This window comes from Trachypithecus francoisi, unplaced genomic scaffold (assembly GCF_009764315.1).
Source record: "Trachypithecus francoisi isolate TF-2019V2 unplaced genomic scaffold, Tfra_2.0 Lachesis_group17, whole genome shotgun sequence".
NCBI classification, from domain to species: Eukaryota; Metazoa; Chordata; class Mammalia; order Primates; family Cercopithecidae; genus Trachypithecus; species Trachypithecus francoisi.
The window spans coordinates 59,662,760-59,951,117 of NW_022681462.1; the positions used below are offsets into that span (position 1 = coordinate 59,662,760).

Below are 288,358 nucleotides of genomic sequence, written 5' to 3' on the forward strand. Positions count from 1 at the left end.
ACCATTTTAACTAGGATGAGATAATATCTCATTGTAGTTTTGATTCACATTTCTCTGATGATCAGTAATGTTGGGCACCTTTTCATATGCCTGTTTTCCATTTGTATGTTTTCTTTTGAGAAATGTCTATTCAAATAATTTGCCCATTTTTTATCGGATTATTAGGTTTTTTTTTCCTATAGAGTTGTTTAAACTCCTTACATATTCTGATTATGAATTCTTTGTCAGATGGGTAGTTTGCAAATATTATCTCCCATTGTGTGGGTTGTCTCTTCACTTTGTTGACTGTATTCTTTGCTGTGAAGAAGCATTTTAACTTGATGTGATCTCATTTTGTCCATTTTTGCTTTGGTTTCCTGCACTTGTGGGGTATTGCTCAAGAAATTTTTGCCCAGTCCAATGTCCCGGAGCGTTTCCCTAATATTTTCTTGTAGTAGTTTCATAGGCTGAGATCTTAGAGTTAAGTCTTTAATTCATTTTTATTTGATTTTTGTATATGGTGAGATAGGAGTCTAGTTTCATCCTTTGCATACAGATATCCTGTTTTCCCAGCACCATTTATTGACAAGACTATCTTTTCCCCAGTGTATGTTCTTGGCAACTTTGATGAAAATGAGTTCACTATAGGTGCATGGATTTGTTTCACGGTTCTCTATTCTGTTTCATTGGTCTATGTCTCTGCTTTTATGCCAGGATCATGCCGTTTTGGTTACTATAGCTATGTAGTATAATTTGAAGTCAGGTAGTGTGATTCCTCCAATTTTATTATTTTTGCTTAGGAGAGCTTTGACTATTTTAGGTTTTTGGTTGTTCCATATAAATTTTAGGATTGTTTTTTCCATTTCTGTGAAGAATTTCATTGGTATTTTGACAGGGATTGCATTGAATTTGTAGATTACTTTCGATAGTATGGACATTTTAACAATATTGGTTCTTCCAATCCACGAACATGGAGTATTATTCCATTTTTGTGGTGTTCTCTTCAATTTCCTTCATCAGTGTTTTATAGTTTTCATTATAGATATCTTTCACTTCTTTGGCTAATTCCTAGGTATTTTATTTTATGTGTGGCTATTGTAAATAGGATTACTTTTTAATTTCTTTTTCACATTGTTCACCGTTGGCATATAGAAATGCTACTGATTTTGTATGTTGATTTTGCATCCTTCAACTTTACTGAATTTATCAATTTTAGTCAATTTCTTGTGCAGTCTTTAGGTATTTTCAAAAATAAGATTATATCATCAGCAAACAAGGATAATTTGACTTCTTTCTTTTCAATTTGCATACCCTTTATGTCTTTCTCTTGTCTGATTGCTCTAGCTAGGACTTCTAGTACTGTGCTGAATAACAGTGGTGATGGTGGATATCCTTGTCATGTTTCAGATCTTAGAGGAAAGGCTTTCAGGTTTTCCCCATTCAATATGATACTAGCTTTGGGTCTGTTATATATGGCTTTTATTATGTTCCTTCTATACCCAGTTTTTTAAAGAAGTTTTTGTTTGCTTGTTTTGTTTCTTGTTGTTGTTTGTTTGCTTTTGACACGGAGTCTTGCTCTGTTGCCCAGGTTGGAATGCAGTGGCGTGATCTCAGCTCACTGCAACCTCCAACTCTGGGGTTCAAGCAATTCTCCTGCCTCAACCTCCCGAGTAGCTGGGATTACAGGTGTGTGCCACCACGCCTGGCTAATTTTTGTATATTTAGTAGATACAGGGTTTCGCCATGTTGACCAGGCTGGTTTTGAACTCCTGACCTCAGGTGATCCACCCGCCTCAGCCTCCCAAAGTGCTGGGATTACCGGCGTGAGCCACCATGCCCAGGCTGAGGGTTTTTTATCATAAAGAGATACTGAATTTTATCAAATGCTTTTTCAGCATCAATTGAAATGATATGATTTTTATCCTTCATTCTGTTGATATGATGCATCATATTGATTGATTTACATATGTTGAACCACCCTAGCATCCCAGGGATAAATCCCACTGGGTCATAATGATATTTCTAATGTATTATGGAATTTGATTTGCTAGTATTTTGTTGAGGATGTTTGCATCAATATTCTTCAGATATATTGGCCTGTAGCTTTCTTTTACTGATGTGTCTTTGGTTTTGGTACAAGGGTATTACTGGCCTCATAGAATGAGTTTGGAAGTATTCCCTCATCCTCTATTTTTTTCAGAATAGTTTGAGTAAAATTGGTATTAGCTCTTCTTTAAATGTTTGGTCGAATTCAGTTGTGAAGCCACAGGGTCCCAGGCTTTTCTTTGCTGAGAGATTTTTTTTCATGGCTCCAATCTCATTACTTTTTATTGGTCTGTTCAGGTTTTGGATTTCTTCCTGGTTCAAATGTGGTAGGTTATACATGTCTAGAAATCTGCCTATGTCTTCTAGATTTTCCAATGTATTGGCATATAGTTGCTCATAGTAGCCACTAATCATCCTTTGAATTTCTGCAGTCTCAGTTGTGATGTCTCCTTTCTCGTTCCTGATTTTATTTATCTGGATCTTCTGTTTTCTCAGTCTGGCTAAAGGTTTGTCAATTTTGTTTAACTTTTTAAAAATCCAACTTCTTGTTTCATTGATCTTTTGTATTGCTTTTTTAATTTCAATTCCATTGATTTCCACTCTCATCTTTATGATTTTTCTTTTTATACTAGTTTTGATGTCATTAGATTGTTTATTTGAAGCTTTTCTTCTTTTTTGGTGCAGGCATTTATAGCTATAAACTTCCCCTTGAATATAGCTACTGCTGTATCACATTAGTTTTGATATGTTGTGTTTCCATTATCATTTGTTTCAACAAATTTTTCAATTTCTTTCTTAATTTTTTCATTAACTCACTGGTTATTTAGCAGCATATTGTTTAATTTCCATGTATTTGTATAGTTTCCAAAATTCCTCTTGTATTAATTTTTTGTTTTATTCCATTGTGGTCAAAGAAGATGCTTGATATTATTTCTATATTTTGAATGTTTGCAGATTTGTTTTGTAATCTAACATATGCTCTATCCTGGAGAATGATCCAGGTGCTGATGAAAATAATGTGTATTTGCAGCTCTTGGATGAAATGTTCTGTAAATATCTATCAGGTCGTTTTGGTCTGTAGTGCAGGTTAAGTTTGATGTTTCTTTGTTGATTTTCTGTCTGGAAGATCTGTCCAATGATTAAAATGGGGTTTTGAAGTCTCCAGCTATTATTGTATTGGGGCCTATCTCTCTCTTTAGCTCTAATAATATTTTCTTTATACATCTGGGTGCTCCAGTATTGGGTGCATATATATTTAAAATTGTTATATCCTCTTGCTGAATCATCCCCTTTATCATTATATAGTGACCTTCTTTGTTTCTTCTTATAGTTTTTGTCTTGAAATCTATTTTGTCTAATGTAAGTGTAGTGACTCCTGCTCTTTTTCAGTTTTCCGTTGGCATGGAATATTTTTTCCATCCCTTTATTTTCAGTCTATGTGTGTCTTTATAGGTGAAGTGTGTGTGGTTTTTGTTTGTTTTTTTTTTTTCTTTTTTTTTTTTTGTAGGCAACAGGTCAGTGGATCTTGTTTTTTTCGCCAATCTATGTCTTTTCATTGGACAGTTTCATCCATTTACATTCAGTGTTATTATTGCTAAGTAAGGACTTACTCCTGCCATTTTGTTATTTGTTTTCTGGTTGGGTTGTGGTCTTCTCTTCTTTGTTTATTTCCTTCCTATCTTAAGGGTGATTTCCTCTGATGATATGATATAGTTTCTTGTTTTTTATTTTTTGTGTATCCATTGTATGTTTTTTGGTTTGAGGTTACCATGAGGTGTGCAAATACTATCTTATAACCCATTATTTTAACCTGATAACAACTTAAAACTATTTGCATAAACAAACAAAAAGAAAACTAATAAATACCTTATGCCTTAACTTCGTTTCTCCACTTTTTAACATTTTGTTGTTTTTATTTATATCTTATTGTATTAACTATGTCTTAAAAAGTTGTTGAAGTTATTATTTTTGATTGGTTCATCATTTGGTCTCTCTACTTAGGATAAGGGTAGTTTACACACCACAGTTACAATGTTATAATATTCTATGTTTTTCTGTGTACTTACTGTCACCAGTAAGTTTTATACCTTCAGGTGATTATTTATTTCTCATTAATAGCCTTTTTAGGTGATTATTTATTGCTCATTAACAGCATTTTCTTTCTGATTGAAGTACTCCATTTATCATTTCTTGCAAGACAGGTCTGGTATTGCTAAAATCTCTCAGCTTTTGTTTGTCTGGGAAAATCTTTATTTCTCCTTCATGTTTGAAGGATACTTTCACTGGATGGGGTGAAAGTTTTTTCCTTCAGCACTTTAAATAGGTCATGCCCCTCTTTCCTGGCCTGTAAGGTTTCCACTGAAAAGTCTGCTGCCAAACATAATGAAGCTCCATTGTATGTTATTTGTTTCTTTTCTCTTGCTGCTTTTAGGATTCTTTCTTTATCCTTGACCTTTGGGAGTTTGATCATTAAATGCCTTCAGGTAGTTGCTTTGGGTTAAATCTGCCTGGTGTTCTATAATCTTTTGTAACTGGATATTGATATCTTTCTCTAGGTTTGGGAAGTCACTGCTTGGAATGAACTTTCTACCCCTATCTCTTTCTCTACCTCCTCTTTAAGGCCAATAACACTTAGATTCGCCCTTTTGAGGCTATTTTCTACATTCTGTAGGCATGCTTCATTGTTCTTTATTCTTTTTTCTTTTGTCTCCTCTGACGATGTATTTTCATGGGTTTTTTTTTTTTTCACTTTTATTTTAGATTTGGGGTACATGTGAAGGTTTGTTACATAGGTGAACTCGTATCATGGGGGCCTGTTTTACAGATTATTTCATCACCCAGGTATTAAGCCCACTGCCCAATAATAATATTTTCTGCTTCTCTCCTGCCTCTCGCCCCCCACTCTCAAGTAGACCCAGAGTCTGTTGTTTCCTTCTTTGTGTTCATGAGTTCTCATCATTTAGCTCCCACTTAAAAGGGAGAACATGCAGTATTGGATTTTCTGTTCCTGTGTTAGTTTGCTAAAGCTAATAGCCTCCGAATCCATCCATGTTCCCACAGAAGACATGATCTCATTCTTTTCTATGGCTGCATAGTATTCCATGGTGTTTATATACCACATTTTCTTTATCCAGTCTGTCGCTGGTGGACATTTAGGTTGATTCCATATCTTTGCTATTGTCAATAGTGCTGCAATGAACATTCATGTGCATGTGTCTTTAGAATGATTTATATTCTTCTGGTATATACCCATTAATGGAATTGCTGGATTGGATGGTAGTTCTGCTTTTAGCTCTTTGAAAAATAACCATACTGCTTTCTGCAATGGTTGAACTAATTTACACTCCCACCAACAGTGTGTAAGTGTTCCCTTTTCTCTGCAACCTCACCAGCATCTGTTATTTCTTGACTTTTTAATAATAGCCATTCTGATTGGTGTGAGATAGTATCCCAATGTGGTTTGTTTTTTTGTTTGTTTGTTTCTTTTGAGATGGAGTCTGACTCTGTTGCCCAGGCTAGAGTGCAATGGCATGATCTCAGTTCACTACAACCTCTGTCTCCCCAGTTCAAGCAATTCTCCTACCTCAGCCTCCCAAGTAGCTGGAACTACAGGCATGTGTCACCATGCCCAGCTAATTTTTGTATTTGTAGTAGAGATGGGGTTTTACCATGTTGGCCAGGCTGGTCTCGAACTCCTGACTTCAAATGATCCACCTGCCTCAGCCTCCCAAAGTGCTGGGATTACAGGCATGAGCCACCATGCCCTGCCCCTTTGTGGTTTTGATTTGCATTTTTCTAATTATCAGTGATATTGAACTTTTTTTCATGTTTTTGGCTGCAGGTTTATCTTTTTGAAAAGTGTCTGTTCATGTCCTTTGCCCACTTTTTAATGGTGTTGTTTGTTTTTCTCTTATAAATTTATTTAAGTTGCTTATAGATGCTGGATATTAGGCTGGTGCAGTGGCTCACACCTGTAATCCCAGCACGTTGGGAGGCCGAGGTGGGCAGATCACTTGAGGTCAGGAGTTGGAGACCAGTCTGGCCAACATAGTGAAACCCTGTCTCTACTAAAAATACAAAAGTTAGCTGGGCATGGTGGTGGGCAGCTGTAATCTCAGCTACTTCAGAAGCTGAGGCAGATGAATCAGTTGAACATGGGAGGCGGAGGTTGCAATGAGCCAAGATCACGCCACTGCACTCCAGCCTGGGCAACAGAGCAAGAGTCTATCTAAAAAGGAAAAAAAAAAAAAAAAAAGCTGGATATTAGCCCTTTGTCAAATGCATAGTTTGCAAATATTTTCTCCCATTCTGTAGGTTGTCTGTTTACTATGTTAATAGTTTCTTTTGCTGTGCAGGAGCTCTTAAGTTTAATTAGGTCCCATTTGTCCATTTTTGCTTTCATTGCAATTGCTTTTGGTGTCTTTGTCATGAAATTTTTGACCATTCCTATGTCCAAGATGGTATTGCCTAGGTTGTCTTCCAGGGTTTTTATACCTTGGGGTTCTACATTTAAGTCTTTAATCCACCTTCAGCTGATGTTTTGTATATGGTGTAAGGAAGGAGTCTAGCTTTGATTTTCTGCATATGGCTAGCCAGTTATCCCAGCACCATTTATTGAATAGAGAGTCTTTTCCCCATGGCTTGTTTTTGTCACTTTGTTGAAGATCAGAGGGGCATAGGTTTGTGGCCTTATTTCTGGGCTTTCTATTCTGTTCCATTGGTCTATGTGCCTGTTTTTGTAGCAGTACCATGCTTTTTTGGTTACTGTAGCCCTGTAGTATAGTTTGAAGTCAGGTAACATAACGCTTCCAGTTTTGTTCTTTTTGCTTAGGATTGCCTTGGCTATTCAGGCTCTTTTTTTGATTTCCTGTTAAAAAAAAAATTTTTTTTTGTTTTGAAAGAGAGTTTCACTCTTGTTGCCCAGGCTGGAGTGCAATGGTGCAATCTTGGCTCGCCACAACCTCTGCCTCCCGGGTTCAAGCGATTCTCCCATCTCAGCCTCCTGAGTAGCTGAGATTATAGGCATGTGCCACCACACCCGGCTAATTTTGTATTTTTAGTAGAGACGGGGTTTCTTCATGTTGGTCAGGCTGGTCTCAAACTCTTAACATCAGGTGATCTGCCTGCCTCGGCCTCCCAAAGTGCAGGGATTACAGATGTAAGCCACCATGCCCAGCCATTCCCTGTAAATTTTAAAATAGTTTTTTTCTAGTTCTATGAAGAATGTCATTGGTAGTTTGATAGGAATAGTATTGAATCTGTAAATTACTTTGGGCAGTATAACCATTTAATGATATTGGTTCTTCCTACCCATGAGCATGGATGTTTCTGGGTCTTCACTGTTTTGATGCCAGCACTCCCTTGGCTGCTCCAGCTGGTGTCTCAGTATGTCACATGCCTCCCACGTCCACTGTCTCTTGGCCTAGTTCAGCACTAGGACTCTCCTGAGTTGCAGTCCTTATGGCCTAGAGTGCCTTTCAAATTTGCTTGGGGACACAGAGCACTGTAGTCCTTGGTGGCAAGATTTGCAGATACTCAAGTTCAGACACTGGGATCGAGGAGTCCCCTCTGGCTAGGGCTGGTTTAAATGTTTCCTCCATGAGCAGGTGCCAGCTGAGTTTGGTCCGGTTTTCCTTTCTACTCTAACAGGACAGCACTGAGTCTGATGCCTCACAATTGCTCTGTTCCCCCTCCACCAGTGCCCAGGATGCTCTCCAACCAGGCTGTCTCTGCCAGGCATGGGGGAAGAGTGGTGTCAGTGATCCAGGACTGTTTTTTCTATCTTCGGTGCCTTTGTCAGCAATATGAAGTTAAAACCAGGTACTATGAGTGCTCACCTGATTTTTGGTTCTTATGAAAGTATTTTTTCTGTGTTGATAGTTGTTAACTTGGTATCCTTGTTGGGGGGATGATCAGTGGAACCTTCTATTTCGCCAACTTGCTCCATCCTCTATCCTATTTTTTGACATTCTTAATTGATCTAATAGATAGCTGCTTGTTCCAAAATAACAACACCAACAATGTATTGAGTGATTATAGTTTATGAATAAGTGAAATGAATGACAGCAATATTATAAGAGATAGGAAGGCAGAATTGGGAAAATTCTAGTATAAGGTACCTATTCGACCCATGAAGCAGTACAATGTTATTTGAAAGTTGACTTAGATTAATTGTAGATGTATATTGCAAACTCCAGGGCAACCACTAAAAAAGAAATTTTAAGAAATGTCACTGATGTGCTAGAAGGAAAGAGAAAATGGAATCATATCAAATACCCAATTAAACAGAAAAGACAGAAAAGGAGGAGAAAACAAAAAGGAAACAAAAACAAATGCAATGAATAGAAAACTGTTAAAAAATATGATAGATATTATTCCAACTGTACCAATAATCGCTTGACATGTGAATGGTCTGAACACATCAATTAAAAGACATACTGACAGAGTGAATTAAAACCGTATCTTGTCTACATGAAGCACACTTTAAATACAAAGATGCAGACAGATTTAAAGGAATGGAGAAAGACACACTATGGTAATATTAATGAAAAGAAAGTTGGCATAACTATATTAATTTCAAACAAAGCAGATTTTGGAACAAGGGAAATAACAGGGAAGAGGGGCATTACATAATGATAAAGGTGTCAATTCTCTAAGAAGACCTAACAACCTTAATGTGAATGTACCTAGCAAGACAGCATCAAAACACATCAGGCAAAAACTAAAACAACTGCAAGGAGAAATTGATGAACCCACTATTATAGTTGGAGACTTGAACACTATTCTGTCAGTAATTGACATATCAGGTAGGCAGAAAATCAGTAAAGATATTGTTGAATAGAACACCACCATCAATTAACTGCACTTAATTTATATGTATTAAAAACTACACCTAACAACAGCATAATAGATATTGTTTTCAGGCTCATATGGAGCAGTCACCAAGATAGACCACATTCAGGGCCATGAAACATACACCACCAAATTTTAAAGAATATAAGTCTTCCAAAATATGCCCTCAAGCCACAGTGGAATTAAACTAGAAATCAATAAAAGAAAGACAGGTGGAAATCCCAAAATATTTCTAGATTAAACATAACATTTTAAAATAACATGTGGGTCAAAGAATAAGTCTCAAAAAAATTAAAAATATTATGAATTAAATGAAAGTACAATTATCAAAATTTGTGGGATGCAGCAAAAGCTATGCTAAGAGGAAAATGTATAACATTGAATTTATACTTTAAAAAGAAGAAAGGGGCCAGGACTTTGGGAGGCTGAGGCGGGTGGATCACAAGGTCAGAAGATCAAGACCATCCTGGCTAACATCCCAGCTACTTGGGAGGCTGAGGCAGGACAATGGCGTGAACCTGGGAGGTGGAGCTTGCAGTGAGCCGAGATCACGCCACTGCACTCCAGCCTGGGCGACAGAGCGAGACTCCATCTCAAAAATAAATAAATAAATAAAAATAAAAAATAAAAAAGAAGAAAGGTCTAAAATCATTAATCCAAGTTCCCATTTTAAGGCAGTAGGAAAAAAAGGGCAATATAAACCTAAAGCAAACAGAAGACAAAAATAATAACAATTAGGGCAGAAATCAATGAAATTAAAGACATGAAAACAATAGAGCAAATTTTAAAAAGCTGATTCTTTGAAAAGATTAGTATTTGCCTTTGGAATGTTTCTTTTTAAGCTCTTCTTTTTGTCAAAGGATAGTTTACATATGATAAATGTACCATTGTGAGTGTACAGTTATATCAGCACTTCCAATAGAATTTTGTGATGGTAGAAATATTCTATGCAAAGTATAATCAGTAACACTAGCCACATGTGGCTAGTGAACACTGAAAATGTAGTTAGTGTAGCCTAGGAAATGTATTTTTTACTTGTACATTTTTTATTGAGATAAAATTCATATAACATTGGCTAGGCACAGTGGCTTACACCTGTATTCCCAGCACTTTGGGAGGCTGAGGTGGGCGGATCACTTGAGCTGAGGAGTTTGAGACCAGCCTGGGCAACATGGTGAAACCCCATCTCTACCAAAAATACTGAAAAAAATTAGTTAGACGTAGTAGCACGTGCCTGTAGTCCCAGCTACTAGGGAGGTTGAGGTGGGAGAATCGCTTGAGCCTAGGAGGCAGAGGTTGCAGTAAGCCAAGATCACGCCACTGCACTCCAGCCTACGTGACAGAGACCACACCCCCCCCAAAAAAATTCATATAAAATGTATCATTTCAATCATTTTAAAGTATGCAATTGAATGGCATTTATTGCATTCCCAATGCTGGGTAACCATCACCTCTGTCTTAGTCACCTCTGTTTCCTGTTGCTTATAACAGAATACCTGAAACTGAGTAATTTGTAAAGAAAAAGAATATATTTCTTACGGTTATGAAAGATGAGAAGTCCATGGTGAAGGGTGTGCATCTGGTGAGAATCTTCATGCTGGTTGGAACTCTCTGAAGAGTTACAAGGCGGTGCAGGGTATCACATTGCAAGGTGGCTGAGCATGCTAACATACTAGCTCAGGTCTCTCTTTCTCTTCCTATAAAGCCAGTAGTTCCTCTCCCATGATAACCTATTAATTCATTAAAGCATACATGGATTAACCCATTTATGGGCAGAGCTGTCATGATCCAATCACCCCTTAAAGCCCTCACCTGTAAATACTGCCAAATTGGGAATTAAATTTCAACATGAGTTTTGGAGAGGACAAATATCCAAACCATGTTAATCTCTATCTTGTTCCAAAACATTTTCATCACCCTAAAGGGAAACCCTGCACTCAAAAAGCACTCTCCATTCCTTCCTTCCCCTAGTCCCTGTACCACTAATCTGCTTCCTGTCTCTTCTGATTTGCCTATTTTGGAAATTTTATATAAATGGAATCATACAAGATGTGACCTTTTGTGACTGACATCTTCCACTTAGCATAATGTTTTTAAGGTTCATCCATGTTGTCACACGTCAGTACTCTGTTCTTTTTTATGGTCAAACAGTATTCTATTATATGGATATACCTCATTTTGTTTATCCATTCATCAGTTGAACATTTGGATCATTTCCATCTTTTTGGCTGTTGTAAATAGTGCTGCTATGAACATAGGTGTACAACTTTTATTTGAATGCTTGTTTTCAATTCTTTTGGATATACTATGTGTATAGGAGTGAAATTCCTGGGTCAATATGGTAATTTTTTTTTGTCTTTTTTTTTTTTTTTATACTTTAAGTTCTAGGGTACATGTGCATAACGTGCAGGTTTGTTACATATGTATACTTGTGCCATGTTGGTGTGCTCCACCCATCAACTCGTCAGCACCCATCAAGTCATCATTTATATCATGTATAACTCCCCAATGCAATCCCTCCCCTCTCCCCCCTCCCCATGATAGGCCCCAGTGTGTGATGTTCCCCTTCCCGAGTCCAAGTTTCCTCATTGTTCAGTTCCCACCTATGAGTGAGAACATGCGGTGTTTGGTTTTCTCTTCTTGTGATAGTTTGCTAAGAATGATGGTTTCCAGCTGCATCCATGTCCCTACAAAGGACGCAAACTCATCCTTTTTGATGGCTGCATAGTATTCCATGGTGTATATGTGCCACATTTTCTTAATCCAGTCTGTCACAGATGGACATTTGGGTTGATTCCAAGTCTTTGCTATTGTGAATAGTGCCGCAATAAACATACGTGTGCATGTGTCTTTGTAGTAGAATAATTTATAATCCTTTGGGTATATACCCAGTAGTGGGATGGCTGGGTCATATGGTACATCTAGTTCTAGATCCTTGAGGAATTGCCATACTGTTTTCCATAATGGTTGAACTAGTTTACAATCCACCAACAGTGTAAAAGTGTTCCTATTTCTCCACATCCTCTCCAACACCTGTTGTTTCCTGATTTTTTAATGATTGCCATTCTAACTGGTGTGAGATGGTATCTCATTGTGGTTTTGATTTGCATTTCTCTGATGGCGAGTGATGATGAGCATTTTTTCATGTGTCTGTTGGCTGTATGCATGTCTTCTTTTGAGAAATGTCTGTTCATATCCTTTGCCCACTTTTTGATGGGGTTGTTTTTTTCTTGTATATTTGTTTGAGTTCTTTGTAGATTCTGGATATTAGCCCTTTGTCAGATGAGTAGATTGCAAAAATTTTCTTCCATTCTGTAGGTTGCCTGTTCACTCTGATGGTAGTTTCTTTTGCTGTGCAGAAGCTCTTTAGTTTAATTAGATCCCATTTGTCAATTTTGGCTTTTGCTGCCGTTGCTTTTGGTGTTTTAGACATGAAGTCCTTGCCCATGCCTATGTCCTGAATGGTACTACCAAGGTTTTCTTCTAGGGTTTTTATGGTATTAGGTCTAACATTTAAGTCTCTAATCCATCTTGAATTAATCTTCGTATAAGGAGTAAGGAAAGGATCCAGTTTCAGCTTTCTACTTATGGCTAGCCAATTTTCCCAGCACCATTTATTAAATAGGGAATCCTTTCCCCATTTCTTGTTTCTCTCAGGTTTGTCAAAGATCAGATGGCTGTAGATGTGTGGTATTATTTCCAAGGACTCTGTTCTGTTCCATTGGTCTGTATCTCTGTTGTGGTACCAGTACCATGCTGTTTTGGTTACTGTAGCCTTGTAGTATAGTTTGAAGTCAGGTAGCGTGACGCCTCCAGCTTTGTCCTTTTGGCTTAGGATTGTCTTGGCAATGCGGGCTCTTTTTTGGTTCCATATGAACTTTAAAGCCGTTTTTTCCAATTCTGTGAAGAAACTCATTGGTAGCTTGATGGGGATGGCATTGAATCTATAAATAACCTTGGGCAGTATGGCCATTTTCACGATATTGATTCTTCCTATCCATGAGCATGGTATGTTCTTCCATTTGTTTGTGTCCTCTTTGATTTCACTGAGCAGTGGTTTGTAGTTCTCCTTGAAGAGGTCCTTTACATCCCTTGTAAGTTGGATTCCTAGGTATTTTATTCTCTTTGAAGCAATTGTGAATGGAAGTTCATTCCTGATTTGGCTCTCTGCTTGTCTGTTACTGGTGTATAAGAATGCTTGTGATTTTTGCACATTAATTTTGTATCCTGAGACTTTGCTGAAGTTGCTTATCAGCTTAAGGAGATTTTGGGCTGAGACGATGGGGTTTTCTAAATATACAATCATGTCATCTGCAAACAGGGACAATTTGACTTCTTCTTTTCCTAACTGGATACCCTTGATTTCTTTCTCTTGCCTGATTTCCAACACTATGTTGAATAGGAGTGGTGAGAGAGGGCATCCCTGTCTTGTGCCAGTTTTCAAAGGGAATTTTTCCAGTTTTTGCCCATTCAGTATGATATTAGCTGTGGGTTTGTCATAAATAGCTCTTATTATTTTGAGGTACGTTCCATCAATACCGAATTTATTGAGCGTTTTTAGCATGAAGGGCTGTTGAATTTTGTCAAAAGCCTTTTCTGCATCTATTGAGATAATCATGTGGTTCTTGTCTTTGGTTCTGTTTATATGCTGGATTATGTTTATTAATTTGTGAATGTTGAATCAGCCTTGCATCCCAGGGATGAAGCCCACTTGATCATGGTGGATAAGCTTTTTGATGTGCTGCTGAATCCAGTTTGCCAGTATTTTATTGAGAATTTTTGCATCGATGTTCATCAGGGATATTGGTCTAAAATTCTCTTTTTTGTTGTGTCTCTGCCAGGCTTTGGTATCAGGATGATGTTGGCCTCATAAAATGAGTTAGGGAGGATTCCCTCTTTTTCTATTGATTGGAATAGTTTCAGAAGGAATGGTACCAGCTCCTCCTTGTACCTCTGGTAGAATTCAGCTGTGAATCCATCTGGTCCTGGACTTTTTTGGTGGGTAGGCTATTAATTGTTGCCTCAATTTCAGAGCCTGCTATTGGTCTATTCAGGGATTCAACTTCTTCCTGGTTTAGTCTTGGGAGAGTGTAAGTGTCCAGGAAATTATCCATTTCTTCTAGATTTTCTAGTTGATTTGCGTAGAGGCATTTATAGTATTCTCTGATGGTAGTTTGTATTCTGTGGGGTCGGTGGTGATATCCCCTTTATCATTTTTGATTGTGTCTATTTGATTCCTCTCTCTTTTCTTCTTTATTAGTCTTGCTAGCAGTCTGTCAATTTTGTTGATCTTTTCAAAAAACCAACTCCTGGATTCATTGATTTTTTGGAGGGTTTTTTGTGTCTCTATCTCCTTCAGTTCTGCTCTGATCTTAGTTATTTCTTGCCTTCTGCTAGCTTTTGAATGTGTTTGCTCTTGCCTCTCTAGTTCTTTTAATTGTGATGTTAGAGTGTCAATTTTAGATCTTTCCTGCTTTCTCTTGTGGGCATTTAGTGCTATAAATTTCCCTCTACACACTGCTTTAAATGTGTCCCAGAGATTCTGGTATGTTGTATCTTTGTTCTCATTGGTTTCAAAGAACATCTTTATTTCTGCTTTCATTTCGTTATGTACCCAGTAGTCATTCAGGAGCAGGTTGTTCCGTTTCCATGTAGTTGAGCGGTTTGATTGAGTTTCTTAGTCCTGAGTTCTAGTTTGATTGCACTGTGGTCTGAGAGACAGTTTGTTATAATTTCTGTTCTTTTACATTTGCTGAGGAGTGCTTTACTTCCAATTATGTGGTCAATTTTGGAATAAGTGCGATGTGGTGCTGAGAAGAATGTATATTCTGTTGATTTGAGGTGGAGAGTTCTATAGATGTCTATTAGGTCTGCTTGCTGCAGAGATGAGTTCAATTCCTGGATATCCTTGTTAACTTTCTGTCTCGTTGATCTGTCTAATGTTGACAGTGGAGTGTTGAAGTCTCCCATTATCATTGTATGGGAGTCTAAGTCTCTTTGTAAGTCTCTAAGGACTTGCTTTATGAATCTGGGTGCTCCTGTATTGGGTGCATATATATTTAGGAGAGTTAGCTCTTCCTGTTGAATTGATCCCTTACCATTATGTAATGGCCTTCTTTGTCTCTTTTGATCTTTGATGGTTTAAAGTCTATTTTATCAGAGACTAGTATTGCAACCCCTGCTTTTTTTGTTCTCCATTTGCTCGGTAGATCTTCCTCCATCCCTTTATTTTGAGCCTATGTATGTCTCTGCATGTGAGATGGGTCTCCTGAATATAGCAGACTGATGGGTCTTGACTCTTTATCCAGTTTGCCAGTCTGTGTCTTTTAATTGGAGCATTTAGTCCATTTACATTTAAGGTTAATATTGTTTTGTGTGAACTTGATCCTGCCATTATGATATTAACTGGTTATTTTGCTCATTAGTTGATGCAGTTTCTTCCTAGCCTCGATGGTCTTTACATTTTGGCATGTTTTTGCAATGGCTGGTACTGGTTGTTCCTTTCCATGTTTAGGGCTTCCTTCAGGGTCTCTTGTAAGGCAGGCCTGGTGGTGACAAAATCTCTAAGCATTTGCTTATCTGTAAAGGATTTTATTTCTCCTTCACTGATGAAACTTAGTTTGGCTGGATATGAAATTCTGGGTTGAAAATCTTTTCTTTAAGAATGTTGAATATTGGCCCCCACTCTCTTCTGGCTTGTAGAGTTTCTGCCGAGAGATCTGCTGTTAGTCTGATGGGCTTCCCTTTGTGGGTAACCCGACCTTTCTCTCTGGCTGCCCTTAAGATTTTTTCCTTCATTTCAACTTTGGTGAATCTGGCAATTATGTGTCTTGGAGTTGCTCTTCTGGAGGAGTATCTTTGTGGCGTTCTCTGTATTTCCTGAATTTGAATGTTGGCCTGCCCTACTAGGTTGGGGAAGTTCTCCTGGATGATATCCTGAAGAGTGTTTTCCAACTTGGTTCCATTTTCCCCCTCACTTTCAGGCACCCCAATCAGACGTAGATTTGGTCTTTTTACATAATCCCATACTTCTTGCAGGCTTTGTTCATTTCTTTTTCTTCTTTTCTCTTTTGGTTTTCTCTTCTCGCTTCATTTCATTCATTTGATCCTCAATCGCTGATACTCTTTATTCCAGTTGATCGAGTCGGTTACTGAAGCTTGTGGATTTGTCACGTATTTCTCGTGTCATGGTTTTCATCTCTGTCATTTCGTTTATGACCTTCTCTGCATTAATTAGTCTAGCTGTCAATTCTTCCACTCTTTTTTCAAGATTTTTAGTTTCTTTGCACTGGGTACGTAATTCCTCCTTTAGCTCTGAGAAGTTTGATGGACTGAAGCCTTCTTCTCTCATCTTGTCAAAGTCATTCTCTGACCAGCTTTGATCCGTTGCTGGCGATGGGCTGCGCTCCTTTGCAGGGGGAGATGCGCTCTTATTTTTGAATTTCCAGCTTTTCTGCCCTGCTTCTTCCCCATCTTTGTGGTTTTATCTGCCTCTGGTCTTTGATGATGGTGACGTACTGATGGGGTTTTGGTATAGGTGTCCTTCCTGTTTGATAGTTTTCCTTCTGACAGTCAGGACCCTCAGCTATAGGTCTGTTGGAGATTGCTTGAGGTCCACTCCAGACCCTGTTTGCCTGGGTATCAGCAGCAGAGGTTGCAGAAGATAGAATATTGCTGAACAGCGAGTGTACCTGTCTGATTCTTACTTTGGAAGCTTCCTCTCAGGGGTGTACTCCACCCTGTGAGGTGTGGGGTGTCAGATTGCCCCTAGTGGGGGATGTCTCCCAGTTAGGCTACTCAGGGGTCAGGGACCCACTTGAGCAGGCAGTCTGTCCGTTCTCAGATCTCAACCTCCGTGTTGGGAGATCCACTGCTCTCTTCAAAGCTGTCAGACAGAGTCGTTCGCGTCTGCACAGGCCTCTGCTGCTTCCCCTGTTTTTTTTTAGCTGTGCCCTGTCCCCAGAGGTGGAGTCTACAGAGACAGGCAGGGCTCCTTGAGCTGCTGTGAGCTCCACCCAGTTCGAGCTTCCCAGCGGCTTTGTTTACCTACTTAAGCCTCAGCAATGGCGGGCGCCCCTCCCCCAGCCTCGCTGCTGCCTTGCGGTTAGATCGCCGCAGACTGCTGTGTCAGCAATGAGGGAGGCTCCGTGGGCGTGGGACCCTCCCGGCCAGGTGTGGGATATATTCTCCTGGTGTGCCCGTTTGCTTAAAGCACAGTATTGGGGTGGGAGTTACCCGATTTTCCAGGTGTTGTGTGTCTCAGTTCCCCTGGCTAGGAAAAGGGATTCCCTTCCCCCTTGCGCTTCCCAGGTGAGGCAATGCCTCGCCCTGCTTCAGCTCTTGCTGGTCAGGCTGCAGCAGCTGACCAGCACTGATTGTCCGGCACTCCCCAGTGAGATGACCCCAGTACCTCAGTTGAAAATGCAGAAATCACCAGTCTTCTGTGTCGCTCGCGCTGGGAGTTGGAGACTGGAGCTGTTCCTATTCAGCCATCTTGCTCCGCCCCCCCAATATGGTAATTTTATATTTAACTTTTTGAAGAACAGCCAAACTGTTTTCCACAGTGATTTTACCAGTTTAAGTTCCCAGCAATATACAAGAATTCTAAGTTCTCCACATCCTCACCAACACTTGTCATTTTCCTTTAAAAAAAAATTGTAGTCTTCCTAGTGGGTGTGAAGTAGTATCTCATTGCAGTTCTGATTTTCATTTCTCTGATGACTAATCATGAGCAACTTTTATGTGCTTTTTGGCCATTTTTAATGTCTTTGGAGAAATGTCTGTTTGGCTTTTTGCCCAGTTTGGAATTGGGTTGTTTGTCTTTTTGTTGTTGAATTTTAAGTGTTTGTTATATCTCGTAATTACTACACCTTATCAGATATATGATTTGCAAATATTTTCTCCTGTTGTTTGTTGTCTTTTCACTCTTGATGGTGTCCTTTGATGCACAAAAGTTTTACATTTATGATGCCCAATTTATCTATTTTTTCTTTTGTCACTTATGCTTTGGAATCATATCTAAAACTCCACTGCCAAATAAAGAGTCATGAAGATGTACACCTATGTTTTCTTCTAAGAGCTTTATGGTTTTCACCTTTACATTTAGGTTTTTTATCCATTTTTGAGTTCATTTCTGTATATAGTATTAAGTAAGGGTTCAACTTCATTTGTTCACAGGTGGCTATCCAATTGTCCCAGCATCATTTGTTGAAGAAACTATTCTTTCTTCATTGAATGGCCCTGGCATTTTTGTTGAAAATCAGTTGACCATAGGTTTTTCAGTTTATTTCTGAACACTCAATTCTCTTCCACTGGTCTATGTGTATATTCTTATGCCAAGTACCACACTGTTTTGATTACTGTAGTTTTGTAGTAATATGATTTTAATAAATTTTTTTTGTTGTTGTAGATTTTGTTTGTTTGTTTTTTGTTTTTAGATGAGGTCTTGCTCTTGTCTCCCAGGCTGGAGTACAATGGCATGATCTCGGCTCACTGCAACCTCCACCTCCCAGGTTCAAGTGATTCTCCTGCATCAGCCTCCCAGGTGGCTGGGATTACAGGCACCCGCCACCACACCTGGCTAATTTTTGTATTTTTAGTAGACATAGGGTTTTGCCATGTTGGCCAGGCTTGGTCTTTAACTCCTGGCCTCGTGATCCACCTGCGTCAGCCTTCCAAAGTGCTGGGATTACAGGCATGAGCCACTGGGCCCAGCCAATTTTAATAAATTTAAATAACCACGTGTGGCTATTGGCTATGACTATTAGACAACACAGAATTACATAATTTTTAGTTCATTTAGACAGTTGTAAAACCATCATCACAATTCAGGTTTAGAATATTTTCGTTATGAAGTCCTTTTAGTTTTTAATTTCTGTTAATACTTATTTCCAGTCTCATAATTCTTAGTATTGTTCCAGTTAGGGTTTGACCATTATCCAGTCTACATGTACCTATAACTTTAAAATTTTTATCAGAATTCATTACATTTTGGATTAAGTTTGCTTGTTCTTTTTCCTTTGGACTATTAACTGAAATCAGGTCAAAGAGAAGATGAGAATTTTGCTTGAGAATGGGGTTCAGATAGAAAGAGAAGAAATTGGGGAGTATAGGGCATATCCTAGGTAACAGAGAGACATTAGGGGTACAATGGACACAACCAAGCCCACTCTTTCAGGTCCAGAAGGAAGAGGGTTCTTAGGGCCAAACCTTTTCTAGTCAGAGCTCTTTTAGTAAATGTTGAGTTTTGCGGGGAGAAAATGTTCAGTATTTCAGATTTCTTCTCCTTCCTCCTGCTCCCTTCTAAGATAACAAATGGCATGCCAAGCTGGGGTATAACTTACATGACCACATGGCAGTGGAGGCATTACTGGGATCCATGCGATGTCCTTTGTTTGGTTTTTGCTGCCATTTGGGTTTTTTTGAGACAGAGTCTCAGTCTGTCACCCGGACTGGAGTGCAGGGGTATGATCTCAGCTCCCTGCAACCTCCGCCTCCCAGATTCAAGCTATTCTCGTGTCTCAGCCTCTCAAGTAGCTGGAACCACAGGTGTGTACCACCATGCCTGGCTAATTTTTGTGTTTTTGGTACAGACAGGGTTTCGCCATATTGCCCAAGCAAGTCTCAAACTCCTGGACTCAAGCGATCCACCTGCCTTGGCCGCCCAAAGTGCTGTGATTACAGGCGTGAGCCACCATGCCTGGCTGCGATGTCCTTTGGCTCCTTGTTGGTCTTGGTTGTAGAGTGACTAGACCAGACAGTTTCCTGGACTGGAGATAATAGTACAGGGAAAACTAGTCCTATCTGACTCTTGGGGCTGATATGCTGACAGCTATAACTGGAGCCCCAGGTCCCAACCACGTGCTCTTGGTCCCATCTGCTGGGGTTCTTTTTATTCTACCCTCCATTCTTCTTAAATACAATTCTCCCAACCCCTCTCTTTCCCCATCCCACTCCCCACCTCCCAAAACACTGGCATTGGTGTTCACTGGGCTCCTTACTCTAAGGCAGCAAATTTTAGGTAGAAGTATTCTTTGCATTATGGAAAAAGTAGTATGGTGTATGAGTCCTTCCTTGCCATTGATGTGTAAAGTAATTTCGAAAAATCTTTTTTTTTTTTTTTTTTTTAATGACACAAGGCTTTTACCACAATTTTCTTGCTGGAGGAAAAAAGGCCGAGTAATGACTTAGGGGGAAAAAAGCAGGTATCTATTATTTTCCTCAGGCTCTGAAACTCACTGCTGCAGCGGGTGGGAGTCCCATGGCAGTAAGATTTACAGAATAAAGAAATATATCTGACAATATTTCCAAAATGTCTCCTCTGTTTCATTCTCTCTTCCCCATATATTCTGTAAATGAGGGGCTTCATGTACCTTGTTTATTGCTGCACCCCAGCTCCTACAGCAGTGCCTGGCACATGGAAAGGGCATCCCTGTTTCCTGGGTTGGGGTATGGATGGAGCACAATCTCATCCCACATCAGTTCAGAGTGACTTTAGGAAGTCAATTATGCTGTTACTAAAAAATTATAAAACCAAGCAGGAATTTGTTTCTAACCATCTATGTCTTATGTTTGCTATTGCCACTATTTTCTCAGAGTTCAGAATTAATTTTCATCTAGTTATTGATCAATGCTATGTACTAATACAAATAATCCTTCAATCTCTGTTCTTACTAAGAGGAACTACTGCACAGATAATTCAAAATATCAGATACATTTGTACCTGATATGCATATTCCTTTTAGGTTGAGGAATTTCTAGCCCTAAGGTTAATTTTAACCAGTGGACTTGGTCTTGCAAATCAATACCTCTGCTGCCTAGAGAAAAAATTCCCCAAACTGAACTGCTATGAGTATTCATAATTTTCTGATTCTAAAAGTAATATGAACTTACTATAGAAAATTTGAAAATTGCTTATAACAAAAATTTTTGTTTTTGCTGAGTGGAGTGATAGATGTATGCATATATGGAGAAGTGCATTATACTCCATTAAGAAAGGAAGAGCCAGTTGGGCACGGTGGCTCATACCTGTAATCCCAGCACTTTGGAAGGCTGAAGCAGGCAGGTTACTGCATTCCAGCCTGGGCAACAGAGCAAGACTGTCTGGCGTGGTGCTGTGCACCTGTTATCCCAGCTACTCGGCAGGCTGAGGCAAGAGAATCACTTGAACCTGGGAGGCTGAGGTTGCAGTGAGCTGAGATCACACTACTGCACTCCAGCCTGGGCAACAGAGCAAGACTGTCTGGAACAGAGGAAGCCAGAAACCAGCCTGTCTAGGTGCTGCCCAAAAGAAGGAAAACAAAGGGAAAGCCTTGTTTGGCTTGTAGCTTGAAAGAACTGAGAGATGAGACACAACTGAAGGAAATATAGGAATTGCTCTGGACTGTAAAATTTTCCTCTGTCTTTCCTACAAAACCTTCAGTAAAAAGTATCATTTGGGGGCTGGGAGCAGTGGCTCACACCTGTAATCCCAGCACTTCGGGGGGCCGAGGTGGGCGGATCACCTGAGGTCAGGATTGCCTGGCCAACATGGTGAAACCCTGTCTCTACTAAAGATACAAAAATTCGCCGGTGTAGTGGCGGGGGCCTGTGGTCCCAGCTGCTTGGGAGGCTGAGGCAGGAGAATCGCTTGAGCCCAGTAGGTGTAGGTTGCAGTAAGCCATGATCAGGCCACTGCACTCCAGCCTGGGCAACAGAGTGAGACCCCATCTCAAAATAAAAGGCAGGCAGGATAGAATCCCAGCTGATGTGATGGAAATATGGTTTTCATTCTAGATTTCTTTTGATCCTGTGCTCATTTTTTTCTTTGCAGGAGGAAAAAAAGGAAAGGCATAAAACCCCTCTTGGCACTACATGTGTTGTATTTAGTCCATGGCCAAACAGAGTTTTATGGGAAAGTTTGCTGTGTGCCAGCAAAGCATTTTCTTTTCCTCCATCCGTAGTTTTAAAAACAAAAACAAAAACATTAACTAAAACAAAGTCTGCCGCCTCCTCCAAAAAAAGAGAAAAAGCAGAAAACCCATAGAAGTACTTGCACTAATACGAAACTTTTCATAGTTTAATCTTTCCCAAAAATTAATGCATAGGACTGATTGCAGTTATGAAACATTGAAAAAACTGACTTTTCAGTAACTTAGTGTCCTGTTCAGATATCCTTGGAAGAAAGCCAAAAGGGACTGAAATAATCTTCTGCAAAGCTAAAAGATGATTATCTCCTTTGGCTTTACTATTTGACTCTCTAAAGATATAGCTTTCAAAAAAGCTAGAATAAGCCAGTTTAGATGGTGACAGATTTTTCCTTCTTCTTAAAGTTATGGTAAATTATGTTCATATATTCACATACAGTCTCATATTTGAGATTAACTGCAGCCTTGGTAGATGATTATTTTAATGGTGCAGAGGGAGCTCTACTGCCCTTGGATGACTTCCCTATCTACTATCTAAAACCTGAGAGTCTCTACTGGAGTTTTGCCTTTTAACAAGGTTTTCCTGGGACAAAATGCAATATTCTCAAAGGTTAATACTAATTATTGTTACTTCTGCATGAATGGCTTTACCAGGCATTCTTTCCAGGACTACTGGTTGTTTTTTATTCTTATTCTTCTCCTTCTCCCTTTCCTTCTTTATTTTTGCTTCCATCTCGTTTTCCTAATACCCAGGGCTAGCTTTGACAGTAAGAAGTTACACACTCTGCTAGAAGCTAGCCTCAACTTAGGGTATCACAAAGGAAGAAGGAAGCAGCTGGGAAGAAGGTACAGAGCCTGTGACACAACAAGAAAACAGGCACAATGGCAGTCTGCACTACACCCCTGTAAAACACATCTGTGTTTTATGCCTCCTTTCTTCTTCCAACATGATAAATTGATTTTTCTCAGCAAGGATAACATTGGGGTAAGGAAAGACAACCATATTTTGGAAGGGAAAAGGCTGGGAAAATGAGAGACAAGGAAACATCTCTTGGCTGGAGACACACACTCAGGGTTCCTTAAGACTGGGAAGTCATCTTGCATTGCCTTTACAGAGCGAGCCAAAGGCTTCCAAAGATTGTGTTGAGCCACATCTTGGCCCAGTTGCTCAGCCCACCCTGGGCCTTGTACATCAGGTCAACCGTTGGAGCTTAGCTTGTCTCCTTATCTAGGCAAAGGCAAAACTCAACTTCTGCCACTGTGAGTGTTTTTACTACACATCACTCTTTCTCAACTTCTTTTTTTTTTTTTTTTTGAGACGGAGTCTCTCTCTGTCGCCCAGGCTGAAGTGCAGTGTCATGATCTCGGCTCAGTGCAAGCTCCGCCTCCCAGGTTCACGCCATTCTCCTGCCTCAGCCTCCCAAGTAGCTGGAACTACAGGCGCCGCCACCACGCCCAGCTAATTTTTTGTATTTTTAATAGAGACGGGGTTTCACCATGTTAGCTAGGATGGTCTCAATCTCCTGACCTCATGATCCACCCGCCTCGGCCTCCCAAAGTGCTGGGATTACAGGCGTGAGCCACCGTGCCCGGCCTACTCTCTCTCAACTCCTATGAAACAATTGATGTTCTATAAGAAACAATTGATTTCTAATTGGATCTTTCCTAGTAAACCAAGATTACAAAGTTTTTATATACTGGCTGGGTATGGTGGCTCACACCTGTAATCCCAGCACTTTGGGAGACCTAGGTGGGCAGATCACTTGAGGTCAGGAGTTTGAGACCAGCCTGGCCAACATGGTGAAACCTCATCTCTACTGAAAATACAATAATTAGCTGGGTGTGGTGGCAGGTGAATTGCTTGAACCCAGGAGGCAGAGGTTGCAGTGAGCGGATCACGCAACTGCACTTCAGCCTGGGCGACAGAGCAAGATTCTGTCTCAAAAAAAAATAGATTTTTGTATACTAAGGATAAGAGTCTTTGGTTAAATATAAAATACATTTGGTCTTCTCGTGAAACCAAATATTAATTAAGAAACATCTCAAGGTGTTCTTTTTAAAAAACTGAAGTCATGAGTCTTTTTTTTTTTTTTTTTTTTTTTTTTTTGAGACAGTCTTGCTCTGTTGCCCAGACTGGGTTACAATGACACTTAGGGGAAAAAAGGGTTTTCCTTTTTTCCTCAGCTCACAGCCACCTCTGCTTCCCAAACTGAAGCAATCCACCCTCCTTGGCCTCCTGAGTAGCTGGGACTAGAGGTGTGTGACACCATGCCCAGTTAATGTTTAAATTTTTTGTAGAGATGAGGTCTCATTATGTTTCTCAGGCTGGTCTTCTGGGCTCAAGCAATCCTCCCACCTCAACCTTTCAAAGTGCTGGGATTTCAGGTGTGAACCACCATGCCCAGCCAAAGTCATAATTCTTGAAAGCCTGAATTATGAACATAGAGTTGATATACTGTGCATGTATGTTTGAAAACTCTTTGGATCCGTATAAAATATCTAGATGATCACAGTGCTTTGCGCATAGCAAGCGTTCACTTGAGATTGATTAAGCACGTTTATTGACTCCATTCCCTCTCACTGTGCTACATGTTTCCGAAGGAAAGCGAGAGCATTACCCAGAGCTCAGTTACACTGTTGGCTTTATAAGAGGCACAAACTCCCAAAAGGGTCAAATTGAATTAGAAAGAATAGAAAGGACTATGTGAATTTTTAATATTTTGGATTTTTTTATTTGGTTTGGTTTGGTATTTTGTTTTTGTTGTTGTTGTTTTGTTTTGTTTTGTTTTTAATCCTCTCCTCTACCCCTCACAGCATACATGCATGCAGAAACACTTCAGGTGAGTGAGGGCTGGATTTTTTCTCTCTATTATTTTATGACCTCACTGCCTGATCTCCTTTGGGTTTGGCCTGATTTCTTCAAATGCTTGAAACTATGATCACTTTTTTCTTTTTTGGAACCAAGTCTCACTCTGTCACTCAGGCTGGAGTACAGTGGCACGATCTCGGCTCACTACAACTTCTGCCTCCCGGGTTCAAGCAATTACTCTGCCTCAGCCTCCTGGTAGCTGGGATTACAGGTGTGTACCATCACACCCGACTAATTTTTGTATTTTTGGTAGAGACGGGGTTTCACCATGTTGGCCAGGCTGGTCTTGAACTCCTGACCTCAGGTGATCTGCCCGCCTTGGCCTCCCAAAGAGCTGGGATTATAGGCGTGAGCCACTGAGCCCAGTCAATGATCACTTTTTTAAAAAACCAATTAACTCTTTTTAAAAATACTAAAATTCTTAAACTTTCTTACTCATTCTAAAGAAGCAAAATCAAAACTAAGGCCTGAATAATTTTTTAGAAGGTCCCCGTTTCTGTGAGGAGTAACTATGGCCCTGGCCCTCACTTAAAGTGGCAGAGAACGTGTCTTTTCCCTCTGCCTTCCCTGGAAGCATTCTTCTATCCCCTGCCTTGACCCAGCATTGCAAGGTAAAAGCTGACCCCGGAAGGGGAGACTAGAGGGCAAGGGAAAAACAGAAAGCAAACACACTAATGCATCTCACTATATGTATGAACATCACATGGCCAGATGTGGCTTTTTATTTCTGAGAATTTAATCTCAGAACTAATCAGGGATGCCCCTCCTCAGCATTCTCACCTTGGAATGGGAAAGAAGATTCCTTCATTTCCAAGTAGATCCTAGAGAATTGTCCTGAAAAGTTTGGCAAAGTACAACTCCTTTCTGGGAACCATTTGAAAATACGATATCTTGATACAAAGCAAAGCTGTTTAGATTATGTTGTGATAAAGCTAAAGTAGGGTTCAATCTCCATTTAGGTCAGGAGTCACCAAACATGTTCTGCAAAGGGTCAGCTCATCTTTACTGATAAACTCTACCTTTGCAGTGTGAAAGCAGCCATGGACAGACAATATGTAAATGAATGGGCACAGCTGAGTCCCAATAAAACTTTACCTACAAAGATTATAAAGATGGAAGGGGGCTTGGGTTTAGCCTACAAGCCATAGTTTATTGACCCCCGATTTAAACTATAATGATAATGATGAACATAATAATGATAATACATATAACAATAATGAGTATTTGCCTCATTTAATTATTACAATGAACTCCCATGAAGTAAATTCTTATATAAAGGGATGATATTGAAAATAATTAACAATTGATATGACCAATCAGAACACACATAGAATAGATGTATACAGTTGAAAATCAGACTGCTGTGATCACCCCACGTTATACATTTGGGAACTGGGGCTTAGAATAGGGGTGTAAATTAACCTGGATATACAAACAGTACACATAGCAGAGCTGGGCGTTTCATGCATGCAGTCTAACTCCAGAGCCCACATTCTCAACCACCTGATACATGCTGCTGTAGGCCAGAGAGATTTTGCTACAGATGCATGTGTAAGCCCCTACCAGCTGTTCAATCACAAGCGTGTCCTGCTAAGAGCAATCTGTTCACACCATTTCCAAAAATATTCAAAACACAGGTAAGCCATGATAGTTTAGAAATACTTCAGTATGTTAATACTTACATTGAAAATAAATTGAAAGAAAATGTGAATTCCTTTGACTTCCTCTAACTTGAGTTTTTCTCCTTTTCTATCCTTAATGGCTTATTCCCACACTTCCTTCTCTGCTCAGGTTTCTGCTCAAATGTCTTACTGTGAGGGCTTCCTGACTACCAGCAGATTAATAAAATAGCACCCCCTGCCCTGCACTTTTTATCTCTCTTTCTCTCTTGCCTTGCTTTATTTTTCTCCATAGCATGTAACACCATCTGTTATACATCAGATCCTTGAATAATTTCTTTCAATGTCATTTCATTGCAACATTAATGAGAAAAAAAAATGTTTCCCAGCCTGGGTCATTGTCTGTATGGAGTTTGCAAGTTCTCCCCATGTCTGTGTGGGTTTTCTCCAGGTACTCTGGTTTCTTCTCACATCCCAAAGATGTGCATGTTAGGTTCATTGATATGTTTAAATTGTCCCAGTCTGAGTGAGCGTGTGTGTGTGTGTTGTGTGTACTGCGATAGAATGGGGTCCTGTCCAGGGCTGATTCCCACCATGTGTCCTGAGCTGCCGTGATGGACTCCAGTCACCAGCAACCCTGAACTGGAATAACTGAGTAAATGTCTTACTTGTTCTTATTCTTTCTTAAGTGTATGTATAGCTCACATTTATTTCAATGTTTGACATTAGAAGTGTTTTGGTCCTTATGTAAAAGTTTGGGCAGGGCACGGTGGCTCACGCCTATAATTGCAGCACTTTGGGAGGCTGAGGAGGGAGGATCACTTGAGCCTAGGAGTTTGAGACCAGCCTGGGCAACTTGGTGAGACACTATCTCTATTTTGTAAACATTTATTTTTATATAAATAAAAAATGAAAGTTTGGTGATGTTTTTGTAACCAGAAATATGCCATGGGAACTTAACTGATGCACACTCCTGTTTACATCAGTTAGCCTACAGTAAAATTGATCTTGTCATACAATATTTTGCTTAAAGTTGCAGTTTCCAAGAACTCATGGACACATTAAGTAAAGACTTACTGTACCATGTTTTGAATTTATTTATTGCTTGTCTCCACTAACTAGAATATGAGCTCCACAAAGTTAAGAGCTTTGTCTTGTCAGTTACTATATCCTTTAGGACCCAGAACAGCAATTGGTAAATGACTGAATGAATATTGTTTATAGTAGAAAGGCCATATGGTACAATAATTAAAACACTTAATTTAGAATCAGAGGTGGGTTGGAATCCCAGCTCTGCCACTGACTAGTTGTGTGATCTTGGACAGGTTAACCACTTGAAGTTTCAGAGGCTGCAGTGAGGCCCTGGCATAGGAACATGCTCATCATCGCATGTTCACACAGCAAAGCAGCCAGCGTGACTGCAGCACAGAGTAGGAAGGGTGTGGAAGGAGATGAGAGAGGTGAGTGTTGAGAGGCAGATTGTATAGGTCCTGTGGGCTATTTTAAGGACCGATAGTTCTTTTCAGAGTGACAGGGGAAGCCAATTGGAGAATGTCAAACAGATAAATAAAGTGATTTGTTTTGACTATTACAAAGACTGCATAAGGGTAAGGGCCGAGGCAGAGAGATTAGAAGGCCATTGCAATAATCTGGGTGAGAGATAATGGTGGCTTGGGCCAGGCTGGCAACTGTGGAGGTGGTGAAAGACTGTCAGATTCAGGATATATTTTGAAGACAGCCAACAAAATGTGCTGATGGTTTGAGTATAGAATAGAGAAGAGAAGAGTCAAGAATGATGCCAAAGTTTCGGGGGAGGATTGTGGGAGAAGCAGATGTGGTGCGGAATCAGGAATTTGGTTTTGGTTAAGTTTGAGAAGCCTATTCAATTCTCAAAATTCTCAGCCTCCTTGCTATTAGATGTTCAAGGAAAAATGTCAAGTTGGCAGTTGGATAGAAGATTCTGGCATTTATGGAAGAGGTACAGACTAGAGATATAAACTTTAATATTATCAACAGATAGATCAGAAGCTTCTATCCTGGCTGCTCATAAAAATCTAAGCACCTAAGGAGCTTTTTCTTAAAATAAAAAGAGAGAGAGAGAGAGAGAGGGAAAGCCTGAGCAACAACCCAGATCAATGGAATCAGAATTTATTTGGGTAGGGACTACCAGAATTTTCAACAAATTACTGAGTGTTTAGACTCAGGAAGATGAAGAGAAGCTATAAAGGAATTAGAAAAGAAACAGCCTATAAAATAAGAGGAAACCAGATAAGCAAGATGTCCCGAAACTCAAGTGCAAAGAGTATTTCAAGAAGACAGTAATAAATTGTGTCAGATGCTACTGATGGGCCAAGTAAGATGAGGACTAAAGAATGATTACCAAACTTAGTAAAACGTAAATAACTGTTTTCCTTGACAACTCCTCTTGGGATAGGGTCAAGAGAGGTTTTACGTTGGTGGGCATTATCAAGTTTATTTATACTAAAAATATCTCAGCCTGGTGTGGTAGTTCATGCCTGTAATCCCAGCACTTTGGGAGGCCAAGGTGGGCGGATCACTTGAGTCCAGGAGTTTGAGACCAGCCTGGGCAACATGGTGAAGCCCTGTCTCTACAAAAAAATACAAAAATTAGCTGGACGTGATGGTGCACACCTGTAGTCCCAGTTACTTGGGAGGCTGAGATGGGAAGATCACCTGAGCCCGAGAATGTTGAGGCTACACTGAGCTGAGATAACACCACTGCACTCCAGCCTGGATGACAGAGCAAGACCCTGTCTCAAAAAGAATAATAATAATAACAACATCTTGTAATTTAAAATAGCATCTTTGAACATCAGAGCTCATTAGAAGGTGTTTGTCCTGCTGTGTCTTGTGACAGCATCACCTATAACTCAATATTCCGGACAAGGTCACTTGGTGATTTGGTCCCAGCCTGAGTCTCCTGAAAATGACATGATTCTGCATTTTCTTCTCTGAGCTAAAATGAAGAGGGAATAGTTTAACTTGATTACCAAGGAGATGGGATGGTAAATCCATCCAGCCACTCCAAGAAGCCAAGTTAAAGTAAGGTAGAAGAGGACTACATATAAATAGGACAAGCCAAAGCAGACACTAAGAAAACAGAACCCCTCCTTGTTTTTTATTTGAGAAAATGCCCTCTCTTTTCCCTGGAACAATAACAAACAAATGCTTAACTTATATAATGCTTTAAAGATTAGCAAACTTGAGGCCAAGGGTGGTGGCTCACACCTATAATCCCAGCACTTTCAGAGACCCAGGCAGAAGGATCACTTGAGTTCAGGAGTTCAAGACGAGCCTGGGCAACATAGTGAGAACCCCATCTCTACAGTGAATTTTTTTTTTTAATTAGTTGAGCATGGTGGCATGCACCTATAGTCCCAGCTACTCGGGAGGCTGAGGCAGAAGGACTAGTTGAGCCTGGGAGATTGAGGCTGCAGTGAGCTATGATCATGCCACCACACTCAGAGACCCAGTCTCTTAAAAAAAAACAAAAAAAAAAGATTAACCAACTTGATTTTGCCAGACCCTGCAACAAAGGGAATTCAAAGACTTGAGCTGTCCATTGAGAAAGATCTGCTGCTTAAGTTCAAGTTCATGTCCTCCAGATGTTTCCCCCATCCTTCAGGGTCACTGCCTTCTTGTTGAACTTGAATCTGCCCTCAATTTATTAATGGATATGGTCGGAGGCATCTGCTGTTTCCAAGAGCCTTTCTACAACCCACACTAAAGGACTAATGCTTTCCCCTACCTCACTCTACTCTCAAGGGATAGAAGCCCTGATGAAGAGCAAAGACAGAATCAAATGTACATGCAGAACATATGGTAACCATATAAGGGGATGATGTCAAAATTGTCAGCCTCCTTGCTATTCAGTAGCTTCTTCCTCTTTACCTCATCTGGATGGTATATAATAAAGAGGCACCTAGCGGTGCCTCCTGCCTCTAGAGTAAGATTCAAGGGAGGATACATAGGCTTCTCCATAGGGTCAAGAGGATTTCAAAGGCTGTGTTGTCCCACCCAGCTACCAAAACAAGAGAGAAAATTGTGACCTGGAGTTGAAACTCCAGTGAGTAATAAAGAGGGGAAGTTTCCTAAAGCAGAAGTTCTCAATCTGGGGGGCTGACTGAGTGTGCCATGTACTGAATTTTGTGTCCTCCCAAAATTCAGACATTGAAGCCCTAATCCCCATTGTGGTTGTATTTGGAGTGGGGCTTTGGGAGGTGATTAGGGTTAGATTAGTTCATGAAGGTGAAGCCCTCCTGATGGGATTAGTACGCATACAAGAAGAGACACAAGAACTCTCTATCAATTACGCTAACTCTCCTCTCTCTCAGTTTCTCTCTCCACCATCTGGGATACTTCAGGAAGATGGCTGTCTGCAAACCAGGAAGAGGTCCCTCGAGTACTAAATCTGCTGGCATTTTTATCTTGGGCTTCCCAGCCTCTAGGACTGTGAGAAATCTTTGCTGTTTAAGCAATCCCGTCTATGGTATTTTGTTATAGTAGCCCAAGCTGACTAAAACACTGTGGATACCTTGCATGTCTGGGAGGCTTGCACATCCTTGAACATTATAAGTACTATTTTTCCGAAAAGGGGCCATAACTCTCATCGGAGAGTCAAAAGACCAAATCTATGACTCCCAGAAGATTATATACCACTGACAGAATGGCCCTTGTGTTCTTATTCTGTAGGACCACAGGAAGCTTGAGGATTGGGGATCCTAGTCCTGGCCTTCATTTCCTACTTGCATAACCAACATCTACGAGTACTAACAAATATGATGAAATAAGAAAGGTTCAAGAGGATACACATATTTTCTTTGTCCAGTGTTGCTAATATCCACCTGAGAGCTTATTATCCATAATAAAATGTGGAATCCAGTCTGTACACCATGATCTTTAGCATGCACTTGTACTGTTTCCTATAAGCTTTTAATAATATCAACCTTAGATTCCAAGAAACCTAAATCACTGGGCCTAACACTACCACCGATTTTCTCCCCACTTCCCCTCCAGTATTATGATGTATTCCAAAGTCAAATATAATTTTTTGGTGACTCGTTGTGATTAATTTCTGTTCCACTGAGCCTATCAATAGAACAGGCAATGTAACTTTGGGGAAAAAAAGGTAGTCTAACTTATTTTTGCATCATATGGACTGCACAGCAAAGGTCAAGGGACCAATATGGGTATTACTGGGGCACTGAGAGAAAACATTTTCAGAAGAGATCAAGAAAAATGTGACTCAACATGAATGAACCTTGAAAACATTATGCTAAGTGAAAGAAATCAAACATGAAAGACCACACATTGTATGATTTCATTTACATGAAATATCAAAAATATGCAAATCCAAAGAAACAAAAGTAGATGACTGGTGGCCAGGGGATAAGGGAAAAGAGAGAGGGAAGTCACTGCTAATGGACATGGGCTCTCATTTTGGGGTAATGAAAATATTTTGAAATTAGATAGTGGTAGTGGTGTACAATTCTGTGACTATACTAAAAACCACTGAGTTGTACATTTTTAAAGGCTGAATTTTATCATATATGAAATATATTTCAGTTTTAAAAAAGAAGAAAAAAGAAAAGATGTGATTCAAAAAGGATTCCTCACAGTTATGGCTCAATCACTTACTTGGCAATTGATTTGGGGGCACAGTCTTGAGACAGTTCTATGTATAGGTCCATACTGCTTAAACTCCCTGATTCCACCCCAGCCAATGGATATTATTTTACTGGCTTTTCTGTTTACAAAAACTATATACATATGTATATATATGAATATATACACACACAAACACATATATGTGTTCATATATATACACACACGTATATATACACATATATATTCATATGTATATACACATATATATGTGTGTGTGTGTATATATATACTTTTTAAAATTCAGAAAATACAAGAAGATAAAGCTGGACACAGGGGTATGTGTCTATAGACCCAGCTACTTGGGAGGCTGATGCAGAAGAACTGCTTGAGTCCAGGAGTTACAGCTTGGGTGACACCATAATTTTAAATAACAAACAACCACCAAAAAAACCCACAAAAACAAAAACAAAACAAAACAAAAAGTCCAAGAGGATATAAGGAATAAAATAACTTGAAAAGCCACCACCCAAAGAAGACTACTATTAACATTTTGGTGTATATTTTTCCAGGTTATTTTTCTATGCATATGTAACAGGGAAAATATTTTTGAAATATATTAATGTGATTTTCTCTGTTGCTCTTCCTTGTATGTTACCACCTCTCATTCTATATGAGGCATCCCTTTTTCTTAAAGCAGAAATACAAAGTGGAAAAACAGCCAGTATTCAGATTTTACTTCAAGAATAAGATTTTTGAGCCAACATTAAGAGTTATAAGTGCTTTGCAGATGCTGCTGCCCAGAACCCCCTGGCACCAGCTGTGGTCAACCCCACTGTGCTCTTTGACATTGCAGTCAATGGCAAATCCTTGGGCTGTGTCTCCTTTGAGCTGTTTGCAGACAAACTTCCAAAGACAGCAGAAACTTTTGTGCTCTGAGCACTGGGGAAAAAGGATTTGGTTATAAGGGTTTCTGCTTTCACGAATTATTCCAGGGTTTCTGTGCCAGGGTGGTGACTTCACACACCATAATGGCACTGGCAGCAAGTCCATCTACAGGAGAAATTTGATGACGAGAACTTAATCCTGAAACATACAGGTCCTAGCCTCTTGTCCATGGCAACTGCTGGACCCAATACAAATGGTCTGCAGTTTTTAATCTACACTGCCAAGACTGAGTGGTTGGATGGCAACATGTGGTCTTGGAAAGCGGAAGGAGGGCATAAATTTCATGGAAGCCACAGAGTACTTTGGGTCCAAGAATGGCAAGACCAGAAAGAAGATCACCATTACTGACTATAGACAACTCTAATAATGTTGACCTGTGTTTTATCATAACCACCAGACCATTCATTTTGTAGCTCAGGAGAGCACCCCTCTACCCCATTTGCTTGTAAAATCCTATAATCTTTTTGCTGTCACTGCAGTTCTTTGAGTTTCATATTTTTCTTATTCCCTTCCATGTCTAGCTGGATTACAGAGTTAAGTTTATGATTATGATATAAAAACTAACAAAAAAAAATTCTGAAAGCTAAACTTTGAGAGCAGAGAAAATAATGTTTAAAATGACTTTATTTACCATTTACATAAGAAAAGGCAGAACCAATCAAGTAAATCATAGTTTTACTAAAAGCCAGGAGTAGAGAAATCTCAAGATGTAGGAAATGTACTGTGTCAGGAGGTTGTAGCTTTCGGCTCATGGGGTTATGGTGAAAAAGAAGGAAATGCAGAAAGGGGAACCAGATAGACACATATCTGACTGCCACTTTCTGGACTGAATACCTGAAAGGGGAAATCATGCTGGAAAGATTAAGGGGTACATTAAAAGGCAAAGGAGGCTTTGCTTCACTCCCTAAAAGAAATGCCAGAGGAAACTGGATCTCAGGAAGATCCCAGGCCAGAATGGGGGTGGGGTTAGCAGTGACAAAACAGCAATGGGAGAGGCTAGACAGATGAGGCCGAATAGCAATCCTAAACTGGCTCCCAGCTACTTGGGAGAATGAGGCAGTACAGTAGAAGGAACCCCTCCAGGGGAATCTAAAATTAGCCCAGACTGCGCGCAGTGGCTCACACCTGTAATCCCAGCACTTTGGGAAGCCGAGGAGGGCAGATCACTTGAGGTCAGGAGTTTGAGACCAGCCTGGTCAACGTGGTGAAACCCCATCCCTACTAAAAATACAAAATTAGCCAGGTGTGGTGGTAGGTGCCTGTAATCCCAGCTACTTGGGAGGCTGAGGCAGGAAAATCGCTTGAGCCCAAGAGGCGGAGGTGTCGCTCCAGCCTGGGCAACACAGTGAGACTCTGTCTCAAAAACTAAAACTAAAAATTAGCCCAGCCTCAGTTGGGAAGCAGCTAGTGCACATCGACCAGATTAGCCTCCCACTGTGAAAACCAGCTCTGCCCTCACCCCCCACCCCTCACCAACCCCCACCTCCCTGACTCCAGCGCCAGGAGGACTGGTAAGTAACCCCAGGCATAGAAGCCAGCTTGGGAAAGAGGAAGAGGAGGGGCGAGACAGCCTTGTTAGGGAATTGGATTTTGAATTGACTGAATATTTACCCAATAGAGATCTTTTAAATCAAAATAGACTGTTAAATCAACAGAGATTATTTAATCTAGAGGAGACTCAGATAACTTTAATTAGAAGGGTAGGAGAAGATTAGATCAGTTAAGAAAAATAAAGAACCCATATGTCCTCGCTTCTGAGTAGATTAGTGAATAGTCTATGTTCCCACTACTGATCGTATAAATATTGTTAGCAAAATGAGATACATGAAATGAATAAAAATTCATACATATTTTTAGCATACACACTTCTGTAACTTGTTTTTCACTTTACAATATTGTTTAATTTTTTTGTTTGTGTATATTGTCTTTCTCCCAACTAGGCTATAAATATCTGGAGGACTAGGACTGTGTTTTACCTTTCTTTGAATCTACCTCAGTGCTTGAGCCCAAAGCAGACACTCCATGTCACGGCCATGTAAAACATTTCTAGTTCTTTCTCTATTTCTCTATATACATGCAATTAAATGACAGCAACAACAGTAAAACAAAAACAAACCAAAAAACCTTGAAGCAAGCAGAAGATAGTTTGGTAGAAAGGGCCAATGCAACAGGTACCCAGTTCTCATCCTGATCAGTCACTGACTTTAGGTAAGCCACCCACTTCTCCTTTTGCTGTCTCATTTTCTCCACCTGTAAATTGGAAATAGTGTCCTCACTACCTTACTTGAATTTCATGGAACTCAAATAAGGAAAAGTACACAAAAATTTAGGAGAGAATGCAAAATTATCAAATACAATGTTTAACCCCAATGTAATTTTACTAGTGACCCCTGACTAGAATACTGACGTGCCTGAGATCTGGCTTTTTTTTGCGGCTTCCCTCCTTGCACAATCTTCCCACCAAATCTGCTACTACAGCATCCCCCGCTCCCACCCAACAACCACCATCAGCTCTCTCTGACTGCCCCAGCCAGACCCTAATCAATGATCTCTCCGTAAATATTTGTTTTTAGTGAACAACTGAAAGGAGTTTTTGTTTGTTTGTTTGAGGCAGAGTCTCGCTTTGTTGCCCAGGCTGGAGTGCAGTGGCGCAATCTCGCTCACTGCAAGCTCCACCTCCTGGCTTCACGTCATTCTCCTGCCTCAGCCTCCCAAGTAGCTGGGACTACAGGCGTCCACCACCACACCCAGCTAATTTTTTTGTATTTTTAGTAGAAATGGGATTTCACTGTGTTTGCCAGGATGGTCTCGATCTCCTGACCTCGTGATCCGCCTGCCTCGGCCTCCCAAAGTGCTGGGATTACAGGCGTGAGCCACTGCGTCCGGCAGGAGTTTTATTTAGTTGACATCTGACTACTTCCTGGACACTGATGGAAAAATGTTATTTAAAGATAGGAAACCAATAAGGGCATTTTACATTCAAACAGTGATTAAAGATCTTTATTCTTTTCCACTTCACCGATTAGCAGGGCTTGCAGGTCATGATAGAAAACAAATAAAAATAGGGATTTTCTCTACACACCAATAGTCTTCATTATGACGTGAGCAAGCTGTGTAGCTGGGAGATCACCAGGCAAACACTGCACCTTGATAACTGACCAGGAGCCCTCTCCGTCATGTTCTATGACATGTGGAAAATGGTGCTAAAGTCTCAATAAAACACAGAGCCTGGCTGTGCATGATGGCTCATGCCTGTAATCCCAACACTTTGAGAGGCCAAGGCAGGGATCACTTGAGCCCAGGAGTTCAAGACCAGCCTGGACAATATAGTGAGACCTTGTCTCTACTAGAAATCAGAAAAATTAGTTGGGTATGGTAGCGCACACCTGTGGTCCCAGCTGCTCAGGAGGCTGAGGCAGGAGAAGCACCTGAGCTCAGGAGGTCGAGACTGCAGTGAGCCGAGATCACACCACTGTATTCCAGCCTGAGTGACAGAGCAAGACCTTGTCTCAAAAAAGAAAAAGAAACAAAAAAACCAAGGCTGCCTCCGGTGATTTTACAGTCTAAAGCAAGAATGATTGCTTTTGTTGTTTTCAATCAAATTACAATTTAAGTATCATTTACTGTTTAAATCAATCTCTGAGAAGCATCTTCTTAAAAAATAGAAATACTTTTTAATGTTGAGCAATTATTCATTCACTTAGGAAACATTAAATGAGTATTTATCTATCATGTGCCAAGATCTGTGCTAGATAGACGCTGGGATACCAAAATAAACCAAGTTCGGATTAGAAGGGCAAATAGACATGTCAAACCAATCTGGGTTTTTTTTGTTTTTTGTTTTTTGTTTGTTTTTTGAGACAGAGTCTTGCTCTGTTGGGCAGGCTGGAGTGCAGCGGCGAGATCTTGGCTCACTGCAACCTTCACTTTTGGGTTCAAGTGATTCTCCTGCCTCAGTTTCCAAAGTAGGTGGGATTATAGGCACGCACGACCATGCCCAGATAATTTTCTGTATTTTCAGTAGAGATGGGGTTTTGCCATGTTGCCCAAGCTGATCTCAAACTCCTGAGCTCAGGCAACCCACCTGCCTTGGCCTCCCGAAGTGTTAGGATTACAGGCCTGAGCCACCGCCATGTGGCCACAAACCAGTCTTTGATCTTCACTGTAGTAAATGCGGTAATAGATGTTCACTGGCATAGAGGACGGAGGGAGAAATTCAACTTGGGTGCTGCAGGAAAGGTTTCATGGAGGAGGCCCTTGAGTGAGATTTTTCATTCATTCACTCATTCCACAAACATTTACTGCACTCTCTGCGTCAGGTACTGTTCTAGGTACTAGGAGTACAGTAGTGAACAAAACATCAAAATCCCTGCTGTCATGAAATTTATGATCTTGTGTAAACAATAAAGAAGATAAGTGGCCGGGCACGGTGGCTCATGCTTGTAATCCCAGCACTTTGGGAGGCCGAGGTGGGCAGATCACGAGATCAGGAGATCGAGACCATTCTGGCCAACATCGTGAAACCCCGCCTCTACTAAAAATACAAAAAATTAGCCAGGCATGGTGGTGCGTGTCTGTAGTCCCAGCTACTCGGGAGACAAAGCAGGGGAATCCCTTGAACCCTGGAGGGGGAGGTTGCAGTGAGCCAAGACCGCGCCACTGCATTCCAGCCTGGTGACAGAGTGTGACTCCATCTCAAAAAAAAAACAACCAAAAAAAAACAACCAAAAAAAGAAAGTAAGTAAATAGATTGCCTATGTATCTAACTATTGATAAGTGCCAAGAAAGAAAAATTAAGCAGTGAATATGGATTTGAAATTGTAGATGAGAAGGCCATGGAAGTTCTCACTGAGAAGAGGATTCAATATCTGAAGGACATGTTGGAACAAGCCTTAGGGATAGCAGGATATGGGAGAGGGAAGAGCAACCACAAAGGCCCTGAAGTAGACATGTGCCTGGAGAGTTTGAGGAAGAACAAGAAGGTCAGTGTCTCTAGAGTAGAGTAAATGAAGGAAGAGTATTAGGAAATGGGATTGGAGAAGCAACTGATGATGGGGAGGGTGGACTTTGAATAGGAAGTCATTGGAAGGTTCTTAGCAAGGAGTAACATGATCTGACAAGATGACACTTTATGATATGATCACCAGGCAAGAGCAAATAAGACCAGGTGGGAGGTTATTGCAGTAGTCTACATAAAAGACAGTGGCTTGGACCACTGTCCAAGGGTAATAGCAATGGGGATGGTGAGAAATGGTTAAATTCTGGATATATTTTGAAGATAGAGCTGACATGATTTGTGCATAGATTAAATGTGAAATGTGAGACAAAAAAAGGAGTAAAAAACTACCAAGGCTTTGGGCCTGGCCAACTACAAAGATGGAGTTGCCATCAACTGAAATGGGACAGACTACGAAGAATTGGTTTGGGGGCTAGATCTAGAGGATAACTTTGAACATATTTATTATGATATCAAACTAGTGTTGTCAAATAGACAGTTCTATATTTTGGTCTGGAGTTCAGAGCTGATACTGGGTTTGAACATACAAATTTGGGCATCATCAGCACATAGATCGAATTTAACACTATGAGTTTGGATAAAATCACCTAGAGAGAATGAGGATATAAAAGAGGATAAAGAGGAATAAAGAAAGAAAAGAAAAGCATTCCAGTCTGGGCACAGTGGTTCACGCCTGTAATCCCAGCACTTTGAGAGGCCGAGGTGGTGGATCACCTGAGGTCAGGAGTTCAAGACCAGCCTGGCCAACATGGCAAAACTCCATCTTTACTAAAAATACAAAAATTAGCTGGGCATGGTGGCGGGCACCTATAATCCAGCTACTTGAGAAGCTGAAGTATGAGAATCGTTTGAACCTGGGAAGCGGAGGTTGCAGTGAGTCAAGATCGCACCACTGCACTCCAGCCTGGATGACAGAGTGAGGCTCTGTCTCAAAAAAAAAAAAAAAAAAGAAAGAAAAAGAAAAGCATTCCAGACAGAGGGGAAAACATATATAAGGACAAGAGGGTAAGTACAGAAATTAGTTTGGTTAAGCTGGAACAGGAGTTAATAAAGGCTAATAACAGGCTTTTCTGTAAAAGGCCAGATAACAAATATTTTAGATTTTATAGTATCTCCATTACAACTACAGTCATCCCTTGGTATCCATGGGGGATTGTTTCCAGGACCCTCATTAGATACCAAAATCCATGGATATTCAAGTCTCTTATATAAAATGGCATAGTGTTTGGTATAACCTGTAGACATCCTCTCATATGCTTTAAATCATCTTTAGATCACTTATAATACCTAATACAATGTAAATGCTATGTAAATAGTTGTTATATTGTATTGGTTTTTTGTTTTGCTGTTGTTGTTGTTTATTTGTTTGACATGAGGCTCCATCATCAAGGCTGGAGGGCAGTGGTGGAATCTCAGCTCACTGCAACCTCTGCTTCCTGGACTCAAGCAATTCTCCCACCTCAGCCTCCCAAGTAGCTGAGACTACAGGCATGCACCACCACACACAGCTAATTTTTGTATTTCATGTAGAGACAGGGTTTCACCAGATTGCCCAGGCTGGTCTCAAACTCCTGGACTCAAGCAATCCACCCACCTCAACCTCCCCAAATGCTGGGATTATAGGCGTGAGCCACTGCACCTGGCCTGGTTTTTTTTTTGTTTTTGTTTTTGTTTTTGTTTTTTTTTGTATTTTATTGATGTATTGTTATTTTTTAATGGTCTTTTTCAAATATTTCCCATCCAAGGTGGGTTGAATTCATGGGTGCAAAACCCACAGATACTCTGCCATCATAGCACAAAAACAGCCATAGACGACACCTGTATTAGTCAGGGTTTTCCAGAGAAACAGAACCTATAGGACGTGCTCTTTGTGTGTGCGTGTGAGAGTGTGTGTGTGTGTGTGTAGAGAGAGACCAGCTCACACAATATGAAGGCTGAAAGGTCCCATGAACCACACTTGAACACTTGAAGGACTGAGAACCAGGGGAGTCAATAGTTTAAGTCCAGCTCCAAGTCTGAAAGTCCAAGAACCAGGATCGCCAGCGTCCAAGGGAAGAAGATGGATGTCCCAGCTCAGGCATAGCAAATTTGCTCTCCCTCTGCCTTGCTGTTTTATTCAACCCTCAGTGGATTGGACGATGCCCACCCAATGTTGGTAAGGGTGATCTTCCTTAGTCTACTGATTCAAATGCTAATCTCTTCTGGGAAGAGACACATCCTCACAGACACATCCAGAAATAATGTTTAATCTGGGCACCCTATGGCCAGACAAGTTGACACATAAAATTAGCCACCACTCATTCGTAAATGAATGAGTGGTTGTGTTCAAAAAAAATTTTATTTATGGACACTGAGTGTTGAATTTAACATAAATTTCACATGTAATCTTTTGATTTTTTTCAACCATTATGAAAAATCTAAAAACTATTCTTACCTTGCAGATCATACAAAATCAGGCAATAGGCCACAGGCCATAGTTTACCAACCTCTGAGCTCAAATAGGAAATAGTGTGAAATGAAGTTGCAGAAGTAGTCAGACTATATGTCAAGGCTTAGAAATATTAGGTATCAGACTGGGCACAGTAGCTCACGCCTGCAATCCAGCACTTTGGGAGGCTTAGACAGGAGGATGGCTTGAGCCCAGGAGTTCAAGCTTGAGCCCAGGAGTTCAAGACTAGCCTGGGCAACATGGCAAAACCCCAACTCTACAAAAAAATACAACAACAACAACAACAAAAAGAGCCAGGTGTGATGAAGCAGGCCTGTAATCCCAGCTACTTGGGAGGCTGAGGTGGGAGAACCACCTGAGCTCACAAAATTGAGGCTGCAGTGAGACCCTGACAAAAAAAAAACAGGGCACAGTGACTCACACCTGTAATCCCAGCACTTTGGGCGGCTGAGGCGGGTGGATCACCTGAGGTCAGGAGTTCAAGACCAGCCTGGCTAACATAGTGAAACCCTGTCTCTACTAAAAATACAAAAAATTAGCTGAGCCTGGTGGCAGCTGCCTATAATCCCAGCTACTAGGGAGGCTGAGGCAGGAGACTTGCTTGAACCCGGGAGGGGGAGGTTGCAGTAGTACCTAGTTCTAGGTACTAGGAGTATAGTAATGAACAAAACATCAAAATCCCTGCTCTCATGAAATTTATGATCTTGTGTAAACAATAAAGAAGATAAGTGGCCAGGCGCCGTGGCTCATGCTTGTAATCCCAGCACTTTGGGAGGCCGAGGTGGGTGGATCACGAGATCTGGAGATCGAGACCATTCTGGCCAACATGGTGAAACCTGGCCTCTACTAAAAATACAAAAAAACATTGCAATAAGCCAAGATCGCGCCATTGCACTCCAACCTGGGCAACAAGAGTGAAACTCTGTCTCGAAAACAAAAAAAAAAGAAAAAGAGAAAAGAAATATTAGGTCTAAAGTCACTAGTACATGATATGCACTTAATAAATGGTAGACATCATTATTAATTTGATGTGTCATAGACAGAGAACTAGAGGACAACTTTGAGGAAGTGAGATTTATAGTCTAAACTGGGACCTACAATCATAGGGTATAGCAATAACTCAACCAAGGGAAGGAAGAGGATATATGGGGCCTTCACTGAAAGGGGACGGAGGATGACTTGAAGGGCCCCGAAAGTATCAGCAAGATATCTCTGGTGATAGGTACTATATAAATGCACACATGGATGATGAGATATATTGACACGTTAATTTTGCAAAACATGCATGGAAGCTCATTGAGGTTGCAGGCATGATCCATTTGCAGTCCATGAACTCAGATCTTAAATCATTAAACAGAAAGATACTTCAGAGCAAATGAATCATGTTTCTGTGATATAGGAGCTTCTTTCATTATACTGAAGCTGGCCAGGCACGGTGGCTAACACCTATAATTGTAACACTTTGGAAAGCTGAAGCAGGGGCAGATCACTTGAGCCCAGGAGTTTGAGAACAGTCCGGGCAACATGGCAAAACCCTGTCTCTACAGAAAATAGAAAAATTTGCCAGGAATGGTGGTACACGCCTGTAGTCCCAGCTACTCAGGAGGCTGAGGTGGGAAGATTGCTTGAGCCCAGGATGTCAAGGCTGCAGCGAGCCATGATCAGGCCGTTGCACTCCAGCCTGGGTGACAGAGAAAGACCCTGTCCACCCCCACCAAAAAAGTTATATGCAAGCTTATTAAACCAGAGATCATCATGGTGTACTGATGTTTGACTGAAAGTGTTCCCAGCCTGCTCAGAATTACCAGGCAGGACATAGATTGTGCAGTAAAACGAGCTACCAATTTTTACCCCTAAACTACCTCTCCACCAGCGGGCCGAAGGTTACGTTTACTATTGTTCTGTGGCTTACTGGCTGGGTGATCTTAGCCCAAGCTCTTAACTTTATAGAGCCTCAGTCTTTTCTTCTGTAAAGTGAAATTAATAATGTATTTACTCATTTGACAGCCAGAGACTAAATTATTTACCTTTTGGTTCCTTTCAGTTAATTTTTTTTTTTTTTAGATGGTGTTTCACTCTTGTTGCCCAGACTGGAGTGCAATGGCGTGATCTTGGTTCTCTGCAACCTCTGCCACCTGGGTTCAAGCAATTCTTTTGCCTCAGCCTACCGAGTAGCTGGGATTATAGGCCTGCACCAACACACCCAGCTAATTTTGTATTTTTAGTAGATACGGGGTTTCTCCATGTTGATCAGGCTAGTCTTAAACTCCCAACCTCAGGTGATCCACCTGCCTCAGCCTCCCAAAGTGCTGGGATTAAAGGCGTGAGCCACCAAGCCCGGCCCCTTTCAGTTAATTTTAATTAAGAAATAAACAAATAAAACCCTGCCCAGTGACCTGGCCTGCATGATCCTCTAATTGCCATTATTTTAAAATAAAATTCTTTTTTTTTTTTCAAGACCGTGTCTTGTTCTGTCTCCCAGGCTGCAGTGCAGTTGCACGAACATGGCTCACATCAGCCTCAACTTCCTGGGCTCAAGCAATCCTCCTGCCTCCGCCTCCATAGTAGCTGGGACCATACGCATGTGCCACCACACCCAGCTAGTATTTTTTATTTTTTGTATAGATGGGGGGTTCTCATCATGTTGTCCAGGTTGTTCTTAAACTCTTGGCCTCAAGCAATCCTCTTCCCTCTCAAAGTGCTGGGGTTACAGGTGTGAGTGACCATGCCCTACATGTTTTATTCTATTATAGATGTAAGATATACTCATTTAGAAAATTTGGAAAATACTGAAAAGAAGACGTATGATCACATGGAGTGGAGAATCAACTTCATACTCCAAGAAACTCACTATTAAAATGTTGAAGTATTTGATCTTTACCTTTCTATAATTATTTTATTTATATTTTATTTTATTTTATTTTATCTTATTTTATTTTTTTGAGACAGAGTCTTGCTGTGTCACCCCGGCTGGAGTGCAGTGGTACAATCTTGGTTCACTGCAACCTCTGCCTCCCAGGGTCAAGTGATTCTCCTGCCTCAGCCTCCTGAGTAGCTGGGACTATAGGCACCCACCACCACACCGAGCTAATTTTTATATTTTTAGCAGAGACAAGGTTTCTCCATGTTGGCCAGGCTGGTCTCAAACTCCTGACCTCAGGTGATCTGCCCACCTTGGCCACCCAAAGTGCTGGGATTACAGGCATGAGCCACCATGCCCGTCCTTTCTATAATTATTACATTTTAAGTTTCCAAAGTTTTTGCCATCACAAACTTTCAGCTCTCACCTTGCCATAAAAATAACCTGAAAACACTAGGATATATTAAAATTCTATAACACATATTTCTTCTTCAGTACACAAAACAAAAACCTCATAGTCACCAACAATATATGATTAAGATTCTTGAGGATGTGCTTCAGGAATGTTTGTTGAATACTTAAAAATAAAAATCAGCATTCCATTTTTAAAGAACAGCTGGCTGTGCCTCCTCTGCAGTTTTTGGTTTATGGTCCCTTCTGATTCTTAGCTGTAATTAATTTACTGGAAAGATTTTAAGGGACCGAATTAACAATGCAAACACACAGTCGTACGATAAAAGTCTGTTTTGTTATTTTTCATGTTTCCATATTTTTTAAATCATAACTATTTTTCAAAAAGGCTATCAGATACAGATCAAATTATATTACAGGGTAGCTATAAAACCCCTCTTTAACAACAATAAAAACATTCTCAAGAATCATCCGACAGCCTGCAAATGAACTTTAAGGAATATTTGACAAAATAAAAATTCCAGTCCAGCAAGATATTGTCCCTTAAATATTATTTTAAAATGTCCGGGCGTGGTGACTCACACCTGTAATCTCAGCACTTTGGGAGGCTGAGGCGGGTGGATCATCTGAGGTCCGGAGTTCGAGACCAGCCTGACCAACATGGAGAAACCCCGTCTCTACTAAAAATACAAAATTAGCCGAGCATGGTGTTGCATGCCTGTAATCCCAGCTACTCGGTAGGCTGAGGCAGGAGAATTGCTTGCACCCGGGAGGTGGAGGTTGCAGTGAGCCGAGATTGCGCCACTGCACTCCAGCCTGGGCAACAGAGTGAGACTCTGTCTCAAAAAAACAAAAAGGGCTATTGAGCATTTTCCAGCTGTTGTTTCAGTTCTCATATTTCTGTTTTCCCCTTCACAATATTTTTGTTGTGATGGGGAAAGGTGCACCTAGTTAATGATTTATGTGCCTGTTGTTTTGCCCATATTCTCCAGAAAACCCTTTCAAGACCATTCTTTGGAATCAGGTTTTACATGTGCACTGCAAGTGAAAGTTTGTCAATTGTCACCGGCTGGGAACCCTTCTGTGAAAGGCAGGTTGATATAGAGAAAAGAGCACTGGGTCTTAATTCTGACCCTGTCACTTTTTAGCTTAGTGTCTCTTGGCAATTCACTTAAACTAAATGAGCTTTCATTTTCTTATCTGTAAAATGAAGATAATAATAATTGCCTTGCCTACCTTGCCGAGTTGTATGGAACAAATAATGCAAGTGAAAAGTGCTTTACAAACTGTAAAGTGCTAAGTAACTACCAAGTACTTTTATTTTTACTTTTTTTTTTTTTTTTTTGAGATAGAGTCTCACTCTGTCACCCAGGCTGGATTGCAGTGGCATGATCTTGGTTCATTACAACCTTCATCTCCCAGGTTCAAGCAATTCTCAGGCTTCAGCCTCCCAAGTAGCTGGGCTTACAAGTGCACACCACCATGCCTGGCTAATTTTTGTATTTTTAGTAGAGACTGGGTTTCACCATGTTGGCCAAGATGGTCTCAAACTCCTGACCTCAGGTGATCTGCCTGCCTTGGCCTCTCAAAGTGCTGGGATTACAGGCGTGAGGCACCACACCCAGCCTATTTTTACTTTTTTATTGTAGCAAAATATTTTTAACATAAAATTCACCATTTTAGCCATTTTTAGGTATACAATCCTGTGGTATTAAATACTGTCACATTGTGGTGCAACCATCACCAACATCCATCTCTATAGCTTTTTCATTTTCCCAAACTGTAAATTCATTAAACAATAACTCCCTATTCCTCCCTCTTCCTATCCCCTGGAGACCACCATTCTACTTTCTGTCTCTAAGAATTTGACTGCCCTAGGTACGTCGTATAAGTGGACTCATCAGTATTTGTCCTTTTGTGTCTGGTTTATTTAATGTAGCAAAATATCTTCACGGTTCACCCATGTTGTAGCATATGTCAGAATATCCTTTCTTTTTAAGGCTGAAAAATATTCCATTAACTACATATACCATATTTTGTCCATTCATCTGTCAATGGATATTTGTATTGTTTTCCCCTTTTGACTATTGTGAATAATGCTGCTATGAACATTGATGTGCCAATATCTGTTCAAGTTGCTGCTTTCAATTGTTTTGGGTATATATCCAGTAGTCATATTTCTGGATCATATGGTAATTCTATGTTTAATTTTTTGAGAAACTGCCATATTGTTTTATACAACGGTTGGACCATTTTACAATCCCATCAATGCATCCTACAAAGTGTCCTATTTCTCCAAATCCTTGCCAACACTTGTTATTTTCTAGTTTCAATTTTATTTTTGTTTTAATAACAACCATCCTAATGGTTGTGAAGTGGTATCTCATTGTAATTTTGATTTGCATTTCTCTAATAATTAGTAATACTGAATGTCTTTTCATGTGCTTATTGGCCATCAGTTTTTCTTCTTGGAGAAATTTCTATTAAGACCTTTGCCTATTTTTAAATTGAGTTGGTTTTGTTGTTGAGCTGTAGGTATTCTTTATACATTACGGATATTAATCCATTATCTGACAGATGATTTGCAAACATTTTCTCCCATTACATGTGTTGCCAAGTATTTTTATTTTTATTCATGTATCAGATCCTATAAAAAATTATACTCAACTCTTCACTATGGAGCTTTAGGAACTAAGAATACCCCTGGAACAGGCTTCCTCTATGGTATCACATAAACATGATACCACAGCTTAAAGTCCAGTTAAGAAATCATTGGCAGCTGGTGCTGTAGTTCCCGCCTGTAATCCCAGCACTTTGGGAGGCTGAGGCAGGAGGATCACTTGAGGTCAGGAGTTTGAGAACAGCCTGGCCAACATGGTGAAACCCCATCTCTACTAACAATACAAAAACTAGCCAGGCATGGTGGTGCACGCCTGTAGTCCCAGCTACTTAGGAAGCTGAGGCATGAGAAACAGAGAACTGCTTGAACCTGGGAGGCAGAGGTTGCAGTGAGTTGAGATCGTGCCACTGCACTCTAGCCTGGGTAATAGAAGGAGACTCTGTCTAAAAAAAAAAAAAAAGAAAGAAAAGAAAATAAAGAAAAGAAATCATTGGCAAAATTTCTTCTTCAGGGTTAAGTAATAAGAAAAAAATTTCAAACTTCCCCTAGTTACAATTTGTCTCAGTAAGATATTTAATTTAGTAGCAAGCTGGAAAGTGGTTTTTCTCTACCTCCTTACATAAAAATTATGTAGATTAACAGATTTGACAATAGAAAGCTAAAACTGAATATGCCCAAGGGGAGAATATAGAGACATTTTAAAAAAATAATATTTCCTGCTTGTGCCTATTCATTCATCATACACAAATGAAAAGCCAACAAGCCATGTCCTAGCAGAGAATAAAGACCCTCTCTAGTGGCAAACTGTTAAAGTGTATAAGTGGAAATAACAATTAAAAAAATATTGAGGCCGGGCGCGGTGGCTCAAGCCTGTAATCCCAGCACTTTGGGAGGCCGAGACGGGCGGATCACGAGGTCAGGAGATCGAGACCATCCTGGCTAACATGGTGAAACCCTGTCTCTACTAAAAATACAAAAAAACTAGCCGGGCGAGGTGGCAGGCGCCTGTAGTCCCAGCTACTCGGGAGGCTGAGGCAGGAGAATGGCGTGAACCCGGGAGGCGGAGCTTGCAGTGAGCCGAGATTGCGCCACTGCACTCCAGTCTGGGAGACAGAGCGAGACTCTGCCTCAAAAAAAAAAAAAAAAAAAAAAAAAAAAAAAAAAATATTGAGTACCTACAGGTCTTTCATTCATTCCTTTATTTTACAAACATGATAGGCTTTGTGTTAGGCAGGCCCTGGAGACACAAAAATGAGTAAACAGTTCCTGCATTCAAGGAGCTCTCGCTCTGGTGGGAAAAATGACTAAATAGTTGCAGCACAATATCGTGAGTACCAAGGAGCTCTAATGAATGTTTCCATCATGGATAATTCACAAGTGCTGTGAAGATTACCTCTGAGTATCATGCCAATTGCTAACATGTAGGGGCTTATAAAATCCCTTATGAATATAAAACTTCATAAAATATTAATGACTGTTATTACAGTCTCAGTACTCCTTTAGTACTAAGAGATAAGGTACATAAACCACCTAAGATTTTGTGTCTAAAATTTTTAAAATTTGTTTTCATTATAAAAGTAATACATTCTTTTTAATTTTTTATTTATAATAAAAATTCATTTAATGCAAATTTAAATTTTTTCTTTTTTTTCCTTTTATTTATTTATTTATTTTTTGCTTTGCGACAGGCTCTCACTCTGTCGCCCAGGCTGAAGTGCAGTGGCACAATCAGCTCACTGCAACCTCAACCTCTCAGGCTCAAGAGATCCTCCCACGTAGCTGGAACTACAGGTGTGCACCACCACACCTGGCTAGTTTTCGTATTTGTTGTAGAGATGGGGTTTCACCATTTTGCCCAGGCTGGTCTTGAACTTCTGAGCTGAAGTGACTCTCCTGCCTTGGCCTCCCAAAGTACTCTTATTGCAGAAGGTGTAAACAATACAGAATTCCCCAGAGGCAGCCATCATTAACAGTTTCCTATATTCTATTTCATCTAAGATGCCATTGACTATAAGATGCATTCTAAATTCAAGGATGCTGAAAAGTAGAGAACAAAAAGGACTTTTGTAAGCATTTGAAGTCTTGAATCTGTATGAGCAAAAAGTAGAGGCAATGAGGTAGGCCTGAGCAAACTGTACAGGGGAATCAGCAAGAAAAGAGGATTCTACTCATTTTCATGCTAATGTTTTGTACTTCCAGGTGTACTTCTAAGTATATCAAACTATGAGGTACAAGATACTGCTTATATTCCCAAAGTTGTACTTAGTACCTTATGAGTAGGTTATAAAATATGATCCTCACCTTTTGGAAGATTTATTCTGTATTACTCAAATGAACCTTTGACTGGAAGAAGATAAATCTCTAGTTTCTGAAACATTGGTCAATATATATATTGGTCCCACATGGGCTTAAAAGATATGACAGAGCATAAGGCTTTCTTTTCATTCATTGTCCTATATTTATTTTCTCTACTAAAATCCCAGGGGGTTTAAGGAATTAAAAAATGTTGGATGCAACCTGTCCAACTAGCGAGTCTCTTTGTTTCAGAAGCATTACATATAGCATAGTATAACAGGAAGACCTGGAGGGGCACGGTGGCTTATGCCTGTAATTCCAGCACTTTGGGAGGCCGAGGCGGGTGGATCACCAGGTCAAGAGATTGAGACCATCCTGACCAACATGGTGAAACCCTGTCTCTACTAAAAATACAAAAATTAGCTGGGCGTGGTGGCGTGCACCTGTAGTTCCAGCTACTCAGGAGGCTAAGGCAGGAGAATCACTCCAACCCGGGAGGCAAAGGTTGCAGTGAACCGAGATCACATCACTGCACTCCAGCCTAGGTGACAGAGCAAGACTCCGTCTCAAAAACAAAACAAACAAAACAAAACAAAAAACAGGAAGACCTATGTATGGAGTGACCTAGCTTCTACTCTTAGTTCTACCACTAATTAGATGTGTAATTTGAGATAAATCACTTAACCTCTCTAGATCTCTGTTTCTCATCTCTAATTAATCTAGTCCGTAGGTTATAATGAAGATCAAAAGGAAACATATGTATGGAAGCACTTCAAAAAAATGTAGCACATACATATTATAAGGTATTATTAATACTTATATTTATTATTGGTCTGCAATGCCACTCTTAGACTTCGGCAAGAGGGGCGCCTGCCCTGAGCCTTGTACTTCAGAAGGCCCTGCATAGCACAAACACAAATGTCCACAAATTGATTACACATCTGTCAATATGTTCCTAGGAGACATGGCCTCAACTCTGACAATAGCAATGACATTCTTTGAAGTGATTCAGTGATTATATATAATATTTTCTAGATATGCCTCAAAATAGACCAACTTGTTTAAACACATATCAAATATTTTCATAGCCACTCTTGGTTAACAATGGAGATGTCATTTAAATGCTGTTAGAGCAGTTAGGTTTAATTTAAACAAGATAGTGAGCTGCACTAGGACAGTTATGTGAAACAATAGAGGATCTTCAAAAAACTAAGAAATTGTGGTCTGTGGTGGGAAATACTTTTGATTTTGGGCTAACCACAGTTATTTGGTGTGGACTATTGCTTGCTATTAATAATGTTAGCAAAAGCTTACAAAATACACAGACTTACCTAAGTTTGCCTAATTCGCTTTTTAAATCATTTAAAATAATTTTTATTGCATTTGGCTGTTCTATGAAATGAAAGAAAAACATAAAAGAACAAAAGAAAAGCACAATTTTTAAAAAGTGCTTTTTAAATTTTGGCAGAAAATGATTTTTGTAAATAGAAAGATACTAAATATAGCATATACAATGAAATATTCCACAAAATAGAAACAAGAAAACAAAAATGATTGCATGATTATAAAGAAGTTCACATACAAATCTGTATATATGTATTATATATACATGTTATTTTCTATTCTTTTTTTTATTTTTTATTTTTTATTATACTTTAAGTTCTACGGTACATGTGCATAACGTGCAGGTTTGTTACATATGTATACTTATGCCATGTTGGTGTGCTGCACCCATCAACTCATAAGCACCCATCAATTCATCATTTATATCATGTATAACTCCCCAATGCAATCCCTCCCTCCTCCCCCCTCCCCATGATAGGCCCCAGTGTGTGATGTTCCCCTTCCCGAGTCCAAGTGATCTCATTGTTCAGTTCCCACCTATGAGTGAGAACATGCGGTGTTTGGTTTTCTCTTCTTGTGATAGTTTGCTAAGAATGATGGTTTCCAGCTGCATCCATGTCCCTACAAAGGACGCAAACTCATCCTTTTTGATGGCTGCATAGTATTCCATGGTGTATATGTGCCACATTTTCTTAATCCAGTCTGTCACAGATGGACATTTGGGTTGATTCCAAGTCTTTGCTATTGTGAATAGTGCCGCAATAACATACGTGTGCGTGTGTCTTTGTAGTAGAGTAATTTATAATCCTTTGGGTATATACCCAGTAGTGGGATGGCTGGGTCATATGGTACATCTAGTTCTAGATCCTTGAGGAATTGCCATACTGTTTTCCATAATGGTTGAACTAGTTTACAATCCCACCAACAGTGTAAAAGTGTTCCTATTTCTTCACATCCTCTCCAACACCTGTTGTTTCCTGACTTCTTAATGATTGCCATTCTAACTGGTGTGAGATGGTATCTCATTGTGGTTTTGATTTGCATTTCTCTGATGGCGAGTGATGATGAGCATTTTTTCATGTGTCTATTGGCTGTATGAATGTCTTCTTTTGAGAAATGTCTGTTCATATCCTTTCCCCACTTTTTGATGGGGTTGTTTGTTTTTTTCTTGTATATTTGTTTGAGTTCTTTGTAGATTCTGGATATTAGCCCTTTGTCAGATGAGTAGGTTGCAAAAATTTTCTCCCATTCTGTAGGTTGCCTGCTCACTCTGATGGTAGTTTCTTTGGCTGTGCAAAAGCTCTTTAGTTTAATTAGATCCCATTTGTCTATTTTCTATTCTTTCCAGATAGCAGTGTAGTCTCCTTAAAGAGAGATTTGAACAAACTGAACCACGTATTGTTCCCTCTGTTTTTCTTTATGATATCCCAGTATTGGAAAAATTGAAAGAACAACTTAATATTATATAAATAGATATTGCTTTAAGGGCTGGCAAAAAAAATCACAATATAAGTAACAGAATTAATGCGATAAAATTAAAAATTTATAACATTTTCTATGACAACTCTCATTATTACAGTCCTATTACAATGTCTGAATATATGTAAAATTAATGTTCATTTCCAAATGTAAGTATTGATTTAGACATTCTATTAACAATGCCTGTTGCTACTGCCTCCAAGAATAAAATATTTCCAAACCCATTGAAAACATTTTTAAATCAAGAAATAACCATAAAAATGGGCAACCAGCAGCCCTTGGGGCTACTTTGTCTATGGAGTAACCATCCTTTTATTTCTTTACTTTCTTAATAAACTGGTTTTTACTTTTTAAAAAATCATTTTAAAAACATCTAATATTAAAGATTATTTTTTGGAGACAAGATCTCACTATGCTGCCCAGAGTGGCCTCAAACTCACGGACTCAAGTGATCCTCTCACCTCAGCCTCTGAGTAGCTGAGATTATGGGCACACACCACTGTGCCCAACTTCAGTACTTTTTCTTTCTTCTTTCTTTCTTTTCCTTCCTTCCTTGCTTCCTTCCTTCCTTCCTTCCTCTCTTCCTTCCTTCATTTCTTGCTTTCTTTCTCTCCTTCCTTCCCTCCCTCCCTCCCTCTCTCCCTTCTTTCTTTTCTTTCTTTCTTTCTTTTTCTTTTTCTTTTTCTCCTTCCTTCCTTCCTTCCTTCCTTCCTTCTTCCTCCTTCCTTCCTTCCTTCCTTCCTTCCTTCCTTTCTTTTCTTTTTCTTCTTTCACTTTTTTTTTTTTTTTTTTGAGGCGGAGTCTCGCTCTGTCGCCCGGCCTGGAGTGCAGTGGCCGGATCTCAGCTCCCTGCAAGCTCCGACCCCTGGGTTTACGCCATTCTCCTGCCTCAGCCTCCCTAGTAGCTGGGACTACAGGCGCCCGCCACCTCGCCTGGCTAGTTTTTTTGTATTTTTAGTAGAGACGGGGTTTCACCGTGTTAGCCAGGATGGTCTCGATCTCCTGACCTCGTGATCCGCCCGTCTCGGCCTCCCAAAGTACTGGGATTACAGGCTTGAGCCACCGCGCCCGGCCTCTTTCACTTTTTAGATGGAGTCTTGCTCTGTCACTCAGGCTAGGGTGCAGTGGTGCACTCTCAGCTTACTGCAACCTCCACTACCCAGGTTGGAGTGATTCTCCTGCCTCAGCCTCCTGAGTAGCTGGGATTACAGGCATATGTCACCATGCCCAGCTTATTTTTGTATTTTTAGTAGAGAGGGGGTTTCCCTATGTTGGCCAGGCTAGTCTCGAACTCCTGACCTCAGGTGATCTGCCCACCTCAGCCTCCCAAAGTGCTAGGATTACAGGTGTGAGCCACCATGCCCAGCCCAGCTTTAGTAGTTTTTTTATGTGAAAATATTATTAAGGGAAATTTTTAAGAGTTTTTCTTTGCTAGAAATGTATATTGATATGCTCGTAGATAAAATTATAAGATATCTAGGATTTACTTCAAAGTTATTGAGAAGGCTGGGCACAGTGGCTCATGTCTGTAATCCCAGCATTTTGGGAGGCCAAGGCTGGTAGATCGCTGGAGGTCAGGAGTTCGAGACCAGCCTGGCCAACATAGTGAAACCCCGTCTCTACTAAAAATACAAACATTAGCGGGGTGTGGTGTCACATGCCTGTAATCCCAGCTACTCAGGAGGCTGAGGTGGGAGAATGGCGTGAACCCAGGAAGCGGAGCTTGCAGTGAGCCAAGATCGCGCCTCTGCACTCCAGTCTGGGAGACACAGCGAGACTCCGTCTCAAAAAAAAAAAAAAGTAATTGGGTAGAGAAACTTGGGGAATATAAATGAAGCAACATTGACCATGAGTTAATAATTATTGGGGCTGAATTGCAGGTACATGGGAGTTCTTTATACTTTATTACATACATTTGTGAATGTTTGAAATTTCCCATAATAAAATGTTAAACAAAAATTTAAGAAGCATACGGAAGAGGAAAAAAATATTCTCCTCTACCCTCACAGGTTCTGTAACTGGAGACCGCCAATGAAACTGCCAAAAGACAGATTAACAGGAGAAAAGACATACAAACTTCATCTGATGTTAATAGTTCAATTTTTACATGCATAGAGGCCTTCACAGAAAAGAAGTGAAGGCCTAAAGAAGTGATTATAACCTGGGGCTTATATATCATTTTAACAAAGAGTAATAAATTGTGAAAAGGGGATTGTCTTCTAAGAGCTGTAAATTGTGAGAAGGAAAATATATAGGGGAAACTAATGGAGGATAAGGTTATTTTAGCAAAGTTTGTGCAGGTCCATTTCAGTGCTTTCTATCTCCAGTGATGTTATTCTCCTGCTGGTATGGAAAAAGGGAGGGAGAATACCTTCACAAAGGGAAATTTATGCCCTATTTTAGGAAGATAGGAGGACAAATAACTCTTTTTGTGTTTGCTGCTGCTTAATTGCCTTCAGCTCAAAATAAATCTTTATACCAAAGTAGCATGTTTTTGGTGGCATATTCTAATCCCCTTCAAGTACACTGATTCAAGAAAAGTTGTTTGTTTTGCTATTATTGTCCACAGAACACAAAGTGCATGAAAATCTGAATTATAACAATATGATTATTTTGCTAAAAAAGAAAATACAATATATTATGTAATTAATATATAATTTATGAATTATGTGCATATTTATCTTATTAGTCATCCAACATCACCAGTCCATCAATGGAACACCCAAATGCATAATAATAACTAAGTCCAATTATTTTTGCTGTCTAGCTAACTTTCAGTTATATGAAAACCATTGCTTTACACATATTTTTTAAGATTTTGAGGCTGGGCGCGGTGGCTCACGCCTATAATCCCAGCACTTTGGGAGGCCGAGGCAGGCAGATCACCTGAGGTCAGGAGTTCGAGACCAGCCTGGCAAACATGGTAAAACCCCATCTCTACTAAAAATATAAAAATTAGCTGGGCATGGTCATGGGTACCTGTAATCCCAGCTACTCTGGAGGCTGAGGCAGGAGAATCGCTTGAACCTGGGAGGCAGATGTTGCAGTGAACTGAGACTGCGACACTTCACTCCAGCCTAGGCAACAAGAGTAAGACTCTTTCTCAAAAAGAAAAAAAAAGATTTTGTCATCATAAAGGTATACTTGACAGTTTGTCAAGGAAGGTGGATAGAACATATTTATTTCAAGGTTTGTCAGCTTCATTTATAACCTTAATGATTTAGACCTACTGTACATAACCCTCTACTTGAACTCTTATCCTGGGTACTGCAAATGTTAGGGACACGCATGTTATTCTCAGATTTTCCCCTTTTATTCTTAATTTTAACAACTAAGAATGTTTTGGTGAGGATTCCCAGTATAATAATTTTATTTAACTTAAATTTGTCTTCCCCAAAATATTTTAGAAAAACATTGTATAATTTTACTGGGTATTGGATCCATTTCTGAGATATCTGGATCTCAGATATCTCTGAATATTTTACCCTCAGCAGGAATCATGTATATTTATGGTTGTGTTGATACTCTACCCCCTTTTTACCCCCCAAACAGCCATCATCTCTTTAGCAAGAATAGATGAGATCAAGTTACAATCCTGTCAGGGAAGACAATAGGGGTGATTCGAGATAACTGGTCATCCACATCAAGAATGTTCTGTAAAGGGCTAGGAGTGGTGGCTCATGCCTATAATCCCAACACTTTGGGAAGCTGAGGCGAGAGGATTGTTTGAGGCCAGGAGTTTGAGACCAGCCTGTGCAACATAGTAAGTCTCTATCTCTACGAAAAAAATTAAAAATTAGTTGGGTATGGTGGTGCAAGCCTATAGTCCTAGCTACTCAGGAGGCTGAGGTGGGAGGACCCCTTGAGGCCAGGAGGTCATGGCTACATTGACCTGTGATCTCGCCACTGCACTCCAGCCTGGACAACAGAGCAAGACACTCTCTGAAAAAACAAACAAACAAACCAAAACAAAGAATGTTCTGTAGATAATTCTGTTTATAATCCCAGCCTCGTGTTCAATACAAACATTAGGCCTTAGGACATTAATGTAGAGAGAGAGTTTGAGATCCCTTATCTTCTGTATGATGGAGACATTTAGAATCATATTTCCTTTGCATGAGATCCCCAAATTAGAAAATGCAAGGTATAAAGAGGTCAAGGTAATTATCTGGACAACAGTTTGTCCAGATAACCAATGAACAACTAGTTAGTTTGTTTTACCTAAACTATTCATATATTCATACCCTAAAACCCTTTTCTGCTGCATGATAACTAAAATCTGCATGCAAGGCAACATTTTCTGACTCTTGAAAAAACTAGTTATCTCCAGTGAAGTACATTCATATTGCATATCTCCAGTTCCAAGATACTTTTGATCATAGCATTGGCCAAAAATGTAGTAATCACTTTTTTAGGAGAAAAACAACAAGACTCTAAAGTTAATTCTAATTTCAGGAACACCTAAATGTGAAAAAAGTATGTACTAAATGTCTTAGAATTGAGAAAACACTAAAAGTATTTAAGTATGCATTAGAGTTAGGAAAGTTATTATTCTTATGAAGGCCTTAGGGAGTGACAGGAGTCAGAGAAAGGTATACATGTGGGTCATTATGTAGGGATAGTATGGTGGCCCTCAGCTCTGGTCACAAAGGTGTAGCATTCAAGCTCAAGGACATGGGGGAAGACTCCTACAAGCAGGGAAAGGGAGCTTGAAGGCAGCCATGGGTCATGCAGGGGTGGGGCACAAAGATACATGACATCAGGAAACTGGTCTGGGTCTGGCTCTGACCCCAAATCATCAAAAATAACCAGAAACTACAAGAAGTTACTAGGGTGGGCTCTCACATCTGAAACTTTTCCTGGCTTGTTGTTAACATAACAGGCAAAAGCGCATGACCTTTCAGTTATCCTCCTTGAGAAATACGGTTGAGTGTTCCACCTCCTTGAACACTTTAAATTATATTTAATCACGTTTTAGTGTAATGTTAAAATATTTTTAATTCTATGTGTTAAGAAATGCAAAATGTTTTGAGACTAAATATCAGAGGGTATAGTCATTAGGTGTTACTGTGTTAGCCCAATAATTGGTTCCTTTCCTGTAATGGATGAATCTGCTTCAGAATGGAAAAAATAAATTAAGCAGAAAACAAATTATCTACATAAAGGTCATATGAGCTCTTTGTAAAGAGGAATGAGGTATTACAAGAAGTTTACTGAGCACCTGGTATTTAGTTCTGGTGGCTTGCTTCACTCTGTAAATGCCAATAACTAGTGTTTGCAAGTCTGAACTATTATAATGGTCACTTTCATGTAATAATCACATCCTTATTCTCTAACTAGAATAAACACCATAAAAATTGTGGGTACTATGTGACTAAATAAGTGAAACAAATATCTTTTAACAGTCTGGGAGTAAGAACAGTGTTTGAAGATGAAAACAGGAAAAAAAAAAAAAAAGAGGCGTTTTAGCTGGGCACGGTGGCTCATGCCTGTAATTCCAGCAATTTGGGAGGAAAAGGTGGGAGGATTGCTTGAGGCCAGGAGTTCAAGACCAGCCTGGGCAACATAGTGAGACCTCCTCCCTGCAAAAAAACAAAAAATAAAAAAATAGCCAGTCACAGTGGTGTGTGCCTGCAGTCCCAGATGCTCAGGAGGCTAAGGTTCAAGGATCACTTGAGCCCAGCCGGTTGAGGCTGCAGTGAGCAGTGATCGCACCACTGGACTCCAGCCTAAGCAACAGGGCAAGACTCTGTCTCCAAAACAAGCAAAAAAACACCAGAAAGGAAAAGCGGCATTTTGAATATTTTTGGCAGTTTTGATTCTGCCTTCAGAATTCACTTTGGAATCTACTTTCAAAGACGTAAGTGGACACAAACTGTTATAAAGCATCTTCAGTGTGTCTCTGGATGTCTCTTTCCAAGTCCCTTTCTAGGTAGAGAGACCAGACTGTCCCTGAGTTGAGAAACACTTTGGGTTTTATGTATCATTCCATTCTGAAGCTTTGGGTAAGATGATATCAGATAGTAACCAAAGGAACTGCCTCCATTCACTGAGCTCACACTATGCAACAGGCACTGTGCTCGGCATCATGGAACCAAAAACAACTAAAAAAGTCCTTGCTTTTCAGAAGCTTTAATGTGATGGTGGAGGAGGAGTCAGAGGTTGGGGTCAGATGAGTAAACAAATCATTAGGCTACCAGGTATTGATTACCAGCAGGGAGTACAAAACAATTATTTAAATCAGTCTGCAGTGTGTGTCTTGGAGGTGGAAGATGGGATGGCAGTGGTACACAAGAAGGCCTTCCTGCAAAGGAAAAGTCAGAATTTAAAGTCTTAACTAATGAATAGAAATTATCAAGATGAAGTGTGGCAAAGGAGTGTGGAAGAGCCTTCTTGGCAGGAGGAACAGAATAAAATAGGAAGAAATTGGCAAGTCTTCAGATGGGGGCTGAGGCAAAAAGAGAAAGAGGAATCTCATAGATGGGCAGGTAGAAGCTGTGAAGGGGTGAATAGAGCAGTCAAAATCATGTTTAATCAGGTTTCATCAGAAATCTTCTGTTAACTCAGTTTTGGGGAATATTCCTTCCTCTCATTAATTGGTCCCTTTGTCCTAACACAGGTCATGACTTCTAACCTGGCTTCAGTAAAGAACAAGTCAATAACTAACCTCACTTTTCTGGGTTTGGCTTTTTGGCAAGTCACTATCTTTCTAGCTTTCTTCCTGTACTCCATTCCTGATATTCATTCCTGTTAAATGGCTCCATTCAGTGCATTCTGTTGCTTGTTTGGCCAGTGGTCCAGGTAGCTAACATCTAGTTAAACTTAGTTTTATACCTGTTGATCTTTCTTTGCTAGAAAGACTTCAGTTACTCAAAATAAGCACTCTCTTAGTTTTTGGGTTAAAAAATGATTTTTAAAAAATTGCCAAGAACTAAGGGCTAAGGGCCAAGAAAGCCAATAATAATGATAATAGCTACTATAGTGGACATTTGTTGGTTGCTTCCTCAGTGTATTGGTCCTGCTTTCTCTTCTCCATGGTATTTTTATTTCATTTGGGGAATCCACTCCTCCCCACGCAGCCCATGTGCTTCCAGAGAAGCTGACCCATTCCCTGGTTTGTTAAAACTAATCATCATATTCCATCCTCCTATGCACGACTTTTGGTTCCAGGGAAGGCATGTGATTTAATCAAGTAAATGTCAGGATACTTTTGGGACCAAGTTATTCTCTCTAGATATGGACAAGGGAACGTGCACTTCTATGGAGCTGTTGGCAGCCATCTTATGATCATGAGGATTGCTGGCTTTAGAATAAAGCTGTTGCTACAGAAGGCAAAGTAGAGATGGAAAGAAATTGAGTCCTTAGTGATATGGCTGAGTCCTTAGGGATGTAAGACTTAAAGAATCTGAATTCTCAGTAACATAAACTAACACCAAAGTATACCCTACCTCTTGACTTTTCAATTTTATGAACGAACATATTCTCTTATTGTTTAAGCCATTTTAAGTTCTACTTTTTCTGTTACTTGCAATATAAAATATTTTATGCTATATAGTTACTATTTGTTGAGAGCCTACTATGTGCTAGACATTGTAATGAGTGTTCTACAAAGAATACTTCTCACAACCATTTTGGTGTTTTGGCTTTTTTTTTTTTTTTTTTTTTGGTCAAGGTCTTGCTCTGTTGCCCAGGCTGGAGAGTGCGGTGGCACAATCTCAATTCACTGCAGCCTTGAACTCCCAGGATCAAGTGATCCTCCCACCTCAGCCTCCTAAAGAGCTATGATTATAGGTATGAGCTATCAGGCCCCACTTGTGGCAAAACACACATAACATGAAATTTTCCATTGTAATAATTTTTAAGTGTACAATTCTGTGGCATTAAATACATTCACAATGTTGTAGAACCATCACTACTATTTCCAATCACAGTCATATTTTAAGGCAGATATAATTATCCTCATTTTACTAAAAAGGAACTTCCTCAGAGAAGTGCATTACCCAAGTCAGACCACCAGTTAGTAGTATAGTCTGATTTAAACCCAAGTCTGCCTGCAAAGCCCATGTTTTTCTGCTTCATTATAGTGCCAAATTAAATTATCAAGCAAGGAAACACGAAATCTTGATCAAGTTACCAGCTCAGGGTCCACAACATAGATTAGGATCTTGGGAGGAGCAGATACAGCAATAGGAAACAAGGTAAGGAATAAAAAGTGATCAGAATCCAAGTCATCAAAGGTAGGACACGAGAGGCTGGAGTCAGGGGAAAAGGGAAACTATTTAGGTTCATGAAGTAGTGTTAGAAAGGGGCCTCATCAGTGGCAGCTTCAAGAATATCTTGTTGTACTTGTTCACCCTACTCTGGTTTGTAGGTGAACAATTGTTGCCCTGCTTGCTTACTTCCCCAAAGGATCCTGACCTGAAGTCTAATAACAAACTATATTTTAAAACAAAAACACCCTCAATTTTATGTTAAGCATTCATTAAAATAAGTCACTTAATAAAGTTGATCTGTATCAAGAGGGAGACACATCCTGTGGTGGGGCCTGGCCCTTTAAATGTGGTCTGTAATGACTAGAGAGCTCCATTTCCTTCTTGTTAGGACAAGATGGATCCAAACAGAGTTTCCCCACCTCCCTCACTGTCCCCCTACCCACCCCAAATCACAAGCTTCTGGGCTAAAAGCTATCCATCTTTGATGAGTATCTCATAATTATTTACTTTGTAACTAAAGTTATTATAACTCTAGAAGGTGTTTAATCTGTTGATCTGTTTGTTTTCAAAGTCTGACTCCTTTCATTTGTGATTCTGGGTAAGTAGCAGCTTAAAGTGTTTTACTTAGACAAAAAGATCAGTTCCCTAATTTTCCATTTCCGTAAGTGTAAATTTCTACAGTGTCAGAGGCTGTCTTGAAATGGGGGAGGGGAAGTTATGAGAATGGATTGGGTAAGACCTTGATGTTTTCATACCCCCAAATCTGGAACTGTATACCAAGGCCTCTTCTCCAGCTGTGTACAAAAACTACTAATATTTTCTCAAAAATTATTTTATATATAAATATAGGTACTTACCTTAATGATTCATTCACTGCCCACTGAAGAGCTAGGAGACAGAGACAAGAATCCTATGGAGCTGCCGGGCGTGGTGGCTCATGCCTATAATCCCAGCATTTTGGGAGGCTGAGGTGAGCAGATCTCCTGAGGTTGAGAGTTCAAGACCAAACTGACCAACGTGGAGAAACCCCATCTCTACTAAAAATACAAAATTAGCCAGCCGTAGTAGTGCATGCCTGTAATCCCAGCTACTCGGGAGGCTGAGGCAGGAGAATAACTTGAACCCAGGAGGTGGAGGTTGCGGTGAGCCGAGATCGTGCCACTGCACTCCAGGCTGGGAAACAAGAGTAAAACTCTGTCTCAAAAAAAAAAAAAAACCCTATGGAGCTGATGCCATTTGACATGGTTGCCACATGTATGTGGCTAATCAGCCTTCTTTCTCTAGAGCAGCATTTGGGGAGTGAATGTCCATCATATGTATAAATAGTCTCTTCAGTAATATAGTTTTTCTGGAAAACAAAACATAGAAATCTTAATTTTTTTCTCCTTATCTTTTCAGTTTTCACCCTTTCCTTCCTCTCCATGACCACCACTCCTTGCAGTAGCCTATCTTGTTAACAGCCATGGGAGATGAGGACTGGGCCATGCTGCATAGCAGGTAGCCCAAACTAAGCAATAGGATAAAAGAGAAGCTGAGAATGGACTGACTCAAGTCATGCTGGAGTCTTGGGAAAAGAAGTGATCTGGCACTCCTTCAAACCAATATTCTTTAAATAGCTGAGGGCAGAGAGAAATTCATTTTCTATTAATATAAAATGTATAGCTCTTTATGGTCAAAATAAAGAATTTATTATATGCACTGAATATCACAATATTTCCACTTATTTGGAATTACCTTTCATTTAACATTTGTCCATCACTGATCACTCGAATAGCAATAGTTACTCACTCACCAAGCAGAGCAGTAAATTATACTTTCAAAATCTTGCTCAAAATCTATTTACAAGTTCTTTTTTCCCCTAGTTTTTATGCCATAAAAACAGTTCTAACTTTTCCAAAGTACTTATTCTTTCTTCATTTTTCTTTCGGAAATTTCTGAGCCAGACAATCTCATGGAGACATGTTCTGGCTTTAAAATGTAGAAAACAACCAACTGTCCCCCAAAATAGTGTTACAATTTTGGGTGGAATTCCAAACACAAATCCTACCACCACCTCTTTTTCTAACCAGCTTTCCTGAGGGAGCATGCACACCTATATCTATACCCCAATGAGAGAACTCCAGTACCATTTTATTAGTAAGCAGTCCAACGACCAAATTTAAAGTGAAGCTTGGGTCATAGCTGGGTAGAGGCTAGAAAGCCTACGTGAGGCCTCTTACTTTTCCAACTCCAAAACAAAATCTTAAGACCCCTTCAAGTGTGCCAGAACTCAGGGTGAGAGTGAGGATAAGACAAGAACAAGACTCAAGTAGAGAGGTATCAAGAGCTGAGCACAAATCCACCTACCTGACCAGGTATCAGGATGAGGTTGGCCTGCCAGACCCCTGGAGTTGGGAAGAGAAAGGGGAGAGGAGGAAGATTGGACCTTCTCACCAGAGGTGACCCACCTGCCTCTTCCCCTGTGACCCCCACGGCCTCTTTATTTACCTAGTACAAGGCGGGGAATGTGCAAAACAGCCTGCTGCTCCTAGGAGTGTGAGATGACACAGCAGGCATTAGGGCCTGTCGGAGATGAAAGTGAGTGCCTTTCAATGTCATGATCCCTTTCTCTAGTGAACTGTCCCCAGTGTCTCTGACCAGACTAGTCACTTCTTCCATGTGGAGGATTTAATAAGAGGGTAGATAGAGGGGCAGAAGCCTAGGTGGGGGTTTCCTTCTTTATGAGCTCTGGCAGAAATGCAGGGAGAAAAGCTGAATACTCACCAGCCCCCCACTCTCCAGGCCCTCTTATTCTCTCTTTAACAAATGCACTAAATAATCAAACCTTGTTCAACTAAGACTGTCCAACTAGGAGAGATTAGCAGTTCCCTCAGTTATTACCAATGCTCCACTGTAACTTCCTGGGACCAATGAGATGCACAGTTAAGCTGTTCTTCGCAAGATTTTCTTATGGGTCAGGATAGGTCATTAATCAACTTAACTTCAAGACCATACTGCATCCTAGGCCAAATATTCACTCCCCAGTCTATTTTCCATCAGAAATTATGTCATCATATTGTCCAAAATTGGTCAACAGAGATTACTTTTGAAAGTCCAAATAAAACAACAGAGTGGCTGAAAATGGAACAATGTGAAGCCCTCCCCATTATTAAATTCCCAGGGAAATTCAAGTCCAAAATTACTTCCTCTTCCTATTGTCAGCTGAACTCCAAAGACCTTAAAAGCTCAAGATACTCTTCTCTCTAGTTTCCTGATCTTTTCAGTACCTGTCAGAGGGCTCTCCCTCAAAGGCCTTGGGGTTCAGAGTCCTCTAGCAGCCACTGCATCTTCTTCCATTACAATAGGTGTAGCACCTTTAGTACCTTCAAAATTGAAGTAATCCGCCCAAATCTCTCATGTCTCAAAAATGTAGAAGCAGATGTGACTCCTGTAGTTACAGCATTGTACAAACAAAATGATGTTCCTAGAACCCAGTGTTGAAATCTTTGTTGCTGTGGCCTATCAAAGACTTCAGTAGGTTTAGTGTTCTCTTGGGTAAGAAGAATAATGTAGAGGAAGCAAAAATGAAGAGAGAACATCTTCTCGGTTTCCTTATTGCCAGGATGCCTTTTAGAACATGTCCATTTTCTAACTGCTACATGTGAATTTAAATTTAGTTGGGATAAATTTCTCATCAAGAAGTTAATTGTGACACTATGTTTTCAATGAGGACATAGCTGACTTCCTATAAAACATGTTCATCCTTTCCCCAAAAGCCCCATTTTTTTCTAGGGACCTATATCCCTTCCATCAAGTTCACCCCATCTGAAGCTACAAGAGCAAGTCAGATTGGTCTAAGAATGATCCCCCTCACCCTTGCCAGAGGTTAATTCAAGGACGGGAATAGGGCCTAGTTAGTTAGAGAGATTTGAGGAGGTTTTCAGTGGTAGCATCTCCAATGTCTATAACTTATCCAAGTCTTCCTCTTTTTCTCAGTATCCTTTCCATGTTTTGAATATTTCTATTTCCATTTCCCTTTTGAGTCAGGATCATAGTGGGGTCCAATGTTTCTTCTGACATGTGCTGTCCCCGTAAATTCCCACTTCCTTTAGCTTTCAGATTCTCCAGCCCTTGAGTTACTTGTGCTGCCTCGTGCATTACTTTCTGCCATTTCTTTCTCTACTGCTGACTCCTGTTCCATTTCTTTCTATCATTCACTACTCCTTTCAAGGAGGCCCAGATGAGTTTTTAAATTTTAACCTACTACTTAAGTGAATCCAATATTCGTCTAGCACAGGTAACTTTCAACTCTTGCCTTTTTGTCTTTTTTCCCCCTAGGCCTATGCATTTGTTTTCTTACCTACTCCATAGATTCTTGAGAATCTCCCATTAAAACAAACAAACAAAAATCTGCATCTACCACAAGATCCTTAGCCAAAATATTGAGTGGAGAAATCCTGCACAAGAGGTCTCCTCCCATCGGTTTCAATCCATGTCTAATCACTACCTATTGTTGTTCTGCCTCTTTCCTTTGGTGGTGCCTTTCTTGTGTTTTTTTAAAGTTTTTCTAATGCTGTTCATTTTCTAGTCGTTTTTTCTTATAACAAAAGCGTACCTGACCAGGCATGGTGGCTCACTCCTGTAACCCCAGCACTTTGGGAGCCTGATGTGGGTGGATCACTTGAGACCAGGAGTTCAAGATCAGCCTGGCCAACATGGGGAAATCCTGTCACTAACCAAAATACAAAAATTAGCCGGGCGTGGTGGCACACACCTGTAATCCCAGCTACTCAGGAGGCGGAGGTTGCAGTGAGCCAAGATCATGCCACTGCACTGCAGCCTGCGTGACAGAGTGAGACTCGGTCTCAAAAAAAATTAATTAAATTAAATTAAAAAATTAGCCGGGTGTGGTGGCATGCGCCTGTATTCCTGACTACTCAGGAGGCTGAGGCAGGAGAATCACTTGAACCCAGGAGGTAGAGGCTGCAATAAGCTGACATTGCACCACTGCACTCCAGCCTGGGTGACACAGCAAGACTCCCTTTCAAAAAACAAAAAAAAGCATATCTGCTTCCCCACATACAATGTCCATGTAATCTAAAAATTCATTAAGACTTGGGAGATTGCAGTGAGCCAAGATCACGCCACTGCACTCCGGCCTGGGTAACACAGTGAGGCTTTGTTTTTTTAAAAAAAAAAAAAAAAAAAAAAAATCAAAGCCTGAAATACCACCACCACCACCAACAGTAACAATAATGGCCAGCAGTTTACTGAGTCCTGACTATGCACCAAACACTGTTCTAAGCACTTTATAGGTATTAATTTGCTTGATCCTCACAGCAATCCCACAAAATGAGGACTATTATCACCTCTGTTTTATAGATGCAGAAATAAGCACAGATAGGTTAAGGAATTTGCCCAAGGTAAGTAGCAAAGCTCCCTGTTGGTTTTCCACTTTCACATCTGCCCAAACTTCTATCACCTACCAGTCCTTCCCTAATATAACATGCTTTTATTGTTTTGGCCTATTCTTCTCTCAACACTTAGAAATTGGTTCTGCTCTTAAAAAACAAAAATAAAGATTTACCACTGTCTATCACAGTCCATCCTAAAACTTGAACATAATTAATTTCTTTTAATAGTGCTCTGTCTGTATTATTTCACAGGGAAAGGTATTAAAGTTAGATTCTATAATTCTTTAAAGATAACTTCTGGGTATCATTGGATTGTGTGCTTACCAGGTTTTCCCACATATACATTACATTTAAATCCTTAGTTCCGAGTTAATTTTCACTACCTAACTGATAAAAAATTATCTGGGCATGTACTGAAGAATAAATTTTTGCAGCTTAGTGAGATAAGTCATTCATACTCTAACAAGAATATTTTAAACAGAGCTGGTTATTCCTGCAGGGAAACCATATTCAGATCAAACTAATTTATTAAATGACATAAAAGGAGTGAGCAGCTTTGAGGTGTCTTATGTAACTGACTAAGTGCTGATGGCTTGGGACTAGATGATAGAATGACAGAGGAAAGGGAAGCTGAATCTTTGAAATGGTAAAATTATAATTTAAGAATCACAGTAAATATCACCTGCCAGGTATTGAAATGATTAAAGAGCTTATTTTTTCCACACTGCTATTGTGATAGGTTTTATAAACAAATAATTTTAAGTACACTAACCTTTTAAGCACCAGTAATTAGCTGAGAAAAACAAACACAAATGTTCTTGAAGAGAGAGCAAACCCTGAGGGAATTCAGTCCTCTGAAATTATGCTAAGTATTACTGAAATAATTCTAGGTGGCTCCCATCCCCAAAAGAAATCCCTTTAAATTTTTCTCCTGTTTTCTAACATATATACTTTTTATGACAGCTAATTGACAGAACTATTTACTAATAGAGGTGGATCTGCCTATGGATAAAACCTGCCAGGATATTTTGGGTTCTCACCAGAACTCAAAATATTGTCTACAATGCTTCTGAATGGAAAGGGCCCTGCATTGGTAGACAGTGGCTTTGCTACCAAATAGTTAAGGTTTTGTCACCTCCCTTCTTTGGAGTTTAGTTTCCTAGTCTGTTGAATACAGAAATGAGATTTAATGATCTCCAAGGTCGGTCCTAACAACTCTCAAGTTCCACAATTGAGTTGAGTTTGAACACTTTTGCACAAAGATGACTTTAACATTTAATCCCATGAAATAAACTAAACATATGTAAAAACCAGTGATGTGGGGATAGGATAAGATTTTTTAATATCTCCCAATAGATGTTCCATTATTGTTAAACTGGGTTCTCTCTTGAGCACTTCATCAGCCATCACGGCTCCAAGAAAGGGAGCAAAAGAAATGCCAAATCTCAAAAATGAAGAAGATACACTACATAAGGAAAGTTCCTGACATACAGGAAGGAGAAAAATCCATTCCTTAAAACCTTGGGGGATGATGGAAAGAAGAAAAGGGTACAAGGAAGAGGTAATCAGACCCAGTGTGCTTACTTTCCATCCCCTCTCAGGGTGGAAACTAGAATTGAAGGTATGTAGTTCACATATGCGCAGAGACATAGGGAAATCCAAGAAAGTTGGAGATAGTGGATTGCTTCCCTGGACATGTCTGTGAAACACCAAGACCTCTAGAGTTCTACTTTCAGCCTGCCAGCATGTTCAATATAACATAGGCAGAAAAATGCAACATTGTTGGACAGTGGCTCAACAACTAAAAAGCCCAAAGCCAGGCTCCTGGCTCATCAAGGCCTACATGTGGTATTCAGGGAATCCAGAAGTACCCATGTGTCTCAGTGAGAACCACGAGGATCAAGGGACCTGTGGAGACTTGGGGTCAGTACAAAGAGGTTATAGTGTATAGGGCAAATGGCTTATATATGGATTTCAGCAAAATAAATCAGCCTCAAAAGTACAGAAATGACCAGTTTTATCAGTAATAAATGATAAATGACAGTGGCTGCCATCAAACAATACCAGCCACTCCATGCCAGAAGACAATATAAGGACTGGCATTAGTGGCTTAGATGCCCTTGTAAACCTCCCTATCCCTCAGGGATGCTACCACCCTACCAGTTACTGTGTGAATTTGAAAAAGGTGCTCCCTTTCTCAAGACACTTTACTACCATCTATCAGGAAATTGTCATAATATACTATTTTTGCTTAAACAAGGCATTTTACTGCTATATGTCAGAGAACTGTTGCAATTAACTTAGAAATCTAGGGTAGGCCAGGCGCGGTGGCTCAGGCCTGTAATCCCAGCACTTTGGGAGGCCAAGACGGGCGGATCACGAGGTCAGGAGATCGAGACCATCCTGGCTAACACGGTGAAACCCCGTCTCCACTAAAAAAATACAAAGAAACTAGCCGGGCAAGGTGGCGGGTGCCTGTAGTCCCAGCTACCCGGGAGGCTGAGGCATGAGAATGGCGTAAACCCGGGAGGCGGAGCTTGCAGTGAGCCGAGATCCGGCCACTGCACTCCAGCCTGGGCGACAGAGCCAGACTCCGTCTCAAAAAAAAAAAAAAAAAAATTAAAAATTAGAAAGAAATATAGGGTATGTAAAAGATACCCCTTATACCACATACAACAACCCTAAACCCTGCCCCCCGCCATTAATATATTGAAAGGAGAGTTGGGGAAATAAAAGGTGAAAGCAGTTACGTTTTTTAAAAAATTGAGGTGATGTGGGGACTTGAGGTTAAAATTACAGAAAATAAACAGGCTACATTTTCTTTACATCTGAATTATTGTAAGTAAACTTTCAACTCTGCCACACCAAAATACAAACTCTTTATGCCCAATATTTTCCTTTTATTAGTATTTCCCATAACACCTTACATACATATTAATGCACACACAGGAGCCAATAAGTACTTGTTAAATAAAAAACGAAATTTTTAGAAAAATCAGAAATGATGGACACACTTATAGTAAAATGTAATTTTCCTGTACTTTTACTTTTCCCCTATGTTTATTTGAACAAACCTAAAATTGTACCCATTTGCACCTAGCTAACAACCATAAAAATTCGGAGTTCTCCAGCTGTTTTGTAACAGCTGTCATCCTCAAAATATTTTTTTGAGAAACATACATCTACGCTTCTCTATTTTTTCTGGACTAAAGAGAGATCTCAAAATCACAGAATTCTTAAAAACTGAAAACAGGATCATGCCGTCTAAAATAAGTTCTTATTTAAACTCGGGAGGGGGAGGTGGGGGTTGTGACATCTAGAAAGGTGAAGTACTTTGCCTGTAGTCACACACCAAGTCTGAGACTCAACACACTACAAGATACAGGCTCGCCTCTTTGCGTCTCTTCCTCCTTCCAAAATACATTTTCCTCCCTCTCAAAAGCTTTATCACGCTTTGTAGTTGCTTAATTATCGATGTCAAACCTAGACAGCAACTGATGACACTCAAACCAGAGACACTGCCCAAAGTTCTGAAAACCAGAGAATCAGATAAACTGAGTTTTACCACATCCAAAAAAATGCAAAACAAAAGAGAGAAGGGGGAGAATCGAGAAAGAGTACATTTTCAGTCATCGTAACAGAAGTGAGGGAATAAAAACAAGTTTCCCTTGGAGAGAGATTATGTTGGGGGCATCAGGTATAAAGGTAATTCCTCTTGAGGGTTTTTTTCCTTGTAGTTTGTGGGACCTAAAAAAAAATTTAAAAAGTAAATCACATAAGCAATCACAACATCAACTCATTTACTTCTCTCCTCTCACATATTAGTTTCCCACACATTGTATACACTTCTTCAAAGAACATATCAAATTGGCCAAAAGTCAAAGCTTTTTCAAGGTTTAGATGATGTACGATTAGGCACCGACTCCAAACTTCGGTTACCAAGCCCAAAGCTCGGAGAAGGAAATCTCCAGGGTTTGCAAATACCCTCAGCTTCGCTAAAGGGCACGAAATCTCTAGCGCTCCCTACAGCTGAGATTTTGAACCCACCTACCACAGAAAACCCGAGTTACCAAAGATTGGTTCCCTCGTTCCACTTTTTTTTCAGCTCAACAAAATCGGGTGAAGGCTGGGGTAGAGGGGGAAGCTGAAACGGCGAACCGAAGGATTAATCACTTCTCCCCATTACATCAGCAACCCCCGCCCTTTCCTCCGAGCACCTCCTCTCCCAGAATCGTCGCTACGCACTGGCGCTCTCTTCGCCCACCCCCTGCTCTATTATTTGCCCTGATACCTCCCATTATCACCCGCCCCGCCACACTCCCCCTTTCCTCTTTCCCCCTCCTAGGCGGGGGAGGTAGGAAACCCGAGAGAGGAAACAGGGCGTTGAAGGGACTTCGCGATAAGAGCGGAGGCCCCATTGGCCGGAAGGTTGTACGGAAGCCTTAGATTGGCCGCCTGGACGGATTCCCCGCCCCTCTTCTCCCCGCCCATTCACCCCTCCCCCAGCCGCTCGCGGCCCTCCCCCGCGCCCCCGGCCAGCCCCGCGGCGGGGAGGGACCCACTGGGCTAGTGGAGGCTCCGGCGGTGTCAATGGCTCCTCCTGCCACGGAGCAGCAGCAGAAGCAGCGGCGACAGGGCTGAGGAGGAGGAGGAGGAGGAGGAAAGGTTCCTTTAAGGAGGAGGAACGACGACGCCTCTTTTTCCCCCTATCTCCTCCCTTCACACTCATTTCCCCTTCGCCGAGGAGAGAAGGGGGGGAGGAGAGAGAAGAGGCCGAAGAAAGAGAAAAATTCCTCACAGAAATCTCTTTCAGGGGGTGTGGGGGGGAGGAAGAGGGAAAAAAAAAGAGCCGGGCGCCCCCTGCTCCCTCCCTCCCTTCTCTCCCTCTCTTCTTCTCCCTTCCTCGCCCGCCCGCCCACTCCCCCCGCTGCCGGAGACGCTGCTCGCGAGTCGGCGGGACCGGGATCTGTCTCCTCAGCCGCCGCCGCCGCCGCGCTTCGCCTCGGGATCCCCAAGCGGCGGACGCCCTTTCTTTCTTTCTCTCGCTCTGCCCGTCTTTCTGCCTTCGTCCCTCGCGGCCGCCCCGCCCGGCGGCCTCGGCCTTCCCCGTGCGTCAGGCCCGCCCGGCCGGCCTCCCTCGGTCTCCGTCTGTGTACCCGGGCCTTTCTCCGGACTCGGGGTCCCGCTCGCCCCCTCCGCCCTCAGCGTCTCCCCTTCCCCTCGCCCCTTCTCCTTCCTCCCCCGTCTCCCACTCTCCCCACCCCCTTCTCCTGCCCCGAAGCTCGCTGTGCGTGTGCGTGTGTGTGTCCCTCCGCCAACGCCGCCACCTCAGCCCGGCAAATGAACTCCGTCCGAGCCGCCAACCGGAGACCCAGGCGAGTGTCGCGGCCGCGCCCGGTGCAGCAACAGCAGCAGCAGCCCCCGCAGCAGCCGCCGCCGCAGCCACCCCAGCAGCAGCCGCCCCAGCAGCAGCCTCCGCCGCCGCCACAGCAGCAGCAGCAGCCTCCGCCGCCGCCACCGCCGCCTCCGCCGCTGCCTCAGGAGCGGAACAACGTCGGCGAGCGGGGTAAGGTCGCGCTCCCTCCCAGCCGCCAGCCGGCCGGGGCACCGCGGGAAGGGAGGCAGGGGCGGGCGGGGGCGGCCTGCACGCCCTAGGGGTGGGAGACCCAAGCTGAGCGGAGGCGGGTCCCCCGGTGCCGCAGTGTCAGCCGGGGCCGGGCCGGCAGGAAAAGCCGCGGCTTCCCTACTCGCCCGGGCTCTCGCTCAGGCCGCGCTTTGTTTGGTTTCGGGGGCTCGGCACCCTCCACCCCCACCCATCCCTTTGGCTTCTCGGCTCGCTCACGGACCCCGCGGAAGTCTGTTGACCGGGGGCGGGGGGGAAAGGCGAGCGGCGTGATTTCTCCCTTTTCTGCTGCCTTCCATGGTTTAGTCTGTCTCTTTCTAATGGTAGGTTGGGGGGGGCAACTGGGAGCGATCGGGCGGTGGGGTTGGCTGGAAAACTTGTTTTCCCCCATTTTTCTGTGTTAGCCTACCCGTTCCTGGGGAGGAGCGGGAGAGGGGAATCGGGGTGGTCTGTGGTGTTGGCCGGGGAACTTGTTTCCCCCGCCCCCCCGTCCCTGGTCACGGGGTAGGGGGAGCAGCGACTCCTCTCCCAACCCCACAATGTTTGCTGCGCAGTTTGCCTTTAGTTACAGAACCCCTGGGAAGGACCCGTTAAATCAAGACCTTTAAATAAATAAATATAGAATCCATCGGCCATTTCCAGCCCCCTCCCTCGTGTGCAGTGCAGTTACCCTTCCGCTCTATCGACACCCCCTTGCCTGTCCTCACCTAGCGACCCCCCATGCCGCGGTGCTACTCTCCGTCTCCTAGTGGGGTTTGAACGCCCCTTCCTTAGAACTGGCCCCTTGGGATATTGTGTGTGTGTGTGTGTGTGTGTGTGTGTGCGCGCGTGTGTGCGTGCGCGCGCGCGCATGTGTGTGTGTTGTGTCCAAGGCCTAGTGAAATGTGTCATTTGGACCCAACTGTGCAGCACTGTCTGGTAACCACCATTGTCTAAGGGCTGAGGCTCCCCGGGATTGAAATCCTGCTTTAGCAAAAATAATGTTCAGTTCTACTTGGATGATATGGTTATTTTGGGAGGTTTATGAGGTGGGGTGTTGCACCTTGGTCTCCAAACATAGCCATTCTCTTTATTAATTAGCTGTTCGCGGTAGTGGTGGAGGTCAGAACCGTATTTATGTGTACGGTTGTTGTTTTAAGGAGGAGAATTGTTAGGAGACATTTTGCGTGTTTTAGTTGGCGGATTAAGGTTAATTTTACATGCGTTGGTTGTCACACCTCCATTGATTAAAGAGATTGAGATTAAATGTTTTTTTAAGTTAGACATTATTTCCTTAAAAACGGTTTCATTGTTGTACTTGATCAAAATATTTAACAGATTGAGGAGGGAGATGTTAATCGGAAAATAGTTTAAAAGGCTTTCTCACCAGTCACTGTTAAAGATAGTCTTAGAGAAAACAGTTTGCTATATGTTGCTTGAAAGAATGTGATGTTTCAAGGCAGTTAGAGATCTTGTGCAACATAATTGGCAAATGTGTTTTGTTTCTTTGATACATTTACCATTTTGGGGGTAAATTTTAAAAATCTGTAGTCTCGTTATTTCCTTTCACGTATGTATATCAGTGTTCTTCTGATGTTCCATTCAAATAACGTTCGTCTTCTTCCAGAATTGGCGCTATTATGTAGTACAGTTGACAAATATTTTTGAGAAAATAGTGACACTCATTTGAAATTTTAGCATTTAATATTAAGGATTCTATTGCTACAGTAAGCTTTTTCAAGATGCGGTTAATATTAGCATTGGATCAAAACGTGTCAGGCAAAGTTATTTTAGTCCCATTGTGTATTTTAAAATGTTTACTGTGAATTTTCATTTCAAGATTTGTGTGTAATTTCGAACTTAGTTGATGTAATTTTCTCTTGGACACTTTTATTCATATGTTCAAAATTATTAGCTACTGAGGTCTATTTCCATTTCTATTTGAAGTAAAGTGACTTGGTTGTCGGCAGTCACATGCCAGAGTGTCAGTTTTCTTCTCACTGATGTCCATAAACTGTCAAAAATATTCATGAATCCAAATTTCAGTATGTACCCAACCAAATGGTAAATGAAATTCACTGTAGAATTGGTTGCTTCTCTGCAGCTAGTAGAAACCGTTCTGGAGATTCTGTGTTGGCACAGAGGGGAAAAGGACTTTAGGGAAAATAGTATAAGTCTTAAAGAGGACACATAAATGGCCTTAAAATGAATACATTAAGTTGAATTCGTAAACTAAAATAATAAAGATGTTGCCAGCCACATGTAAAAATATGTTATTCTTTGAAAAATTGACATTTTAATTACATTTTTTTAAATGTCCGATTCATATAACGATGAGAAGTTAGCTAAGGATACTCTATTTCGAAAGTTTTATGGAGTACGCAAAGTGTCACTTTGTAGTTTGGAAAGAAAGGAGGGATTTTGTTGTTGCTAGTTTAAGAATATGCGGGTTTAATTATTACAAGATAATTAAAGAACTAAAGCTAAGAGTGTATATGTGGTGTTTTTGTTATTATTTTTTTTTTACCTTTTACTAACTCTTAATGGATATGTAACATTTGCGTTAGGATCTTGGATAGAGTTACTTAATAGTGGATCAGACAATTTTCCAGATAGGGAATCAAAGTGAGACTCACTGTTTTAAGACAAACTAGTTCAGATTGTATATAAAATCATTTGTTTTATATAAAGATGCATCTTAGGTTCTTTAGTGGTAATAAAATAGTTACAGTATAATATATTTTCAGGCAAAAAGTTGTTAGAGTGGTCTTTAGCTGCTTCTTTGCCCACAGGTTAATTGGTATAAAAACTTCCTTGACACTGCTTTTAAATATATTTACATAACACATGTGTGTATATGTGTATGTGTGTGTGTATATTTGTGTATATATGTGTTTGTGCATACATTATGTATGTGTGTGTCTATACATTTTGTCTTATCTATAATGGCCAGTGTTTGAAGAAGAAAGAAACTAGACCCTACAGATTAAAATCTTATGAGGATTTTTCAAAGCTTTCCATGGGGGAGCATTTCTTAGACCCCATGTAAGGAAATATTGGCCTGGATATTTCATGGAATGTTGTGTTCACTCATTATCTGAAATGATCAGCTATCCTAAGACTAAATACTAGCCTCATCATTAGCTTTTTTAATTTCTTAAATTCCTGAGATTGGGATTTCATGTACCACATTAAGCTAGTAGAATTGTATTTTACGGGCCCGGAGCAGTGGCTCACACCTGTAATCCCAGCACTTTGGGAGGTTGAGGCAGGCGAATCACGAGGTTAGGAATTCAAGACCAGCCTGGCTAACATAGTGAAACCTAGTCTTTACTAAAAATACAAAAATGAGCCGGGCATGGTGGCACACACCTGTAATCCCAGCTACTCAGGAAGCTGAGGCAGGAGAATCGCTTAAACCTGCGAGGCTGAGGTTGCAGTGAGCTGAGACCACACTATTGCACTCCAGCCCAGGTGACAGTGCGAGACTCGCTCTCAAAAAAAAAAGAAGAATAGTATTTCACCCAGTGACATTTTGGTAATATGGTCCATGATTAAATGAAACAGTAGTGTGGGATTGGATTTTTGATACTTGTTTTGTTTTAAAATTCTAAAAGGAGTTGGCTTTTGCAACCTGTTCAGATTAATTTATTGTCTTTATTGTAGGAATGTATTTTGTAATATTTTTAGACGTATGGGGAAAGCTTACAAGTCTACAGAAGTGCTGTGTGTTCTCATCAGTAATTTTTAGTTAAAATTAATTACTTTGGGCCAGGTGCGGTGGCTCACGCCTGTAATCCTAGCACTTTGGGAGGCTGAGGCAGGCGGATCACAAGGTCAGGAGATTGAGACCATCCTGGCTAACACGGTGGAACCCCATCTCTACTAAAAATACAAAAAATTAGCCGGGTGTGGTGGTGGCCGCCTGTAGTCCCAGCTACTCAGGAGTCTGAGGCAGGAGAATGGCATGAACCCGGGAGGCGGAGCTTGCAGAGAGCCGAGATGGTGCCACTGCACTCCAGCCTGGGCGACAGAGCTGGGCAACTGAGCCAGACTCTATCTCAGAAAAAATAAAATTAAAAAAAAAATAATTACTTCGAACTGAGATTGCACCACGGCACTCCAATCTGGGTGACAGAATGAGACTCCATCTCAAAAAATAAATAGTAAATAAAATACAATTAATTACTTTGAATAGGTAATATTTCCACATAGTTTAAAATTCAAAAGGCCCTTTTGTACACCTGTCTCCAGCTACTAAATTCTCCTACCTGGAATCTAATAACTGTTACTAGTTTCTCATTTATTACCTTTTAATGAAAGATGAATTTGGGTTCTGGAAATAATCTTGACATGGGAGTTTTTGAAAATAGATGTAATTTTTTTTGTAGTTATTGGAAAAGTCACAGGACTGTTTTGAAGTGCTGAAAATTTAATTGTGATATTTATAGTTCAAGAAATTTGATGAATGCATTAATAGATTTTACTATTTATTTCTACTCTGAACTAATCTGGTAGAATAAAAACCTAGTCTCTCTAATCCCATGTTTCTTACCTATGATAATGGAATTACAGGGTTTTTTAAAAACTGAAATCATTCAGTACATATAATATTACATAAAATATTCCTAGTGGGGAGATATATATATATACTTTTTTCTTGGTACTGTACTAATGAGGAATGAGCTATGTATTTGTAATATGCAGAGCAGCCAGGACGCTCCTTGCTGTTGTAGTCAGGAATGCTAGTTATACTTTCTGTGGCATTGTTATAGCTCGTGATGTTTTACCTTCATGGATCCTCTGCAGTCTTAATAGAGAAGTTCTGGACAAGGAACATGATTTTTCCTGTTTTAGGAAGTAAGTACCGTGGGGTACTACTCTCTCATCTGGTGGCTAACCCTTCCAAATGTATCCCATGAGAGGAGACAGTGCCACTCAACGTTTTGGGGGCAAGAAGTATGGGAGCTGTAAAAAGAGCCTATTTTTCAAAGTTTGGAACTTACTTGAGGGATAGAAATAGAGTAGTGTTGCTGTTAGTGTTAAAGTTATGCTGATCAGGCCTAAGAGCTCTCCTTATCCTGCTTTTCTCCCTTTACTGGAAATTCTGAGAAACCCAAGGAAAGACCAACCAGCTTGGAGACCTACTAGTAAGGCAAGGAACCACAAGTAGTTCCTGATCTGTTAGTGAGAACCCCTGGTTGGAGTATTTTCTCAAGTTCCCCCACCGCCATTTGTTTTAACTTTGAAAATAACCAGTCTACAGCAATGAGCTGTTTCAACATGTGGTCTCTTATTGTCCCCCTATTTATCCCTGATATTAAAGTTACTCTTATTTTGTGTCTATCTTGTCCCACTTATCTTTGAAGTATTATTCTGTTTTAGACCTTCCAGTTCACTAATTTATCAGACCTTTGAAATACATTCTTATCTTCCACAGAATTCTAGTGTGTGACTTTGTTGGTGAGGTATTCCCCAAATTGCAGTTGCTACCCTCTGAAAATAAAATTATGAAGATACACTATAAGGAATGAGACAGTATGATGTAAAGAGCTCAGAGTTAAAGCTAGCTGGATCTGGGTTCTAATCCTGACTACACATCTGATTAGCTATTTAACATTTTGGTGAGTAGTGTTAACCTCTCTGAGCCTTACTTTGTGATCTTTCAAGTGGGGATAACACCTGCCTTATAGAACATTTGTAAGGATGAGAGCTAGTGAAGTACCTAACACATGATAGATATTTAATAAATGATAGGTCTTATAAAAAAAAGGATTTTATCAGCTGTGTATAAAATTAAACCCAATAGATAAAATTCAATCTGTATGACTTGTTATAACCTCAGAGAAACTGATTTGTTTAACCCTTATACCAATTCTATAAGGTAGATTTTATTACTTTATTTTTTAATAAATGAAGAAGTAGAGGCTCAGCTATACAACAATGAAGATGCATAGTAAGTAGCAAAAAAGAATTTCTAAATTGATTTGTATCACCTAATCTTTCTGTAAACAAGGGAAGATACCAAAATACATTTGGCAGAATGTCTGTATAACTTTCAGGGGATGCAATAACCTGGCCCTTGAAGCAGATCTGTCCCCTATCCTATTCCATCTGTCCTATTGGAGATGGCTACACTAGTCTGATGCTATAGATTGTTCACTTACCTGGTTTCACATTTTTCAAGTAATCTTCTGATTATAATTTTACCTCTCATGTAGATTTGTCTCAAGATGAGACTGTATTTATTGACCAGCGTGTTTTTCCAGTGTGTTGATGAGATCATTAATCACTCATTATACAAAAAAGGGTAGATTTCCCCCTGAATTACTCATAAGTTATGAATAAAGGGTATTAACTGGTTTTAGCTCATGGTTATAGGCTGGACTATTTCAGGAGGGGAAAAATGTGAGTTAAATTAGTTTTAGACTTCAGTGGTAATTTTGACTGGTTTGTGGACTAAATATTCTTTTCTCACCATAGTTTGGTGTGTTTCTTTATATGTGTAGCTTGGAGTTTTTATATATGTTTGTTGAGCACAAGAAATGTGCTTAAACTTAATCCTTAGAAAATAGAGAAATGAAACCAACTAACTTCCTTTACATGATTTATTTCAGTTGAAGGCAAATATCAAAAATATTTATTTTACTTTGAAAATGAATGCATTAATTGCATTTAAGACATTTTTTAAACACCCCAAATAAGATAGCATGTTAAAGCAAGTGTGAGTTCAATATGTTAATTGCTTGCTCTCCCAGTTTCTAAAAACCCAGTTGTTAAATGTTTTGTTCTTTTTAACAAATGGAAGATCATGGGGCTATGTTCAAAAAGGGGAGAAAATTGTTTTCTTCCATATGGTGACTAAACCTTAAAAAAATTAAGGAATACTTTCACATCTCATGAGGTAAGAGGTGTCATTCATCCTTTTTTGTGTGTAAAGAGAGCTTGTCTATTTTCTCATACTTAGAAATTATTTGAAGGCTAGAAATGGAATAAGAATATGTACTTTTAGTTATTTTTCTGATAGTAGTAATAATCTCATTTTTACTGTTTTTCCCTAGTGAACAGCACTCCTTTTCCAGGTGGTTGAGTTGAACTGGGGCAAAATCTTTGTTGGAAGTTTTTCTTTTTCTTTTCTTTTCCTTTTTTTTTTTTTTGGTTTGAAACACAGTCTCACCCTGTCACCCAGGCTGGAGTGCAATGGTATGATCTTGGCTCACTGCAGCCTCTGCCTCCTGGGTTCAAGTGATTCTCCTGCCTCAGCCTCCTGAGTAGCTGGGGTTACAGGTGCACACCACCACGCCTGGCTAATTTTTGCATTTTTAGTAGAGACGGAGTTTCACCATGTTGGCAAGCTGGTCTCAAACTCCTAACGTGAAGTGATTTGCCCACCTCAGCCTCCCGAAATGTTGGGATTACAAGCGTGAACCACCTTACCTGACCACAAGTTTTTCTTTGGTGTGAAATTTACTGGCCACTATGTGGGTTTGACTTTTGATATTGATGTCTTTGGTACCGTAGTATAACCAACTGACTTGAATCAGTTTAGCCTTTGCTGATTTGCCAACTCTACTTGGGTTTAGATACAGTAAATTCTTTTTTATAGCCAAGCATTGATTTTTCAAATCTTGCATCCATAGTATATAACGTACTGTATATAAGAACATGTGGCTTTATGAGATTCTAACACTTAGGAGGAAAGGGGATGGGGAAGAGGAAGAACATATAACTATTTTTTATTCCCTTGTTATATTTTGAGATGGACAACATTGGTATGTATGTCACTAGTTATTGTTTCTTCCCACATAATTTATCATAACTTTTTGAAAAAAAAAAAAATAAGCTTTAAAGAGAATTAGAAGTGAATAAAATTTAACAAATGAAAAGTAGGAGTTTTTCCAGACTTCTATCATAGTAACGAAGAAAGGTCAAAGATTTGTTGAAAGAAATACAAGTTGGAGTAAGGCATTGTATTTTGAAAGCTAGTGTTTTTAGCAAAGTGTTCTTATGGTAGAGGAAATTATGGACTCGCTCACTTTTTTTCATATAAGGTCAGCAATACATAAAAGAAGCCACTAAAGTACTTCACAGTTGTGTATGAATGACTGATACCTTCATAATTCTCTGAAAGATATTTGCATTTTTAAGAGACTGATTATGATAATTTGTCAAATTTTGGTATTTTAGGCCAAGTAAAAGGGGGAAGCGAAGTCAAACAATTGGGTTGGGCATGGTGGCTCACACCTGTAATCCTAGCACTTTTTGGGAGGCCGGGTGGGGTGGATTGCTTGAGCCCAGGAGTTTGAGACCAGCCTGGGCAACTTGGCGAAACCCTGTCTCTACAAAAAATACAAAATTAGCTGAGGGGTGGTGGCCCATGCCTGTAGTCCCAGCTACTCAGGAGGTTGAGGTGAGAGGATCACCTGAGTCCAGGGAGGTCAAGGCTGCAGTGAACTGTGATCAAGCCACTACACTCCATCCTGGGTGACAGTTTTAAGACCCAGACTCAAAAAAAAAGAAAGAAAGAAACAATTTGGAGAAAGACTTTTCCGGTAGGAGTGATGCTTCAGAGGCAAATAAGGTATTGGGGAGGGGGAAGGTAGAGCAGGGGGAGAGTAGAGGATTCCTGCAAGAATCACTTAATGTTACATGTTTATTTCTTTTCCTGATCTTTTTCTGACTTTTAAATTTTTCTCTTAAAGTTTTACTTTTTAAAAAATACTCAAAAGACTAATTTTGGGTTGAGGATTGTGAGGGAGAGAAGTAGAGTATGTATGGATCGCTTGCTTTAGCAACAGTTGTTTGAATTAGAAACAGTCTGTCGTTTTTAGAAAATAAATGGCTATATACATTTAAAACTATATAGTTACGGCCAGGCATGGTGGCTCACGCCTGCAATCCCAGAACTTTGGGAGGTCGAGGTGGGTGGATCGTGAGGTCAGGAGTTTGAGACCAGCCTGGCCAACATAGTGAAACCCCGTCTCTACTAAAAATACAAAAATTATCCGGGTGTGGTGGCAGGCACCTGTAATCCCAGCTATTCGGGAGGTTGAGGCAGGAGAATCACCTGAAACCAGAAGGCAGAGGTTGCAGTGAGCCCAGATAGTGCCACTGCACTCCAGCCTGGGTAAAAGAGCGAAACTCTGTCTCAAAAGCAACAACAAATCTATATAGTTACTTAAATTGTGGGAATAATTTCTATTAATCTTCTTCAAGCTTTTAATTGAAATATATAAGTTCACAAATCATCAGTGTACAGCTTACTTTTCATGAAGTAAACACATCTGTGTAACCAAAAATACCTAGAGCAAGGAATAAAACACTACCAGTAACCCAGAAGTGTCCCCCTTGAAGGGCCTTCCTAGACACTACTCCCAACCCCATCTTTCTGATTGCTTGGATTACTTGTACCTGTTTCTGAACTTTATGTAAATGTAACCCCTCAGTATGTACTCCTGTGTGTCTGACAGAATTCTCCCTTAATATTTGTTGTGAGCTTCATCCGTATTGTTGCTTGTATCATTAGTTTTTTCATTGTTCATTCTTGTTGCTGTTTAATATTATATTGTATGAATATACTACAATTGATGGACATAGGATTGTTTTTGTGTTTGGCTGTCAGGAGTAGTGCTACTGTGAGCATTCCTTTTTTTTAATTTAATTTTTCTTCATTTTTTTCTTTGTATATGTGAGCATTCTTACACACTTGCCACATTCTGTATGAGTTTTATACCTCAGCATATACCATTGCTGATGTTTTCTCAAAGACAGAATTTCCATTTACTTTACAAGAAATGGAAACTAAAACAACTTTAAGGCATATGACTATGGCATATCATAGTTATGTTACTAAAATAATCGACTGGTAATTATTTTATTTTAAATATTGGTGTTTTTCTTGAGTCTCTTGGTATCCTTTAACAGTTCAGTCTTGAGGCTTACAGTGTTAACCTTTCCACAAAATACAGAGGAGGAGACTGCCATGTTCTTTTCCATTTTCATTTTTTACAGATAGCCATATTTGTTATTAAAACATGTTGGGTTATTGTAAACGTTGTTTTTGTGCTAAAATTTTTTATCCACAGATTTGATTCATTTAAACTTTGGACAAATAAACATTTAATAGTTCTTTTAGTTTTAAGTGTTTGCAAATAGACAGTCAAAATCTAAGGAACTTTTTTCCCACTAGTCAGAAAGTTTGTTCTCTAACTTGATATCACTTTGATTTCCCACCAGAGATTGTAGGTTGGGTTGCTTTGAGGAGGGGAAGACATCTTTTTTGTATTTAAGAATTTAAAACAATACTGTGGACTTTAATATGTGATTCTGGGCTTTCATTCCAAAAACTTGCTTCCTTTTGCTGCTGAAGTGGTGATAAGTAATTTTGTTTCTCCACTTAAGTTTGGAACCTGTTTCTTACTCCTTTAAAGCTTATCTCTTTAACACTTATGAAAATATTTTGCTGTTATTTGGACAGTTCTTTCATTTTTAGTTTCCTCGTATTCTTGACTACCCTTTATTGTCTTACAGTAAGCTTATTTTAAAATTGTGAAACTTTCACAGAAAAGTGGGGCACATTTTGCTTTTAGAGATGTTTTTCTGGTCCTTGACCGCACCTTTCCATTCCTGGTGTATAGGAGGAAGGTGAAAAAGTGCCTCTGCCCAGCATCCTTGATAAGTTCTTCAAGTGAAAGTTTGTACTAAAGTGCTAGTGGCATATAAACTTGTATTCCTCATGATACAAATATCCCCTGAGAATGACAGATGGGACTCTGTTCATCAGGAACTACTTACTTGAAATTGATGATACAGTAGCCTTAGATAGCAAAGGAGGAACATTTCGTTATTTCACATTTGCTCTTTCAGCACTTAACCAGTCCAGTATTAATGCTAACAGTTGATCTTTCTTATCCACAAAAAGCAGTGTGGAGGAGACTGCCCTTGCTTTCCATTTTCTTTTTTCAACACATAGCCGCATTCAGTAAATGTTGCCATTTACTGAACATTATCCCTAAGTTTGGGGATAAGGAGCCTGAGCTTCGGGGTGACTTTTATGTCTTCCGTTTTTCCAGAGTGGTTTCTTAATCTTATTTCTAAATGAGAGGATTTTTTAGTAAGATGACTTCTGAGATGCTCTAAAATTCTTTATCATTTGGGTTGCCAGTGTAAATCAGCAAGGTTTGAATTTGTTAGCTTGTTACCACATAAACGTTCTTGCCCTTGTGGAAGTTAAAATTAAGAAACTGAGTTTAAATAAAATTTGAAATTAGTATGAAGTGCAAGTGAGCTTGTTGGTTTTATTTTCATTGTCTTCTGGTTTATTTTTCTTCTAAGAAGTAGAAATCAACTTTTATATTGAATAGATTCATAATTTATCTCCTGAGCCAGCCCATGTTTTTCTGCCTGAATAAGATACATACATATTTCTAAGGATAGAGATACATAGATCTGTCTATCCTCATATCTCCAGTTTGTGTATATATATGCACATACACAATGTTTTATAAACACTGAAGTTTCATTTGTAACCTTAGCCTTAGACTGTTTGCAAGACCAGCAGAATATGTTAAAAGAATTTTCTGTGAAATGTTAATAAGATGAAGGCTTGTAATGACTGCCAAAGTCTGGTATATGTTCTGCCATTTGTTTATTTATTTTATTTATTTTTTTTGAGAAAGAGTCTCACTCTGTCATCCAGGCTCAAGTGCAGTGGTGCAACGTTGACTCACTGCAACCTCCACCTCCTGGATTCAAGCAGTTCTCGTGCCTCAGCCTCCCGAGTAGCTGGGATTACAGGCACATGTCACCAAGCCTGATTCACTTTTTTGTATTTTTAGTAGAGACAGGGTTTCACCATGTCGGCCAGGCTGGCAGTTATTTAGTGAATTACCTTTGGACCACACTTCAAAAATTGTTACAGCCTAGCGATTATGTTATAGCATTTTAATGTAAGTGACTTAAAAAAAAGTCTAGATAAGAAAGTTAATTGCAGAGTTGCGGTAATTAATCTTGTTTTTGTAGTATTAGCTTTTTTCATTATATTCATTGTTTTGGCTGTTATATTCATTGTTTTAGCCATACATCTGGAAATTGAAGGTAGGAGGACAGGTTTAAATTATACGTTGCTAGAATCTAAGCACTTCAGTTGCAAAGATAAAATAGCACTTTGTTTCCTCATAAGCATGTTTAATCCCACATAGCAAGTAGTAGTTGTAACTCCCAGGATGCCTTTATGAATCTTTCTGATTCTGCATTGCAGCATGTCAGAGGAAACCTGTAGTCTATTTCTGCATCATTTGAGAACCTTGTAGCTGAAATACCTAGGGTTGAAAAACTGAGCTGGAAGATCTGGATATAGGGAGCTCGACCAGAGTCTGTAAAGTTAAGTCCCTGGTTTTAGGGGGCTAGGAAAGTGTTACATACCAATCAAAGACATGCGTTAATAACAGATACAATGAAACTGGGAATATATACCCTTTTGGGTGAAATGTCTAAAAATTTTTGGTGAAATGTTAACTAGTGTCTTGGGATGGTGGTGGTGAGTTAATTTTGGTTATTGTTTTACATTTATTTGCTTTTCAAATACTGCATATGGAATCTACAGGGAGGGAGTCTTCGTGACATTGTCTTCGGCAGTGATTTCATGGGTATAACACCTAAAGGATAGGCAACAAAAGTAAAAATAGACAAGTGAGACATCAAACTACAAAACTTCTACACAGCAAAGGAAACAGTCAACAAAGTGAAAGGACATCCTATGAAATGGGAGAAAATATTTGCAAACCATGTATCTGATAAGGAGTTAATCTCCAAAATATTTAAGGATCTTCTACAACTTAGTGGCAGAAAAACTAATAACCTGTTTGAAAATGAACTAAAGACTTCAATAGACATTCTCCAGAGAAGACATACAGATGGTAAGCAGGTATATGGAAAAAGGCTCAACATCATTAATCATCAGGGAAATGCAAATAAAAACCCACAATGAGATATCTTCTCACCCCTATTAGGATGACTGTTAAAAAAAAAAAAACACAAACGACAAGTGTTGGTGAAGATAGGGAGAATTTGAACGCCTTACACACTGTTGGTAGAAATGCAAAAAGGTATAACTATTATGGAAAACAGTGTGGAGGTCCTCAAAAAATTAAAAAATAGAACTACCATATGATCCAGCAATTCAACTTCCAAGTATTTATTCAAAAGAAATGAAATCAGGAACTTGAAGAAATACTAGCACTCCCATGTTTTTAATAGCACTATTCACAATAACCAAGATGTGGAAACAGCCCACAACATGTCCATTGACAGTTGAAGAAATAAAATGTGGCATATAAATACAATGGAATATTATTCATTCTTAAGGAATTCTGCAATGTGCAACATTGATGTACTTTGAGGATATTATGCTAAATGAAATAAGCCAATCACAAATATTGCATGATTTCATTTAAATGAAGTTATCAAAAATAGTCAAATTTATAGAAGCAAAGAGTCGAATTGTGGTTGCCGGGGCAAAAGGGAGGGGAGGGGGAAATGGGGAGTTACTAGTCAGCAGGCATGAAATTTCAGTTAAGCAGGATGAGTAAGTTCCGCTGTACAATATTCTACCTATAGTCAACAGTACTGTATTGCACACTTAAATATTTGTTAAGAAGGTAGTATTCATGTATGAGAATAAAGTAAAACTAAAAAGTAATAATTTGGCAGTGGCTCATGCCTGTAATCCCAGCATGTTGGGAAGCAGAGGCAGGAGGATCGCTTGAGCCCGGGAGTTTGATACTAGTCTGAGCAACATAGGGAGACTCTGTCTCTACAAAAAAATTAAAAAACAAAAATCCCAGTGTGGTGGCACATGCCTGTGGTCCCAACTGCTGAGGAGGCTGAGATGGGAGGATCCCTTAAGCTCTAGAGGTCAAGGCTTCAGTTAGTTATGATTGCACTACCACATTCCAGCCTGAGCAGTAGAGCAATACCCTGTCTCAATAATAATAATAATAATTTTCTTTTTTTTTCCAGACAGGGTCTCGCTCTGTCGCCCAGACTGGAGCTCAGTCGCACAGTCTTGGCTCACTGCAACCTCTGCCTCCTGAGTTCAAGCAGTCTCCTGCCTCAGCCTCCCAAGTAATTGGGATTATAGGCGCCTGCCACCATGTCCAGTTAATTTTTTGTATTTTTAGTAGAGATGGGGTTTTGTCATGTTGGCCAGTCTGTTGTCAAACTCCTGACCTCAGGTGATCCACCCACCTCAGTCTCCCAAGTACTGGGATTACAGGCATGAGCCACCATGCCCTGCCAATAATTTTGTAATTCTGATTTTGATGTGAACTCATACTATTTGATTGATGACACAGTCCATATGTAGGGCATTTAAAATTTGAATAAAAGCTTAAATGTTACATATTTTTAATGCTGGAAGTGTGCTTTAAGTGCTTATTAATTTGTAGACATTTATATTTTTATTCACAGCAACTTTAGGATGATAATTGACTATTATTTCTAGTAAATGAGGATAACTGATAATCAGGAAGTCAGTTCAGAATTAAAATTAGGCCATGGGCTGTGGCTCATGCATGCAGTCCTAGCATTTTGGGAGGATGAGGTGAGAGGGTCCCTTAAGACCAAGAGTTCAAGACCAGCCTACCAACATACTGAGATCCTGTCTCTGAAATAAATAAATAAATAAATAAATTTCACCTGGCCTGGTGGCATGTACCTGTAGTCCTAGCTACTCAGGAGATTGAGGCAGGAGGATTGTTTGAGCCCAGGAAGTTGATATTTGGGACTCTGAACCAGTGATTCTGTCTTTCCAGGATAAGTTTGTGACTATAGCGTAAAATTCCTTTTGCATCAGATAATTTGATTATGGTAGTAAATACGTACAAATATTTTGCTCACATGCCTGCTGAATGATGGAAGATGGAAAATTTAGTGTGCAAATGAACTGGATAATTAGAAAAGAGGAATTTATTGTTGATGGCAACAGGTGGCTATTTTTTCTGAAGGTACCCTAGTGGTATGGACTCACATCTGTTTAATAATTTTATGTGGGGAATATTTTCTGTTCATAAAACTTGAGTTTACCTGTGAAGAAATTAGTGACTGTCAGTTTATTAAGTGTTGAAGCAGATTGCTAAGGGAAATAATTTCATCATTATTGGTTAAAAAAGAAAAAAAACCACCTCTCACTTTCTAAGAGGAATTCTAAGAAGAACGTGTTTGGGAATAAGTAGGAACCATTATTTAAAAAACGTAGGACTTTGAAACGTAAATTTAGTTCTTAGATTTTTAATTGACTCATCTCACATTCACTTGATTAGTTGTCTGACCATCTTACAGGCTTCTTATAAACCTAAACCAAGAGAAAACAAGTGTTTTCCTGAGAAAGCATACTAAAAAACCTTCATTAAAAGAGATCAACTAAATTTTGTTGCTTTTTTTTTTTTTTTTTTTTTTAAGTAGAAGCTGCTGATGTGGTTAAGGAAAAATCAGTAAGTATAGATTCTAGGGAGTAGTCTACATGGTTTTATGAAGAGCCGATCACAGATGTATTTAATGTATTTGTCTCAAACAGTGACTTTTAGTAGCTGAAGAAGGAATAACAACATAACTGGATTTAAACAAAGCTTTTGTTTTTTCATGAAGCAGTCATATTGGTGGTGTGTCAATTGGGGGAATTTTTAAAAGTTATGTTATATGGAAACTATAACCTACTAAAAAATAGCGCTAGCCGTTTGTACATAGACACTTAGTGAATGATTGTTTTCCTTCATCTTTCTTCTCTAGTCTAAGGTGTGTTCATATAATTACTTATTTACATTATTGAGCATATTAAATATGTTCGTAGATGATTAAAAACTGGGTGAGGTTAAGTACTCAACCAAGAACAAATCAAATTACTTTGAATAACCTGTTAGAAAAAAAAAAGCCAATGTGTTTTAATCTGTGTGGAAACAAAAAAAAATGAGCAGACTCTTCAAACTATCTAGCTAGGACCAAATATAGCAGATAGGGGCTACAGTTGAGGTCTGAAGTGTGTGTGGTGGGGGTGCATGGGTGTGTGTGAACACATGATACTGTATCATAGCAATAAGATTTGTAAAACATTGCAATGGCTGAAAAACTGTCTAATGGGAAATTTAAAGTGTTATTCCAAAGAGGAACAAGCCTAAAAGTAAGTTAACCTTTCAGAGTGGTTGAAAGTAATTTTTAAAAGAAAAAGGTTGCTCAGCTATTTTTTTTCGTATTATATACTCCAAAGATAGCTAAAGAAAATGAATTTAAATTATTAGACTGACATAAAGAACTTCTGGTAAATTCTAAAATGGGGCACTAAACAAGATTATATCCTTTCTTTTTTGGTGTCAGCTTAGTTTAGATACTTTAAAATTATCTTGGAGATGGTAAATTAGTCAGGAATGGTATTATAGAATGTTTGAAATAGAAGGAACCATTGTCCCAATTCTTGAGGTTTGTTCAAAGTGATATTTGGATTTAGAGCCCAAGTCTCCAGATTCCCAGTCAGTCATGATAATGTTACCTGTTCTTGTTCCAAAATTGTATCATCATCCTAGTCATTTTTCATTTTAGTGAATTGTTGGACCTGTTGATCTGTTTTTGGTTCCAAGGGATAGATGGGAGCATGGAATACTCTCTCAAAATAAATGTGTAAGTGCCAAGTGAGCGGTATAGATCATGAGTGCCTGGCACACTAGAAAATTTTAATTAAGTGAATTAAAGAATACAGATATATGTATATTTTATTTTTTAGGGTTCCCCCCGTCAGACAAGGTCTTACTCTGTCGCCCAGCAGGAACACAGTGGCACAGTCACTGCTCTCTGCAGCCTCGAACCGCTAGGCTCAAGAGATCATTCTGCCTCATCTGCCCCAGTAGCTAGGACTACAGGTGTGTTCCACCAAGCCTACTACTTGGCTTTTTTGAGACAGTCTCAGTTATTCAGGCTGGAATGCAGTAGCACAGTCTCGGTTCATTGCAACCTCTGCTTCCCAGGCTCAAGTGATCCTCCTGCCTCAGTCCCCCAAGTAGCTGGGACTACAGGCATGTGCCACCAAGCCTGGCTAATTTTTGTGTTTTTTGTAAAGACAAGATTTCACCATGTTGTCCAGACTGGCCTTGAACTCCTGGGCTCCAGCAATTCACCCATCTCAGCCTCCCAAAGTGCTGGGATTACAAGCATGAGCCACCATGCCTGGCCCCACAGATCGTTTTGTAGAGCCAGGGTCTTGCTTTGTCTCCTAGGTTGGTCTTGAACTCTTGACCTTAAGCGATCCTCCCACCTCAGCCTCACTGGGATTACAGGTGTGAGCCACTGGCACAGGACATAGAATTTAAGGTGGAAAGCCAGTTATTTTGTTTTCCCTTTCTTTCATTCCCCCAAGGTAACTCTTAACTGTTCTTTTGTGTTGGTTCTTTTGGGGGAAAAAAAATAATTTTTTTTTTTTTTTTGAGATGGGGTCTCATCGCCACCCCCCACACCCCCCCATTTTTTTTTTTTTTTTTTTTTTTTTTTTTGAGACGGAGTTCCGCTCTTGTTGCCCAGGCTGGAGTGCAATGGCACAATCTCAGCTCACTGCAAACTCCACCTTCCTGGGTTCAAGTGATTCTCCTGCCTTAGCCTCCAGAGTTGCTGAGATTACAGGTATGCACCACCATGCCCATGTAAGTTTGTATTTTTAGTAGAGATGGGGTCCTCCATGTTGGTCAGGCAGGTCTTGAACTCCCAACCTCAGGTGATCTGCTCACCTCAGTCTCCCAAAGTGCTGGGATTACAGGCATGAGCCACTGTGCCTGACTTTGTCGCTCTTTTACCCGGATTAGAGTGTAGTGTCTTTTTTTTTTTTTTTGAGACGGAGTCTCGCTCTGTCGCCCAGGCTGGAGTGCAGTGGCCGGATCTCAGCTCACTGCAAGCTCCGCCTCCCGGGTTTACGCCATTCTCTCGCCTCAGCCTCCCGAGTAGCTGGGACTACAGGCGCCCGCCATCTCGCCCGGCTAATTTTTTGTATTTTTTTAGTAGAGACGGGGTTTCACTGTGTTAGCCAGGATGGTCTCGATCTCCTGACCTCGTGATCCACCCGTCTCGGCCTCCCAAAGTGCTGGGATTACAGGCTTGAGCCACCGCGCCCGGCCGAGTGTAGTGTCTTGATCACAGCTTACTGTAGCCTCAACCTCTGCCTCTCGATTAGCTGGGACCACAGGCATGTGCCACCATGCTCAGTTAATTGTTACTTTTTTTTGTAGAGACAGGGGTCTCACTGTGTTGCACAGGCTTATTCTTTTTAATTTTTTAAATGCATGTGACTATAAACACACTTTTTTCCATTAAAAACGAACCACACTGTATGTATTGTTTTGTAACCTAAGTTTCATTTTTTGCTTAAAGATATCCTGGGCATTTTTCTGTATCTGTATAAATAGAGGATGACCTCATTAGTTTTTATAGTTGCAGAGTAGTTTTTTACATGAATGTACCACAATGTATTAAATATTCATCTATTAACATTTAAATTCTTTTATGCTGTTATAGAACTGCAGCAAACAACCTATACAAATATCTTTACATGTTTATGTCACAATTTTAGTAGAAAGATTGACTTTTTTTTTTTTTTTTTTTGAGACAGAGTCTCGCTCTGTCGCCCATGCTGGAGTGCTGTGGCGCAAGCTCAGCTCACTGCAACCTCTGCCTCCCGGGTTCAAGTGATTTTCCTGCCTCAGCATCCTGAGTAGCTGGGATTACAGGCACACGCCACCACGCCCGGCTAATTTTTGTATTTTTAGTAGAGACGGGGGTTTCACCATGTTGGTCAGGCTGGTCTTGATCTCCTGACCTTGTGGTCTGCCCACCTTGGCCTCCCAAAGTGCTGGGATTACAGGCGTGAGGCACCATGCCTGGTGAAAGATTCACTTTTGCAAAAGATTCACTTTTTAAAAGTGGGTTATTTGGTCAAAGGGTTTTTCTGTTTTTAAGCTTTATTGAAGTATAATTGATGCATTTTAAAATGCACGTTTAATGTATACATTTTGATGATTTGGAGAGGGATATTTGCATTTTAAAGTTTGGTAAATATTGCTGAATTTGTTTTCAAAGAAAGGTTGCATAATTTATAATCCCATCATTAGTGCTTGAGGTTAACTGTGGAATAAATGAATACATGAGATACTTGAGAGTAACGTGTCAACTAGTCTTAGGGCTGAAGTGATTTGGAAGGACTGTTCAGAGATAGTGGGAGTACTTAAACTATATCTTGAGGAACGAGTATGCCACAGATAGAGAAACATAGGGAAAAAGGATATTCTTAGTGAGAGGGAATGGGCCAAAGTCCATGGAAGATTTACCAGGACAGAATTTTTACTCTGTTGTCATACTCTGTTCGTCTCTTGGTTCACTTCATGTTGGCATTTTTTTGGTTGGGGAGGGGAAAGAAACTAGGCACTCTCTTGTCTTCAAGGCTTTACCACCTGTGGAACAATCTATTCCAAGTCTTCTATGCTTTGACTGTTTTTCTTTTACAAGATTCTTCCTTAGACAAACTTACCTACACATTGTTTGTTTGTTTTGAAACTGAGTCTCCTTCTGTTGCCCAGGCTGGAATGCAGTGGTGTGAGCTCGGCTCACTGCCGCCTCTACCTCCCGGGTTCAAGCGTTTCTCATGTCTCAGCTTCCCAAGTAGCTGGGATTACAGGCATGCACCACCACGCCCTTGGTAGAGACAGGGTTTGCCATGTTGGCCAGACTGGTCTCGAACTCCTGACCTCAGTGATTTACCCACCTCACCTTCCCAAAGTGCTGTTATTACAGGCATGAGCCACTGCACCTGGCCTACACATTGTTCTTGAGTAAGCCATATGCTGTACTACTGCAGTTTTTTTTTTTTGACACCATAGTAAAACTGTGAACTCAGTGGTTGCTTGACTTCAGTATCTGATCACTTCTTTTATGTGTCTTATGTCTTCTTGATAGCTTTTCCATATCCCAGCCTCAGGTGCTTGCTGTCATTTATAGTTGTTGTTAGGCCCATTTATGCTTAATGAAGAATTACCAGTTAATATTTATTTGATAATGTTTTATATAATAAGCTCATCTTGTTCACTGTCCTAAATGCTTTCTTTATAGTACTGTTTGGTAATGAAGTTTTTGTATTCTTACCAGAATGTATTTCCTCATTAATAGATGTCTGATAATCAGTATATGGACTTATAATGCACAATGGAAGTGATGTATAATTCATGTATTATGCGTAACAAGAACCTGTTTTACAGTAAACTTCTGTTTACTGAATTTAATTCACAAGAGTTAATAATTGGCAACCTTAGGATTAGAATCCATGTTTTTCTGATTAAACAGCCAGAATGAAGTTTTAATTACTATAATGCATCAATAATCATCTCCCATATAAAAGCTTTTAAAAAATACTTCAAAAATACCTGAAGTTACACTATAAGGAACAGCCATCAGGATGGTGCTGTGAGTTTCAGCTTTGAGATTCTCTGTCTCTTCAAAGACAGCAATGATAAACATACACACAATTAATAATCATACTTTTAGAATGAATGTAGATGCATAAATCTGCATGTTCTCTAGAAGATGAAAGACATATGTAACTGAACTGAAAGACATATGTAAACTCCAGATTATGTTTTTTGAGGACTATCAAAAACATCAGAATAGGGACAGAAGCTATTAGTTTAAATATACTTATTGACAGTAAGGGGTTCATGTTGAAGTTCAAAAGGTAAATCTCTTGTTTGTAATGACGGGTTGGTGGCAGAAGTGCCTGATTATATTCAGAAAAGAGAAAGTAGAGCTGTACACATGTGTACACAGAGCCACATGTACAGGAATCAGCTTTTCTCTGTATTTTAAAAAAATTTTATTTATTTATTTTTTGAGACGGAGTCTTGCTCTGTCACCCAGGCTCCAGTGCAATGAATGGCACGATCTCGGCCCACTGCAACCTCTGCCACCTGGGTTCAAGTGATTCTCCTATCTCAGCCTCCCAAGTAGCTGGGATTATAGGTGTGCATCACAAAGCCCGGCTAACTTTTTTATTTTTAGCAGAGATGGATTTTTACCATGTTGGCCAGGCTGGTCTTGAACTCCTGACCTCAGGTGATCCACCCACCTCAGCCTTCCAAAGTGCTGGGATTACAGGCGTGAGCCACTGTGCCTGGCCAAAGAATGTATTAATTCATACACAATTACTTGTCTTCTGGTTTGTTGAAGCAATAAGCCAGACATTTGCCACAATAATATCTGTCAAAGTGGCTTGCTGTAAACACTCCAGCACCACATTCATCTGAAGGGCACTCCCGACTAAGGCGACTAATTTTACCGTTCTCATCCACCTTACGGTGTTTAAGGACAACCAACTTAACCTTCTTTCTCTTGTGCTTGTTCTTCTTGGGAGTCGTATAAGATTTCTTAATACCACCACAAAGTCTCAACACAAGAGTAGACTACTTTTGAATGTTGTAGTTAAAGTACTTTCATCTTCCAGTTGCTTGCCATCAAACATCAGTCTTTGCTGATCCGGACAGACTTCTTCCTTATCCTGGATCTTGGCCTTTTCATTTTCTGTTGCATCCAAGGGTTCAATCTTGAGGGTGGTGGTCTTACCCATAGGGTTTTTACAAAAATCTGCATTTTGGTGGCGGCTCTGAGGTAGAGTGAAAGAAAGAGATGAGTTAGATTAGACAGGAGAAGGCAACGCACAGGGCACTGGTCACAGAGCAGCAGAAGAGCACACACTCCCTCTATTATTTATAGCATCAAAGGAGTAGAGAATATTTGGACTGTGAAACCTGTATTTCCTTCCCTTGCCACTCCTGGGAATCTATGTAAATAGCTGCTTCAGGAAAATTCAGTTTATTCTGTTATGCAAAATACAAAAGAAGCTGATATGGCAGCAGAACGTCCCAAGCACAAAAACAGTCATTAGTGAAGTGTTGCTACAGAGCAGGTGAAAATTGTGACCCAGTATTTCACCATCTATTTTTTAGACTTGAGTAAAGCTTGTAAATAGTTCTACAAAAGAAGATTACAAAGCAGGAAAGGTAAGAACTCAGAAAAGAGATGGCAGGGCAACAGGAGGAGATAAAATGTGAGTTGAGGGAACTTGGGAAAGAAGTAGAAGAAAGCAAAAGGCTGGGCATGGGGGCTCACAGCTGTAATCCCAGCACTTTGGGAGGCTGTGACAGGGAGATTGCTTGAGCTCAGGAGTTCGAGACCAGCCTAGACAACATGGCAAAACCCTGTCTCTAAAAAAAGTACATAATTAGCCAGGTATAGTGGCTCGCGTCTGTAGTCCCAGCTACTTGGGAGTCTGAGGTGGGAAGAGGGCTTGAGCCCAGGAGGCGGGGGTTGCAGTAAGCCGAAATTGCACCACTGCACATGAGCCTGGGCAACAGAGGGGAGACCCTGTCTCAAAAAATAGTACAGAAATGCAGGTGAAATAAGGAGGAGCACAAGAAGCAGACTAGCCCCGAGGAAAACTTAGTAAGAGACACAGGGATTTTAAAAAATGGAAATAAAGATATATTTTTTTAAGTTTTAGAAAATACAGTAGATCCAACAAACTTAGAATTGAAACCCCTATAGAAGAAAACCAAAACATGACAACAGAACAAGTGGTTAAAAACACAATTGAAGAAAAACTAACTGAGATGAAATTTACGTATTGAAAGGGCATCTGTGGCAGGGAAAACTGACCAGAAAGATCGTAAAGATTCCTTTCAACAGCCAGAAACCTTCCTGACTACCCCACTCCAAGTTCTCTGTAAGACATTAAAATATGGCTGGCCTTAGAATTCTCCACAACATTCAATCCCAGTCGAACAGCATTTATGAGATAAGGAAGTAAAGTGCTAGCTAAAGATTTTATATCCAGTCACATTGTTCTTAAGGAACAAATAGTACTCAGAGAATATTGTTTATGTGAGCCCCTCTTGAGGAAAATACTAGAGTATAAACTTCAGCTGACAGACGTGGGGAAATGATTGGTGTGTAAGCAGTTAATTTATATATAGACATAAAGACTAAAATGTGGGCTGGGCGTGTTGGCTCACACGTGTAATCCCACCACTTTGGGAGGCCAAGATGGGCAGATCACTTGAGGCCAGGAGGTTAAGACCATGGCCAACATGGTGAAACCCCGTCTCTATCAAAAATATAAAAATTAGCTGGGCATGGTGGTGCACACCTGTAGTCCCAGCTACTTGGGAGGCTGAGGGACGAGAATCGCTTGAATCTGGGAGGTAGATGGTTGCAGTGAGAGATCGTGCATGCCACTGCACTGCAGTCTGGGTGATAGAGTGAGAATCTGTCTCAAAAAAAAAAAAAAAAAAAAAAAAGACTAAAATGTGGAGATCATAATGACAGAATATAATGTTAATATTGTATACCCTGATGATATAGAAATGATCAAACTAAAAAAATTTGAGAGAAAGAATTGCCCTATAGTAATAACTGGTATTGAAAAAGATGTTTAAACATCACAGATCAAGTAATAGAAATATAAACATATTCAGCACTTTAAAAGAAACATTAAAATAACAAAGAAAACTAAAACACTAAAGATAATGCTATTAGATTCAATACTATTGATTAAATCAGGGCCGGGCGCGGTGGCTCAAGCCTGTAATCGCAGCACTTTGGGAGGCCGAGACGGGTGGATCACGAGGTCAGGAGATCAAGACCATCCTGGCTAACACGGTGAAACCCCGTCTCTACTAAAAATACAAAAAACTAGCCGGGCGAGGTGGCGGGCGCCTGTAGTCCCAGCTACTCCGGAGGCTGAGGCGGGAGAATGGCGTGAACTCGGGAGGCGGAGCTTGCAGTGAGCTGAGATCCGGCCACTGCACTCCAGCCTGGGTGACAGAGCAAGAATCCATCTCAAAAAAAAAAAAAAAAAAAAAAAAAAGAACAAAGCTATAAACCTTCCTAAATATTGAAAGAACTACAAACCCATTGAAAGTAAAACATCATTTAGTGAAAAAATGTTCATATATAACCACATACATAACACGACAGCCCTAAGACCAAACATGCCTTTCTTTCTTTATTGTTATTTTTTGAGACAGAGTCTCGTTGTGTCGCCCAGGCTGGAGTGCAGTGGCTCAATCTTGGCTCACTGCAACCTCCAACTCCCGGATTCAAGTGATTCTATTGCATCAGCCTCCCAGGTAGCTGGAACTGCAGGTGCCCACCACCAAGCCCGACTAATTTTTGTATTTTTAGTAGAGACAGGGTTTCACCATGTTGGCCAGACTGGTCTTGAACTCCTGACTTTGTGATCTGCCCACCTCAGCCTCCCAAAGTGCTGGTATTACAGGCGTGAGCCACCACGCCCAGCCCAAACATGCCTTTCTTAACAAAATATATTAATATGCTTAACTCACTTTTAGAAGAAAAGCATTTTTTAGTTTAGATTCAAGGCAAAACCCACTCTGTGGTTTATACAAGGTACACACCTAAGGCAGTGATTGTGAAAAGTTGGTGTTTTAAAAGATAGAGAAAAGGTATAAGATACAAATGCAAATGAAAAGAATTTAGGAGTGTCATGATTTTAACATACCAGGTGGAGTTCATACTAAAAAACAATAAAGAGAGGCACTTATTTCTTAAAGGACACAATGAAAATTTAATAGTTGTGAATAGCAGTATGTCAGATAACATAGCAGCAACCTTGGTGAAGCAGAAATTACCAAAAATACGAGGAGAAACGGAAATACATTCATAGCAGGAAATGTTTATGTGAAAGACGCAAAACAAACTTCAACAAATGAAACAACACAATGTTTTTTAATTTTATAAATTAAAACACTGGACATTCTGATTCCAAAGTTCATAAGGAAAAGTAAGGAAGAAGAGCCAGGAAAACTGGAAAAATGAAATTGGATGTTTTTCACATAAATGCCAAACGGATCAATTAATAAAATAAAACCATGAAAATACTAAAAGAAAATAGAAGTCTTTTTATAATTTTGATATGGAGAAGACCTTCTATACTGACTCAATCCAGAAGTCATGAAATAATTGATAAATTCTATTACATTTTAAAAAAAAGCACTCAGGGCACTCTGGGAGGCCAAGTTGGATGGATTGCCTGAGCCAAGGAGTTTGAGATCAGCCTGGCAACATGGCACAACCCCGACTCTACCAAAAATACAAAAAAAAGAGCTGGACATGATGGCATGTGCCTGTGGTCTCAGCAACTGAGGAGGCTGAGGTATGAGAATCTCTTGAGCCTGTAAGATGGAGGTTGCAGTGAATCGACGAGGTTGCACCACTGCACTCCAACCTGGATGACAGAGTGAGACCCCGTCTTCCCCCCAAAAAAGAAAAAAGCATTCTCTGAGTGGATAAAGAAAATGTATATACATAACAATGAAATATTACTCAAAGTTTAAAAAGGAAATTTTTTCGTGTGATACAACATAGATGAACCTTGAGGATGTTATACTAAGTGAAAGCCAGTCACAAAAAGACAAATACTGCATGACCCCACTTACATGAGATATCTAAAGTAATCAAACTCTTAGAAACAAAGTAGAATCGTGGTAGCTAGGGGAAGGGAAAAGGGAATTGTTCAGTGGATATAGAGTTTCAGCAAAACTGGTAAAACTTATTTGCAACCAAAACTTACTTACAGTTAGGAATTAACAACACTTACTGGTAATTTTAATCATAAACAAAGGGTAGCCTTCCTAATACACATGTAAGAAGTACTTGGAAACTTGATAAGAAAAAGATCTTGTAATCCCTTAAAAAGTGAGCAAATACATGAATCGATAATTCACAGAAAATTAAATATAAGTGGGTTTTAAGCTAATGAAGCCAGTACCTCATTCACAGTAAGAGAAATTAAAACTATAATGATTATAGTTACCCTATTAGGCAAAAACAAAAGTTGGGCATGGTTGTGGAGCTTTGGGGGAAAAGCTGCTCATACATTGCTATTGAGAATACAAATTGAGATAATCCCTGTGGAAGGCAATTGGTCAATATCTGCCAGAGTAAAAAATACCCAGCAGGTTGAATTTTCTGAAATTTATCTTATACTTACACACTTACCACATGATACGTGTCTCAGATTATTTTGTATTATGGTTTGTAATAGCAGAAGGTGAGAAACAATCCAGATGTCCATCAGTAGGGGATTAGTCAAAGAAATTATGGAAAAATCATATAATGGAATACCAAGCAGCTGTAAGAAAAAAAAGGCAAAATTCTGGGGCTACATAATTTATATTCATATGTTTTTTTACACTCAGAAATTTGGAAAGGATGGACAAGGAAATCTTAACATGCGATACCTGGAGAAAGGGGAGAGGAAGTTAATACACCCAAAGATTGGGAGGGAGGCTTTTTGTTTGTTTGTTTGTTTGTTTGTTTTGAGAGACAGAGCTTCACTTGGAGTGCAGTGGCGTGATCTCAGCCCACTGAAATGTCTGCCTCCCCAGTTCAAGCGATTCTCCTGCCTCAACTTCTCAAGTAGCTGGGATTACAGGCACCCCACCACGCCAGGCTAATTTCTGTATTTTTAGTAGGGAAGGGGTTTCACCATGTTGGCCAGGCTGGTCTCGGACTCCTGACCTCAGGTGATCTGCCTGCCTGCCTCTGTCTCCCAAAATGCTGGAATTACAGGCATGAGCTTCCACACCCGGCTGAGACCTTTCATTCCTTACGAAAAAAAAAGGCTGGACACAGTGCCTCACGCCTGTAATCCCAGCACTTTAGGAGGCCAAGGCAGGTGGATTGAGGAGTTCGAGGTCAGGAGTTCGAGACCAGCCTGGCCAACATGGTGAAACCCCGTCTCTACCAAAACTGCAAAAATTAGCCGAGCATGGTGGCAGGTGCCTGTAATCCCAGCTACTCTGAAGGCTGAGGCAGGAGAATCACTTGAACCTGGAGACAGAGATTGCAATGAGCTGAGATCGTGCCACTGCACTCCAGCCTGGGTGACAGAGTGAGACTCTGTCTCAAAAAAAGAAAAAAAAAGAACAAAAGGCAAAGTGTTAAATAGAGACTAAATACATGAATTTATCAAAATCTGTTTGGCAAGCAGGAAGATGCCTCTGAGAGGTCATCTGCAGGATAGAGACCAAAACTATGCTGTACATTGGTAGACAGATTGGAGCAGGAAAATGAACAGCCTGTTTTTATTACCCCAGAAACTAAAGGGCTGAATCAGGAAAAAACTGAAAAAGAATATATGACTGTTGCTTAGGGATGTGGCTTACATAAGTTGCAGGTCCAGAGTGCTGGAAGGAAGCAGTGACAACCTCCTGGATTAAAGCTGGGCCTACCTGCCCATGACTTAGGGACTGGATCTTCAGGAAGAGACATCTGCAGCAATTATAAGACCTCATTCTGGGCTGGGCACCGTGGCTCACGCCTGTAATCCCAGCACTTTGGGAGGCTGAGGCTGGTGGATGATGAGGTCAGGAGTTTGAGACCAGCCTGACCAGCATGCTGAAACTTCGTCTCTGCTAAAAGTACAAAAATTAGCTGAGTATGTTGGCGCATGCCTGTAATCCCAGCTACTTGGGAGTCTGAGGGAGGAGAATCACTGGAACCCGGGAGTCAGAGGTTGCAGTGAGCTGAGATCGCACCACTGCATTCCAGCCTGGGCAACAAAGCAAGACTTCATCTCAAAAAAAAAAAAACCTTATTCTGGGGTGGGAGTTTTGAGTGAGAGATGGTAGAAAATGAAAAATTGTTAGGGTGAAGTAAGCACACAAAGATACACCATGCAACTTGGAGTTCTAGTGAACCTGCCAAACAAAAATTCGAAAATATACAAGAAAAACTAAACCTGAAATAACCAAGTCAATACCTTCATCAAAAAGAAAAGAGAATGTTTTCTGTGTACTGATACAGAAATATCTCCTAAGTTTTGTTGCTTAGTGGGAAAAAAAGGGGAATCATTATACAGTATTTATAGTATTTTTTCTTTTTTGTAGGAGTGGGAATAATTGACATACAAGTGAATCCTTAGTCTATAAGTGTCAATAATAGAACAATTTTAAAGTATATGTTTAAGATCCTCAGGGAGGTAAAGGAAGGAATAATAGCCGTAAAAGAACTAAAATCACCAGTCTGGGCAACATAGCCAAACCTCTTCTCTACAAAAAAATTTTAAAAAAAAATTTGCTTAATGTGGTGGTGCACACCTGTGGTCACATGCTACTCAGGAGGTGGGAGGATCGCTTAAGCCCAGGAGGTTGAGGCTGCAGTGAGCCATGATTGTGCACTACAGCCAGGACAACAGGGCAAGATCCTGTCTTTAAAATAAATAAATAAATAACTATATTAAGTAAGATGTCGTTAGATGTGTACTAGACTGAACATAGTCAGTGAAACAGTGATTTGGAAAATAGTGTTAAGGAATTCACCCAGAATGTAGCAAGAGAGGAGTGGGAAAAAAAAATTGAGTATAGATTGAGAGATTCAAACATAAGTTCAATATTCAAAAGAAATTTTAGGAGAGATTAGAGTAGTAGAGAAACAGTATTCAATGAGATAATGATTAAAAGGTTTCCAGAATTGAAGGTTTCATATTGAACTCGGTTTTTATATTGAACTAGCACGCATGTGAACAACTGCTTACTAGGATAAGTTTTTTAAATCTTCTAGATGCTCAAAAGTGAAATTGCAGATCATAAAACATAAAAGCTTTTCAAAATGAAAAATGCCACAGTTCCTACACCAAAACATTAGTTAAATTAACAACATATTTACCAGAACAATGTCTTCCAGTAGGTAATAGGATCTTCTTTCCTCAGAATATGTAAGGAATATAACTGTTGACCTTGACTTCTATACTCATTTAAACTGTAAGCTGTCAGCAAGAATGAGGCCCAAAGTGAGGAAATACGCAAAATGGAGAGCTCCTCACTTACAGAAGCTTGATGCAAGAACCAAAGATTGTACTTCAGCAAGAATAGTAAACTAGGGAGAAGGAGGAATTACAAAAAAGAATACAGTGGCAAGCAAAGAATTGGCAAAATATGTTGATAAATCAGGTGAGTTGATTGCAAATATATATATATTTTTAAAGTAGAATCAAAACTCTGCCAAGAAAATTGGAAAAAAAGTAGAGTTCATTGAGTCAGGAATGCTACTATTCTTGCTTTGTTCACAAAAAGTCGGTAGCACGAAAAGAGACACTGACCAACTTCAGGGTATTTTACCAAAACTGAATAGCTATTTTGTGGCTCTGCAGCCAGACTACCTGAATGAAAGACTAGCTTATTTCTTACTAGCTGTGTGACGTTAAGGAGTTGTTTGAACTTCTTGCATCTGAATTTCCTTATGTATAAATGGGGATGACAGTAATACCCTCTCATTGCTGTGGGGAGGATTAAGTGAAATACATATAAAGCCATTAGAACACTGATTAGTACTACTCTATACTTGTTTGCTGCTGCTGCTGCTTTCGTTTTTTAACTTGAGTAACCACAAAAGGAATAGAAATAAAATAGATGTCTTCCAGACCAGCAGAACTAAAGGAATGAAAATAAGAGAATGAAGAAAGCTTAACTCTTGGTATACCATCAAGGTCAGTTGGAATAATTTTCATTTTTGATTTTCATTTTTGAACAGTGCTAACTATTTAGAAGGGTAGATATTTTATGACTTGTATTCTTAGAGATCTACCAAAGAACAAAGAGAAAATTTATTTTAAAAAGTTATTCTATCTTACAGTTACCATATGAGTCTATTAGACCCTTTTTTATAAACCTAACATCCATTATGGGATCTTAGTAATCTTGCTTTTCCTATATATTGAAATATTTTACTATTCTAGGAATTTTATCATTACTTATCAATTATTTATACTATGCTAAAAAAAAAAAAAAAAGCCAAAAACTGATAGATTCTCCTAGGAGTCTTCCTAGGAAGATGGAAGATGTGAAAGATGCGATAGTCATTTTTCAGTTTTCTCACTGTGATGCTCAAATATATCCTACTTCAAAAAGGTATAAAAAAATTTAGGAGACATACGAATTAGAATATAAATGCAAAGAGAAGTAGCCCTCTAGACCTGAGTTGTCCAATATGGTAGCCACTTGCCACATGTGACTGTGTATATTTAAATTAATTAAAATTAATAAAATTTAAAATTCCATTCCCCATCACACTTTTTGGGAGTTATGTAGGAGAAAAATACAACTTTCAATTACTCTCGCTTCATGGTGGCTGGCTACCATATTGGACTGCATAGATACAGAACATTTTCATTGTTGTAGAAAGTTACATGCTGTTCTATATGCTAATAATGATAAATCGAGCATATAAATGAAGTCTCAGACTATGATTCTTGAGATGATCATATCCTGTATGAATTTTCTCAGACTTAAGAATCGAATGTACAAGATGTTTTAAGGACAGAAAGAAAATACAGTATTTTTATCCAGTTAGTCATTCAACAGGAATATTTTACAATATGAACCTGAGGCATCCCTTTTTGCTTTTAAAAAAAAAAAAAAAAGTCCTGAGACAATATTTTTTAAGTTTTGTACGTGGCCAGGCACGGTGGCTCATGCCTATAATCCTAGCACTTTGGGAGGCCAAGGCGGGTGGATCGCTTGAGGTCAGGAGTTCGAGACCAGCCTGGCCAACATGGTGAAATCCCATCTCTACTAAAAATACAAAAATTTGCTGAATGTAGTGGTGCATGCCTGTAGTCCCAGCTACTGAGGTGGCTGAGGCACGGGAATTGCTTCAACTCAGGAGTTGGAGGTTGCAGTGAGCTGAGATTGCACCACTGCAATGCATCTTGGTCAACAGAGCAAGCAAGACTCTGTCTCAAAAAAAATTTTTTTTTTAATTTTGTAGGATATTTGTGTGTAAAACTTACTTAGTACAAAGAGGTGTTTGCTGTATTTAAGTTCCTATTAAAATTTATTTTAAAAGTTGTCTTGCACTGTCTCTGTAAGTTATTTGTAAAATAACCTAAAAAAAATTTTAAGGCATCCTTTGGACCCAGGTAGTAAATGGTATGTTGAGGGTTAAAGCATGAGAAGAAAAGGGGGAATAGGAAGTAAAGGAAAATCAGGATAAATGTAACATGACAAAATAGAAATATAATTACAGTGGATTAAATGTATATTTTAAAGTTATATATATTTTTTATTTTTTTATTTTTTTTTTTGAGACGGAGTCTCACACTCTCGTCCGGGCTGGAGAGCAGTGGTGCAATCTCGGCTCACTGCAGCCTCCGCCTCCCAGGTTCAAGCGATTCTCCTGCCTCAGCCTCCCAAGTAGCTGGGATTACAGGTACCTGCCACCATAGCCGGCTAAATTTTTGTCTTTTTAGTAGAGACGGAGTTTCACTATGTTGGCCAGGCTGGTCTCGAACGCTTGACCTCGTGATCCACCCACCTCGGCCTCCCAAAGGGCTGGGATTACAGGCCTGAGCCACCAGGCTCGACTGGCTTTAAAGTTATACATTTTAAAAACAAGCCAGCTGCTCCTTACAATAGTTATATTCAAAGCAGAGGGACACAGATTAAATGTAAAGGGATGAAAATGTGGTAAGTTGAACACATATATATCTTTGTTTTTACTTGAAACCATGTTACAGTAACATTTAAAAGGTGTAAACCCACTAGAACAGAGAAAAGGGTAAGAGAGACAAAATCAGTTTGGAAACTGAAAAGTGAGTGAATGGGTAGCAACTTAGTGTACCCAATAAAGTTGAAACAGCTGGCAGGTATGGAAGCTACAAGAAATAAGCCAAAGAACCCCAAAAGACTAAGGAATTAGAGACACAAGTGCCTTTGAGGGGCCATGTGTAGGGCAAGGATAAAACCCAGGAGCACTGGTTGTAAGACTTTAAAAAGAGCAATTAGACTTCTTAGTTTTCTTTCTGTGTCCTGTGCAACCAGGTATTTGCTTCTTTACCATTAAGGCGGAAAGCTGAGGCTTATTGTGGGAGAAAAATACCAGATACAGATAAGATAAGGGAAGGGCCTTCAAACCTAAAATGTTGATTAAATGGAAAGTCTGCATATGAAAAGTTGAGAATCCCAATACTTTAAACCTCTGCCTCCTTGAGTACTAGCTTCTAGATATACACCTTTGAAGAAGAGGCTAGAAGAGTACTTTCTGGGAAAACCTGTCTAAAAATAAATCCATAGACTTGCCAGTAGTGACACTGAAACTTACTGTGTTACTTTATTACTCTTTATTACTCTACAGTAGCAGTTCTCAAACTTTTTTAAACAAGACCCTTTTAACTGCTTGTGGAGCCCTGTGCCCCAGTAGATTTTTTTTAATGTGGGTTATAGCTATCAGTATTTACTGTATTAAAGAAATAAAAATGTTAAATATCCCTTTAAAAGCAACAGTAATCCATTGAATGTATTACATGGCGTAATTTTTGTGGAAAATAACTGTTTTCCAGAACCAAAATTTAGAGTGGAATAGTTTTACATATTTGTGAATCTAATGTCCAGCTTAACAGGAACTGACTAACTTTTAATATCTGCTTCTGCATTTGGGCTGTTGTGATATCCCATGTCATGTGTGTAGCCTCTGAAAAACTCTACTGTGTACTTGTAAGAAAGTGGACAAAAAATATAATGTCTTAATGTCTGTTAATAATGAAAATAAGGCCAGGCACAGTGGCTCAAGCCTGTAATCCCAGCACTTTGGGATGCTGAGTCAGGCGGATCACCTGAGGTCAGGAGTTGTAGACCAGCCTGGCCAACATGGTGAAATGCCATCTCTACTAAAAATACAAGAATTAGCCAGGCATGGTGGGGCACGCCTGTAGTCCCAGCTGCTGGGGAGGCTGAGGCAGAGAATCGCTTGAACCTGGGAGGCAGAGGTTGCAGTGAGCCGAGATTGCACCATTGCACTCCAGCCTGTGCAACAAGAACAAAACTGTCTCACACACACAAAAAAATAATAATAACAATGAAAATAGTTATGACTATCATACTTCCCGAAAGTCATCCCTTGATGACTACCAGGAATTCCCAGACTACACTTTGAGAACAGCAGCTCTACCCTAAATCCTACCAGTTAAAACCTCACACAGAATTTCTAAACAGCATTTTGTGCCTGAACTCTAACATATTTATGGACAGCTGGAGATGACCAGGCAATTGAGGTAAACTTATAACCGGAAAGATGGAAGCCAGAGCAGAAAGATGGAAGTAACTTGGAAGCAGCAGAAATGGTACAGGAAGAAGAAAACGTGAAAGAAACTAAGTTTCAGAGGGATAAAAGAAGCTACAATTATTTGTGAAGTCAGACCTTCCGGTTATAAATAAGGAGCATCAAAGAACGAAAATGAGCTCTTGTAAATTAAAAACATCAAAATATATATGACATGTGGAAGGTATAGAAATGTTGACAGATTATCCCATTATCCCCAGTAGTGGGAAAAGACTGTTTACAGAACTTTGAAAGCACATTGCTTGTGTCAAAAAGTGGAATGAATTTGTTTGTATCAGAATTAAAGAGTTCTGTGCATTGAAGGGACATCATGATAGAATGGGAAAAGATGTTTTCAAAATGTGAAATCTGACAAGGGATTTAATATCTACAGGATTCAAGGAACTCTTGGAAATCAAAAGGAAAAAGATAGTCACCCTAATATAAAAATACGCAAAGATTCTAAATAGGTGGTTTATGGATGAACCTCAAAGCTCATAAACCTATGAAGACATGCTCAAATCATTAGCTGTCAGAAAAAAATGTAAATTAAGATGAGATCTCATTTTATACCTGTTAGTTTGAGGGGGAAGAAAAACCAGAAAACTGAATGCATTTAGTTATCTTTCATGACAGATTACCCCCAAATTTAAAATCTTTCTCAAAGTCTCATTAGGTTGCAAACAGTTGACCAGGGCTATAGTCATTTGAAGGGTTGAATATGTACTTTCAGGATGTCTCATTCACATAGCTGTTGGCAAGAGGCCTCAGTTTCTTGCTATTTGTTTGCAGAAAGTCTCAGTTTTCTGTTGCCTGGGCCTGTCCACAGGGCTGCTTGAATGGATTCATAAGGCTTCTTCTAGTGATGGGGCACGTGGCTTTGTCCAGAGCAAGTAATCTAAGAGAGCAAGCAGGTAGCTACTGTGTCTTATCACCTGCTCTCCCAAATTGCATACTATCACCACTTCCCGTTCATTAGAAGCAAGTGACTACACTCAACCAGTACTTAAGGGGAGAGGAATACAGCTTCACCTCATCAAGGGAGAGGAGTATCAAAGCATTTGTGGACTTTCTAAAACTTACCCTGTGGAGAATGATGCCAATTGTTAGTAGTGAGTGTAGACTCTGCGACCATTCTGGAGCTCAACTAGTAGTAAGTATGTGCATATCCTATGATCCAGTAATTTCATTTGTAGACATCTCAGAGTATTTGTAAGAGTTTCATAAAGGGATAATGTACATGGGTATTCATTGCCATATTATTTGTAGTGGCAGGAAGTTGGAGACAGCCTGTGTGTTCCATGTATCAATCTGAATGTAGATAAGTAAAATTTGTGAGTGCTCGTTGTATTAACTTTTCTAGTGCTATCATATCAAACTGCCACACACTGGGAGCTCGAAACAACAAGTTTATTCTCTCATACTTCTGTCTAAAATCAAGGTAGCAGCAGCACCATGCTTGAGAATCTGGGTAAAATCTTTCCTTGCCTATTTGTAGATTATGGTGGTGTCTGTTAATCCTTGGTATTCCTTGGTTTGCAGCTGCATCACTTCAGTCTCTGCCTCTTTTGTCACATAGCATTCTCCCTCTGTGTGTGTCTTCACATTGGCACTTACCTGTTTTTATAAGGACACTAGTCCTATTGAATTAGGCCCCACCCTAAAGACCCCACCTTAACTTGCATTTTCAAAGACCGTATTTCCAAATATGGCCACGTTGACAGGTATCAGGGATTAGGACATAATATCATTTTAAGAGGCACAATTCAGCCCACACACAGAGACTATTTATGTAGCAATCAGAAGCAGCTCTTTAGATTTATGCGTAGTACAGAGAAGAAGACATAAGCAGAATGAGATGGTAAGTGGCAATAACACTAATTTAAAAATCCACTTGTATTAAGGTTCTCCAGAGAAGCAGAACTCAATAGGATATATACGTAGAGAGAGAGAGAGAGACTCAGGAGAGCTGATGATACAGATGAACACCAAAGGCAGTTGCCTGGAAAATTCCTTCTTGCTTGGAGAGGCCTATCTGTGTTTTATTCAGATCTTCCACTGACTGGATGAGGCCCACTCACATGGGAGGCAGTCAGCTTACTCAGAGTTAACTAATTTAAATTTTAATCTTGGCCAGGCACGGTGGCTCACTCCTGTAATCCCAGCACTTTGGGAGACCGAGGTGAGTGGATCACCTAAGGTCAGGAGTTTGAGACTAGCCTGGCCAGCATGGTGAAGCCCCCGTCTCTACTAAAAAACAACGAGCCAGGTCATACTTTCACCTAATATGTCATAACTATCCTGTTTATGACCAAAAGTGCACTAAACCTTGCCCCAAAAAAGGAAGCAAAACACTTGGGTTTGCTCTTCTTGAAATCCTATAACTTACATACTGTGTGATATAAATACCTTCTTCCAGTACCCATTCTGTACTCTCTTTGCCTTCAGCATGTACTTCGGCTGGCCATGGATCTTTACCTGGTGGGGTAACCCAAACCTTCGTTCCTGATGTGTCTGGGCCATTAGTAGTCCCACCTGAATTGGGTTGTTGTAGTTTTCCATTGCATTTGATTACAGGACATGGTAATACTGAGAGAGTTGCCCTAGGAAATCTCCTGTATTTCAGACATAACTTTTCCTTTCCTTCATTGTAGAGTAGCAGTTCAGTTACCCCTTGGTTGTCAAGATCAGTCACTCCAGCCAGCCCAGTAACACCCTTCTTTGCCTGTTGATTCAAAGGCATAAGGAGTCCAAAGTGGCCAGGTGGCAGTCTTAACTTCCAGTGAAATCATTATTGTGTCTCTTGATAAAACCTAGAACTAAAATTTCTAGGCCAGCAGAGCATAAGCTCACAGAGACAAGAAGCAGAAATTTCATTAGTGAGTTACTATGGGTAATAAGTGATGTCACTCCTGTTTCCACCATTTGTTTCCTGGACCTGTGAATTCTGGCTATGGAAGAAATAACACTATATATTGGACACTGATTCAGAACACACAGTCTCCTGTAGAACTTTGCCTCAACCCTACAAGGTGTTGCCACCTAGCTAACGTTGTAACTGAATCTTCAAAAGGTCACTTGTTCTGTGAAGCCAACTGCTTCAGGATGCTAGGGAACATGGTAAAACCAGTGAATTCCATGAACATGGGCCCATTGCTGCCTTTCATTTGCTGCGAAGTGTGTATGCCAGTGAGAACAAATGCTGCCTTTTTCATGATGGAAATGGTCCAGTATAATAAACCTGCCACTAGGTACCTGGCTAATCACCCCAGGAAGTGGTACTATATTGGGGGCTAAGTATTGGCCTCTGTTGCTACCAGATTGGATACTCAACAGCAGCCATAGCCAAATCAACCTTGGCAAGTAGAAATTCCTGTTGTTAAGCCCAGGTATAACCTCCATTCCTGCCACCATGGCCACTTTGTTTATGAGCCTACTGGGCAATGACAACAATGGTTGGGGAACTGGAATTTTAAAACAAAAATGTGAAATGTGGGCAGTTAGAGAGCTGTCAGTCTGGGAGGTCCACCTCTCAAGTATTAGGAGTTCCAGAAGTACAAAATTGAGAAGTAATTCAAACAAATATTTCAAGAAAATTTCTCAAAAATAAAGTACATGAATTTGCAGTTGGGAGGGCCCACCAGGCATTCATGACAATGAATGGTAAGAGGCCCACACTGTGGCATATTGTGAAATTTCAGGGTACCCAGGAATAATGAGAAGAACATGAAAGCTTCCAGAGATTTCACATAGTCTTGATTCCCAGCCTCTTTTTTTTTTGGAGGCAGAGTCTCGCTCTATCCCCCAGGCTGTAGTGCAGTGGTGAGATCTCGGCTCACTGCAACCTCCGCTTCCCGGGTTCAAGTGATTATCCTGCCTCAGCTTCCTGAATAGCTGATTCCCAGCTTCTTTGTACATTTCAGACCATCCAGTAACACTGGCTTGAATTCTAACAGGGCAGTAGTTGTCCAGGAATTTGCACTGGGTAAGGATTGTGTGGGCCATAAATTCTTCAGTTCTCTGCATCCTCTGATATTTCTTCACTCACTTTCTTTACCTGTGATCTTTAGACATTTAAATATATGACCCGTGCTAACTATTTGGTCCATATTCAGAGACTTACAAAAAGAATTGCTGTTTTTAATTTTGGGACATGAGAAACTAACATGGGATGAATTAATATGTTTTTTTTAAGCCGCAAATTTGGGCTGGCATTGTCATCTCTATTTCCCTGGAAATGTACTGTGTCTTTAGGAGAATATGTATGTATGTATGTATCCATATCTACATAGATAACAACATGCAGATAGTGTGTGTCAGTTCTTTATTGACTTACTCCAGGCATTTGATTTAGATTCCCCTGGAATCTGGAAGTTTATGTTTGTGAATTCAGTGAAGCTTAAGGTCCTGATCTTAAATGATCAAATGACCATTAGAATTAATAGTTTCTCAAATCTATATCACTAAAAACATTTATTTAACCTTTTTCATATGTGTCATTAGACTGGGACTTGGAGCAATCATTTATACTGCTTAGTGATTATCTTTGGCTCTCTTCCATCTGTCACTTCCTGACCCCTTTGTCATTGGGCCGTGTGAACAGTTCTAACCAAAGAGTTGTGAATGGAAGTTAGTGTGTCACTTCCAGGCCAATCATTTAATTGCCAGTATGAGAACTTCTAGAACTCTCTTTTCTTTCTGCTGCTGCAACTAGTAGTGTTTCAAAGAGTAGCTGCTCCATAAGCTGAGTTCCAGTGGAGGACGACTCTATGGAGCAGAGCTCTTCACCAACTCATGATAAACATGTAAAGTGAACAGCAAATAAATCTTCATTGTTTTAAGCTAGACAGGAAGTTTTGGAGATTTGTTACTGCAGCTTAAACTAGCCTATCTGACTGATACTACACTGTACCAATAAAGAGAAGAGAGAATAATGAAATTAATTAAAGCAGTTAATTAAAGGAAACCATATTAGACAAAATCTGGAACCTGGGAGCAATTAGATTTTTAGTTTTCAGGTAGCTTATTTATAAGTTTTGAGTATCGTCAGAGGGCCTTAATTCTTAGATATTGCAGCTCTATTTTTTGAGTACATATAAAAAATGCCAGAGAACACAAAACATTTTGCAGAGTCAGAACAGTGTTACATACTTAAAAGTATTCTGAAGATAATCAAGCCTCATGGAGAATCCTGGCTGTTATCAAAGTATGTTTGGAGGGTGGCTATTTTTTCTCAAAGTGACATGGAGCTGAAAGGTCGTAAGAAAACTTGCTAGCGTAGGCCGGGTACGGTGGCTCACGCCCGTAATCCCAGTACTTTTGGAGGCTGAGGTGGACGAATCATGAGGTCAGGAGATAGAGACCATCCTGGCCAACATGGTGAAGCCCTGTCTCTACTAAAAATACAAAAATTAGCCGGGCATGGTGGCAGGCGCCTGTAATCCCAGCTACTCAGGACGCTGAGGCAGGAGAACCGCTTGAACCCAGGAGGCGGAGTTTGCAGTGAGCTTAGATCACACCAGTTGTACTCCAGCCTGGTGACAGAGTGAGATTCTGTCCCCCAAAAAAAAAAAAAGAAAGAAAAGAAAACTTGCTAGTGTAGATATGTGTAACAGAACACATAATTTTGAGATACCGTTTTTTAGTGCTGAAAGAACCTTTAGATACCATGTAATACAACACCCTCATTTTGTAGATGTTATATGTTATAAAAGATGAGATAGAGCATAGTTGAATTACCTGCTTTCTACATTGTTTTTGGGTTTTGAACCATTTTTATTTCCTTTTCCCACCTTTTTTTTTTTTTTTTAAACAGAAGGGATCTGACTGTTGTCCATGCTGGAGTGCAGTGGCACACTGCAGCCTCAAACTCCTGGGCTCAGGTGTTCCTCCTGCTTCAGCTTCTCAAGTAGCTACTACTGTTGTGTGCCACCATACCCAGCCAATTTTTTTTTTTGTAGAGATGGGGATCTTGCTATGTTGCGCAGATTGGTCTTGAACTCCCGGCTGCAAGTGATTCTTCCTGCCTCAGCCTCCCAAGGTCCTAGGATTATAGGCATGAGCCACTGTACTTGGCCCCAGCTAATATTTTTTTAAAGTATCTTTGCTGATTATTTGGTTTCCCTTTGCTTCCTTCTTTCCCCGTTTATCATATTTAATCCTCACGAGTAAAAGGGAGGTTCTCGGAAGTAAATATTTTTCTGCCATTTTACCCATATGGAAACTGAGGCTCAATGAGGCTGAGTGTCTGCCCACAATCATGTAACTAAGTATTGGGGCTGGTATTTGAACACATTCTGTTGACTCTAATAATATCCCATGTTGTTTCCACCAATGTCTTAAATTTGTTTTAAGATTTTTACACAAATGTAGAGAGTGTTTTTACTTTGTATGACTATTAATTAAAATTAGATCTGCCAGAGTGACAGCAAACCCAAAACAACAGTTGTTTAACAAGATAGAAGTTTATTCCTCTCTGGGCCGGGCGCGGTGGCTCAAGCCTGTAATCCCAGCACTTTGGGAGGCCGAGACGGGTGGATCACGAGGTCAGGAGATCGAGACCATCCTGGCTAACACGGTGAAACCCCGTCTCTACTAAAAAAAAAAAAAAAAAAAACTAGCCGGGCGTGGTGGCAGGCGCCTGTAGTCCCAGCTACTCGGAGGCTGAGGCAGGAGAATGGCGTAAACGCGGAAGGCGGAGCTTGCAGTGAGCTGGGATCTGGCCCCTGCACTCCAGCCTGGGCGATAAAGCGAGACTCTGTCTCAAAAAAAAAAAAGTTTATTCCTCTCTGTTGTGATGAAAGTCTACAGGTAAGCATCTAGAGTTGGTATGAAGGCTCCACTATGACATTAGGGACCTAGGCCCCTGTTTTATTTATTAGTCTACAATCCTTAAACACAGGTTTTGTGGTTCAAACTATGTGTTCAGTCTCCAACATTCTTTCTACCAGGAAGCAGAAAGGGTGAAGGTGGGTCTTCTTCCTTTCTTTTAAAACATATCTCAGAAGTCATGGAGGACACATGTAGCCCATTGGCCGTGTATGGCCAACTCAGTAATAAGAGAAGCTGAGAAATGTGGGCTTTATTCAAGATGGTCATCTGTGCAGGTTAAAATCTTGGTTTTATCACAGAAGGGGTAAATAGATTTGGGGTGATAAGAGTTTCTGTCACAAAGATACAATCAAGTTTTGCTGCAGTTTGTTTATTGATAGGTATTTATTGAGCACTTATTACCTACCAGACACTGTGGTTCATATATACGTACAGTTACAACTCGGTTAATTCCTGTGGAAACAGGAAACAACAGTTCAGGAAATTTTTAGTTTAAGAAAATATTGCTCTATAAATAGGTTTAAACTAACGAGTGCCCAGGTGTTTTGTTTGTACATGTAGAATGAAAGTCTGGTTGGGTGTTACACTAATATTTTACTTAAAGTATTGTTGGCGAATAAATGAGGAAAGAGTGTTCTTGTCTCACATAACAAATAGACTGTTATAATACATGTGGATTCATTTAAGGATCTTAAAAGTAAAACTAAATTTCAAGGCTTTGCTTCTTTTCAATTCCATCACTTGATGTGGGTGAAAATACCTACTTCATAGGTGTGTCATTGCCCTAGTGAATAAGTTAGTGATTTACCTGACCTCTGTGGACTTGTGTTCATCTTGACAGAAGACTCTATTGTTTGTTTATAACATAAATAATTTATTAAATCTAGGCTCCTATTTACCGTTATTTAATCTAGATTCTTGTTTGTTTTTGTCTTTTTTTTTTTTTTTGAGATGGAGTTTCACTCTTGTCATCTAGGCTGGAGTGCAGTGGTGAGATCTTGGCTCACTGCAGCCTCTGCCTCCTGGGTTCAAGCAGTTCTCCTGCCTCAGCCTCCCGAATAGCTGAGATTACAGGCATAAACCACCACACCTGGCTAATTTTGTATTTTTAGTAGAGATAGGGTTTTGCCATGTTGGCCAGGCTGGTCTTGAACTCCTGACCTCAGGTGATCTGCCTGCCCTGGCCTCCCAAAGTGCTGGGATTACAGGCGTGAGCCACCGTGCCCAGCCAATTCCCGTCTTTAATTATGAGTTGTTCAAAGGTAGTTTCTACCCCTTTCATTATCTTTATATGATTTCTCATGAAATACCATGAGTACTTAATAAATGCTTTTTTGTATTTAATGAATAGCAACATTTAATTAGGAGGAATTCTGTTTAACTACCATAGTTTTGTTAGTCTTACAACTGTGAAGATCAGTGAAGTCACATGCCTTGGTAAACATGACCAAATTACCAGCTTTTTAATTGAAATTAATTAAAAATTCCAGCACATATACCATATTGTAAGTTGACTACCATTTTGTTCGAAATAACAAAACCATAAATTGAGCTTTAGATTTATTGATTTATCTTTATGGGCCTTTTTTTTTTTTTTTGAGACAGAGTCTCACTCTGTCTCCCAGGCTAGAGTGCAGAGGCACTATCTCAGCTCACTGCAACCTCCACCTCCAGGGTTCAAGCAATTCTCCTGCCTCAGCCTCCCAGGTAGCTGGGATTATAGGCGTGTGCCACCATACCCGGCTTATTTTTATATTTTTAGTAGAGACGTGGTTCCACCTTGTTGGCCAGGCTGGTCTCAAACTCTTGACTTCAAGTGATCTGCCCACCTCAGGCTCCCAAAGTGCAGGGATTATAGGCGTGAGCCACCGCGCCCGGCCTTTGTGTTCTAGAGGAAGATGCTGTATTTCTTCAGATTTAACCAATTCCTTGAAAAATTGTTACACCATAACCCCAAAATATTAGGTCTAGTGAGAACTAGCGGAAACTTTTGAAATAAAGTTACCACTTTTATTTAGGTAATTCATAAATTAGGAGCTGTCTGTAGACCATTTTTTTGAAAAAGAGTTTATTAAACTAATGCCCTTATGATTTGATTATAGGTTTCACTTAAGTTTTCTTTAGCTGGGTTGTTTCAGAGTCATGTAAATGAGTTGTTTAAGAGTACTTGTAGAAATTAAAGTATATTTTTATTTAATTCTGTTTCTCTATAGGCCTGAAAGCAGAATATCTTTTATAAAATCAACTAGTGATTATTCCTAACAAGAAAGTGTAAATAGAATTCTAATTTAATAATTAGCTCATTAGCTCTCCTATAGCATCTTTAACTTGAGACTACTGTATGTTGAGCTAACCTAACAACAATGTTTTGTTTTTATTTTCTATATTGAAATAGATTTGAAGGCAAGGGGGAAACTTTTGTTTCGTTGTGTGTGTATTTTAGACAGAGTTTTATGCTTGTCACCCAGGCTGGAGTGTGATGGCACGATCTTGGCTCACTGCAACCTCTGCTTAACGGGTTCAAGCGATTCTCCTCCCTTAGCCTCCCAAGTAGCTGGGATTACAGGCATGTGCCACCACTCCCGGCTAATTTCTGTATTTTTAGTAGAGATGGGGTTTCACCATGTTGGCCAACCTGGTCTCAAACTCCTGACCTCAGGTGATCCGTCCACCTCAGCCTCCCAGCATGCTGGGATTACAGGTGTGAGCCACCACACCCAGGTGCAAACATTTTTGAAGCTGCTGTAAGTCTTTGGGCCAATTGTTCTTAGATTTGTTATAGTTATTATATAGCATTGATATACTTGTACTGTGATAATCACTGCTAAAAGATGATCCAGAGAAAGAATTATACATTGTGCATATTTTGAGATTTGCACTTACATTTTTATGATTTAACATTTGCCCTGTGAGTCAAGCATGGTGGCACAGTAGTCCTAGCTACTCTGAGAGGCAGGAGGGTCGTTTGAGCCCAGGAGTTCAAGACCAGTCTGGGCAACATAGCAAGACGTTATCTCTAAAAAAAAAAAATTAAAAAAAAAAAAAAAGGAGTTTGCCCCACAGATTAGATTTTGATTCATATTTTCATTTTCTTTTCCAGTTCTTCATATCACCCCATTTAATTTCAGGCTATTACTGCTCTAGTCCAATGACTTTCAGCTCTGGTTATGTATCTTGAACAGTGGAGCTTTTTTAAATTTCAGGATGCTTTTGTATGTAACTTAAATCTGATTTAAATTGGCTTATCCTATAAGAACTGGCCAGGCACGATGGCTCACACCTGTAGTCCCAGCATTTTGGGAGGCCGAAACAGGCGGATCACTTGAGGTCAGGAGTTTGAGACCAGCCATGCCAACATGCTGAAACCCCATCTCTACTAAAAATTAAAAATAAAAAAAATTAGCCAGGCATGGTAACGTGCACCCGTAATCCCAGCCATTCAGGGGACTGTGGCAGGAGAATCGCCTGAACCTAGGAGGCGGAGGTCGCAGTGAGCTAAGATTGTGCTACTGCACTCCAGCCTGGGCAGCAGAGCAAGATTCTATCTTAAGAAAAAAAAAGAAAACTTAACCTTTACATGACAAGAAGTTTTGTCTTTGATTTTCTGCTGTTGTCTTAGGTGTGCCCTATTCATTGTGTCAACAAGGGCCTTAGGTTAGTTCTCCTTAAGGACCTAGGATGGCTGCCTTCTATAAATAATGCATCCTTCATCCTTGCTTGTATCTATCAGGAGAAAAGAGAGAACATCTCTTTCCCAGAAGCCAAGACCAAGCAAGTTACTTCTTGTGTCTCACTGGGCCACATTGGCTTGGACCTGCCAATCCTAGGGTATAGAGTCACCATAAATGAGCTGGGTGCAGTGGTTCACTTTTGTAATCCCAGCACTTTAGGAGGCCGAGGCAGGCAGATCACCTGAGGTTGGGAGTTCGAGACCAGCCTGACCAACATGGAGAAACCCCGTCTCTACTAAAAATACAAACTTAGCTGGGTGTGGTGACTCTAGGAAAAATACAAACCCAGCTACTCCAGAGGCTGAGGCAGGGGAATTGCTTGAACCCGGGAGGCGGAGGTTGCGGTGAGCCGAGATTGCGCCATTATACTCCATCCTGGGCAACAAGAGCGAAACTTCGTCTCAAAAAAAATAGGGGAAAACAACTAATTTTTTTTTCCTATTTTCCAGCGGAACACGGTTATTCCGTGTGACTATTTGGTTTGACTTTCTTTATCTCTGTCTCCTGCAGAGAAAAGGTTTTGATTAGCTTTGGTTAAGAATCCAGGGTAGGCCGGGCACAGTGGCTCACACTTGTAATCCTAGCACTTTGGGAGGCCTAGGCAGGCGAATTTTCCGAGTTCAGGAGTTTGAGACCAGCCTAGGCAACACAGTGAAACCCTGTCTGTACTAAAATACAAAAAGTTAGCTGGGCGTGGCGGCATGCACCTGTAGTCCCAGCTACTCGGGAGGCTGAGGCTGGAGAATTGCTTGAACCTGGGAGGCGGAGGTTTCAGTGAGCCGAGATCGCGCCACTGCACTCCACCCTGGGCAACAGAGGGAGACTCTGTCTCCAAAAAAAAAATCCAGGGTAAAATAATTCTTAAGGCTAAGGATTGAAAACTTACATTCGTAATTGTTGTTTAAATTTATTAGCCAGCCATGTGAAATATAGCCAATTTCTCATGCCCTGGCTGTTGGAGATTCTTTGGTTGTGTGCTCTCTGGCATATGAGTTAACTAGTCAGGGCACAGTGATAAAAATGAGTAGTTTAACTATTTGGAATAAAGTGCCCAGCAATTCCATTTAACACTAAAAAACAGAAGCAATAAAGACTTCTGAGCAGCATAGCATAGTTCTAAAACCCGTGTTCTTTCTTGGAAAAAATCTCTTAAGCTCTCATTTAGTGCCTGTTTACTCTTACTTTAAAAACAGGCATGTCTAGTAAGCTTATTTTATCGGTTTATCAGAGAAGAGAGGATTTTATAGTTAGGCCATGGACAGCTAGAAACAGCAACATGACAGCAAGAAGGGGAAAAAGTCTATAAACTTTTTATGAGAATATCAAACTAAGCATTTAGGATAACTTGTTCTAGAAAATAGCTTTGTACTGATAAATGGAGCCTCAGGATCTCAGATCTTACCCTAGCACAAAACAATAGCCTATTTCATGATCCTAATGATTATCTTATAAGTATTAATGTTATTTTAAGAATATTCTTGTCTTAAAAGATAACATAATTGACTTTGAAAATATTTTTAATCAAAATGATTAAAATGAAAATTCTGTTTTAGTGCTTGAAGGGTGTAAACCCCCAGCTACCTTGAAAGCCTAACTGAAAACACTTTGAGGGCTACAAATAAGAAAGACAAGAGTAAAGCTTTAGTTATTTGTATTCAAGGGATTGGAAGAGAATCTTTCTTGAGGTCTCATCCATTTATGAAAATGTACTCTTTTTGTATATGTATGTAAATTATCTAGAGCCTGTTACTTTTAAATCTTGCCAACTTTTCCCCCACCTCCCTTCACAGCACCAACTGGTGAAATTAGTTTAATCTTTTTTTTAAAAATCCTCCAAGACATCTGAAATTCAATTCAGTCTTAACCCCAATATCATGATAAAAGTGAACCATTGACTTTGGCACAAGTTCTCCAAATCCTTAATTTTTTTCATTTTTTATTTTTGTATTTTAATATTTTGAACTCTGGATGATCTTCAGATTAGTTGGGTACATTTTATTGTAGCGTTTCTGCTTGCACATCGCATCCTAGAATCAAGAAAGAAAATACATTTCTCTGAAGAGTGGCTTTAAATTACCTATATTGCTCATCAGTTCTGTTAGTGCCATTAAGAGTTTAAGTAGATGTTGATATGAATTCCTTTAATTTTATAGCTATAATCCTCCCTCCCTCCCTCCCTCCCTCCCTCCCTCCTTCCTTCCTTCCTTCCTTCCTTCCTTCCTTCCTTCTTCCTTCCTTCCTTCCTCCTTCCCTCCCTCCCTCCCTCCCTGTCTCCCTCCCCCCGCCCCCATCTCCCCCTCCCCCAGTCGCCCAGGCTGGAGTGCAGTGGAGCAATCTCTGCTCACTGCAACCTCCGCCTCCCAGTTTCAAGCCATTCTCCTGCCTCAGCCTCCTGAGTAGATGGGATTACAAGCACGTGCTACCACTCCCAGCTAATGTTTGTATTTTTAGTACAGACGGGGTTTCAACATGTTCGTCAGGCTGGTCTCAAACTCCTGACCTTGTGATCCACCCATCTTGGCCTCCCAAAGTGCTGGGATTACAGGCATGAGCCACCACGACCTACCCTTTTTCTAGATAAGTCAGTTCAGGTTTTTGCATTTACATTGTGTTTTTCTTTTTTTTTTTTTTTTTTTTGAGACAGAGTCTTACTCTGTTGTCCAGGCTGGAGAGCAATGGCACAATCTCACCTCACTGCAACCTCCACCTCCCAGGTTCAAGGGATTCTCCAGCCTCAGCCTCTTGAATAGCTGGGATTACAGGCATGTGCTACCATGCCTGGCTAATTTTTGTATTTTTAGTAGAGACAGAGTTACACCGTGATGGCCAGGTTGGTCTTGAGCTCCTGACCTCAGGTGATGGTGATCTGCCCACCTCGGCCTCGCAAAGTACTGGGATTACAGGCGTGAGCCACCACGCCTGGCCTGTGTTATGTTTTTCATTAAGTATTCATGCTTTAGAACATTGTTATTGACATCAGTGTGTAGGTTTACTACATGAAAACTTGGATAATTGGGCCAGGCATGGTGGCTCACGTCTATAATCCCAGCACTTGGGGAGGCCGAGGTGGGTGGACCACCTGAGGTCAAGAGCTGGAGACCAGCCTGGCCAACATGGCGAAACCCTGTCAATACTAAAAATACAAAAATTAGCCAGGCATGGTGGCAGATGCCTGTAATCCCAGCTACTTAAGAGTGGGAGGCAGGGATAATTGCTTGAACTTGGGAAGCGGAGGTTGCAGTGAACTGAGATTGCACCACTGCACTCCAGCCTGAGTGACAGAGTGAGACTCCACCTCAAAAAAATAAAAAGAAAACTTGAATAATTTGTATTTTTTTTTCTAATTTATACTCTTCAGTTGTGTTAGTTTCCCTTTGGTTTCAGTTTATCATTTATAGTGACCCAAGGCAGTGAATTTTTAAAAAAGATATTTTGGCGCCATCTGCTGTTCTTTAATGTGATATTTCATCTACTTTGGTAAAGATTTGAAATATGTGTGTGTGTGTAATATATATATATTTGCCCATGTAAAGCACAAAATAATGGCAATTTTTAAAAGTCTGCTTCATCTTCCTTATGATTCTTGTATTTCCAGCTGCAAAGGCTATCTTGTAATTTTGGTGGTAAGAAACAGGCTTGCCTAAAAAATATTTCTATAGTCCTGCATCTGCCAGTTTTGTATATTCATTCAGTGACTTTGAGTTCCTGAAGACTTCCTTCTCTAATTTACTGTGGCTTCTCTTGACAAAGCTCCTGAGTTAGCTTTGCTCATTTGTTAATGTCTCTTCTCTCTGAACACGTAGTTGTTCATCTTTTGTGGTCTGGTATTACCCCTAACCCACATCCCTATCCATGCTATGAAATCTACCCCCCATAATTATTTTTATTGATTTTTCTAAGCTTCTATGTAGATCAGTTGTACTGCAGATACAGGATTTTATTTTATATTCGTAGTCTTTACTTGTCTCACATGGTCTGGTTGTACATATAGTATTAGCTATATATATGTCTGTCTGAGACCATGAAATTACTGGCCGGGTATGGTGGCTCACGACTATAATCCCAACACTTTGGGAGGCTGAGGCAGGAGGATCACTTGAAGCCAAGAGTTTGAGACCAGCCTGGGCAGCAAAACAAAACCCTGTCTCTGCTGATTAAAAAAAAAAAAAAAAAAAACCTTTTTGCTCATTAATGGCTGTGTGTATCTTTTCTCTCAAACAAATGGCATGTTCTTTGTTTATGGGGCAAGTTATATACTGACTTTGTAATCTCCAGTAAATCCACATGTACTGTTAGGTATGTAGACTTGGAAATCTGGTGCCCTAATTGAAAGAATTGTATGCAAAGTAAAGATCCCGAGTGGTGAACTTTGAATAAAGTAGATGAGTTTCTGTGCATAAATAGTGTAATGTCTGTATTGGCTGCTCAGAGTTTATTCCACTATCTCATTTAAACATTGTCTATTGATTTCTGCTGTGATGGTCTACATACAACGTTCTGACCATCCAACTCATCCCAGTATAGCTTTAAATCATATACTTACAGTTTAATTTTGTTTCTTCACCTTGGATAATATCTGTAGACTCCCTCCTTTGTATTATGACGTTCATGGTTCTTGCTTTTTACACTGTGCTGTTTCAGTTCTACATTTTCATTATCACAGTTGATAACATAATTAGCCTATCATTAGTTAAGTTTTCTTCATTGATTTATATGTAGGTGGATTGTTGAAGTTGAAAAGTAAATGTTCACCTTATGAATATGGACGTTTTACCTCTGTAGTGCTGAATATGTGCTAAAATTATATTTCATTCTCCACTAACTGATACTACTGTCCATAGGCCACTCAGAAGATATTTCTAGCTGTTTTGATGGATTCTTTTTTACATACCACTTACAGCCTTTTATGTCCTCAAGTTTTTCCAAGTTCCCTACTATCTAATCTATTACCGTTTTTTTTCAAAGAAATTTCATTCCCAGAGCCCTCTTCTGATGTATACTGGTTTCTTTGGACCTATTTTGTACCCTTTATCATGGGATTCCTTCTCTTTGTTGCTTTCCTGAGATAGTCCGTTTATTGCTGCATACCGTGTCTTTCGCTTTTGGTGTTTGCTCCTTAGTTTTGCTGAAATATATCTTCAAGTAATTTCTTAAGAAAGATTGTGGAGAAGATTAACTTTATAAGTCTCTGTGTGTCTGGAAATTCAATCTATCTTTATGCTTGTTGGGTGGTTCGATGAGATTTGGCTTGTTTTGAGATCCACATATCACTGTGTCCTTTGTTGTACTTGCATTTTGTAAGTTGAAATCTTCACTGAGGTTTTTGTTTGTTTTTCATCTTTAGAGATGGGATTCCACCTGGTTGCCTAGGTTTGGACTGCATAGTGCAATCATAGCACGCTGCAGCCTGGAACTCTTAGGCTTAAGTGATCCTCCTACCTCAGCCTCCTGAGTAGCTGGAACTACAGGTGTGCACCCCCATGCCTGGCTTTTGCTCAGGTTTTGAGGGAACTTGATATCTCTGTCTTCTGTTGTAGGCTCATCTATAGTTTACCAGGCAATACAGCTTTTTCTACTTTCCTTCACCAGGGAACATTCCTTTTTTTTTTTTTTTTTTAACTGTTTGAGGTGGAGTTTCGCTCTTGTTGCCCAGGCTGGAGTGCAATGGCGCAATCTTGGCTCACCGCAACCTCCGCCTCCCAGGTTCAAGCAGTTCTCCTGCCTCAGCCTCTCAAGTGGCTGGGATTATAGGCATGCACCACCATGCCCAGCTGATTTTGTGTTTTTAGTAGAGACGGGGTTTCACCATGTTGGTCAGGCTAGTCTCGAACTCCTGACTTCGGATGATCAGCCTACCTTGGCCTCCCAAGGTGCTGGGATTACAGGCGTGAGCCACTGCACCTGGCCACATTCCTTTATTTTTAAGTGTTCCAGAAATCTGTTGAAATTTCTTATGTACACTGATGGTGTCCATCCTGTTTTCTTTGTTGTAGGGGTTTATATCTTTATTTTCTTACTAATTACATTAGATAGTCTTGGAGATAAAATGAGTCTACCTAGCCTGGGAACATGGTGAGACGCCATCTCTACAGAAAACACACGTGTGTCTTTGGTCCCAGCTACTTAAGGAGGCTGAGGTGTGGGAGTATCACTTGAGCTCCAGAAGTCGAGGCTGCAGTGAGCTTTGATCATGCCACTGCAGTGTATCCTGGGCGACAGAGTGAGACCCTGTCTCAAAAACAAAAATAAAATAAAATAAAATAAAATGAGTCTACCTAGTCAGTCATTTTTCCCCATATTTTTATTTTTAAACATTAGAAGTTGAAATGTACTAAGAAAGTAACTTGAACACCAAATCCCTAAAAATGACATAGTGCTCTCGCAATTCCAGAAAGTGATTCCCGATTTCATGTTCTGTTTTATAGCTATAAGGAGTATATATACATACAACTTTGCTGTGGATAATGGCAAAAACATTAGCAGGGGTGAGTGACTGAGCTGTAATGTTTTTAGGTTTTTATTTTGTTTTGTTCCTGTTCTTACTACCACCACCCTAATCCAGGCCTTTTTCTAATTTATTGCTGATATTGAAGGAGTCTTTTTTATTGTGCCTTAGTTTCTTATATGCCCATTGCCGCCAAAGCCATCTCTTAATAAAAGATTTGATGAATGTTACAACAGTAATTGAAATTTTTCCCCTGAAAAAAAAAAAAGTAAAGACCAGTTCTTTTACCTTGGTATTCAAAGACTTTTCTTTGACTCCCATGGTTCTCAAAGCGTGATCCTGGTCCACCATCATCAGTATCCGTGGGAATGTGTTAGCATTGCAAATTCTCATTCCTCCCTAATTTTCTGAATCAGAAATTACAGAGGTGGAGCCCAGTAATCTGTGTTTTAACCAAACTTCTACATAATTCTAATTAATTTATGCCTTGAGAACTGCTGATCTAGTTTGTCCCTCTCATTTTGCAGGCAAAGAATTGAATTCTAGAGCGGTTAATTGACTTGTCCAAAGTTACACAGCTAGGTACAGTTTTCTATTATTTATTTATTTATTTTATTTTATTCACTTTACCCCCAGTATTCATAGTTTTCTTTCTAATACTCCGTATTTGACTTGACTTTTTACAAGTTGTAATTACAAATAAGTCTAAAATGGGAAAGTTGTGGACGACTTTATGGAGAACGTGAGATTTGACTGAACAGTAAACATTAAGTAGAGAAAAAAGAAAGGGATGTTCTAAGCAGTAGGACCACAGTGAATAAAGGTATAGATAGGTAGGTTAAAAAAAAGAAAAAAGAAAAAGTCCTGGGGACAGAATTGGCAAATTGGACTAATAACAACTAGGTTTTCCTTTATAGGAATAAATTAATTATTACAGTGCCTGGTGTGTTAATAAATGTTAACTGCTTTTGTTGTTACCATTATTAGGGAAGCCAAACAGAACCGAGGTTAAGACTGTGGGTTTCTGAATCAAATCTCAGCCCTGCTACTTACTGTTTGACTTCCAGAAAGTTAATCTCTCCTAAACTTCAGTATCCACATTTGTAAAATGGGAATAATAGTATCAATCTCATAGGGTGGTTATAACAAATGAGAAAATGTATGCTGATGCTCTGACTGCTTTATAATAAGTACTTTAATTAATGTCAACTATTTTATGTCTTGGCTTGATAAATCATTTGATTCTGAGTGACTTAAATAATGTCAAAAATCATATTTATTCTTAAAGGGTAAATTGGTCATGATTGAAAAGAGTTCACAACTATGGCCAAGGCAGAAAACCTTAATAACAGGGGACTAGTTAAGTAAACTTTAATAACAAGGGACTGATTAAATTATGGGACATTGATATCCTACAGCCATTGAAAACTGTGTTTCAGAAAAAATTCTATGATGTGCATCATGAACTTATTTCATATTCATGATATAGTAACAATGAAAAAGAAAGATACCAAGCAGTACATAGTGTCTCAAATTGTATAATTCGTTTAAAACATTGCTCAAAGAGTGTTATTTGAGCATGTTCTTTGGTGGCTCACTCCCGTAATCCCAACACTTTGGGAGGCCGAGGCAGGCGGATCACAAGGTCAGGAGATTGAGACCATCCTGGCTAACACAGTGAAACCCCATCTCTACTAAAAATAGAAAAAATTAGCCGGGTGTGGTGGCACGCGCCTGTAGTCCCAGCTATCGGGAGGCTGAGGCAGGAGAATCACTTGAACACGGGAGGTGGAGGTTGTAGTGAGCCAAGATCGCGCCACTGCCCTCTGGCCTGGGCGACAGAGTGAGACTCCGTCTTAAAAAAAAAAAAGAATATTCTTAAACTGAGACATTGAGTAACTGTTTTCTCTTTTGTGTATTTTTCTTTATTCACATTTTCTAAGTGAACATACTTTTATAATTTGGAAAGAATTCATGTGATACATACTTTGAAACTGGCAGAATTGTTGGAATAGTTTTATAGCATCTCCAAATGACTACTGATACTTTAAAAGGAGCAGGATTAATTTTGATCTGTGGTCAGCACTTGGCATTTGTGGATTTAACATTATCTTCTAAGCTTCTAGAACCGTTCTAAATACCTGTCATGAGTAATATTTTGTAATAGGAATTATTATTTCTACCTCATAGAGTTTTTAGAAGATTAAATTGGATAATTGTTTTTAAGCCTCCAGGTGGAATTTGAAATATATTTTGAGTGGATCTTGCTAACTTTCAGTATCCCATCTCAGTTATGATAATAGCTAACATTGAGAGGTCATCTCTGCCAGGTACTGTTAAGTATTATCAATCTTAGTTAATCTTCACAATAATTTTATAAGATAGGCACCATGATTATCTCCATTTTATAGATGAACTGAAAATCAGTGAAGGAGCCTAAGTTAAAGAGGTTGAGGCACTTACGCAAGATAACAGGGTGGCTGCTAAGCCAGGAATGTAACCAAGAGCCAGTCTTTTTTGAGCCTGTATCCTTAGTCATTGTGGTATACTGTCTCCACATACTACTATTTACAATACTAAAACATCTGAGGAGCTACCTATTAATAAAATAAAGGGTCTTATTTAATATTGTCATATTTTTATATATTTGAATAAATATATAAATACTTTTCCATATGACATGGAAAAGTATTATTTTTTTAAATTCCTGGGCCGGGCACGGTGGCTCATGCCTGTAATCCCAGCACTTTGGGAGGCCAAGGCAGGTGGATCATGAGGTCAGAAGTTCGAGACCAGCCTGGCCAATGTGGAGAAGCCTTGTCTCTACTAAAAATACAAATATTGGCTGGGCTTGGTGGTTTGCACCTGTAATCCCACTACTGGAGGACTGAGGCAGGAGGATGGCTTGAACTCAGGAGGTGGAGGTTGCGGTCAGCCAAGATTGTGCCACTGCACTCTAGCTGGGGTGACAGAGCAAGACTCCGTCTCAAAGAAAAAATTCTTCAAAGTAAACATTTCCAAAAGTTTTATGCCCTGTTCCATGGTATTGTTTTATAGGCTAATACACTCCTAGTAAATATGTCCAGTATTATTTAGCAAAATTGACTGGATAACAGAGATAAAGAGTATGGGGCTCTGGAGCTTAACCATCTGATTTCAAATTCTGCCTCTGCTGTTTAATACTATGTGACCTAGCGTGAGTTGCCTAACCTCTCTTTGCCTAGTCTCCTCATCTGTAACATAGGAATAATAATGTGTCCCCTATGAAGTTGATGCAAGGATTCAATGAGTTGATACACGTATGAAACACTTGAAACAGTAGTGCCTGTACATGTAAGTTTTCAGTAAGTATTAGGTACACTGTTAGCAGTAATAGTACTATTTATTTGAATTACTATCATTATCATCCATCATCATTTGTATTGATATAATAAACTTTTAAAAGACACCCAAATTACTTTGTAGTGAAAAGTAAAAATAAAAACAGTATATCTAGAGTCCATTGACTTAAAAATTATTTTGCTACCATTTATTGACTTTCTAACCTTAAGCATTTCACTTAATCTTAAGGGCCTGAACTGCCTGTCAGTAGAACAAATTAATACTTTTCTTGTCGGGTGATTTCTTGATTTGTAAAAAACATTCCTAGAAATCATGTTGCAGTACCACAAATTACAGTCAAACTATGGGAAAGAACTGATGATGCTGAGCCTCCTCCTCATCCTTTTCTCTCTCTGGTGAGGTCCATTTTTCTTCTTTTAATAAAATGGTTGCTGGCTGGATGCAGGGTCTCACGCCTGTAATCCCAGCACTTTGGGAGGCCGAGGCAGGTGGATCACCTGAGGTCAGGAGTTCGAGACCAGCCTGGCCAACATGGCAAAACCCCGTCTCTTCTAAAAATACAAAAATTAGCAGGGTGTGGTGGCGGGCGCCTGTAATCCCAGCTATTCAGGAGGCTGAGGCAGGAGAATCGCTTGAACCTGGGAAGCAGAGGTCGCAGTGAGCCAAGATAGCGCCATTGCACTCCAACCTGGGCGATAGAGCGAGACTCAGTCTCAAAAACAAAAACAAACAGACAAACAAACAAAATGGTTGCTTGATACAGAGAATATTAGCATGGCCCCTGCCCAAGATTGACACACAAATTTGTAAAGCATTCTATATTTAAAAAGTTGTTTGTCATGTGAATTCACAAAGGAAAGGTTAAGCATTTAATGCTTATAAGAATATAGCCATATTTTCATTTTGCTCTTCCTACGTCACGCTCTTGCTCTCACCCTCCTTGCCCATTAAACTAAAGACATTTCTAGAAATTTCTAAATTTTATGTGAAAATACATTAGAGACAGGCTAAATTGTTTTCTTTTAAGCTGTGTGCATATGATGATTTGTGTGTCCTATTTTATACTTTTATGACACCTGCGTGTGTCCTTGGTATGGCACTTACTATATTGCTTTGTTTACATATCTCACTCCCCTACTAGAACAGTTGCCTTCGTGATGGACCTTTATATTCACAATGACTAGCAAACAGATGAAAATTAATAGGCCAGGCATAGTGGCTCACACCTATAATCCCAGCACTTTAGGAGGCCGAGGCGGGTGGATCATGAGGTCAGGAATTCAAGACCAGCCTGGCCAGCATAGTGAAACCCCATCTCTACTAAAAATACAAAAATTAGCCAGGCATAGTGCCATGCGCCTGTAGTCTCAGCTACTTGGGAGGCTGAGGCAGGAGAAACGCTTGAACCTGGGACGGGAGGTTGTGGTGAGCCAAGATCATACCACTGCACTCCAGCCTGGGCAACTCTGTCTCAAAAAAAAAAAGGAAAAGAAAAGAAAAAATTAATAACATTTAGTTGATAACATCTGTGAATCCAAGGTTAGGCTAAAGCTAGGTTTGACTTAATTGTTAATTTGGGGCTATGGCCATTCTGGTCTTGAATTAATGATATATTTGATACTGTAGCCATATCAGCTTCTACTTGGGTATAACACTACTTTTGAATTACTTTGTCCAATTGAACTTGGATTGAGCTTAAGTATTTTAAATCTTTGGAGGTTACTAACTTAAAAAAATGTTTTCTTGCTTGTTAAAATAGAAAAGAATTATTGTATGTATTTTATGAATTTTAAACTCTTAGGAAATATTGAACGTGAAAAACTAGGGGAACAAATATGTGAATGGAAGGAAACATTTTTAAATGTTCCATTCTGGGGAGAGACTATTTTATACTCCTTTTCCCAAAAGCAATGAGAGAAAATGTCTTGGGAGAACAGAATGTGATATGTAACAGGAAGGAATTAAAATAAAGTTAAGCTATTCTCAAGAGACTTTAATCCTTGAATTAGTAGTTGTCAGTTGGAGATTTTCTTTTTAATCAAACTAAAGTTACGAACTTTTGTCAATTCTGGGCTCACAGGCATTTTTTACTTATTTTTTAAATTCATTTCAAATTCATGAATCTGTGGACATTTTCTATATAGAGTATTGTTAATTTTGACATCAACAGATAACAATCCACTTTACATCATATGGCTACCCCTCAAAAATTGAATGGCACGTCTACCATGAAACAGTATTGTATCCATATGTATGATATGTGATGATAGCTGTGGTGGCTAGTCTATGCTTTCTGACTCCCCATTCCTAGTATAGTGTATTTTCAGAGGGACAAAATTCTCTATTCCAACCCAAATGACTCACTAATGCTTGAGATCTACATATTTAATTTTATCTTGGGCATTTCCACTTGAATGTCTCACAGGTACCTCAAAACTCAAAATCCAGACGCTTAACTCATCTTTTTTCCCCACCCTCAGCCTCCAAAGTCACTGCCTTTGTACATGGCACCACCATCCATTGTATTGCCCAAATCAGTATTTGGTTCCAGCCTCTTCTCCACCCCCAGCCCACCATATCCACTCATCAAGTTTTATGAGCTTTATCTTGTAATGTATCTCATACATCCATTTCTTCCTCTGTAGCCATCTTCCTCTCTGGGTTGTATTGTGCTGTAGTTCCCTTACTGGTCTCCTCCCACCAGTGCTATTCATTTCCAGTTGTTTTTACATTGTTTGGGTGATCTTCCCAAAACCAAAACCAGAACACATTACTGTTCTTTTTAATACCCTTCAGTGACTGTATTTTGTTTTTAAGATAAAGTCTAAATTCTTTTAAGTGCTTGTAACAGCCTTTATAATTTGGCCTCTGCTACATAGTATAGCCATACATATGGAGCAGCTGGCAGTTCCTTGATACCTGTGCTGGAGATGAGCACCTTCAGGTCTTCACATACACTGTTCCTTCTGCATGACTTTCAGTTATCATCCACTTCTCAGCTTGGACTTTCTTCATCAGAAAACCTTATGCCAATACCCACATCATCTAAGATTGGATTAGATGTTCTTACATATTCCCACAATACTTTGTGCTTATCCTTATCAGCATGTGACACACTTCATTATTACTGCCTGTTTAGTTGTCTGTCTCTTAGGCTCTTGAAGAGCAAATACAATATTCTGTTTGATTGACCTGTTTCACCAACACCTAACAGTACATGGCAAGATTTGGCTTCTGAAGATTGTTACTGAGTAACAAAAATGCACTTTTTTTTTTTTTTTTTAGTCATTTTAAGTATAATGATTCCTGTAGTGGCAACAATTCAGTGTAAGAGTGTGTGTGTGCTAATAACTGAATACATTAATGGAAGTATTATGTAACAGTATCCTAAATAAATAATTTTAAAATGTAACTATATATAAAATCTGAAACATTTGCTTACAGCAAGTCAAGCTTTTAAAAAGGAGTTTTTTTAATTATAACTTTATTTTTGGGCTCTCTACTATAAAATATTTAAATTTTAACTAAACCGTTTAACTTTATAAGTATTTAAATTTTGTCTTGATTTCCATTTGTGAATTTTTTTAGCAGTTAGAGAAAAGCTGTGGTAGTTTCCAACTGTGTTAGAAACAGTTGTCAAGTGTGGTTCCTTTACACCATGAGACTAGGAGCTGTTTCTAAACACAAAGTTGTTAGTAGCACAGATTTGCCTAAGTTTCCAGTCTGATCTGTGACTACGGGTAAGTAAATTGGAATTTGTATATTTGTGGGGAAAACAACTTCCTTAGTTTATAACCTAGAATGTGTAGACTTTAACCCCCAGCCAATCAATAGTATAGTTTTTTGCAAACTTTCAAGGTAAAAGGTATATAAAAATCAAGGTATTCTGCTAGCCTCAGAATAAATAGAGTCAAAACACTTAGGAATCTTATTTGAATCCTAAAATTAATTTTCAGTGCTACATTTATTATCAAAGATGTCAAAGATTATTTTTTAATTAAAGAAACATGTTTATTTTCCAGAAGCCTTTACTTATTTCTGTGGTTCCTATTAATAGTGAAGATTGTAGTGTATTTATAGCATAGGATTTGTAGTCAAATCTAGAAATTATAAAATAAATTTTGATATTATGTATGTGTGTGCAAATAGCATACTTTTAAATTGCATATTAACTTTTTGTCCTTTAAGACAGTGGTCCCCAACCTTTTGACACCAACGACTGGTTTTGTGGAAGACAATTTTTCCACGGACTCAGAGGGGTGGATGGTTTCAGGATGAAACTGTTCACCTCAGATCATCAGACATTAGATTCTCATAAGAAGTATACAACCTAGATCCCTAGCACGTGTAGTTCACAGTAGGGTTCACGCTCCTATGAGAATCTAATGCTGTGGCTGATCTGACAGGAGGCAGAGCTCAGGCAGTATTGCTTGGTCGCCTACCACTTACCTCCTGGGTGGCCCAGTTCCTAACTGGCCCTGGGGGTTGGGAATTTCTGCTTTAAGAGAACTGATAAAGGTGTAGTGAAAGATATATATGTGTATGTGTGTGGTTTTCTGTTTTTTGTTTTATTGAGGTGGTGTCTCATTCTGTCTGTCACCCAGGCTGGAACACAGTGGTGCCGTCTCGGCTCACTGCAAGCTCTGCCTCCGGGGTTCACACCATTCTCCTGCCTCAGCCTGCCGAGTAGCTGGGACTACAAGCACCTGTCACCACGCCAGGCTAAATTTTTTGTATTTTTAGTACAGACAGAGTTTCACCATGTTAGCCAGGATGGTCTCCATCTCCTGACCTCATGATCCACCCCCTTGACCTCCCAAAGTGCTGGGATTATAGGCGTGAGCCACCGCGCCCAGCCATATGTGTGTTTTTGTATACACACACAGTCTCTCTAACACAGTCATGCACCACATAACAATGTTTTCATCAACAACAGAGACTGTATATGACAGTGGTCCCAAAAGATTATAATACCATATTTCATTTATTTGTTCATTTGAGATGGAGTCTCGCTCTGTCACCCAGGCTGGAGTGCAGTGGGTATGATCTTGGCTCACTGCAACTTCCTGGGTTCAAGCGGTTCTCCTGCCTCAGCCTCCTGAGTAGCTGGGACTACAGGCGTGTGCCACCACGCCTTGCTAATTTTTGTATTTTTAGTAGAGACAGGGTTTCACCATGTTGGCCAGGCTGATCTTGAACTCCTGACCTCAGGTGTACCACTGCCTTGGCCTCCTAAAGTGCAGGGATTACAGTTGTGAGCCACCACGACCAGCCTTCTCAGAATGTGTTCTTGTCTTTAAGTGACAAGTGACTGTATGTGTCTGCATTGTCCAATTAAGGGTAGCTGCTAGCTGCGTGTGACTTTTTAGCACTTGAAATATGCCTAGTCTGAGTAGAGGCATGCTGTAAGTGTTACACATACATACTATTTTCAAAGATTTAGTATGAAAAAATGTAAATTATCTCAGTAATTTATATTTACATGTTGAAATGATATACTTCAGATTTAATATGTTAAATAAATATATTAAAATTTCACTGTTTTATTTTTTTAATGCAGCTAAATTACATTTGTGGATCACGTTCTATTTCTGGTGGACATTTTTTCTAACTAAAATATTTCTGTAAATTATGGTCAAAAATTTTTAAGTCTTTGATTACAACTTGACATTAATCATTGGCATTAATATTCTATTAGATATAAAAATGAAAACTGTAAAATGAATTTTATTTTATTTTATTTTTGAGGCAGTTTCGCTTTTGTTGCCCAGGCTAGAGTACAATGGCATGATCTCGGCTCACTGCAACAACCTCCTCCTAGGTTCAAGTGATTCTCCTGCCTCAGCCTCCTGAGTAGCTGGGATTACAGGCGTGTGCCACCACACCTGGCCAATTTTGTATTTTTAGTAGAGATGGGTTTTCTCCATGTTGGCCAGGCTGGTCTCGAACTCTCGATCTCAGATGATCCACCTGCCTGTGCCTCCCAAAGTGCTGGAGTTTTCAGGCGTGAGCCACTGCGCCTGGCCAAAATTATTTTAAGGTCTTGCTTTTAGACTTGTTGGCGCAAAACCATAACTAATCCATGATTTCGTGTTTCTGGGGTTGGAGCCAGTTTGCCACATCTATCATGGATCTTTGGCTTTATTCATTTTTTTTAAATGTAACAAATATTTTTTGTTTCATGTATGCTAAGTCTGTCTTGGGAAATACTTCTCCATAATTTCAGGAGGGAACAAAAAATAATGGATCGACATGTAAATGCATTTGTGGATTTGGATGTTGGAAGGAAGTTAAGGCAGTTCTTGTCTGGCTTTTATTTTATTCTTTTTTTCCTGTAAAGTAGGACATAAGGTCATCATAGCCACCACTAGTGATGGCTTCTCCAAAGAACTCCCTGAATTGAGTAAAATTAAAGGGTTCTCCATTGATGGGAATCAGTATTTATTGAGTACTTAGTGGGCACCAAGCTAAACACTGAAGAATATAAAAGAGGGCACCCTTTTTACCCTACCTTGCCCTCAGAGCTTATAATTTTGTTAGGGAAATATGACATATAACAAAAAAAGGCAGCTAAGGTATAGTAAGGGATATATGGTATATATTCAGTACTATAGGAGTTCAAAAGATGAAGTGAACTCAAATGACTAGAGATTCCTTTTAAGCTTTCTCTTGCTGCTTATCACAGTAGTAGCCAAGTAATCTTCCCAGAATGATCCCTTTTTAAGTACCTTCTAGCACTGTACTTGATTCTCAGAACAGTCAGTAGCAATTTAATATGAGAACTATGTAGAAATTAGCACATATTCTTCAGCACAGAGTTCAAAACAATAATTTTATAACTCATGAGCACTTTAGGACAGTGTTTACAAATAGGAAGTTGAGATTTCTGTGGTATGCATGACTTAAATCATGTAGCTTCTTGAATTTATTTGCTGTGCGTTTTAGGGTGCAGCTGAATTAGCACCTTCTCTTTCCTGTTATTACCTCTGAATTCCTTACTTTGCAGTCTTTACTATTTGCTATGTTGATGGTGAGAAGGAAAGGATTCCAGGATGGGGTGGGTGGGTATCTGTGGTAATAAGATCGACAGATTTTAAGGTGAAGGTGAGGGAGGGAAGAGGGAGTTGTATAGGATGAAAAGTTTGAGAATGTACTTTTGAGTGTTGTGGAATTGGACTGACTACTGAGGGCGTGGCAAACAAGCTGATAGAGACATTAACCCACATGCATGCATACTACAAACATATCAAAATGAAATATGCAACAAGGGCTGGGTACAGTGGCTCATGCCTGTGATCCCAGCCAGCACTTTGGGAGGCCAAGGTGGGCGGATCACTTGAGCTCAGGAGTTTGAGACCCATCCGGGCAACATGGCAAAACCGTGTCTCTAGGTAAATACAAAAATTAGCCAGGCCTGGTGGTGTGTACACCTGTAAACTGAGGTGAGAGAATTGCTTGAGCCAGGGAAACGGAGGTTGCAGTGAGTCAAGATCTCACCATTGCACTCCAGCCAGGTAACAGAGTGAGACCGTGTCTCAAAAACAAAACAAACAAAAGAAATGTGCATTAAGAAAAAAACTATAAATATATAACTAAACTTTTAAGGAAGGAAAGAAGAGGAGGAAAATTCATAGGTATCAGAAATCAGAGAAATAAAATCAGAACAGTAAACGGGAGCTAGTGTTGCTGTATATAGCATAGGGGACTTTTGGTCCTGCATATGTTCTAAGGTGTCTGGGGTTGAATTTTATTGCACATATGGGGATAGGATATATAACCTTGGGCCTTTTCAAAGTATGTCTGGAACAAAGACCCAGGCATGTGGCATAGAGCCTGAAATAACTTCCCTAATTATGCATAGAGTTAGAAAAAGTGCCCACTAGTCAAACGCTCACTCAAGAACAAAGTCAATGACAGAACAATCTGAGAGAGAATATAAAATGTGAGTGAAATGATTGAAGAGATGAAAGAAGGAAATGAAGCAATGACGTAATAGATCAGTGTGAAAAAGAAACAATAAGACTTGGAAAAAAATTAACTTTTCAAAATTAAAAATATAATCATGGAAATTGGCAGTAGATGGATTAAATTTCAGATTAGACAGATACTCTTGCCTTGGCTGAAAAGGAAAAGTCTAGCAATAAATGGTTAGGAATAAGCAAATCTAGGCCAGGCACAGTGGCTCACGCCTGTAATCCCAGCACTTTGGGAGGCTGAGGCAGGCGAATCACCTGAGGTCAGGAGTTCGAGACCAGCCTGGCCAGCGTAGCGAAACCCTGTCTCTATTAAAAATACAAAAATTAGCTGGGCGTGGTGGTGCATTCCTGTAATCCCAGCTACTCCAGAAGGCTGAGGCCGGAGAATAGCTTGAACTTGGGAGGCGGAGGTTGCAGTGAGCTGAGATCACACCGTTGCACTCCAACCTGGGCAACAGAGCAAGACTCATCTCAAAAAAAAAAGAAGCAAATCTAAAATGTAATCCATAAAAGTAAGAAATTGAAAATAAAGGATTTAAAAAATACTAGACTGATACAAACCAAAATAGATTTAGTTTTTAAATATATAGTCATGGAAATTGGCAGTAGATGGGTTAAATTTAAGATTAGACAGATACTCTTGCCTTAGATGAAAAGGAAAAGTCTAGCAATAAATGGTTAAGAATAAGCAAATCTAGGCCAATAAATGGTTAAGAATAAGCAAAAATAGACCAAAAATAGATTTTTAAGGCAGAAAGCATTGTTAGTGATGAAGGAAGTCGTTGCATAATGAAGATGATGAAGAAAGGCATTACATAATGAAGAATGGAATAATTCACAAGGAAGAAATAGTTATCTTGAATCTCTGTGTCCAAATAATATTATCTCAAAGCACATAAAGCAAAAATTTGCAGGCAAAAAAAAAAAAAAGAGACTACCTACAAATATAGTGGGAGATTTCAGCACATTTCCTTCAGAAGCCAGTGAATAAACCACCACCACCCTCAACAAAAGTGAAAAAAATGAAAGCATAGAGACTGTTTGAACAACACAATTAACAAGCTACGTCTTTTAGACATGTTTAAACTGTACTCTCAAAATTAGTGTTGATGTTCCTTTCAAGCACACATAGGACATTTACTAGTCATATTATTAATATACAAACATTTATAGAGTTACACATACTAAACCTCAAAGGGAGGGAGTTCCACAAATGCCTAAGCGTATCATACTGGCTACTTTTTGTGATTCCTGCAGTACATGGAAAATTTACAAGCCGGGCACATTGACTCACAGCTGTAATAATCTCAGCACTTTGGGAGGCCATGGTAGGAGGATCACTTGAGCTCAGGAGTTTTGAGACTAGCCTGCACAACATGGTGAGACCTTGTGTCTCAAAAAAAAATTCGTTTTAATTAGCCAGGTGTGGTGGTTCACATCTATAGTTCCAGCTGTTCGGGAGGCCAAGGTGGGAGGGCTGCCGGAGCCCAGGAGATCCAGGCTGCAGCAAGCCATGATTGTGCCACTGTATTCCAGCCTGGGTGACAAAGTGAGACCCTGTATCTTTTTTTTTTTTTTTTAGACAAAAATTTCCTTGTTTTTCCAAGTTTCATTTGAAAGTGATGTTAATCAAATAATATTTAAAAGAAATAATAGTAATTGAAATACCTCTTGAACTCTGCATATGAGCCCAGGCATACTGTGTGTTTTACATATATTTAAGTTTTTAGCAGCTTTCAGTTATAACATACGATTGTCACCTTTAATAGATGAGAAAATGTAGGCTTAAAAATGTTTATTTACACCCAAGGTTAGCTGACTGGAGATCTCTACTTTTAAATATTACACTTTTACAAACTCTACTCCCTTTTTATACCTTTGTTATGAAATATAGCTAGGTGGAGAAACCTACATAAAACACAAATACAGAGTTTGTTGAGTTATTATTAAGGTATTATCTTTGTAATACCAACAAGTCAAGAAATAGAACTTTGCCGGCCACTAAGCCTTTTATGTTTCCCATTATAATTATATTCTCCTCCTTCCCCACTAAAAGCATTTGTATTATAATCATTTTCTAGCTTTTTAAAAAATACTTTGGCCTGGCGCAGTAGCTCATGCCTGTAATCTCAGCACTTTGGGAGGCTGAGGTGGGCGGATCACGAGGTCAGGAGTCTAGAGACCATCCTGGCCAACATGGTGAAACCCTGTCTCTACTAAAATACAAAAAATTAGCCAGGCGTGGTGGTATGTGCCTGTAGTCCCAGCTACTCGGGAGACTGAGACAGGGGAATGGCTTGAACCCAGGAGGTGGAGACTGCAGCGAGCCAAGATCGCGCCACTGCACTGCAGCCTGGCGACAGAGCAAGACTCCATCTCAAATAATAATTTGAATACCAAAGTGTACATTCTTAATGTGTTTTATAAAGTTTTCCTTATTTTTCTCCCACTGTTTTTGTCCAGTTTATTTGTTAAGAAACTGGTAGTTTGACCTGTAGAGTTTCTTCCAAGTTTGATCAGATTCAGGTTTGATGTTTTTGGACAGACTTTATAGGTAGTAGTATAGGAGATATATATACACTACTGGTTGTTTTTGTGATTTTACAGACTATTGATACTCATTGGTTAAATCTGTTAACTCATTAGAGATAGCAAAATGGTGATTCTCTTATTTTATTATCTCTTCATTACTGGAATGTTTCTAAAGAGAAGCTTCCCCTCATCTAATACTTAGCTACCTGGTGATTCAATTTATGTAAGAGAGGAAGAATAAGTGTTTGCTTATTTCTTGTTATTTACCAGTTTTGTTTTTTGTTTGTTTTTTGTTTTTTGGTTTTTTTTTTTGAGATGGAGTCTTGCTCTGTCCAGGCTGGAGTGCAGTGGCACGATCTCGGCTCACTACAAGCTTCACCTCCCGGGTCCATGCCATTCTCCTGCCTCAACCTCCCGAGTAGCTGGGACTACAGGCGCCCACTACCACGTCTGGCTAATTTTTTGTATTTTTAGTAGAGACGGGGTTTCACTGTGTTAGCTAGGATGGGCTTGATCTCCTGACCTCATGATCTGCCCACCTCGGCCTCCCAAAGTGCTGGGATTACAGGCGTGAGCCACTGCGTTATTTACCAGTTTTCAACATGATGAGTTGGATTCCACTAGCATCTTTCAAATAATCTTTTTTTTTTTTTTAATTTTTAAAGTAGTATTATGAACTCATAGATGGATGGATTGACTGATTTTGAGACAGGGTCTTGCTCTGTCACCCAGGCTGGGTACAGATGTGTGATCACAGCTCACTGCAGCTGTGCCCTGTTGAAAGCACTTTGGAGGCCAAGGTGGGAGGATCACTTGAACCCAGGAGTCTGAGACCAGCCTGGGCAATATAGTGAGACCCCATCTCTTAAAAAAAACAAAAAAATTTTTTTTTCAAGTAGCTGGGTGGTGGTGCACGCCTGTAGCCCCAGCGCTTGGGATGCTGAGGCAGGAGGATTTCTTGAGTCCAAGAGGTTGAGGCTGCAGCGAGCTGTGATTGGGCCGCTGCACTCCAGCCTGGGCGACAGAATGAGACCCTGTCTCCAAAAAAAAAAAAAAAAAAGATGTTTATACACCAGACCACCCTCTGACACCCTTTTTACCCTACTTGGTATCTCATACCCTATGCTGAGCTATTCCTCTTCATAGACACCCTCCTTGCCAAACTACCTTCACCCTATATGGTCTCTAACCATGTAGTACCAGTTCCCTTGCCACTCCTCTCAGCAAGTGGACATCCTCCTCACCATTTTTTAAAAAAAAATGTCTTCCACGGCTGGGTAGGTGGATCACGAGGTCAGGAGATCGAGACCATCCTGGCTACCATGATGAAACCCCATCTCTACTAAAAATACAAAAAATTAGCCAGGCATTGTGGTGTGTGCCTGTAGTCCCAGCTACTTGGGAGGCTGAGGCAGGAGAATGGCTTGAACCCAGGAGGCGGAGTTTGCAGTGAGCAAAGATCACGCCACTGCACTCCAGCCTGGACGACAGACGAGACTCTGTCTCAAAAAAAAAAAAAAGTCTTCCATATTTTATAGAAATCTAACATTCCTTCGTATGGCTATCCAGTTGGTTGGAATTTCATATAAAACTTGCATCTGCTCCCTCCCAAATTTGAAGTTTTAAGAAAGTTTTCTGTATCCATAGAACTGTTTTTTAAAAGGGTATAATTTTTCTTACTGCTTTTGTTTATAACAGATGATGATGTGCCTGCAGATATGGTTGCAGAAGAATCAGGTCCTGGTGCACAAAATAGTCCATACCAACTTCGTAGAAAAACTCTTTTGCCGAAAAGAACAGCGTGTCCCACAAAGAACAGTATGGAGGTAACTTTAATTGCTTTTCTTTTTGTAATGAAAGAGTTTTAAGGAAACAAAAAAGGGAATGTCATCCTTTTTTAGAAGTAATGATTATGGATGATAAGAATATTTGCTTTACTAGTTTCTGTTTTGTTTTTGAAGGGCGCCTCAACTTCAACTACAGAAAACTTCGGTCATCGTGCAAAACGTGCACGAGTGTCTGGAAAATCACAAGATCTATCAGGTATTTCCTATGGGAGAGTAAGAAATGGGGTAAAATAATTTTTTTTTATATTTTGCTTGATACAAAAAATGAACATTAAATGTATTCGAGTATTACCTTTGGGATTCAGAAAGTGATTATTACAGAATAAACTTTAGAACCCTGACCACTCCCTCTGACTTTTATTGTTGTATAAAAATGCTTTTTATGTATTTATTTTAACCATTTTCTGAGATGGCACATAATACCTAAAAGAAGGAGTACTTTTGTTAGTTCAGGATAGAGATAAATCTGTGTTACCCATGAAACCCACATGCTTATAAAATGACCATTATCCAAAAAAAAAGCTATTCATTAGATAAAATGAAAACGGTGTTCTTTAAATAATGAGAAAGTTACTGCTCGAATGATAGTTTATATGTTAATCTCTTCACAGCAGCACCTGCTGAACAGTATCTTCAGGAGAAACTGCCAGATGAAGTGGTTCTAAAAATTTTCTCTTACTTGCTGGAACAGGATCTTTGTAGAGCAGCTTGTGTATGTAAACGCTTCAGTGAACTTGCTAATGATCCAATTTTGTGGTAAGTAAAAACCTATTCCTTATTAACTTGAGATATATTATTTGTTGCCCAAAATGCTAAACATGGTAGGAAAGTCGGAGTGGTAAGTTGGTAGTTACAATTAGTTGGAACAAAATTAAAATGCTTATCAATTCCAAGTTACAAATGGGGGCTGTCAGTCCAGTTGGTATTTATAAAATCAGTAAATGAAGTATTTTCTCTGCTATTTATCAGTTAATAGCAACTGAGTGATTATGGGGAATGTTTTTCTTTTAATAGCTTTTTAGAAACAGAACTTAGTGTAATTTAAAATAGCTAATGAATTTTAAATCTGATAGATTAGAATGTAGGTTTTATATATCACTTTTGGCAAACAGTTGTATTCATGAATCTTTAATTCATACCCTTTGACCCAGTAATTCTACTTCTGAAACTGTTTTTTTGCCTTATGTACAAATTTTTCATAACAGCCTAGTTAATGAGAAAAATTATAAATAATCTAAATATCCAGAAATAAGGGAATGAACTAAGTAAACTTTGTAATGTGTACTTGGAGAGTTGTGATATAACCACTAATAGTAATTTTTACAAAGAGATTTTCATTTGTTTTTCGAGAGACAGGGTCTTGCTCTGTCACCCAGGCTGGAGTGCAGTGGCGCGATCACAGCTCACTGCAGCCTCAACCTTCTGGGCTCAAGCCATTCTCCCACCTCAGCCTCCTGAATAGCTGGGACCATAGGCATGTGTCACCATGCCCAGCTAATTTTTTTTTTTTTTTTTTTTTTTTGGAGACACAGGGTCTCACTCTATTACTCAGTCTGATCTTGAACTCTTGGGGTCAAGTGATCCTTCTACCTCAGCCGCCCAAAGTGCTGGAATTACAGGCATGAGCCACCACACCCAGCCCAAGTTTTTAATAACATGAAAAAATGCTGTTATAAAAAGTCAAAAGAGGCCAGGTGTGGTGGCTTCTGCCTGTGGTCCCAGCTACTCCAGAGGCTGAGGCAGGAGGATCGTTAGCCCAGGAAGTGAAGGCTGCAGAGAGCCATGATCGTGCCACTGCACTTCAGCCTGGGCGACAGTGGGAGACCCTGTTTTTTAAAGAAAAGAACAGAGTACAAAATTGAATATGCTATATAATCACAACTATAATAAATGATCTGTAGATAAAATGAGTGGAAGGGAATATGGCAGACTGTTAATAGTTAATATATTGAAACTATAGTTCTTTACACTTTTGTTTTACAACACTTATATGTATTACTTTTATGATGCACAAAAGGCGCACCATATATATATATATATGTTTTTGTTGTTTTTGACGGAGTTTCGCTCTTGTTGCCCAGGCTGGAGTACAGTGGCGCAATCTTGGCTCACTGCAACCTCTGCCTCCTGGGTTCAAGCAATTCTCCTGCCTCAGCCTCCTGAGTAGCTGGGATTACAGATGCCTGCCACCATGCTCTGCTAATTTCTGTATTTTTAGTAGAAGCAGGGTTTCACTATGTTGGCTAGGCTGGTCTTGAACTCCTGACCTCAGGTGATCCTCCTGCCTCGGCCTCCCAAAGTGCTGGGATTACAGGCATGAGCCAGTGCGCCTTGCCCACACCTTACATTTAAGAGAAAAATTACAAAGGAGAAATGAAAATGAAGAGTAGCAGAACAAAACAGCATTGCTCACTGTACCAAAAATGATAATAGTTAACCATTACTCCAGTTTGAAGATTTGATGGTTCTTGATAGGATATAAATGGGTTGAAGATATAGGACAAATTAAGTTCAAAGTATTTTACTGAAACTTATGTTTTTGACCAGTCAAAGTGGCTCATGCCTATAATCCTAGCACTTTGGGGATTGAAGTGGGAAGATTACTTGAGCCCAGGAGTTTGAGACCATCCTGGGCAACATACTGGGATCTCATTTCTACCAAAAAAAAATGGAAAAATAAGGCAAGAGGATCACTTGAACCTCAGAGGTCAAGGCTGCAATGAGCCATGATCACGCCTGTGCACTCCAGTGTGGGCAACAGGAGTGAAATCCTGTCTCAAAAAGAAAAAGAAAATTATCTTTTTAAGTGATAATCATGATGTTTTTACAGTAAGAATAACTTTTTTTTCCCCTTCCTGAGTGAACAGTTTGTAAGGAAATTGAAACTTTTTGTTCTTTTGTGTGGACCAATTTTCATACACAGTTACATTGTGAAAATTTTCACAGGAAAACTAATTTTCAGCCAGGCATGGTGGCTCATGCCTGTAATCCCAGCACTTTGGGAGGCTGAGGTGGGTAAATCACTTGAGCTCCAGAGTTTGAGACCAGCCTGGGTAACATGTGCCTGTAGTCCCAGCTACTTGGGAGACAGAGGTGGGAGGATCATTTTAGCCCGGGAGGCAGAGGTTGCAGTGAGCTAAGATCGTGCCACTGCACTCCAGCCTGGGTAACAGAACTAGACTATGTCTCAAAGGAAAAAAAAAGGAAAAGAAACGAATTTCCATATGCAACTACACTGAAAATTTTAAATGTGAAAAATACGTTTTCACATTTTAAATCCTGTTTTTAGCTGGCGTGGTGATGCATGCCCGTAATCTCAACTACTCAGGAGGCTGAGGCTGAAGAATCGCTTGAACCTGGGAGAGGGAGGTTGCAGTGAGCCAAGATCGTGCCACTGCACTCTAGCCTGGATGACAGTGAGACTCCATCTCAAAAAAGAAAAATCCTGTGTTTTAATATTCATTTTTGTCTATTCTTATTTTCTTACTCAAGTTTTTGAGGCCTCAAATAATTGTTGTAGTTGTTCAAAACTGTTTTAATCTAAAGGACATTTTATCAAGAAAATTTTAATTCCTTTCTCTGTTCAGGAAACGATTATATATGGAAGTATTTGAATATACTCGCCCTATGATGCATCCTGAACCTGGTAAATTCTACCAGATTAATCCAGAAGAGTATGAACATCCAAATCCCTGGAAAGAGAGTTTCCAGCAGTTGGTATGAAATATAAATAGAATATATTGGTTTATATTATACATTTGCAAATAACTTTCTTTTAAGAAATAAGTTTAGGCAGGGCATGGTGGCTCACACCTGTAATCCCAGCACCTTGAGAGGCCGAGGTAGGCAGATCACCTGAGGTCAGGAGTTCAAGACCAGCTTGGCCAACATGGCGAAACCCCGTCTCTTCTAAAAATACAAAAATTAGCCGGATGTGTTAGCTCACGTCTGTAATCCCAGCTACTCAGGAGGCTAAGGCAGGAGAATCGCTTGAACCTGGGAGGCAGAGTTGCAGAGAGCTGAGATCGCACCACTGCACTCCAGCCTGGGCGACAGAGTGACACTCTGTCTCGGGGAAAAAAAAAAGTTGAGTAGGTTTTAAAGGTAAACCAATGAACATTTGTCAACCAACAGAATATTCAACAATTCTTTTCACTACTGACATATCCATTAATAAGTTAGTGACAGTAAGTATTAGTAGCCTGTGAGCAGTTGTGATTTCGGTGGGTATTTAAATTATTAGTGTTCAGTAGTTGTTTTAAACTTCCACGTTTAGCTTAATTGATATATGGTCCTTCATGAATGAGTCTCAGCCGGAGATGATTTTGCTTTCTGCGGGGCATTTGGCAATGTTGGGAGACATTTTTTGATCGTCGCAATGGGAGGAGGGTGTGCTGCTGATATTTGGCTGGGTAGAGGCCAGGAATTACCTCTAAACATCCTACAATGCACAGGATAGCCCCCATAACAAAGAATTAACTGGCCCAAAATATCAGTAATGCTGAGATTGAGAAAGCCTATTTTTTGTTTCTGGGTATTACTGGATCATAACTTGTTTTAGATTTTACATTGTACTCTATGACAGAAAATTATTTGGAATAATTGAGAATTATTTTTGATTTTTAATAAAAGTTGTTCATGCAGTTGTACATTGATTTAAATATAAGGTTTATTTTAGTAGTCATTGGTTTTGCTTTGTTTCTGACATTTTAGTATAAAGGTGCACATGTAAAGCCAGGATTTGCTGAACATTTCTACAGTAACCCTGCAAGATATAAAGGAAGAGAAAATATGTTGGTATGTTTGATTTTTATTTTTATGACTTAAAATGGTAATCTTTCAGTTCTGTACTGACACATTTATTTTTTTCTAGTATTATGATACTATTGAAGATGCCCTTGGTGGGGTACAAGAGGCTCATTTTGATGGACTTATCTTTGTTCATTCTGGAATATATACTGATGAATGGATATATATTGAATCTCCAATCACCATGATTGGTGCAGGTATTTTGAAGTGCATTGTCATTAAAATTTTAATATTTTACTCATTTATGTGATAGGATTTTTAAAATGCTAGTGACTTAAAATCCAGTTGAACCTTTATAATATCCTGCTAGTAAAGTAGGAATGAAGATATCACACATATTTTTTTATTTTTTTTTTATTTTTTTGAGACGGAGTCTCGCTCTGTCGCCCAGGCTGGAGTGCAGTGGCTGGATCTCAGCTCACTGCAAGCTCTGCCTCCCAGGTTCACGCCATTCTCCTGCCTCAGCCTCCCGAGTAGCTGGGACTACAGGCCCCCGCCACCTAGCCCGGCTAGTTTTTTGTATTTTTAGTAGAGACAGGGTTTCACCGTGTTAGCCAGGATGGTCTCGATCTCCTGACCTCGTGATCCGCCCGTCTCGGCCTCCCAAAGTGCTGAGATTACAGGCTTGAGCCACCGCGCCCAGCCAATATCACACATATTTTAAGTGAAGGAAATGAAAACATAAGAGTTCAGAAATTATAGCTGTATATAAATTTCTTTCTTCACCTCCCTCCCCACCCCCCCTTTTTTTTTTTGATACAGAGTCTAGCTGTGTCACCCAGGCTAGAGTGCAGTGGCAAAACCTCGGTTCACTGCAACCTCTGCCTCCTGGGTTCAAGCAATTCTCATGCCTCAGCCTCTCAAGTAGCTGGGATTATAGGCGTGCACCACTATGCCTAGATAATTTTTGTATTTTTAGCAGAGACAGGGTTTTGCCATGTTGGCCAGACTAGTCTCAAACTCCTGGCCTCAAGTGATCTGCCCACCTGGGTCTCCCAAAGTGCTGAGATTACAGGCATGAGCCACTGTGCCTGGCCGTATATGTTTCCTGATGTTAGTACTTTCTCCAGTTGCCTTCAGTTATTCATTAAACAAAAAAAAATAGTTTTTTCATCTTTTATTTGAAAATAAAGATGCGGCCAGGTGCGGTGGCTCACATCTGTAATCCCAGCACTTTGGGAGGCTGAGGTGGGTGGACCACTTGAGGTCAGGAGTTGAAGACTGGCCTGGCCAACATAGTGAAACCCCATCTCTACTAAAAATACAAAAAAATTAGCCAGGTGTGGTGGTGTGCACCTGTAATCCCAGCTACTCTGGAGGCTGAGGCAGGAGAATTACAAAGAAAGATGCTAATATTTTTATTGCTATGTATTTAAAGGAACTGAAATATAATTTTTAAATACTTTTGTACTATTTCAAAGCTATTTATGGTCAAGTTTCTAAGAATAAATGTAATATCTGTGGAACACTGAGTCGTTTGAAGATTTGTGTTTTGTTTTTTTTTGAGGATACAGTACATAGAACATTTTAAGATAGCTACTAATTATTATTTGCTAGTGAAATTTGCATTTACAGCCTCTTTTGCTTTCTTCCTCTATCTCCTCATGAAGATGGGGAGGACAGAGTAGAGCAAATTTTTGTCTGGTGATTTTATTACTTTCTAAATAGAGGCCACTGTTGGAAATAAATTTAAATAGAGGTCTCTTATCTTCTTGAGCTTCTGTTTCCAGTGCTGCTGCTAGAAACAGAATGGTTTCCACAAGAAAACATTTTTTGTTTTTGTTTCCACAAGAAACCATTTTTTAATATGTCATTGCATTTTATATTCGTAGTATTTATAGTTAAATGTTATTAGAAGGATTACTGTGCATGGATTTGAATATAGCAAAGGCTGATGATGAAACATAGTTAACTGATAGTGAATATTAGTCGTACTACTCAGTACTAATGTTTTTAGTAAGTTCCCCCTCCATAAAGATACCCATCTGTTGAAATCGAATAAAGGTAATATGCTTAAAATATCTTCTCCACAGCACCTGGGAAAGTGGCAGACAAAGTTATAATTGAAAACACTAGAGATTCAACCTTCGTTTTTATGGAAGGCTCTGAAGATGCTTATGTTGGATATATGACAATAAGGGTAAGAAATGTTAAGATTTAAAATACACGTTGAAATCATAAAGGCAGTAATTGTTTATTTCAAAAAAAATGTTTACTTTTCAGTTTAACCCTGATGACAAATCTGCACAACACCACAATGCACACCACTGCTTAGAGATTACGGTAAATTGTAGCCCTATTATTGATCACTGTATCATCCGAAGTACATGTACAGGTTAGTGTTTTCTTTATCTTTTACAATAAAATTTGGAGTCACTGTATTGTTGCCCAGTAGGTATTTAAATAAATAATTAATTTTTCTACAGTTGGTTCTGCAGTATGTGTTAGTGGTCAAGGAGCATGTCCCACTATCAAGCACTGTAACATCAGCGACTGTGAAAATGTTGGACTGTATATAACAGATCATGCACAGGTATTTTTCAATTTTGTCAGGTTTTTTTAAAAAAAAGTTTTAAAAGCTCTACTGACGTTTGTTTTTGATTACTTATTGTAGGGAATATATGAGGATAATGAAATTTCCAATAATGCATTAGCTGGGATTTGGGTTAAAAATCATGGAAACCCAATTATTAGACGGAATCATATTCATCATGGACGTGATGTTGGTGTGTTCACATTTGATCATGGCATGGTAAGAACACTTATTTTTAATAGAAAAACCGACTTCTGCATCAGTTAAATTTCAAGTATATTTCAGCATTATTTTCTCATCACCAAATTATCTGAATTGAGGAGTATAGGTTTAAAAGCAATTTCAGCATTATATTTTAAAATCAATATGCAACATTTACTCTGTAAATTTATACATCAAACATATCCATGTAGACATGATAGCGTTCTTAGGCAATATATGTGATCTTTGAGGGGAGTAAGGTATAACCCGTTAATTCTCAAATGTGTGTGTGCATAAAAGTCACCCAAAAGCTTTCTGTTTTAATGAAAATTCCTGTATCCTCAGATTTAATAAATCAAAATTTCCAAGGATGGGACCTAGAATATGTATTTTTAATAAGCACCATAAGTGAATCTAACACAGTTTGTGGGGTATACTTTGAGATATAATGGTTTCATTGTTATTTTGCTTTTCATTTAATTCCTCTTGAAAATTTTAAACTGGCAGAACTTTAATAGGAGATATAATGATAAAATATCAGTTTTAAAAACGTTATGCAGCAGTTACATTAGGCATCCTTGTGAAGTATACTGTGTTTTAAATATTACTATATAGTTTTACATAATTTTCTAGAGACATGACTTTTTGAGCTTGAGATCACCATTTCAAAATAATGTTTTGAATGTCTATTCAGATTTTTTTTTCCATTTAATGTCAAATTTTCCTTGAGGTAATTGTCAAGTCCTAATACAACATTGGTAAAATTTTCTGTTGAGGAGTCTGAGATGGGATAGAGGGTCGTAACATTGTGGCAAATAGGATTATGGTGAGGTTTTGTTGCCTGTTATACAACATTAAGCAATCCTAGGAATGTTGGATTCATGTATACAAATTTTCAACGACAAAGAAAATTTTTTATTTTCATTGTTTGTTCTTTTTAGTTTTTTTTTTTTGAGATGGAGTTTCACCCTTGTTGCCCAGGCTAGAGTGCAGTGGTGTGATCTCAGCTCATTGCAACCTCCACCTCCTGGTTCAAGTGATTCTCCTCTCAGCCTCCCAAGTAGCTGGGATTACAGGCATGCACCACCACACCTGCCTAATTTTGTATTTTTAGTAGAAACAGGGTTTCACCACGTTGGTTAGGCTGGTCTTGAACCCCTGGCCTCAAGTGATTCACTTGCCTTGGCGTCCCGAAATCCTGGGATTACAGGCATGAGTTGCCACGTCTGGCCAATGCAGAATTCTTTTTTGAGACTAAACTAGACCATGGCCGGGTGCAGTGGTTCACACCTGTGATCCCAGCACTTTGGGAGGCCAAGGCATTTGGATTGCTTGGGCTCAGGAGTTCAAAACCAGCCTGGACAACATGGTGAAACTCCGTCTCTACAAAAAATACAAAAATTAGCTGGGCACGGTAGCTCACACCTGTAGTCCCGGCTACTTGCAGGGCTGAGACTGGAGGATCGCTTGAGCCCAGGAGGCAGAGGTTGCAGTGAGCCAAGATGTAAGATGTGTGCCATTGCATGGGATTTCAGGCGTGAGCCACCACACTTGGCCAAGTTCATCATTTTTGAAAGACCTCTGGTGATGGATGGTCCCTTATTAAAGTTCACCATAGTAAGTTACTCCTCATCACACACACGCTCCTATACCATTTTAAAGAATAGATTTGGGCTTGTAAATATTACAGCATTTTTAAAAATAAGTCTAGGCAATGCTATAGGTAGATATTTCCATTAAGGATTAATGAGATTTAAAAATTTTAAGATTTATAAAGTATTTCAACCTATCCCCACCCCATCATTTTTATTTTTATTTTGCAAAGGTTTAAAACATTTGCATTCCTACAGTTACTGGTCTATATTTATTCTGTATTTATTTATCATTTGTTATTTTATCATGGTTTCTCCATTCTTGAATTTTAAAATTTTGACTCATTCTTGGTATGGCTAGGTTTTGTCATCCAGTCATTTTTTTTTTTTTTTAAAGAAAGGCTTATGGATATTATAGCTTGAATTCTCGCCATGTGAGAATCACTATCCATTGCCTTTTAACTTAGCTGAGTTTCTTTCTTTCCCTCACGATTCTGTAGACATTTTTCTATTCTAGCATTGAGCATGGCTGAGAACTCTGAGATCACACTGGGTTTCATTCTTTTTTCTTTGCTTGAAAGATTGCTCTTCTACCTCAGTATCCATATTTTGGCTTTTGTTGATGTCGTATTGTTTTACTATTTTTCTGTTCCATATGTTCCTTTCTTTAGAAACTTAGCTATCTTTCTTGTTATTTATATTGCTATGTTCTGTTCTGTTTAGTGTTGTGTGAGTTTCTCAAATCCGTGTTCGTTACCACGTCTCCATAGTTTGTTTTTCTGTTGTTATTTTGCTTCCAGTGTGGGTCTTGCCTTTAATTTTTACATTTTTTAATGAAATTTTTCTAACATACACCAAAGTAGAGAGAATAATATAATGACTCTCCAGGTACCTATTGTCTGCCTTCAACAATTATCATTTCATGGCCAGTTTTGTTTAATCAATACCTCATGTGTCTTACGACCTTCTTTACACTCTGGTTTATTTTGAAGTAAATACCAGACTTCATCATCTCTTGTAAATATTTTACCATGTGTCTTTAAAAGATGGGTGTTTTTTTTTTCTTTCATATAACCACAATGCTAATTCACTCCTCAATAATTAGGAATAATTCCTTCATATCATCAAATTTTCTGTTAATGTTCACAGTTCTCCAGTTGTTTTTTGTTTATTTAATATTCAATTCAATGCAGAGTTGTTACTTTTGTAAAATAAGATTAAAATGTCATAGCAGGCCAGGCGTGGTGGCTCATGCCTATAATCCCAGCGCTTTGGGAGGCTGAGCTGGTGGATCACCTGAGGTCAGGAATTCGAGAAAAGCCTGGCCAATATGGTGAAACCCTGTCTCTACTAAAAATACATAAATTAGCCGAGCGTGTTAGCGCATGTCTGTAGTCCCAGCTACTCAAGAGGCTAAGGCAAGAGAATCACTTGAATCCAGGAGGCCGAGGTTGCAGTGAGCCAAGATTGCACCACTGCACTGCAGCCTGGGTGACAGAGCAAGACTCTGTCTCAAAAAATGAATGAATGAATGAATGAATGAATGAATGAATAAAGTGTCATAGCAGTGCCAAATGGCTATAAAATTTTTTGAGGCTGGGTGCGGTGGGTCACGCCTGTAATCCTAACGCTTTGGGAGGACAAGGTAGGCAGATCACTTCAGCCCAGGAGTTCAAGACCAGCCTGGCCAACACGGTGAAATGCTGCCTCGTGGTGGCATGTGCCTGTAATCCCAGCTTCTCGGGAGGTTGAGGCATGAGAATCACTTGAAGTGGGGAGGTGGGAGGCAGAGGTTGCAGCGAGCCAAGATCATGCTACTGCACTCCAGCCTGGGCGACAGAGGAGTGAGACTCTGTCCAAACAATAAAAAAATACATGGCATATTCATGCCATTAGATTTCATCACTTTAGAAGATAATAATAAGCTAAGCTTATTATAGCCTTTAGTTACTTGGGGAAAACTATACTTCACTGAAAGTCTAAGGTACTAACTTTGGTTAGCTCACAGCACCCTCCTCTTACCCAGATTTCACAGTATTTGGTAAGTGTTTTTATAGATTAGAGTTGTGGAAGTTTATTTCAATGAAGATAGCATTTTTCTCTCTTTTTAATCTGGAGAGTTTCTTGTGAAACTCTTGAATGCCTTTTATTTTGTCTTTTTTTTTTGAGACAGAGTCTCACTCTGTCACCGAGGCTGGTGTGCAGTGGTGCAATTGCGGCTCACTATAACCTCAACCTTCCAGGCTTCAGGCAACTCTCAAGCTTCAGTCTCCCGAGTAGGTGGGATTACAGATGCCTGCCACCACGCACAGCTAACTTTTGTATTTTTAGTAGAGACGAGGTTTCACCATGTTGGCCAGGGTGGTCTAGAACTCCTGACCTCAAGAGATCCACTGTGCCTGGCCTACTTTGTCATATTTAATAAAGAATATTTTACTTCTGGCCGGGCACGGTGGCTCAAGCCTGTAATCCCAGCACTTTGGGAGGCCGAGACGGGCGGATCACGAGGTCAGGAGATCGAGACCATCCTGGCTAACAGGGTGAAACCCCGTCTCTACTAAAAAAAAAAAAAAAAAATAGCCGGGCGAGGTGGCGGGCGCCTGTAATCCCAGCTACTCGGGAGGCTGAGGCAGGAGAATGGCGTAAACCCGGGAGGCGGAGCTTGCAGTGAGCTGAGATCCAGCCACTGCACTCCAGCCTGGGCGACAGAGCGAGACTCTGTCTCAACAACAACAAAAAAAAAAAAAAAAAAGAATATTTTACTTCAAAAATTATACATGTTGGAACTTTTTTGGTTTGCATTAAAAGACAAAGCAGAGGCTGGGCACAGTGGCTCACACCTGTAATGCCAACACTTTGGGAGGTGGAGGCAGGAGGACGCATGAGCCCAAGAGTTTGAGACAGACCCTATCTCTACTAAAGAAATGTTATAAAAATTGGCTGGGCATGGTGGCACACACCTATAGTCCTAGAGCTACTTGGAAGGTTGAGGCAAGAAGATTGATTGAGCCCAGGAGTTCAAGGTTGTAATGAGATGTGATAGCTCCAGCTTGGGTGACAGGGAGATTCCTGTTTTCTTAAAAAAAATTTTTCGGCCGGGCTTGGTAGCTCTGTAATCCTGGCGCTTTGGGAGGCCAAGGCAGGTGGATCACTTGAGGCCAGGAGTTCGAGACTAGCCTGGCCGATATGGCAAAACCCCATCTCTACTAAAAATACAAAACTTAGCTGGGTATGGTGGCACCCACCTGGAATCCCAGCTACTTTGGAGGCTGAGGCATGAGAATTGCTTGAACCTGGGATTTGGAGGTTGCAGTGAGCCAATATCACACCACTGCACTCCAGCCTGGGAGACAGTGAAACGCCACCTCAAAAAAAAAAAAAAAAAAAAAAAAAAATTTTTCGAATTTCTTACAGTTCGGTATTATTGAATTATTTTGCACTAGAGGTATCTCTTAACAAAATGGTTGCATTTTATTAAAATATATCTTGAAGCAGGCTCAGTGGCTCATGCCTATTATCCCAGCACTTCAGGAAGCCGAGGGAAGCAGATCACTTGAGGTCAGGAATTCCAGACCAGCCTGGCCAACATAGTGAAACCCCATCTCTACTAAAAATACAAAAATTAGCTGGGCGTGGTGGCTCACACCTGAAGTCCCAGCTCCTCGGGAGACCGAGGCAGGAGAATCACTTGAACCCAGGAGGCAGAGGTTGCAGTGAGCCAAGATTGCATCACTGCACTCTAGCTTGGGCGACAGAGAGAGGCTCCGTCCCTACCCACCCCCCCAAAAAATAAAAAAAATCTTGAAACAAAATTACATTAACCGAATCCATAATAAAGATAAGTTTCCTTGCAAAATTATAAAACTATAAGTCAATCAATCTTTGTCATTTCTAAAGATAGTAAAATCATAGTTGTGGCAATGTGGAGGCTTCTAATTTTAAGGTCATTGAGAAAAGATAACTTTTTGCTGCTTTGTTTTCTTGAAAGTTACTCTGAAACAAAAGATACAGATTATATTTGATGGAATTAGGTGACATTTTTAATCCTTAACCTAAATTATTAATACAATGTGGTAAATGACTGCATGCCTGTGACCAGGGCAGCCAACCAGATTGGAGCAGGTTAAAGGTCCAGTAAAGCTGTTCAGGAAGATAAATTGGTAAGCCTAATATAAATGTAAATGTAGTAAGAGGTGATTTACAGGAGGTGATGCAGGAGAATTGCTTGAACTCGGGAGGCGGAGGTTGCAGTGAGCCAAGATTGGGCCACTGCACTCCATCCTGGGCAACAGAGTGAGACTCTGTCTCAAAAAAATAAAAAGAGAAGTGATTTGGACAACTGGCAGCAAGTTTAGGGTAGAGTTGTCACTAGAAAGCTAAGCAAAGGAGAAAAAAATCTAAAAAATTGTGCAGCAAAGAATATATAGTCATATTTTATGGCTCAACTCTGAATAGCACACTAATCTAACCAAAATTAAGGGTACAGCTACGCTGAAAGGATACAATGTGTGAGTATATATTGTGGGGATAGAGAGGTAGGAGAGCTAAATTCTACTCTCCCATAATAGAAGTCAGTGGATAATACCTAAAACTGGAAAGTCAAGATTTGGTAACACAGTGTGTTACTTAATAAGATAGAGGTGAATCAAAAGAATCAGCTAAAAGAATTAAAAGTGGGGGCCTCTAGATAAAGGAAATGAGGGAGAGGGCTGCTATTTGCCTTAAAAAACTTGTGCATCTAGTTGAGTCTCTTAACTATGTAAAATCAAAACCTAAAGAAAACAAAAAGATTATCCCTTGCATTTGAATGCTGTTTAGTCAGTGTATATCAATTTTTTTTTTGCTGGATCACTGCATTCAGAGATAACCACATTTTGCTTGCAGCGCTGTAAAAGTTTACCACTCAGATTTGTCAGCCTGGCATGGTGGCTCACACCTGTAATCCCAGCACTTTGAGAGGCCAAGGTGGGAGGATTGCTTGAGGCTGAAAGTTTGAGACCAGCCTGGGCAACATGATGAAACTCCATCTCTACTAAAAACACAAAAATTGACCAGGCTTGGTGCCATGCACCTGTGGTCTTATCTACTTGGGAGGTTGAGTGGGGAGGATCGTTTGAGCCCGGGAGGTTAAGGCTTCAGTGAGTGAGTGATTGCACCCTTGCACTCCAACCCAGGCAACAAAGTGAGAACCTGTCTCTTAAAAAAAAAAAAAAAAAAGACAAAATCCACCAGATACGTCATTCAACTCCTGGCAGAGAGAGACTAAGGGTTAAACTAATTGTGCTCCCTCCTCATGGGTGAAAACATCTGAAATGGTGAATAATCCTAATCTAATATTAAGGTCTCTTTGTCTAGCCTCTTTTTGTTTTTTTGATGGTCAGTTTTGCCATAACAGTGTATTTATACACCCAGTGTGTATTCACTTTTATTCTGTATAAAATCAAAGAAAAAGTTTTATATTTGAAGATGCTGTCTTATATATAGCCCCGATTTGTTTTATAAAAAGAATAAGATTATAATTCAAATGTAGAGAGATAATTTATAGATAATTTGTTCTTTATTAGAAAATGAAATCTGAAAAGTACTTCTGTATGTTATTCTTAGAGGCCTGTTTTCTTGAAGAGTTAAACATGTAGTATACTAGAGTATTCAGAATATCACCTTTTTAACCTCTACTAAATTTGGCACAAAATTCATCAAATCCTGTTTGAGTTCTTACTGTGTGTAAAGTCTTACGTACATGCTCCAGAAGTTAGAATAGTCCAGACAGAAGCTTACGATGGGGTAGAAATGGACATATATAAATATAGAAATAATATAAGGCAATACATGAAAGTAACATGAGAAAAATACTTAGTGCTAAAGGGATTTTAAAGAGGAAAGAGATTAAGCACATTCAGTTTTTTCTTAATATAGTCTGCGTTGAGTCTTCGGCCTTAGGATATCAGAATTATGGTAACTTCCATTATCATTATAAAAGTAAAACATGTCCATTATATAGAAAATTTAAGAAATTCAGAGTATGAAGAAAGACATCATTATCCATAATTCCACCACTCATAATCATCTCACATTTTTGTTCCATCCTTCAAATTTCCTTTAAACAAAATTGAGATTATACATAATGTATACTACTTTAAAACTTGTTCTTTTCATTTAACTTGTATAAGATGAACATAAGTCTTCAAAAACATTGTATTTAGCCAGTTCTCTATTATTGGGCTAAGGTGAAATTTTTTTAAAAATTGCTCTTATTGTAAGACTCTGATTGTGTGCTTTGGTCAACCTTTATTTTTGAGACTCTCACCCATTCGGGAGAGATGGTGTGATTCCAGCTCACTGCAGCCTCAACCTCCCAGGCTCAAACAATCCTCCCACCTCAGCCTCCCTAATAACTAGGCCTATAGGCACATGCCACCACACCTGTATTTTGTTTTTAATTTTTTCTGTAAACACGACATCTCACTATGTTACCCAGGCTGGTCTTGAGCTTCTAGGCTCAAGCAGTCCTCCCTGCTTGACCTTCCAAAGTGCTGGGAGGCCCAGCCACAACTTTTAGAAGCTGACTTGTTGGGACATTTTTAAGGGAGCCAGGGTTTATATTCTTAATGACTTTAACCTTTTGTTGAAGGATATATACTTACTAGTTAATGGTATTCATCTACATTTATTGAATAAATCTTTTGCTGTTTTTTCTTCATGCCTTTGAATGTACTTGGACTTATTAATGAGGATGTATAGTTCTTTGTTTTGCTAAAACATTTAAATCATTAGCCAGGCATGGTGGCGTGTGCCTTTCTATAGTCCTAGCTACTCAGGAGGCTGAGGCGGGAGGATTGCTTGAGTCCAGGAGTTTGAGGCTGTATGAGCTATGATTGTGCTGCTGTACTCCAGCCTGAACAACAGAGTGAGACCTTGTCTGTTAAAAAAAAAAAAAAAATTTAACTTGTTTTCTTTCCATGATTATTACTTGAAGCTTAGTGTACATACCTGTTTTTTATTCTTACTCTTAAACTTTTTTTTTTTTTGAGACGGAGTTTCGCTCTTGTCACCCAGGCTGGAGTGCGGTGGCGCAATCTCGGCTCACTGCAACCTCTGACTCCCGGGTTCAAGCAGTTCTCCTGCCTCAGCCTCCCAAGTAGCTGGGATTACAGGTGTGAGCCACCACACCCAGCTAATTTTTGTATTTTTAGTAGAGAGGGGGTTTCACCATGTTGGCCAGGCTGGTCTCCTCCTGACCTCAGGTGATCCACCTTCCTCGGGCTCCCAAAGTGCTGGTTTACAGGCGTGAGTCACCACGCCCAGCCTTAAATGTTTCTAATAATTTTTAGGTATGCATTGAAATGTTTTTTAAATGGCATTTCTTTTTTTGTAAAGTAGCCTTTACCTGCAGATTTAATTTCTGTATTTTTCAGGGTTACTTTGAAAGTTGCAACATACACAGAAATAGGATAGCAGGCTTTGAAGTAAAAGCCTATGCTAACCCCACAGTGGTTCGATGTGAAATTCACCATGGGCAGACTGGAGGAATATATGTCCATGAAAAAGGAAGAGGACAATTCATAGAGAATAAAATCTATGCAAACAACTTTGCAGGTGTATGGATTACCTCAAATAGCGACCCAACAATAAGGTATTTACATGTAATTATGGGTGAAAATTACGTTTTCACTTCAAGGTTTGTCTTAAAAGTCAAGATACTGAGCTTTAAGTCTTGAAAGTTTTTGTTAGACATTTGACTACTATAAAATAGATTTTCCTAGTTAAAGTCTGTGCATCTGAATGAGCCATAGCTATTGCAGATTTATTTTTTGGTGTTTTTTGTTTTTGTTTTTGTTTTAGTGATATAAGCCAATGTGATATTATTTTATGAAAAATGCAAATGCTGTGATTTTTATTTTAAATTCATCAAACTGCATTATAGATGAATAAATAGGGCTATTACCTCCCCTTGGAGTTTGAAGGACTTTGTCTTTTTTTTCTTGATAGTTAGCAAATAGAATAACTCAGGAAAAATATCTCAAAGATTCTTGGCCAGAAAGACTAAAATTATCAAAAAGTCAAAAATGCAAGCTGTCATTTTCCCTTAATAAGCCAGAATTGTAGAACCAGAGCTATTATAATTTAATCAAACACTATGAATTATTTTTGTCAAATTTTATTTTCCACTGGCTTTATGGAAGTTAGATTTTGGGATTTCCATCTTGTTAATATTCATCAAGTGTTTCTAGATCAGCTGAAAAATTGTTTTGGATGTATTAGCTGTTTTGAGGGGAATTTTTTAAGAATGCTACATACATTCTCTCAAATAGTAGTTTGACTTTTCCAAAGTCTTAGGCCTTAGAAATAACTAAGAAATTGAGGCCTTAGAAGTTATATAATTTGTTATATGACCATGCGGGGCCTTTACAATTATATAAAACAAGTAAGTTTGGCTGAATAGATGTCTTCTTTTTTATTATTTCCCATAATTATAGGGGAAATTCTATATTTAATGGAAATCAAGGAGGAGTTTACATCTTTGGTGATGGACGAGGCCTTATTGAAGGAAATGACATTTATGGTAAGTGTGTGGTTTTGTTCTATGAAACTTATAGATTGATATGTCTTCTTGATATTAGCAAAATGATGGAACATTTTGAAACTACCCAAGTGGAAGCACTGATCCAGCTTCTTTAATTTTTTTTTTTTTTTTTTTTTAAGAGGTGAGGTCTTACTCTCTTGTGCAGACTAGAGCGCAATAGCACAAACATGGCTCACAGCAGCCTCAGACTTCTGGGCTCAAAGTGACCTTCCTGCCTCAGCCTCCCTGGTAGCTAGGACTATAGGCATGTGCTACCATGCCCCACTCATTTATTTGTGGAAGCCGGGTCTTGCCATGTTGCCTGGGCTAGTCTTGAACTCCTGGCCTCAGGTGATCTTCCCGCCTTGGTCTCCCAAAATTCTGGGATTGCAGGTGTGAGTCTCATGCACTGCCATTTATTTATTTATTATTGTTGTTGTTGTTGTTGTTGTTGAGACAGAATCTCACTCTGTTGCCTAGGCTGGAGTGCAGCGATGCAATCTTGGCTCACGGCAACCTCTGCCTCCCAAGTTCAAGCGATTCTCATGCCTCAGCCTCCAGAGTAGCTGGGATTACAGGTGCATGCTACCATGCCCGGCTCAGTTTTGCCTTTTTAATAGAGACGGGTTTTGCCATGTTGACCAGGCTGGTCTCGAACTCCTGGCCTCAAGTGATCTGCCTGTTTCAGCCTCAGCCTCCCAGATTGCTGGGATTACAGGTATAAGCCACCACGCCCAGCCTAAATTCTTAATAAAGATTATTCTGTGATATTTATTCACAGGCACTATGCCAGATACCAGGGATGAAAATATAAATTAGAACTTAGTCCCAAGGAGTATGTGCAGTTTTCATAGTTTCACTCTGTTGTTTAATAGTTAATAAATTATTTCTGTGGTAGTTTAATATACTTTGTACTAATTGAAGACAGAAAATGTGTATTCCTCTTTAAAGTTTTAGGAACATTAAATCAGCAAAAAATCAGTAGGTATCTGTGTGTCTGACACCAATATGTGCATGGGCTTTCGCTTCTGGTAACACTAACCTGGTTAATATTTACATAAAGCTTTACTAAGTGTCAGGCACTCTGCTGAGCATCTTAAACTGAGTTAACTCATATAATATTCACATCAACACTGTGAGGTAGATGCCATTAAATATTGATCAGGATACAGAGGCACAAAGATACTTACTGATCAGTATACAGAGACACAAAGAGGTTAAATTACTTATTCAGGGTCACACAGGAAGTAGAATTCCTGAGATTCGAAATGTGTCACCTCGGCTCCAGAGTCTCCACTATGCTATACTGCCTGCAGCTCTCTGCATCTATTTATACTTCTAGTTCTCTTAATATTGTCTTGTAATGGTCACTCAAATTCTCGTGTAAGAATTTTAACCACTACCTAATGTAAAACCTTTACTGTATTCCCCAGGCTCACAAATGTTGACATTGTAACTTTTATTTTTAAATAGGCAATGCATTAGCAGGAATTCAAATTAGGACAAACAGTTGTCCAATTGTTCGGCATAACAAAATTCATGATGGCCAACATGGTGGGATTTATGTGGTAAGTTAATGTATATGGTTCTGTAAACTCATGCATCAAAACTAGGGAGATAAAGGCTTTCTCCTTAAGCTTTTAGGTAGGCCATATTCAGCTTTTGAAGTATGAATTCATGACTGTCATTAATGTTAAACAGTAAATAACATTCTTGTTCTCCCTGCCAGTATCTTAATGACTTCTGATTTTATAGTTTGTGTTGAATTATGTAAAATTTAATCAGCAGCTGACTAAATTTAGGCATAAGAGATACACCTTTTTATTAAAGTCTTTATTATTGGCAATATGGGATAGCCTCAGCAGCAATTCATTTGCAGTCTATGATATTTGTTACACCAGAATTTTACGAGTATGACTACTGTATGAGTCTCTGAAATTCTGCCACTTTTTTCATTTGAATTTATGTTAAAATATAATTAACTTTCAAAATCTTGAAACCTGTGTATTAATCATCTTTGCTCATGGTATCTAAACTTTTGCAAGTGATTCAAGTAAGAAAATGTAGGAAATTTCAAAAAAGTCCTTATGTTATGCAAAGCATTTAATTTTCATCTGTGGTTCTAGAGATGCACATGTCTTCAATTATCTGCTAAAGGTAAAAATTTTGTGAATATGAAACCGTATCATTTTGAATTGATTTCACCAGAAATATGTTTGAAGTAACTGTCTGTCTATTACTAAATGAGAGGTTGTTAGTTACACATCCTAGGGTGAATTAATTTATTTTGCTAAAGAAAATTGAATGCTGCTACTGCTGTTACTGTGATATTAAAAGTATAAAACCACTTAAAGAACAGTATAAATTTTTTGAAAGCTTAAAACTCAAGTAGAGGCTACGTAAAAAGAATATTGGCCGGGCACGGTGGCTCACGCCTGTAATCCCAGCACTTTGGAAGGCCGAGGCGGGTGGATCACGAGGTCAGGAGTTCAAGACCACCCTGGCCAAGATGGTGAAACACCGGCTCTACTAAAAATACAAAAATTGGCCGGGTGCGGTGGCTCAAGCCTGTAATCCCAGCACTTTGGGAGGCCGAGACGGGCGGATCACAAGGTCAGGAGATCGAGACCATCCTGGCTAACACGGTGAAACCCCGTCTCTACTAAAAAATGCAAAAAAATTAGCCAGGCATGGTGGCGGGCGCCTGTAGTCCCAGCTGCTCGGGAGGCTGAGGCAGGAGAATGGCATGAACCTGGGAGGCAGAGCTTGCAGTGAGCTGAGATCCGGCCACTGCACTCCAGCCTGAGCGACAGAGCAAGACTCCGTCTCAAAAAAAAAAAAAAAAAAAAAAATACAAAAATTAGCTGGGCGTAGTGGCGGGCACCTGTAATCCTAGCTACTCAGGAGGCTGAGGCAGAGAATTGCTTGAACCCAGGAGGCGAAGGTTGCAGTGAGCCAAGATCACACCACTGCACTCCAGCCTGAGACTCCATCTCAAACAAAAAAAAAAAAAAAAAATGTTGCCATTACCTCCTTACTCAGATGAAAAAACAAAAATGGAAATTTTTTTAACTGTCTATAAAGGGGGTAAGAGACTATAAACGCCTTGCTTATAGAAGATATGTATTATAACCAGTGTAACTTTTATTTAGCATGAAAAGGGACAAGGAGTAATAGAAGAGAATGAAGTTTATAGTAACACTCTGGCTGGAGTCTGGGTGACAACTGGCAGCACTCCAGTACTGAGAAGAAACCGGATACACAGTGGCAAGCAGGTAGGATGAGCCTGGGCTCTTGGATGGGAAATATATTGTTTTGTAAATACTTGTCCCTTGAAAAAGCTTTTTTTTTTTTTTTTTTTTGTAATTTTAGGTTGGTGTTTATTTTTATGACAATGGACACGGAGTACTAGAAGACAATGATATCTATAATCACATGTATTCAGGGGTTCAGATAAGGTAAATGTTTTCACATTTGGCTTTCTTTTGGGAGGGAATTAGGAGTATGTAGGGTGTGAGAAAAAATTTGCTTATTGTTTAATGCCCAATCTTTATTCCCCTGTTATATATATATATTCACATTCTTAAAATAATCTTGACTTAAATTTTCAGAATGTAGCTTTCCTTGGTCTAGGTGAGGACAGAAGCCAGTGGTACATGTGCCATAAGAGCTCACTTCCACCATTCCGCTTTCCACTATAAGAGTCACATCAGCTGCCAATATAATTACTTCATACTTGGAGAGTGGAAGTCTGTATTAAAATACTTGTGCATTATGCCTGGCGTGTCATTGGCACTCAAACTGAAGCTTCTGTTTTATGCTATTTCTTTAAAATTAATAGTTTTTGATATGCTTCTAATATTTTAAGGTTTTGGAACTCTAGCAGTCCTAATGATCATATACTGGCATACCTCTGTTTATTACACTTTATAGTTTATTGTGCTTCACAGATACTGTTTGTTTGTTTTTTTTTTTTTTGTACACAAATTGAAGGTTTGTGGCAACCCTGTGTTGAGCAGATCTCTCAGTGCCATTTTTTTCCAGCAGCATATCTGCTCCGTCTGTCTCATTTTTATAATTCTTAGAGTACTTCAGATTTTTTCGTTATCATTATATCTGTATGGTGATTTCTGATCAGTGATTTTTTTTTTTTTTTTTTTTTTTTTTGAGATTGAGTTTCACTCTTGTTGCTCAGGCTGGAATGCAATGGCACGGTCTCAGCTTACCGCAACCTCCACCTCCTGAGTTCAAGTGATTCTCCTTCTCCTGCCTCAGCCTTCCAAGTAGCTGAGATTACAGGCATGCGCCACCATGCCTGGTTGACTTTGTATTTTTAGTATAGACAGGGTTTCTCCACATTGATCAAGCTGATCTCAAACTCCCGACCTCAGGTGATCTGCCCACCTCGGCCTCCCAAAGTGCTGGGATCACAGTTGTGAGCCACCACACCCGCCCTGATCAGTGATCTTTGATGTTACTATTGTGATTGTTTTGGGACGCCGTTAACTGAGCCCAGGACAACAAACTTAATCTGTAAATGTTGTGTGTGTTCTGACTGTTCCACCAAGCAGCCATTCCTGTCTCTGTCCCTCTCCTCAGGCTTCCCTATTGCCTGCGACACAACAGTATCGAAATTAGGCCAATTAGTAATCCTAAAATGGCCTCTGTAAGTGTTGAATTGAAAGGAAGAGTTGCATATCTCTCTCTTTAAATCAAAAGCTAGAAATGATTACGGTTAGTGAGGAAAGTATGTCAAAAGCCTGAATAGGCCAAAAGCTAGGCCTCTTGTCCAGTTAGCTAAGTTGTGAATGCAAAGGAGAAGTCCTAAAAAAAATTTAAAATGCTATTCCAGTAAACACACGAATGATAAGAAAGCAAAGCAAAACAGCCTTATTGCTTAGTTTCTCAGGGTTCAAAGCAAAATAATAAAACAACAACAAAATTGACTTATGCTGATATGGAGAATGTTTTAGTGATCTGGATAGAAGATCAAACCAGGGCCGGGCGCGGTGGCTCAAGCCTGTAATCCCAGCACTTTGGGAGGCCGAGACGGGCGGATCACAAGGTCAGGAGATCAAGACCATCCTGGCAAACACAGTGAAACCCCGTCTCTACTAAAAAAATACAAAAAACTAGCCAGGTGAGGTGGCGGGCGCCTGTAGTCCCAGCTACTCGGGAGGCTGAGGCAGGAGAATGGCGTAAACCCGGGAGGCGGAGCTTGCAGTGAGCTGAGATCCGGCCACTGCACTCCAGCCCGGGCGACAGAGCAAGACTCCGTCTCCAAAAAAAAAAAAAAAAGATCAAACCAGCCACAACATTTCCTTAAGCCAATTCCTAATACAGAGCACGGCCCCAACTCTCTTCAGTTCTACGAAGGCTGAAAGAAGTGAAGAAGCTGCAGAAAAGTTTTAAGCTAGCAGAGGTTGATTCGTGAGGTTTAAGAAAAAAAACTAAGTGCAAGGTGAAGCAGCAAATGCTGAGACAGAAGCTACAGAAAGTTATCCCAGAAGATATAGCTAAGATCATTGTTGAAGGTGGCTACACTAAACAGATTTCGGTGTAGACTCAATAGCTTTATATTGGAAGAAGATACATCCAGAACTCTGTTCATAGCTAGAGGGGAGAAGTCAATGCCTGACTTCAAAGAGCACGCTGATCTCTTGTTAAGGGTTGGTTCAGCCGATGACTTTCAGTTGCCGGCAGTGCTCATTTACCATTGTGAAAACCCTAGGGCCCTTAAGAATGATTCTAAATCGACTCTGCCTGTGCTCTATAAAGGGAACAACAAAATCATGGATGATAGCACATGAATTTACAGTACAGTTCACTGAATATGTTAAGTCCACAAAACATATCATAAAGGAAACAATAAATCATGGATGATAGCACATGAATTTACAGTACAGTTTACTGAATATGTTAAGTCCACTGTTGAGACCTAGTGCTCAGAAAAAAATACTTATTTCAAAATATTACTGCTCATTGACAATGTACCCAGTAACCCAAGAATTCTGATGCAGATGTACAAGGAGATTAGATTAATGTTGTTTTCATGCCTGCTAGTATAGCATCCATCCCACAGTCCATGGATCAAGGAGTAATTTCAATTTTTAAGTCTTTTTATATAAGAAATTATTTTTAGAAAGCAGTAGTTGCCATAAATAGTGATTCCTCTGATGAATCTGGGCAAAGTAAATTGAAAACCTCTAGAAAGGATTCACCATTCCAGATTTCATTAAGAACATTCATGATTCTTGGGAGGAGATCTGAAAAAGTGCTGTAATCCAAGCATTTTGGGAGGCTGAGGTGGAAGGATCAACCTGAGGCCAGGAGTTCAAGAACAGCCTGCGCAACATAGTGAAACCCTGTCTCTGTAAAAAATAGAAAAAATTAGCTAGGCATGATGGCATGCACCTGTGGTCCCAGCTACCCAGAAGGCTGAGGTAGGAGGATCGCTTGAGCCCAGGAAGTCGAGGCTGCAGTGAGCTATGATCATACCACTGTGCTTCAGCCTGGATGACTGAGTGAGACCCTGTCTCAAAAAAAAAAAAAAAAAAATTCCAGTTATGCCCTGAGCCAATGTTGAGCTTTTCTGCCCAGGAAGGGCTAAGTTCTAGTACTGGCAGGGGTGCAACCCAAGGGGTTTCCAGGGTTCTCACCACCCTTGGCCATGGGGCAGTCTGGTCTAGACAGCAGGGGGATGTTTTCAGGGCTGAAGTTTTCCCCCCACCTAGTCCTGAACACATCGGGTGCTGGAGCACCTGTGTTCCCATGAGGCCAGCATGGGCCACGCATGACTTCAAAAGGTCCTCGAGGCTTGACTAAGTGCACCAGCTTCATTCTGAACATGCTGCTCTAAAACACATCCCTGCTGAGCCACAGGAGGATCAGATATTGTGAGCTTCTGGCCTGTTGATGCTCAAGAGCTGGGGCGTGCGGGGAAAACTCCAGAACTTCTAACTCTTGCTAACCTTACATCTGGGATTCTTAACGCCCTCAGCTGAAGAACTCGATGAATTTCAGCTTTGAAGAGGTTCTTCTAACACTTGGCCAATTTCAGCCAGGCTTTGCTAAAGTTCTCTGAAATTGGGGGACTGAAAGTCAGTTACTTGGATCACAAGTTACCTGTGAAATCTGCAAGCATCTGCTGTCAGGGCTCATTAAACCCCGAAGTATGACACCTTGGCATACAGACTACCCTGACCCAGAGGAGACTGGAAGGCCTCAGAATCCAGGTCTTTGTCCTTCCCTCCTGGTTCCTGCTGTCTTTTCTCCCCCAAATTGAGTCCCAGAAGCCAGAATTCTTTTTCCCCAAAGCAGGTCTTAGAAACTAGAATTCCTTTCTCTCAAAGCCAGCCATAAAACCTAGCAAGGTCACTCTTTCGTTTCTCCCTGGAAGATCCTTATTCCCAGGGGGTCCTGCCCCATACCCAGGGGAAGGGGAATTGTACAGAGCGGCTTTGCTGGGTTTCCCCACTCCATCCATCACCGTTAGGCCAGATCCTTTGTGTCCAGTCACATTTCTGCATGGCTGTTCATTCATCAAACCTAAATATAAAAATAAAGGTTTTCATGGCCAGGACAAAAAAAATAACAACAACATTAACAGGAGTTTGGAAGAAGCTGATTCCAACCCTCATGGATGACTAGGGGTATAAGACTTTGGTAGAGGAACTAATTCCAGACGTGGTAGAAATTGCAAGAGAAGTAGAATTAGAAAATGGAACTTGAAGATGTGACTGAATTGCTGCAACCTCATGATAAAACTTGGACAGATGAGGAGTTGCTTCTTACGGATGAGCAGAGTGGTTTTTCTTGAGGTGGAGTCTGTTCCTGTTGAAGATGCTGTGAACATGGTTGAAATGACAACAAAAGATTTAGAATATTGCATAAGCCTGTTAATAAAGTAGCAGGGTTGGCAAGGATTGACAATTTTGAAAGAAATTCTACTGTGAGCAAAATGCTATAACAACATTGCATGTAGGAATACTACAGAGAAATCTTCCGTGAAAGGAAGTCAGTCTATGTGGCAAATTTGTCTTATTTTAAGAGATTGCCAATTGGTCAGGTGCAGTAGATCATGCCTGTAGTCCCAACACTTTGGGAGACTGAGGCAGGTGGATCACTTGAACCCAGGAGTTTGAGAACAGCCTGAGCAACATGGCAAAACCCATCTCTACAAAAAATACAAAAATTAACTGGGCATGGTGGCATGCACCTGTAGTCCCAGCTACTCGGGAGGCTTAGGCAGGAGGATTGCTTGAGCCCAAGAGTTCGAGGCTGCAGTGAGCTATGATCATGCCACTGCAACTCCAGCCTGGGTGACAGAGCAAGACCCCATCTGTTTTTTTGTTTTTTTTTTAAACTCTCTGAAGACTCAGATTATTATTAGCATTTTTAGGAATAAAGTATTTTTAAGTTAGGGTACGTGCTTCTTTTTAATGTAATGCTATTGCATACTTAATAGACTACAGTATAATGTAAACACACTAGGAAACCAAAAAATTTGTGCGACTCTCTTTATTGCAATACTCGCTTTATTATGGTGGTCTGGAACGGAACCTGCAATTATCTCCAAGGTATGCCTATAATTCATTCCTTCATTTTACATATGAGGGGAATATATAAGTCACTTAATAAAACCCCATTTAGTTTACATGTTAGGAAACTCTACAGTAATAATCTGTAGTAAAGTGTGTTCTGTGGGAAATACAGGATTAAGCAAAATTAAACCACTTTCTTCTTAGGGCATCTTGAAGGACTCCATTGCATAGTTAATTCTTACTATATGACTTACATGGATTTCTCCACTGTTTATCTCACGTAACATGAGGATATGGGAGTAGAAGCTATTGAAATGATACTATTTTCTATTCTATTCACAGGACTGGAAGCAACCCCAAAATTAGACGCAACAAAATCTGGGGAGGACAGAATGGTGGAATTCTAGTTTATAATTCTGGTATGTTTTATCTGTCATCTTTTTCTCTGTGTTAATAGACTTTAGAAATACACCTTCTAGGCCGGGCACGGTGGCTCACGCCTGTAATCCCAGCACTTTGGGAGGCCGAGACGGGTGGATCACCTGAGGTCAGGAGTTTAAGACCAGCTTGGCCAACATGGTGAAACCCTGTCTCTACTAAATATTACAAAAATTAGCTGGGTATGGTTGCACATGCCTGTATTCCCAGCTACTCGGGAGGCTGAGGCAGGAGAATCGCTTGAACCCCAGAAGGCGGAGGTTGCAGTGAGCCGAAATCGCGCCACTGCACTCAGCCTGGCAACAGAGTGAGATTCCCTCTCAAAAAAAAAAAAAAGAAAAGAAAAGAAAGAAAGATACCTTCTAGATAACCTACATTTTTGCATTTATAGGTCTAGGCTGTATAGAAGACAATGAAATATTTGACAATGCAATGGCTGGAGTCTGGATTAAGACAGATAGTAATCCTACACTAAGAAGAAATAAAATCCATGATGGAAGAGATGGTGGCATCTGTATATTTAATGGGGGTCGAGGTATTGTTGTTAATTTTGCATTAGTGAAAAATCCAGTTTTCCATTATTCTTCCATATCTCTAATGATCAATGACATTGCTAACTAACTTATAAATGAGTGAATCTCAAGTCTTTTTCGTTATCAAGTTGAGCTGGTTTAGATTAGTGCCTAGTGTTAAGAGACAAATGTTTACAATACTTTTCCTTTTGTAGCCACTTTGAGTCTGCAGTTGTCAGTAAGCCTTTTTAAAGATAGAATTTGTTTACATTCTCTGGACCTTTTATTCAGAATAGTAATATGATTATAATAAACTTCAAAGTCAAGTTATAGAAATAGGTGTGAGAAATTAATTGATCTGTAAATGTTTGAAAATGTCTTTAGTAAACGGGTATTACTTTTGTAACTGCTTTCAACTGTGTTTGTTGGAGAATGGAATTAATGAAGCCAAGATGTGCCTGGTTTGATATTCATAAAGGTCAACTCACTTTGCATTAAGGCAAAAGTTCCATAGTGCCTGCCCCTTACAGATGCATGTATACAGAGATTCTCAGAGCTGCCGTAATGCAAATCTGTCACTGTTCCTGAAATGTCAATAACCCAACATTTGTACCTATCTTACATAGAATAGCTAGTTATTACTCTAACATACCAAGATTTAATGAACAAAATTTAATACTACAACCAAGCAGTGATGATCCATTGACAGACTCTCCAGGAGCTTATAATCTAGTAATTCAGTGAAGTAACATATCTCAGTAGTTTTTACAAAATATAGTGAAGACACACAATACAGAATGGTTTATTTGCAAGGTGTTGAGAAACGGTTCATGCAAGTCAAATCACTTTTGAGCTGTCTTGAAAAATGAGTAGATATTTACTGGTAAATGGGTTTGGGAGAGGTGAACAGACCATTCCAGATGTTATTTCACTTTTATTCTTTAAATACTAATTTAACACCTCTGTACCAACCACTATCATACAGATGCTAGAGATATAATGCTATATGAAACAGCACTACATCCATAAAATGTATAGTGTGATGGAGTGGAAAACGTAAACAAAAGTCTAGAGGAAATTGAATGCAAGGGAAGAGGTACTGAAAGTTGAGGCTAGAGAAGGGGCAAGGCCCAAATCATGAGGTTTTCTATATGCAGTAAGGACTTTGGACTCCATTTTAGCAATAGCACTTGAGGTTGTAGTGAAAATAATCAAGATTAGAGACAGGGACTTGGAATAACTCAGGCAATAAATAATGAGAGCCTAAATTAAAATGATAGTATAAGGGTATGAAAAGGTTGGGGGTGGTGGGACATGTTAATGATATTTAAAAGGACAGAAACAGCTGGGCACAGTGGCTCACACCTGTACTTCCAGCTGCTCCAGAGGCTAACGTAGGAGTATCACTTGAGTCTGGAGTTGGAGACCAGCCTAGGCAATATAGCAAGACCCTATCTCTATAAAAAGGGTGGAACCAACAGGACTGGGTCATTGATTTAATATGGGGGTTGAAAGAAAAGTGAAATATGATGGATACTTGGGATTCTGATTTGGGTGACTACCTTTCACTGAGGTAAGTTATATAGGAGATGGTTTCTGGAAAATAGTAAGGTCAGTTTTTAAACATTGAATCCAAGGTTGTTTTCTGGAATATCCAAATTGGTTATGACCAGAATGTGATTAATTATACTAAGCTAAATGAATAGATATAAGAATTAGCAACAGTGGCTGGGTGTAGTGGCTCATGCCTGTAATCCCAGCACTTTGGGGGAGGCCCAGGTGGGTGGATCACTTGAGGTCAGGAGTTTGAGACCAGCCTGGCCAACATGGTGAAATCTAAAAATACAAAAAAAAAAAAAAAAAATTGCCAGGGTGATGGCAGATGCTTGTAATCCCAGGTACTTGGGAAGCTGAATCAGAATTGCTTGAACCCGGAGGCGGGGGTTGCAGTGAGCCAAGATCGCACCATGGCACTCCAGCCTGGGTGGCAGAGTGAGACTGTCTCAAAAATAAAAAAGCAACAGTGTGTATGTAATAGTTGCAAGATATAAGATAACGATCACCCAAAGCGTATGCAGAGGGAAATGAGAGGGACAGAACCCAGAAATATTAATACCCAGAGAGTGAACAGGATGGACCCCAAGAAGTCCCTGAGTCAGATTTTTCCCACTCATCCAGGGGAAATTTAGGTCAGTAATGTGAAATACCAGAGGGGTCACATGTCTACAGAAATAAAACCATGTCTCACATTAAGACAAACAAGTAGGAGGGATATTTTGAAAGGCAAGGTGATGTTCAAATTTATTCTGAAAGTAGTTTGTTAGAAAGGCAAGATAGGAGTTGCAGTTAACTGACTGGAAACTATGCAGCAGATGAAACTGGAATAAAGGAAACTCATCAGGAAATGATTATAGTAATAAAGGCCAGAAATAAGGGCTTGCTTGCCTGAACTAAAAACAGAGGATACAGAGGTTCTAGAAATATTTCAAAGGAATTAACTTTAATTCAGCAATACTCATTGAGAATCAACGGTGTACCTGGCACTGAAGATGAAGTGGTGAGTAAACTCAGACATGGTCCCTGCTATCATGGAGATGGCAGATTGGTCACAATGCTCTTACCTGTCATTTTAGCAATTTTGTTAGATCCTTAATACCTCTGATAATAAACTGTTTTTGGCTGAACAAATAGCCCTGTGAATTTTACAGTGCAGTTAAATAAGAAACTAAAAGCAAACCTAAATACCCCCAAAAACGTTAGTAGAGTCTGTTATATGCATTAGCCTTAATCTAAGGAAATATTTTATTATAGGTCTCCTTGAAGAAAATGATATTTTCAGGAATGCTCAAGCAGGTGTTCTCATCAGCACTAACAGTCATCCAATCTTAAGGAAAAACAGAATATTTGATGGATTTGCTGCAGGTTTGTATTTTCTTTTCTTACCTGTGGCTTATATATAGTTCTGCAAAGTGTTTGATGTGGAGTATATTCATTGTTTTATTAACTAAAATGTGTAAAGTGTGCTGCTGAAGTGGCTGAATGCCTGTTTATTCATTCACTTATGAGAGCACCTAATCAGGTTCTGGATTCTTCTACTATAAGCCAGACTCAAAGAAATATTGCTGTTGTTGCGTAGTCATGATTATGAAACATTTATTGGGATAGAATAAATGCAGGCTTGTATTACCACTAGGAATACAGATAAATTCAATTCTTCAGATGAATTTACCAATTTAAATCTGCAACAGAAACACAGATGTTAAAATGGATGCAAATGAAATCCAGGTATCATGTATTTAAACTTTAAGACAGGCTAGTGTGAAAGTTAATTGTGGTTTTGACCATAATCATTGATAAGTGAATGTTTAGTGGTTGAAATATCTACATTTTATTCAGTAGACATTGAGGGTTAATGTATTTTTATAAAAGAACCAGTTTACATTTGCATGCTAATTTCAGGTTTTTAAGAAGCAATATAAAGTGATGTATCTACTTGTTTGTAAATTTCACTTCAGGTATTGAAATTACAAATCACGCAACTGCAACACTAGAAGGCAATCAGATTTTTAACAACCGGTTTGGAGGCTTATTTTTAGCATCTGGTGTTAATGTGACAATGAAAGGTATGTTGGAGTCTGTTATACCTATAAATATATGCAGTATGCCATGAAAGATAATCAGAGGCCGTTTTATAACTTGATTCCTTATGTCACTCCCCAAGTTAGCAACAATTTAAGAGATTTTGAAAGAAATAGAGCTTTGGTTTTAAATGGTTCAAGTATCTTATACAAGGAAAATTCTATTCTTAGCTGATTTCTTACAATTCATTGGTTAGCTTCATTTAAAGCTCTTAAAAATAGTGGCTCTTCTGTTAGAATAATCCTATAATCTTTAGTTTTTAAAATATTAACAGTCCTCTAGATTTTTACTTATTCTTTTTTATTACAGATAACAAAATAATGAACAATCAAGATGCCATAGAAAAGGCTGTTAGTAGAGGCCAATGTTTATATAAAATATCAAGTTATACCAGCTATCCCATGCATGATTTCTACAGGTAACTTAGAAATATATTGTGAGTCCTGAAAAGAGGAAGACTGATTTCCTTTTTAAATTAGTAATGCCTAGCATTTTTGGCTGTTTGCCAGTGTTGAGACTATAACTGAAAATTTTATAATCAATCTACTTAAATATCGTGTGTTTAAGACTGTAACTATGGTTAGGCGTGGTGGCTTATGCCCGTAATCCTAGCACTAAACCAGCCTGGGCAACATAGGGAGACCCTGTCTCTACAAAACAAAACAAAGACCATAACTGAAAAAACCTAATACTACAGTAACTGATGTCATGTAACTCATAAACATGAGTTTGTGTAACGTATTGTTTTCCTAGAAATTTCAGGGTAAAGATGTCAAGTGTTTGATATATCCCAATCACCATGACAGTTTTGACTCTTCACTCGTCCAAATTGATTCAGCCCAGAAAGATTTGAGAGGCTTTTAAAGTGGAAAGAACTGCCTTTATACAACTTACAAATCATTCCTCTTCCCTCAGAAGACAAAGACGACAGGAAAATCACTTATTCCATTAAAGTTCCTTTTCAGAATTAATCTGGGCTGGAGCCACAAAGAATTTTGTTTTGGTCCTCTTAAAGCCAAGGGTCATAGGGTAATATATAAACAGAATGGAATGTTGTTTTGCATTAATGACATGTTTGAGAAAAGTAATTTAAGCTTTTGCTTTTTAGATGTCATACTTGTAACACCACAGATCGAAATGCCATATGTGTGAACTGCATTAAGAAGTGCCATCAGGGACATGATGTAGAGTTTATTAGACATGATAGGTATGTAGCACACTTGCTTGCTATATTACCCAATTACTTCCCCCCCCTCACTTTTCTAATTGAGTTTTTATTTTGCTTTAGGTTTTTCTGTGACTGTGGTGCTGGAACACTGTCTAATCCTTGTACATTAGCTGGTGAGCCTACACATGATACAGATACACTATATGACTCTGCTCCACCTATAGAATCTAATACATTGCAGCACAACTGAATTCCTTCCCTAAAGAAAAAGTCCTGCCATTGTAACATCATAACTTAAAACATTTTTTTGGAAGATTTAACATATTTGCCCATGCTACAGGAAGAGACTGTATTAAAAATGGATACACAAGGTCAGTTGACACTATGAAGCTCAAGCTACCAAAAAGAAAGTGGCAATATATTGACTCAGGATCTCAAAGCTGGGTGTTTTAGCATTACTGTGTAAAGACTTGAAGGGACAGAAGTGAAGAAAATAAGCTGCAATTTTGTACAGATACCAACTTCTGAAAAGCTGGTGTTTTTACAACTAGCATTGAATGCAGTCCAATTTGCAGTAGTAATCTTCAGTAGACAAGCAGCTTTGTTGCTGCCTTTATGGACATGGGTACCAATTGCTTTTGTAATATGGTAAAAATGTGAGCTAGCACTTCTGCGTTCCTTTTGATTTTTTTTTTTAACATGTATTCAGATTGAGAAATATGATTTTAATGCTTTAATCTCATGTAGTTTGTTTTTAATTTCAAGCAAAATCTTATTGTACTTGAATGTGCCCTGTTTTGTTAGCACACCTAGACTTGCTGTAAACTGTACTCATGTCCCAGTATGTACGTTCTTTCTATGAAAGAGAAAACACTAATCTTAAATTATATCCAGCAATGTTTCTGGTATCCTTTAAGAAAAGTTAAGACTATTATTTTCTTCCCTTCCCTGTGCAGCATTCAAAATCACCCCTAGAAAAAGTGAGTGTTTTAATGAGACTTCCTAGGAAGGGATGCACTGTAAAACAAAAGTATTCTTGTAACTCAGTTTTGTGAAAGGTAAAAAAAACTACTATGTTTTAAAGTACACTTTAGAAAGTCTCTTCAAAACATCCTGTATTTGAACTCTGTTCATAGTTTTTTTTTGAACAGTTTAGACAAAACTGCTGGAAATTAAAACAATTTCCTGCATTAAGCTGAGACAAGTATATATACAGCCCTATACAGTTTCCTAGCTTTCCCTCCCCCATTTATGTGTATTGGTGACAGTGGGTATAAAACAGCCTGAAAGTGTATGCATGTACCATAACATCTAGACTTAATATATTGTGGAGTATTCAATAACCATTATGTAGAAGGTAGATAAGAATTAAAAGGGTTTAATTTCCTAGAAAGAAAATGGAAAAATGGTCATTTTTAAAAAATAAAGTTTATTAGATCATAATGTTGTCTGAATTTACCAAGTTTGTCAGAAGTCAACTCAAAGCTTCCAATGTAGTCTATAATTCCTTAATCAAAGTCAGCAATTTATGGACAGCTTCAGCATCTACAGTTGACCTTTCACTAGCCAGGCAAACTTCCCTTAAAATTAAAAAAAAAAAAAAAGAAATTTTTTTTTTTGTTTTTCATAGTGCATCCATTCCTCCCGCTTTTACTGTTTTTATGAAACTTAAGGTCAGTTATAATTCCATTATAGTTACCGAAATAATCGTAGAGACTGATTCATCTTCTCAAATTCTCTTGCTTTTCTATGTCCCTTTTGAATAACTTCCTCTGGGAGATTAGCAAGCCTTGCTGCATTAAAGCCATAGCTTTTAGGACAAGCTCCCTTAATGAATTTATAGAGGAAGGTAATAGTCTCCTGGCTGGGGTCTTCACATTCATTTTCTACCATGCATGCCTTAAGAAAGAAAAATATTAGCGATACATGTGCTAGCAACAGAAGGGCCCTCTCAAAAAACCGAATTTGTGGAAAAAAACTATTTGCACATACCATATGTCCTAAGCGCACAGCAACATTTTGAGAATAATCTTCTACTAGTGAATGGTAGTGAGTTGAAAATAACGTACGACATTTTATAGTCTCAGCAAGTTCTTTAACAACTGCATTTGCTATTGCTGTCCCATCAAATGTTGCAGTACCTCTTCCTGTTAAAGTAAAATATGCATAAGGATGTAACTCAAGGGAATTAAAATAAAAATGCTAGGACAGAAAAATAGCATCTGTTAGTACATCCATGTCTAAAAGCATTCTATAAATAGACCTTGTTTAGCTAAACAAGTCTGCTTAGCAGCCCATGGGGAGTGAGGTTTCTTTTAAAGAAAATACAGTATCGCTCAAGGTCAGAAACTTCCTGAGTCCTCCTATTAAGTGTTCTCATCCCTGTATTATAACAAATGTTTTATTATAACTGAACAATGTAAGGCCTAGTAATTAATAGGTAATCAAAAGCCTTTCACAATATCACCTTTTATCTGCAACTATGGGTCTGTGCCATAATGGTGAGTGCATGCTCTAAAGACAGTCATATTGTTTATAATCTTCTAGAAAAATTCTTTGGACAAATGTTTGTAAGATAGCCTTCAAATGAAAAGTTTAATGTCTTACCTAATTCATCCACAAGCACCAGAGAATGTGCTGTTGCATGCGTAAGTATGCTGGCAGTTTCACTTAATTCAACAAAAAATGTACTTTCACCTAAAAAAAAAAAATCACAAATGCAAATCATGTAAATTCATCTTTTAGGTTATATAGCTATCATGAGCTACACATATTGGTATAAAATATTAAATCTCATTAAGAGACTGTACAGTGATTGGCCAGGCACGGTGACTCACGCCTGTAATCCCAGCACTTTAGGAGGCCGAGGCAAGCAGATTGCCTGAGGTCAGGAGTTTGAGACCAGCCTAACATGGTGAAACCCCGCTTCTACTAAAAATACAAAAAATTAGCTGGGTTTGATGGCGTGTGCTTGTAATCCCAGCTACTGGAGAGGCTGAGGCAGGAGAATCACTCGAACCTGGAGGCAGAGGTTGCAGTGAGCCAAGATCATGCCATTGCACTTCAGCTTGGGCAACAAGAGCGAAACTCCATCTCAAAAAAAAAAAAAAAGACTATGCAATTCTTAAAAAGTGTTGTTTTTAAAGTAACACCAGAAAAATCAAACATTAGATTTAAAAGGCTCATATACAAGAAGCAAATGTCTTTTATCATATAAAATGAATGAATGAGAACTTAGGTGGGAAATAAAAAACTCACCTGACATTATTCTATCTGAGGCACCAAGTCTAGTAAACACTCTATCAATTGGTGTGAGCCTGCACACTTCAGCGGGGACGTAACAACCCATCTGGGCCATTACAGCTAATAAGCCAGCCTGTGGATGAGGGAGGAAAACGTCTTTTATGACTGTTAGCAACAGTTTTACGGACAATAAATTTTGTCTTTCTTATGAACCCTTATGTAAGAGCTAGGCACTCTAAAAAAACTTTCACAATCCTGTGTAGGTTGGTTCTATTCTGAAATCCATTTGCTAAAATAGAGAAAGTTGAGGCTGAGAGAGACAAGAGGCATAGGACCTCACTGGCCTTCAAAACATCAGAGCCTGCTTACTAACCCACTACCCTAGTGATTCTCAACGTTGGCCAGAATAGAATCACCTAGGAGCTCTTTAAAACTACTAGAGATGCCTAGAATCAATTCCAAACAAGAGAATCCATTTCAGGATGGAATCTCTGCACCTTTTTTTTTTTTTTTTTTTACATTGTCACAGGTGATTCTGATTTAAAGAAAAAATTTGGAAATCACTATACACACTATACTGCCTCTCTCTAGCAAACTAGGTGAACAGAAGTATACTATAATGCAGGAGAGCAGCAGGGACCAGCCAATTACTTCTATTTCTTAAAACCTTTTAAAAATACAAAAAGACTTTACAAGTTCTGTGGCTGGTCAACCCCTGGTTATAAAGGGAAGATAAATATAATGCCATAAGAATTTTCTTAAAAAATGAGCTAGGCATGGTGGTGCACATCTGTAGTCCCAGCTACTGGGGAGCAGGAGGATGGGTTGAACCTGGGAGGTCGAGGCTGCAGTGAGCTGTGATGGCGTCACTGCACTTCAGCCTTGGCAACAACAAAAAAAAAAGGGCCAGCATGTCATCCCTAAAGAGCAGTTTCCAACAGTTGCTAGAGGTCATGAACTGTATTTGCTTTCTTACCTAAGTTGGCCATAGGCTGTTCACATGAAGCGTTTCTGCAAATGAGTCTAATTTAAGGATAAACCTGTAACATTGCATCTTTTCATACAGCCTTTGTATTTTTGTTCATTATGACTATACCTACCTTCTGAGGAAATGAATTCAAGTCAAAGAGTCTCAAGACCTGAATGACCTCCTTCCCCTTTTTAATATATATTCCCCTTAACATTAAGCAGAGATGTTTCAGGTAAATACTCACTTTTATAACACAGGGAGTATTTCCCTTTGCTTTCTATTAAGTCACTGGCTGAATTTTACGTAACTGTGTTTGGAAAATGATCACCTAAGTATGTTGTTCCTAATGTCGCAAATGACTTTCTGATAACAAAACCTTAAGAAGCAGTTACCTGTCTCATGAGTGTAGACTTGCCCCCCATATTTGGTCCAGTAACAAGCACACAAGAGGCTTTGCCATTTTCCTGCTCCTCTTCCTCACAGCCTATTAGAATGTCATTAGGAATAAAATCATCTCCAAAAAAAGTCTTCGTAATGCAAGGATGGCGTGATCCTTTAAGCTCTAAGAAGGGGGGAGTATCTTCTGGCAACAGAATTACTGGGCGACACATAGGACCATCACCCCCTCGACTGTAGTTAGCCAGGCACAGTAAGACATCTGTTAAAAAAGAGGGTAACAAGTGAGGCTTCATCTTTGGAAGTTTTATCAGCCTAAGTGTTTTACAGGTCTTCATTATAACACGTTTCATTATAAGAGAGAGAATTTTCAATTACAGTCTAAAGATCTCCCCCCTCAAAATACATCTTACATCTGGACCAAAGAAGTGCCAAGGGAAAACTAAAAGAGCAGAGGCCAGGCACGGTGGTTCACGCCTGTAATCCCAGCACTTCAGGAGGCCAAGGCAGGCAGATCACGAGGTCAGCAGTTCAAGACCAGCCTAACCAACAGGGTGAAACCTTGGCTCTACTAAAAATACAAAAATTAGCGGTGCTGCTGTGGGCAGCCTAGTCAGGATGAAAATATGTATATAATACAGGTGGCACATAATACAGGTGGCACATGCCTGTAATCCCAGCTACTCAGGAGGCTGAGGCAGGAGAATCACTTGAACCTGGGCGGTGGAGGCTGCAGTGAGCCAAGATCGCGCCACTGCACTCCAGCCTGGGCAACAGAGAGACTCTGTCTCAAAAAAAAAAAAAAAGGCACAGAGACATGCTACACTTAAGCCTCTTACTTAGCAGAATGTGCCAAAGTTGGCACACTGATATTAAAACAATCTCTGAACACTGGTTTTTGAACGCCTGTGCTGAGAAAGGATTTTAAATTAACCAGTAACCAAATGCGACACACTAAAAGGAAGTATATTATTCTGTTCCATTGGATACTTGTGTTCAGATCAAAATAGTGTTGTATTACTGTGTTACAAATTCAGGTAAACTACGGTTATTTAAAAACAAAAACAGGGCTGGGCGCAGTGGCTCATGCCTGTGATCCCAGCTCTTTGGGAGATCAAGGTGGGCAGATCACTTTGAGGTCAGAAGTTCAAGACCAGCCTGGCCAACATGGTAAAAACCCTGTCTCTACCAAAAATACAAAAATCAGCCAGGTGTGGTGATGACCACCTGTAGTCCCAGCTACTCAGGAGGCTGAAGCAGGAGAATCGCTTGAACCCAGCAGTTCAAGGCTGCTGTGAGCTAGTCATCCCATTGTACTCTAGTCTGAAAAGAACAAGACCCCGTCTCTAAAAAATTTAAAAAACATATACAACATAAACCTAAACTATAAAACAGCAATGGTTCCAGGTAATGTTGGCCATGACATTTAAAGAACAAAATTATTTATGAAGTTGAGATGGTTGCCAAATTGTAAATTCCTAACTCAGGGCTTTGAAAAATCAATTGCAGAAAAGAATCTTTGACAATTTGGCTAAAGAAAAAAGGAATGATTGACCTTTTAAAATTGTATGCAGATGGACTCACTGAAATACAGGAGTTGTAATAAAATGAAATTTTAAAATGATGGATCAACAGATAGTGTAACAAAGCACCTTGAAACAGTATTCACCAAATAATAAAAAGCTCAAATAAAAATAAAATTTGATCTAAAATAAAGTCTGTCTCATGAAGTAGAACACATTTAAAAATCTTTTGGGCCGAGTGCGGTGGCTCATCATGCCTGTAATCCCAGCACTTTGGGAGGCCAGGGTGAGTAGGTCACCTGAGATAAGGAGTTCAAGACCAGCCGGGCCAACATGGCAAAACCCTGTCTCTACTAAAAATACAAAAAATGGCTGGGCGTGGTGGCTCATGCCCATAGTCTTAGCTACTTGGGAGGCTGAGGCAGGAGAATCGCTTGAACCTGGGAGGCAGCAGTTGTAATGAGCCAAGATTGTGCCATTGCACTCCAGCCTGGGCAAGAGCGAGACTCCATCTCAAAAACAACAAATCCTTTGGCCAGGCCCAGTGGCTCATGCCTGTAATCCTAGCACTTTTGGGAGACTGGAGGATCACTTGAGGTCAGGAATTTGAGACCAGCCTGGGCAACATAGGGAAGCTTCATCTCCCTTCCCCCACCAAAAAAATTAAAGCGGGGCAGGCAATTGCTTACCTATAAATCCTAGCTACCTAGGACGTAGATATGAGAGGTCTGTCCTGGGTAACAGAGCAAGACACTGTCTGAAAACAAAAACCTTTTGTTCAATTTAATTAAAGACTGAAGAAAGGGCCAGGTGCAATGGGTCATGCCTATAACCTCGGCACTTTGGGAAGCCGAGGCAGGAGGATCACTTGAGCCCAGGAGTTCAAGACCAGCCCTGGCAAACAGTGAGACCCCCATCTCTCTACAAACATTTAAATATTAGCCATGCATAGTGGTGCGTATCTGTAGTCTCAGCTACCTGGGGAGGCTGAGGTGGAAAGATAACTTAAGCCTGGGAGGTCAAGGCTGCAGTAGCCATGGTTGTGTCACCATACTCTAGCCTGGGTGACAGAGCAAGACCACATCTCAAGACTGAAGAAAGGCCACTAAGGACACTAAGATAAAAGCGAATTTCAGGCTGGGCGCGGTCGCTCAAGCCTGTAATCCCAGCACTTTGGGAGGCCGAGGCGGGCGGAGCACGAGGTCAGGAGATCGAGACCATCCTGGCTAACACGGTGAAACTCCGTCTCTACTAAAAATACAAAAAAACAAATTAGCCGGGCGAGGTGGCGGGCGCCTGTAGTCCCAGCTACTCGGGAGGCTGAGACAGAAGAATGGCGTAAACCCAGGAGGCAGAGCTTGCAGTGAGCCGAGATCGCGCCACTGCACTCCAGCCTGGGTGACAAAGCAAGACTCCGTCTCAAAAAAAAAAAAAAAAAAAGAAAACGAGTTTCAGGTGAGTAACTTAAATTGCTGTGGGCAGCCTAGTCAGGATGCAAATATGTATATGCATGTCAAAATATGTACCATATATACCTTTGTTACTTATGTTTAGGGATAATACACAGCTGGCATAGAGCACTACATATCCAAGCCTGAGGAACAAGCTTGTTCAGAGTCTTACCCAACACTGCGATACACTCTACAGCAGACTGCCAGTCCTTGTAATTTTTATCAAAGTTATAGAACAGTCGCCGCATGCAGTCCTTCAATGATACATCTCTCCGTTCTTCAGCATTTATGAGATTAGCCAACTTCTTCTCAATAGTTTTGGTCCAGTATCGTTTACAGCCCTTCTTGGTAGATTTCAATTCGTATTCTTCTGGCAAATTGCGAGTGGTGAAATTCTCAGGAATTTCCAACTGGTAACGGTTCCTACCAATCCCCCAATAGACTATGGTCCTACAGCCAATTCTGTTGCGCTGTTTCTCTAGGTATTCCAGGAGGCTCTGTTCATTTTCTCTTATGTCAGCAAGAGCTTGGTCATAATCAGAGTCAAAGCCTGCTTTGGGAGTAATAAGTCCAGTCTTTCGAGCCTTTTCATGGTCAAAGGCTGTATCCCATCGGTTCAGTTCTGTAGTCAAATCAGGAAAACGGCCTTCAGGATTTTTTGTCTGCAGAGAGATGATCTGCTTAAGGATTTTAGACTTAAAACCATCAATGACTTCTTCCATGATCCCTATAATTTTACACATTACTTTGAATCCTTCCAGAGCAGAAAGAAAATCAATGATCTTTTTTTTGCTGTATGTAGTTTCTTCATACATTATAGCCCTGCTATCTGGATGGTTCTGACTCTTCAAGGGAGACCCAACATTATGAATTTTACTGAGTAGTCTCTCAAGATCTGGAAGCTTCTTTAGAAGCTCTACAACTTCGGAGATTTTGTCAGGCACAACCATGAGGTCTTCTATGGCATCTAGACGATCATTGATAGCATAAGGGCTACAGAGTGGGGCACAAAGCCATTGCTTTAGGAGCCGCTTACCGAAGGGAGTATGGCAAGTATCAACCCTCTCTAGCAGGGTTCCTTCAGTAGAACCATTTGTTCCATTCAGAAAAATCTCCAAGTTGTTTAATGTCACTGCATCTAGCACCATTCGTTGATAGGCTTTGGTGAAGATAGCACCAGATCTTGTAGTGCTGACTATGTCAGAATCCAAGGGAATATATTCTTCAAAATTAGCCATTGATAAAAGCTCCTGATCAATAAGGCATTTTTTGAGGTAGAAGATACAACCACCTAGAGCAGAGAGGGCCAATTCACTTTTCTCTCCTGGTGTCAACCCAATGGAATCAGACTCTGAAGTCATACCTTTAAGCACCTGGGGTAACGTCACCCCGATGTCATCACTTAGCTTTTCCCTAAAATATCCTTCCTCAAGGAGAGTTCTCAAAGTTTTGGATGCATCCCAAAACTGGGAGCCAGGTATCAGACCTTCCTGAAGAGAAGAGGACAATGAACTCTTTAGAATTGTTTTCGTTTCCTTTGAGAGATTTCCTTTTTCAAATAAGACTTGTACTGGGGGATAGTGTGCCACTAGAGTCCTAAATCTCGAACAATGGCGATCATCTGAAAACTGACCTATGAAAAACTTTCCCAGTGAAGTATCAACAAAGCACACACCATATGCACGAGTATGGCCAGAAGAATCTTCCTCTTTTTCTTTGAGGCTAAGAAGATACTTACTGTAGTTCTCAGAGGGATCACCTTCCAGCACACTGTAAGTCTGTGTACCCTTGGTAATGATCCTACAGATCTCCCTCCTCACCACTCTATCATACTTGGATATATGTGCCATCTTTCGGCATCGTGCCTCCATCATTTCCGGAGTCTCAGTCTGTTCCACTCGTGCTACTTTATAGCCCTTCTGCACCAAGGAGTCCGAATAACGGCCAAATGCAATTTCAGGAAAGCCAGAATGGGCCCAGTTGCCTTTCATGAATACCAGCCCCAGTTCACTGACTCCAATCAGAGCATCCATGTGGTACAGTTCATAAAATTTCCCCACCTTGTAACAGATGACAAGATCAAAGTTCTGAGACTTAATCTGCCACCACTTCCTCATCCCAGGAGTACAGGAATTGAGGAAATCCTCAGGCACATAGAGTGTAGATGCATTAAAATCGGGGTGATCAGGCCGCCTCCTGTGCTCATCTCTTCTCTTTTCCTCCTTAAGCCATTCTAAAGTTTCATGATACCAAACAGTAGGGCGACTACTGTCATCACCACCTCCACTAACGTGGGCTTGGGATTCAGAATTTTGAGGGGCAGAGAAAGCACTCAAAGTATTCTTGGTTTCTGATGAAATGCCAGTTGCTCGTTTGGTAGCTGAGGGCATTTCCTTCCTAGAACTTTTCCTTTTGAGAGAGCCATTTCCAGTGACCACTCTCTTCCGCTTTCGAGCAACTTTGACAGGGCTGTTCGGGCCTTCACTCTCACTATCCCCCATTCCACTGCTTATTTCATCACTGCTTCCTTCCTCCTTAGTGTCTGGCTTAAATTCCACATCAGAGCCACCAATGTCACTCTCAGAGTCTGATATGACCCTTCGTTTTTTTATTTGGCGGCTACTTCGCCTAGATCCTTGTGTCTTAGGCTGTACTTCCTCTTCACTCTCAATTTCATTATCTTCTTCACTCTTATCTGTTACATAAGTTGTGCCTACCTGCCAGGCAAGGAAAGAGTATTTAAAAACAAATCAAAATTTGGAAAACCATAATATAGACAGTTAGACTTATGATTTTTTGACTTTATAATGGTACCCATGCAGCCACTGTTTTTCATTTTTAGTACAGTATTCGATAAATTACATGACATGGTCAATTCCTTATTATAAAATAGGCTTTGTGTTACATGATCTTGCCCAACTTTAGGCTAACATTTAAGTGTTCTGAGCTTGTCTGAGATAGGTTAGGCTAAGCCCAAGCTACAATATTTGGTGGGGTAGGTGTATTAAACACATTTTTAGTTTATGTAACCCCATCATAAGTTGTGGAGCCATCTGTACTACTGTAAATTCTCTTAATATGCTGCAACTTCATATACCAAAAAAAGAACCCACCTCCAGAAATTAGAAACTTCTCAATGAACATCAACTTCAGTTTCACCTGACATTAAAACAATTGTCAGGCCAGGCGCGGTGGCTCAAGCCTGTAATCCCAGCATTTTGGGAGGCCAAGATGGGCGGATCCCAAGGTCAGGAGATCGAGACCATCCTGGCTAACACGGTGAAACCCCGTCTCTACTAAAAATGCAAAAAAAATTAGCCGGGCATGGCGGCGAGTGCTTGTAGTCCCAGCTGCTCGGGAGGCTGAGGCATGAGAATGGCATGAACCCGGGAGGCGGAGCTTGCAGTGAGCTGGGATCGCGCCACTGCACTCCAACCTGGGCGACTGAGCGAGACTCCGTCTCAAAAAATAAATAAATAAATAAAACAATTGTCATTTTCCATGCCAATAGTTCTCCTGCAAACATGGTGGAAAAAAACTCTCTGGACTTGCTGTAAGTGTGGCAGGCGCCAACCCTACCCCACAAAGTGACATAATACAAGAAGGGTAAGGATTCTCTGCCCACTGAAAGCAGCATTATGAAGGAATCAGAGTGGGTATGGGGTAAGTCAACTCTCTGGCTAAGAGACTAAAACTACAAAAAAGATTGCGCTGAGGCTTGAGTTTGAGTTCAAGCGCAATTCCAAGGGAATGCTATTAAGAGATGCAAGCATTTTGAACTGGGAGGAGGTAAGAAGAGAAGGCAGAATGATCCAGTTCTAAGCCTCATCTTTTGTTTTACTATGAAGACAATAACATCTTGAGGTTATGTTCAAAAACACAAAGTGCCTTTTTCATCTGGGCTGCCGACATGCCATCCAGACTGAGGAAGACCCAGAAACTTCGGGGCCACGTGAGCCACGGCCACCGCGGCATAGGCAAGCACCAGAAGCACCCCGGAGGCCGCGGTAATGCTGGTGGTCTGCATCACCACCGGATCAACTTCGACAAATACCACCCAGGCTACTTTGGGAAAGTTGGTATGAGGCATTACCACTTAAAGAGGAACCAGAGCTTCTGCCCAACTGTCAACCTTGACAAATTGTGGACTTTGGTCAGTTAGCAGACAGGGGTGAATGCTGCTAAAAACAAGACTGGGGCTGTTCCCATCATTGATGTAGTGCGATCGGGCTACTACAAAGTTCTGGGAAAGGGAAAGCTCCCAAAGCAGCCTGTCATCGTGAAGGCCAAATTCTTCAGCAGAAGAGCTGAGGAGAAGATTAAGGGTGTTGGGGGGGCCTGTGTCCTGGTGGCTTGAAGCCACGTGGAGGGAGATTCATTAAATGCTGACTACTTTAAAAAAAAAAAAAAAAAAAACACAAAGTGCTGCACCAGGCGAAGTAGCAGGTGCCTGCAGAGATAATCACTGAGCCCAACAGTTCAAGGTCAGCCTGGCAACACAGTGAGACCCCATCTCTAAACAGGATTAAGTGATTGCTGTCATGGGAGTTCTATTTATGACAAAGCTGTTGGCATGACCATATATCATAAATATCAAGAGGTGATGTCCTCATTAATAGCATAAGAAAGAAGTAAGCAACTTATACTGGTTCTAGTGTTTGCTCTTCCACAATTGGCTGTCTCAACTCAGGCCTAGCACATTCACCTATTATGATCTCCCTCATTTGTTAAACCAGTATTAGGCTAAATGATCTCTGTAGTTGCCATCCAGTTATAAACCTCTGATAACGTTATGATCCTTAAGTTTCAACCTTAAAATTAAAATATCCACTTTATCAGCTTGCTTATTCCCTATTTCATCTATTGAAAAAGGAACAAAACTTGAAACTGAGCTTAGTTATAGAGATGAATGTCTTTTAGGATGTAGCTCATTAATTTGATAGATCAGAGAATAATGATCTTTCAGCTTCCCTGGGCCACACTGGAGTTCAGAAAATAATGATCTTTCGGCTTCCCTGGGCCACACATAAAATACACTAACGCTAACGATAGCTGATGAGCTAAACAACAACAAAAAAATCACAAAATGTTTTAAGAAAGTTTACGAATTTGTGTTGGGCCAATTTAAACGCCATCCTGGGTCACGGACTGGACAAGCTTGTTCTAAATTAATTGTTTTTTTCACTTCCGTAACTTTTTTTTTTTTGGTGACAGAGTCTTCTTGCTCTGTTACCCTGGCTGGGATGCATTGGTGCGATCTTGGCTCACTACAACCTCTGCCTCCCAAGTTCAAGCAATTCTCATGCCTCAGCCTCCTAAGTAATTGGGACTACAGGTGTGTGCCACCACGCCCAGCTAATTTTTGTATTTTTTACAGAAACAGAGTTGTGTTGTAAACTCTGTGTTGGCCAGGCTGGTCTTGAACTCCTGTCCTCAAGACATCCACCTGCCTCAGCTTCCTAAAGTGCTGAGATTACAGGCATTAACCACCACACCTGGCCCCTAACAAGTTTTAATTCACTTTATCCATGACCATTAAGGTTTGAGCCAAGGTTGTATTTCAAGGTTTATTTAACATCTATTCTTACCAATGCAAAATACAACAAAAAAAGTTTTAGAATTAAAAGCATAAAGCTGGGGCTGGGCGCTGGGGCTCATGCCTGTAATCCCAGCACTTTGGGAGGCCAAGGCAGCATATCCCTTGAACTCGAGAGTTTGAGACCAGCCTGGGCAACATAGCAAGACCCCATCTCAATTTTTTTTTATAAAAAGCATAAAACTGGATAATTAATTTCTAGGGCCTGACTATACCCTTATACATGTATTACTCCATCTTTACTGTCCCAAGCTCTCTATTTCTTACCAAAATGGTACTACTTCTTGCTTACCCTCCCAGTAGGTTTGAAAACTAAGTAAAAAGGATGCTAGCTATTGAGATTCTAAGTAACCTAACTTATCCTACAGTCCAGGAAAGTACAGAAGTATGCATGTATGTATAATAAAATAATACAGCTGGGCACAGTGGCTCATGCCTGTAATCCCAGCACTTTGGAAGGCCGAGGCGGGCAGATCCCAAGGTCAGGAATTCGAGACCAGCCTGGCCAATATGGTGAAACCCCGTTTCTACTAAAAATACAAAAATTAGCCAGGCATGGTCATGTGTGCCTGTAATCCCAGCCACTTGGGAGGCTGAGGCAGGAAAATCGCTGAAGCCAGGGAGATGGAAGTTGCAGTGAGCCTAAATCATGCCACCGCACTTCAGCCTGGGTGGCAAAGTGAGACTCCATCTCAAAAAATAAATAAATAAATAAATAATAAAAATAAATTTAAAAAATAAAAAAAATACATATATACACACATATATAAAACAATCTTGTTAATCCACCCTCCCCCTTTCTTCCCCCATCACCCTACTAACATAAATAACAACTGAATGTTTGTAATGTCCCACCTCCATCTCTTCTTCCTCTTCTGGCTCTGAGGGCTCATCACAAACTGCCAATTCAAGCCTCTTAATCTTGTCTTTATTTAAGGCTTCATCTGCACGTTGCATTGCTCTCAGTATTTCAGGCTTTGCACTGTAAAAATGACCTCCCTTCTGGGCTTCCTTTGATTTTGAACCTAGAAAGAAATGTATTTATAAATAATAAGGACTGGGTACAGGGGCTCACACCTGTAATCCCAGCAGTTCAAGACCAGCCTGAGCAACATAGCAAACTCCATCTCTATCTTAAAATATATATATGCCAGGCACGGTGGCTCACGCCTGTAATCCAGCATTTTGGGAGGCTTAGGGGGGCAGACTACTTGAGGTCAGGAATTCGAGACCAGCCTGGGTAATGTGGTGAAACCCCATCTCTACCAAAAAAATACAAAAATTAGCCGAAGGTGGTGGTATGCACCTGTAGTCCCAGCTACTTGGGAGGCTGAGGTGGGAGAAACACTTAAACCTGGGAGGCAGAGGTTGCAGTGAGCTGAGACTACACTACTGCACTCCAGCCTGGGCAACAGTGCAAGACCCTGTCTCAATGGAAAAAAAAAATTATGTGTGTGTGTGTATATATATATACACACACACATACATAAAATAACTTGTGGACACTTGACTCAACCTACAACATTTGCCCTAATGAACAAGAATGACAACAATTAAGTATAATTTGTAATGCCCCATTACTTTTTATTGATATAGATAGATCAATAAAGCATACAAGGAATACATATTGAGGGAAAAACTACTGGTGAAACTAAAATCACCAATTTTACTTCCCTGAAGGTGCCCTATGGGATCATCCAGGACTACTTAGTCTCTCTTCTAATGACCTGGGTGTACAGCCCAAAACAGGTAGAGCATAGCTCTTCAAGTGAGGCAGAAGATTTAAAAGGGGTTTGAGAACCTTTCTTTAAAACTTACTGGCTGGGCACAATGTCTCGTACCTGTAATCCCAGCACTTTGGGAAGCCAAGGTGGGCAGATCATGAGGTCAGGAGTGCAAGATCAACCTGACCAATACGGTGAAACCCCATCTCTACTAAAAATACAAAAATTAGCTGGGCATGGTGGCACATGCCTGTAGTCCCAGCTACTCGGGAGGCTGAAGCAGGAGAATCACTTGAACTCAGGAGGCGGAGGTTGCAGTGAGGCAAGATCGCACCACTGCATCCCAGCCTGGGCAACACAGCAAGACTCCATCTCAAAAATAAAAATAAAATAAAAAATAAAAACAAAAAAACACTTCAGGAAGACAAAGACTACACTGTCAGTTACATGCAGCTATGATAATATGAGTCTGTCCCCAAGACAACTAGATCAGATATATCTAAATACATAAAAGAATAACCAACCAATGTGCTACTTTAAGGGGCCTTCACATTTTGAAAAGGTAGCCCGTTCAGACTCAATGCGTTAAAATTTATTTCTCAAAACAGTTCGTTCCACCAAAATACAACTTTAGGGCTGGGCGTGGTGGCTCACCACTGTAATCCCACCCAGCACTTTGGGAGGCCAAGGCGAGTGGATCACTTAAGGTCAGGGGTTCAAAACCAGCCTGGTCAACATGGTGACATCCGTCTCTCCTAAAAATACAAAAATTAACCAGGCGTGGTAGTGCATACCTGTAGTCTCAGCTACTAGGGAGACTGAGGCGGGAGGATCACTTGAACCCAGGAGACAGAGGTTGCATTGAGCCAAGATTGCACCATTGCACTCCAGCCTGGGTGACAACGTGAGACTCCGTCTCAAAAAAAGAAAAAAGAAACTGCCTCCCGGGTTCAAGCAATTCTCCTGCCTCAGCCTCCTGAGTAGCTGAGATTACAGGCATGCGCCACAATGCCCGGCTAATTTTTGTATTTTAGTAGAGACGGGGTTTCACCATGTTTGGCCAGGCTGGTCTCTAACTCCTGACCTCAGGTCATCTGCCCACCTCAGTCTCCCAAAGTGCTGGGATTACAGGCGTGAGCCACCACACCTGGCCTTATTGATCTCTTTTTAAAGTCATTCTGGGCTGGCCCAGTGGCTCACGCCTGTAATCCCAGCACTTTGGGAGGCTAAGGTGGGCGGATCACTTAAGGTCAGGAGTTAAGAGACCAGCCTGGCCAACATGGTGAAACCCCAACTCTACTAAAATATACAAAAATTAGCAGGGCCTGGTGGTGGGCACCCGTATTCACAGCTACTCAGGAGGCAGAGGCAGGAGAATCGCTTGAACCCAGGAGGCAGAGATTGTAGTGAGCTGAGATTGTGCCATTCCACTCCAGCCTGGGTGATAAAGCGGGACTCTCTGTTGCAAAAAAAAATAAAAGTCGTTCTGCCAAATATTTTTTTAAATCTCAAAATTGGTCCTAGAAGAAACTTCACATATCATCTGGTTCAATGAGAGATCATTTTATTCATTTATTATTTTATTTTATTTATTTTTGAGATGAAGTCTCACTCTGTTGCCCAGGCTGGAGTGCAGTGGCGCGATCTCGGCTCACTGCAACCTCCACCTACCAGGTTTAAGCAGTTCTCTGCCTCAGCTTTGCAAGTAGCTGGGATTACAGCTTATTTTTGTATTTTTAGTAGACACGGCATTTCACCATCTTGGTCAGGCTGGTCTTCAACATCTGACCTCATGATCCACCCACCTGGGCCTCCCAAAGTGCTGGGATTACAGGTGTGAGCCACCGCACCTGGCATTTTTTTTTTTAAAGACGGAGTCTCACTCTGTCGCCCAGATTGGAGTGCAGTAGTGTGATCTCGACTCACTGCAACCTCCACCTTCTGGGTTCAAGCGATTCTCTTGCCTCAGCCTCCCAAGTAGCTGGGATTATAGGCATGTGCCACCACGCCCAGCTAATTTTTGTATTTTTAGTAGAGACGGGGTTTCACCATGTTTGCCAGGCTAGTCTCGAACTCCTGACCTCAGGTCATCTGCCCGCCTTGGCCTTCCAAAGTGCTGGGATTACGGGTGTGGGCCACTATGCCGAGCCCCAATGCAACCCCAATGAGATTCATTTGAAATACAAGTAAACAGTATCAGAAAATAAGTTACTTTAGCCAGATCACCCAACTACTTGGGAATCTGATGCAGGAGGATCACTGGAGGCTAAGAATTCAAGACCACCCTGGAAAACATAGCAAGACCTTCATCTCTTAAAAAAAAAAAAAAAAAAAAAACTATTTAAAAATTAGCCAGGTGCGGTGGCAGATACCTCTAGTCCCAGTTACTGAGGAGGCTAAAGCAGGGGGGAATCACTTGAGCCCAGGAGTTCAAGGCTCCAGTGAGCTATGATCCCAACACTATACTCCAGGCTAGGTGACCAAGTGAGACCCCCATCTATTGAAAACAAAACGAAAAAGTTGGCTGAGCCCGGGGGCATGGTGGCTCATGCCTACAGTCTTAGCACTTTGGGAGGCTGAGGTGGGTGGACTGCTTGAGCTCAGGCAGGAGTTTGAGACCAGCTTGGGCAAAATGGCAAAACTCTGTCTCTATTTCTTTTAAAAAGATTAAAAGAAAAAACAAGTTACTTTGCTTGGCCAAGATTATATGACAAGTTGGTAGAAGAGAGAACAAAACTTCCCAAACCTCTTTCCACCTGTATGTCAGATCACCATTTAGATTTAATTTTAGACAAAATGCCCCCAACCCTTTTTTGTAGGATGAGCACTATGATGAAAGAGTATGATTCTGGGAATTTCCCAGTTATGTGGGAAACTGACCCTTGTTCGGATTTTACAACACTGAGTTCAACAACGTACTAGACTGGAGACTCTTGGGAGGCCGAAGTCGCAGATCACCTGAGGTCAGAAGTTGGAGACCAGCCTGGCCAACATGGTGAAAACCCATCTCTACTAAAAATACAAAAATTAGCTGGGCAGCCAGGCACAGTGGCTCATGCCTATAATCCCAGCACTCTGGGAGGGGGAAGTGGGTGGACTACTGGAGGTGAGGAGTTCAAGACCGGCTTGGCCAACATGGTGAAACCCCGTCTCTACTAAAAATACAAAAATTTAGCTGGGCATGGTGGCGTGCACCTGTAATCCCAGCTACTCGGGAGGCTGAGGCAGGAGAATCACTTGAACCCAGGAAGTGGAGGTTGCAGTGAGCTGAGATTGCACCATTGCACTCCAGCCTGGGCCAAAAGAACAAAACTCCATCTCAAAAAAAAAAAAATAGCCAGGCGACATGGCATGTGCCTATAATCCCAAGCTACTCGGGAGGCTGAGGTAGGAGAAACTCTTGAACCCAGAGGCAGAGGTTGCAGTGGGCCGATATCGTGCCGCTGCACTCCAGCCTGGGCAACAGAGTGAGACTCTGTCTCCAAAAAAAAAAAGAGAATTTGTGCAAGAGATGATGGGGTGCACCTAGCCCAAGTGAAGCTAAACGTGCAGGGCTGTTGATGTCTGTGATAAATAAGACTAGACCTGGGAAGAGAAAGTTATGGTTCCAGGAGTTCGGTGTGAAATTCAACTCAGATGTGCTCATGAATGAGTAGTTTGGAGGCCAGGTAGTGTGCATCTCCATCTTTCCTAGAGAATGTCGCTGATCTATAGGCTATGTATCCTGATGACATTAACTTTCTCTTGGACTCTTCAAGATGGGGGGACAGTTTAGTTTACCCTTATTATATTTTTTTTTTTTTGCTAAATGCCCTGTTTATTCTACAAACACGGCTTAGAAATGTATAGACACAATTTGTAGGCTGAGAAATCTCTGTGTAGTTGTGACTTCACAACTATACTTCCACAAAAGCAGTAGTAACAGCCGCTTCTGAACACATTAACCTACCATTGTTTTGTTTGTTTAGACCGAACACAGTGAGAATGGATTCCTAACGGCCTGTTTCTCTAAGTGATCGTCACAATTCACTGCTCTAGTCTTTAAGAACAAGTGGAGCCTTCACTTGAGCCGCCACCTCCTTGCCGTTCAGGGCTTCAACAATTGCAAGTGCAAACTCGAAGCTGGTCCCAGGCCCCCGGCTTGTAAGAATCAGGCCATCCTTTTCCACACGATTCTCAGAGTAGGTGTAATGACCACCATTCATCATTTTGTCTTTAGCAAGAGGGTGTGTGGTAACTTTACTTCCAAAACCTATTTCATGAGCCAACAGAGCAGTAGGACCTGCACAGATGGCGGCTATCAGGCCCTTCCGGTTTTCCTGCTCCTTCAGTATCTCCTTCACGGCAGCAGACTCAGATAAATTCTGTGCACCCAGATTACCTCCTGGTAGAACCACCACATCATACGGTCCCTCTTTTTTTGCATCTTCAAGACTGGCATCAGGACAAATGACCACATCACGGCTACACTGTACTGGGTCTTTTCCAGCCAGACCTGCAACAGTGACCTTAATCCCAGCTCGCCTCATGACATCTACAGGGATGACCGTCTCCATTTCCTCTGCTCCTTTAGCCAGGATGACCAGAGCTCTTTTGGAAGCCATTTTTATGTTATATGTTTAAAAGGCCCACACCAGGCTGAAGGTGAACGCACGCCAGCACGCACGCGCGCCGCTCGGCCTCCCTCAGCCCCACACTGCACCCTTATTATATTAAGGGTATAATACTGCTGTAAGTCACTCAAAGGACAGAAATAAAAATTCCATTCTACAAAACAAAACAGCTAAAGACCACGTTATATCCCTTTCCCATGCCAGAAGCTTTCACAACTACCACCCTTGCAATTTACTGGGGTAAAATACACTTAATTTCACCATATGGAAAAAAGTCTCTCTCTCTCTCTCTCACACACACACACACACAGCAGTAGTGACTCTTACCTGTATATGGCTTTAAAAGTCTTTTGCTAACCCAGCCCCTTGTTGGGCTGTCATCAAAAAACTGTACATGAACACGGACTGATTTCCCTTTCTCGCGGATGAATGTTCCATCAAAGGGGTGGTTGTAAACCAGACAAGGCCACCAGGGGTAACCCTCCATCTTGGCCCAAACCAAATCTCCTGGTGAGAAGTCACAACTGTTGCCAAAAGGAAATACATAATTTAGTCAATATTTGGTCAAGTTTCCTTAAAGGCAGTTACCTACAAATAAACAATTCCAAGAAAGGTATCATTAAGACTCCTCTGAAGTCTTCTGGCATTAATATTGAAGCACAGAAATTCTAGAATAATTTTTAAAGTCGCATTCAAGTCATTTTAAAAACGTAAGCAAGCTGATATCATAGTGCATATTTATGAAGACAAACACAAATATAGTTATGTTATTAGGGTAAGAAACTTACTCAGAATCAAAGTTTAAAAACCATGGCAGAATTTTGGTATAATGCTGATGGCAGGAAAAAGGCATGGACTCACTGTATATGCTCTCCAAATTAATAGCTCCTATACAATATGGTATGTACATATCAGAAACAGGATCTAACTCACAATATTACTATAAAGCATACTGATTATATAATTTACTAATTAAGTAAATTATCTAATTCATTAGACTTGCTTGGAATCTTTCTCACTTACAATCCTATGTATTCTGAAAGCTACCTAACACTCTATTACCCGCCCCCCCCCACAAACTAGTTTTGCGGAAAAACTCAAGTCAACAAGTGAGTGCCTAACATGCCAGAGTATATATTGCTACAAAATCAGAAACAGATTTTGAATCTTCACAAAAATAGATTTAGCCCTGTGAGTTTTCAGGGGCAGGGGGTAGGAATCTAACAGAATACAGAAGAGCTGCCCGTCAGTGATGGAGAGGCCACAAACTGCTGATAATCCCTGCCTAAGTATTAGATACCTAGGCCTGCTTAAAAGTTTCACTGAATAACTTCAAAATTAAAAGAGGCACATAAGAACATTTGATACATTTTAGAATAACAATTAGGCAATTGAAACCACATGATTTAGACCCAACCATGAAATATAAAGTCTCCCTTTCTTCAAAAAATGTAAGTATAGGCTGGGCGCAGTGGCTCATGCATGTAATGTGAGCAATTTGGGAAGCCAAGAGGGAGATCGCTTCAGACCAGGAATTCAAGACCCGTCTAAGCAATGTAGTAAGGCATGGTCTCTAATTAAAATTTTAAAAAATTAGCTGGTTATGGTGGCACACACCCCTATAGTCCCAGCTACTTTAGAGGCCAAGGGGGGAGGATCACTTGAGCCCACGAGTTTGAGATCAGCCTGGGCAACATAGTGAGACCTTGACTGTACAAAAAAATCCAAAAAAAATAACCAAGTGTGGTGGCACGCATCTGTAGTCCCAACCACTAGGGAAGCTAAGACAGGAAGATCACCTTAGCCTAAGGGGGTTCAGACTGCAGCAAGACCCTATCTCCAAAAAAATAATAATAATAAAATAACTCAAGTCTCTGACTGAGACCTGAAAGGCATGTGCAAAAAGGACCTCATTTTAAAAGTTTTATATCTATAACTATAATATGTAATCAAGTTTTCTTTTTTTTTTTGGTGGGGGGCGGTGGGCAGGCCAGGTTCTTACTCTGTCACCCAGACTGGAGTGCAGTGGCGTGATCTTGGCTCACCAGCCTCTGCCTCCTGGGTTCAAGCAATTATCCTGTCTCAGCCTCCGGAGTAGCTGGGATTACAGGCGTGCGTCACTACCTCACAGCTAATTTTTGTATTTTTAGTAGAGGTGGGGTTTCACCGTGTTGGCCAGGCTGGTCTTGAACTCCTGACTTAAAATGATCCACCTGCCTCAGACTCCCAAAGCGCCTTACAACGTGAGCCACCACACCCAGCCTTCTTTTTTTTGGTGAGACAGTTTTGCTCTGTCACCAAGGCTGGAGTGCAATGGCGCTATCTCGGCTCACTGCAACCTCCGCCTCCCCGGTTTAAGCGATTCTTGTGTCTCAGCCTCCTGAATAGCCAAGACTATAGGCACGTGCCATCACACCTGGCTTATTTTTGGATTTTTTTGTAGTCAGGGTTTTGCCATGTTGGCCAGGCTCGTCTCGAACTCCTGACCTCAAGTGATTCACCCGCCTTGGCCTCTCAAAGTGCTAGCATTACAGGCGTGAGCCACCACACCCAGCCAAATAAAGTATTTAAGCATTCTAGTTTTATTCCAAAGTAAATACAGTAGGCTCAACAAACGTATCCTTGGGTTCCAGTCCAGATTCAACCAACCTAGATTAAAATTTTTAAATCAAAAATTTAAGACCAATAAAAAATAGTGGCCAGGTGTGATGGCTCATGCCTGTAATTCCAACACTTTGGGAGGCTGAGGCAGGAGGACAGCTTGAGCCTGGGAGGTTAAAGGTGCAGTGAGGTGTGATCACTGTACTGCACTTCAGTCTGGGCAACAGAGCAAGACTGTCGCAAAAAAAGGAAAAAAAATACAAAATTTAAAATACAGTTGAACAACTGATTTCATGGCATTTACATTGTATTAAGCATTGGAAGTAATCTAGAGATAAAGTACAGGGGAGGATGTGTATAGGTTATATGCAAATACTACATTTCAAGAGGGACTTGGACATCCAAGGATTTGGGTATTCACAGGAGGGTCCTGCAACCAATCCCCCTCAGATACAAAGGGAGGACTGTAACTTTAGTCTTAGACAAGGGCTGTTACCTTAGAACTCTGTCATGTGTAAAATGCAGTACAAATTGTTTTAAATGATGTATGAGGTCTCATGCTTTAAAAGATCACTAGAGGCCGGGCGCGGTGGCTCAAGCCTGTAATCCCAGCACTTTGGGAGGCCGAGACTGGCGGATCACGAGGTCAGGAGATCGAGACCATCCTGGCTAACACGGTGAAACCCCGTCTCTACTAAAAAAAAAAATACAAAAAACTAGCCGGGCGACGTGGCAGGCGCCTGTAGCCCCAGCTACTGGGGAGGCTGAGGCAGGAGAATGGCGGGAACCCGGGAGGCGGAGCTTGCAGTGAACTGAGATCCGGCCACTGCACTCCAGCCTGGGCGACAGAGCGAGACTCCGTCTCAAAAAAAAATAAAATAAAATAAAAGATCACTAGAAAAGAATTATTTCATTTCTAAGCAAGCAATTAAAAAAATAATGTCTTCAATTTGTTTACAAGATAAATGTGCATCCTCACTAGGAAAAAAATGTGTGAAAAGCTGGATCCAACCATTATCAGTTTTGAAATAAATTCCTTTTTGAAATAAAATGTTATTAGAAACATAAGCATATAAACAAAAAATTTTGTTTTTCAACATCATTTTATCCTTTATATACCATTATACTTACAGAATCTCACATATAATTTCTCTGCTGTTAAGAAACAGCAGTATGGGCCAGGTGCGGTGGCTCAGGCCTGTAATCCCAGCATTCTGGGAGGCCAAGGCAGGTACATCACGAGGTCAGGAGTTCAAGACCAGCCTGGCCAAGATGGTGAAAGCCCGTCTCTACTAAAAATACAAAAATTAGCCAGGTGTGGTGGCAGAGGCCCATAATCCCCAGCTACTCGAGAGCCTGAGGCAGGAGAATCACTTGAACCTAGGCAGCAGAGGTTGCAGTGAGCCCAGAACATGCCACTGCATTCCAGCCTGGGCAACAGACTCCATCTCAAAAAAAGAAAGAAAGAAACAGCAGTGGGCCGTTTCTTATGCTGGGCTGAGCGCGGTGGCTCACGCCTATAATCCCAGCATTTTGGGAGGATGAGGCAGGCGGATCACCTGAGGTCAAGAGTTCAAGACTACCAGCCTGGTCAACATGGCAAAACCCCGTCTCTACTAAAAAATACAAAAATTAACTGGGCATGGTGGCAGGTACCTGTAATCCCAGCTACTTGGGAGGCTGAAGCAAGAGAATCCCTTGAACCCGGGAGGTGGAGGTTGCAGTGAGCCCAGATCACGCCACTGCACTCCATCCTGGGTGACAGAGCAAGACTCCGTCTCAAAAGAAAAAGGCTGGGCATGGTGGCTCATGCCTGTAATCCCAACACTTTGGAAGGCCAAGGCAGGTGGATCATGAGGTCAGGAGTTGGAGACCGGCCCGGCCAACATGGTGAAACCCCGTCTCTACTAAAAATATAAAAATTAGCTGGGCGTGGTGGTGGGCATCTGTAATCCCAGCTACTCGAGAGGCTGAGGCAGGAGAATCATTTGAACACGGGAGGTGGAGGTTGCAGTGAGCCGAGATGGTGCCACTGCACTCCAGCCTAGGCAACAGGGCAAGACTCCATCTCAAAACAAAAAAAAAAAAAAAGGAAAAGAAATAGCAGTAAGCTATAAAATGCTAAGACTAAAAATTTTAGTAATATGCAGTTCCTCCAATGCTAAAAAGCTTGAAGAAAAAGAGTACCACTAAACATCCTGGGCCCAGGAAACAGTGGTTTCTGAGCCAAAAAAGATAATTAAACAGATAGTAAAATGTACTGTGTAACAAAACTAAAATCTTAAACATTTCTCAAAATTTTTCTTCACTCAATGCTAGCAAAGGAAATTTTTTTGTGTGTAAACTTGAATTCTTTAAAGGTAATTTTAAAATTTTATCTGTGGTAATCCTGCAGTTTTCAAGAATGCCAAAACAGGCCAGGTGTGGCGGCTCACACCTATGATTCCAGCACTTTGAGAGGATCTCTTGAGAGCCCAGGAATTTGAGACCAGTCTGGGCTACATAGTGAAACCTTGTCTCTAAATTTAAAAATTAGCCAGGCATGGGATGGTGTGCACCTGAGGTCCCAGCTACTCAGAAAGCTGAGGTGGGAGGATCGCTTAAGCTGGATAGATCGAGGGTGCAGTCAGCTGAGATCTACCACTGTACTTCAGCCTGGGCAACAGAGCAAAACACTGCCTGCCACCACCGCTCCTGCCCTCTAAAAACACCTTAAATTATGATTTTATGATTTTGCAAGTGCTTTTAAAGCTTTAAGTGATGTCTTAAATGTCTGGTATTCTTGGGGTTTTTAAAGACAGTGGAGAAAAATGTTAGGAACAGCTGACAGGTCACAAAATAAATGTAAAAACTTTGATATAATAAGTAATGACCTTGTCTAAATATACACTAAACAGACCTTTTGAATTTTGCTTTAAAATTACATTATTTTTGCTTTCTCTTTAGTCCATAATTTTGGTGTCAATTACTAGTTGTTCCTAAAATATATAATCAACATTTTCACCAACTTTTTTTTTTAATTATTTTTTGGCAGACAGGATCTCACTCTGCCACCCAGGCTGGAGTGCATGGCATGATCTCTTTGACTCACTGCAGGCTCAACCTCCTGGACTCAAGTGATCCTGCCATCTCAGTCTCCCAAAGACCTGGTACTACAGGCACACGCCACCATGCCTGGCTAATTTTCATATTTTTTGGAGAGACAGGGTCTAGCCATGTTGGCTTGCCTTGGCCTCCCTAAGTGTTGGGATTACACACATAAGCCACTGCGCCCAGCCTTCCTGTGGATTTCTTAAGTTAAAACCTATAGAAACATTAACCACAGAGAAAATAAAAGGACAAATTCCACATTATAATCAATAATTTGTTCATCAAAAGATGCCGTAAGGCTGGGTGTGGTGGCTCACACTTGTAATCCCAACAGGTTGGGAGGCTGAAGTGGGAGCATCGCTTGAGAGCAAGAGTTCAAGACCAGCCTAGGCAACATAGTGAGACCTCTATTATTCAACAACAACAAAACTATACACTAAATGAAAGAACTCATTGTGGAAGAAGACATTTACATCACACACAACTGACAAAGAACTAGGGAAAAAAGGCCGGGAGCGGTGGCTCAAGCCTGTAATCCCAGCACTTTGGGAGGCCGAGACGGGCGGATCATGAGGTCAGGATATCGAGACCATCCTGGCTAACACAGTGAAACCCCGTCTCTACTAAAAAAAAAATACAAAAAACTAGCCAGGTGAGGTGGCGGGCGCCTGTAGTCCCAGCTACTCGGGAGGCTGAGGCAGGAGAATGGCCTAAACCCGGGAGGCGGAGCTTGCAGTGAGCTGAGATCCCACCACTGCACTCCAGCCTGGGCGACAGAGCGAGACTCCGTCTCAAAAAAAAAAAAAAAAAGAACTAGGAAAACAAAAGAAACAGCAAAAGACAAACACTTCAGCACAAGAGGAAATCTAAATGACAAACATTAAAAGATGCTCAGCCAGGTGCAGTGGCTCACGCCTGTAATCCCAACACTTTGGGAAGCTGAGGTGGGTGGATCACCTGAGGTCAGGAGTTCGCGACCAGCCTGGCCAACATGGTGAAACCCCATCTCTACTATAAAAACAAAAATCAGCTGGACGTGGTGGCAGGCACCTGTAATACCAGCTACTTGGGAGGCTGAGGCAGGAGAATCACTTGAACCCGGGAGGCAGAGGGTGCAGTGAGCCAAGACCACGCCACTGCACTCCAGCTTGGGCAACAAGAGTGAAACTCTATCTCAAAAAATAAAAAGATGCTCAACATGTTTTAAGGCTTAAATGATTCATGGAGTAAGTCCAAATGTCTCTGTAGCTCATCAGACTGTTCATGATTGGATCTCTGCTTAACTTCTCCAATGTTCCCTCCTCCTCCTTTCATCCTACCCACCATTTGCAGACCTTCCTCTTCCTGAACCAGCTTCCCACTCTCACTATAATCTGTCTAACCCTATTTTTGTCCTTCTGGTTTCGGTTTACAGAGCTGAGTCTAGCCTGACCCACATCCTCTCCGTCCCCTTTCCACTTGGAGTCTAGAATTGCCTCTTTGCTTTGTCCTGTTCATGGTTGTATCCAGGATCCATAATGCCTAATGCTGTGCTTGGCAATTTTATCTAGACACTGTAGTTTCTTTAGAAACCTAGTATCAAATGCTCAACTTTCTTGAATACCCTGGAATCCTCTCCATAATGGGAGGTGAAGTATATACAATGTTTTATTTTTACAAGTATCTTAAACTCAAACCTTGTCAAGAAACAAATAACATATGCTATTCAATATGAATGTAAAGTACATCCTTACAATAAATAGAGCCGTTTGGTTTGGATTCAACAATCAATTCACGCTCAGGTGAACAATACACCATGCTTTTCTAACCATGAGTTTGTTACTGCAGATGCTGGCTCTGTTCCCCACAAGCAGATTCTACTAATGCACAACTACCTGTATTTAAACTGCGAGAACGGGTCGCTTAAACAAGAGTAACACTATAATTACACTTAGAAAAATCTCAGAATTCCTTTAAGACACTTTAAACTGGATTTAAATGGATTTGAAATCCATTATTCAAAAGCACTAACTAGCGGCCAGGCACGGCAGCTCACGCCTGTTATCCCAGCACTTTGGGAGGCCGAGGTAGGTGGATCACTTGAGCTTAGCAGCTCCAAGACCAGCCTGGCCAACATGGTGAAACCCCAGGGTGAAAAATTAGCCAGGCCGCGGTGGCGCACGCCCTTAATCCCAGCTACTCGGGAAGCTGAGGCAGGAGAATTGCTTGAACGCAGGAAGCAGAGGGTACAGTGAGCCGAGAAAGCGCCACAGCACTCCAGCCTGGGCGACGGAGCGAGACTCCATCTCAAAACAAAAACAAAACAAAAAACACTAGCTGGCTCTCTTATCTTTTTTTTTTTTTTTTTTTTTTTTTTTTTTTTTTTTTTTTTTTTGAGACGGAGTCTTGCTCTGCCACCCAGGCTGGAGTGCAGTGGCCGGATCTCAGCTCACTGCAAGCTCCGCCTCCCGGGTTTACGCCATTCTCCTGCCTCAGCCTCCCGAGTAGCTGGGACTACAGGCGCCCGCCTCGTCGCCCGGCTAGTTTTTTGTATTTTTAAGTAGAGACAGGGTTTCACCGTATTAGCCAGGATGGTCTCGATCTCCTGACCTCGTGATCCGCCCGTCTCGGCCTCCCAAAGTGCTGGGATTACAGGCTTGAGCCACCGCGCCCGGCCTGGCTCTCTTATCTTAAATGAGTTATTTTTTCTGAGCCTCTATTTCTTCATTTGTTCAAATAGCCAAATAGCTACCATTAAACTTTATGTTTAATATCTGGTCAACAGCCGGGCTCGGTGGCTCATGCCTGTAATCCCAGCACTTTGGTAGGCAGAGGCGGGCAGATCAAGAGGTCAGCAGTTCGAGACCAGCCTGGCCAACATAGTGAAACCCGTCTCTACTAAAAATACAAAAATAAGCCAGGCGTGGTGGCGCGCACCTGTAGTCCCAGCTACTTGGGAGGCTAAGGCAGGATAATCTCTTGATCCCGGGAGGCAGAGGTTGTGGTGAGCCAAGATCACGCCACTACACTCCAGCCTGAGCAATACAGCAAGACCCTGTCTCAAAATAAATATATATGTATCTGGCAAACAGTAAAAGTGAGCTTTTCAAAATGTCGCCCGCTGCCGGGATAAAAAGCCCTGAACAGCCGGGCGCAGTGGCTGGCACCTGTAATCCCAGCACTTTGGTAGCCGAGGCGGTGGGATCACCTGAGGTCGGGAATTCCAAGACCAGCCCGATCAACAATGAAAAACCCCCGTCTCTACTAAAAATACAAAAATAAGCCAGGCGTGGTGGCGCGCACTGTAGTCCCAGCTACTTGGGAGGCTAAGGCAGGATAATCTCTTGATCCCGGGAGGCAGAGGTTGTGGTGAGCCAAGATCACGCCACTACACTCCAGCCTGAGCAATACAGCAAGACCCTGTCTCAAAATAAATATATATGTATCTGGCAAACAGTAAAAGTGAGCTTTTCAAAATGTCGCCCGCTGCCGGGATAAAAAGCCCTGAACAGGCCGGGCGCAGTGGCTGGCACCTGTAATCCCAGCACTTTGGTAGGCCGAGGCGGTGGGATCACCTGAGGTCGGGAATTCCAAGACCAGCCCGATCAACAATGAAAAACCCCCATCTCTACTAAAAATACAAAATTAGCTGGGTGTGGTGGTGCATTCTTGTAATCCCAACTACTCGGGAGGCTGAAGATGGGGAATGGCTTCCCCCTCGGGAGGCTGAAGATGAGGAACCTCCAGGGAGGCAGAGGTTTCGGTGAGTTGAGATCGCGTCATTACACTCCAGTCTGGGCTTGAGAGAAATTCTGTCTCAAAAAAAAAAGCACTGAACTGCCCAAAACGTGAGGACAACTCCCGGCCGGCTTCCCCAGAGTCGCGTCCACACATCTTTGACCAGGGCCCGATTAAGGCCTCTAAAAACTCACCCTCAACTTCGAAAAAATTACAATGCCCCATAAAAATTACACTATTTCATAAAATAAAATATTTTCCACTCGACACGAATTTCCACATGCGTCAAAATATAGCTTCTATTTTCATTTGTGTCGGTGCACGTGGTCTAACTACTGGAGGACCCAGCCCGATCCCAGCACTTCGGCTCCCCTCGGCCCCGCCCCGGCCCGCCCACACCCCGCCCAATCAGGCCCCGCGGTCCCCATGGTGACACACCTCCCGCGCTCACAGCTCCTGGCCCACCCCCTCGGCGGCCCCTCACCTAGGGCGAAGGCCCACCGTCCCCAAAGCGTCTAGGGGACCGCGACTACCCAGAAGTGTCTACCTCGATCGACTACTGGAGCCCCAACTCACTGTCTCCGCGCCGGCCGAGGAACCTCCTTTTGCACCCCACATCACCTGGCTCTCGGCGTTCGGCCTCCCGCAGGCATTACTCCTTCCCGCCCCCCCGCCCCCCGCACCGCCCACCAAACGGGCCCCGCGCCTTCCCCTTCTGGCCCCACCCCCAGTACTCCCACCTCCTGGGCCCCCGCCCCACCCGGAGCTGCGCGGGTCGCCCCTTCCTTCGCCTAGCACCCCCACCGGGCGGGACGCGTCTCCTCCTTCCAAAAGGCCCGGACTCTCCGCGTCTCCCCTGCAGCCCTCTTCCTGCACAGCCTTTCTCCTCCAACCATGTTTACAAGCTACACCCCCAAATGCTCCAGACTCGACCCCAGCACTCCTTCAAGCCAACTCTGCGGCCCTGCCTCCTCCGATCCCAGGGCCAGGCCGTGCAGCCCCCAACCCCCTGTGCGAGTCTCCCCTCCCCGGGTTCCGAGCGCCCCGCCGCTATGCCCCCGCCTTCGACCCCACACCCACCCTGCTACCTGGTGGGGGCCGCAGGCGCTGCGGATCTCCGCAGCCCTCCGTTGAGGTTCTTCGCCTTAGGAGGCGACGCGGAGCGCGCCGAGGGCCTGGGCCCAGGCCCAGCCTCGCTCCAGGCCGCATTCTCGCCTAGGGAAGGAGAGGCCCCGGGGGCAGCGGCGGCACGGCTGCCTTCGCGAGAGGCCCTGGCCGAGGCCTTGTTGGCATCACTCAGCGCCGGAGACTTGGGGAAGAAGCTGTACAGGGTGCTCTGTCGCGACATAGCGACAGCCGACAAGGCCCAACCGTTCGTCGGACAGAGCGCCGAAACGCACCGCACCTACCGCGCGGCTCCTGCTGGCGGGAAACCTGGGGGGAGGCGCGCTCCGCCGTAGGAACCCGGGCCCCAGTGGCCAATCAACAGGCGCCTCGCCGTGCGCGGGCGGTGCGCGCCAGGCCCCGCCCCCGGGCGCGCGGCGACGTGGGGAGGGGCGGGGCTGGCACGCTGGCGGGGAGGGGGCAGGACTGCCGCCGACGCCTGGGCCCAGCGCGGGGTACTGCTGGGGGTCTCTTCCCTTACCCTGCGGGGTTGGCCGGGCCGGAACACTCCGACCCGAGGTTGGTTGCGGCTGCGGGGCTAGCGGGCTCGGAAAGCCCTCCTTCTCTGGAGCGGAAGCGGGAACAGCGGGGGCGCGCACCGCCTGGGCGCGGGTAGTCGGGGGGGACCCGAAGGGCCACGGAAACGGGCTCGCGGGGAGAAACGCGTCTGGCGCACGCGTGACCTCCTGCCGTTAGAGCACTTTCGCAAGGAGCCGGAGCGATAGGGACTAAAGTTTAGTCAGCAGTTCACCTTCACGTTGTATTCTCAAGATTCGTACGGAGTAGGCACTTGGTAAATGCTAAATGAATATTGTAATAGCATTCGTTAGCGATGCTCTTGTGTATGGTAAAAACCTGCAGCTGTACAAAGCTTTCCTTTGCCAGGCACTGATCCCAGTATTTTACATCTGGTAACTAAATCGATCCTTTGAATAACCTGTGAGGTAGGTACTTAAGGGCCACAGTCCGTTATTTGCGCTCTTTGACCCAGGTGTGTCTTTACAGGATTTTTCAAATTTTAGAAAGCTAAGAGACTATGAGGCCGGGCGCAGTGGCTCACGCCTGTAATCCCAACACTTTGAGATGCCGAGGCGGGCGGATCTCCTGAGGTCAGGCGTTGAAGACCAGCCTAGTCAACATGGTGAGACCCCATCTCTACTAAAAATACAAAAATTAGCTGGGCGTGGCGGCGGGCGCCTGTAGTCCCAGCTACTCGGGAGGCTGAGGCAGGAGAATAACTTGAACCTTGAAGGCGGCGGTTGCAGTGAGCCGAGATCGTGCCACTGCACTCCAGCCTGGGCGACAAGAGCGAAACTCCGTCTCAAGAAAGAAAAAAAAAAGAAAAGAAAGAAAGCTAAGAGACTGAGAATAAAAAGTTTATATTCAAATTCAAGAAAGAAAGTGGAAGACAGACAATTGTCCTCTTATCCCAAGCTGTAAATAAATATGAAATCCAGATTGCGGGAAACCAGCCCCAACCAAGAGCTGTGCATTGGTAAAAACCTATGTAAGAATAGTCTTTGCCTTGTTCGTGGAGACTGTTTTGCCAGAAGGTTCTCCTTTGCTAGGCAAGAAATAAAATCAACCTAAAAAAAAAAAAAAAAAAAACCGAGCCGGACGCAGTGGCTCACACCTGTAATCCCAGCCCTCAGCACTTTGGGAGGCCGAGACGGGCGAATCACGAGGTCAGGAGATCGAGACCATCCTGGCTAACACGGTGAAACCCAAGCTCTACTAAAAATACAAACAATTAGCTGGGCATGGTGGCACACGCCTGTAGTCCTCAGCCTGGTGTGAATGCAGGAGGCGGAGCTTGCAGTGAGCCAAGATCTCACGCCCCTGCACTCCAACCTGGGCGACAGAGCGAGACTCTGTCTCAAAAAAAAAAAATTGCCAAAGATGGTGTGTGCTAAGAAAAATACGGTATGCTTCACGAATTTGCATTTCATCCCTGTGCAGGGGTCGTTCCAATTTTGGTATATGTGCTACCCAAGCAAGCACAGTGAAACCAACTGTTTCAGGTAATATTTGAGAGTTGGTCTCTTTCCCCCACCGGCATATGTAACACCCCCAGAGAGTCTGGGGGAATACCCTGAAATCAGACATGCAGTAAAACTTACATGCTTATTCATACTAAGTAGAAAGAATACAGAATATAGACCGTAAATAGCCTCAGGTCAAAATGTGCTACCAAATGAATTTATCCCCAAAAGCTTTGCAGAGCTTTTTGGATTTCAGAATTGCACGAAGAGGCTATTTATCCTGTATCTCCATGTCATGGATGAAGCTGAGGCACAGATGGGTCAAGTAACTTGCCCATGACTAAATAGCTAGAAAGTGGTGGAGTCTGGATTTAAACTCAAGGAAGCTGGTTCTGGAGCCCTATGTTGTTAACAGAAATACTATAATGCTTCCAATTTAACACCATTTTATCTCATTTAGTTATTACAACCACCTTATACTAGGTTGAACAATATGAAATTGCCAAAATTTGCCCTTTTTAAAATGTTTTTGAGACAGGGTCTGGCTCTGTCACAGAGGTTGGAGTACAGTGGCGTTATCTTGGCTTATTGTAGCCTCAACCTCCCAGGCTTAAGCATTCCTCCCACCTCAATCTGAGTACCTGGGACCACAGGCCCGCACCAACATGCCCAGCAAATTTTTTTTTTTTTTTTGAGGAGTCTTACTCTGTCACCCAGGCTGGAGTACAGTGACGCCATCTTGGTTCACTGCAACCTCGCGGATTCAGGCAGTTCTCACGCCTCAGCCTCCCGAGTGCTGGGATTACAGGTGACCGCCACCATGCCCAGCTAATTGTTGTTTTTTAGTAGAGATGCGGTTGCACTATGTTGGCCAGGCTGGCCGAACTCCTGACCACAAGTGATCCGCCTGCCTCAGCCTCCCAAAGTGCTGGGATTACAGGTGTGAGCCACTGTGCCCGGTGCCCTGCTAATTTTTTAAAAATTTTTTTGCCGGGCGCGGTGGCTCACGCCTGTAATCCCAGCACTTTGGGAGGCCGAGACGGGCGGATCACGAGGTCAGGAGATCGAGACCATCCTGGCCAACACGGTGAAACCCCGTCTCTACTAAAAAAATACAAAAAACTAGCCGGGCGAGGTGGCGGGCGCCTGTAGTCCCAGCTACTCGGGAGGCTGAGGCAGGAGAATGGCGTAAACCCGGGAGGCGGAGTTTGCAGTGAGCTGAGATCCGGCCACTGCACTCCAGCCTGGGGACAGAGCGAGACTCCGTCTCAAAAAAAAAAAAAATTTTTTTTGTAGAGACGAAGTTTCACTATGTTGCCCAAGCTGGACCTTTTTGGTTTTTGGTTTGTTTTGTTTTGAGACAGGGTCTTACTCTGTGTCCCAAACTGGTGTGCAGTAGTGCAGTCTCAGCTCACCACAACTTTCACCTCCCAGGCTCAAGCAATTCTCCTTCCTCAGCCTCCCAAATAGCTGGGATTAGAGGCACCCACCACTACTGCCCGGCTAATTTTTGTATTTTTAGTAGAGACAGGTTTCCCCATGTTGGCCATGCTGGTCTCGAACTCCTGACCTTAAATGATCCACCAGCCTCGGCCTCCCAAAGTGTTGGGATTACAGATGTGAGCCACTGCTCCCAGCCAAGCTGGACCTTTTTTGAAGTACAAATATTAATATTTACTTCATTTTGGTTCAACTGAATGTAACGTTATTCTCTTTTTGTTGTTGTTGTTGTTGTTTGGGGGGGGGACAGAGTCCCTCTCTGTCACCGAGGCTGGAGTGCAATGGAGCAATCTTGGCTTGCCACAACCTCCGCCTCCCAGGTTAAAGCAATTCTCCTGCCTTAGTCTCCTGAGTAGCTGGGATTACAGGCACCACCACACCCGGCTAAGTTTTATATTTTTAGTAGAGATGGGGTTTCACCATGTTGGCCAGGCTGGTCTCAAACTCCTGACCTCGTGATCCTTCCATCTCAGCCTCCCAAAGTGCTGGGATTACAGGTGTGAGCCACTGCGCCCAGCCGACGTTATTATTTTACAGGGAGGAAATGGAGGTTCAGAGGGGATGCACCAGTTTTAAGAGGTTAAGAGCCTGTGCTTTCGGTTAAATGAAGAACTGAGCTCTGATGCTAGCTGGCCAAGCAGATAACTCGCAGCAATTGTATTAATACTTCTCTGAATTTGTTTCCTCGTCTTTGATGAGGACAGTAGTACCTGTGGGCCAAATTTTGGAGGCTACAGTTAGATGTCTCCCACAAACTTCACTAAGAGACAAGAGAACACATATATTATGTGGGGACCACCCAGACCCCCAGAACTGGCATGAATATTACTTGGAACTGAAGACATTTGAGAGCCAACAGATGCAGAAAGACGCCTTTTCAAAGTTTCCCTTATGTAACTAACAGCAGAAATTTCTGGGAGTGAAGCTGCCGTAAATCTCCTCTCTAGAGGAGTTTAGTGGCCAGAAAAAAAAGACAAAGACCACTTGCACCTGCAAAAACAAACATTATCTCCCATTTGTTCCCCAGAAACCTATTTGTTCTTCCCATAGAAGCCTTCTTCTCCCTCCTTTTCCCCTATTAAATGGTATATATAAAGTAGATTCAGAGATTCAAGAAAAAAAAAAGTTGTATAAATGCCAAATAAAAGCCTCCTGGAGTCACGTTTTTTTTTCTTTGAACTCCTGTATGCATATCTGAATAAAAGTCTTTTTTTTTTTTTTTTTCTGAGACAGGGTCTCACTCTGTTGCCCAGGCTGATCCCCCGCCTCAGCCTCCCAAGCAGCTAAGACTGCAGGTGTGCATCCTCACATCCTGATAATTTTATTTTCTGTAGAGACTGGGTCTTGCTATGTTGCCCAGGTTGGTCTCCAACTCTTGGGCTCAAGCTCTTCTCTCTACTTGGCCACCCAAAGTGCTAGGATTACAGGCGTGAACCACCGTGCCTAGCCCTAAACTATCTTTAGTCTGCAGTGCCCAACCAATACGTATATTCCATGACTATATATGGGCTATTTTGAAAATTGAATAAAAATATTTTTATTTTAGTTTGTATGTTTTTTTTTTTCAAATGGCTACACTTAATAAATTGCATAACAATCAGTGGAGTTGTTTTGGCCTAGGAGATTAGCGGGAAAGTACTAAGGTAGTAAATATACTAGGTGTTTGGGAACCTCTGGCCTACTAGTTAAGAACTCTGTATTCAAAGTTTGTGTTCGCATCCCAGCTGAGCTGCTTACTAAACTGCATGAGCTTGTTGGGCAAGTTATTTAGCCTGTGCCTCACTTTCTATATCTGTAAAATAGGGATGATATTAACACTACCTTCTTCATGGGGTTGTGCTAAGGATTGAGTGAAAGGGCATTATGAAGCCCTCAGCCCATTGCCTGGCACACCATACATACTCAATAAATTGGACAGTTATACAAAGAAATCAACTGGCCAGGGGCAATGGCTCACACTTATAATCCCAACACTTTGGGAGACCAAGACAGAAAGATCACTTGAGGCCAGAAGTTCAAGACCAGCCAGCAACATAGTGAGACCCCCTTCTCTACAAAAACATTTTAAAATTTAGTCAGAAGTAGTGGTGCATGCCTATAGTTCTAGCTACTCTCTACTTGGGAGGCTCAAGGTAGGAAGATTGCTTGATCCCAGGAGCTTGAGGTTGCAGTGAGCTATGATCAGGCCATTGCACTCCTACCTTGAGACCCTGTCTCAGAAAAAAAACAAAAACAAAACACACACAAAAAAAAAAGAAGAAGAAGAAGAAAGAAAAGTATTCTCAAGAATACAGTGCCCTGTGTTCCCCTCTCTGCCTGTCCAACAATCTATGTCTTTGTCTTGGGCCTTGGGAGATAAAGTGAAGGATGAAGAAAGGAGGGGCATGTTTTGTGAGGGTTCCATCCTAGCCCAAGCAGCTCACGATCACCAGGGACAAGCCTGTAGTCTGCCAAAGTCAGGGTTTGTTTTGGTAGTTGCAAGCGGGGCGCCTCCACAGCAGAGGAACCATGGGGCATCTCACCAAACTAAAAAAGGGAGGGGGAGGGTGGAGTTTAGAATAAATTTACCTGAAACAGTGTTTTGCAAGCTCAAGTCTAGCTGTGTGTAAAGACAAAGCTAGACTACAAAGTCCACCCAAAGTCCTATTTCCTTGGAAACAACAAAGTTAAGATAGATGTGGAATGGTGTCCACAAATCCCTTGTCTAAAGTTATACACCTGGGTTGTAAATCACAGCTGTTTCTGTGTCAAAGTAAGACACTCCAGGCAAGAGTGGGATGTTTCATTTTTGCTGATACAATTTCAAACAGCAAGGCCAGGAGAGGTGGCTTATGCCTGTATTCTCAACACTTTGGGAGGCTGAGGTGGGAGTGTCGCTTGAGCCCAGGAGTATAAGACCAGCCTAGGCAGCAGAGTGAGACCCTTTCTCTACCAAAAAAAAAAATTAAAAAGAAACCAGCTGGGCATGGTGACGCATGCCTGTAGTCTCAACTACTGGCGAGGCTGTGGAAGAATCACTTAAGCACTTGAACCTGTGAGGTCAAGGCTGCAGTGAACCATGAGCACACCATTGTATTCCAGCCTGTGTGACAGACTGAGACCCTGTCTCTAACTAAATAAAAAATAACAATAATTTCAGTCAGCAAAGTTTCTGAAAGCCTATGACTTTAGAGAACAAGATTTCTGAGATTGCCAAGTGTAAAAAAACAGTATTCCTTATGCTACTTTGGGCTTTGGGATGGCAGTTTATCCTTGGGAGAGATTGTGTTTCCTGTTTAACTTTGTAGCTGCCTTTATCTTTGTTATCCCAGCCAGAAGACTGGCAGGGAATGTTTCAAATTTCTCATTCTGTGCTTATTTTAACTTTCTCAATTCTCAGGAAAAAGGAGGGGAGAAACTTTGTGCAAGTCAGGTGGAAAGAAATAGCACTTGCAGTCTGCCTTTGTTTAGCAAGGGTACAGAAATCAAAGCCTCCTGTGTACTCCCCTAAGTACCAAGGTGTGATGGAGGCTCTGGGAGACTGGCTGGGGAAGACAGGCTCAGAGTTCACTTGGAGAGAGGGAAGATGGGCTTGAGGGCTTCCATAGCCTGGAGGCACTCCCCTCCCCCACTCCAGCTATCTTCTCCATCCACTGGCTAACATCCATTATTATTTTATTTTTTGAGCCAGGGTCTGGCTCTGTCACCAGTGGTGCGAACATGGCTCATTGCAGTCTCAACCTGTCCTGGGCTCAAGCAGTCCTGCCTCAGCCTCTAGAGTAGCTGGGACTACAGGCACGCTACTACCATGCCTGGCTAATTTTTGAATTTTTTTTGTAGAGATTGGGTCTCCCTATGTTGCCCAAGCTGGTCTCAAACTCCTGAGCTCAAGCAATCCTCCCACCTCAGCCTCCCAAAATGCTGGGATTACAGACATGAGCCACCTTGACTAACTGGCTGGAAACTTCCATTATCTCAGACCATAAATGGCCCTGGGGGATAGAGAGATGGGGAGGGCTAGCACCAGCATTTCTCTTAACTCTCCAAAGCCATCCTGGGTGGAATTGCCAGGTACTTTCCTAATATGGTCTCAGCCTCTGATCTCCAAAGTATGGCCCCAGTCTTGCTTCCCAAATGACTGGCCCTTCTCGCCCTCTGCATTCACTGTTCTGGGATCAGCCCTGCTGTGAAGCCATGCAGACCTGTTCTCAATCCTGGCAACCTTGGGTACATGTTGGGCACCCTGGGTAAATTTTTTGCACTTGAGCCTTGGTCTCCTGATAAACAGGGATTCACTAATATTTGCTTATGGAGGTATTGGGAGGATGGAATGAGATGAAGTAAAAACTGCTGCCAGTCGTCTAATGTATGCACTATAAATATAAATCCTTCCCTTCCCCTCAGGCTGCTTTTGCCCCCTTTGCCATTTCACAATGAGCCAAAGTATGATGGAACTGGATAAGCCCTGTGGGGACCCACTCAGAATCCCTGATTTGGTGTATAAAGATTATTTTAGGCTGAAGACATTTGAGATTCAACAGATGTAGAAAGAAGCCTTCTCGGAGCTTCCTAAATCTGACTAAAAGCAGAAGAAACTTTTTTTTTTTTTTTTGAGACAGGGTCTTGCTGTCATCCAGGCTAGAGTACAGTGGCACAATCATTGCTCATTGCAGCCTTGACCTCCTAGGCTCAAGCCATCCTCCCACTTCAGCACCCCACCTCCACCCCCAATAGCCAGAGGTACAGGTACAGGCTAATTTTTGTTTATTTGTTTGTTGGAGACAGAGTCTCACTCCATCACCTAGGCTGGAGTGCAGTGGTGTGATCTCGGCTCACTGCAACCTCTGCCTCCTAGGATCAAGGGATTCTCCTGCCTCAGCCTCCCGAGCAGCTGGGATTATAGGTGCCCGCCACCACGCCCGTCTCATTTTTGGTATTTTTAGTAGAGATGGAATTTTGCCATGTTGGTCAGGCTGGTCTCAAACTCCTGACCTCAAGTGATCCACCTGCCTCGGCCTCCCAAAGTGCTGGGATTACAGGCGTGATCCACCATGCCCAGCCAAGTGCAGGCTAATTTTTATAAGAAAAGCAGAAACCTTTGAGAAATGAAGACTGCTATGTATTTCTTCTTCCAGAAGCTACCAGGAAAGAGACCAAGAATAAACCTACTTCGAATTCCCTCTCCAGGGGAGTTTCATGGCTATGAAGATATAATAGAAAGACCATGGGCCCCTGCATAAGCAAATGTTATCACAAACTTTATCTCCAGTTCGTTTTCCTAAAAACTCACTTGTGTTTCATAAAGAAACCTATGCATTGTTCCCATAGGAGCCTTTTCTTGCCCCTTCCACTTCCCCACTACAGTGTATAAGCTGCAAATTTTAACCAGCCCTTTGAGCTGTGCATCATAGAGCACTCCTGTGCATAAGGGCATTGCATGCCTAAACAAATATGCAAAACTGTCTTTTGTCAGTTCAATTTGCAAATATCCAGTACTTGAACTTAAGAGTATAAAGGAAAACTTTTTCCCCAACATCCCTTATCCTCTGGGCCAACCCCTTCAATATAAGGAGAAAATGAGAAGTTAAGCAGCTAAGTGAGGGAGGGAGGGGCCCAGATTTCCCACTTACTAGTTGTGTGACCTTGAATGGATTACTTAACCTGTCTGTGCTTAGGCACATCTATGACATTGGGCAAATAATAGTACTCATCTCAAGGGGTGGGGGGAATTAAATGAGTTAATGCCCATAAAGTGCTCAGAGCTGTTGGACATAGAGTAAGCAGTGTATAATCATTATTTTTATTATTAAAGGGTGCTTGCCTGAAGAAAAGATTCTTGCCTGAGAACACTTAGTTAATGAAGCTTAGAACTGAAATGAGGCTGGGCACGTTGGCTCATGCCTGTAATCCCAGCACTTTGGGAGGCCAAGGCGGGTGGATCACCTGAGGTCAGGAGTTCAAGACCAGCCTGGCCAACATGGCAAAACCCCATTTCTATTTAAAAAAATACAAAAACGAGCCAGACATGGTGGTGCACACCTGTAATCCCAGCTACTCAGGAGGCTGAGGCACGAGAATTGCTTGAACCCCAGAGACAGAGGTTGCAGTGAGCTGAGATCACGCCATTGCACTCCAGCCTGGGCGACAGAGCGAGACTCTGTCTCAAAAAAAATAAAGAACTGAAATGAACATACTTTCTTCTCCCTGTGTTAAATAACACTTAAGGCTGGGTGCGGTGGCTCACGCCTGTGATCCCAGCACTTTGGGAGGCCGAGGCGTGCAGATCACAAGGTCAGGAGATGGAGACCATCCTGGCTAACACAGTGAAACCCCGCCTCTACTGAAAATACAAAAAAAATTAGGCCGGGCGCGGTGGCTCAAGCCTGTAATCCCAGCACTTTGGGAGGCTGAGATGGGCGGATCACGAGGTCAGGAGATCAAGACCATCCTGGCTAACACGGTGAAACCCCGTCTCTACTAAAAAAAACTACAAAAAACTAGCCGGGCGAGGTGGCGGCGCCTGTAGTCCCAGCTCCCCGGGAGGCTGAGGCAGGAGAATGGCATGAACCCGGGAGGCGGAGCTTGCAGTGAGCTGAGATCCGGCCATAGCACTCCAGCCTGGGTGACAGAGCGAGACTCCGTCTCAAAAAAAAAAAAAAAAAAAATTTAGCCGGGCGTGACGTTGGGCACCTGTAGTTCCAGCTACTCGGCAGGCTGAGGCAGGAGAATGGCATGAACCCGGGAAGCGAAGCTTGCAGTGTCGCACCACTGCACTCCAGCCTGGGCAACAGAGCAAGACTCCGTCTCAAAAAAAAAAAAAAAAAAAAAAAAAAACACATAAGACCAAACAAAAATAATTTGGCTGCTTGCTTCAGGAAATATCTGCTCCTTACCTTGCTGGACTCACCCCCACCAATCCATTATGTCATGAAGTCTGCCCCACCCAACTAGTTTCCTTCTTTGCAAGACCCAACCTCAAATGACATGGAGGGGGAAGGTAGTTCCAGACCCCCCTAGATCCAACTGCCTGGTTATCTCTCTGGCATCTCAAACTTCTCAAATTTAACATATTCTAAGCTGAACTTTTTTTTTTTTTTGAGACAGGGTCTCACTCTTGTCATCCAGGCTGGAGTGCATTGGTAAAATCTCAGTGCACTGCAACCTCCACCTTCCACCTCCCAGGTTCAAGCAATCCTCCCACCACAGCCTCTCAAGTAGCTGGGACCACAGCTGCATGACACCACTCCCGGCTAGTTTTTGTATTTTTTGTAGAGACAGGGTTTCATCAGGTTGCCCAGGCTGGTTTCGAATTCCTGGGCTCAAGCCATCCACCCACCTAGGTCTCCTAGAGTGCTGGGATTACAGGTGTGAGCCACTGCACCCAGCCTTAAGATGAACTCTTGATCTCCCCTCCTCTAATCTGTCCTCCACATCTTCTCCATCTTAGGGAGTGACACACCTCTATTCATCCAGTTGCTCAAGCCAGAGACCAAGTAGTCAGACTTGATACCTCCTCTCCCTTGCCCTTCACATGCAAAGCCTCAGCAATGTCTGCCAATTCCACCTCCACACACAGAATAAAACTGTCTCCTCTCTTCTCCCCATTACTCACAGAATCCTCCTAACATGGCTCCCTGCTTTTGCTATCATCTTACTAACATTCCTCCATTTTCTTTTCTTTTTTTTTTTTTTTTTGAGACTAAGTTTCGCTCTTGTTACCCAGGCTGGAGTGCAATAGCTCAATCTCGGCTCACTACAACCTCCGCCTCCCAGGTTCAAGCGATTCTCCTGCCTCAGCCTCCCAAGTAGCTGGGATTGTATTTTTGCCTTTTTAGTAGAGATGGGGTTTCACCATGTTGGTCAGGATGGTCTCGAACTCCTGACCTTAAGTGATCCACCTGCCTCGGCCTCCCCAAGTGCTGGGATTACAGGCATGAGCCACCACGCCTGGCTCTTTTTTTAATCTTTAATTTTTTTTAGAGATGGGGTCACACTCTGTTGCCCAGGCTGGTGCAATCATAGCTCACTATAGCCTCAAACTCCTGGCTCAAGCATTCCTCCTGTCTCAGCCTCCCAAGTAGTGGCACTACAGGTACAAGCCACCATGCCTGGCTAATTTTTAAATTCTTTGTAGAAGCAGGGTCTCACTATGTTGCCCAGGCTGGTCTCAAACTCTTGGACTCAAGCAATCCTCCAACCATGGCCTTCCAAAGTGCTGGGATTACAAGTGTGAGCCACCACACCCAGCCTTCATCCATCTTCTGTACAACAGCCAGAGCACACATCAGATGGTGTCACTTCTCTCTCCCATTAGGACTTCCCAGTGGATTCTCACCCATAAGGAATAAAATCCAAACGCCTTACTGCTGGTCCCTGTTACTGCTCCAATCTTATTTTATGCCTTCACTTTCCTCATTCATGGTACTCTAGCCAGGCTCAGAGCCTCTTTCCCATCTCAGAGCCTCTGCATTGGCTTTGCCTTCTGTCCAGTGCTCTCTGTCCCTGACTTTACATTACTGGCTCCTTCTCAACCTTCAAGTCTTTGGCAATCTAAAGTAAGTCTCCTTTGTTACTCCCTACCCCACCCCCCACTTTTTTTTTTTTTTTTTTTGAGACAGAGTCTCACTCTGTTGAGCAGGCTGGAGTGCAGTGGTGCAATCTTGGCTCACTGCAACCTCTGCCTCCTGGGTTCAAGCGGTTCTCCTTCCTCAGCCTCCCTAGTAGCTGGGATTACAGGCACCCACCACTATGCCCAGCTAATTTTTGTATTTGTAGTAGAGACGGGGTTTCACCATGTTGACCAGGCTGGTCTCCAACTCCTGACCTCATGTAATCCACTGCCTTGGCCTCCCAAAGTGCTGGGATTACAGGCGTGAGCCACCAGGCCCAGCCTCACCTGTTACTCTCATCTGTGCACCAATCACACTTTTCTCTTCGTAGAATCAACTTCCTAATTTTACTTATTTGTTTATTTGTGTATTGCACTTCTCCACTGCACTTCAGGCATGAAAGGCTTGTTTACCACTGTACACTCAACACTCAAGAACAATGCCTGTGTATACTTAGCCCTTATGGCAAGTTGATTGCCTTAGTGGCCCCCAATTCAATGGCCTTCTTTCTTCCTATAATTTTTAAAGTCCCTCCCACTTTGTCTCTGGCTTGCCATGTGACTTGCTTTGGCCAATAAGATGTTAGCAGAGGTTTGAAAAGCACATGTGAGCTTCCTCTTGCCTTCCCACACAATTGGGCTTGTTCTTTCTTGGCCTCCTGCCACTGCTATGAGAGCATACCCACTAGTCTGCTGGAAGGATGAGGAACGGGAGAGGAATGTGGAGGAGATCTGAGTCAGCGCACATCCAGAGCAGCTGACCCTCATATGTGTGAAGGAGCCCAACCAAGATCAGCAGAGCTATCTGCCTGACCTGCAGCTGAGACACATAAATAAGACACCTGACAGCTGGGTGTGGTAGCTCACACCTGTAATCCCAGCACTTTGGGAGGCTGAGGCGGGAGGATCACTTGAGGCCAGGAGTTCGAGACCAGCCTGGCCAACATGGCAAAATCCCTCGTCTCTACTAAAAAATACAAAAATTACAAGAAGCGCCTGAACCTGGGAGGTGGAGTTTGTAGTGAGCCGAGATCGCACCACTGCACTCCAGCCTGGGTGACAGAGTGAGACTCTGTGTCAAAAAAAAAACAAAAACAAAAAATTAGCCAGGTGTGGTGGCAGGCACTTGTAGTCCCAGCTACTAGGGAGACTGAGGAACAAGAATCATCTGAGCTGGGAGGCGGAAGTTGCAGTGAGCTGAGAACACGCCCCTGCACTCTGGCCTGGTGACAGAGGGAGACTCCATCTCTTTTTTTTTTTTTTTTTTTTTTTTTTTTTTTTTTTGAGACGGAGTCTCGCGCTGTCACCCAGGCTGGAGTGCTGTGGCCGGATCTCAGCTCACTGCAAGCTCCGCCTCCCGGGTTCACGCCATTCTCCTGTCTCAGCCTCCCGAGTAGCTGGGACTACAGGCGCCGCCACCTCGCCCGGCTAGTTTTTTGTAGTTTTTAGTAGAGACGGGGTTTCACCGTGTTAGTCAGGATGGTCTTGATCTCCTGACCTCGTGATCCGCCCGTCTCGGCCTCCCAAAGTGCTAGGATTACAGGCTTGAGCCACCGCGCCCGGCCTGAGACTCCATCTCAAAAAAACAAACAAACCTGAGACTAGAGAAACCATAGAGCCAACCTACAGAATTATGCACAACAATAAATATTATTTTAGGCCACTGTCTTAGTCCATTTTGTGCTACTGTGACAGAATACCAGAGACTAATTTATAAACAGTTAAAATGTATCCCTCACAGTTCTGGAGGCTGGTAAGTTCAAAATCAAGGCAGCAGCAGTTTTATTGTCTGGAGAAGGTCCAATCTCTGCTTCTGAGATGGTGCCTAGAACACTGCGTCCTCCACAAGGGAGGAACACTGTCCTCACATGGAGGAATGTGGAAGAGCAAAAAGAGATGAATTCCCTCTGTCGCACCCTTTTATAATCCAATCATCATTAATCCATCCAGGAGGGCCAAGCCCTCATGGCCTAAACGCCTCCCAAAAGGTCCCCACTTCCCAACACCATTGCAGGGTAGGTGGATATGGCAGGGCAGAAGGGAGGTGAGCATCCTAGGGACCATGTGTTGGGCCTTCAGCGTTCTACAGGGCCCTGGGCCATACACAGAGACTGCAGGGTGAGTTCTGACCAAGGTGGCATGGCCAGTGAGGTGTCCAGCACTAAGTACACAAAGAGTATGAAAAGCCAGCTAGGCCGGGCGCGGTGGCTCAAGCCTGTAATCCCAGCACTTTGGGAGGCCGAGACGGGCGGATCACGAGGTCAGGAGATCGAGACCATCCTGGCTAATATGGTGAAACCCTGTCTCTACTTAAAAATACAAAAAACTAGCCGGGCGACAAGGTGGGCGCCTGTAGTCCCAGCTACTCGGGAGGCTGAGGCAGGAGAATGGCGTAAACCCGGGAGGCGGAGCTTGCAGTGAGCTGAGATCCGGCCACTGCACTCCAGCCTGGGTGGCAGAGCAAGACTCCGTCTCAAAAAAAAAAAAAAAAAAGAAAACCCAGCTGATACAGGAGGGCCCTGGGAAGACCACCTGTGCATCCTACAGGATTCTGGCTTCAGCAGTTCTCAGAGGAAAGGGCCAGCAGGTGGGTTTCCTTAGGCCCTAGAGTGAGAGGTGGGACATGCCTCTTTGGCACTCTGTGCTGTGTGACTGTTTTTGTTTTTGATTTGAGACAGGGTCTCACTTTGTCACCCAGTGGAATGCAGTGGTGCAATCTTGGCTCACTGCAACCTCCACCTCCCAGTTTCAAGCAATTTTCCTTCCTCAGCGCCCTGAGTAGCTGCAATTACAGGGACCTGCCACCATGCCGAGCTAATTTTTGTATTTTTTGTTGAGATGGGTTTTTGCCATGTTGCCCAAGCTGGTCTTGAACTCCTGAGCTTCACAATCTGCCCACCTCGGCCTCCCAAAGTGCCAGGATTACAGGCATGAGCCACCGTGCCCGGCCCTGTGTGACCGTTTATGTCCACCCCTGTCTCCTCAACAGCCCCAAGAAAACGGGCCCATGTGGATCATGTTTGCCACTCTCTGGGCTCAGAACATGATGCCCCAAAGTATGGTACCTTGGAATGTAGGGTATTTTGAGCTTCAGGAGATTGAGAGGGCTGCAGAAGCAAGAAGTTTTCTCTGAACTCCTGCCTTGCCCTCCTTTCTCCCATTCCCCTTTCTCTCCTGAAGTGGGTCAGAGAAACTAGAACTCCTCTTCCTGGAAACAAACCATAAAAACTAGCAAGGTCGTTCTCCAACCTCTTCCCTTCTCCCTTGAAGATCCTCCTGTGACAGGTGTCCTACCCCATACCTAGAGAGAAGGAACATCATACAAAGACACAAAAGACTTTGAACAGGCCCAGCTGAGCTCCTCCTAATCTGTTACTCTTCGGTCACACCCCCTTTTGTCCAATCACATTTCTACGTGACCGTTTTTATTTTGTTTGTTTGTTTTTTGGGAAATGGAGTCTCGCTCTGTCGCCCAGGCTGGAGTGCAGTGGTGCGATCTCGGCTGACTGCAAGCTCCACCTCCCAGGTTCATGCCATTCTCCTGCCTCGGCCTCCTGAGTAGCTGGGACTACAGGTGCCAGCCACCATGCCCAGCTAATTTTTTTTGTATTTTTAGTAGAGACGGGGTTCACCATGTTAGCCAGGATGGTCTTGATATCCTGACCTCGTGATCTGCCCACCTCGGCCTCCCAAAGTGCTAGGATTACAGGCATGAGCCACCGCGCCTGATCTCTATGTGACTGTTTTTCATCAAACCGTGGCATAAAAATAGACAGATTTCCCTGGTCTTTGTTTTTGTTTTTGTTTTTGAGACAGAGTCTTGCTCTATAGCCCAGGCTGGAGTGCAGTGGCGCAATCACAGCTCACCACAACCTCCGCCTCCGGGGTTCAAGCGATTCTCCTGCTTCAGCCTCCCAAGTAGCTGGGATTACAGATGCTCGCCACCACGTCCAGCTAATTTTTGTATTTTTAGTGGAGACGAGGTTTCACCATGTTGGCCAGGCTGGTCCCGAACTCCTGACCTTGAGTGATCTGCCCGCCTTGGCCTCCCAAAGTGCTGGGGTTACAGGTGTGAGCTACGACTTCTGGCCTTCCCTGGACTTCGGGCCTTCATTCCAAAGGCTTCCATATCACTAAAACTTTGGTTAAATAAATTTATGGGCCAGGCGCAGTGGCTCACACCTGTAATCCCAGCACTTTGGGAGGCTGAGGAGGGTGGATCTCCTGAGGTCAAGAGTTCAATACCAGCTTGGCCAACATGGTGAAACCCCATCTCTACTAAAAATACAAAACTTAGCCAGGCATGGTGGCACATGCCTGTAATCCCAGCTACTTGGGAAGCTGAGGCAGGAGAATCTCTTGAACCCAGGAGGTGGAGGTTGCAGTGAGTCTAGATCACGCCACTGCACTCCAGCCTGGGTGATAGAGTGAGACTCTGTCTCAAAAAAACAAAAAAAAAAACAAAAAAAAAAAACCAAATTTATGATGCCTTTCTCTAGTTAATGTCTTTTGTTATAGCCATGAACTTCACGACGGGTGAGGCAAAGATAACTTTTTCTCCCCTACACAACCTTCACACCTTCAGAACTTAATATCCTGGGGCACAGGAGGGCACAGTGAAAGTCTGGGGAAGGAATGTGTCCCAGAAGGGGTACATGTAGACCCTGTATGATCAACCCGATCGACTGAAAAGCAGATTCACACCAGTCCTCCACACCAGAAAGGGACTCACCCTGGCTGGTTTTAATAATGAGTTGCCTCCTGGTGCCCCGCCCCACCCCTCCCCTCCCCTTCCCCTTTCCTTCTTTCTTTCTCTTTCTTTCTCTCTTTCTTTCTCTCTCTCTCTCTTTCTTTCGAGATGGAGTCTCACTCTGTTGCCCAGGCTGGAGTGCAGTGGCACGATCTTGGCTCACTGCAACCTCCACCTCCCAGATTCAAATGATTCTCCTTCCTCAGCCTCCTGGGTAGCTGGGACTACAGGCGCGTGCCACCACACCTGGCTAATTTTTGTATTTTTAGTAGAGACGGGGTTTTGCTATGTTGGGCAGGCTGGTCTCGAACTCCTGACCTTGTGATCTGCCTGCCTAGGCTTCCCAAAGTGCTGGGATTACAGGCGTGAGCCACCACGCCTGGTCGTTTTTTCTTTCTTGATTGTATTAATTCATTTATTCACCTGTTGAGAAACAGGATCCTGCTGTGTTGCCCAGGCTGGAGTGCAGTGGCTGTTCAGAGGCCTGATCACAGCGCTCGGCAGTCTGGAAGTCCTGGCGTCAAGCGATTCCCACCTCCTTCCCACTCCCTCCCCTGTGGCTGGGACTACAGGCACGTGCCACCGCGGCAGCTTGCCCTCAGTTTTGATTTGATGTCCCACACCCTGGAAGTGAGCAGAAGGGCCAGGAGGGTGGTGAGCAGCGGGAGGTTTGAGGAAGGGCAGATACCAGCAGTTTGCTCCTTCGGGCCTTGAAAATTCAGGGACGTGAGGATCTTGCACATCAGCCGCCTCGGCAAGACAGAGTGGGGCCGGGCGCGGTGGCTCAAGCCTGTAATCCCAGCACTTTGGGAGGCCGAGACGGGCGGATCACGAGGTCAGGAGATCGAGACCATCCTGGCTAACACAGTGAAACCCCGTCTCTACTAAAAAGTACAAAAAACTAGCCGGGCGAGGTGGCGGGCGCCTGTAGTCCCAGCTACTCGGGAGGCTGAGGCACGAGAATGGCGTGAACCGGGAGGCGGAGCTTGCAGTGAGCTGAGATCTGGCCACTGCACTCCAGCTTGGGCGACAGAGCGAGACTCCGTCTCAAAAAAAAAAAAAAAAAAAAAAAAAAGACAGAGTGGCTGACCCTTGGCAGGGAGCGGATCAGAGCCTCCAGTCCAGACGACTGATTTGAAAAATCTATCCCAGGTGGCTGTGAACTTGTCCCGTCCTCCCGGCTTCCTTCTCTACAGTCCCGGAGCGGGCTTGTGCTCTCAGCAGAGGTCAGGACCAAGAACAGGTGTCCGCCTCAGAGGCCGAGTCCCCACTACTTGGGCTGCGCTGGTTGCGGGTGCAGGGCTCCGTTTGACCACCAGAGGGCACTCTTGGCCAGGCGCTGGAACAAGCTCGCGTGACTGGGCTTTGCAGCCCCTCTTTCATCTTCCGGCTGTCCCTGGGCTCCAGGGTCTGGCCCCTGGTCCTCCAATTCAGTGGCCGGCACCCCGACACCCCTCGCCCTAATCCCAAAGGCAAGCACCACGCGAGGTCAGAAAAGGAGTACTGAAAAGAGACATGCACTTAAATTTGCATTTCAGATAAACAGTGCTTTCTTTCCTAGGCCATCTTTTGTGGAAAGGTATACCTTTTTTTAGCATATGTCCAGTGCAATAGTTTTGCTAAATCTGGCGACCCTATTTTGGCATCAGACCTTTGCACTGGGATTCCAGCCTCACTTTTGACAAAAATTCTCTACTTGACCAAACTCTACTCAGGCACCTCTGAGCTCTTTTCCAACTAGGCTTGACTTTTGGGTTTCTGTGTTATCTCTGCAGCCTCAAACCCCTGGGCTCAAGGGATCCTCCCACCTCAGCCTCCCGAGTAGCTAGGACTAAGGCTCACATTACTACCTCCAGTTAATTTTTTAAAAAAATTTTTTTTTTTTGGTAGAGATGGGAGTCTCACTATGTTGCCCAAGCTGATTTTAAACTCCTGGCCTCAAATGATCCTCCCGCTTTGGCCGTGGTGCCTGGCTTGCATTATCCAATTTTTACAAGAACCCTAAGTCAGTGGAGCAAGAACTCCCCACCCTTGATATCTGATCACTTTTATTATTATTATTATTATTATATATTTTTTGAGACGGAGTTTCGCTTCTGTTGCCCAGGCTGGAGTGCAGTGGCGTGATCTTGGCTCACTGCAACCTCCACCTCTGGAGTTCAAGCAGTTCGGCCTCAGCCTCCCAAGTAGCTGGGATTGTAGGCATGTGCCACCATGCCAGGCTAATTTTTTTTTTTTTTTTTTAAGTAGAGATGGAGTTTTACCATGTTGGCCATGCTGGTCTCGAACTCCCGACCTTAGGTGATCTCCTGCCTCAGGCTTCCAAAGTGCTGGGATTACAGGCACAAGCCACCGTGCATGATCTCATGTATGGTCTGACCATTGTCCATTGCACATTCAGTGTCTCAGTAGAAAAAGTTTACCTGGCCGGGCGCGGTGGCTCAAGCCTGTAATCCCAGCACTTTGGGAGGCCGAGACGGGCGGATCACGAGGTCAGGAGATCGAGACCATCCTGGCTAACATGGTGAAACCCCGTCTCTACTAAAAAATACAAAAAAAACTAGCCGGGCGAGGTGGCGGGCGCCTATGGTCCCAGCTACTCGGGAGGCTGAGGCAGGAGAATGGCGTAAACCCGGGAAGCGGAGCTTGTAGTGAGCTGAGATCCGGCCACTGCACTCCAGCCTGGGCGACAGAGCGAGACTCCGTCTCAAAAAACAAAACAAAACAAAACAAAACAAAACAAAACAAACAAAAAAAACCTCTCCTCCCAGAATGCTTGGGGAGACTGATGTGAGTAATAATAAAACTCCAGTCTCCCGCACAGCCGGCTCTGCGTAAATTACTCTTTCTCAATTGCAATTCTCCTGTCTTGATGAATCAGCTCTGTCTAGGCAGTGGGCAAGGTGAACCCCTTGGGCAGTTACACTTCCACAGGTAGCCAGAAGTCTATTGTGCTCAGCTAAAGGCTCAACAAACCTTTGCTTGTTTTCTCTTCATTCATTAGAAGCTACCGGTTCTTGACTTTTTTTTTTTTTTTTTTTTTTTTGAGACGTGAGACGGAGTCTTAACTCTTTCACACACGCTGGAGTGCAGTGGTATGATCTCTGCTCACTGCAACCTCTGCCTCCTGAGTTCAAGTGACTCTCCTTCCTTATCCTCCCAAGTAGCTGGGGCCACAGGCACACACCACTGTGTCTGGCTAATTTTTGTATTTTAGTAGAGGCAGGGTTTTGCCACGTTGGCCAGGCTGGTCTCAAACTCCTGACCTCAAGTGATCTGCCAGTCTCGGCCTCCCAAAGTGCTGAGATTACAGGTGTGAGCCACCATGCCCAGCCTGGTTGTGGACTTTAGAGATGTAATCTCTTCTAGGACAAAGCTGACCATGAATAAGAGACTGGGAGACAAAAGTCCAATCCCCACAGGACTGGGAGACGCAAGGCAGGAGGCTGAGCCGAGGGTGTGAGTGCCAGCCTCAACCGTCTTCCCCAACCAGGCTTATAGTCTGTATCAACATTACTTTACTCTTCCACTGTTTTTATCAATGTGATTTTACTATTATAGGAAACTCTTGGCAAGAATGATAAAAGTTGCAAATGACTATTCATTCTAGGAACTTCCTGAAAGACTCATTAAAATCTAAATGCACCCCCCTCTCCTGGGACATTTGGAGACATCTGAGGTTGTCAGACTGGGATGGTGCTGGTGGTGCTACCCACATCTACTGAGTAGAGTCCAGGGATGCCCTTAAAGATTCTGCAATGCACAGGAGAGCACCCCCACCCCCCACAAAGAATTATTTAGCCCCAAATACTAAAAGGGCTGAGATGGAAAAATCCTGATTTACATGAACATCAAAGTGTTCCATTCTTTGTATTTTTGTTTTTGAGACGGAGTCTCGCTCTATTGCCCAGGCTGGAGTGCAATGGCACAATCTCGGCTCACTGCAAGCTCCGTCTCCCGGATTCAAGCGATTCTCCTGCCTCAGTGTCCCAAGTAGCTGGGATTCCAGACATGTGCCACCACGCCCAGCTAATTTTTGTATTTTTAGTAGAGATGGGGTTTCACCATGTTGACCAGGCTGGTCTCAAACTCCTGACCTCAAGTGATCTGCCTGTCTCGGCCTCCAAAAGTGCTGGGATTACAGGCGTGAACCACCACGCCCAGCCAATGTTCAATTATTTGATAGGAAACATCAAAAGACAGTTCACTCCCCAAGACTCTTCAACATCCTTGCCTCTAAACCCTTGCTTTGCTGTATCCATTAATCTGAACTATTGTAAGATGCTCCTCACCCAATTTTAATGCAGTCTGTGTGTTGAAATGCCCACCTTAAACCAGACTGCCCTCTCTCTGCCAGAAGCTCCTAAGACTTTGTTCAGGTTATGTTCTGCCTCACCTCAGGCAGAACAAACCTAGGTTTGTTTTAAAGATTGTTTTGGTGTTTTCTTTTTTCTTTTTTAATTTTACTTTAAGTTCTAGGGTACATGTGCATAACGTGCAGGTTTGTTACATCTGTATATATGTGCCATGTTAGTGTGCTGCACCCTTCGATTAGTCATTTACATTAGGTATATGCTATCCCTCCCTGCTCCCCTGCACCCCCCCCCTTTTTTTTTTTTTTTTTTTGAGACAGAGTCTTGCTCTGTCGCCCAGGCTGCAGTGCAGTGGCATGATCTCAGCTAACTGCAACCTCTGCCTCCGGGTTCAAGTAATTCTCCTACATCAGCCTCCCAAGTAGCTGGGACTACAGGTGCGTGCCACCATACCTGGCTAATTGTTTTTGTATTTTTAGTAGAGACGGGGTTTCACCATAGTGGCCAGGCTGGTCTTGAACTCCTGACCTTGTGATCCTCTTGCCTCGGCCTCCCAAAGTTCTGGGATTACAGGCATGAGTCACAGTGCCTGGCCTGTTTTGGTGATAACTTCAGGGAGCCCATCCCCTACCGGCACTTTCCTGCATCACTTCATTGGAAGGTGTGCAGCTCACCAGTCTCCATTCCTGCCTGGGAGGGTGGGAAGGATGGGGAGTGAACCCCAGGTCTCCAGCAACAGGCCCAGCCCTCCCACAATGGCACCTCCCGCTCACGACAGCCTCCCCTCTATTCCTCAGTCCGGCCCAGGCGTGCAGACTGCAGACCTACCCAGACCAAGACTCAAAAACAGGAGACCTGTGTTCTGACTTTCCAGATAGCCCATTGGCAGACCCTTCACAAAACCTGTTTCTCCATCTCTAAAAAAAATTAAATTGGCTGGATGCAGTGGCCCACGCCTATAATCCCAGCACTCTGGGAGACCGAGGTGGGTGGATTGCTGAAGCCCAAGAGTTCAAGACCAGCTTAGGCAACAGAGAGAGACCCTGTCTCTACAAAAAAATTTTTAAAAATTAGCCAAGTGTGGTGACATGCACCTGTGGTCCCAGCTACTTGAAAATTTAGGTGGGAGAATCACTTGAGCACAGGATTTCGAGGCTGCAGTGAGCCATGTTCTCACCACTGTACTCCAGCCTAAGCTACAGAACGAGACCCTAACACAAGAAAAAAAGGTAAAAATAATTGTGATGGTTAGTACTGAGTGTCAACTTGATTGGATTGACGGGTACAAAGTATTGATCCTGGGTGTATCTGTGAGGGCGTTGCCAAAGGAGATTAACATTTGAGTCAGTGGGCTGGGGAAGGCAGACACACCCTTAATCTGGTGGGCACCATCTAATCAGCTGCCAGTGAATATAAAGCAGGCAGAAAAAGGTGAAAAGGAGAAACTGGCCTAGCCTCCTAGCCTACATCTTTCTCCCGTGCTGGATGTTTCCTGTCCTTGAACACTGGACTCCACTGTGGGGCTTCAGTTTTGGGGCTCGGACTAGCTGTCCTTGCTCCTCAGCTTGCAGACAGCCTATTGTCGGACCTTGTGATCGTGTAAGTTAATACTTAATAAACTCCTATATATATATCTGTCCTATTAGTTCTGTCCCTCTAGAGAACCCTAATACAATAATAATAATTGAAAAACAGAAAAGAAAGGAAGAAGTGAAAATGAAGCATCCCATTCTCAACAACTGAAGCACCCTGTTCCCAGTACCTGTTAACATTCTGGTGTGTTTTAGCCTTTTTATCTATGCCTCTAACTTGGGATCATAGCCCATGTACAATTTCATATATGATTTTTCTACTTACAATGAGGGCATTTCCTTGTGATATTAAAATCTCTTTGGACAACTGAGCTTAATGGCTCCAAAATATTGCATCAAGTAAACATGTCAGAGGCATTCGAACCAGTGACTCCATCTTGAAGAGGTGCTGGGTAAAATGAAGCTGAGACCTGCCAGGCTGCATTTGAAGGAGGTTGGGCATTCTTAGTCATAGGATGAGACAGGAGGTCATAAGATACAGGTCACCAAGACCCTGCTGATAAAATAGGATGCAGTAAAGAAGCTGGCCAAAACCCTCTGAATCCAAGATGACTATGGGAGTGACCTCTGGTCACCCTTGCTGTACATTATATGCTAATTATAATGCATGAGCATGCTAAATAACACTCCCACTAGCACCATGACAGTTTATAAATGCTATGGCAACATCCTGAAGTTACTCTATATGGTCTAAAAGGAAGAGAAACGCTCTGTTCTGGAAATTCCCCAACCCTTTCCTGGAAAACTCATAAATAATCTACCCCTTGCTTAGCATATAATCAAGAAATAACCATTAAAAATAGTCAACTAGGCCAGGATTGGTGGCTCACACCTATAATTCCAGCACTTTGGGAGGCTGAGGTGGGCGGATCACCTGAGATCAGGAGTTTGAGGCCAGCCTGGCCAACATGGTGAAACCTTGTCTCTACTAAAAATACAAAAAATAGCCCTGGAGTGGTGGTGCACACCTGTCATCCCAGCTACCCAGGAGGCTGAGGCTCTGTCTCAAAAAAAAAAAAAGAAGGTCAACCAGCGGGCTTTGGGGCTGCTCTGCCTATGGAATAGCCATTCTTTTGTTTCTTTACTTCTCTAATAAATTTGCTTTCACTTTACTCTGTGGACTCACCCCGAATTCTTCCTTTCTTTATTTTTATTTATATATTTTTAAGATAGAGTCTCGCTCTTGTTGCCCAGGCTAGAGTGCAATGGCGTGATCTCGGCTCACTGCAACCTCTGCCCCCTGGGTTCAAGCGATTCCCTTTCCTCAGCCTCCCAAGTAGCTGGGATTACAGGCGCTCAGTACCACGCCTGTCTAATTTTCGTATTTTTAGTAGAGATGGGAGTTCACTGTGTTGGCCACACTGGTCTCGAACTCCTAACCTCAGGTCATCTGCCTGCCTTGGCCTCCCGAAGTGCTGGGATTACAGGCGTGGGCCACCGTGTCTGGCCCTGAATTCTTTCTTGAGTGAGATTCAAGAACCCTCTCTTGAGGTCTGAATTGTGACCCCTTTCCGGTAACAAATATAACCTAGTGTTTATTTAAGAAAGTTCTGGTCTGGGTGCGGTGGCTCAGCCTGTAATCCCAGCACTTTGGGAGGCCGAGGCAGGTGGATCACCTGAGGTCAGGAGTTCCAGACCAGGCTGGCCAACATGGCAAAACCCTGTTTCTACTAAAAATACAAAAAAAATTAGCCAGGCATTGTGGTGGGCACAAGTAATCCCAGCTACTCGGGAGGCTGAGACAGCAGAATCGCTTGAACCGAGGAGGTGGACGTTGCGGTGAGCCGAGATTGCACCACTGCACTCCAGCCTATGCAACAGAGCAAGACTCCTTCTCAAAAAAAGAAAAAAAAAAAGTTTTCCATGACTGAACAATTGTTTTCTGTTTTCCACTATTATAACTATTGCCAGGCCAGGCATGGTGACTCATGCCTGTAATCCCAGCACTTTGGAAGGCCAAGGCAGGTGGATCACCTGAGGTCAGGAGTTTGTGACCAGCCTAACCAACATGGAGAAACCTCGTTTCTATTAAAAATACAAAATTAGCAGGGCATGGTGGCGCATGCCTGTAATCCCAGCTACTCAAGAGGCTGAGGCAGGAGAATCGCTTGAACCCAGGAGGTGGAGGTTGCTGTGAGCTGAGATCACGCCATTGCACTCCAGCCTGGACAATAAGAACAAAATTCCGTCTCAAAAATAAATAAATAAATAAATAAAACATTGCCGTTGAACATCTTTGACCATAAAGTTCACTTTCCCTTTCCTCCAGTCGTTGGTATATGATCAAGTCTGCCAGCAAACAGTTTGCTCTTTGAAAGCAGTGAGTAATTTATTTTGGTATTCTTTTTACTGCAGTCAGGGCTTGGCACATGGCAGGTATCCAAAACTGGTTGATTGACTGACAGCAACAAGACTGTCCTGCAGTTTTCCATCCTTCTAGTTCCTCCGTGACCTCTGCCTCCATTTGGCTGTGTGGAAGATCAGCACATAGCACCACAAAATATGCCTCTTTCACAGAAGGATTGTTGAGCTGAAGGCAAGAAAGTAGCAGATGCAGGAGAACTCTGCCCTGCTTGTGTTTACTGAAAAGCAGGACGTACATATACAGAGACAAAAGGTATCCTGCACCCACCTTTCTATCAGGGAGGACAAAGGCTAACTAAATGCTGAAGACAACTTTATACCCTATGGGCCTAGAGATGGCTCCAGAAGAATCTAATTAACAAGCTTTCCTAACTTGCCTTTATCTGCCATTTATTTGCCTTCCCCTAAGTTGTAACCCCTGGAGACTCAAAGTCTTTTCCCCTTGTCTTGTTGCCTCTCTAAAAATAAATTTACCATTCCTTTTTTTTTTGAAACAGAGTCTGTCTCTGTTGCCCAGGCTGGAGTGCAGTGGCACAATCTTGGCTCACTGCAACCTCTGCCTCCCAGGTTCAAGCGATTCTCCTGCCTCAGTCTCCCAAGTAGCTGGGATTACAGGCACCCACCACCATGCCCAGCTAAATTTTTTTATTTGTTTGTTTGTTTGTTTGAGATGGAGTCTTGCTCTGTTGCCCAGCCTGGAGTGCAGTGGCGCAATCTCGGCTCACTGCAACCTCTGCCTTACAGGTTCAAGTGATTCTCCTTACCTCAGCCTCCCGAGTAGTTGGGATTACAGGTGCCACTACAACGCTCAGCTAGTTGTATTTTTTGTAGAGACGGGGTTTCACCATGTTGGCCAGGCTGGTCTTGAACTCCTGACCTCAAGTGATCTGCCCACCTTGGCCTCCCAAAGTGCTGGGATTACAGGGATGAGCTAGCATGCTTGGCCCAAAATTTACTGTTCTTTGTTGAAGATGTTATATAAGCTGGAATTGAAAGCCACCTCTCTGAGAACTGCTCATTCTGAATGTTTCCCATGTATATATGAAACATACATGCTAATAAACTTCTGTTCGCTTTTCTCTTGTTAATCTGTCTTCCGTTACAAGGGTCCATTCCAACCAAGAACCTATGAAAGTTGAGGAAAAAAGTAATTTTCCTTCCCTACAGCTGCCATAAGCCATACTATCCTATTGCTACGAGACTTTTGTTGCTGTTGTTTTGATATGGGGTCTCCTTCTGTTGCCATGTTGGCTAGGCTGGTCTCAAACTCCTGACCTCAGGTGATCTGTCTGCCTTGGCCTCCCAAAGTGCTGGGATTACAGGCATGAGCCACCATGCCTAGCCGAGAGGTGGCTTTCAATTCCAGCTTATATAACATCTTCAACAAAGAACAATAAATTTTTAGAGAAGCAACAAGACAAGGGGAAAAGATTCAGTCTCTAGAGCAGTCCTCCCACCTCAGCCTTGCGAGTAGCTGGGACCACAGGTGTGCACCACCACACTCAGCTAATTTTGCTTTCTTTCTTTCTTTCTTTTTTAGATTTTGTAGAGACAGGGTCTCACAATGTGGCCCAGGCTGGTCTTGAACTCTTGGGCTCAAGCAATCCTTGCTCCTCAGCCTCCCAAAGTGCTGGGATTACAGACGCAAGCCATGGTACCTGGCTTGCTATGAGACTTTGGTTTGACTCATGTTACCTTCCCAGGTTATTTTATCCTTGTTTAGAGATTGTTGGCCCAGAACCAAGGCGCTTGGCCCTGGCTGGACACGGAAGTCACCTAGAGAGCTTTAGCAAAAGTAGGCTCCAGCCCCCTCCAGAGACTCTGATGTATTAATAACTGGTCTTAGGTTGAGGTTCAGGCAAGGTGCTTTTTAAAAACCTCAGTAAATGATTATAATGAGCAACCAAATTAAGAGCCCCCAATTAAATGGTCCTTGAGGTTCTTCCCAATTCTTATGATCTGTGAGCTTTGATTGGGTCAGGCTAATAAAGCAGGGATTCTGTCATATTGCTCTGAGAAAACAGAATACATTAATAATTATTTCCAGGAGCATATTGTTCAATTCTGGGTTCTCAAGGAAAAAGTTCTATAACAAGTCTTTTTTGGCTGGGCACAGTGGCTCACACCTGTAATCCCAGCACTTTGGGAGGCCTTGGTGAGTGGATTGCTTGATCACTTACTGAGGTCAGGAGTTCGAGACCAGCCTAGCCAACATGGTGAAACCCCATCTCTACTAAAATACAAAAATTAGCTGGGCGTGGTGGCACATGCCTGTGATTCCAACTGCTTGGGATGCTGAGGCATTAGAATCCCTTGAACCCAGGAGGCGGAGGGTTGCAATGAGCCGAGATTGCACCACTGCACTCTAGCCTGGGTGACTCTGTCTCAAAAATACAAAAAACGAAAAAGGCTTTTTCCACCTTTTGGAAATATCTTGGCTCCCTTCACCTTTCCAGTTAGTGATCCGACCAGGACTGCAAGTCAACTTACCCTTTTTTCCATTTCACAGATGGAGAAGCTGAGATTAGGAAAAGTCCTGAAGATAGTCAAGAATCCAGCTGCTGGCAGTTTCCGTGGGTAGGAGGAGTTTCTGGAAGGTAGGAAAGAGTAGAAAACCTGCAAGTTTGAAAGCGCTTCAGAAGGCCAGGTGCAGTGGCTCACCCTTGTAATCCCACCACTTTGGGAGGTGAAGGTGGGAGGATCACTTGAGCCCAGGAGTTTGAGAATACCCTGGGAAACATAGGAGATCCCGTCTCTATTAAAAATTGTATATTAGGCTGGGTACAGTGGTTCACGCCTGTAATCCCAGCACTTTGGGAGGTCAAGGCAGGCAGATCACGAGGTCAGGAGATCGAGACCAGCCTAGCCAATATGGTGAAACCCCATCTCTACTAAATATACAAAAACTAGCTGGGAGTGGTGGCGGGCACCTATAGTCCCAGCTACTTGGAAGGCTGAGGCAGGAGAATAGCTTGAACCTGGGAGGCAGAGTTTGCAGTGAGCCGAGATCATTCCACTGCACTCCAGCCCGGGCGACAGTGCGAGACTCCATCACAAAATAAATAAATAAATAAATAAATAATAAATAAATAAATAAAATAATGTATATTAAAATTAGCCGGGCTGGGTGTGGTAGGTCATTCCTGTAATCCCAGCACTTTGGGAGGCCAAGGCAGGTGGATCACTTGAGGTCAGGAGTTCAAGACCAGCCTGGTCAACATGGTGAAACCCTGTCTCTACTAAAAATACAAAAATTAGCCAACTCTGGTGGTGCACGCCTGTAATCCCAGCTACTCAAGAGGCCGAGGCAGGAGAATCGCTTGAACTCGGGAGGCAGAGATTGCAGTGAGCTGAGATTGTGCCACTGCACTCCAGCCTGGGTGACAGAGTGAGACTCTGTCTCAAAAAAATAAAATAAAATAAAATAAGTAGCCAGGCAGACTGGGCATAATGTCTCACGCCTGTAATCCCAGCACTTTGGGAGGCTGAGGCAGGTGGATTACCTGAAGTCAGGTGTTTGAGACCAGCTTGGCCAACATGGTGAAACCCCGTCTCTATTAAAAATACAAAAAAAATTAGCCAGGCATGGTGGCACACACCTGTAATCCCAGTTACTTGGGAGGCTGAGGCAGGAAAATCACTTGAACCAGGGAGGCAGAGGTTGCAGAGAGCTGAGATCGCACCACTGTGCTCCAGCCTGGGTGACAGAGCAAGACTCCATCTCCAATACAAATATATATATAAAATAATTAGCCAGGCCTGGTGGAGCATGCCTGTAGTCCCAACTACTCGGGAAGCTGAGGTGGGAGGATCATCTGGGCTTGGGGAAGTTGAGGCTATAGTGAGCCATGATCACACCACTGCACCCCAGCCTGGGCAACAGAGTGAGACACTGTGTCCAAAAAAAAGAATAGATAAAAAATAAAAGTTAAGGGCGCGGTGGCTCAAGCCTGTAATCCCAGCACTTTGGGAGGCCGAGACGGGTGGATCACGAGGTCAGGAGATCGAGACCATCCTGGCAAACACGGTGAAACCCTGTCTCTACCAAAAAAATACAAAAAACTAGCCGGGCGAGGTGGCGGCGCCTGTAGTCCCAGCTATTCGGGAGGCTGAGGCAGGAGAATGGCGTGAACCCGGGAGGCGGAGCTTGCAGTGAGCCGAGATCCGGCCACTGCACTCCAGCCCGGGCAACAGAGCGAGACTCTGTCTCAAAAAAAAAGTTAAAAAAAAAAAAAATCCTAAAGCTCTTCAGGTTGGAAGCAGGTAAAGAAAAGTGAAGAGAGACCGCCCCGATCCTATCAGCCTCCCTGCCTATAATCTCACCACAATACTGCAGCTCATTGATTCTCACAGGTTATTCTGATGTCTTTAATTGCAAACCCTCCCATTGTGGTTTTCCAGAGCTCTAGTCAGCAGTTCAGACAGCAGCAGGGATTAGGAGTGAGCCAGGGGAGAGCAAACATGGGGGCTGCAGCTGTTTCCAAGGCAGCAGGAGGGGAGCCAGCCGGGAGGAGGCCGTGCCTGTCAGCCAGGCATTCAGCCGGGTGCCACCTCTGGAGATAGAGAAAGTCAATTTACACAGCAAATGAGTTTTTCTAACAGCTCATTCATCCTCTAATTTAGTAGTGAAATATTACCTGGATATACTTGAATCACCTTCAGGGGCTTGTAAAACACCCCTGAGGAGATTAAAATGATTTCCCCTGACAATTCCATGACTTAACGATAGTTCAGTAAGGAATGGAAACCAAAACACTGCCATATAGAAGAAAATAATATTTCCTCCTGCTCGTAGGCAGATATGGGGCATTACAGAGGCATAGCAATGAGGAATACTGTCTCCAGGAGAATGGAAAATTACCTTGGGCTCCAGTCTGAGGCTTCTTCCTGATCCACCAAGTTCCTAAGAAAATAAGATGGGAAGAAGAAGGAGACAGCACTCCCTGTTGTGGGTTCCCAGCTTGCTCTCGTCTCCAACTCACTATGAAATGCAAACTTACTTTCTGCTTCAAGGAACCGTAAGTTTCTTCTGAAATGACCATGGACACAGAAGAATAAAATGCAACACAATATCTGGACTATCAATACTCTTGTTTTACATTTAAAACATTATCCTGGCCAGGAGTGATGGCTCATGCCTGTAATCCCAGCACATTAGGAGGCCAAGCTGTGAGGATCACTTGAGGCCAGGAGTTCCAGACCAGCCTGAGCAGCATAGTGAGAACTCCCCCACCTCTACAAAAGAAAAGAAAAATTAAAATTAAAAAATTAGGTTGGGCATGGTGGCTCATGCCTGTAATCCCAGCACTGTGGGAATCCCAGGCAGGAGGCTTGCTTGAGCCCAGGAGTTTGAGACCAGACTGGGCAACATTGGGAGACCTAGTCCCTACAAAAAATGAAAAAATTAGCCAGGCGTGACAGTACACACCTGTAGTCCCAGCTATTTGGGAGGCTGAAATGGGAAGATTGCTTGAGCCTGGGAGGTTGAGGCTGCAGTGAACGGTGATTGCACCACTGCACTCCAACATGGGCAACCGAGGGAGACCTTGTCTCAAAAAAAAAAAAAAAAAAAAAAATTAGCTAGGCATGGTCGCCCACACCTGTGTCTTAGCTACTCAGGAGGCTGAACCAGGAGGACTGTTTGAGCCCAGAAGTTGGAGGCTGCAGTGAGCTATGATCATGCCACTGCACTGCAGTCTGGGCAATAGTGCACGACCCTATAAATAAATAACTAAATAAAACATTAGCTCAAAATTCAAACATTTAGCTACAATGGACCAAATAGCTTCACATGTACACAAAACTCAGATGCATTTTTATACTGTGTGTTATTATCTTCCAAAAGAGTGAGACCCTTCTGTTGCTTTTTTAAAATTTTATTTTATTTTATTTTATTTTTTTGAGACGAGGTCTTGCCATGTTGCCTAGGCAGGTCTCCAACTCCTGGGCTCAGGCAATCCTTCTGCCTCAGCCTCCCAAAGTGCTGGGATTATAGGTATGAGCCACCGAGTCTGGACTTTGTGTTTAATAAAGGAAAGGAAATGGGTTAAATGATAAATACTTCCCCTACAGAAATAAAACTCTACTTGCTCATTGCGAAGTTCATTTTTATGTCTTCTAAATAGTGGCAGACGCTTGCTGAAACCAAACCTGTAGATGTCTCAACAGCTTTATTTTTTGTTCATTCTATTTTGGGCTCCACTATTGAAGCAATCATTATTGGCAGACATTGTTCTAATAATTTTTAGAGCAGTTTCTTTTTTTTTTTTTTCTCCTTAGTACAATACAACTAAGCTCTCTCAGGATAATCTGGAGTGTGGGAAGGGGAGCAGGGCAGAAAATATCATATTTCTAATCGGAGTTTGTGTTGATCCAAAATATATAAGTCCAGTTCATGAGTACTCCTCACTCACATTTTAAGCATAAACAGGTTTCTACAAAGGTTTGACATCTGAGAGACACAGAAAGCTTCCAAATAGCCCTGCTGTGGTTCCTGTAATTCCACTGGAATCCTCCCCTTTGCATTAAACATTGTATCTCAAAACTTACAGAACTGCATACTATGAATTTATTAAGAATTTGGGTTTCTGTTATGTGATTTTGAGGAGTGATCAAAGAAACAGGCTTTGCTCTGGATTAGATACTGTCAGAAAGTGGGTGTAATTCTATTAAAAATCTTTTTGGCAGGGCGCAATGGCTCATGCCTGTAATCCCAGCACTTTGGGAGGCTGAGGCAGGTAGATCACTTGAGCTCAGGAGTTCAAGACCACCCTGGGCAACATGGTGAAACCCTGTCTCTACTTAAAAAAAATACAAATATTAGCTGGGCGTGGTGGTACACGCCTGTGTTCCCAGTTGCTTGGGAAGCTGAGGTGGGAGGATCGCTTGAGCCTGGGAGGCAGAAGTTGCAGTGAGCCTAGATTGTGCTACTGCACTCCAGCTTGGGTGACAGAGTGAGATCAGGCTATAATGCAGTGGTGCAATCACAGCTCACTGTAGCCTTGAACTTCTGGGCTCGAGCAATTCTCCTCCCTCAGCCTCCCAAGTAGCTGAGACTACAGGTTTTTTGTTTATTTGTTTTTTTGAGACAAGTCTCGCTCTGTCGCCCAGGCTGGAGTGCAGTGGCGTGATCTTGTGTTTTTTGTTTCTATGGAGACAGGGTCTCACTGTGTTACCCAGGCTGGTCTTGAACTCCTGGTCTCTAGCAATCCTCCTACCCCAGTCTTCCCAGTAGCTGGGATTACAGGTGTAAACCATTACCTGGCTCTATTGAGAATTAATATATTTTTTAAAAAATTTTTTTTTCTTTTTAAGAGACATAGTCTTACTCTATCACTCAGGCTGTCACAGCTCACTGCAGCCTCTACCTGCCAGGCTCAAGTGATCCTCTCACCACGGCCTCCCAGAGAGCTGGGACTACAGGCATGAGTCCCTGTGCTCAGTTGGAATCTTTTTCTTTTCTTTTTTTTTTTTTTTTTGAGACGGAGTTTCACTCTTGTTGCCCAGGCTGGAGTGCAATGGCGCGATCTCGGCTCACTGCAACCTCTGCCTCCTGGGTTTGAGTGATTCTCCTGCCTCAGGGTCCCAAGTAGCTGGGATTACAGGCATATGCCACCACACCCGGCTAATTTTGTATTTTTAGTAGAGATAGGATTTCTCCATGTTGGTCAGGCTGGTCTCAAACTCCCAGCCTCAGGTGACCACCCACCTCAGCCTCCCAAAGTGCTGGGATTACAGGTGTGAGCCAATGCACCCGGCTCAGCTGGAATCTTAATATTTCTTATCTAGAAGAACAAACTGAGGCTAAAGCTGTAATTGAAAAAGAAGCACCACTCACTCCTATGAGACAGAAACAGGGATTTTTGTTCATTTCTGTGGTTTGGGCAATGTTCTTGTTTGGTCTGTGTTGTGAAATGATGATGGAATGAACAGTCTTGTTCTTTGTCACTCTCAAAGGGGCCTTGTCTTATGTTGATGTTCCCTGAGCATCAGTGTTCAACAGCAGAACACTGTGGCCTGGCTCTGGGTGCCAGGCTGGCTCCTGTCTCTTCTCTTTCTCATTGTTAGTGCTGTTAACAGTGAAACATTGCTAATTTCAAGGTTCATTTTTTACCTTAGAGAACCAAAGAGACAGGCCCTGAAACCGGTAGCATCAGCAGGGCCCAGGGAAGAAGCGTATGCACTTAATCTGCAGGAAAGTCCACTAGACTGTGTGTGTTACAGCAGGGAGCTGGTCGGGCAAAAGCAGAGCCCACACACCAAGAACGTCAGGTGACCATCGTGATGGTCAGGCAGTTGTTAAACTGTCTCTCTAAAATAATAATTGGTCACAGCTAGCGCTAGGGAAGGGCAGTCTCCTAATAGAACACACCTGAAATAGGTGATCAGCAGCTTCCTGATCAGATCTCAAGAGTCAGGTGAGTGGGCTCAGGCATGTACATGGAGACAGCCACCCCAAGGAGAAACACGGAGAACTAACAAGACCTTGGAAGTGTGCCAACGTATAAAATCCCTAGCCACTTGATCTGCACACTTGATCTCGCAAGTCACCCGCTTGGCCCTCTTCCAAATGGACTTGACTTCCTTTCATTTCTGCTCTAAAGCTTTTTAAATAAACTTTCAGTCCTGTTCTAAAACTTGCCTTCACTCCTGCTCATAAACCTGTCTTATGCCCCTCACTCAAATTCTTTCTTCTGAGGAGGCAGGAATTGAGGTTGCTGCTGACCCACCAGTAATAGATTCGCCACATGTGGGCCAAAAAAACTTCCCTGTCCCCATCTGAGAAGTCAACTCACAAAAGGTAGATTAATAGATATGTCAACCTAAAAGGAGGAACCTGAGGCAAAATTATTATTTTTGTTCGTTTATTTTGAGGCGGAGTCTCACTCTGTCACCCAGGCTGGAGAGCAATGGTGAGATCTCAGCTCATTGCAACCTCCACCTCCCGGGATCAAGGGATTCTCCTGCCTCAGCCTCCAGAGTAGCTGGGATTACAGGCATCTGCCACCACGCCCAGCTAATTTTTGTATTTTTAGTAGAGACAGGGTTTCACCATGTTGGCTAGAATGGTCTCAAACTCCTGATCTCAGGTGATCCCCCCAACCGTGGCCTCCCAAAGTGCTGGGATTATAGGCATGAGCCACCCCGCCAGGCTCTAAGGCAAAATTAATATAAATAGAGAGTTTAATTGAGCCAAGCTTGAGGATTGCAACCTGGGAACATATATTCAAGTTGCCTTGAATATACACTCTGATTAGCAACAGTTACAAGTATGTTTCTAAAGGAAAAGAAGAGGCAGGTCCTAAATTCTTTGCCAATAATTTACATTGAAATAACAATCTATTGATTGGCTATCCATTGTTCTTTGTCCAGGAACATGAAGATCATGGATAGGGCAGGTAGTCAGGAACAAAATGACTTTAAACAGTTGTCTCAGACCAGGTTTGGTGGCTCATGCCTGTAATTTCAGCATTTTGGGAGGCCGAGGTGGGCAGATCATCTGAGGTCAGGAGTTCAAGACCAGCCTGGCCAACATGGCAAAACCCCGTCCCTGCTAAAATTACAAAAATTAGCTGGGTGCGGTGGTGCACACCTGTAGTCCCAGCTCCTTGGGAGGGTGAGGCACGAGAATCACTTGAACTCGGGAGGCAGAGGTTGCAGTGAGCCAAGATCATGCCACTGCAGTGCAGCCTAGGTTACAGAGCAAGACTCCGCCTCAAAAACAAAAACAAAAACCAATTGTCTCCCAGAGTTGGGTGTGTGTGGTGGGCATGACTGAAGTCTCATACTTCTGTCTCTCTGGGCCTGCATACCTCACAGAACTCAGATTTCTCTGAGGTAAATTTCTTTCTCACTTGCCCTCTGTGACTCAAAAATCTTCCCACAGAAGAAATGATCAGTCTCTGCTTGGGTAGAGTGAGAGGCGTCCTTTGTCCCTCCATACTGGGAAGGCTCATTCCCGGATAGTCCTCGCCTGAGTCACTGATTTACATAACTGGCATTGCTTGTTAAATTATCTCTAGTGTTTGGAATTTCATGCTTTTGGTTTTCTTAGAACAAGTAAAACAATGAAAGATACATAGTCAAGTCTATTCTATTGGAGATTAAGTTCAAACTTTAGAAAAATTATTAGAACTCAAAACAATGGTTAGGCCTGGAATCTAATAACAGGAATGCTATGGTTTTCCTCTGAAACATAATTTTCCCCTCTTGTTCCACATTCTCCCAAAGATAGGCCTTAGAAGGACCAATTTTCTTGCAAAATAAGTTTTAGTATTATATGTTACCTGATAAAGTGCAACAAGAATAATAACAACTGGCCGGGCGCGGTGGCTCAAGCCTGTAATCCCAGCACTTTGGGAGGCTGAGACGGGCGGATCATGAGGTCAGGAGATCGAGACCATCCTGGCTAACACGGTGAAACCCCGTCTCTACTAAAAAATACAAAAAACTAGCCAGGCGAGGTGGCAGGCACCTATAGTCCCAGCTTACTCGGGAGGCTGAGGCAGGAGAATGGCGTAAACCCGGGAGGTGGAGCTTGCAGTGAGCTGAGATCCGGCCACTACACTCCAGCCTGGGCGACAGAGCGAGACTCCGTCTCAAAAAAAAAAACAAAAAACCAAAAGAATAGTAACAACCATATAGGCTCTTTTAAGTTGGTTTTGCTGGAACTACCTTACCTTACCTTACCTTACCTCACCTCACCTCAACTCACCTTACCTTACCTTACCATAGGGTCTCACTCTGTTGCCAAGGCTGGAGTGCAGTGGCATGATCTCAGCTCACTGTAGCCTCAACCTCCTGAGCTCAAGTGATCCTATCACCTCAACCTTCTAAGTAGCAGAGACTATAGGCATGCACCAACATGCCCAGCTAATTTTTGTATTTTTTGTAGAGACAGGGTTTTACCATGTTTCCCAGGCTGGTCTTGAACTTCTGAGCTCAAGCATTCCTCATGCTTCGACCTCCCAAAATGCTGCAATTACAAACATGAGCCATTGCACCCAGCCTGCTGGAACTTTCATAAGGAATTTCAAATTAGACTTTTAAAAGCTTCAAGACTTGAAGCCAAGCCAAGGATTCACCATTAGACTGAACCTGTAATATATGTACAAATTGGGCGATTGCCTCTTTTCTCCAGGTGTCCATAATATCATGAGTTTCCTGAGCCATGACATTCTTGGCCAGGTGTGGTGGCTCATGCCTGTAATCCCAAGACTTTGGGAGGCCAATGTGGGAGGACTGCTTGAGCCCAGGAGTTCAAGACCAGCCTGAGCAACATAGTGAGACCTCTTCTCTACAAAAATTGTTTTAAAAAAATTAGTTGGGCATAGTGGTGCATGCTTGTAGTCCCAGGTATTTGGGAGGTTAAGATGGGAGGATCGTTTCAGCCTAGGAGTTCAAAGCTGCAGTGAGCTATGGTGGAGTGCCAATGCACTCCAGCCTGGGTAATAGAGTGAGATCCTGTTTTTTTTTTTTGTTTGTTTGTTTGTTTGTTTGTTTTGAGACGGAGTCTTGCTCTGTCGCCCGGGCTGGAGTGCAGTGGCCGGATCTCAGCTCACTGCAAGCTCCGCCTCCGGGTTTACGCCATTCTCCTGCCTCAGCCTCCGGAGTAGCTGGGACTACAGGCGCCCGCCACCTCGCCCGGCTAGGTTTTTTTTTTGTATTTTTTGTAGAGACGAGGTTTCACCGTGTTAGCCAGGATAGTCTCGATCTCCTGACCTCGTGATCCGCCCGTCTCGGCCTCCCAAAGTGCTGGGATTACAGGCTTGAGCCACCACGCCCGGCCGAGATCCTGTTTCAAAAAAATAATAATCAGAAAAAGAAAGTGACATTCTTTATTTACTTCAAGGCAATCATGTGAACTATAAATTTAAAGTATGGGGCCAATTTTTCCAAGGGTGTTTATTTGACTTCCTAATGTCAACCCTAGTTCCTTAAAGCTGTCTGGTCATATCTGAAAATGTGACATTTCAGTCAAACCCTTGATAAAATAACCAGTGTCTCCAACTGTGCTTTGTTACAAGAAGAATAGATTTTTTTTTTTACAATAATAGGTTCTTATTAAACTTATGCTAATAACTAGATTGCCATAAAATAAGAATACTCATGAATAATTTTTAAACTTTGGAGAAATGAGGTAGAGACAGGTAAATGTTTCCATTTTGCTAACAAATGTATCTTTTACTCCATGTCTATAAGCTATAAATTACTCAAAAGACAAACATTTTATTGATTCTACAGAAAAAAATATAAAAGGAATCAGCAGCGTTTCAAATAAAAAGTAATAAAAGCCATTTTAGCCCTTTATCAGATCAGTTTCATATAATTGATTCTTGTTCTGCTTAATGTTGGGTTGGCAATATTCATGAATGATGCATCAGTTTATTAGATTTCTGATTTTTTTTTTTTTTTTTTTGAGACGGAGTCTGGCTCTGTCGCCCAGGCTGGAGTGCAGTGGCCACATCTCAGCTCACTGCAAGCTCCGCCTCCCGGGTTTACGCCATTCTCCTGCCTCAGTCTCCTGAGTAGCTGGTACTACAGACGCCCGCCACCTTGCCCGGCTAGTTTTTTTTTTTTTGTATTTTTTAGTAGAGACGGGGTTTCACCATGTTAGCCAGGATGGTCTCCATCTCCTGCCGTGATCCACCCGTCTCGGCCTCCCAAAGTGCTGGGATTACAGGCTTGAGCCACTGCGCCCAGCCTGAAAGTTTTTACTTAATCCAGTGATATGATCTCCAAAGTTATTAGAAACTTGTATTTATGGCTGGGCATGTTGGCTCACGCCTGTAATCCCAGCACTTTGGGAGGCAGGGGTAGGTGGATCACTTGAGGTCAGGAGTTCAAGACCAGCCTGGCCAACATGGTGAAACTTCATCTCTACTAAAAGTACAAAAAAAATTAGCTGGGAGTGGTGGTGTGCACCTGTAATCCCAGCTACTTGGGAGGCTGAGGCAGGAGAATCACTTGAACCCAGGAGGCAGAGGCTGCAGTAAACTGAGATCACACCACTGCACTCCAGCCTAGGTGACAGAGTGAGCAAAAAAAAAAAAAAAAAAAAAGGACACTTGTATTCAGGAGCACGTCAGGGTCCTTTTCCATGAAGAAAAAGCAAATTTTGGACTATAGCCAGTCATAAATAGTTTTTTGAGAAGAACCAAAGTAAAAATAATCATCTGTGGATTACAAATAGCTTAGAGTGGCCATGGTTAAAGATGCAATCAACAAGGTAATTTGGTTATTTCTGTGGCATACAACAATTAAACGTAATAATCATAATTATTACTGAGAACGTATACTAAGACATTTCAGAATTTAGGAATGTCACACAATTTTGGAACACATATGTATTAGACCCTTCTCACACTGCTATAAAGAAATACCCAAGACTAGGCAATTTACAAAGAAAAGAGGCCTAATTGGTTAATGATTCTGAAGGCTATAGAGGAAGCATAGCAGCTTTTGCTTCTAGGGAGGCCTCAGGAAACTCACAATCATGGCAGAAGGTGAAGGGGAAGCAAGCACATCTTACATGGCCAGAGCAGGAGGGAGAGAAAGGTGAGGTGCTAAACACTTTTAAACAACCAGATCGCACTATAACTCACCCACTCACTATCATGAGAATAACACTGAGGGGATGGTGCTAACCCATTAGTGAGAACTCTGCCCCCATGATCCAATCACCTCTCACCAGGCCTCACCTCTAACACTGGGGATTAAAATTTGACATGAGATTTGATGGGGACACCAATCCAAGCCATATTATTCCACCTCTGGCCGTTCCAAATCTCATATCCTTCTCAAATTGCAAAATACAATCATGACTTCCCAACAGTCCCCCAAAGTCTTAACTTATTCCAGAATTAGGTCAAAAGACCAAAGTCTAAAATCTCGTCTGAGACAAGTCCCTTCTGCCTATGAGCCTATAAAATAAAAAACAAGTTAGTTACTTCCAAGATACCATAAGGGTACAGGCATTGGATACATGCTCCCATTCCAAAAGGGAGAAATTGGTCAAAAGAAAGGGGCTACAGGCCTCATGCAAGTTTGAAATCCAGCAGGGTGGTCATTAAATCTTAAAACTCCAAAATAATCTCTGTTGACTCCACATCACACATTCAGGGCACACTGTACAAGGAGTGGTATTCCAAAGCCTTGGGCACAAGGCTCCCAAAGTGCTGGGATTACAGGCGTGAGCCACTATCCCCAGCCAAGCCTCAGGTATTTCTTTATAGCACATAATGGACTAATTGGTACCGAGGAGTAGGGCATTGCTATATAGACACCTGAAAATGCAGAAGCAGCTTTGGAACTGGGTAGCAAATAGAGTTTGAAACAGTTTTGAGGGCTCAGAAGAAGACAGAAAGATGAAGGAAAGTTTGGAGCTTCCTAGAGATTTGTTAAATTATTGTGACCAAAATGCTTACAGTGATATGGACAATGAAGTCCAGGCTTAGGACTCAGATGGAAATGAGGAACTTTTTGGCAACTGGAGCAAAGGTCACTTTTGTTATGCCTTAGCAAAGAACTTGGAGGCATTGTGCCCTTGCCCTAGGGATTGCTATAAAGACACCTGAAAATGCAGAAGCAGCTTTGGAACTGGGTTACAAACAGAGTTTGCAACAGTTTTGAGGGCTCTACCATTGTGGGGTCTGGAGGATAGTGGTCCTCTTCTCATAGCTCCACAGGGAAGTGCCCAATGGGGGCTCTGTGGGGGGCTCTAACCCCCACATTTCCCTACTGCACTGCCCCAGAAGAGGTTCTCCATGAGGGCTTCACCCCTGTAGCAGGCTTCTGACTGGATATCTAGTCTTTTCCATACATCTTCTGAAATCTAGGCAGAGGCTCCCAAGCCTCAACTCTTGCACTCTGCACACCTGGAGGCTTAACACCCTGTGGAAGCCACCAAGGCTTCTGGCTTGCACCCTCTGAAGTGGTAACCCAGGCTATACCTGGGCCCTGTGAGCCAAGGCTGGAACTGGAGTGGTTGGGATGCAGGGAGCTGTGTACTGAGACTGTGCAGGGTGATGGGGCCCTGGGCCTGGCCCAGGAAATCATTCTTCCCTCCTATATCTCCAGACCTGTGATGAAAGGAGCTGTCGTGAATGTCTCTGAAATGCCTTCAAGGCCCTTTCCCCATTGTCTCCACTATTAGCATTTGCCTTCTTTTTAGTTATGCAAAATTTATGCAGCTGACTTTAATTGCTCCCCTGAAGGTGGGCTTTCCTTTTCTTTTCTTTTCTTTTCTTTTCTTTTTTTTTTTGAGTTGGAGTCTCTTCCTGTCACCCAGGCTGGAGTGCAATAGCATGACCTCGGCTCACTGCAACCTCCACCTCCCGGATTCAAATGATTCTCCTGCCTCAGCCTTCTAAGTAGCTAGGATTACAGGTGCCTGCCACCATGCAGCTAATTTTTGTATTTTTAGTAGAGATGGGGTTTCATCATGTTGGCCAGTCTGGTCTTGAACTCTTGACCTCATGATCTGCCTGCCTTGGCCTCCTAAAGTGCTGGGATTACAGGCATGAGCCACCACACCCGGCCAGTTGGCTTTTCTTTTCTACCACATGGCCAGGCTCCAAAATTATCAAGCTTTTATGCTTTGCTTCCCTTTTAGTTTTTATTTATTTATTTTTGAGACAGGGTCTCTGTCACCCAGGCTAGAGTGCAGTGGCACAATCATTGCCTTCACAGCCTTGACCTCCTGGGCTCAGCCGTCTGAGTGAGACACTACAGGTATGTGCCACCACACCTGGCTATTTATTTATTAATTTCATAGAGACAGGGTTTGTCCATGTTGGCCAGGCTGGTCTTGAACTCCTGGGCTCATGTGATCTGCCTGCCTTGGCCTCCCAAAATTCTAGGATTACAGGTATGAGCCACTATGCCGTCCTGCTTCCCTTTTAAATACAAGTTTCAGGTTTACATAATTTCGTTTTTCTTTTTTTTTTTTTTTGAGAGCGGAGTCTCGCTGTGTCGCCCAGGCTGGAGTGCAGTGGCGCGATCTCGGCTCACTGCAAGCTCCGCCTCCCGGGTTCCCACCATTCTCCTGCCTCAGCCTCCGAGTAGCTGGGACTACAGGCGCCCGCCACCGCGCCCGGCTAGTTTTTTTTTGTATTTTTAGTAGAGACGGGGTTTCACCGTGTTAGCCAGGAGGGTCTCGATCTCCTGACCTCGTGATCCACCCGCCTCGGCCTCCCAAAGTGCTGGGATTACAGGTACATAATTTCTTTACTCATGCATATGAGAATAGGTAGTTAGAAGCAGCCAGGCTACTTCTTGAACACTGCTGCTTATAAATTTCTTTCACCAGATACCCTATGTCATCATTCTCAAGTTCAAAGTTCCATAGATCCCTAGGGCAAGGGCACAATGCCTCCAAGTTCTTTGCTAAGGCATAACAAAAGCGACCTTTGCTCCAGTTGCCAAAAAGTTCCTCATTTCCATCTGAGTCCTAAGCCTGGACTTCATTGTCCATATCACTGTAAGCATTTTGGTCACAATAATTTAACAAATCTCTAGGAAGCTCCAAACTTTCCTTCATCTTTCTGTCTTCTTCTGAGCCCTCAAAACTGTTTCAAACTCTGTTTGTTACCCAGTTCCAAAGCTGCTTCTGCATTTTCAGGTGTCTTTATAGCAATGCCCTACTCCTCGGTACCAATTAGTCCATTATGTGCTATAAAGAAATACCTGAGACTTGGCTGGGGATAGTGGCTCACGCCTGTAATCCCAGCACTTTGGGAGGCTGAGGTGGGTGGATCACCTGAGGTCAGGAGTTTGAGACCAGCCTGGCCAACATGGTGAAACCCCGTCTCAACTAAAAATACAAAAATTAGCCGGGTCTGGTGGCAGTCACCTGTAACCCCAGCTACCTACTTGGGGGGCCAAGGCAGGAGAATCGCTTGAACCCAGGAGGCGGAGGTTGCAGTGAGCCGAGATCACGCCATCGCACTCAGCCTGGGGGACAAGAGCGAGACTTTGTCTCAAAAAGAAAAAAAAAAGAAATATCTGAGACTAGGTAATTTATAAAGAAAAGAGGTTTAATTGGCCCATGGTTCTGCAGGTTGTGCAGGAAGCATAGCAATTTCTGCTTCTGTGGAGGCCTCAGGAAACTTACAATCATGGTGGAAGGCGAAGGGGAAGTAGGCACATCTTGCATGGCTGGAGTAGGAAGCGTGGGGGTTGCTACATACTTTTAACAACCAGATCTGATGATAACTCACTCACTATCACAAGAATAGTTCCAAGGGGATAGTGCTAACCCATTCATGAGAACTTCGTCCCCATGATCCAATCACTTCCCACCAGGCTCCATCTCCAACACTGGGGATTACAATTTAACATGAGATTTGGTGGGAACACTGATCCAAAGTATATTAACATATCGATAACATAGTTATACAAATATTTCTTACTTGACAATGTTTCTTGTATGATTTTAACATACCAGATAAGCCTAACATGGCTCTTTTGGACTTCCAGGCGTTCCTTTTGGAAAAGTCTTTTTTTTTTTTTGAGGTGGAATCTCACTCTGTCACCCAAGCTGGAGTGCAGTGGCACAGTCTCTGCTCACTGCAACCTCCACCTCCTGGGTTCACGTGATTTTCCTGCCTCAGCCTCCAGAGTAGCTGGAATTACAGGCTACCACACCTGGATAATTTTTAGTAGAGATGAGGTTTCACCATATTGGCCAGGTTGGTCTTGAACTCCTGACCTCTAGTGATCTGGCCACTTTGGCCTCCCAAAGTGCTGGAATTAAAGGCATGAGCCACCATGCCCAGCCTGTTATGTAAACTTTAAGCAATGTCTTTCCCATTATAAAAGTTTTCTTGTGACTTGAGTGTAGGGAGATGCTCTTAAAAATGGAGCTTTCCTTTATAAATATATTTATTTTACAAAGTGTTACAAAATAGCCAGCTAAATGCCAGGAGTCTTATTTTAAACATCAATCTAGTTAGATAGGTGGTCTTTTCAATTTAGCTTGTTTTTTCTTTATTAGATTACTGACTTTAGGGTGGAACCTTTTAGTGAATAGCGCAAAGGAAGCATTTGTAATCTTCAGGGCCAAATATTTAAATGTGAAAAGCAGACACAACTGGAAGGCAGGGCACCTAATTCTTTAAAAATCAAGGGTCCCATTTTAACTGAATCCTGGGTCCCCAAAAGTGGGAAATGCCATGAGACGAGCCATGTGGTGGGTGACCCAATAAGCCCACGCTAGCCCATCCCCCATGGGAGTCTTATCCCTCAATGATGAGCACTCTTACACCCTTGAAGTGTTCACATGATGCCTTTCTCATCTAAATGCACAAAGAAAAGTGTGCCCTGCCTGCAGTAGCAACCATTCCTTGTATCCCCTGTCAGCCATTTCCAAAACTGCAGCCTTCACCGGTGACTTGTCAGCCAGTGCACACACAAACGTCAGGTTCCTGCTCACAGCACAAAGTAATTCGTGGAACCCACTAAAACCAAAGCGATTAGGTGATACAATGCAAAAGAGAACAGAGCTTTAGACCTGAAAGAAATTGCCCACAACACTTCAGACTCCGTAAGGAAAACAGAAACTCCAAAAATCAGTTGAGTGGTGCCGTGTTCTGTGTTCTTCTAGGGGTTTCAAGGTCATTAGCAGTCTCTTCTAAGCTTCATTTGGTATTGAAAATGACAAAAGGAAGGAGAAGCAGACGTGGAAGAAAATAGAAGAACAAGTGTTAGAGGAGTCGATTTGGAAAGAGTATCCGCTTTCAAAAGGCCAATAAAGTTTTACATTTTTCTCAGCAAAAATCATGCCAACAAGATAGGAAGCAAACAGAGGGATCAAACACATTTAAAAAGGGGCTTTAGCTGACTGAGAAAAATCCCAAAAACAGAATTCAAAAAAGGAAAAAGAAGAAATATTTTTTTCTCAAAAAAATTATAGCCTAAATATCAGCTTTTTTGTTTGTTTGTTTGTTTTTTTTTTGAGACAAGGTCTTGCTCTGTCACCCAGGCTGAAAGCAGTGGCATAATCCAGCTCACTGAAACCTTGAACTCCTGGGCTCAATGATCCTCCTACAACAGCCTCCTGGGTAGCTAGGACTACAGGTCTGTGCCACCATGACTGACTAATTTTTTTTTTTTTTTTTGACATTTTTTGTAGAGACGAGGTTTGCTATGTTGCCTAGGCTGGTCTTGAACTCCTGGCCTCAAGTAATCCTCCTGCCTCATTCTGATGCAGGATTTTTCTTGGCCCCACTTTCTAGCTGGAAACTTCTGTGGCTGGCAGGGCCTGTACTTATTTCTTCCCACCAGCCCACTCCAGCTCATGGCTCCCAGCTGGCTTGGCCCTGCAAGCTGCTTCCCATCATATGGGGCAGCTATCTGGCACTGGCAAAGGATGGGAGGGCTACAGCTTATAGCTCTTTCATCCCCTACTGTTTGGCAGGTCCCAGGTTCTTGTCCTTCATCCAAGAACAATGAGGTTATTCTGAAAATTGAAGGGTGAGGAAGGAGAAGAAGAATTTTATTGAGTGTTGAAACAGCTCTCAGTGGAGAGGGGACATGAGGGTGGTCTCCCACCTGATTTCACGTGGTTTCTCTCCCAGTGTGACTGGGTCTGGGGCTTTTATGGGATCAGAACTGGGGAGTGTGTGGTGACTGGTGAGTATGCAAAAGGGTAAAAGAAAGACACCACTCCAAGGTGGGGATGACAGTGTAAAAAAAAAACAATTAGGGAAGTGTAGGATATGTAAAATAAGTGAAGGGTGAGGATCAAACAGAGGAAAGTGCACCAAATGGGAAGAGAGGTTCTCAATACAGTCTGTAGGCTTGACTTGTAGCTTGGCTTTCAGGCTTTAAACTCTTTGGATTGAAGGTGAGATCTCACTGGGGACCCCACCTGCATCTGCCCAGACATTTGCCTGTCTCCTGCCGCTATCAATTCTTCCCCAAGTGTTGGGATTGGAGCAGTAAGCCACTGCTCCCAGTACTAAACATCAGCTTTTAGTGAAGATGACTTCTTCCTATAGAACTCTAAAAAATAATCTTTTTGAATCTCTTATTAGTAGATTTCAGCTAGGAAAAACATAAATTAGGTCTCCCATTCAGTTTGTCTGGTTTGTCTGGTTTTAAAACCAACTTTTTCTATAGTTGTGAATGCAAATGAATTATTATTATTATTTTTTGTTATTATTATTATCTCACTCTGTCAACCCAGGCGGAAGTGCAGTGGTGTGATCACGGCTTATTGCAGCCTCAACCTGTGGAGCTCAAGTGATTCTCCCACTTATTTTTTGATTTTTTGTAGAGGGAAGATCTCACTATGTTGCCCAGGATGGTCTCAAACTCCTGGGCTCAAGCAATCCTCTCACCTTGGCCTCCCAAAATGCTGATATTACAAGTGTGAGCCGTGGCGCCCAGCTGAATTATTTTAGACATTTCAGAAGATCTCTACTTTGGCTTCTGCTGCTTGTGAGTGTCCCAGGTTAAGTGAATCCACCTTTCCTAGAAGGGTTATACATAAATCCAGCTGGTATTTCTAAAAAGAGTGCTTAGATTTTGAAACTGATTTCCCATAATTTAAGAACTTTTCGAAAGTGGCCCATGGGGAATGTGTTCAAGGTCAAAGTGTGACGTGTCTCACACTGTCTCTAACTACCATGTGGCAGCAGAGTGATGAAGGCATGGGAGACCAGACTGTCATATGTGTTCAGAAGAGCAAAAAGGGGTAAACTTTTCAGTTAGGAACTGACAGGAATTGGTCACAAATGAAAGGCTAAGTCCACATTTTCAAGTGATGGAAAACAGCAGCCACCATTTTTTTTTTTTTTTGGAGACAGGGTCATGCTCTGTTGTCCGGGTTGGAGTGTAGTGGTGTGATCACAGCTCACTGCAGCCCCAAACTCCTGGGATTAAGCAATTCTCCCACCTTGGCCTCCCAAAGTGCTGGGATTTCAGATGTTAGGCACCGTGCCTGGCTGATCTGCAATCTTAAAAGCATGCTATGTGAAACTGTGGGGGCCAAAGCCCTCGGTCCCCTAAAGGTTTGCTGAAAAATCACTGACATAAGGCACATTGATTAATAGGAGAAAAGCCATACAGATTTGTTTGATGTGTATACACAGGAGCCTTCAGCATGAAGACCCAACTTCCTGATGAGTACAGAAGCTCAGATACCATCTTTTTTTTTTTTTTTCTCATGCTAAGAAGTCTCCATGAATGGAAGGTTATATGCCATCTTCAGGTTACAGAAAGAATGGGGACTTGATCCTGGCAAAACAGGTTATGGAGGTGGGGAGAAGAATAATTCTGTTGAGGGGATTACTAGGGAGAGTGAATGGATCTGGGAACAGAGATGAACTTGTAAATAGCTCGCTTTGGAATTTAAATGATCCTTGGAAACTGTCATTAAAATGGGTCTATTCAGGTACGGTTATGACTTAGTCTTATTTTCTGAAATAGAGAATGAGATAACAGGGAGGGGAAGGAAAAAACAATCATTCTCCTTGGTGGGTCTCGATCTTAGGCAGATAAAGGAACTTCAGCTTCTACAGGGGAGATAGTGGTGGGAGGCAGAGATCAGAAAGATCTTGAGGCTTCTTAATTTCAGTCTGTCAAAATGCCATCTTTTGGGGTATTGGTTTCTGAGCCCCAACAAAATGAAACCACCAGTACCTGTCAATCTTTTGATCAAAACTTCTGCTGTGTCACAGGGGTAGAAAAACTGACCAGAACCCCGGATCCCAAGGCAGAGGGAGAAAAAAGGTAGTTCCCTTCAGAGCTCTTTACTCAAATGTCCTGTTCAAAGGCAAACACCAAAGCTCTCCCCAGGACAGAGAGGGTTTGAAAAATAGTTCGAACAACGTTTGGACCTTCAATCAAAGAGTGGGAGGTTCTAATTCAGGATAACTCACCCAAAACACCAGATGGGACACTGGAGAGAATGTTCATGCTGGTACCAAGTGTCACTTTCAGAGAGAAACACAGGATGGTTGGGGGGAGTCACTTTGAATCCTGCCAATTTCACCAGATTTGTCAACCTAAAAGGAAGGAAGCTGAGGCCAACATAATGTAAGTAGAGGGTTTTTTTGGGCCAAGCTTGAGGACTGCAACCTGGGAGCATAGATTCAAGTTGCCCTCTATATTCACTGATTAGCAACAGATACAAGTTGATTTTTAAAGAAAAAGAAGAGACAGTTCCTAAATTCTTTACCAAGAATTTACATTTAAATAACTTAAGCTATTGATTGGCTATCCATTGTTCTTTGTCCAGGACCATGAAGATAATGGGTGAGGCAGCTAATCAGGAACAAAATGACTTGAAGCAATTGCCCCCAGACATGGCTGCATGTGGTGAGGTGTGACTGAAGTCTCATACTCATGTATCTCTGGGCCTGCATACCTCACACCGCTCAGACTTCTCTCAGCTGTTTTTCTTTTCTCAGAAGAAATGACATACAGATTCATTAATGTGCACAAGGAGAACCACAGAGTGATTACTCCCGCTCTTTGATGGGGTTCAGAAACTTGTGTACCGTCTTGAGGTTACAGGAGGAATGCTGCCTTGGACTGTGGCAAAACATGTTCTGGGATGGGGAGAACATGTTATGCAGATGAAACCTTACAGGTAGCAGCCCTCAGAAAGAATAGATGGTAGATGTTTCTTTCAGACTTTTAAGGTGTCAGACTTTCTAATCTTGTCCAGATCCAGATAGGGGAGGGCTTCAGAAAAGCCTGGCGGCCTCAATGCAGATTCTTGCTGCAGATGCAAATCTTTCTCATAAGGAGATGACTTTTAAGCTCTGTGTGTATTTCCACCCTTCTGAAATATACCAAATATACCAAATATTCTGAAATATACCTTTTGAAATATACCAAAGAGGGCCAGGTGTGGTGCTCACGCCTATAATCCCAGCACTTTGGGAGGCCAAGGCAGGTGGATCACCTGAGGTCAGGAGTTCGAGACCAGCCTGGCCAACCTGGTGAAATCCCCTCTCTACCAAAAATGAAAAAATTTAGCTGGGCATAGTGGTGGGCACCTGTAATCCGAGCTACTCAGGAGGCTGAGGCAGGAGAATCGCTTGAACCTGGGAGGCGGAGGTTGCAATGAGCCAGGATTGCACCACTATACTCCAGCCTGGGCAACAAGAGTGAAACTGCATCTCGGCCGGGCACGGTGGCTCAAGCCTGTAAATCCCAGCACTTTGGGAGGCCGAGACGGGCGGATCACGAGGTCAGGAGATCGAGACCATCCTGGCTGACACGGTGAAACCCCGTCTCTACTAAAAAAATACAAAAACTAGCCGGGCGAGGTGGCGGGCACCTGTAGTCCCAGCTACTCGGGAGGCTGAGGCAGGAGAATGGCGTAAACCCGGGAGGCAGAGCTTGCAGTGAGCTGAGATCTGGCCACTGCACTCCAGCCCGGGCGACAGAGCGAGACTCCGCCTCAAAAAAAAAAAAAAAAAAAGAAACTACATCTCAAAAAAAAAAAAAGGAAATATGCCAGAGAAGTATATTTTGAGTGGAATATTTTGGTTTCCTTCAAGACATTAGGGTAGTGTCGACGAAGAGGGTCAAACTCTGTAAAATATTTAAAGAGGTTTATTCTGAGCCAAACATGAGTGACCAAGGCCCAAGGCATAGTCTCAAGAGGTTCTGAGAACATGTGCCCATGGTGGTTGGGTTATAACTTGGTTTTATATGTTTCAGGGAGACATAAGACGTCAATCAATACATGTAAGTTATGCATTGGTTTAATTCAGAAAGGTGGGAGAACATGAACCTGTGGCTCACAAGTCATAGATAAATTCAAAGATTTTCTGATTGGCAATTGGTTGAAAGGGTTATTATTTAAAGACCTGCAATCGATAGAAAGGAGAGTATCTGGGTTCAGATAAGGGGTTGACATAGTTTGGACATCTGTCCTCCAAAATCTCAAGTTGAGATATAATCACCAATGTTGGAAGTGGGGCCTGGTGGGAGGCGTTTGGGTCTTGGGGGTGGATCCCTCACGACTTGGTGCTGTCTTCACGATAGTGAGTGACTTCTCATGAGATCTGGTTGTTTAAAAGTGTATGCCATCACTGCCCCTGCAGGCTCTTGCTCCCTCTCTTGCCATGTGACATGCCTGCTCCTTCTTTGCATTCTGTCATGAGTAAAAGCTCCCCAAAGTCTCCCTAGAAGCTGAGCAGATGTTGGTGCCATGCTTGCACAGCCTGCAGAACCATGAGCAAATTAAACCTCTTCTATAGATATAATAAAAATTACCCAGTCTCAGGTATTTATTTATTTATTTTATTGATTGATTGATTTTGAGACAGAGTCTTGCCCTGTCACCCAGGCTGGAGTGCAGTGGCACAGTCTCGGCTCATTGCAACCTCTACCTCCTGGGTTCAAGTGATTCTCATGCCTCAGCCTCCCAAGTAGCTGGGATTACAGGCATCTGCCACCATGCCCGGGTAACTTTTGTATTTTTAATAGAGACGGAGTCTCACCATGTTGGCTAGGCTGGTCTCGAACTCCTGACCTCAAGTGATCCATCTGCTTTGGCCTCCCAAAGTGCTGGGATTACAGGCGTGAGCCACTGAGCCTGGCCAGGTGTTTCTTTATAGCAATGCAAGAATGTCCTAACACAGTGCAACCTGGCATAATGGGTTGTGGAGACCAAACTTCTTATTTGTAGAATAGGTAGTAAATGTCTTTTATGAGGCCTTAAGATGTGCCAGACTCTTAGTTAATTATTTCTTGGATCAGGAAAACACCTGGAAAGGAGAGGGGGTTCTCTACAGAATGTAGATTTTCTCTACAAGAGACAGCTTTGCAGGGCCATTTAAAAATATGTCAGGCCGGGTGCAGTGGCTCACGCCTGTAATCCCAGCACTTTGGGAGGCCAGGCATGTGGATCACTTAAGGTCAGGAGTTCGAGATCAGCCCGGCCAACATGGTGAAACCTCGTCTCTACTGAAAATACAAAAACTAGCTGGGCATGGTGGTGCATGCCTGTAATCCCAGCTACTCGGGAGGCTGAGGCAGGAGATTTGCTTAAACTTGGGAGGTGGAGGTTTCAGTGAGTTGAGATCGCACCATTACACTCCAGCCTGGGCAACAGGGCAAGACTGTGCCTCCAAAAATAAAAATAAAAATAAAAATAAGTCAAAGGAATATATTTTGGGGTAAAATACATTGATTTCTTTTAGGGCCTGCTATCTCTCATGTGATGTTATACTAGAGTCAGGTTGGAATTTGGTATCTTATTGCTACAAAGTGTTGTGTCAGTCTTAAGGTCTGTTTTAATGTTAATGGTGGTTAGCTGTGCTTGAATTCCAAGGGGAAACGTGTCCAACACCCCCCACTTCCCATCATGGCCTGAATTCGTTTCCTCAGGTTTTTTTTTTTCATTTTCAGCTTACAGCAGGCTATTGAAAGGGAGAAAAAATATAATTTCTTTTCTCAATCCTTGTAACTTCTTAGCTGGGATACCTCTACAATAAAAGATAGACCAATAGGAGAAAAAGGTATACAAACTTAATGTGCATATGATCAGAGGAGCTATACACACAGTATGAGACTCAAAGGAGGGGTCAGATGGCTGAAGTTTTAATACCATTCAGAGATTACAGAAATGATAGGGGTTTGGGGACTCTTGGGGTGGAGGTAGCCTCACGGGTTATGGAACAGTGAAGGGAGGAAAGCAGGGCAGGGAAAGGCTGTCTTTTTATGTAATTAAAACCCTAAAAGGTAGCAGCTCTCAGAAAGAATAGGTGGCAGCCTGGGGTAAGGTGTCTGCCAGACCTTTGCTCTCCTTTTCCTGTGAGTGAGCCTTTCCTAAATTCGGATAAGGGGGCTTCAGAGAAAGCCTGTTTGCATCTGCTGTTTACTTCACTCCACTAATGTTGATTTCCTCTACAGATGCAAATCTCCCCCACAAAAGACAGTTTTTCAGGACTATTCTTGTGTTTGCAGCCCCTCAGAATAGCCATCTCAAAATATGCCAAAGAAGTATATTTTGGGGTGGCATATTTTTGGTTTCCTTCAGCATAAACAACCTGCATGCCTTACATGGCCCCAATCATGACATCACTCTACAGCCATTGGTGTATATGACTATAGCTTTCAATTGTCAAGGAACGGTTAAATGATAGTCAGTGAATTCTTTTCAAGAAGGCAGGGAAAGGCCGGGCGCGGTGGCTCAAGCCTGTAATCTCAGCACTTTGGGAGGCTAAAACGGGCGGATCACGAGGTCAGGAGATTGAGACCATCCTGGCTAACACGGTGAAACTCCGTCTCTACTAAAAAATATACAAAAAAGTAGCGGGGCGAGGTGGCAGGCGTCTGTAGTCCCAGCTACTCAGGAGGCTGAGGCAGGAGAATGGCGTGAACCTGGGAGGCGGAGCTTGCAGTGAGCTGAGATCTGGCTACTGTACTCCAGCCTGGGCGACAGCGAGACTCCGTCTCAAAAAAAATAAATAAATAAAAGGCAGGGAAGGTTGGGCGTGGAGGCTCACACCTGTAATCCCAGCACTTTGGGAGGCCAAGGTGGGTGGATCACCTGAGGTCAGGAGTTCGAGACCAGCCTGGCCAATATGGCAAAACCCCATCTCTACTAAAAATATGAAAATTAGCTGGGTGTGGTGGTGGGCACCTATAATCCCAGCTACTCAGGAGGCTGAGGCAGGAGAATTGCTTGAACCCGGGGAGTGGAGGTTGCAGTGAATCAAGACTGCGCCACTTCACTCCAGCCTGGGTGAAAGAGTGAAACTCCGTTTCAAAAAAAAAAAAAAAGAAGTCAGGGAAAAGCAATCCATTTTAGAACTATGACGGTGTAAAAGAAAATAAAGTTTCAGGATCGTCTAAATTTATTTTGCCGAGGGAGAAGTTAAGCCCTGGAGACTGAGTCACACAGCATGATTGCCATTCCGTTTCTCAGATTATAGATGAAGTCTCTTCCTCATTGTTCTTATTCTGTAAATGACTAGGAGAGATCAGAGACCAGACCTCCCCATTTCCAATCACAAATCACAAAGTTGTAGAGTAACTGCCTCTTTCATTGTTCTGTACATAACTGAGACCAGGTGGTACAAAATACCCCATGTTTATGTCTTCATTGTGCGATGTTAACTATACCTTTCCCAAAAGAAAAAGTCCTCCTCGGCTAATAGAATCATTGTAGCTATGCATTAAGCCTTGTATAGAAAGATGTTGAAGGCAAGCATGATGGCGCATGCCTGTAATCCCAGCTACTTGCGAGTCTGACGTGGGAGGACGGCTTGAGCCCAGGAGTTCAAGGCCATTGTGAGCTATGACTGCACCACTGCACTCCAGCCTGGAAAACAGGGTGTTTCTAAACAAAACAAAACAAAAACAGAAAGATGTTGAAATTCCGTTAAATTTCCCTAAACTTTATCTATGTAAACAATTCCAAACTTTTTTTTTTTTTTTTTGAGACGGAGTCTCGCTCTGTCACCTAGGCTGGAGTGCAGTGGCCGGATCTCAGCTCACTGTAAGCTCCGCCTCCCAGGTTTATGCCATTCTCCTGCCTCAGCCTCCCAAGTAGCTGGGACTACAGGCGCCCGCCACCTCACCTGGCCAGTTTTTTTTTTTTTTGGTATTTTTTAGTAGAGATGGGGTTTCACCGTGTTAGCCAGGATGGTCTCGATCTCCTGACCTCGTGATCCGCCCGTCTTGGCCTCCCAAAGTGCTGGGATTACAGGCTTAAGCCACCATGCCCGGCCAACAATTCCAAACTTCTGTACTTCAGAACACTAACTTCCTTTCATTCTTTGGAATCTGTGCTTCCCAGGCAGCAGTCCTTATATTTTGTGCTTGAATAAACTCTCTTTAGATTAGAGTCTGAGCCTCTTGACTGTTTTATGTTGACAGTGGTAAAAATCATTAAAGTATTTAGAAAAAAAGTATTCAGCCTCGGAGTAGACATAGCCCCTACCCTTCAATGATCCCATTCCAGTGGGACAGGTAGAAATGCCTCTCTGGGGAATCTCTGGTGGATTCGAAGCACTGAGACCTTAATCTTGGACAACTCCTGGTCCTATGAAAGGAGCAGTTTCCAATATTAAGGATTCCCTGATGGAGCCAGACAGATCAAGTCCCCTCCATTGGGGATATCCCAAGCTAATGGAGGAAGAATGGAATGAGTCCAATAGGAGAAGCACAGGCCTTGCTTGTCAGACAATTCTGGGGTCATACATGTACCTTGGCCTTTAGTGTGGTGGTGTGGGACATGGTAATCAGAACTCAGCCAGTCACCAGCCAAACTGTATAACTCACAAAGCAGATTTTCTCCAATATGTAATTATTGAGAATGAATAACTAAGGTGGAAAAAAATCTATACAGATGCTCCTTGACTTACAATGAAGTTATGTCCTGATAAATCCATCATAAGCAAAAAATGCATTTAATTCACCTAAACTACCAAACATTATAGCTTAGCCTGCTTGCCTTAACTGTGCTCAGATATTAGCCTACAGCTTAGGCAATATCATGTAATGCGAAGCCTATTTTATAATAAAGTGTTGAATATCTCCTGTAATTTTTTATTTTTTTGTTAGGACGAAGTCTCACTGTGTTGCCCAGGCTGGAGTGCAGTGGCGCAATCTCGACTGACTGCAGCCTCTGCCTCCTAGGTTCAAACGATTCTCCTGCCTCAGCCTCCCAAGTAGCTGGGATTACAGGAACGCACCATTATGCCCAGCTTATTTTTGTATTGTTAGTAGAGATGGGTTTTCACCACGTTGGCCAGGCTGGTCTCGAACTCCTGGCCTCAAGTGATCCGCCCGCCACAGCCTTCCAAAGTGCTGAGATTACAGGCGTGAGCGACTGCACCTGTCCTAGCTTGTGTAATTTATGAATACTGTACTGAAAGTGAAAGACAGAATGCTTGTATGGGTCCTCACCATTAATGTGCATAGCTGAAAGCACATTGGGCGTGAAGAATGTTTGAAGCATTGAACTAAAATTAATTGTTGGATGATAGGGATGCTACAGTGACAAGGTGATAAATTTCTCTCTCTTCTGATGAGGGTTGAGAATAGCTGGTAGAAGGACACTTGTTGGTTTAGCGGCATCCTGTTCTTCAAGAAGATAGTAAGTTTTGACTGTGAAGTTTGTTTCTTCTTTTCATTATGTATTTCTGTATAGCAAGCCAGAGCATATTGTAACTCCCTGTCAGTTCTTACACATCTTCAGTAGCTGTTATCCATTTCTTCTGAGGTTTATAACCCACTGCTGAGAGTAGCAAACGCCTCCTCCAGTTTCTTTGCTGTGAATGTTCTTGGTTCCTCAGGTATTACTTCTTCTTCCGCCTCAGCTTCTTCACTTATTTCTTCCTCCAGTTTGATCAGTTCCTCATTAGAAAGCTCTTCAGCCTCAATGCCAACAAGCTCATGAATATCCTCTTTATTGATGTCTAATTCTAGCTGTTTCCCAAGCACTAATATCTTGTTACTTACTATTTCATCAACAGCGGAATTGTTGTTAAAGCCTTTGAGTATGTTCAACATATGTCTTTTAAACTTTCTTCCAAATGCCGTTCATGCATTGCTGTGTGACTTCTTCCCAAGATGAAGCAATGTTCCAGATAGTATTTAGAATGTTAAAACCTTTCCAAAACTCTTGGAGAGTCTGGCCAGATTCCGTTGCTTCAACAGCCTATGTGAACGTTTGGAGTAAATGGTAGGCTTTGAATGCAGCTATTGCACCTTGATTCTTTGGCTAAATGAGTGTGATTGTGTTCAGCGACAATACACAACCTTTACATCAGGATGGGCGTCGAGGATATGCTGTGGGTGCCCTGGAACATTCTAAGATCAGAAGAATCTTGAATCAGATGCTGTTTTGCCTACAATATCCTCTTGTCTATAGCATAACACAGTTCAAAAACTAGTCTGAAAGCAATGCTGACTTGTTTTCAAGGCTTGTAATCCAAGCTTTCTTGTTATGGCAATAATAAAAAGGAAGTATATGCTTATTCACACTCTTGAATGCTCTAGGGTTCTCCAAGTGGAGAATTTGAACCATGCAACATTTCCACCCAAAAACAGCATTATAAGGTCTTTGAATGCCTCGAATCCTGGCATCTTCCTGTACTCTTGATGAATGTATGGATGCTCCAGGATACGCTTCCAGAATAAGCTCATTTCATTGACATTAAATATTTGCTCTCACAGTATTTCTTATTTACAATTATCTTACACAGCTCTTCTTTAAAAGCTTTGGCACATTTAGTATCTGTGCTTGTGGCCTCACTGCTGACCTCTACATTATGAAAATGATCACAACTTTTGAAGTGTTGGAACTACCCATGACTTGCTATAAGCCTTTTTTTTTTTTTTTTTTTTTTTTTGAGACGGAGTCTCGCTCTGTCGCCCAGGCTGGAGTGCAGTGGCCGGATCTCAGCTCACTGCAAGCTCCGCCTCCCGGGTTCACACCATTCTCCTGCCCCAGCCTCCAGAGTAACTGGGACTACAGGCGCCCGTCACCTCGCCCGGCTAGTTTTTTGTATTTTTTTTTTAGTAGAGACGAGGTTTCACCGTGTTAGCCAGGATGGTCTTGATCTCCTGACCTCGTGATCTGCCCGTCTCGGCCTCCCAAAGTGCTGGGATTACAGGCTTGAGCTACCGTGCCCCGCCGACTTGCTATAAATTTTTACATATCCAAAGGATCATCAGTACACTCTTTTAAAGTATTGAAAAGTCTTCTTGCCTTAGCCTGGATCACCAGAAGGCTCAGTGGCATGTGCTTCTGTTTCTGGTCTTCCATCCACATGACAAGTAATTTTTCCATATCATCAGTCAGCTCACCTCTTTTCTTTGTGATAACAGTGGATTTAACCAATGCTGATTATTTCACTACATCACTTATATGCTTCTTTCCTTTAAGAAGGTGGAAATTACGGAATGTGAAAGTCCTAAGTTACCTGAGATTACCATTACTCCCTTACCACCTTCATGCTGAGGAATTAAGATTTGAGTTCCATCTCAAGGGTAATTGCCTTCCTCTTCTTCTCACCAGAGGCAGGAGACATAAATGGGCATTTTGCAGACATAATGAGATATGAATGCATAAAACACAATATCCCCAAACACTGGCAACACAGTACACTGTAGGGTACCAGTTGTTTACCCTCGTGATCGCTGCTACCCAGGATCTTGAGAGAGTATCGTACCACATACGGCTAGCCTGGGAAAAGTACAGTTTCTACTGAATGTATATCAAATTCATATTATTGTAAAGCCTAAAACTTATACGTTGAACCATCATAAATTGGAGACCATCTGTATGTTGATCGTCCAGGAGGGCCATGGCAATGTGCTAAGCTGACTATCAAATGGCTTAAAAGCCTAAGAAGTGTCTTCAAAAGAAAAATTAGCCATTCAACAGTTGCAGATTTATCAGGGGTACGAAGAGAGGGAGAAAAACTGAGATAGGTAAAGATAAGGCAAATAATAGCTGACACTTATCAAGGGCTTACTAGGTGCCAGGTTCTGTTCTGTTTTTCATGTGTTCATGCAGTCCTCACAAAGATCCTATGAAACAGTTATTACATTTTCTCCATTTTACAAAACAGGAAATTGAGGCACAAGGATGTTAGGTAATTTTCCCCAGTTTTAGTAAGAATTAAAGCTAGGATTTGAGACTGAGCAGTCTGGTTCTAGAATCGTGCACTTGCCCATCACCCTTGTGGGGGCCATGGCTATTGGCCCCCTAAAAGTTCACTCAAAAACTACTGACACGAGGCAAATTGATTAATAGGAGGAAAGACATATAAATTTATTTAATGTACTTACATGGGAACCTTCGGAATTAAGACTCAACCCAACAATAAGATATAGAAGCATATATGCCATCTTGAGGTTACAAAAAGAATGCGGGCCAAGAGTATGGCCCCAAACAGTTTATGTTGGTAAATCATGTTTAGTAGCAAGACAAGGTGTGAAAGGGAGAAAGAAAGAGGTCTGGCTTGCAAAGATGGCTTTGTTACACAGATGAGGCCTCATAGGTAGCAGTCCTCAGAGAGGATAGATGGTAAAAGTCTTTTTTTTTTTTTAATTTAAATTTTTATTTTAAGTTTCAGGATGCATGTGCAGGATGTGCAGGTTTGTTACACAGGTAAACGTGTGCCATGGTGGTTTGCTGCACCTATCAACCCATCACATAGGTATTCAGCTCAGCATGCATTAGCTATTTTTCCTAACGCTCTCCCTACCCTAACCCCACCTCTTGACAGACCCCAGTGTGTGTTGTTCCCCTCCCTGTGTCCATGTGTTCTCATTGTTCAGGTCCCACTTATAAGTGAGAACATGTGGTGTTTGGTTTTCAGTTCCTGCATTAGTTTGCTGAGGATAATGGCTTCCAGCTCCAACCATGTCCCTGCAAAGGACATGATCTTGTTTTTTTTTTTTTTTTTTTTTTTGTGGTTGCATAGTATTCCATGGTGTATATGTACCACATTTTCTTTATCCACTGATGGGCATTTGGGTTGATTCCATGTGTTTGCTATTGTGAATAGTGCTGCAATGAACATATGGCAAAGGTCTTTTTTCAGACCTTTCAAGGTGTCAGACTCAGTTAATCTCTCTTAGATATGGAAAATTTCTAGAAAAGGAAGGCCTGGCTGCATTAGTCGAGATTATCTACAGATGCCAATTTTCCCCAGAAAAAATAGCTTTGCAAGGACTCATCTGTTTGCTGGCCCTGCAGCAACCATTTCAAAATATGTCAAATAAATATATTTTGGGGTAAAATATTTTGATTTCCTTCACCCTATACTAGAACCACGTCTGCATAAATCATGAACCCTGGTGTGGATTCTGATCAGGGAGCCCCTGTAAGCCGGTGGTCCCTTAGAGAAAAATGGAGTCTGTATGCTGACTTAAAAATAGAGATTGGGCCAGGGCAGGTGCGGTGGCTCACGCCTGTAATCCCAGCACTTTTGGAGGCTGAGGCAGACGTATCATGAGGTCAGGCGATCGAGACCATCCTGGCTAACACGGTGAAACCCCATCTCTACTAAAAATACAAAAACTAGCCAGGCGTGGTGGCATGTGGCGGTAATCCCAGCTACTTGGGAGGCCAAGACAGAAGAATTGCATGAACCTGGGAGGCAAAGGTTGTAGTGAGCCAAGATAGCGCCACTGTACTCCAGCCTGGATGACAGAGCAAGACTCTATCTCAAAACAAAACAAATTACCAAAACCCAGAAAAACAGATGGTGTCACCTGGAGCTTAAGAAGCTGTATGCAAGTATTGAATTCCTGACAAGGGCCAAGAACAGATTAAGAGGGCAGAAGTCCAGGAATGTATTTCACATAGCCAGCCAAAAAAACTTTAAAGCTAAAAACAAAGCAAAACTAGTTACCACTAATCTTTTTTTTTTCTTTCTTTTTTTGAGACAGAGTTTTGCTCTTGTCACCCAGGCTAGAGTGTAATGGCACGATCTCAGCTCACTGTAACTTCTGCCTCCTGGGTTCAAGCGATTCTCCTGCCTCAGCCTCCTGAGTAGCTGGGATTACAGGCGCTTGCCACCACACCTGGCTAATTTTTATATTTTTAGTAGAGACAGGGTTTCACCAGGTTGGCCAGGCTGGTCTTGAACTCCTGACCTCAGATGATCCACTTGCCTTGGCCTCCCAAAGTGCTAGGATTACAGGTGTGAGCCACCACGCCCAACCACCACTAATCTTTTTGTTTTGTTTTTTTTTTTGAGACGGAGTCTCTCTCTGTCGCCCAGGCTGGATACAGTGGCGCTATCTCAACTCACTGTAAGCTCCGCCTCCCGGGTTTACGCCATTCTCCTGCCTCAGCCTCCCATGTCGCTGGGACTGCAGGCATCCCCCACCGCACCCGGCTAATTTTTTGTATTTTTAGTAGAGACGGGGTTTCACCGTGTTAGCCAGGATGGTCTCAATCTCCTGACCTCGTGATCCGCCCGTCTCGGCCTCCCAAAGTGCTGGGATTATAGGCATGAGCCACTGCACCTGGCCCACCACTAATCTTAAACATTATGAATGATGAAAAAGCTAACAGAGTAAATAAAGCTTTTGTGAATGTACAAAAGGAACTTGCACATTTCTCAAAACGCCTTTCTCTTGAACCTCTACAGAAAGAATTGATTCCTCAGCAGTATCATGAAAGCAAACCAGTTAATGTTGGTGAAGCTACAAAATTAATGGCTCAGTTGTAATATAGTGGTGATGCATCTAATTCCCCACAAAGACCAAGAAATTAAATGTTTTTTTTTTTTTTTTTTTTTTTTTTTGAGACAGAGTCTCGCTCTGTCGCCGGGACTGGAGTGCAGTGGCCGGATCTCAGCTCACTGCAAGCTCCGCCTCCCGGGTTCCCGCCATTCTCCTGCCTCAGCCTCCCGAGTAGCTGGGACTACAGGCGCCGCCACCTCGCCCGGCTAGTTTTTTGTATTTTATTTTTAGTAGAGACGGGGTTTCACAGTGTTAGCCAGGATGGTCTCGATCTCCTGACCTCGTGATCCGCCCTCTCGGCCTCCCAAAGTGCTGGGATTACAGGCTTGAGCCACCGTGCCCGGCCAAGAAATTAAATGTTTTATATAATAAATAAATAAAATATATATTGGATCAGGTGTGGTGGCTCACACCTGTAATCTCAGCATTTTGGGAGGCCAAGATGGTGGATTTCTTGAGCTCATGAGTTTGAGACCAGCCTGGCCAACATGGTGAAACCCTGTCTCTACTAAAATGAAAAAATTAGCGAAGAGTGGTGGTGCACACCGTAATCCCAGCTACTTGGGAGACAGAGACATGTAAATCACTTGAACCTGGGAGACTGAGACATATAAATCACTTGAACCTGGGAGACGGAAGCTGCAGTGACCCGAGCACCACTGCACTCCTGTTTGGGTGACAGAGTGAGACTCTGCCTCAAAAAAAAAAAAAAAAAGTTGCCGGGCACAGTGGCTCATGCCTGTAATGCCGGCACTTTGACGAGTGGATCACCTGAGGTTGGGAATTTGAGACCAGCCTGATCAACATGGAGAAACCCCATCTCTACTAAAAATACAAAATCAGCTGGGCATGGTGGCACATGCCTGTAATCCCAGCTACACGGTAGGCTGAGGCAGGAGAATCACTTGAACCAAGGAGGCGGAGGTTGTGGTGGATCAAGACATTGCACTCCAGCCTGGGCAACAAGAACAAAACTCTGTCTGAAAAAAAAAAAAAAAAAATTAGCTACTTGGGAGGATGAGGTGGAAGAATGGCTTGAGCCCAGGAGGAGGAGGTTGCAGGGAGCTGAGATTGAGCCACCACACACCAGCCTGGGTGACAGAGCCAGACCTTGTCTCAAAAAAAAAAAAAAAAAAAAAAAAAAGGGCAAAAGAACTAGAATAGTTAAAACAATTTTGAAAAGGAAGAATAATGTTGGTGAACCCACCCTACCTGATTTCTACATTTTACATAAAGATACAGTAGTCAGTAGTCAACACAGTGTGATATTGGAGAAAGGAGAGACATATAGATTAATGGAATAGAATAAAGAGCCCAGAAATAGATCCATGCATGCAACTGTCCCCAGGAAAACTTTACAAAATCGATTAAGAGAAGAAAAAATTCAACCAGGCTTCCAGCACAGTTAGCAGTCATCATTAAGCCAGCTTGCTCTTTGGCCCACTTCCTTGTGGCTGCTCTCTGCTTACTACCCCAGGATATTGGTAGTCCTTGTCACAAGACTGTTCTTTTTCTGTTCTGTAGATGAAATCTAAGGCCTTGTGAGATTAAAAGTTTTCCATGGAGTTTCTCCGTTGGGTTTTGCATACAACAAAACTACCCACACCAGCTGGTCTGAGGGGCCCAGCAGAAAGCTGATTCATGGAAGAATGCAGTTTCCACATCCTGATTATTATTATTATTATTATTCTGAGACAGTGTCTAGCTCTGTCGCCCAGGCTGGAGTGCAATGACGCAATCTTGGCTCACTGCAACCTCCTCCTCCCGGGTTCAAGTGATTCTCCTGCCTCAATCTCCTGAGTAGCTGGGACTATAGGCACGCGCCACCTTGCCCAGCTAACTTTTATATTTTTAGTAGAGACAGGGTTTCACCATGTAGTCCAGGCTAGTCTTGAACTCCTGACCTCAGGTGATCCACCCACCTCAGCTTCCCAAAGTGCTGGGACTACAGGCTTGAGCCACTGCACCGGGTCAACACATCCTGATTATTTCATCTGCTTTACTCCAACTAATCAATGACCTCAGTTTTCTAGCCCCTCACCCTCCATGATCCCCTTAAAAACCTTTGCCCAGAAAATCCTAGAGAAAATGGATTTGAGGCTTGAGAATTCCTCCTGTTTCCTTGTTTGGCACTTTGGAATTAATAAACTCTTTCTCTGCTGCAAACCTTGCTGTCAGTGTATTGGTCTGTTGCTGTGGCAGCAGGCATACAAACCTAGTAGTCCTGTTACATACGTATATGGTCAATTGATTTTTGACAAACAGGCAAAAATAATTCAATGGAAAAAGTACAGTGTATTTAAGGAATGAAGATGGAACAATTAGATATCCAGGTGCAAAAAAAAGGAGTCTCAATCTATACTTCACACCCCATAAAAATTAATTCAAAATGGATCATAGACATAAATGTAAAACCTAAAACTGTAAAACTTCTAGGATAAAACATTTGTGAACTTGGGTTAGGCCACGATTTCTTAGATATGACACCAAAAGTACAGTTCGTAAAAGAAAAAAAATCAATAACTGGACTTCATCAAAATGAAGAACTTCTCTTCAAAAGACACTGTTGAAAGAATGAAAAGAGAAGCCACAAATGGGGAGATCTTTTTTTTTTTTTTTTTGGCAAAACTTACATCTGATAAAAGACTTGAATCCAGAATATGTAAGGAACTCAGAAAACTCAATAATAAAAAGTCAACCCTACTTTAAAAGATGAGAAACGAGCCAGGCACAGTAGCTCATACCTATAATATTAGCATTTTGGGAGGCCAAGGCAGGCAGATTGCTTGAGCCCAGGAATTCAAGACCAGCCTGGGCAACATGGCAAGACCCTGTCTCCACAAAAAATATGGTGGCATATGCCTGTGGTTCCAGCTACTCAGAAGGCTGAGGGGAGAGGATCGCTTGAGCCAGGGAAGTTAAGGCTACAGTAAGCAGTGATCACTGAGAAGAACAAAGATCACCTGGTGACCATTAAGTAGGCCATCCAGAGGCAAAACTCCTTATCTGAGGAATTTAGAAGTAATTAGCCTTCCCTGTTACCTAAAGTCAGCATCTGGTTCCAGACCTCATTCCTCAAAATTTATACATAACTAGAATTTCTATACATCTCCAGAATGCATGCATGTTGAAACTCACTGTGCAACCCTTGCTGACCTTAAGACGACAAAATGTCTGCAAATGTAATCAATAATCATGACTTACGTGCGCTAATATGGTCTAAATTACCCTTAAACTCTCGCTTTAAGGTTCATAAATATCCCTAAGGAAAATCCACCGTGGCATGCTCAGTTCTCTTGCTGATGCACCTGGCTGCACTCTTCTGCAGTGTACTTTCTATCTAATAAAACTTTCCTTTTCAAATCTATACTGTTGTCAGTAACTTCTTCTTCCCAACCTGCAAGTCAACCAATTTCCGATGCCAGGGCTCTGACCTCACCTTGTCAGAGGTGTTTGAACCAGAGCAACTCCATCTTGAATAGGGGCTGGATAAAATAAGGTTGAGACCTGCTGGGCTGCATTCCCAGGAGGTTAAGGTGTTCTAAGTCACAGGATAAGATAGGTGGTCAGCACAAGATACAGGTCATAAAGACCTTGCTGCTAAAATAGGTTGCAGTAAAGAAACCGGCTAAAACCCACGAAAACCATGAAGGCCACAAGAGTGACCTCTGGTCGTTCTCACTGCTACACTCCCACCAGTGCCATGACAGTTTACAAATGCCATGGCAATGTCAGGAAGCTACCCTATATGGTCCAAAAAGGGGAGGCATGAATAATCCACCCCTTATTTAGCATGTAATCAAGAAATAACCATAAAAATGGGCAACCAGCAGTCCTTGGGGCTGCTCTGCCTATGGAGTAGTCATTCTTTTATTCCTTTACTTCCTTAATAAACTTGCTTTGACTTCATGGATTCACCTCAAATTCTTTATTGTGCGAGATCCAAAAATGCTCTCTTAGGGCCTAAATTGGGACCCCTTTCCGGTAACAACCTGGTAATCACCCCCACTGCACTCAGCCTGGGCAACACAGTGAAAACCTGTCTCAAAAAAAAAAAATGTATTTGAATGGACAGTTCCACAGAGATGATATATAGATGGCAAATAAACACATGCAAAAAAAATTTTTTTCTTTTCTTGAGACAGGATCTCACTCTGTTTTCCAGGTTGGAGTGTAGCAGTGCAATCTCGGCTCACTGCAGCCTCAACCTCCCCAACTCAAGTCATCCTCTCACCTCAGCCTTCTGAGTAGCTGGGACTACAGGTGCATACCACCATGCCCAGTTAATTTTTAATTTTTTTTGTAGAGACGGGGGTCTCACTATGTTGCCCAAGCTGGTCTTAAACTGTTGGACTCAAGTGATCCACCTGGCTTAGCCTCCTAAAGTGCTAGGATTACAGGCATGAGCCACTGCACCCAGCTGCTAAAATATTAAACATGATTAGTCATTAGGGAAATGCAAATTAAAACCAAAGTGTAATACCACTACACATCTATTAGAATAGCTTAAAAAAAAAAAAAACCAACAAACCCTAGTTCTGGCAAGAATGCAAAGTGACTGGAATGCTCATATAATATAGTAGCCATACAGAATAATATAGTCTCTTTGGGAAACAATTTGACTGTTTTATATAAAATTAAACATTTATCATAAAACCCAGAAATCCCACTCCTAGGTATTTACCCAAGAGAAATGAAAATTTATGGCTGGGGATGCTGGTGTGTACCTGTAGTCCCAGCTACTCAGGAGGCTGAGGTGGGGGAATTACTTGAGTCCAGTAGCTCCGGATCAGCCTGAGCAACATATTGAGACCAGTCCCTGTCCCCAAAACAATTTTTAAAAGAGAAAATCCATGTTTATAGCAGCTTTATTCATAAATGAGAAAAAATGGAAAAAACCCAGATGTACCGAAATTAGAGCATAACTAATATGTGGTACATCCATCAGTGAAGTATTATTTAGCAATAAAAAGGAATGACTATTGATGTATAGAGCATTATGGATATGTATCAATTGTCTTATGTTAAATGAAAGAAGCTAAACTCAAAACCTACATACCTTATGTTTCCATTTATATATTTCGGGAAGGTTAAAACTATAGGGACAGGGACAGGGACAGGGGAGGTGGCTCATGCCTCTAATCCCCACACTTTGGGAGGCCAAGGTGGGAAGCTCACTTGAGGCCAGGAGTTGGAGATCATCCTAGGCAAGATGATAAGGGTGAGACCCCGAATCTACAAACAAATTTTTTTGTTTTGTTTTGTTTTGTTTTTTAATTAGCTGGGCGTGGTGGCACAGTCCTGTAGTCCCAGCTACTCAGTAGCCCAAGGCAGGAGAATCGCTTGAGCCCAGGAGTTTGAGGCTGCAGTGAGCTGTGATCATACAACTGAATTCCAGCCTGGATAAGAGAGTGAGACCCCACCTCTAAAATAAAAAAAATTAATAATAAAAAATAAAAAGTATGGGGATAGAAAACAGATCAGTAGTTGCCAGGGACAGGGCCTGGGGAAAGTTTGACTATAACTGGGCCCAGGGAACTGTGGCTGAGGGAACTGTTTTACATCTTGACTGTGGTGGATGACCATAGTCAAAACTCACAATGCTATACACTAAAAAGGGTGAATTTTGCTGTATGTAAAGTATATCTTAAAATTTTTTTCTATTCTTTTTTTTTTAGAGACAGAGTCTTACTCTGAAGCCCAGGCTGCAGTGTAGTGATGCATTCACAGCTCACTGTAGCCTTGAATCCCTGGGCTTGAGCAATACTCCCACCTCAGCCTCTTGGGTAGCTGGGATTACAGGCCCACCCCACCATGCCTGGCTAATTAAAAAAAAAAAAAAAAGTAGAGATGGGATTTCCCTATGTTTCCCAGTCTGGTCTTGAACTCCTGATCTCAAGCGATCCTTCTGCCTTAGCCTCCCAAAGTGCTAGGATTACAGGCATCAGCCACTATGCCCAGCTAATTTTTTTAATGGATGAAAAAAAGGAAGGTTACAACAGCTTGTAGGTCCTTGACCAGAGCTGGCAAATTCTACGAGGGTTCTTTCCAGAGTGAGGTCAGTTTTTTTCTTTCTTCTTTTTTTTGGGGACAGAGTTTCACTCTGTTGTCCAGGTTGGAATTCAGTGGTGCAAGTTCAATTCACTGCAACCTCCATCTCGGGTTCAAGCGATTCTCGTGCCTTAGCCTCCTGAGTAGCTGGGGATTACAGGCATGCGCCACCATGCCTGCCTAATTTTTGTATCTTTAGTAGAGATGGGGTTTTGCTGTGCTGGCCAGGCTGGTCTCGAACTCCTGGCCTCAAGTGATCTGCCTGTCTTGGCCCCGCGAAGTGATGGGTGGCCTAAGCCACTATGCCTTGCCCATTGTCTTTCAAAGCTCCATCACTGTATATTTCCAGGCCAGCAAAATCTTCTAAATTCAAGACCCTTTGCAACCAGCTGATTGGTGGCTTGAAATCTGAGGGTGAGTGGACTCTCCTAAGGCTCTGGTCTACATGGAAAAAGTATGAAGGGCAAGAGAAAGCAAGCAGGAGTCCAGGTCACTGAGAGAGCAGCTGCTGCCTCCTATCTCCAAATGGGCAGCGGGGCCTATGGGAGGTAAAGCCCCTACCTCCCACTATTCCTGCAATCTATTCTTCTGGTTCCTTTGGGTAACTCCTTCTTTTTCCAAGCGGCCTGGGAAGCTGTCAATCATGATGCTCGTATACTCACCTCCCCCACTCTCACTCCAGGAACAGACACATAAGCCAGGATGACATAGCCAAACAAACTACTCCTCTTCACAGTCCACAGTGATTCATGGAGGGAGGGCACACAACCCAATCAAGGCCAAACAGGATCTTCCTGGAGACCACTAAGTAGATAATTGGGAGAGAATTTCTCTCTTCACTGAGGTTGCTAAATTGGGGATACTTAGGACCAACACTACTGGTGGTCATCTTGCCTGAGAGGGATGTTACAGGGCAGTCAACAGAACCAGGAGCTGGGGAGGGAACCAGGCCCTGGTAACATGTGTTGAGCCACTGGATCCAGTCATGCATGAAGTCAGAACCAACCCGGGGCTTCCCAATTATTGAACCATTACATCCTCTTTTCTCTTGACTAGTTTGAGTTGAGGTTGTTTCTCTCTACATAGGAGTCTTCACTAATACACAGTTCAACTTGCACTGTTCTATGGTCATGCACCACCGAGAGTTCCACTCAGATGAGTTCGACCAACGCCAAAGGACACCTGCTTTGTGCCAGACACTGGGGATACAGAGCTGATGAAGACACAGCCCTGCCCCAGAGGAACTCAGAGTCTTATGGAGGAGACAGAAATATCAGCAAATGCTAAGTGGTCAGATAGAGATTAGTTAACACAAGGAACTATTAGAACACAGGAGCCCAGCACTTGCCCCAGCCTGGAGATTCAAATAAGCCTTCTTGGAGAAGACCTCTGAGCTGAGTCTTAAAGCATCACCCATGTGAAGAGATAAAAGAAAGCATCTTTTGGGCAGAGGCATGAGCAAAGACCTGGCAGAGCAAGACAGCATGATGTGTGCAGAAAAATAAAAACCTTGGGTGTTTCTAGAGGAATGCTGTCTAGTATAACTCTGTGTTGATGGGAATGTTCTACTTCTATGCTGTCCAGTATGTAATCTCTAGCTAGTAAGCACTTGAAATGTGGATAGTGCAACTGAGAAACTGAATTTTTAATTTTATTTTAACTAAAACTTAGGCCAGGCACAGTGGCTCACGCCCGTAATCCCAGCACTTTGGGAGGCTAATATGTAAGGATTGCTTGAGCACAGGAATTCAAGACCAGCCTAGGCAACATAGTGAGACCCCATCTCTACAAAAAATAAAAAATTAGCTGGGCATAATGGTGCATGCCTGTATTCCTATCTACTCAGTAGGCTGAGGTGGGAGGATCCTTTGAGCCTGGGAAGTTGAGGCTGCAGTGAGCCCTGATCACGCCACTACCCTCCAGCCTCAGTAATAGAGCGAGACCCTGTCTAAAATAAAATAACGTAATTGAAAGAGCCGCTTGCAGCTGGTGGCTACCATATTAGACAGTGCAGTGACTGTAGGCAGTAAAGTGCAAGGCAGGAGATGGTGAGAGGTAGGCAGGCCAGGAGAGCTCCGTGAAGGGCCATGAATGCCATTTCAAGGGTGTTGGACTTTAACCAGAAGGTGATGGGGAGTCTTTGGAAGGTGGTAAACTGAAGTAACTTACGTCATCTCAATGGACCAGAAGAAGCCTGGAGTTAGAAGGACATTGCTGTAGCTGGAGGAAGAACATCTGAGGGTCTGAAACATCGCAATAACAGGAGGGCTGGTGAGAGGGGCTGATCCAAGAAGCTTAAGAGGATAGAGTCAGCAGGACTGAGTGATCCCTTGGTTTCAGAGGGTGGGGCTGCATCTTCTGGGTAGGATTTACAAGAAAGATGGGTTCTTGGATAGTAGGGCTTGGACAGGGTGCTGTTCCCTGGCAGGACTAGAGGTTGGGGATCCTGGAGCAGCTCCCAGATCCCAAGGCCCCACTTCTCTACAGGTGAGGCTCTGTTAAGGTCAAAGAAGCAGATTGAAGCGACATATTCCCCAGCTGTTTGTTGTTTCTTATTAGCTCGAAGGATCATGGCAGCTTGGAAAACTTCGGAGTCTGATTGTAAATATTGGCCAACTGCAGGAGCGGGAAGGCTCTCCAAAAGACAGAGGGGTGGTTTAAAGTCTTTTGTAATTAAGAAAATACCTGAATAATTTAATAAAGCCAAAGTATCATTGAAATGAGAGACTGCCCCCTCACTGGACCTCCTTAGGCAGGGTAAGGGGAGAACAATCTTCCCTTGGCTTTAAGACAGGGCTATGTCCTGGATTTCAGAGTGGGAATGAGGGGCCTCAACTTAGTTTTGTTTTGTTTTTTTGATAAACAATCAAAGAGATAATCCTCTAATTGAAATGGGCTGCCAACATGCCCTCCAGTTTTAGTTCAATGAGGTAGAAACTATTATAATCTCCAATGGATAGATGAGAAAACTAAGGCGCAGAGACCTTAGTACTCATTCACCCAAGAACCCACTCATTTAAATACTTAACTTTAAATCCAGGGATAGGTAAACTTTTTCTTTTTTTTTTTTTTTTTTTTTTTTTTTTTGAGACGGAGTCTTGCTCTGCCGCCCAGGCTGGAGTGCAGTGGCCGGGTCTCAGCTCACTGCAAGCTCCGCCTCCTGGGTTTACGCCATTCTCCTGCCTCAGCCTCCCAAGCAGCTGGGACTACAGGCACCTGCCATGTCGCCCGGCTAGTTTTTTTTGTATTTTTTAGTAGAGACGGGGTTTCACCATGTTAGCCAGGATGGTCTCGATCTCCTGACCTCGTGATCCGCCCGTCTCGGCCTCCCAAAGTGCTGGGATTACAGGCTTGAGCCACCGCGCCCGGCCAGGTAAACTTTTTCTACTGAGACACTGAATGTGCAATGGACAATGGTCAGACCATACATGAGAATAGAACTCTGGCCTGCAACCTGCAGCAATCAGTCCAGGAAATCAACCCATTACTACGGTAACCAGCCCAGGAAGCCATATTGCTATCTCTAAGCAGACTTGTAGAAAGTCAGGCTGCTCTCCCTAGCAATCAGTCCAGGAAGCCAAACAATAACCCTTGTAATAACTGGCCCAAACCAATTAGGATTTGATTAATAACTGACAGTTTCCTTTATTTTTGTCCCTGCTTCCAATTTAGGATGAACCAGAAAAAGTCAAATATGTTCCCCTAACCAATCACGTAGGATGCCCTAATTCCAGTTAGCCCCGCTATACCAACACCCTCTAATCACCGTGTTGGGTGGCCAAAAAGAAGACCCAAAAGCATGCTTCCTCGGCATGCTGAGTACTTTGAACTGAAGGAAATGGAAAGGACCTCAGAAGTTTCTGACCTCCCATCCTCCTTTCTCCTGCTCCTCTCTCTCCCCTAAGCAAGATATAGAAACTAGAATTCCTCTTCTCCAAGGTAGGCCAAAGAAACTAAATCCTTTCTTCCCCAAAGCAAGCTAGAAAACCTAGAAACCTACCCATGCCTTTCTGTGTAGAAGCTGACCATAGATATTCTCCCACCTACATTGTCTGATAGTAGATCGTAAGACTCTCAGTCCAGAGGAGTCTTGCCTCCACCCGGGGGGGATGGAATGTTGCACAGAGAGGCCAAGGAGAATCTGAACAGACAGGGCCCACTGTTTCCCCCTCAGTCTATTACCATTAGAGCACACCCGTTTGTCCAATCACATTTCCACACAAATGTCTGTTCTCTGTCTAAACCTAGGCATAAAAACAGTTTTCTCTGGGTCTTTAAGTCTTCATCTCCCAAGGCTCCCATGTTGTGTGAAACTTTGGTTTAATAAATCTGTGCTTTCCTCTTGTTAACCTGTCTTTTGTTAAGGGAGTGTTGGCCATAACACTTACGATGGGTGAGGAAAGGGATCACACTTTTCTGCCCCTACAAAGGCATGCCTGAAGCCTTGCCCTTTTTTGTTACAAAGCTTTCCCAATCCTTTGCCTACTTTTGAGTCTCTGCCAAACACAAGTGATGGCTGACTCCCTTGTAGAGCAAGCTACAGATAAACAGCTTTTCCTTGTTCTCATTTGGTTGGTCTTTATGTCCACACTGTAAAGGATCAGCTGGAAAATAATTTTGGCTTTGGGGCCATATAGTATCTGTACCAACTACTCAACTCTGCTGTCATCATGTGAAAGTGGCCACAGACAATGTGAACGGACATGGCCGCATTCCACTGAAACTTGATCTGTAAGAACAGGTTGTGCTGGGCGCGGTGGCTCACGCCTGTAATCCCAGTTCTCAGGGAGGCAGAGGCGGGAGGATAGCTTGAGCCCAGGAGTTCGAGACCTGCCTGGGTAATACAGCGAGACCCCGTTCTCCACAAAAAGGAAAAAAAGGCGGGCGCGGTGGCTCACGCCTGTAATCCCAGTTCTCAGGGAGGCAGAAGCGGGAGGATAGCTTGAGCCCAGGAGTTCGAGACCTGCCTGGGTAATACAGCGAGACCCCGTTCTCCACAAAAAGGAAAAAAAGGCGGGCGCGGTGGCTCAAGCCTGTAATCCCAGCACTTTGGGAGGCCGAGACGGGCGGATCACGAGGTCAGGAGATCGAGACCATCCTGGCTAATACGGTGAAACCCCGTCTCTACTAAAAAAATACAAAAAAACTAGCCGGGCGACGAGGCGGGCGCCTGTAGTCCCAGCTACTCGGAGGCTGAGACAGGAGAATGGCGTGAACCCGGGAGGTGGAGCTTGCAGTGAGCTGAGATCCGGCCACTGCACTCCAGCCTGGGCGACAGAGTGAGACTCCGTCTCAAAAAAAAAAAAAAAAAAAAAAAAAAAAAAAAAGACAAAAAGAACAGGTTGTGAGCCAGATTTGGTCTATGGGCCTTTAGCTTGCTGGATGTGGTTTCAAACTATGCTGCTCCTCTGATGCAATGTCACTATGAACTCTAAGCTTCAAGAAAAATATTGACACTTTCTTTCGTAGAGTTGGTTGGGTTTCCTTTCTTGGCTTTGCTTTTTTTTTTTTTTTTTTTAAGACAGAGTCTCGCTGTGTTGCCAGGCTACAGTACACTGGGGCAATCTCGGCTCACTGCAACCCCCACCTCCCAGGTTCAAGTGATACTCCTGCCTCAACCTCCTGAGTAGCTGGGAATACAGGCGCCCGCCACCACACCTGGCTAATTTTTCTATTTTTAGTAGAGGCAAGATTTCACCATGTTGACCAGGATGGTCTCAATCTCTTGACCTTGTGATCCACCCGCCTCGGCCTCCCAAAGTGCTGGGATTACAGGCATGAGCCACCATGCTCAGCCATCTTTTTTTTTTTTTTTTTGAGAGACAGTCATGCTCTGTTACCTAGGCTGGAGTGCAGTGGCACAATCACAGCTCACTGAAGCCTCCAATTCTTGGGCTCAAGCGATCCTCCCACCTCAGCCTCCTGAGTAGCTGGGACTACAGGTATGTGCCACCATGTCTGGCTAATTTTTGTATTTTTTGTTTTGGAGATTGAGTCTTGCTTTGCTGCCCATGCTGGTCTTGACACTATCTGAAGTGAATCCTGGGAGGATGAGTAGTTCTATAAAAGTCAAGATTCCTAGGCTAGAGTTTACCCCTTTAAGCCTCAGGCAGTTTTTGTGTAGAAATCTTTCTGAAGTGCACCACTCTTGTCTTCTCAGAGAATCCTGAGGAGAACTGGGCTCTTTGTGATAAAGGACAAGCCACGGTACAGACACCGCCGGCTGGATTGTGAGGCAACTCTAATGCTGTCATGACATCCAAGAAGGCATGCAGAATGGCAGATTCTGGACTTCTTGGAAGTTCTTTTTTCTTTTTTTTATTGTTGAGATAGGGTCTCACTTTGTTGCTTAGGCTGAAGTGCCGTGACACAAACATAGCTCACTGCAAACTTGAACTCCTGGGGTCAAGTGATCCTCCCACCTCAGCCTCCTAAGAAACTGGGACTATAGGCCCATGCCACCACATCAGGCTAATTTTTTTTTTTTTTCATTTTTTGTAGAGATGGGGTCCCCCTAAGTTGCCCAGGCTGGTCTTGAACTCCTGGACTCAAGAAATCCTCCTGACTTGGCCACCCAAAGTGCTGGAATTACAGACACGAGCTACGGTTCCTGGCTTGTTTTTTGAGATGGAGTCTCACTCTGTCACCCAGGCTGGAGTGCAGTGACATAATCTCAGCTTATTGCAACCTCTGCCTCCTGGGTTCAAGCAATTCTCGCACATCAGCCTCCTAATTAGCCGGGATTACAGGCACGCACCACCATGCCCAGCTAATGTTTGTATTTTAGTAGAAACGGGGTTTCACCATGTTGGCCAGGCTGGTCTCAATCTCCTGACTTCAAGTGGTCCTCCTGCCTTGGCCTTCGTGCTGGGATTACAGACGTGAGCCACCGTGCCTAGATTTTTTTTTTTTTTTTGAGACGGAGTCTTGCTCTGTTGCCCAGTCTGGAGAGCAGTGGCATGATCTTGGCTCACTGCAAGCTCCGCCTCTCAGGTTCACGCCATTCTCCTGCCTCAGCCTCCCGAGTAGCTGGGACTACAGGCGCCCGCCACCACGCCCAGCTAATTTTTTGTATTTTTAGTAGAAACGGGGTTTCACCGTGTTAGCCAGGATGGTCTCAATCTCCTGACCTCGTGATCTGCCCGCTTCGGCCTCCCAAAGTGCTGGGATTACAGACGTGAGCCACCGCGCCCGGCCTTTTTTTTTTAAATAGATGTTTCTTTCTCTCCTTCAAATGCTAGGTTGTCATCTGTCACAATGAAGCTGAAGGAAGGCTTCTGCCTGAAATAATCTCTTTCTCCCCTTGTAATTTGCTGTTTGCCCCTAGTGACTTGAAAATCTGTTAACCAGGCTTAGTTAAAAACTCTATATGGAAGGTTTGTGGGAGAAAAATATTTTTCTCTACTGAGGACTTAGGTCCAATGCTCAGGGGCCTGCAAATTAACTGACAATAGACAGATAAATAGGCAAAAAGAAAATAAGTTTGGCCGGGCGAGGTGGCTCACGCCTTTAATCCTAGCACTTTGGGAGGCTAAGGTGGGAGGATCACTTGAGCCCAGGGGTTCAAGACCAGCCTGGGCAACAAAGTGAGACCCCATAATTAGCCAGGTGTGGTGGCATGTGTCTGTAGCGTCAGCTATGCAGGAGGCTGAGGTGGGAGGAATGCTTAAGCCCAGGATGTTGAGGTTGCAGTGAGCCATGATTGTGCCACTGCACTCCAGCCTGGGCAGCAGAGCAAAAGCCTGTCTCAAAAACAAAACAGAAAAAGAAAACAAGTTGGCCGGGCACAGTGGCTCACACCTGTAATCCCAGCACTTTGGGAGGCCGAGACAGGTGGATCACGAGGTCAGGAGTTTAAGACAAGTCTGGCCAACATGATGAAACCCCACCTCTACTAAAAATACACAAAAATTAGCTGGGCGTGGTGGTGGGCACCTGTAATCCCATCTACTAGGGAGGGTGAGGCAGAGAATTGCTTGAACCTGGGAGGTTCAAAGGTTGCGGTGAACTGAGATCACACCACTGCACTCCAGCCTGGGCGACAGAGCAAGACTCAGTTTCAAAAAAAAAAAAAAAAAAGGAAACAAGTTTTATTTATATGCATGCAGGAACATTCAGATAAAGAAGCTCATTGATCTCAGCCTAATAAGGGAAAGAGAGGAGAGAGAAAGGCTTCTATGGGAAGGACACATGGACATTTGAGGAAAGACAATGGACTTTTAGAGAAACAAATGGAAGAGATGGGAGTTTGCTGCTGATGTCTGTTTATGCAGTTTGTTTGTGTTTGTCTACATGAGTGGTTGGTGTTCTTCCTGGGAGTGAGCTCCTCTGGAGAGGAGATTTACGGCAACTTTATTCCCAGAAGTCTCTTCCTTTCAGTAAAATAAAGGAAGTTCCAAAAAGGCTTCTTTCTGCATCTGCTGTATCTCTAGTGTCTTCAGTTTAAAATAATCTTCACACTTATTCTAGAGGGCCAAGTGGATCCCCAGAAGGGGAACATGAGCTCTGACTGAGGAGCAAGGAGATGTATGAGTTTCAGTATCATCTATGGTAACACTTCAGAGTCAGTAGAAAAAAAAGTTCTGGGCAGGACACAGTGGCTCACACCTGTAATCCCAGCAATCTGGGAGGCTGAGGCGGGAGGATCACTTGAAGCCAGGAGTTCAAGACCAGCCTGAGCAACATGGTGAGAACTCATCTCAAAAAAGAGAAAAGAAAAAAAAATTAGCTGCGTCTGGTGGCGCACGCCTGTGGTGCCAGCTACTGGGAGGGTGAGGTGGGAGGACTGCTCAACCCTGGGAGGTCAAGGCTGCAGTGAGCTGTGCTTGTTGCAGTGAGCCATGCTTGCACCACTGCACTCCAGCCTGAGCAACAGAGCAAAACCCTGTCTCAAAAAAGCCAAAAGTTCTGGTTCTCAGCTATGTTCTGGTGAGGCTGCTGAGTAGCTCAGTGATGGTTTGGTGAGGTGTTTGTACATAGATGCTTTATGGATCCCCCTTTCCAGAGGCCTGGCCTCTTAAGTCCAGTCATTTAGAGCCAGGGACATATCTTCGATCAGCTCCAGGAGATGCTGGATAGAGGTCAGCAGCATAGTGACTACTGAGGGATGCTGGGGGGTTCAAGTCCTGAAATTCCACCATTAGAGCTTCATTCTGTAGGTTGTAGTTTTCGCTGTCCCTCCAGAAACTAACAAGTGAAGTGTCTCTTCCTCTCTCTCTCACTTTCTCCCCAAATTTTAAGGGTAAAATCACAGAAAATTGTAAAGGTCCCTCCTTCCTATCCTGCCTCAGGAGTGACACCACTTCCTAAGTGTATATGTGTTTTTTATTTTTATAGAAAAGATAAAACACCATAGCCCCTGTTCTGTGCCCTGTTTTCATTTTTACTTTAAGCAATACATTTCTTTTTCCTTTCCTTTTTTTTTTTTTTTTTTTTGGATACAGGTTGTCACTCTGAAGCCCAGGCTAGAATGCAGTAGCTATCATAGCTCACTACAACCTCAACCTCCTGGGCTCAAGTGATCCTCTCACCTCAGCCTATCAAGCTGCTGGGACTACAGGTGTCTCTAATACATATATATGAGACATAGTCTCCCTATGTTGCCCAGGATAACTAATACATTTTTAAAATAAGTTCATATCAGTACCCAAATCATTTTCCTGTTGTTGTGATGAATGCAATAGCATGCCATTGCACAGAAGTGCCATTATTTATTAAATTAGCCTCCCAGTGATGTTAGCCCTCCTAGGGCTGCCATTACAAATGGTATTCAAATGAAAAGTCTTATACTGAAGTCGTTGCACACATATGCAAACACATCCATAAGAATAAATTTTTTTTTTTTTTTTAAGGAGTCTCGCTCTGTCGCCCAGGCTAGAGTGCAGTGGCGCAATCTCGGCTCACCGCAAGCTCCACCTCCTGGGTTCAGGCCATTCTCCTGCCTCAGTCTCCCAAGTAGCTGGGACTGCAGGCACCAGCCACCAAGCCCAGCTAAATCTTTTTGTATTTTTAGTAGAGACGGGGTTTCACCGTGTTAGCCAGGGTGGTCTCGATCTCCTGACCTCGTGATTCGCCCGCCTCGGCCTCCCAAAGTGTTGGGATTACAGGCGTGAGCCACCGCGCCCAGCCTAAGAATAAATTCTTAAAAGTGAAATCGTGGACTAAAGGGTGTGAGATCGAATATTTAGGTTATCGACTTAAAGATGCAGTGTGATGTTCGCTGCTGCGGTGAGAGGATACAGAGCTGTATGAATACAGCTGCAGGAGAATTTATCTTCTACTAGGCAGAAACAACCTACACAAACTTCCTTTTACAGTACAGTTTGGATTCCTATACAATAGGCTTTCAACAAATATGTGGAATTTACTGAAATGCAGGTTGTCAAAGAAATCTTAAATGCTTTATCTGTGAGCTAAAGAGGAGCAGACAGAAGCTAAAGAGAATTTCAGCTCCAAATCCAGCCTAACCACCACCTCCTGCCCCCAGACTCTTACTTGTTCCACCTGCCCCTCAAACTTTCCGTTTTCTTTACCTGTACTCCTCCTGGCTTCACTTCCTTCCCCATCCAGCTGAGCCCTCCAAGGGCTGTGTCTTCCAAGTTACTTGTCAATGCCTCCAACTCTTAACATGTGTTTTTTTCTTTCATGCCACCTGCTTTAAACTCCCCAAAGTTTTTTTGTTTTTTTCTTGCTCTGTTGCCTAGGCTGGAGTGCAGTGACATGATCTCAGCTCACTGAAACCTCTACCTTCTGGGTTCAAGCAATTCTCCTGCCTCAGCCTTCTGAGTATCTGGGACTACAGGCACCCGCCACCACATCTGGCTAATTTTTGTATTCTTAGTAGAGACAGGGTTTTACCATGTTGGCCCAGGCTGGTCTCAAATTCCTGACCTCAAGTGATCCACCTTGGCCTCCCAAAATGCTGGGGTTACAGGTGTGAGCCACCATGCCCCAACCTAAATTCCCCAAACTCTGGACTCTCTGCCTCCTCCTCCAGGTTACTGAGCAATGCTGGAGAAATTCCATTCTTGGGGACATTGAATATCCAAGGTCGCCAGGCTCAGCTAGGCTATGGCATGGCCTGACAGTTTTTTATTTTATATATATATATAAATTTACATATATATATATATATATATATGGTTATATGGTACTTCCGTGCAATGCAATGGCATACCAGTGAATTCATAATATGAACAGGAAAATTATTTGGGTACTGATATGAACTGGGCTATGGCATGGCCTGACAGTCACATATATATTAAATTAAATAGAGATGAGGTCTCACTATGTTGCTCAGGCTGGTGTTGAACTCCTGGCCTCAAGCAATCTTCTCATCTCAGCTGCCCAGAGTGCTGGGATTACAGGCATGAACCATCATGCCCAGCGCCTTCTGCCTGTTTCTAGTCAGCTCCCTCTCCCATTGCCTTCCTTCCCTTGTGCCTCAGTGTTCACTGCATTGACCATGGCAAATTCCTCCACCTGGGCTCTGAGTTTCCTTCCTTCTCGCTTTCTCAGGGACCTTGTCTGCGGGGACCTTGTCTGCTATCCCTTTTCTCATATACCTTCAACTATTTCTTCTTTGTTCATTCTTTCTTCTCACCTTACAAACCTGGCATCTAGTGGTTGCTAAATAATCCTTTTTATGAAGTCAAAATTAGGCAGGCTCAGTGGCTCACATCTGTAATCTCAGTACTTTGGGGGGCCGAGGTGGGAGAATTGCTTGAGGCCAGGCGTTTGAGACCAGCCTGGGCAACATAGTGTAACCTCATCTCTACAAATAATTTAAAAATTAGTTGGGCATGGGGGTGGATGCCTGTGGTCCCAGCAACTTGGGAGGCTGAGGTAAGAGAATGGCTTGAGCCCAGGAGGTCAAGGCTGCAGGGAGCCATGATCGCACCACTGCACTCCAGCCTGGGTGACAGAGTGAGACCCTGTCTCTAAAAATAAATAAATAAAGTAAAATTTATTCAGATATAATTTATGAACAATAAACTGCATATTTAAAGTAGATAGCTCAATGAGTTGGGGTTTTTTTTTCCTCTTTGGAGATAGGATCTTACTCTGTCACTCAGACTGGAGTGCAGTGGTGCGATCATGGCTCACTACAGCCTTGACCTTCTAGGCTCAAGCCATCCTCCCACCTCAGCCTCTTGAGTTGTTGGGACCACAGGCATGTACCACCTTGCTTGGCTAATTTTTAAATTATGTTTTTAGGGACAAGGGGTCTCACTTTGTTTCCCAGACTGATCTGGAACTCCTGGCCTCAAATGATCCCACCTCGGACTCCCGAAGTGCTAGGATCACAGCTGTGAGCCACTGTGCTTGGCCCTTAATGAGTTATGACAAATGCATATTCCCATCTAACCACCACCTCAATCAAGATATAGAACTTTAGTGGCCAAGTAGCATGAGCCATTGGGCCTGGCCAAATTTTTTTCCATTTAAATGTTGAGTTAGACACTATCATATGGATCTATCACAATTCGTATCACAATTCATCTGTTTAAGGACAGTTGGGTTGTTTCGCAGTTGGGGCTAGTAGAAATAAGGTTACTATGAGGCCGGGCGCGGTGGCTCAAGCCTGTAATCCCAGCACTTTGGGAGGCCAAGATGGGCAGATCACAAGCTCAGGAAATCGAGACCATCCTGGCTAATCCAGTGAAACCCCGTCTCTACTAAAAAATACAAAAAAACTAGCCAGGCAAGGGGGCGGGCGCCTGTAGTCCCAGCTACTGGGGAGGCTGAGGCAGGAGAATGGCGTAAACCCGGGAGACGGAGCTTGCAGTGAGCCAAGATCCGGCCACTGCACTCCAGCCTGGACGACAGAGCGAGACTCTGTCTCAAAAAAAAAAAAAAAAAGAAATAAGGTTACTATGAACATTTGGACACAAATATTTTTGTGGATAGTTTCATTTATCTTGGTCAATACTTAAGAGTAGAAATGCTAGATCATAGGGTAGGCGTATGTTTAACTGTTTAACTTTATAAGAAATTGCCAAACTGTTTTCCAAAGTGTTTGTGTCGTTTTACATTTTCATGAGCATTTTATGAGAATTCCAATTGCTGTACATCTTTGCTAACACTTGTTATTGTCTGTCTGTTGAATTTTAGTCATTAAAACAGTGCGAAATGTATATATTTCATTACGGTTTTAATGTATATTTGTCTGAGGAGTAACGTATACATTTTCATGCACTTACTGGTCATCTGCATATCTTTTTTTTTTTTTTTTTTGAGACTATGTTGCCCAGGACAGAGTGCAATGGCACGATCCAGGCTCACTGCAACCTCTGCCTCCTGGGTTCCAGCGATTCTTGTGCCTCAGCTCTGAGTAGCTGGGATTACAGGTGTGTGCCACTATGCCTAATTTTTGTATTTTTTTGTAGAGACAGAGTTTTGCCACATTTCCCAGGCTGGTCTTGAACTCCTGAGCTCAAGCAATCAGCCCACCTTAGCCTCCTAAAGTGCTAGGATTACAGGCATGTGTCATCATGCCCAGCCCACTTTCTTTGTGAAGTGTCTGTTGTCTTTTCACTATTTTTATTGTGCTGTTTCTTTCAAAATTGGTGTATGAATTCTTTACGTAATCTGGATACAAGCCATTTGTCAGAAATATGAGTTACAAGTACGGAATGGGATATAGGCACATCCTAGCCTATGGCTTATGTTTCATTTTCTTTTAAACACTTTTTAAATTTTAATTTTAATTAATTTATTCAGTTTTAGAGATAAGGTCCCACTCTGTCACCTGAGTTGGAGTGTGATGGTGCGATCATAGCTCACTGCAGCCTCAAACTCCTGAGCTCAAATGATCCTCCCACCTCAGCCTCCCAAGTAGCTAGGACTACAGGCACACTCCACCACTCCTGGCTAATTTTTTAAAGCATTTTCAGCTGGGGGCGGTGGCTCATGCCTGTAATCCCGGCACTTTGGGAGGCCAAGGCGGGTGGATCACGAGGTCAGGAGTTCAAGACCAGCCTGACCAAGATGGTGAAACCCCATCTCTTCTAAAAATACAAAAATTAGCCGGGCATGGTGGCGGGCATCTGTAATCCCAGTTACTCGGGAGGCTGAGGCAGGAGAATTGCTTGAACCCGGGAGGCAGAGGTTGCCGTGAGCTGATATCATGCTACTGTGTTCCAGCCTGGGCAACAGAGAGAGATTCTGTCTCAAAAAAAAAAAAAAAAAATTCTATAGAGAGGAAGATCTCAGTATGTTGCCCAGGATGGTCTCAAACTTCTGGCCTTATGTGATCCTCCTGCCTTGGCTTCCCAATGTGTTGAGATTATAGGTGTGAACCACCATGCCCAGCTCTTTTCATTTTCTTGATGTCTTTTGATAAACTGAAGTTTTTAATTTTGATGAAGTCAAATTTATCAACTTTCTTTATGGTTACTCCCCACCCCATCTCTTTTCTTAAATGAGATGGGATCTCAGTATGTTGCCCAGGCTGGTCTTGAACTCCTGGGTTCTAGCAATCCTCTCAACTTGGCCTCCCAAAGTACGGGGATTACAGGTGTGAGCCACCACACCCCGCCTGGTTACTGCTTTCTGAGTCCTAAGAAATATTTGTCTAGCCTAAGATTATGATATTCTCCTATATTTTATTCTAGAAGCTTGATAGTTTAAGCTTTTCTGTCTACATTCATGAACCATTTTAAATTAATTTCTGTATGTGGTGCTAAGTCCATTTTTCCCCCATATGTTTGTCCAGCCATTTCAGTACAATGTGTTGAAAACTTTTCTTTCCTTATTGAATTGCTCTGAATCTTTTGTCAAAAATCAACTCACTATTCCCATCTAGAAACCTAACTCTCTTTGGTCCTTTGTTGTAGTTTTCATTTCTCTGCTAAGATTCCCCATTTGCTTAGTCATTGTAATTGCCTTTTCCTTTACATCTCTGAAAATATTCATAATAGCTAGGGTTTCTTTTCTTTTTCTTTGTGTTTTCTTTTTTTGAGACAGAGTCTCACTCTGTCGCCCAGACTGGATTCACCGCAACCTCCGCCTCCCAGGTTTAAGCGATTCTTGTGCCTCAGCCTCCCAAGTAGCTGGCACTATAGGTGCACGCCACCATGCCTGGCTCATTTTTGTATTTTTGATAGAGATGGGGTTTCACTATGTTGGCCAGGCTGGTCTTGAACTCCTGACCTCAGGCGATCAGCCCACCTCGGCCTCCCAAAGTGCTGGGATTACAAGTGTGAGCCACTGTGCCCAGCCATAATAGCTATTTTAAAGTCCTTGACTGCTGTGCTAGTTAGTTATCAATTTATTGTGTCTAAGTGCTAAATCAACCTTTCATGATCTGCTCTATGATAATGAACTGGATCTTTTCAGCATTTCTCTTTTGCAATGACAACAATATTAGTTTTTGATAGAAGAGGAGGCTAGAGGGATTTTGCAGGAATTATTGGCTCTCTCCTGGTTCCAGTGTGTCCCTTTTTCTTTTTTTTTTTTTTCACTTAGAGATAGTGCATTGCTCTTTCATCCAGGTTAGAGTGCAGTGGTCCAATCATAGCTTACTGCAACCTTAAGCTTCTAGGCTCAAGGGATTCTCCTACCTCAGCCTCCTTGGTAGCTTGGACTACAGGCATGCACCCCTATGCCCGGCTATTTTTTTTTTTTTTTTTTTTTTTTACTTTTTTTTTTTTTTTTTGAGATGGAGTTTTCCTCTTGTTGCCCAGGCTGGAGTGCAATGGTATGATCTTAACTCACTGCAATCTCTGCTTCTCGGGTTCCAGCGATTCTCCAGCCTCACTGCCTTCAGCCTCCCAAGTAGCTGGGATTACAAGTGTGTACCAACACATCTGGCTAATTTAGTATTTTTAGTAGAGACAGGGTTTCATCACATGGGTAAGGCTGGTCTTGAACTCCTGACCTCAGGTGATCCACCTGCCTTGGCCTCCCAAAGTGCTGGGATTATAGGCATAAGCCACCGTGCCCAGCCTTTTTTTACTTTTTACTTTAGAGACAGAATCCCTCTGTGTTGTCTGGGCTGGTCTCAAACTCCTGGCCTTGAGTGGTCCTCCTGCTTCAGCCTCCCGAGTCACTGAGATTATAGGCGTGTGCCACCCTGCTGGCCTCCAGTGCTTCCATTTTTGCCCGTATGTTTGTTTGCTCTTGTTGCATGACTGACAACCACGTGTCCAATGCACAAAGTTCCTCAGTGAGCTTGCTGGCTCCAGCCTGGTAACCACCTCACTGTAGTCCTTCTAAAGGACTACAAAGGATACCATGCATCCTAGGCCTCAGGCTGCCCTGCCAGCCAGTGGGCTCATGGTGTCCTGACTCCCTCTGTGTACCCATCTACTAGCCTCGGCCCACCTGCACCCCAAATGGTTGTTTCCCATGACCCTCCTAACATGGATACCATGGAACCTAGGCATCACATGTCCTGCTGCTAAGTTGGTTCCCAAGGCCTTGATTCCCTCTGTACTTCCACCCGCTAACCTTGGCCCACCTGTACCCTGGAGGCAAGTGCTTCCTACTTGCCCGCCAATTGTAGATAAGTTTTGTTTTGTTTTTGAGATGGAGTCTTGCTCTGTCACCCAGGCTGGAGTGCAGTGACATGATCTTGGTTCACCCACTTCCTGTGTTCAAGCCATTCTTCTGCCTCAGCCTCCCCAGTAGCTGGGATTACAGGCACGCACCACCACACCCAGCTAATTTTTGTATTTTTAGTATAGACGGGGTTTTACCATGTTGGCCAGGCTGGTCTCAAACTCCTGACTTCGTGATCCGCCTATGTTGGCCTTCCAAAGTGCTGGGATTACAGGTGTGAGCCACTGTGCCCGGCTGCTGTAGATTCGTTTTGACCTGGGCAACCTAGTGAACTTTTCCATCCTACCATCCTAGAAACTGTTGTGTAGATTGTTATGTTTTGCTTTTTAGATTTTCTTATTTTTTCATTTTTATTTTATTTGTATATATATGTATATATATATATTTTTTTTTGAGATAGGGTCTTACTCTGTTACCTAGGCTGGAGTGCAGTGGCACAATCATGTCTCACTACATCCTTGACCTCCTGGGCTCAAACCATCCTCTCACCTCAGCTTGGTGGGTAACTGGGACCACATATGCTTACCACCATGCCCAGCTAATTAAAATTTTTTTTTCTTTTGTAAAGACAGGGTCTCACTATGTTGCCCAGGCGAGTCTTGAACTCCTGGGCTCAACCTATTCTCCCACCTCAGCCTCCCAAAGTGCTGGGATTACGTGCGTGAGCCACCACATCAGGCCTTGGTTTTTTTTTAATATACCTGATTTTTTTTTTTTTTTTTTTTTTTTTTTTTTTGAGACAGGGTTTTGCTCTGTTGCCCAGGCTGGAGTGCTGTGGTGCAATCTCAACTTACTGCAACCTCGACCTCCTGGGTTCAAACAATTCTCCCACCTCAGCCTCCCAAGTAGCTGGGACTACAGGCGGGTGTCACCATGCCCAGCGAATTTTTGTGTTTCTTGTAGAGACAGGGTTTTGCCATGTTGACCAGGCTGGTCTTGAACTCTTGAGGTCAAGTGATCCAGCTGCCTCAGCCTCCCAAAGTGCTGGGATTACGGGTGTGAACCACTGTGCCCGGCCTTATATACCTGAATTTATAAAGCAATAATTATTATAAGAAGAAACCAGTATCCAGCCCAAATTGTCAACCAAGAAGTCAGGCAGTTTTTTTGCTTTGTCCTTAAAGTTTTAGATAAAATGCATAGGGCGTGTATGAGGGAAGAAGCACAGAGCTTCCTCACCCTCTCTGACTTGCCACCCTCTAGGAATTCAGCTATCTGGAAGCTTCCATTGCTTTTCTACTTCGTATTTCTTGTGCATCATTTCAAATCATAAAATAAGCAATGCCTTATTTTTTTCAACAGTTTCTGGTATTCCTCTGTATAGATAGATCACAGGTTATTAATTCAGTCCTCTCTTGCTGGACAACCAGTTTGGTGCAGCGTGCTCTTCTACTACTAAGTCAAGTTGTATTTTGTCTGTTCGGGTCTGTGCTTTTAACTTAACTGTGGAGAACAGGTGCTGCATTTTATTCTTGGTTGTATCTCCAGCACCCGGCCCTGTCCTTGGCATGTTGTAAAAGTAATGAGCTCAATTCCATGCCACAGGGCTGCTCCTACAAGTGCCTGACCCAGGAGGATTTACCAGCCAGGAAGGGCCTCCCCACTGCTTCATCTTTGCCTCCCTCCGGTTCAGGTGGCAGGTGAATCCCTCTGGAGACACTCCCTTCCCACTGATCTCCTGGATTCTCCAGGTGATCATAGAAATGTGGCCTTGGAAGACCCCTCTAGTAGGGGCCACATTCCCTCCCCAGGGTCCCAACTTGGCTTTTTCCTAAACCCTCCTTTGGCAACCACTGCTCAGAGCATGCTCAGGCCACTGTGTTCTCTTGAGAACTATGTCCTTCTCCCAGCATCGCTTCACAGAAGGAGGAGGAGGCAGTTCATTTTCTCCCTGACTTCAAGCCTCTGGCACAGCTAGACCCCTGGGAAGCATTCGCTGGAGCGTCCCAGGCCGTTCTCAGCATGAATATTTTACGCCTCTGCAGTAAACTCGATTGTTAAAGCAGGGAATAGAGTCATCCATGCCACACTGCTGCACACTGGCCAGGAGTTTGGGGGTATAAAGACGGTGGGGAAGGATAGGGCTTCTCATCTCTTGGGCCTGGTATAAGTCCCAAGAATCAGGAGCTCCATTGTCCAAGGGCAGGAGAAGATGAATGTCAGAGCTCCAGCCAAGAGAGCAAATTCACTTTTTCACCAACTTTTTGTTTTATTTAGGCTCCCTATGAATTGGATGATGCCTAACCTCATTAGTGAGGACAGATCTTCACTCAGTCTACTGATTAAATGCTCATCTCTCCCAGAAATACCTGCAGACACACCCAGAAATAATGTTTTACCAGTCATCCGAGCATCCCGCAGCCCAGTGAAGTTGACACCTAAAATTAACCATCAGAATGCCTCATAGAAGATGCTCAGTAAGTGGGGAATGAATGAATGGCCCTGTATTCATCTGCTTTGGCTGCTGTAATGAAACATCATAGACTGGGTGGCTTAATTCTACAGAAATTTATTTTAATTTATTTTCTCTCAGTTCTGGAGACCGAGCAGTCTAAACCAAGTTGCTGACTGATTTCGTTGTTGTTGAAAGCTGTCTTCCTGCCTTGCAGATGGCTTTTTTTTTTTCTCAGCCTCCTGAGTAGCTGGTACCACAAGCACAGGCCATCACACCTGGTTAATTTTTAATTTTTTTCTATAGAGATAGAGTCTTGTTATGTTGCCCAAGCTGGTCTTGAACTCCTGGGCCCAAGCGTACCTCCTGCCTCAGCTTCCCAAAGTGCTGGGATTATAGGCGTGAGCCACTGCACTCAGCCTCTTTCTCTTCTTGTAAGGACACGAATTCTGTCGAACAAGAGCCCCACTCTTATGATCTCATTTAACTTTACCTCGATAAAGGGACCATTTTCAAATATAGTAACATTGAAGGTTGGGGCTTCAACATATGAATTTGAGGGGGACAGAGTTCAGTCCATAGCAGGCCCCTTAACTCTCCCACTTGGCAAAGAAAATAGTAATGACAATATAACCAAAAAAACTGAAGGTAAATCTGTGCGCACTGAGAATGACTGTTGGGTATTTCCCTTGGCTGGTCATGGGAAAACACCAAAGAGGAGAAATCTACCAGCGTGTTTCTGTGAGCTTTGGTGGTGGTGTGATTTGGACACAGTGGGGCCTTGGAAGTGGCCACAATAGGTTCTCAGGTGAGAGGAAACACAGACGGGAGGTAGCTAACTACAGAATGATCGTGGCCTAATAACATCTGGGTGATTATACGGGTTGTACCTCAGCTGTCTATATACTTCAGCATCAGCGGACCTGTCCATGGCTGTCTCTGCTTTTCCAGTTGGTTGGGCATATCTCTGGCCTGAGATGGTCACCTGTCAGAATCCTTTGAGTATCTTGCCAGAATTCAGCAGTTTTTGTCTGTGCACCAGGATGCTGCTGCAGGGAGACCGGGATTCTCTGAAGATACGTGTATTGCTGAAAGAAGACTTATGATTATGGAAACATAATTTCCTTGTACTTTTATCTAAAATTATACATGAGTCCCGCTGAAGGAGAAAATTGGCCACAAAAGGCAGTCAAAAACATTTGCACTACCAAATGCTTAAAAGCACATATCTTTTACAAGGTAATTCCTGCAGAAATATTAATTATTTGGAACACTTCACTGCAAAGCAGCTGGGGTTTGTTGGAATAACTTGCAAGTCCAGAGGAAAGTAATGAGGATTGAGCCACCAGAACAGAAGGAATACTGCCAGCCCTGAATCTTGGAGCAGGGGTCTGTTCCCAGCCAATCAGAACTTGTTTCCTGGCTCACTGTGGAAGCTTCTAGCCTTCAGAAGCCCATAGGTGAATCACAGCCTATGACTTGAATGGGTGGGGGTGGGATTAAGCAAGAGAACAAGAACTGGAGTCCAAAAGAGGCTGCACACAAGAATTTTGTACCTTTCCTAAACCAGGAAAAAAGAAGGCAAGAGGTAGGGAAAATGAACCAGGCAGTGGGCCTGGATGTCCTCAGGAATTCTAAGTGCTGCCCTGAAGCAGAGCCTCCTGCCCACCTCTCCAGCTTCCTCTCCTACCACTGAATTTTAAGCTCCAACAACACTAGAGGACTTAGAATTCCGGCCCACACCAAGCTGTGCCTTGCTTCTGTGTCTTTGCTCAAGCTGTTCCCACTGCCTGGAATGCCTTCCCTCTCCCACTTCCCTTCAGCTGGCTGACTCCCACCTACCCCACGAAACACAGCACAGGTGGCCCTCCCCCAGGAAACCTTCCCTGACCCCCAACCCCCTCAGTAGGCACAGCCTTCTGAGCACAAGGTCCACCTTGCTGTACGGTTGTCTGTGGATGGACTCTTTCCCCCTCAGGTCTGAGTGCTCGAGCAGATCGTGGTGTATTCGTCGGTGTATCCCAGTGCCTCACACATATTAGGCACTCGATATAAGTTGGCTGAATGAATGTTGATAGAGAGGGACTGATGTAGGCAAAAGCCTGGCAGCAGGACCTACTTTGCCTGGGTGAAATGCAGCAAGGCTAAAAGTCACCATTCGGGCCCAGGGTCAAAAAGACAGGCCTGGTGTACCTGCTCTGGTCGCTCATCTAGACAAAGGATACAGGTCACCAAATAACAACCATAATTTTATTATTTCTATATTTAAATATTATATAATACAAAGTAGAGATGGGGTCTTGCTATATTGTCCAGGCTTGTCTCAAACTCCTGGGCTCAAGAGATCCTCCCACCTTGGCCCCTCAAAGTGCTGGGATTATAAGCATGAGCCACCATGCCCAGTCAAAAATAACTTTTTTTTTTGAGACAGAGTCTTGCTCTGTCACCCAGGCTGGGGTGCAGTGACGGGATCTTGGTTCACTGCTACAGTGCAATGTCAGCGCACTACAAATCCTGGCTCCCAGGTTCAAGTGGTTCTCGTGCCTCAGCCTCCTGAGTAGCTGGAATTACAGGTGCCTGCCACCATGTCTGGCTTATTTTTGTATTTTTAGTAGAGGCAGGGTTTCACCACGTTGGTCAGGCTGGTCTTGAACTCCTGATCTCAGATGATATGACCACCTCAGCCTCCAAAGTGGTGGGATTACAGGTGTGAGCCACTGAGCCCAGCCCCAACAATAATTTTAAGAGTTCCTTTTTCTCCTTTTATCCTCAAGCAGAACATGCATGGCCTGAGGCTCCTGTAAAGAAACAGAACCTCTAGGCTGAGCGTGGTGGCTCATGGAGGTGGGCAGATTGCTTGAGCTCAGGAGTTCAAGACCAGCCGGGCAACATGGTGAAACCCCATCTTTACAACAAATACAAAAATTAGCTAGGTGTGGTGGCACATGCTTGTGGTCCCAGCTACTTGGGAAGCTAAGGCAGGAAAATTGCTTGAGCCCAGGAGGCAGAGGTTGCAGCGAGCTGAGATTGCTCCACTGCCCTCCAGCCTGGGTAAAAGAGCAAGACCCTGTTAAAAAAAAAAAAAAAAAGAGAAAAACAAACAGAACCTCTAGAGCAGGAAGAGATATTGGAGTTGGTCTCACTCGGCTATATAATTCAAGTGAGGAAGGTGAGACAGCAGGGCGGGGTGGGGGTTGGTTAAGGGACTTGCCTGCCTGGTCCCATAGCAAGTTAGTGGCAATGCTGGAACTAAATGCCAAGTCCCTGATTCCCCAGTTCCACAGTGTGTTCCCGTATCACTGATTGCACAGAGCATGGATGGAGATGAATGGAGTAACCACTACCTGGGACAAGAGACATCCATCCTACAAATGAGTGCCAGATGAGGCTGTCAAGGCAGGTGGGAGGAATGACAGGCTTGGGAGCTGCTGCACCTTAGGAGCTGTGGGAAGCCAGCAAATGATGGTAGTCCAGCACCGTCCAACAGGAAGGTAATGCCAGCCACTTGTGTCATTTTAACATTTCCAGTACACACATTTTTAAAAGTAGAAAGAAACAAAGTAAGTTTTTCCTCCAGTTTCCAAAGGCTTTATTAGCAAAGAATGACTGATCCTATTGCCTCTAAGTCAATGGAATGACTAGCTGTGTCTAGGGACACAGGAAGGGCATCAAAGCAGACTGCTGCTTTGACCTCCTCTTATTCATAGATCCAGTCATAGGCACAAGACTTGTAGTCAACCAGTTCTTCTTCTTTTTTTTTTTTTTTTTTTTTTTTTTGAGACAGAGTCTCGCTCTGTCACCCAGGCTGGAGTGCAGTGGCCGGATCTCAGCTCACTGCAAGTTCCGCCTCCCAGGTTCCCGCCATTCTCCTGCCTCAGCTTCCCGAGTAGCTGGGACTACAGGCGCCCGCCCGCCACCTCACCCGGCTAGTTTTTTGTATTTTTTAGTAGAGACGGGGTTTCACCAGGTTAGCCAGGATGGTCTCGATCTCCTGACCTTGTGATTCGCCCGTCTCGGCCCCCCAAAGTGCTGGGATTACAGGCTTGAGCCACCGCGCCCGGCCCAACCAATTCTTCTTCTTTAAGCCATTTCTTTTCCAGCACTTTGTACTGAATCACTGCCACCAATGATGTTCCTGCCTATTTTAGCACAGAAGTCCCTGCGAGTAATAGTCCCTAGCATAGATCCCACTGGATCGGTCTCCCTAAGCATCCTTTGCCCTGTCTTTGCTGCATTCGGTCCCTCCAGGACCATGGCCACAACTTGCCCTGAGTTCATGTACTTCACTTATATTGAGTGCCTAATACGTGCCAGGCACTGGGATACACTGATGAATACACCATGATCTGCTTGAGCACTCAGACCTGAGGGGGAAAGACAGTCTGTCCACAGACAACCATGCTGCAAAGTGGACCTTGTGCTCAGAAAGGTCTGGGAAGAATGGGTGGTCTTTCAGGTTAGTGTAGTGCTACTTCAGGGGTTCCTAAGAGGCCCAAAGAACTTCATGGTCACCAGGTAGAATCCCTTCTGCTCAGAGTATTTGATGATTTCACTCACCAGGCTGTGCTGAACACCACTAGGCTTGATAATGATGCTCTCAGTGTTGGCCATGGCCTGAGGATCTGACAGTGTCAGGTGGTGCGGGAGCCAAGACATTATTATTATTTTGAGATGGAGTTTTGCTCTTGTTGCTAAGGCTGGAGTGCAGTGGTGCTATCTCGGCTCACTGCAACCTCTGTCTCCCAGATTCAAGTGATTCTCCTGCCTTAGCCTCCTGAGTAGCTGGGATTACAGGCATGCGCCACCAAACCCAGCTAATTTTTTGTATTTTTAGTAGATTCGGGGTTTCACTATGTTGTCCAGGCTGGTCTCAAACTCCTGACCTCAGGTGATCTGCCTGCCTTAGTCTCCCAAACTGCTGGGATTACAGGCATGAGCTAACATGCCCAGCAATAAATTATTTTTAATAATATATTGGCTGGGCCTGGTGGCTCATGTCTGTAATCCCAGCACTTTGGGAGGCCGAGGTGGGCGGATCACCTGAGGTCAGGAGTTCGAGACCAGTCTGGCCAACATGGTGAAATCCCCATCTCTACTAAAAAATACAGAAAAAAAAAAAAAAGAATTAGCTGGGCACAGAGGCAGGTGCCTGTAATTCCAGTTACTTGGGAGGCTGAGGCAGGAGAATCACTTGAACCCAGGACGCGGAGGTTGCAGTGAGCCGAGATTGCGTCATTGCACTCCAGCCTGGGATAGAGAGCAAAACTCCATCTCAAAAATAATAATAATAATATATTTAACTCAGTATATCCAAAATGTCATTTTAACATATGAGCAATATAAAAAGTTATTGATGAGATATTTTACTTTTTTTTTTTCACAGTAAGCCTTTTAAATCTGATGTGTATTTTACACTGTGTATATTTTGTACTGGCCACATTCCAAGCACTCAACAGCCATATGTGGTGAGTGGCTACCTTACTGGACAGCATAATGTAGGACAAAAATATTTCCTCTACCCTTTCCGAGTTTTCAGCTGGAGCCTCCCATAACAAAAGACAGCTAATAAGAGAAAAA

The 288,358-nt window shown here is 42.1% G+C and overlaps 4 protein-coding genes and 3 pseudogenes across 8 annotated transcripts; 4 read left to right on the forward strand and 3 right to left on the reverse strand.

Annotated features, from left to right (window-relative positions):
* The first annotated feature begins 69,487 nt into the window (after positions 1-69,487).
* FBXO11 (F-box protein 11) lies at positions 69,488-169,860 on the forward strand. 3 transcript variants are annotated; one of them, XM_033175785.1, is made up of 23 exons: positions 69,488-70,490; positions 136,271-136,398; positions 136,534-136,615; positions 137,031-137,175; positions 140,007-140,136; positions 141,133-141,216; positions 141,293-141,425; positions 143,262-143,368; positions 143,452-143,563; positions 143,655-143,761; positions 143,843-143,980; positions 152,970-153,187; positions 154,032-154,117; positions 155,591-155,685; positions 157,270-157,392; positions 157,490-157,575; positions 163,003-163,079; positions 163,490-163,633; positions 166,422-166,532; positions 167,126-167,233; positions 167,559-167,667; positions 168,358-168,456; positions 168,538-169,860. In XM_033175785.1, exons 1-23 carry the CDS (start codon positions 70,265-70,267, stop codon positions 168,665-168,667), a joined length of 2,778 nt encoding a protein of 925 aa, XP_033031676.1. In that variant the 5' UTR covers positions 69,488-70,264; the 3' UTR covers positions 168,668-169,860. The 3 variants fall into 3 exon arrangements, with proteins under 3 accessions (XP_033031676.1, XP_033031674.1, XP_033031675.1); XM_033175783.1 differs by having other exon boundaries at positions 70,103-70,490; positions 168,358-169,860; XM_033175784.1 differs by having other exon boundaries at positions 70,103-70,490; positions 137,034-137,175; positions 168,358-169,860.
* LOC117062342 lies at positions 91,540-92,189 on the reverse strand (annotated as a pseudogene).
* On the forward strand, positions 124,819-124,890 carry LOC117063120 (annotated as a pseudogene).
* MSH6 (mutS homolog 6) lies at positions 169,827-198,837 on the reverse strand. Of its 2 annotated transcripts, none has more exons than XM_033175782.1 (10): positions 198,751-198,837; positions 188,261-188,457; positions 182,452-182,621; positions 176,173-178,717; positions 173,023-173,288; positions 171,676-171,793; positions 171,025-171,114; positions 170,410-170,564; positions 170,117-170,316; positions 169,827-169,997 (listed from the first exon to the last, which is right to left on the reverse strand). In XM_033175782.1, exons 2-10 carry the CDS (start codon positions 188,418-188,420, stop codon positions 169,916-169,918), a joined length of 3,786 nt encoding a protein of 1,261 aa, XP_033031673.1. In that variant the 5' UTR covers positions 188,421-188,457; positions 198,751-198,837; the 3' UTR covers positions 169,827-169,915. The 2 variants fall into 2 exon arrangements, with proteins under 2 accessions (XP_033031673.1, XP_033031672.1); XM_033175781.1 differs by having other exon boundaries at positions 198,430-198,813.
* LOC117062341 lies at positions 179,871-180,416 on the forward strand (annotated as a pseudogene). Its single transcript, XR_004428312.1, has one exon. The product of XR_004428312.1 is annotated as a 60S ribosomal protein L27a-like (transcript).
* On the reverse strand, positions 187,109-188,025 carry LOC117062340 (protein/nucleic acid deglycase DJ-1). The gene has a single exon (XM_033175786.1). It carries the CDS (start codon positions 187,922-187,924, stop codon positions 187,355-187,357), a length of 570 nt encoding a protein of 189 aa, XP_033031677.1. The 5' UTR covers positions 187,925-188,025; the 3' UTR covers positions 187,109-187,354.
* A 57,533-nt stretch (positions 198,838-256,370) lies between the features above and the next one.
* Positions 256,371-257,763, forward strand: LOC117062850 (ribosomal biogenesis factor-like). The gene is made up of 3 exons (XM_033176736.1): positions 256,371-256,478; positions 256,810-256,946; positions 257,567-257,763. Exons 1-3 carry the CDS (start codon positions 256,371-256,373, stop codon positions 257,760-257,762), a joined length of 441 nt encoding a protein of 146 aa, XP_033032627.1. The 3' UTR covers position 257,763.
* Positions 257,764-288,358: the final 30,595 nt, after the last annotated feature.

Bases quoted from the DNA above. Each gene is read 5' to 3' on its own strand.
- FBXO11 (XM_033175783.1), top strand. From the start codon at position 70,265: ATGAACTCCGTCCGAGCCGCCAACCGGAGACCCAGGCGAGTGTCGCGG. The intron at 163,080-163,489 runs GTATGTTTTATC...TTGCATTTATAG, and splicing joins AATTCTAGTTTATAATTCTG to GTCTAGGCTGTATAGAAGAC. The intron at 167,234-167,558 runs GTATGTTGGAGT...TTTTTATTACAG, and splicing joins TGTTAATGTGACAATGAAAG to ATAACAAAATAATGAACAAT.
- LOC117062340 (XM_033175786.1), bottom strand. From the start codon at position 187,924: ATGGCTTCCAAAAGAGCTCTGGTCATCCTGGCTAAAGGAGCAGAGGAA.
- MSH6 (XM_033175781.1), bottom strand. From the start codon at position 198,689: ATGTCGCGACAGAGCACCCTGTACAGCTTCTTCCCCAAGTCTCCGGCG. The intron at 178,718-182,451 runs GTGGGACATTAC...CTTGCCTGGCAG, and splicing joins AAGAGGAAGAAGAGATGGAG to GTAGGCACAACTTATGTAAC. The intron at 173,289-176,172 runs GTAAGACTCTGA...CTTTTTTAACAG, and splicing joins AGAGTGTATCGCAGTGTTGG to ATGTCTTACTGTGCCTGGCT.
- LOC117062850 (XM_033176736.1), top strand. From the start codon at position 256,371: ATGAACCCTGGTGTGGATTCTGATCAGGGAGCCCCTGTAAGCCGGTGG. The intron at 256,479-256,809 runs GTGCGGTGGCTC...CTGGAGCTTAAG, and splicing joins TAGAGATTGGGCCAGGGCAG to AAGCTGTATGCAAGTATTGA. The intron at 256,947-257,566 runs TTTTTTTTTCTT...ACCTGGCCCACC, and splicing joins AAACTAGTTACCACTAATCT to ACTAATCTTAAACATTATGA.